Consider the following 287,361-nt stretch of genomic DNA (forward strand, 5'->3'; position numbering starts at 1 on the left):
AAACCTTCTATCAATTTCCTGCCCCAAGGAAACACGTGACAAATTAAATACAACCGGCTTGAGCAAACAAAACAGTACCTTGACCCAGTAGATGTTCAGAGATCCCCATCCTAGCAAGGTGGGCAGTTAGCAAGTGTGGAAAGAAAGGGGATTGATGTAAAGAAACAGACTGACTGGCTACAGTTCCAGGCTTTTGCTCACGTGAATTTGAGCAGTCGTAGCTCAAGGCTAAGGGAAGGCTCATCTGCTATAATTGGCCAATACTTTTGACTTACAAGAACATAGTACTTAGGAACTTGGAGACGTCTCAGTGTGATAAAGGCCCCTGACATCTAGCCTGAAGACCCGAGTTTAATCCCAGAGACTCGCATGGCAGAAGGAGAAAACCAGCTCCTACAAGTTGCCCTCCAACCAAACTCATACATCTACAAAATGAAGGAGGGGTACTTAGGGTAGCTACAGATGGGGCACGGGGGATAGAGCTTTCTTGATGACAAAGGAACCCGGACCTATGATCTTGAGAGACCTGTCTGTTAGGGGAAGGATGAAGAGAGTGGGGGGGCATATGGCCCATGGAGGTGCGGCGAGGCCTGAGGGCAAGGGAGATGCCTCTGAGGGGTCCATGTTGGGAATCCCTTCCCTGAGGGACCAGCCACACAACAGTATAGTACGGAATAGAGTTTATTCAGGTCATGGGAGAGTTAAGAGGGTGGTAGAGGCAGAGAGAGAGAGAGAAGTAGAGGAGTAGAGGAGTGGAGGCCGGCCATGAGCACGTGGGACAGAGAGGGGGGAAGGGAAGGAAAGAGGGAGGCTGCAAGAGCACCAGGGCAGGAGAGGCCAAGAGAGAGAGGAGGGGTCAAGCAGCTCCTTTTATAGTGTCAGGTCACTGGGGCGGAGCATACCTGGCCACTGCTGGGTAATTGAGGGGTGGGGTATACCTGGCTGTTGCTAGGTAACTGAGAGGTGGGGTTTACAGAATCCCAACACTGTCTGTGTCTAGGGTGCCTGCTACTGATCACCTTTACTCACTGGTTAAGCAGGGATAATTCCAGGAGTTGAGGACCTTAATCCAGAATGTGTGTGTATGTGTGTGTGTGTGTGTTCCCATGATCGATCATGCATAGGTATACATGTATAAGGAAGTCAGAAAACAATCATGGGAATGCCATCCACCTCATTTGAGACAAGGTTTCTGACTTGCTTGAAGCTTACCAATTTGGCTAGACCTGCCTGGCTACTGATCCCCAAAGAACCCTATTTCCACCTCCCCAGTGCTGAGATTCCACACCTGCCACTATGTCTAACATGGGTTCTGCAGATTAAACTCAGGACCTCGTGTTTAAAAGGAAAATGCAAACACTTTGTCAATTAAGCCTTCTTCCCAGAGCTGAGAACCCCCTGGAATAGAGTGATATGGAGCTAAGGTTTTAGGCTCTGAAGTTTTGCTGCATGGAAAATTCTTCCAGTGGAGTTCAAGGTCAGCCTTTTTCTGATTTTCTTAACTGCCTGTCTCCAGGTTCTAGATTGTGTAAGGTCTGGGTGCTATAGGTCTCAAAGTACTGCTTTTGCCTAGTAAAACCATGCTGCAGTCAGCACCCTCTGACCTGCGTGACATTTAGTACTGATTCTGCTCTCAGGAGATGCTTGTGTAGGGTTGTGTTTTTCTGTGGGAGTTGACGCGATCACCATCCGGAGCACTGATAAGATAATCCAGCTACTTCAGTTAACTTTGTCTGATGACCTTGGTTTGTGATGCCTTAAGGCATTTTGCAACCTGCTCAGCGAAAGTGAATCTTGCTCACTTGCTGTTGGTGTCTTCAGAAATGCTTCACAGGGTCAGCGCTATTTCTAATAACTTTTGAATAAAGAAGAAAAATGAGGGTTGACAAGATGGCTCAGTCAGTAGTGGCACCCGTGACAGGGCTGACAACCTGGGTTCCATCTCTGGGACCCATGTAGTGAGGAGAGAACTGACTTGTTAATTATTCTCTAGACACGCACACGCGCACACACACACACACACACACACACACACACACACACACACTAAAATGTGGTAGTAATAATGATGGTGATGATGATGGTGATGATGGTGACGGTGGTAATACCAGCTCCATGGATTGCGAGGAGCAGGTACCTGATACAAAACCCAGTGACCTGAATTGGATCCCTGGGACCCACAAGATAAAAGAAGAGTACTGACTTTCACAAGTTTGTCCTCTAACCCACGAGTTGTAATTCATGGCACACACACACACACACACACACACACACACACACTTGTGCACATGCTCGCACTCACATATATATATATAAATAAAGAAATGCAATTTTAAAAAAGATTTCAAGATAAAATAAAAACCAAGAAAGGCCAGACTTGCCTTCCATGTATGCAGTTTTAACATCTCTAGCGATCTTGGTTTCTTATTGTGTTTGTTTTTAGTTTGCCCCCAGAGACATTAGGCCTGGCTTACCTGGAACTCACTGTGATGGACAGATTAGCTTCGAAATTGCAACAATTGCCCTGATTCGGCCTCCCGAGTGCTGTAATCATAGGCAGGCACCCAGTGTTTCATTTGTTTATGAATTAGAATTATCCAGTTTTAGTGACCTTAATTGGCAGGAGACACTAGGACAGTCAATCATGAAGTTTGTAGCACAGTCTGAGCAGTGGTTTGCACCAGCCGTGTGTAGATGGCAGAATCTAATCTGGAAGCATGTGCTTCTTCCCAGCACAGTTTGCCAACCGTGGCAGAGCCTGTTCGCTAACAAGTTTGTATTGCTGGCCTTTCTGCAATAAGGAACTTTACTGGGAACAGAACTCCATCTCTATCCTCCTAGGAGTTTGTGCTCTTGCTTTGGCTAAGTGTGAGAGCTAAATTGTCTATGCAGACATTTCTCAACCTCAGTTTCTATTCTTGATAGTAGTACTAAACCATTCTGGCATAAGAAATATTTATTTTATATGAAAATTTTACTTTACATCTTATTACTTAAAATTTTTAAATAATATTTATTTATTTAGGGTGTGTGTTTACTGTATGTGTCAGTGCAGAAACCATACATGCCTCAGCCTATATGTAGATGTCAGAAGAGAGCTTGCAGGAGTCTGTTCTTTCCTCCTATCATGTGGGTCCCAGGGATTGAACTCAGGTCCCCAGGCTCACAGTAAGTACCTTTACCTGCCTCACTGCCTCGCTGGCCCTTTATCACATATTTTGAACAATTAATGCTTAGATTACTTTATTAGCTGATTTTTTGGTAGCTGTGCCAAAATACCTGACAAGGTAGCACTTAAGAGAGAAGGGAGTTATTATGGCTCCTAGTTGAGGGTAGGCATAGGCACGGGCAGAAGCCACGGCGGCGGCAGCTCACGGTGGCACATTGTGTTCTCGCTCATATTTAGGTAAGCCAGGAGACAGATAAGAGGACTGCTCCCATTCAGAAGCCTTTCTCCTTTACCCATTTAATTGAGCCCATAATCCCATAGACTTGTGCCACTTAGTTTCAGAGCATCTCTTCTCTCTTCCGGAAGTCCTCTGGAAACCCTTCACAGACATCCCTAGAGGCCTCCTAGGTGATGGTAATCCACCAATCAATACTGATGAAGACTCACCATCATCATAGCTTACAAAGACGGTAAGTTAGAATGCTAGCCATCATCATGGGTTTTGTTTTTTCTGAAAATTTTTAAGCCATGAGTTTGCTTTATCTGTAAGCCTATGTACTTGAGCCCAAGCCTGGAGAGATGGTTCAGCAGTTAAGAGTACTTGTTACTCTTGTAGAGGGACCAGGGTTTGTTTTCCAGCACCCACAGGGTGGTTCACAGACATATTTCTATTTACAAGGGACTCTGACATGTTTTTCTGACCCCTCACAACCACTAGGTACATACATAGTATACATACATACATACATACATACATACATACATACGTACAGGTAAACACTCATACACATTTTTTTTAAAAAGATAACATAAGCTTGTTTTCTGGTAAGCATATATAAAAGAAGTTGTGTATCTGTGTTATACTTCATATTGAAAATTCTGAAGAAACGGCTGTCTTAACTGACCCATCAACATTATCACTTACAAGCAGAGTCACATAAACTTAGAAAGCATTTGAAGTAGTTCTTATGTTCTGGGAAGAATAGTTTGTCTAGAAAGGCATTTGTTTTCCTTAAACCCAGTTAAATTGAGCTGTCTTGTAGTTTAATTCGACAATATTTAAAGAAAATAGAAAAAAACCCACACTTTTCAGACATATAAGCACACCCATGGAAGCAGGGAGACAGAAGCAGGTCCTGCTTGGCTGGCCTGGAACTGACCATGTAGACCAGGATGGCTGTATATCCCAAAGATCTGCCTAGCTCAGCATCCTGAGTGCTAGAATTAAAGGCATATGCCTCGATGCCCAGCCTAGAACCTACATATTTAACTCTAAAGTTTCAGCCATGTGTTAAAGTTCCCTGAACCCAAACTATTTTTTTTTTTTTTTTTTTTTTGGTGCCCTATGGAACAATGTTTCTTGTCCTGATAGGCTAATGGTTTTGACTATATTTATATTAAAGAAGACTTTTAAGATGACTTTATTGGCTTTTTGTAATGAGTCTTTTACAGAGGCAATCTCTGATTAAAAGACCAGATTCCATGGATTCTGTGGCTTCAGCTTTTTTTTTCTTTTCCCTGTCATTCCCAAATATCTTAGTTAGGGTTTCCATTTCTGTGAAGAGATGCCATGACCAAGGCAACTCTTACAAGGACAACATTTAATTGGGGTTGGCTGACATATTCGGAGGATCAGACATTATCATCAAGGCAGGAGCATGGCAGCTTCCAGGCAGGTATGGCACTGGAGGAGATGAGAGTTCTGCATCTTGCTCTGACTACAGTCAGGAGAAACTGACTCTTCTGAACTGGGCGGAGCTTCAGAGCATACCCTCACAACAAGGCCACACCTCCTAATAGTACCACTACTTATGGGCCAAGCATATTCAAACTACCACACCAAGTGAAGAGTTTTTCCCAGGTTAAAGCCTCCTCACAGTGGCCATTGTAATTCTGAGTTGTTATTCATACTGCTAGCTTCTTTTTCTCCTTGATACAGGGTCTCACTGTGTAGTCCTGGCTTGCCTGGAACTTCATATGTAGAACTCACAGAGATCCACCTGCCCCTGCCCCTGAGTGCTGGGATTAAAGGCATGCACCACTATATCTGCTGCTAGCTCATTAAAAAAAAAATCACACATTCTGGACCCCTTTTTTTCTTGTCTATAAAGTTAGTGGCATTCTAAAAAAAAAATGAAATTTTAGACTCTTGAATTCCCAGACTTCTTAGATTTAAAGTGAATCTGATGGGTTGTTTTTTTGTTTTTTGTTTTTTTTGTTTTGTTTTGTTTTGTTTTTAAACACCTGAGCTCTCTTACTAGATCTAGTTAGATCTGGTCTTACTAGATCTTGTTAGAGCTGGTCAAATCATGAACTCCCTCCAGTTAAAATTGCTCAGAGACAGTTTAAGAGCCCCAAAAACAAACCCAGGAACCTTCCTGGAAGCAGAACTGACCTGAAAGCCTCTGGAGGTCAATTAAATCACAATTAAGCCAACACCCATCTGTTAATATTAGAAGTCAAGAAAACACCTTTAGACTAATTAAATTTAGCAGGCTTTATTTGTGCTGAGAAAAGACTTAGGAATCAGAGAGTAGCCTGAGCCAAGAGAAGGTTCAGCAAGAAGGTCTATGAAGCAAAGCAGGCTGGGGATATTTATGGACAGGAAACAGTGCTCTAGAGGAAGCCAGATTGCTTACATCTCAGTGTTGTCTTATGCATACGTCTCTGGGCAATTTGCAGACTGCAATTGGCTGACAGTTCGGCTGATGTGATTGAGATTCTGTTGCTTGTTACAGGAATATCCCCCTTAGGTTGCAGAGCATGACCATACTCAGCACTGTTTCGGCTCACTCATATGACAGGTGAGTGAAGAACTGAGTCTGCTTAGGGGCTGGTGGTGAGGGGTGGGACTTGGGGGCCAGACACCTGCTGCTGAGGTCATTCCAAGGTCAAGGCTATTTGTGGAAAAGGCTTCTAGTGAGGTAGAGACAGCACACCCAGTTCTAAACCAAGAAAACTTTCACAAAGGTCCAGGGCTGACCGTCCATGAATCAAAATTCCCATTGCTTCACTGTCTAAAATACTGAGCTTGTTACGCTGCTTGAAAGAATTCTCTGAGAGCCTTTGCCAGTTTAGCAAATTATCATTTATTGAACTGGGAGGTAGTTGACAGGTTAGTAATTTACTTGGTATAACATTAAACATATCCCAGTTTTTATAATCTTGTTTGTCTTCATTTACAGTTGTTTGTTTGTTTGTTTTTTACATAAATTGAGAGTCTATGTAACTAATGATCTCCTGACCTTTATGCAGCCCAAGTGAAGAGCCTGGAACTTCAAGCCTTCGTCTTCTAGCCCCAGGAGGTTTTGCAACAGAAGCTAAAACTCTGATCTCTGGGTCTTAGGGAGAGCGATGGGAATGCAGCCTTCAGGCAGTGTGTGTGAGTTCAGAGGATGCTGTCCTGAGGAGCTCTAGTGTGGAGGATGCTGTCCTGAGGAGATCTAATGTGGAAAATGCTGTCCTGAGGAGATCTAATGTGAAAAATGCTGTCCTGAGGAGATCTAGTGTGGAGGATGCTGTCCTGAGGAGATCTAATGTGGAAAATGCTGTCCTGAGGAGATCTAATGTGGAAAATGCTGTCCTGAGGAGATCTAGTGTGGAGGTGCTGAATTGTCCTCACCACCATTTATTCTCTTGTGTATGTTTCCCAGGCTCTTCATTGGAGGGTCCAGTCAGGTAAGCAGCTCTGCCACTGAGCAGCGCTTCCAGCTTCGGCTCCCTTTCTTTTCTTTCTTTAAAAATTATTTATTCATTTGTCTGTTACGTCCATTGGTGTTTTGCTTACACGTATGTCTGTGTGAGACTATTGGAGCCTCTGGAGCCAGAGTTACAAACAGTAACTGCCATGTGGGTGTGGGACTCGAACCCAGTCCTCTGGAAGAGCAGCCAGTGCTCTTTTTTCTTTGCTTGTTTACTGGATATTTTCTTTACTTACATGTCAAATGTTATCCCCTTTCCTGGTTTCCCCTCCGGAATCCCTCTGTCCCCTCTCCCCCTGCCTCTATGAGAGTGCTCCCTCTCCAGCTTCCCCACCCCCATTTCCTTAACAAGCACTTTGGGGAACACACTGTGGAGCTGTTTCCTCCACAGTGAAGTATTTCCATGAGATGACCAGGGCAGGGAGTTCATAAAATTTACAAGAACGTCCCCAGATCCTCAGTTCCTCTTGAGCGTCCCAAACATCAGCTGGGGAAAGGAGACTCTTGGCAAGTGGTGCAGAGAGTTCAAGTGACCGCAGCTTTGGTGAGTCACCACCCACACTTCCGTGGATTTTAAAAAATTATTTCATATTTATGTATGTTTTATCTTCATGTGTATGTCTATGCACCACTGTGTCTGCTGTGCCCAGAGACCAGAAGAAGAAGGGGACTCCTTGAGGCAGGGTTGTGAGCTGCTAGGTAGATTTTGGGAATTGAACCTGCTTCCTCTGGAAGAGCAGCCAGTGTGCTTAACTGCCGAGCCACCTCTCCAACCTCTTGGGGTGGGCTGTTAAGGTAGTACAGCTACCTGAATGGTCCATGTGCCTGTCAGTCACACCTCACTCACTGACCCATGCTCTTTAAGTAACTCCAGGAAACTGGCTGGCTTGCTAAGCTAGAGGTGATTGTGGTTGTTTGTTTGGTCACTGGTGCCCTATCTGGGGTGAACAGATACTTGTGGGTCCCCAGGAAACGTATTTGTTGGTAACAAGTACTTACACGTCAAATACAGTTCTCAGCATTTTACACATTTTTGTTCATTCACTTCCTGCTGCAGAGGCAAAAACTAACCCAACCTCACAGAGGGAGAAGCTGAGCTGGAGGGAGTAAGGTTAAATGTTGCGCCACAGGGCTAAGGTAGTTGAGTGCGTATTTGTACCTGAAGAACTCTTCAGATAGTTTCGAGGTACTCTACTGGTACCCTAAGAATGTCTAGTGTCTGTTTTAAAAGTTATTTTATAGAATGTGCACAAGTGTTTGACTGCACATTTATCTGTGAAGTATATGTGTGCCTGTTGCCAGAGAAGATCAGAAGATGGTGTCAGATCCCTTGCAATTGGCCTTAGAGATGATTGTGAGCCACCATGTGGGTGTTGAGAATTCCCTGAAAGAACACCAAGTGCTCATAACCACAGAACAATCTCTCCAACCCCAAGTGTCTAGTGTTTTAAAATCACACCTGTGCTGACATACTTTTGAGACAATTAACCCCAAGAGATTGTGATTCCTTTTTTTGTGTTGTTGTTGTTTTTTTTTTTTAAAGACAGGGTTTCTCTTTGTATCCCTGGCTGGTCTGGAACTCACTGTGTAGACCAGGCTACCCTCTAACCCTCAGAGCTCCACCTGCCTCTGCCTCCAGAGTGCTGAGATTAAAGATGTGTGCCACACTGCCAGCCTCCAGAGACAGATGTCACACGGTTCTGCAGAGAGACCAGGGTCTGGACAGTCGTGATGGACAAGCCTCACCTTGACCAGGATGGCTTAGTTGTCGGACATTTTACATCTGTTTAAACATGAACAACATGTCAAGACCCCAAGACGGACTAGGCAGTGTGGGAGGGATGAGCAGGTGGTGAGTGGGGAGGCTAGAAACTTCTTTGTTCCTCTTCCAGTGTGGCCACAATGAGTCAGTTTCCCTTGTCTGATTTTCACTTTTAACTGCATATTTAATGAGCCTGTTGAGGAAGGGTAGCTGGCCTGGTTTGTTAGTGCTGCCAGGATGCAGGCTCTGACTTGGACAGTTTGTAAAAACTCTGAGAACAATTCCAAGGGAAAGAAACCTGACTGAATCAAGTAATACATAAACCTCAGACCTTGGCACCCATGATAGGGTGACACAAAACAGGCTAAGGAGAAGTGTGGTGTTCTCTGCAGACAAGCATATCTTGGATCTACTGATGAGAGCACAGATTCAGAATGAGGAGGGGGCTTTCCAGCTTCCCTTGGGGAAGTTCAATGTTCCAACTTCCTGTAAAGATAACCACGGTTGGCACTTGATGGTCTCTGCAGCTACCCCTCTGAAAGCCAGTACAGCTTTCTAAAAACCTTTGAGTAACAATCTGGCAACTGTAATAGAGCTGTAAATTGGTCTGGGATCCTTTGATGGAGTAATTGTGCTTCTGAAAAAGTAGAGGGTGGAGAAGCCACACAAAGGTGCAAAAATTAATACACTTAATAGTAGAAGTTGGAAACAGCCGCAAGTTCTGACCTCAAGATTCCTCCACTGTCTGGAACAGGCCAGCACAATGAGAATCAAGGAACAAGTTTAAATAGCCAGGCTTCGAGCTATATTGACAGCCACAAATGGAGTAGAAATAAGAGGAATCTGGACTTCTGGGCTACAATGACATAAGAAGACAGTCCTTGATTAAATGTTTTTGAGTTCTTATTTTTACCTTTCCATGCTAGATGTTGGTTGACCCTATGCATTGTTAATGCTGGACAAGTGTTCTTCCACTGAGCTGTATCCTCAGCCTTGATTAACCTTTTTGGAAAAAAATAATTTGACAGACTTATTTAGAGCTTTACAAATGTCCTTAGTGGTTAGTGGTTCTGTGCCTAAGGATGTAGCCTATAGATTACATGTTTTTAAACTATTGTAAAGTTTTCATATATAAACATATTATGCATTGGGCAATTTTCCCCAAGCCCTTCCTCCTCTTTTTTTATACCCTCTCCTTCCCAGTTAGTTTCCTTTCTTTCCCTAGACACTTTCACTTTTACTTTATTTGGTGGGGAGTGGGGTCAGAGCTCTCCACTTTATTCTTTGAGACAGGGTCTCTCACTGGGCTTGCCATTTTACACTGGTGGGTCAGTAAGCCCCAGGGAGCCTCTGGTTTCCACCTTCCCAGCACAGGAATTACAGAGGTGCACCGCTGTGGCCAGAGACCACACTCCATTCCTCAAGCATCCATGGCAAGCATATCTCGATGGAACCACCTCCCTAGCCTTGGCTCTACTTTCCTGTTTCAGATACACCACAGATGATTTTATGCAACTGTATCAATTCTGGGAGCCACAAACAAGAAAAGGCCAGACACTGTGTTTCTGAGAATGGTTAGTCCATTTAATATGATTGTCTCCTGTTGTCTTCATTTTCCTAAAAAGAACACAACTTCATTGTCTTTATGGCTGAAAAACGATTCCATTTTGTGTGTACATGCTGTTTTCTTTATTCATTCCTCTGACAGATACCTGTGCTGGTTGCATACCATAGCTACTGTCAACGGTGCTGCAATAAACAGCAATGTACAGGTGTCTCTTTGCTATGTTGATTTGGAGGCCCTTGGGTCAATACTCAGGGAGGTACAGCCAGTTTATATGGTAGATACCATTTGATGATGATGATGATGATGATGATGTGTGTGTGTGTGTGTGTGTGCGCGCTCACCATGCATGCCTGCACATACATGGCATGTTTATAGAGGACAGCCTCTGGGAATCAGTCTGTTCCTTCCACCATGTGGGCCTAGAGGACTGCACTTACGTGGTCAGTCTTAGTGGCAAGTGCCTTTACCCACCAAACCATTTTGCAGGCCTTTATTGTTTTTAAATGGACTGTTTTGCTCTCAAACATGTTTTACTGCCGAGCAATGCCCAATGTTATGTCAGTAACAGCCTCTTGCTGTTTACCCAAGATCTTGAGTGCATCCTTTCTCTTACGCCTGTTTTAATCGGCAAACTGTCGTCCATTATGGCCTTGGTAGTGACAGTCTATGCTACAGACATACACATGTCTGTACCTTGTGGGTTCTATGATGTTCTTGTGATGGTGGGACTGCCAGAGGCACATTTTCCAGAACACACCTTGCTTTGTGGAACAACTTATGACAGTGATCAAAGTATCCTAGTTGGGAGTTCTCTGTGGAATCTCACATGAGTGTGTTGTGCAGTGCTTTCCACCCAGACAAATACAGGTCTGCAAGTCCCATTGCACTCTTACGTCCCCACCCTCCTATACAGATGGCCATACAGAGATGAATCATATTCCGAAGCCTGTGTGGGGCCAGGTAAATAACCCCATTGCTTTTGGGGCTCTGTTGATCCCGAATAAACTCTCAGTATTCATGATATATTTCATGTGCTTAATTCTCAATTAACAATTCAAATCAGGTTTACTTTGACTAATAGAACTGCTAAAGACCATTGGGATAGCCTGGGGTGGGTTCTCCAGTACTAAGCTGTTTTGACAGAATTGTACCTGTAGTTGCTGGACCATTAATGCATTGGATGCTTTATAAAGTCCACAAGCACTTGAGGAGGAGGGCTGGATGCTTGGCCAAGACTCTTTCATCTCTAAGATCAGATTCATTGTAGAGGGTTCTGGTTTTCTATAAACGTTGGGGACTTGCCAGCCTGCACTGAGCCCAGAGTAGGAGTTAGCTAAATGATTCTCCAGATGAACATCAAATAAGATTTGTTTTTTAAATTAAATTTATTAATTTCTCAGATTATTTATCTATTTTTGTTTTATGTACATTGGTCCTCTACCTGCTTGTATGTCTGTATGAGGGTGCCAAGATCTCCTGGAACTGGAGTTACAAACAGTTGTGAGCTGTCACGTGGGTGCTGCAAATTAAACCCAGGTCCTTTGGGTGAGCAGCTAGTCCTCTTAACCACTGAGCCATCTCTCCAGCCCCCAAATAAGATTGTTATCAGGAAGTATGCAACACTGTTCCAGCTGAGGAGAGAGGTCCTGGAGGCACACAGTGCCTAGCCAAGGAGAGAGGTCCCAAAATCTCTTTTCTGTCACAAAGACAGAACCAGGAACGTGATTCTTTTCTTTTCCTATGCTGTAGTAGTGCAGGAGGCTGAGAGGGATCTGGTGGAGAAAAAGATCGGAGTAAGTCCTTAACCAGTCTTCTGGATATTGTTGTATAGAGCATAGATACCCAAGAGGCAGGCCTTCTGAGCTTCTGCCATTTGTTGCATAGATACCGAGAGGCAGGTCTGTTACCCTTTCTTTTAGAGATCATATGACGGATCTGGTCTAGGAGCTGGAGTCACCCATGAAAACTGGCAACGGGGGCTGCCCCAGACTCCATCCTGACCTTCAGAGTCTCTCTGAAGGATTTCTTAGGCACTAGGTTCAGTGTATGCATTTGGTCCTGACCTCCCTTCCCCCAGTTCAGAAAGGAGGGCGGTTCAGTCTTGCTGTTCTGGCTTGTTCCTAGCTGTGCACCTGCCTCTCTCAGTGATGAAGTAAAGTTCAATCAGGCCTCCAGGTTGCTCCTGGAGGCATTGTGCAGGGTTCTTTGTTTGTTATTTGTTTTTTTTTTTTTTTTTTTTTTTTTTTGTGTGTGTGTGTGTGTGTGTGTCTCTCTGCTGTCCTGGAACTCACTCTATAACATTAGCCTGGTCTGGAACTCAGAGAGCCACTGGCCTCTGCCTTCCCAGTGCTGGGATGAAAGGTGTGTGCCACCACCACTGGGCCTCTTTTTTCCCTAAAGGGTCTCACTATGTAGCTTTGGTTTGCCTGGAGCTCACAGAGATCTGCCTCACAGTGCGTGGAGCCAAGGCTACTACGTTCAGCTTCTGCAGGTATCTTGATGTAACATTCCACAGGATCTCTCAGAAATGAAGCAAGAAGGCTGAGCTGAATTTCAGAGTGAGAAGATTCTTCAGTGTAGCATGTCATCATTACATGCAGCACACGCTCTCTCACACACACATTCGCACACACACACACATCTACTCACTGAACACTCAAGCAAGTTCCTTACTGTGCCAACATCATTCAGTACCCTTACCCAACTGAGGCATGGTGGGTCAGTCAATTGTCATTGCCTCTTTGTGCTATCAGAGATGTACAGATGAAGTGTTTGCTGCACAGACGGGAGGTCAGCACCCACATAAAAGCCAGGTAAGTATTGTGGGCCACTTATAATATAACACTAACTGATGAGTTCTGGGCTCAATGAGACTCCTGTTCAGTAAATCAGTATGATTAAGGTGGACCCCTGATAGCAACATTTAGCCTCCACATGCATGTGCTCACCCACATGTGTACCCACACATATTTAACACACATGTGTGCATACATGTCACATACAAATGCAAAAGAAGGATGAAGTAAGATGTATGCCTCGGTGGTAGAGCAGCATATTTTTATTACAAGAGAAAGAATGCATCCTAAAATGACAAGAGGAGGTATGAACGTGACCAGTAGCCCGTATTTACATCGCTATTATCAAGCATGTACTGTACATAACCACATGCACTGCAGTTTGATACGACTGGCAGCATAGTAGGCTTACCGATGCCAGCATCTCCACAAATATGAATGTCATTTGTTGTCCCCGACATCACTAGGTGACAGAAAATTTACAGCAGCACCATAATTTTGTAGAATATTCTCTCTCTCTTTCTCTCTCTTTCCCTCTCTCTCTCAATCACACACACACACAATGTATTTAACCTTTTCTCTGTTGTTAGACTTTGTTTAGACCTTTTTGCTTGTATCAATTTTATTTTATTTTTAAAAGATTTGTTTATTTTATGTATGTATGTATGTTTGTATGTACACTGTCGACATCTTCAGACACACCAGAAAAGGGCATCAGATCCCATTACAGATGGTTGTGAGCCACCATGTGGTTGCTGGGAATCGAACCCAGGACCTCTCGAAGAGCAGTCAGTGTTTCTAACTGTTGAGCCATCTTGCCAGCCCTTATATTAATGTTCTAATGAGCGCCTTTTGTTACAGATGTTGGTTTGTATTTTGAAATGTGTTTCCTGGGATAAATTTTGCATGTGCAATGAGTGAGTCACATATAGAAACATGTTTTGGCTCTTGTTTTATGCTGCCAAATTACTTCTAAGCAAATTTCAGTGATATCTTTTTTTTAAAAAAAAGCACTCACTGCACATTCCTTGGTGTTCCTGCAGCTGATGCTGCTGGAGCAAGAGAGGAGTGCTCTGCCCTGCAGATCCCTGGCCACCCACCTCCCCACTCAGGAACAAAGCTCTGCAGTCCACAGTGAGAGTTTGTGAACCTGCTGATGCTATATCCAAATAACCAAAATAGCAAATTAATATCTAATTCTATTCTAATTGTTCTTTGGATCTGGAGAATGATCCATCAGGTTCCAGCTGAATGTGTCAAAGGTGTGATGCCTTCTGTTCATCGAAGGCATGTCCCTGAAGGAGATCCTGGGACTCTGGCTTCTTCCTGTGTCTTACATCCCTAGCTGTGCGCTGAACAGTCCCCTTCTGTTTCATGTCCTCACCATGGTGTGTCATCTTAGCAAAACTCCTGCTGCCAGTTCCCTTCTGTCACATTAGGGTGGCCCAGACTCCACAACACTTCACAGGCCAGCTAGCATGATGTCTGTCACCATGCCGTCCCTCGGGATTCCCTCTGCTGCTCCAGTGTATCCTGTAGTTTCATTTTTTGTTTTTCAGAATAAGTCAATTCATTTTTTTAACTCACAATCACAATACAGTTAGTTCAAGGAGACCAAACACTTGCCCAGTAACCAACACTACAAACCTCAGTAAACATCTATAGCTAGATCTCTTTCACAGCCATTCTGAAGCAATAGAGCTGTTAGAAATAAGGGTCCACACCTGCAGTATCAATTATACAGAACCAATTTTACATCTCCTCAGCTTCAATTTCTTGATTAGATTAAACCACTTGCAATCCCGCACTCCCACAGCACCTGGTTGAAGCCCTCAGAGAGCTTGACATTGCTCTGGTTCTGAGCACACTCCAGAAACTGCTTGATCTCTACAGAGCAAGGTCCAAAAGCCTGCTGGTCCTGCAGCTGGGCTCCCTGAGGCTCCTGGTAAGGGATGTCAGGCTTTGCAGCTCAGCATTACCAGCTCCGCTGAAGGGCTCAGTGATGGCGTGGCCCAGACCATACCCCACTGCAGAGCCCACGGTCACACCAGCTGTGGATGCCATCTGGGCCATCGGGCCTGGCTGCCGGGCTGCAGCAGCAGGTGAGCCAACTGCAGATGGTGCAGCTGCTGCTGGAGGCCGAGCTGCAGGTGCTCTTTTGGGAGCAGCCCTCATTTGAGGGTCCCGGCTGGCTGGAGGAGTCACCGGGGAAGTGTGGCTTCATCTTCCTCTCAGCATCCTGACAGCTTATAGTCTCAGTGTTAGAGCAGGCACACTGCCAGCCTGTAGTTTCACGATTCTGCTTCCTCTTCCAAGCTTCTCTGTCCCTCCTATGTGGACCATCACTCCAGAGGTCCAAAATATCCTATCTTCGAGGGACTGACAAAAATGTTGACACAGTATGCTCCTAAAATGAGGTCGGGACCATAAAGGGGGCACAGAGCTGGAGAGATGGCTCAGTCAGCCAAGTACCTGAGTTATATTGTGTAAAAAGCAGGGCGTTGGAATGCCAGCACTCAGGAGGTGGATGGGAGAAATCATGAGATCTGTTGGCAGCCGTTCCCGTTAAATCAGTGAGCTCCAGGGTCAGTGCAAGACCCTGTCTCAAAAAATAAGGCAAAGAGTGATTGAGGAAGACACCTAATGTCAACCCCTGGCTCTCACATAGAAACACAGTTGTGCATGCATATGAATGCACACAGGTGCACACACTTGCATCACACACACATGCATCTCTCTCTCTCTCTCTCTCTCTCTCTCTCACACACACACACACACACACACACACACACACACGAGGATGTGAGCCCTCATAAAGAACATGAGAAAAAGGAGTTATGAGACTGAGAGAATATTGAACCATTTGGGGAAGGGGCTTTTGCACATCCTAGAATTAAATGAAGGTAAACTCTTAACCAATAGGTCAAATTTTCAGAAACCATCAACAGACCAAAATGACGACTACAACTGGCACTGTCCAGTTAGGAGATGCCCGCTGCCATCCTACACTGACTCCCTCTCTCCAGAGTAACCTACAGCTTCACAACTCTGCTTCTCTGTGCTTCTATTTCCTCCTACATGGTCCATGGCTTTTCACCTGAAAGTATTGAGGGTTGCTATGGGAACCAAGAGCAAGAAACCTGACATTCGGGTAGCTTGTCTGGGCCAGCCACCTTGCTTGGAAAATTGTGAGTTAGTCACAATTTCTTTTGTTTTCTTCCTGTTTGTTTCTATGTCTTTTTAAAGTTCTGTACAACACGAGATTCTTGAGAATACAGTCAGATTATCCTTTGAGACTAGGTTCTAGGATAGCAGTGACTTAAAACTTCAAGCAGATGCTTTCTTTCTGTAGGGCTTTAGTTTTATAGCAGTTCAGTGGATGTGGGCTAATGTTTCTATTCAGGTACTTATTTACTACACTCAGACTAAAGCCCTCATCTAAAAAGGCTAAACATGGAGTCCTGGAAGAGAGAAGCCCCTTCCCAGGACCTGTGGTCAAGTGGTTCTCCTTCCACAAATGGAGGAGGCTCAGACTGTGGCACCCTTCCTGCAATTGAGTGCTGCCTTCCCTACTAAATACTTCCTCACTCCCATCCATTAAACTGTATATGAGGCTGCTTCATGGCTCATTACTTTGAGTCTGAGTCTTAGTCACTGTTCTACTTCTGTGAAGAGACACTATGACCAAGGCAACTCTTAACCAAAGAAAGCATTTAATTGGGGGCTTGCTGCAGAGCTTTACATCAGTAGACAGGCAGAGGGATAAACACTTGGCCATTTATGGGCTTTTAAAACATGCAAACTCATACCAGTGACATACTTCCTCCACCAAAGCCACACCTCCTCCAACAGGGCCACACCTCTGAATCCTTCTCAAATAGGGCCATTCTCTGGTGACTGAGCTTTCAAACCTGAGCCTAGAGGAACCAATTTTACTTAAACCATCACAGTTTGTAAAACTCTATAAATGTTCTTATTATTACACACTTCCATACTCTTAGACCTCATGATGAAAGTACTAAGAGTCTTTTTAGTTAATTTTGTATATTTAGGAACTAGGGATATCTCAGTTAATGGAATTCTTGCTTCCCATGCATGAAACCTCAGGATGGAGCTCCAGTATGCATAAGCAGAGCATAGAGCCCATGCTTAGATCTTAGCACTTGCGAGGTAGGAGTCAAGAGGACCAGGAGTTCAAGGTCACTGTTGGCTATGTGGAGTTTTAAATTAGTCTGGAATATGTCAGATCCTGTCTTTAAAACAAAAACAGGGACAGTGAGATGGCTCAGTCATTAGTGAACTTTATTACCAAGCCTCATGATCCAATTCCTGGGATCCACATGGTAGAAGGAGAGAACCAAGTTTTCAAGATACCTTCTGATTCTCACATACATGCCATGTCATGAGAACACACACACACACACACACACACACACACACACAGAGAGAGAGAGAGAGAGAGAGAGAGAGAGAGAGAGAGAGAGAGAGAGCACTATGTAACCCAGGCTGGCTTTGAACTTGTAATCCTCCTACCTCAGCTTCCTGAGTGCTAAGATCACAAGCCTATGCCTGTGGTGGGCATCTTGGTTTCTTTAAAAACAGAAATGTTATGCGAATATGCTTTTGTTTTAATCCCAGCTATAGAATATTGAGCTGCTTCAGACTGTCCATGACAACAGAGTATGACTTGTCTCATGGCCTGGCAGGGACCTGATTTTGCCAGTTGCAGCTAGTTTTTGCAAATGTATGATGTTTGGAAGTCTGGGGACTCTAGAGAAGATATATAAATTTAAGAACCCTGAGAGGGGTGCAAGAACCCTGAGAGGGGTGCAAGAACCCTGAGAGGGGTGCAAGAGCCCTGAGAGGGGTGCAAGAGCCCTGAGAGGAGTGCAAGAGCCCTGAGAGGGGTGCAAGAGCCCCAACAGGGTGTGGCTGCTGATGCTTCTCATGCTGCTGCTGGCTGCTGAGTTGCTGGTTGCTGATTGGAGATATCCTGACAACAAAGATCAAGCTTGCCCCAAGGAACTCAATACCCCTAATCAGCAGAAAGTAGTCTAATGAGATAGACACCCTGCTTCCCTCTTTCTCTGTTCTTCTTGCTCTTCTACCTAATGTTGAGAGGTTGGAAGAAAGTGGGGTAGAAAAAAGAACCCATATAGTAGTCAAAAGTATGGCCACACATGCTTCCACACCAAGTATTTGTTGCTGTATCTTTGATATATATTCAGTGTAATTGATTTGAAGAATGAAAACATTACAAAGAACAGCAAGATGGCTCAATGGCTAAAGGCACTTATCCCCAATCCTGATGACTTGAATTATGTCAGATGACTCGATACTCAGCTAACAGTGTATTATCCACACACGCAAGATTGCTGCTTAATTATCTTAAATCAATTGCTTTGAGAATGGGGTTTCTTGGTGGTTGACTAAATATCCCCTGTCTTCTTCCCAAAATGTATTCATGCATTCACCATTGCCCTTATTTGGGCTTTGGCAGCTCCTGAGTTATTATACCAGCTTGGTAACTGTCTTAGTTAGGGTTTTATTGCTGTGAACAGACACCATGACCAAGGCAAGTCTTATAAATAACAACATTTAATTGAGGATGGCTTCAGAGGTGCAGTCCATTATCATCAAGTCAAGAGCATGGCAGGATCCAGGTAGGCATGGCGAAGAAGGAGCTGAGAGTTCTACATCTTCATCTAAAGGAAGTCAGGAACAGACTAAGCATCCTCAGGCAGCTAGGAGGAGTGCCTCCAAGCCCATCTCCAGAGTGACACACTTCCTCCAACAAGGCCACACCTTCTAATAATGCCACTCCCTGCACCAAGTATATGCAAACCATCACAGTAACTAAAGCATGACATAACATAAATGCATGATATTTCCTTGTCATACATTATTCATAACCCATAACACACAAAACAATTTCTCATAAAACATGGCCATTAAAATGTACTGGGGCTGAAAGAAAGATTTGGTAAAAGGTCAAGAACCAGTTCAGATATGGTTGCGTGTGCCTGTAAACTCAACACTTGAGAAGTTGAGGCGAGAGGATCAGGAGTTGTAGTTATCCTCCTTGACTACATAGTGGTTACAAGGTCAACCCAGGCTACAGGAGACCTTGTCTCAAAAAAAAAAAAAAAATCTAAAATAATGAATGAAGAAAGTACAATAACAACAAAGGTTGGCAAGACTTCAAGCCAGTAAAGCACTTGCTTTACATGCATAGGAACTGAGTTCCAGCCCAAGATCACATAGAAACATACATACAAAGCAAATGGAAAGAATTAACTCTACAAAGTGGTTCTCTGACATCCATGCACACAGCCTCACACCTCCTACATCCACAGCAATAAAACTCGCAAAGCAAAACAAACAAACAAAAAAAAACCTATAGTCAATAAGTCAGAATTTCCAAAGATAAACTCACACAAAAATTGCAAAAAAATCATATTCTAGACTGCTCACTATTGTGCTATTTGTAACAGTAAGGATATCATATATAAATAATAGTATAAGCCTTCACAATTTGAGAACTTATCAAAAAAAGAATCTTTAACATTTCATATACAGCATCTCATATGCTTACCAAGGGAACTCTGTGAGGAAGTTGTTGCCAATCTACATCCTTTCCTCAAAGGAGGGGAAATGTCACATCATCATCATCATCATCAACAACAAAACACCCAGGAATCAATAAACATTGCTTATGTATATTAATGATCACAGTTTTCCAATTTAAAAAAAAAACTCACAAGCTAATAGATTGGATTAGAAAGCAGGATCTATTTTTCTGCTGCATCCAAGGACGACATTTCACCATCAAGAGTAGACATTCTCCGGGTAAAATTATGAGAAAGGTATTAAAAGTCCCAAGACGAAAGCAGGTTATTGCCATTTTAATATCTGACAAGTAAACTCAAACCAAAACTAATCAGGAGAAACAGGGAAGCACACTATATACTCATCAAAGGAAAAATCTTTCTGGATGATATTTCAATTCTAATTATTTATACACGAAACCAAGGGAATCCTGTTGTTTTGTTGTTATGATGTGAGGTTTTCTCCCTTTTTTGATTTGCTGGTCTAGAATTATTTATTACTTGTGTTTTCTTTGGTGTGGTTACTCTACAGATTAAGTTTTCCTTCTAACACTTTCTTTAGAGCTGGTTTTGTGGATCGTCCTGCTTAAATTTGTTTCTTATAATGGAATGTTTTCTTTCTCCACCTATTATGATAATTTTTCTGGGTATAGTAATATGGGTTGGCATCTGTCATTTATGAACATAGATCCTAAAATTCCCAACAAAATACTTGCAAACTAAATCCAATACTATACCAATATGATTATATACCATGATCAACTTGGCTTCATCCCATCGTGTTAGATGCAGAAAGGCCTTTGAGAAAACCCAACATCACTTATGATAAAACTCCTTAAAGACTAAGGATATAAGGGACATACTTCAAAATAATTTGCAGCAAGCCCAGAGCCAACATCAACCTAAACAGAGAGAAACACAAAGAATTTCTACTAAAACTAGGAACAAGACAAGATGTCCACTCTCTCCTCACCCATTCAATATAGCTTAGCTAGAGCAATAAGACAACCAAAGAAGATCAAGGGAAAACAATAGAAAAGGAAGAAGTCAAAGTATTATTTGAAGATGTGATTTTTATACACAAAAGACCTTAAAACTTCACTAGGAAACTTGTTCAAGTAATAAATACTTTCAGCAAAGTAACAGGGTACAAAACAAACACAAAAATAAGTATCTTTTCTATATACAAAGACAAACTATTAAAGAAACCAGGAAAATAGTGCCTTTCTCAACAGCCTCAAAAAAAGTGTTTTGGGCTAGCTCTAGCTAAGCAAGTGAAAGACTTTAGACACTGAAGAAAGAAATTGAAGAAGACAGCAGAAGATGGAAAAATCTCCTGTGCTCATGGATTTGATTAATGCTATGAAAATGGCCCTTCTACCAAAACAATCTATAGCTTTAGTGCAACCATTATCAATTATAGCATAGTTCTTCACAGAAATTAAAAAAAAAAAAAAAACAATTTTCAGGTCCATAAGAAAACACACACACACTCAGTAAAAAGGAACATGGTGTTTGTATAAAAACAGACGGGCTGATCAGTGAAATCTGTCTTGAGATCCACCTGTGCCACTCTTAGGTTTAAACCCAAAATCTGCTTCATCATACTAAAGAGGTTCTGAGCAAATGCCTCTTGCTCAACCATGTCTGTTGCTGCTCTATTCATAATAGCCAGAAATGGGAAATAACCTAGATGTCTATCAACAAACAAATGATTAATAAAAATGTGATACATTTACAAATGGAATACTATCCAGCTGTTAAAAATTATGAAATTAGTATTTAAATGGATGGAGCTGTAAAATCAATGTACTGATTCAGGTAACTCAGACCCCAAAAGACAAATATTGTATGTTTTTTCTTATATGAAGGTGTTAGCTTCAAAGCCTCTGCACATCCATACAACCACAGACGTTAGGTACCTAATAAAGGACTAGCAAGGAAGAGAGGATCTCTCAAGGAGGAGGAAATAGAATATATTGTTCTGGAGAGACTAAGGGGAGGCTAAGTGAGCAAAAGAAAATTTAATAAAAATGACTTAAAAACAAAACAAATTAATAAACACCACCAGGAACAAGCAAGGAATAAAATAAGAAAACAAATTGTCAGAAAGTTAGATATGAAGAGCTTGCACCACCATGGAGCTTGCAGACTTAAAGGGCTCGTATGAATAACCTCATCAGCAAATCCATTCATTTAGAATGGAGAGATTCTCCCTTCCAGAAACACAACTCTGTTAAACAGAAGAACGTGAAAAACCATCACTGTATTCACTAGACAAATTTTATTCAAAATTGTTTTCACAAGGAAAATTCTGACCCTAGATATCTTCTTCATGGGTAAATTTTGTTATGTGTTTAAAGAAGAAATAATAGCTATGCCACACAAAGTGTTTCAGAAAACAGAGAAGGTAAATTTTTCTAAATTTTATTTTGTAATATAGCAAATTTACACTCCAAAGCTGACAAAGATATTATGAGAGAATGAAGCCAGGGACCAATACATTTATGAATACAGACATATGACTCTCTCTTAGAATATCAAAACAACCAAATCATGGTTTTTGTTTTTGTTTTTTCTTTTTTTCTTGTTTGGCTTGGGGGATGCAGATGGGGGTGGGCACTGGGGAGAGCCTGGCCTCAAGCATTCTAGGCAAACTCTTGAGCTCTGAGCTGTGTCCACGTTCCACTCCATTTCATCTCGTTTCATTCTTTTTAATAGACAGAGTCTCCCAGTGCATTGTACAGCTCAAGTTGTCTGAACTTGAGCTCTTCCTACCTCAGTTTCCCAAACAGATGTATTTATGTGAATGTGCAACCACACCCAGCTTGTTACCTGTATGTTATATTTCACTAATTTTAAACCTTTTTTTTTTTCTAAAACACACATCTAAAGTTCTAAAGTTTCCTTTAATCTCTGTGTTAGGCATGTCCCACAAACCTTGATGTGTTGTGTTTTTACTAGCATTTAGTTAAGAAATGGGGAGATGGCTCAGTGAGTAAGGACGCTTGAGCCATGCCTGCCCTACACATTCTCTCTCTCTCTCTCTCTCTCTCTCTCTCTCTCTCTCTCTCTCTCTCACACACACACACACACACACACACACACACACACACACTAAATAAATAAATATCCTCTGTTAAAAAAATAAGGCAGTAGCATAATAGAGGAAGACATCCAGTATCAATCTCTAGTTTCCATGTACACAAGAATACAGGGATAAAACACACACCCACAAAAAACAAATGAACAAAATATGGGGAGGTAGACTTTATCCTAAGAGCCTAAGACTGTGATTGGACATCAGTCAGCAGTTACTCAACTCATCGCTACAACAGCAGAGAAATGCCATGTGACTATTTCATAATCCATTCAGGAAAAGCATTTGGCAGACTTCATCCTGAGAGCTCCCCTAACAGAGGAGCAGAAGGGAGTGCCCTGAATCTGCCAAGTATCTGTGGACAACACACAGTCGTGTCCTACTGCTGACCCCTCCAACACCTCACACCAGCAGATGTCCTGCTAAGTGCACAGGTCAGCTATGCTGTCCTTCTGTCCTGTACATGTGCTGTGCTCCTCTCCTCCTTCTGTCATCTCAGAACTCCTGTCTTCTTAGCTCCCTTACCATTAGTTGTCAGCTTAAATCAATGCCCTTGTTTCAGAGCCGTCGTTGGTTCCTTATAGCTGGCGTTAGACATTGGACTAGAGATCGGCAAGGACAGGATGAACTCCTCCATCAGAGGCATAGCTCCCACTCTGGGTTTCTAACTAATGCAGCCAATGCATGATACAGGACTTGTGGAATGTCACCTGACCCAAGCCTAGCTGCCCATTTAACTTGGCTCCTACCCTCTGATCCCTCGGTACAAAGGAAGGTCCTGCCAGAACTGAGAAAAAAAAGCCAAATCCTGGCTACCGCACTCATTGCTTTTTAAAACTCAGGTTTACGTCACCAAGTGGGACCAGCAGTCCTGTGTACTTCCATTTAAGGGAAGCTTTATAAATACCAAGCCCTGCTGTTTCTTAGCTGTGTTTGACATGGGGAAAACTCCATGTTCATTTGGGCAAGATGAACTGTGCTTGGCTTCCACTTTCTCACATAGCCCACAACCTGTATCTTTACAGCGTCCATCTCTTCCTGTTTCTGTCATTTTCTATAACCCTATTTTTCTTTCTTCATAATCTTTGAATCTATCTCCCCAGCTGGGCTACAACTATGGGGTTGGGTAACTCAGTAGTAGAGCGTTTGTTTGCTTAGACTCTGCGAAGCCCTGGCTGGCCTCAATGCCTGGTGATGCTAAAAAAATAAAATTTACAACATAAAATATAAGTGTTATGGGATCAAAAAGTTTTTCTTTCTGGTACCAACAGTACTTCCAATGTGTGGAACAGTGCTTGATATACAACAAATGCTCCATAAATACTTGCTAAATTACTGTATAATGTAGTTTAATAATCTCTTGGCCTTTCAGCAACCTTAAGCTAAAGTCTAACTCCTTACGATAGCTTGCTTGACTCCTTCTGGACCATATATGCTTGATTCTTCTTCCTATGTCAATACTTCCTTCTCCTCCTCCTCCTCATCATCATCATCACCATCACCATCATCTTCCTCCTCTCGAAATAGCAGAGAGTCTGTGTTCAAATGCCTTTTTTCCACTGCTTGAAGATTGAACTCAGGGCCTTATGCATGATGGGCAAGTGCCCTCTGCTGAACTACAGTGCAGTTCCATCCATACGTTTTGTATGGCAAAAAGGCACGCAGTTTCTCTAAGAGGAACTGCAATGACTAGCCTTCAGCTTGGAGCCCTTACTGAAGATGCTCACAGCACACTGTAAAGCTCTACCAGCACTGCCACGTAGCTGGAGTGGAAGACAAAACAGAGGCTTGGAAAGATGATGTCACACAATCATGATGGCAACCCCAGGACCTAGACCCAGGCCTGTCTCATTTCTAAAGCCTGTTCCCTCCTCCTCTTCCTCCTCCTCCTTCCCCTCCTCCTCCTTCTCATCCTATCCCTCCTCCACCCCACCACCACCATCACTGGAATTCCAGTTTGTGCCTAGCATATGCTCTTCTTCTGGAAGCAGAAGAAGAAAACTTCTTCTGAAAACTCATGGTTGGACATCTTCAAGGTCAGCTTCCAGTCAAGAGGTAGGAGACATCCTGAAGAAGGCACATCCTTCATAGGTGGCAAAAGTTTACATTCCAAGGGATTAGAAAGCCCTTCCATCAGGCAAGCTGGGAACTCTAAGGCTCAGCATTTCTTCAGCAGTCCATCCACCACAAACTGGTCAGCAGGGAGAGAGAATGAATAACCTCAAAGGGAAGCAGAGAGAAGCAGGGGCGGGGGCTTCTTGCTGAGATCCCCTCTGCCCCCACATCCCCACAGTTAGATTGCTAAACCCTTTAGAAGCTTTTCTTCCTTGTAAGCCCACTCCAATCCTATTAAAGACTGGGAATTACAGAACTGGGTGCAGCAGGACATCTCAGTAAAAGGACAAGAACTTCACATCTCTGCAAGGCTAGGCCCTTCCTCTCCCACTGAGGACAGACAAGGCAGCCCCCCTAGAAGAACATATCCCACTGACAGGCAATAGCGTTTGGGATAGTTCCTGGTCCAATTGTTGGGACCCACATGAAGACCAAACAGCACAACTGCTGCATATGTGTGTGGGGCCTAGGTCCAGCCTGTGGCCCCACCCACTCAGCGGAGAAAGGGAGGGGTTAAGGATTGTGGGAGGGGGTAACCAGGAGGGGAGCAATGAGCAGGATGTAACGTGAATAAGTAAAAAATAAAATTCAATTAAATAGGCACTCACCCACATACACACACACTGAGATGAAAACCTCAGTCATATCACAGCAGGAAGACTCTTGTAGAAGACTCTCAAGCACTCTCATCAGCCTGTACAGTGGAGTGGACCAGAGACTCAGTATAGTCTCAAACACTAAATTCCACACTGAGCTTCCATTGTTAGAGAACAAAGGGCTCCCGTCATCCTGAGACCAGACAACTGAACAAGAAGCCCATACATTCATGCTGCCCCACTGTTATTTCCTGAGGTATGACAAGTGTGCTTTATGAACTAAAACTACCTTTCTCTACAAGTCATGCGTTATCATGTTCACTCTTTCAATTAATTGAACGTTGATTTTTTTTTTTTTTTTTTTTTTTTGAGAGCAGATTCATTTATGTGGTTTAAGATGTACAGAAAGGTTGGGCATGGTCGCTCACACCTAAAGTCTTGGCACTTGGGAATTAAAGGATCAGGATTTGATGGTTATCTTCAACTTCATAGTGGGATAGAGGTCAGCCTGGGCTATATGAGCTTTGTTTAAAAAAAAAAAAAACTCTGTCTCTAAGAAATACAGTAGGAAAATTTCCTAATTCTTGCCATTGACCTAAAATTCCTACCTTCAGAGAAACTATGTAGAATATTAACAAAGTTTTTCCAGAGATATTCTCTGCATGAGTGGGTTGACCTTTGCAAGACATAGTGGCTGAGAGCAACAAGCATTTTTATTTGCTCAAGACCAGCTGGGACAACTGAGCAGTTCCGGTCTGGGTTTGTTCAGCAGGGACTGGAAGCTCTTGGATGGCCTGACCAGGTGTCTGTAAGCTGGTTGGAGTAGGGGGTCCTCACATGTCTAGATGTTGGCTCGTCGTCAAGTGGGGTGATTGCCACACACTTCCCAGCAGGCAATGGTAGAGGAGCAACCAGCACAAGAGGAGCTGCACTCTGGTGCACAAGTAATTCCTCACTTCTGCTTTCATCAATGCTGCTAAAGAGCCTTTGGCCAAAGCAAGTCACACGGCCAGTCCAGGTTTAAGCAGCAGAGAAATTGTCCATCTCAGTGGAGAGTTGTAGCGTCATGCTGTAAAAGGGGATGGGATACCTACAGGTATGAGAAGGAATTTGTAGAATTTAAAATGGTTCTAGTTTGGGCTGGAGAGAGAGCTCAGCAGCTGAGAGCACTGGCCGCTCTCTCGGAGGACCCAGGTTCAATTCCTAGCATTAACATGGTGGCTCACAGCCATCTGTAATTCCAGATCCAGAAAATTGATTGCTCTTTTCTGGCCTCTGGGAGCACCAGCACTGTATGCACACATTGCACACACGTATGGCAGGCCAAACACCCATACACAAAATAAAGTTAAAATAATCCTAGTTTATTTACAATGTTGAATGACTGCATCCATGCATATGTGGTATGTGTAGGCACTTATGTGCTGTAGCACACGTGTGGAAGTCAGAGTACATCATTTCCTTCCACCTTTACATGGAATGTAGAAGTTGAACTCTGGTCCTTAGGTTTGCACAGCAAGCATGTTTACCTGTTAAGCCATCTTGCTAGTTTCTGTTTTATTTTGTTTTAAAATCAACCATGCTTGTGAAGATGACTCCCCCCTCCCTCTCCTTCCCCCTCCCTCTCCCTCTCCTTCCCCCTCCCTCTCCCTCTCCCTCCTCCTCCTCCCTCCCTCTCTCTCTCTCTCTCTCTCTCTCTCTCTCTCACACACACACACACACACACACACACACACACACCCCTCTTGATGTCAACTTGAGGAAGATGAACTTGAAGAAATCCCTTCAGCTAACAGAACAGGGTTAGAGGTAGGTGAAGGTCAGAAGATGGACAGCTCACTTTTACCTGGATCATTATTGCCCAAACTGAATCATTAGCCAAACCAGAATCTTCACACAGGGGTTGGAATGATGACTTGGTAGTTAAGAGCGCTGGTTGTTGTTGCAGAGGACCCAGGTTCAGCTCCAAGCACTGACATGTTGGGTCACAGTCATTCATACTTTCAGTTCCAAGGGGATCTGGTGACCTCTTCTGACCTCAGTGAACACTAGGCATGCGTGTGGCGTGCAGATGTCTGTGCAAACAAAGCACCTGACAGACAATCTTCATACAGTTCTCTGAGATTAACAAAGGCAGCTTCCTGTAGAAACACCCCGTGCTCGTTAGACTGATGATACAAACCTGGGGACCAAACCCGCAGCCTGTGCCTGCTAAATAATTACTCTGTGGTCAAGTGACTCCTCCAGTTCCCTACCATTAAATCACATCCCATTCCCTTCCTGGAAGGAGACTCACTTAGCTTCCTTTCTCCCTTCTTTCTCCCGAAAGGGAAATCCTCACTGCAAAGGTGACACCGGAATCAGAAAGATCCCCAGCCTCTTTCCTGGCTGCAAGTACATTTCTTTGGTTTGTGTGGGTACACATGAATGTGATGAATATATATATGGTCCTGTGGGTGTGTGCAAGTGTGTGTGCAGTTGTGTATCCATGTATCTGAGACCAGAGCTGAACAGCAAGTGTCTTTCTCCAACACTCTCCACCTTACTCTTTAATTTAATATGTTCTGCACTATCAGCATGTGTGCACAGCATGTGTGCACGAGCTTCTGCATGCCAGAGTGTGTGTGGAAGTTAAAGGACACCTCTGAGAGTCAGTGCTCTCTTTGCACCATTGAATCGGGGGAACTGAACTCAGGTTTGTGCAGCAAGAACATTTCCTTACTGAGCCAGCTCTCAAAACTCTTCTTTTCTGAGACAGTGTTTCTCACTGAACCTGGAACTTGAAGATTCAAAGATTTATGTAGACTGACTAGCCAGCTAGGCCCAGGGACCTTCCTGTCTCCACTTCCCACCCCACCCCTTCCCCAGCACTGACTGAGCTTACACATGCATGCTATACCTGGCTTTCAGATGGATACTAGGGTCAAACACAGGTCCTCATGCTTGTTTGGGGAGCACTTGACCGATTGAGCCCCTCCCCTCAATCCTTACCTGTATCCTTTTCAAAGAACCCTGTGGAGTGAGAGGGGGCATCCAGATGAGAGCCTTACAGCTAACTTATATCCCTTTATCTCAAAGCTATGTAAGTTACCTCACCTTCCTCCCCCTCCACCCCTTTGACAAGACAACATCTCTGAAAACCCCGAGATGATTCCCTAAACCAAGAACCAAGATCTGTAAGCAGGCCCCTGTCTGATCTTCTGTCTGCCCGTGTCTGTCTGTCTGTGCTAGCAATTTGCTTTTCTGACTTGTCCTGAATAACATCCATGGAATTCAGTCCCATGAGCACAAGTGAACTTTTCAGAAAGGGTCTGAGTCCATCCCCCAACCAACCACTGACAGTATTACAAACTGGGCCCCATTACAACCTCCAGAGTCCCACAAATCTGTGCCTGAGGCTCGTGACTCACTTGTCAACAATTTCCAGAGATGGATTATTGGAGGAAAGTAACAGAAAGGTTCTTGTCCTAGAATCTAAAGTCCAGGCTGTCTTAGTAAAGGATCTGGGAAGTTGGCAAAGAGGGACAGGGAGGAGCTTCACTGCTGCCTGGTAAAGGGAGAGAGGCTGTCTCGTTTCTCAAGTCTATACTCAAGACAAAAAGCATGTTACATGAAGGTTAGGGTTGAAAAGTATAGAAGAATCAGAGGCTCTTGTTGTATCCACAGTGTTGTATAACCTCTGTGTGGTTCCTATGCAACTGGTCACCCCAAAAGGAAACTCCTTACTCAATGATCACCCTCCCCAAACTCCCAGAGAAGCCAACAGGCAGTGTTTCTGAGTGTTTCAAGGGCTCTGAGACAAGAACCTCTAGTCAGACAAGTTGGTACCCAAGATACCCTTGTCAGTTATTTGTGTGACCCTGGGCTAGGTGCTTAATCTCCTATAGTCTCAAGTTAAGATCCTATTTCATATTCAGTTTGGAAATACCTGGGGGTGGAGTCTTGCTTAAGAAAGAAAGCTCTGTGGGCATGGTGACACACACATTTAATGCCAGCACTTAGGAGGCAGAGGCAGTTACATCTGAGTTTCATGGCAACCTGAAAAGGTATACAGTAAATTCTAGGCCAGTCAGAGCTACACACTGAAACCCCGTCTCAAAAGGAAATACATGAATAAATAGATTTATTAAGGCTCAGCCTGGCACTGTGCTGCATGCTGGTAATTCTATTACTCAGGAAGACGAGGCAGGGGGATTATGGATTTGAAGCCAGCCTATGCAACAAAGCAAGGCTGTCTCAAAAAAAAAAAAAAAAACTAAGAGAATGGAAACCAGGTATGGTGGCTCTGGTTTTGGAACTATAAATGGGTAAATTTATTCTCTGGGGTCTCCCCTTCACCCCCTCTTTTCTTCATTTCTTTCCTTCTCTTCCCCTTTTTTTTCCTCTTCCCTCCTCTTTCCCTCTTTCTTTTTTGAGACAGATTCTTCTATTTCCTGATTCCAAACTCATCATCTTCCTTCTTCTGCTTCCCAAATGCTGTGGCCACAAACAGGCACCACAGTGTTTGATTTCCCCTGAGCTTCTGGAAGTCTCTGGGAAACATATATATGGTCCTTAGAGAATTTGCTCAAGCCTGTTTCAGGACATTCAGCACTCTCTCTGATACCACTAACTCACCAACACTTGAGAGTGAGCGAATGAAAGAACTATCAACCATTCAGGCCATTCTAAAGATGTGAGATTTGACCCTGAGAAACCCAGAGGTTACAGATATCAGCCAGGGAGTGCCAAAGCCCTGCAAGAGAACACTGGGAATAGCTTTTGGGGGTCGACAAGCATATTACCTATTAAGCGCTCTATAGTAACAGTCTCTCAGACTCTTACTCTTATGTGTAAGCACCAGATAACCAGGGAGAATGAGAGAGATGTCCCCCTCCCCATACCCAAGGGCCAAGTTCATCCTAGGCTTTGGATGCCATAAAAAAAATCTAAGAAGAAAAAAAGAAGGGGAGACCCAAATACTAAGCATTTAAAAAAATATATTTATGTCTTCAAAAGCCCATGTAGAGAGACAAAGAGCCAGACATGGAGAGGCCCCCTCTATAACAGAAATTCTAGGCAGTGGTTTTTGTTTTATCTCTCATACAACTGGCACCCGCCAGTCATCATGGTGCCTAGCTTCTTTCTGATCTCCAGAGTTGGTTCCAGGGCTTGGAGGGGTGCAGAGTTGCGGATAACGCTGTCTCCAGAGTTGGTTCCAGGGCTTGGAGGGGTGCAGAGTTGCGGATAACGCTGTCTTCAGGCTTGGAGGGGTGCAGAGTTGTGGATAACGCTGCCCTTCTTCACTATTCATCCTGTAATTTAAAGATCCACTTTCTCTTTTACTCTTGTGTGTAAGCACCAGATGGCCAGGAAGAATGAGGGAGAGTCTCATTTGCCAGCCGCAATGCTAGTAAAGTGGGGACCCCTTTTCAGTCTTCTGTGAAAGAGCCATCTTAGGACTGAATTTCCTTGCCAGGAAATAGCAGGGAGGCCATCCATGAATTTTAACAAGATTCCAAGGAACCCTAGAAGGGGAAGTCTAAAATGAACACTGTGCCTGCTCGAGCCAAGTCAGCCACACCACCCCCTCCCTGAGACCTGCAGGCCCTAGCAATGCAAGTGAAGCTGGTGGTCTGCATACCTCATGGCTTTTCTGAGCCGGAGGTGTCCTAGGCCCTAGAGCTACAATTTTTTTTTTTTCAGAAACCGCCAACATTTTAGTGTTTAATAATTAAGAGAACTGACCAAGATGTGAAGATACCAAGTTTGAGGGAGGGGTTAGAGGTACTCTAGGCTATGCAGGCTGCAGTAAGAATGCACGTTTTAGAAACCTGTCCACACATAGGAGTTGCAGAAAGCCAACTTGGGTTTTCTCTTAGCTAGGATAAACAATGTTCTGGATTCAGTGTGAGGTACCAGCAGCCTTCAGCTCTTCTGGGCAGTTGAAATCTTATTCTCAGCCTCCAGGTCTTCTATTCCCGCCTGGGTCACGAGGTCTTCAATATTTTTCTCCGTCTATTTGGCTGCTCATGTTGTCCGATGATCTGATCCGACATGATCTGAACCTTGTCTTGCGTCTGCTGCAAGAGCGTCTCCACCACCAAAGTGATGTCCTGCATGGTCTTGGGGTCCGTCTCGGCCATCTCCCCAGTGCCCAGCTTGGCGGTGATATCTAGAGCTACATTCTTGAACCCATTAGCATTTGAGCAATGTGTCCCAGCTTCTCCGGAGACCGGACACCATACTTAGGGCAGACTTGTTTCATCATGTTGGTTCTGGCTCACTGACCTTTGGGCCAGGTGGTATTGCTCTCCAGAGTCCTTTCCTGTGACCCAGCACTGTTCCAGAGGGCCCTAGAGAACAGCCAGGTCTGCACCCACTCAGAGAAGCCCCAGGGCTTGCCAAGGCTTCACCATCAGGTCTTCTCTCTGGGGATTGTTGAAGGTCTGTCCCTCCCCTGGGGAACACAGACTCTGTCCTTGGACTCAGAGGTTCACGATTGCTGTGGGCCTTTCTAATCCATCTAGATGGGCTGCTGGCTAGTTTTAACTGTCAACTTGATACAACCTAGAATAACATGGAAAGAGACTCTTAGTGAGGCGTTATGCAGACAGACCTGTGGGCATGTGTGTGGGTGATTATCTTGACTGTTAACTTGAGGTGGGAAGACTCACCCAGACTGTGGATGGCACCATTTCATGAGCTGGATCTTGTCTTCTGTAAGAGTGACAGAAGATGACTGAGAACACATAAGTAAGTGAGTGACATGGGTGAACTCAGCTGTCCCTCCTCTTGACCATTTTATCATGGCAATGCAAATGAAAAGGCTATAGCTGATGAGGGGGAAAGCCTACTGTGAGTGGACAAACCGGAAACCCAGCAACCACACAATTGCTGTGGTTCTTGGTCTGGTGACCTTCGTGAAAAGTTCCCCATTTCCCTGCTCTGAACAAAATGAACAGGCCTGGAGGGTGATGTCATCCCCAGCTCTGGACCCCTCCCCAGGCCTTAAACCATCTCTAGTGATCAGAAAAGAGTTAGGAGCTCAAATGTTCACTCATTCAGGAGAATGGCCTGGGATTTCTGCTAGGGAGAGGCCTCTCCCTGTCCCTCTCAATCTATATCTCTCTCCTACAAGGGTTCTAGAAAATGAGGATTAGTTAGAGCTGCCCAAGGACGGGTGGGAATGGCATTGTTCTCTTTAAGATTTATTTTTACTTTATGTATATGAATGTTTAACTTGCATGTGTGTCTGTGTGCTATGTACACGCGGTGCTCGGGGAGGCTAGCAAAGGGCATCAGATCCCCTGGAACTAGAGTTACAGATGGGTTTTAGCTGCCATGTGGGTGCTGGGAATTGAACTTGGGTTCTCTACAAAAAGCAACTAGTACTCCTAACTACTCCTTTTTTAAACATTTCTTTGCTGTATTTGTGTGCTCAGTGTATATGCATATGTATACACATGTTTGCTTGTATATGGCTGTAGGTATGTACTTGGTCTATGTATGTGGAATGTTTGAGGCTGGTTTCAGGAGTCTTCCTTGACTGCACTCCACTTGTTCTTTGAATCAGTGTCTCTCATTTGAACTGGAGTTAGCTAGGCTAGCAAGGCAGCTTGCTCCTTATGGTCACCCGACGATGCCTTTTAAGCACTGGCTTTATAGGCAGACCACTGTGCCCATTTGTCCTATATATGAGTGTCAGGGACCCAACCTCTGCTTCTCACATTTGAGTAGTCTGCACTTTACTTACTGAGCCATTTCCTAGACCCTCTTTGTTTTGAGACAGAGTCTTGTGAATACCTGGTCCTCCTATCTACCTCTGAGTACAGGGGCCATAGGCATAAGCCACCGTGCTCTGTTCATGCAATGTTGGAGACTGATCTCAGGACCTTATGCAAACTGTGCAAGCACTCTGCTGTCTCTTGGATGGCTTGTTCAGTAAAAAGAGCAGAAACTACAAAAACAAAGCCGAACAAGGTCATAGTCCATGGCCAAGGATTTGGGCTTCATTTTAAGATGGGTGAGAAATTTGGGGTTTATGATATGGTTTTGCTACAAAGGATTTCTTAAACACAGAGTGACAGTTGTGCAGAGAAAGCAATGGTGGCTTCTTCTTTAGGTAGTGGTTGTGGCCAGCAGGAAGGGGGTGTTGGGGCAGGCAGAGAGGACATTATGATTAAGATTTTAGTATTCTAAGGGTATATGGTGTCCAGCAGAGCTGTCTAGGCAACAACAGCTGGAGAGAGAACTCTGGTCAGAAACTGCTGGGCAGAGGGCCAAACAAGGACATTGAAGAGTGAGAAGGAAATCTTGGGACAAGCCTCAGGCTGAGTCCACAGTGAGAGGAAGGAGCCAGCCAGGAGAAGGGCGGATGGGAAGAGAAGAGCAAACTGGAGAAAACGGGTCACGGAAGCCAAGGTAAAAGGACAAGGAGGGTGTGAGAGTGAGTCAAAGCTTCTTAGAGGGCCTATGAGGTGGGCACTCACCACAAAGCACGGCCACCTGAGTTTGACTCCTGGGATCCATACAGCAGAAAGAGAACCAGCTCCTGCAGGTTTTCCCTCCAACATCCACACGTGCATCTGCTGTGACGCACATTCGCATATGAATAAACAAGTGGATGGAATCCATTCTCTCTGCTCAGAGGCTGTGAACAGAATATACCGGATTTTGCAATAAAGGGCCACCACAATCCATCCAAACACCCACACTTACTTATCCTCTCCCTCTCTCTCTCTCTCTGTCTCTCTCTGTCTCTGTCTCTCTCTGTCTCTCTCTCTGTCTCTGTCTCCCTCTCTCTCTCTCTGTCTCTCTCTGTCTCTGTCTCTCTGTCTCTGTCTCTCTGTCTCTGTCTCTCTGTCTCTGTCTCTCTGTCTCTGTCTCTGTCTCTGTCTCTCTGTCTCTGTCTCTGTCTCTCTGTCTCTGTCTCTGTCTCTCTGTCTCTGTCTCTGTCTCTCTCTCTCTCTCTCTCTGTCTCTCTCTCTGTCTCTCTCTCTGTCTCTCTCTCTCTCTGTCTCTCTTTTCCTTTTCCCATGTGTGGTGGTGATATGAAACCTAAAGCCCCATGCCCCTCACTGCTGAGCTCCATCTGACCCACCAATACCATGATCTTAGTGCCCTGTGACCTAATAGAGGGTAACACAAATGTAGTGAGCTGGGGACACAGAGGGAAACCTTTTGGATATTTGACTCTAACATGAACCCTGTGCATGAATTTGGGGCAGAGGTCTTAGAATTTCTCATTAAATTCTGTGCTGGATAGTTTTATGTTAACTTCACACAAGCTAGAGTAATCTGAAAGGAGAAAACCTCAACTGAGAAAATGCTTCCATAACATCCCCGGGATAGGGCATTTTCTTAATTCACGATTGATGTGGGAGGATCCAGCCCCCATGGTGCATGATGGCATCCCTGGGTTGGTGGTCTTGGCTGAGCAAGCCATGGGGAGCAAACCCATAAGCATTACTCCCCATCAGCTCCTGCCTCAAGAGTTTGAGATCCTCTCCAGATTCCTTCAGTGGAAGCATAAGCCAAATGAACTCTTTCCTCTTCAAGTTTCTTTGGTCATGATGTTTCATCATAGTGGCCGTGACCCTAAGACATGCTCCAATAACAGAGTAGTTTCTGCAAACAACCCTTAGGCCTTTGTCCTGTCACTTCCTTAGAAGGTCTTCCTAGAAACAAACAAGGTGGATCCAATGCTACATATACTTTAAATTAATTGATCTATTATCAAATCCCTTCTTTGACTAGTTTGGCAACTGTTTAGTGCTAATGACATCCTTGCAAACTTTGAATATTATCCTTTTTGCGTGTGCATGTGTGCATGTACTTATGATATATGTGCACATATATGTGAACGCAGATGTGTAAATGCCACAATGCACACGTACAGGTCAGAGGACAACCTCTGGTGTCAGTTCCTCATCCTTATTTTAGACAGGGCTTCTCTTTTGATGTTGGGGCCTCCATGCTCTCTGGCTGGTGAGCTTCTGGGGAGTCTCTTGTACCTGTTTCTCATCAGGGATTACAGACATAAGGAATCTGGAGATTTGAACTCAGTTCTTCACACGTGCACAGTAAGTGCTTCAGTCCCTGAGCTGACTCCTCATCTCGAATATTATCCACTTTGAAGAAGATGGTCAGGGTGAACGACCAAATGCATTCCTCATTGCTGTTTTATGGCATCCATGGAGAACACAGTCTGTGATTTCCACTGAATGCCTAAAGCCATAGATTGTCCCAGATATCACAGAGGCCTTGTTTCCTCTACATAGGCATCTTGACAAAGCCTCATTATGCATTAGGTACAGTAAGAGCGGAACAATAGCTGAAAATAGTAAAGTAGGGTGCTAGAGAGGTGGCTCAGTGGGTTAAAAGTTCTTGGTGCTCTCTCAGAGGACCTCGGTTTGATTCCAAAGTTCAGTTTGAGAGCCTCACAACAACCTGTAACTCCAGCTCAAGGAGATGCAAACCCCTCTTCTGGCCTCTGTGGGAGCCAACCACATTTGGTACATGTTCAGACAAACAGAGTAAACACACACACAGACAGACAGACACACACACACACACACACACACACACACACATTAAAAATAAATACATGAAAATCAAAACAGAGAAATTATAATGGTATGCTAATGTTAATATATCCACAGGAATAAATGTGAGCATGTATAGATAGTCTTCAGTCCCTGATGGTGGCAGGTCTCTGTGATGAGAGCCACTCAAACGATGAAATCTTCAGAGGTGAGTGACAGAGCATCAGGTCACTTTGTCAGGGTCACTTGAACAGTTGGCGTGATAATCACGTGGCTTCCATGTGAACAGAAGTTTTTCAGTGAATACAGCATAGACAGGATGAACAGAGGGGTGACTCACATCCTGGGTGGGACTGAATGGGCCAGAGGTCAAATGTCATGGGGACACTCAACACTTAAAACATGTAGCTTGTTTGTTTCCAGAATGTCCATCTCATAATTTCAGATTGTTCGTTACCAAGGCCTGAGACTGTGGAAGTATGTGGGACTCTTGGCCGTGGCCACCATTCTGCGGGGCTTAGCTTACAGCCTGTGCCGGGGTGGGGGGTGTTTGCACACGGCTCACTGCATCTCATTCTGTAGTCACCTGGTCACATCTCTTCAGCTTTCTGTTGAGAGAGAATCTCCTTCCACTGGTTTGTAGGAGCTCTGTACTAAATGTGAACGTGACACTTCTTATCTTCTGGTCATTTGTCACTGAGTTTCCTTTATGAGGTTTTTCTTTTTGGAAATTTATTATTATTGTTTGGTCACGGTGGGACACGTGCCACAGTGTGCCTGTGGAAGTCAGAGGATGACTTTAAGGAGTTGGTTGTCTCTTTTCACTTTCAAGCAATACCTGAAATCAAGTTCAGATCATGGGCTTGCATGGCCAATTCCTTTAGCCGCAGAGCCATCTTGCCTGCTCTGTTTACAACATTTTCCAAGCCAGGTTGATCTCGCTTTGATTCTCTGTCTCTCTTGTTTTTGAGGCAGGGTCTCAGTATGAGGCTTAGGCTGCAGCATGTGGCCTTGGGTGACAGGTGTGTGCTGCTATACCTCATGCCGATTTCCTTCCTCTCTCTTAATTCACATTTCTCTTCTTTTAAAACCTAATTAAATCCTTACACACTAAGAAAACATTGACTAATTCCGGGTTGCATCCTGTTTTACATGTACTCTTTGCTCATTGTAACTAGTAAGACCTTAATGCAGAGTATCAAACCTTAAAAAAAGTGCTTAAAAATTTGTACATTTATCTTTGTTTTTTTAAAAATAAAGTTCTTTAATAAAAAAATAAAACCTAATTAAAATCCACAGGTTTTTACGGACCAAAGAAACAATATTTCTTTGTCCTCTTTCCCCTGGTGACCATGAGCACCTTCTAGGGTGATTAAGCAGGCTTTCAATGTTCTTTCTGGTTTTAGCTGGATACCCTCCATAGACAGACCAGAACAAACCTGGGGCAATCAGTCATCGGGGTGAAGTCACAGCACTGAACCATTTCTAATCCTTTCAGGAAGTTTCCAGAAGTTCTAACACGGTCCTTAGCCAGCTCCAAAAAGGGCTACCTCTCTGTGATCCCCTCACCTTGACTCCCACCTATGTTGTTTAGTTACTCTCTCTCTCTCTCTCTGTGTGTGTGTGTGTGTGTGTGTGTGTGTGTGTGTGTTTGTTACTTTCTGTTGCTGGAATAAAATACCTGAAGGACAGTCTAATTTACAAAGAAAGAAGGTCTATTTGACACAGAGTTTTTAAATACTGAAATATATAAAAAGGACTTCCCACTTGATTGTGTCTCCTCATGGTTGGTAGCAAGGGTGAGAACATGTTATAAAAACAAGAGGTTAGGTCTCAAAAAGGGAAACTGGAGTCACACTCAGCTCTATGTAACAACTTCCTTCAGAAGAATATTTCCTTCTTAAAGCAGCAACCTCACACCCAGGACCACCCTACTAGGGCCATCTCTTGAATCTACCTGACATCTTTGCTACTTTTCAGTTGCTTCAACAATAACTATGACCAAGACAACTTATAGATGAAAGAGTTTATTTGGGGCTTACAGAGTGTGAGTAGGGAGTACAGCAGCAGGCAGGCAGGCATGGCTCAAAAGCAGTGGCAGAGAGATTACATGTCTATCTACAAGCAGAAGGCAGAGAGTGCTAACTGGGAATGGTACTGGCTTTTGACAACTTAAAGCATACCCCAATGACACATCTCCTCTAACAAGGCCACACCTCCTAATCCTTCTCAAACAGTTCTACCAATATCAGACCATGCATTCATACACACACACACACACACACACACACACACACACACACTCACTCACACACTATGCAGTTGTTTCTACAGCAGGTTCTTATCATTGCTACAAACTATGAGGAGACATGGTCAAGTGGGAAGTCCTCACCACAGCCTGTGAGATCCTATTTAGACTTTCAGTATATAAAACTCTGTGTCAAATAAACTCTTTTTTTCTTTATAAATTAAACCGCCCTTCAGGTATTTTTGTTCCAGCAACAGAAAGTAACACACATACACACCAAATGAAAGAAGCTGAAATTTCATGTTGATTTTATTCTCTGACTATGCAGGAATAAGACATCATAGGAACTACCTGTCAGGTGTCCCTGTGGCCCCTTGGTAGTTTTCAGCCATTTTCCTTTCTCAGCCATCCTTCTGTGACTTCAGTGCTTGCCTTACAGATGAGATAAGATGTGGGCAGAAAATGTGATGTCTTTGCTGGAGGGAAATTATATAGGAGATTAGTGATGGATAAAAAGGGTTTCATTTCCCTTATTCTAAAAATCTCTAAGTGGAGTAGACAGTTGGCTGAATCTTCTGAGCTCATGACCCAGATCCCATAGTTTTGAGCTCATGGAAATTCGACACCGCCCACACTTCACCCGTGACTTCTCTGTTGCATCTTGAAGCAATTCCCAGATTCGATTATGTCATCTGTTACTATTTCATTGCGCAGCTTTAAAAAAAAAAAAAGACAAAACAAACAACCAAGACCATCACCAAGCCTAAAAATCAGTAAGCAAAGGAGATTAAATATTGTATGAATAGGGCTGCAGAAACGCTTCAGTGGGTGTGAGTGCATGCTAAGCAGGAATGCGGCCCCAGGCCAGGCAGTGATGGTGCATACCTTTTATCCCAGCACTTGGAGAGGAAGGCAGATCTCTGAGTTCGAGGCCAGGCTGATCTACAGAGTGAGTCACAGAACAGCCAGAGCTGCACAGAGAAACACTGTCTCAAAAACAAACAAACAAACAAACAAAAAAGAATTCAGACCTGAATTCAAATTTCGGCACCTGAGTCTTCCGTTGTCTTGTTAGCCAGGAGAACTGCTGACTACCTAGTTCCAGGTTCAATGAGAGATCCTGTCTCAATGAAGTAAGGCAGAGAATGATAAATCAGGACCACTGATATCTTCCTCTGTCCTATGTGCTTGTGTGTCCATGACCACACACACACACACACACACACACACACACACACACACACACACACACACGCGCACGCACGCACACACACACCACAGTATAAGTATGAATTCCTAAAGAATTTTTGTTGTTTAGTCTGTTTTGAGACTGTCTCTATACACAGCCTAGACTTCATTCTGAGATGGACTGCTGTCCCCCTGAGTCAGCCTCCTCTTGAATGCTGGGGTTAGTACATGTGTACACTGTGCTGTACAGACGGCAGATCTGTTTTCTAACTCAGGTTTGCTATGCCAAACCCCAGCCAGTGCTTAACCTTCTCTACATTTGTCATTATTTACGGTATCAATAAGCCATTGGGTCTGTGAGCAGGTGGCAGGGCTGGGAGCAAGGTGCCCTATGCTCTCTGGCTTTGTGCCACTGCCCTGGAGACCAGAGCCATTGAAAAAACTACCTGGATGAGTCTATTTCTCTGCAGGGTTAGAGACCTTCAGCTGCCCAAGAGGTTTGGTCTGTGTCCTACCTTCTCTGAAAACTTGCTTTGGGTAGCTCTGACTGAGGTAGACACTCGTATTTACATGCAATGCTTCATCCATGTGGTATGAAGGGCCTGGGAGAAGTCCGAAGGGTGCCCTAGACAAGGATTCTGTGCCAGCAGAGGCATGTGGCACCTGTGGCTTTGTACAGAAGTCTCCCTGGTGATGTTTTGTAATTTATTTTTGTTGTTGTTATTGTTGTTTTTTTTTTTTTTTTTTTTTTTGAGACAAGGTCTTATGTGTCACAAGCTAGTCTAAAACTTACAATCTAGCCAAACATAATCTTGAACTTTCAATCCTCCTGCCGTTACCTCCAGAGTGTTGGAATTACAGGCATGGCCACCATGCCTGGTTTATGAGGAGCTGAGGGCTGAGCCCAGGGTTTTATGATTGCTAGGCAAGATTCCTACCAGCTGAGCTGCATATCCAGCCCTGATTCTGCCTTTAAAAAACAAAGCCTATTTCTGCATTATAATTTAAAAAGTCTCTTTTCAGACTGCATTATATAATAGAATGTTAATATTATTTCAAAGAAAAATAGGCATATTTGCCTCAAGTCGGTGTTCATCTTAATGAAGATTTATTTTATAAGGAACATATAAACTCACAAAACTGGGGCTGGAGAGATGGCTCAGTGGTTAAGAGCACCGACTGTTCTTCCAGAGGTCCTGAGTTCAATTCCCAGCAATCACATGGTGGCTCACAACCATCTGTAATGGGATCCAATGCCCTCTTCTGGTGTGTCTGAATAGAGTGACAGTGTACTTGTATGCATAAAATATACAACTTAAAAAATAAACTCTCAAAGCATATTTATCTGTGTCTTTGTCGATTTTGTGCTATTACATCAGGATACTTGAGGCTGGGTACCATAAGGAACAAAGATGCATCTCTTACAGCTGTAGAGACTATTGAATCCTCTTTAATTCTATTTGTAAGGGAGGAACTCACTGTCTCACCACCTCTTAATCCTTTCTCTTTGATTATTAACTTTTAACAGTGGATGCTTGTAAAGAGCATGTCCAAACCATATCAAAAGATACCTGAACTGTGTGTAGAGGAGCTGAGAGTCTGTTTGTGGGAGACCACAGGAAGTAGATTAAAACATACACAGCAGCAGCCAAGTACATTCCACCAGAACTCCAGGCTAGGTCTGATTCAAATTCAGTTCCAGGGCCTGGAGGGATGATGGCTCAGGGGTTAAGAGCACTAATTGCTCTTTCAGGGAACCCTGATTTGATTCTCACTATTCATGAGGTGACTCATAACCACAAGCAACCAGGAGATATAACTCCCTGTTATGGCCTCCATAGGTACCAGGCATGCACATGAGCCACAGACATACTTGCCAGCACACACACACACACACACACACACACACACACACACACACACAGAGGGAGAGAGAGAGAGGGAGGAAAGGAGAGACCCGAGACCCAGGTATCCAGGTGAGCAGAGGCTCACTTGAGAATACTTGTGTTATCTCAGGCAAATAGCTCCCCATGTCTCTATCGACAGCTTCAGTACTCCAAATGAGGATTTGATTACATTTATTTATCTATACTTGTGTATGTGATGTGGGTGTGGGTGGGGGTAGGCACCCATGCCACTGTACACGAATGGACTCAGAAGACAAGTTGTGAGGTCAGTCCTCTCCTTCTGCCATGTAGACAGCAGTCATATCCCCTGAAGCTTAGTTACCCACCGAGCCCACCCACCAGCCCCTGTGCTTTCTACTTTTGACAAACCTTTGGTATGCTTCCAATATGGCAACGCAATGGCTAAAGCAGCCTGATCATTCTTGGGCATTTTATTTATTTATTTATTTTTTTGGTGAACACATGCACTAATTTTTCTTCTGGGCAAATGCAGGAGTAGATTGCTGGCTTGCTGGTTATTGTTGTTTATTGTTCTCATTTGAGATAGGGTGTCATATAGCCCACCCTGGCCCTGAAATCCTGACCGTCCTGCTTCTGTCTCCTAAGTGCAGGGCATATAGACATGTGCCACTATGTCCGGGTCTGATGACTTGTTCCTTAGGATGGATTGGGGAAAACCTGTAGGGATTTGTCTGACCATGGCTGTGGCCATCAAAGGAGCTGTGGAACATTTGTGGAGGATCAAATCGGCTCTCGAGCTGAACAGCCTCCCTCTGGAAGGAGCAGGAGCCAGAGGCTGAACCAAAGAACTTTGAGCATGAGCAGCTGAACCGTGCATTTCAAGGCTGGAGTGTCAATGACCTCCTTGTTTATTTGAGACTGTGCCTTGTCCCCAGAGTGAATTCACAACCTCGTGGTTGCAGACAGGCTCATTCAACTCAGGCCAGGGGCTGTGCCTGCAAAGGGGAGGACTTTGGGGCTTTTCTGAACATGAAATGTGATTAGCAGGAAACCACAACCAAATCCACAAGAGCTTGTCACAGCAAGATACACGCTTAGCTAGTGGCACCACCTCGGCCAGCAAATCAGAATCCAAGAACAGAGGGCACAGAAATCCCCAAGAAATCCCAAGTAATCAGTCCAAGTTTGTACTTACAGGAGGGCTGAGGCTGGGCTAAGTGGCTGGGCTGGAGATTCACTACACATCTGCAATCCATTCAAAATGGAGCAAGCCCTTTTATAACTGCACACATTGTTGGAACGAGGCTGTTCACAGTTCAAAAGCCATTTGACTTACCCAATCAGTCTAGTGGCACCAAGAACAGCTCCTTGTCCTAATACAAGGGCAACAGGAGGAAGTGGAGAGTCATAGCAGCTCAGGCCCGCAGTGACACCCAAGTGCTATGCACCGGGCACACATTGGTGCAACAGGACCAACCCTGCCTGTACTTACAGACCACACAGAGAGCCATGTAACTATTCACTGAAAAAAGGAAATATGACTCATATATATATATATATATATATATATATATATATATATATATATATATATATATATGTAGAATGCTTGTAGCCAGAAGCAAAGAATGATGAATGAAGTAGATTTAGACACTGGAGCTGCTCAGCTAGGACATGTCCTTTCTCAGGACCCATTGCCACTTCTGAGGCAGAAAGCAGATGGCTGTAGTAGTGTAAGTCCATGATAGCTCAAGGGTGTGAAGCATGCTCCTAGGTGTGATGGGAGCATGGCAGCACACCTTCTTCACGGTGAACATCTGACTCTAGCTTTAACATTAAGGTTGAGGAGGAGAAAGGGATGTTCAGAAGTAAGGCACATACCCAGGAATCTCAGCATCAAGCAGCCAGCAGCAGCAGAGGGACCTTCCCTCCTGCCCTGGGCCCACCAATGTTGACCTCCTTCCATCATCTCTATCAGTACTGCCGGAGACGAACTCTGCTGCAGGAGATCATCAGGAATGGAGTTAGGGATCCCTGAACTGGGGGCTACTATACTGGAGCCCAACCTGTGTGTCGGCTTCCCATTACAGCCTCGGGCCACTTTTCCAGCTGTGGCATGCCTGCACCCAGCTTTCACACAGACCAGTCATCTCCACTTCTCAGGCCCCCTTTTCAGAGAAAAACAAGCATTGCTGGTTTATTTGATCTGTGAATGAGAAACCAGACAGTAAGGATAGCTCCTGGAGGGGGTTCCAGGAAGAGGATTTATAGAGGAGTTTTTGTCTTAATGACTCTGAGTATGGTGGCGAACATCTGGCATCACACTACTGGAAAGGTGGATGCAGGAGGATTAGAAGTTCAAAGTCATCCTTAGCTACATAGTGAGTCCCAGGCAAGCCTTGGATACAATTCTACCTCAAAACAACGACAAGAGAAGGAAAGGGGGGAAATAGAAAAGAAACAGAAATTAATATTAGAATAAGTCTCAAAGCTGGCATTGTCTTCCAGGAAAAATTGCCTTTTGAGATTATTACATTTCAGAAAAAGTTAACATGGAAAACACTCCACAGACCTAAGAAGCCCAAGTCAGCAACCTCCAGACCATAGCTCCTAAGCCTGCAAGCCAAGCTCACTTTCCATTTGCTTCTGCTAATAAAGTTTTATTGGAACCAGCCAGTGGGAAATGTGTGTTCCTCATTTACAGCTGCGTTTCAGCCACACTGGCAGAGCTGAGTCATTAGTTGCTGTCGGGACTGTGCATCCTGAGGAGCTGAGAGCACATCTGAAAGCCCAAGACTGACTTCTACGTCTTCTTCAACTGCTCTTCACCTTATATGCTGAGGCAGGGGTCTCTCAGTTGAACCCAATCTTACCAATTGGTCTGTCTGGCTAGCTAGCTTGCCCTGGGGATCTTGTCTCTCATACTAGGATTACAGGTGGCCACCATACCCACCCTGTTTTAAGTTGGGTTCTGAGAATCCAAATTCAGGTCCTCTCTGCTTAGTCCGGCAGTGACTTGATGTACTCTGTGTGTGTGTGTGTGTGTGTGTGTGTGTGTGTGTGTGTATGTGTGTGTGATACCTGGGGTCCTCCTCCTCAGAGAAGAGGGGAGGGGGGAATAGGAAGAGGAGTTGTATAAAGGGGTACTGCGAAGAGGGGAGGGGCTGATATTGGGATGTAAACTGAATAAATAAATTTTAAAAATTAAAATTAAAGTATAGTTTAATATAATAAACAAACAAAGAACAAATTCAAGTTCTCACACATTTCCAACAAATGCTTACCTGATGAGCCATTTCTCCAGCACCATCCATTTCTTAAATTGTGAAAATAAATAACATATACTCTACCATTTTGTTTATTAAAGAGTACTGTTCAATAGCATGCGATACATTGGTATTGCTCCTACAAAACTAAAAATCTGTTCTCAAGGTGACACAGCTCCTGTTTCCTCCCAGAGCCCTTAGCAACGGCCATTCATTTTCTGTCTGGATGAGTTTGACTAAGCACCTCACACACTAAATGACAAGATGCAGCATCTGTGTTTTTGTGCCTGGCTTATTTTAGTACAATATCCTCAAGGCTCATCCATGTGTAGTTAGGGCCATATGTCAGTTTCCTTTCCTTTCTTTTGTGTGTGCAAATGTGTATGCACACATGTGGAGGCCAGAGAAGGGTACCAGTCTTCTATAGTGTCCTGATCTATTACCCTCTGCTTTATTGCCTTGAGATAGTATCTCTCTCTGAATCTAGAAGTAGGGTAGCAGCTAGTGAGGCCCAAAGATCACCTCGCTTGCGTCTGCCTTGGCACTTTGGTTATAGGCATGTGTGAAACCGTGTTTGAACTTTTGTATGGGTTGCATCTCCCCAGCACACCACTCCCACTTTAGTCCAAAAAAATTCTCGAGGCTGCAGAAACGGCTCATCTGCAGAGAATGCTAACTGCTCTTCCAGAGGACCCAAGTTTGAGTCATCGCACACAGTGGCTTACAACCACCTGCAACCCAGTTCTAGAAGATCTGACACCCTCTTCTGACTTCCAGTGGCTCCTTCTGGAGTGTGCATACACTCCAGCACACAGTCATGCATATAAAGCAAAATGTTTTTAAAACCGATTTGAGACAGGGTTTTACTATGTAGCCACAATTCTACTTCAGCATCCTCAGTGCTGAAACTATAGATGTGTGCCATAGAGCCCCATGCCTTCCCAAGCTGAGAACTAACTCCCCCGTGCTCACACATCTAGTTTCACTCTTCTGGTCGTTCCCAGATGCACACCTGGCTCACTTCCATCTCTTAACTATGTCCAGTACACTGTTATGAATATATATATATATCTCCAAGATCCTGGTCTTACCTTTTTTGAATATGTCCAGAAATAGGCTTGCTGGACCATACGGTAGTTCTGCTTTTAAAGCTTTGAGGAATATTGTTCTTCACAGCAGCCATTCCCATCAGCAGTGCATGGGAATTCCAATTGCTCCACCTCCGTGTGCTCTACATGGGTTGACAGTGTCTTCTTGGCTGATCTAAGAATTCTCAAGGACCCCAGTCCTTACCAACATGCCAGCCTTCTTATGAGCCAGCAAATGGGAAGAAATGAGAAGTTAGTGTGTTTGATCCTGAGACTATCAAGGCCAAGAGTTGTTGGAGGCTTTGCCTCTCAGGGTCTCAGAATACAGCAGCACAGAACCCAGACTCAGAACCCTTAGCAGAGGAAGTAACACTAAGCTCTGCTCCTTCAGGTTCTTTCTGCTGGCTTCCTAGACATAGCCAAGAGGCAGCACCTTGTTATTCTTCCAGCGGAAACCATCTTCCCTGGGAGCCCCCGTCAGCCACAGCCTTAAGGGACTGAGATGAATACAGTTCTGCAGGCATGCAGCTCTGAATCCTGGGCGCAAGTGAATGACTGGGTTGGAGGAAAGGGGGAGCCTATCTGCAGGGGAAGCCCTGGAGATTAGGTCTGAGATGATGAAGTGGTCATCAGTGCTCCAGCACTGCTTCTGCCTTCCTATTGGGGTGGGGAAGCCATACTGTCACCTGGGCAGTCAGAGTAGACGAAAGTATACAACATACCCTGGGGGCAAAGTGAGGCAAAAGCAAAAAACCGGCTGAGCCAACAGGACACACCCTGGAGGTGTGAGGTTCTACATCAAGTAGAAATGGCCTGTTGTTTCAAGCAGGATATTTGAGACCTATGGTACTTGGTAGCAGCTCCCACATGTATGTGGGTACCAGTCTCATCTGCAGACCTGTGGTTGGTTTTGCTTTATATTACAGCATATTTTCTTACTTGTAATTCATTCAAATCTTATAGATTGTCTCATAGAATCATAAATAAAACGGATATGGATAGTATAGATTTTTTAAAACCTGACTGAGTCAGATGGGGTGGTAATACACACCTGTAATTTTAACATTCAAAAGGCAGGAGGACTATGAATTTGAGGCCTGAGGGAACAAACATCCGATTTATTAATAGACCTGTGAGTTTTATGTGGTAAGTATAGGCAGAGACAAGGTGAGGGTTGAAGGCAACTGGAGGAGACAAGAGAGTATGTTTGGGGAGGACCCTGACTTCAGTTGTCACACAGAGAGTGTGGGGTTTGGCTAGGGCCTGAGAACAGACTCTCGTGGTTTCGCAGTTAAGAGCACTTGCTGCTCTTGCAGAGGACCTGAGTTTGTTCCAAGCACTCACATGGCATCTCAGTTCCTGGGGATCTGATGCTCTCTCCTGGCACATGCATGCAAACACACATACAATACAACACAGCTGACACATGCATGCAAACACACATACAATACAACACAGCACAGCAATCTTAATAAAAAACAACCCGAGACTCTCCTATGAGATGGGACTCATTTGACACGTCTTCATTGGGGACAGCCAAAGTTGAATGGTGAGGACAGTGTTAAGAGCCAGGTTCTATGTCCTCACAGGAGAGAAGTCTTTTGTTTAAATGGTATGTTCCTGTGTTTTTGAATCAGCATCTCTGGGAACAAGGACCTTGATTCCATATGTAGCAAGCTCAGCACAGGTCCAGGGATTGATGTTGGAAGCTATAGGTTTAGACAAAGCTCCGAGACAGAGCCAGGCTTACTGAGCCCTGGCAACCTGACCTCAGACCACTTATGTAATACTTCATCAAACCCAAGCTAATGCTACCCCCAAAGCTTTGATGTAGAGATGACAGGGGAGGCACTTTGTAAATAAGGGCCTGGCCAGCTTTCCCAGGACTGAGTCCAGGGCTGTTGACCCCTCCTCCCCTGATGCTAATCATTAAGCCCAGGAGGAGACAGGTGTATTTTTGTGATTCAGGGGATGAAGGAATTCAGAATGATTGATAACCCAGGTCTCTCCCTACTGTGTACAGATGACACTGCCAGCCTCTGCTTGAAGTGGGTCCTCAAGACTTTTGGGACACATTGGACTCCTTTCCCTGGAGTTTTGTCCAAAAGGAAGCTGGGAGCAGGAATAGCCAGGCTATGGGTACATTTCTCTGTGTGTGCGATGTCAACAATCTCCCAGAACTCATGCTCACTTCCCTGAAGCTGGGTTGTAGAATTCCAAAGTTGAGCAAGGTCCCAGACAACTCAACACTCTAATAGAGACCCCAAAGCTCACAGAGGAAAGAGCAAACTTTGGGTTACAGGAGCATTACTGGCTGTAATGTCAGAATACACTCTATATTGAACTTTAACTGTCTACCAGCACATGCTAGGGCCGCAAAGGAGAGAAGGTGCCATTTGCTCTGAGGTTTCTTGCTCCACAGCATGGGACACAGAAGCACAATAATTAGCAAAATCTGCAGCTTCTCCCTGAATAAACCCACAACCTCTCACCTCTGACCTTTATGTTTATGCGGTAAATCCACAGAACATCTAGACTAGCAAACAGTGGGGGCGGGCAGTCTTCTTCCAGGTTGGCACTTTCTGTGCCAGGTAGGGCCAAGGGCAAAGGCACAGCTGTAGGGTCCTCTTAAAGAGGATTCTAGGCCACTTTAGGTGAAGGGCAGCATCTGATTCACTGACGTCATTTTGATGCCCTTGGCATTGTCCTCCTGGACCTCAACAACCTTGGAACAATCGAGCCCAGCTTCGACTTGGCAGGTGGAGCTGCAGGAAGACTCCATGTTGCAGCCCGGGGGGCCTCACACCAGAATGAAGTACCGCTGGCCTTGTGAGACATTTTGCACCAGGAGCCTGGTGACTTAGGTAGGGGTGGAGCAGAGGGTGGTTAAACTACCCACTTTCTCCTTACTCACGAAGAGCACTTTGGAAAACCTGTGTCCAAGGGGCTTTGACATTTGCTCTTTCCAAGGTCAAAAGCATATTAGTCTGGAAACTTCCAGAACTGAGGCTAGTCATTCCTGTAGCCTTGCCCCAAGCTCTTCAACATTCATATAAAATATTTACTGAGTGTGCATGAAGCCCTGGGTTTTATTGCTAGCACCACAAAAAAAAAAAAAAAAAAAAAAAAAAAAAAAAAATTGGTCATGGAGCTACACATCTGTGATCCTAGAACTCTGGAAAGGAAGGCAAGAGGATCAGAAGTTCAAAGTCAGTCTTGGCTACAAATAAGTGAATGTGAGGCCAGTCTAGGCTACGTGATACTATCTCAAGGTGTGTTCTCGGGAGGAGGGGCTGGGCTTTTAAGGAAAGTGTGTTTCCTTTGGGGAGATCTTAGGAGATATCTAAGAATATGTAAGAGGGAAAAGACATTTGAATCTGAGAGTTTAGGGACTTAGGTTGTAATTCTTGATGGATCATCATAAAGCAATTTCATCTATGGGACTTATAAAACAAGAGGTAGCAGGCTGGCTGGTGGTCACAGGGGATTGGAAAAATCTTACTAAAAGTCAATAGAATTGTTTTACAGAGAATAAGTCACCATCTGATGGCAGAGAACTACATGGTGTTCTGGTCTAGACTGTTGCCTGTTACATCTGGTCTCTTGTGGATGCCCTGCCAGTCCTTCTCGGGTCTTCCAGCCTGTTTACCTGCACAGAGATCTATGCACATGTGTGGATAATAAAAGAAGGTAGAGAGGTTCTGTTGGGACCAGAAGCAGAGGCTTTAGAGGAGAGAGTGAGATGGTTTTAAGTGCTGGGGTCACTGAGGACTTAGAAGAGAGAATAGCTTCATGCCCTTGTAATAACATGGCTCTGGCAGCATCCATGGGTAGGGGCTGAACCGAGTCTGAGGGATGAGTTGGAAAGCATGACTTGAAACTGACAGTGTGGTAGCCAGACAGGGATTTCAAGAATGACCTTAGCATGTCCAGAAAGGTTGATTGAACTCTAGACACAGTGCCTGAAACAAGCTGATTATCCCCTGTACAAAAGCTTGGAGCAAAGGAGCTTCAGATTTTGGTGTTTGGGGACCAAGCCAGGAGATCTAAAAATTTAAAATTCGAACTGCTCCCAAACGTGGAGATTTTCCCTCTCCCCTCCTCTCCCCTCCCCTCCCCTCTCCTCCCCACCCCCTTTCTTCCCTTCCTCTCTTTTTGTCCCAACTCCTCTCCTCTTTTCTTTTCTTCTTTTTTTAATCTAACCTTCTTTTCTTCCTTTCTTTCCTTCTTTCCTTCCTTCTTTCTTTCTTTCTTTCTTTCTTTCTTTCTTTCTTTCTTTCTTTCTTTCTTTCTTTCTTTCTTTGAGACAGGCTGGCCTCAAACTCGCAATCCTCCTGTCTCAGACTTCTGAGTACGACATGACAGGTACGCACCACCACACCCAGTTTTAAAACCTTTCGAGGGTCAGGTCAGTGCTTTCTTTTCATGCTGCAATCAGTAAACATATGACAGAAGGAGCCCAAGGAAGGAAGGGAAATTGTGTTTGGACTCACGGGTTGAGGACGCAGTGCACCTTGGCAGGGAAGCTTGGTGGTGAGAGTGGCTCTGGCTGTGATGAGAGGACCATGGCGCTGATCATATGGAGTCCAGTCAGAGAGCTGTGGCTGCTGATGCCCAGCCATTTCTCCATTTTATCCAGTGTGAGTCTTCCCCTTCACTAAACCTCTCAGGAAACACCTTCACAGACACCCAGATGAGTCTTCGAGGTGGTTCTAAACCTCAAGTGAATGATCAAGGGTAAACCATACCACAGGGTTTTGGATTAAGGACACTCAGCCTAGAGGTTGTTTAACTTTTCTCTCTTACTATTATGAACAGTGAGGCCCAGAGGGGAGAGTGAGCTGCTTGAAGATTCATAGGCAGAGCATGAACTGCAGCAGAGCTCTGGTCTTCTGGCCTGTGAGGTTTTAGTTCCCAGCCACTGAAAGTCCTCTAGTTTGCTTTTTTAGAACCTGGATCTTCTGCTGTTCTGCCACTGTTACCTGGCTTTGTTAACCATGACTTCTTGACACACTTGCTGAGGGACTGTATAGTGGATCTCTCTATGTAACACAACTGCAGGTCCTTTGGCGCATGTCTGTATGATTGAGGAAACATGGCTGTTCTGCTGAGTTTCCATTTAACAACTTTGCAGTTTGGGGGGAATAGCTGTCTCCCGGTGTATGTTTCCTATTCTATGAAATAGTAAAGTTACTCGGCAGGGGTGGCTCACTGGCGAGAGGAGAGGTCTACAGTACCCAGCACAGGCTGGTACACGCTGGGTATCTGACACTGTTTACACTCCTTTCCCCAGAACACATTCTGGATGATCACTTTGCCTGAGTCGGGAAGACTAAAAATGCAAAAGTTCCATGCAGATGAAAACCCATGGGTGTTTATGTTAGTGCTGGATCAGGTGTGTGGGAAATGCCCTGATCATAAGGAGCAGACAGGAACCTATCAGCGCTACCAACACTTCCAGTACATTAGACAGTGACTCAACCTCCTGCCCTCCTGTCTGTTACCTGTCCTGACTCATGGAACAGGCCGCCTGAGGAGTAGGTGTAAGCTTAACACTTACCCCGCTATTTAACTGCTACTATAGGCAGGTGACCAAGAAGAGAAAGGCCTGTATACCCTTGGAGAACACTGGGAAACACCCTCAGTCCCTTCTTCCTATCAACCCCCCCAATCACCCCCCCATGTGGATCCTTAGTCTGAGCTGGGAGGCCCATGGTGAGCGTTCTAGATTCCTTGATCCCTGACATGTGTGTCACCACCAGCCTGGCTCCTCCTGTCTAATGGCACTAGCTCATGTGTGGATGTATTATAAGGTGGGGATCAGAGTCCAGAGACGAGATTTCCAAGTTTCTGTGGTGAAGGACAAAGGATGGCTCCAGAGACACAAGGTAAGGTAATAAAAAGAGACAGTGTATGAGGAAAGAAAAAGGCATTCCTGAGAAACCTGGAGTGGGCTAGTGCCTGGGGAAAAACATATATCTTGTCTGAGAATCTAATGATCCTTTATGTCATTTACATGCCCCTCCCTGTGTGTCTCGTACACCACAGACCTGCCCCACACATCCTGTGCATTGTCCATAGCCCAGGAAAGAAAGGACTTCCAGTTTTCCCTTCTAACCCCCACACTCTCCTGTCATACATTCACTCTATCAACAAATGACACGGGATGCCAAGCATGTGCCAGGGGTTGAGTAAACAATAGTGGGTAAGATGGGCCTGTTCCCCACACTGAGGAAAATCACATTCTGGAGGAGAGAGAGACAATGAGAAACCAGCAGACCAGCCATTGCAAAGCAGGACGGCTACGTGCAGTGTGAGAGGTGAGCAGGGTGGCCTAAGGCGGGGTGGGAAGGGGAAGCTCTGGAGTATGACTTTTGAGCCAAATGTGGATAAGGGCTAAAGAGGAATACTTTGGGCACGGTGGTGGTCTGGGTCGAGTTCATGAGGCAGGAATGAACTCGACTTTCTAAACCCACACAACAGCTTGTCATGGGTTTAGATTACTCTAAATATGAGAGCAGCCTTTAGCAGCAACAGGACCAAGCCTGCATTTTCAGATCTCTTACACGTTGAGGAAAGCAGGAAGGTTACCAGGAAGCTCCTAGAGAGTGGGCCAACTCAGGCTAGGATGGGCGTGGGATGGAGAGCAAGGGAATATTTGGGGGTGTTGGAGTTGGGTAGAGGGGACTGTCGAGGAGCTGCTGCCACTAGGCTCTCTGTGAGGTTGACTCCAGGGACAAGGACATTCTTCCATTTAGTTAAGGGTCCAGAATAGTCATAGGGTTGAGACCTTGTCTTGGAGCTATTACAGGGCACAGGCTGGCTTATGTGGACCAACCACAGCCTGCCCCAGACCTCCCAGACTTTCTCATGCAGTGCCCAAGGTATGCTGGCAGCTTCCCACCACAACTCTGAGATCACAGTGTGCCAAGGAGCAACATGTGGGCCGACCAGGGCTCATGAGCCTAGAGGTGGAAGTGATTCACGGTGCCCAAACTGCAGTGGCCTGCGGCACCCAGCTGCATAAAGGCAGCTGAGATACCTCCGTTAGCGTATCTCAGGCTGTTTCCATTATTACAACCTGAAGGAACATTGTAAAGATATTCCCCCTTTCTAAAATCACAAACCTATACAGATACACTGCAGAAGACCCCCTTACTTTTGGAGAATACATGGCAAACCAATAGTGTAGGGCCCTGTTAATGTTTGTTCTTGTGTGTATACACTTGGGTAAAGTTTAATTTATAAATTAGGGTCAGTAAGAGATGAACAATGATAATAAAGTATGACGAGTATGTTGACATCCTGCAATAAAGTATATTTAAAAAGTGTGGATCATTTATTTCTGGAATTTTCTAGCTAGTGTTTTCGGACTGGCAGTGTGGTGAATGGACTACCAGAGAAGGGGAAGAACCAGATCTGCTTCCAGTCTGTTTGCGTAGTGCACCCACATGTGTGTTTATTTATAAACATAGGATGCTCTTTGTTCCCTCTGGGGGTTACAAATGCACTTAATAGATAACATACTCCCTGTGCTGTAAGAGGGACCCACAGAAAGTCTCTTCACTGTGGTCATACATGTCCACTCTTGGGTGGACAAGATGGCTCAGGTGATAAAGAAGCTTGCTGCAAAGCCTGACGACCTGAGTTCAATCCCTGATCCCACATGGTAGAAGGAGAAAACGAGAAAACTGGCCCTTTTTAAAGATGATTTATTTATTTTTATTCCATGTGCGGTGTTGTTTTGCCTATATGTGTATCCGTGTGAGCGTGCTGGGTCTCCCTGGAGCGGGAATTATAGACAGTTGTTAGCTGCTGTGTGCCCACTGAGAGCTGAACCCAGATCCTCCAGAAGAGCAGCCAGTGCTCTTTACTGCTGAGTCATCTCTCCAGATCCTCCAGAAGAGCAGCCAGTGCTCTTTACTGCTGAGTCATCTCTCCAGATCCCAAGAACTGACCCTTGAAAGCTGTCTTCTGACCTCCACGTGAATGCTGTGGCACATGCATTCCCCCCCACCACCACTAAATAAACAAATGTTAAAAAAAAACAAAAAAAACTCTGTTTTTGCTTCTTTATCAAATGTGGCTCACCATTGTCCCTACTGCTGAGCCCTTCAAAGGAGTCTAAACGTCCAAAGGTCTAACCCCTGTCCCTCAAGCCTTGAGGGACTAAAGGAAAGGCCCTGTGCTTTTCACAGACCTCATTGCCTCTGGCCTGCAGTGTGTCTCACAGAAAAGAGACTAGTCCTTCTCCCTCTGTGTCTTTCTGTGTCTTGAGGCCAGAGACAGCATGGGTGTTCTTAGGGTGAGAGAGACCTCAGGAGGCCTTTGGCCGAGCCTGAGCCCAGCAAAGAACCACTAGTTTTGTGTCTATTTCCACATGGCCAAAATGTTCTCCTTGACAAGTCCTTTGGTTGAGAACCTGCATGGGAAAACGCTTAGAGTCATTTAGATTATCTAACTGGCCTGCCTGCACTCCACCCCAGGGATAGACAGCCTGAACCCTGGAGAGGCCAGGACTGGAAGCAAAGTCACTGAGTGAGTGGCTTAGTGGCTTATTTTCTTTGTCCTGCACCAGAAGAAGCAGGACCCTCTGTGGCAGTGCCTAAGTAGCAGGCTGAAGGCAGAAGCCTAGGTCTTGGGTGGCAGCATGGCTAGGCATCCTCAAAGTGTGGTCTGCATGCTACACCGCCCACAAATTGCCGGTTGCCAGTCTGAGACTAGAAAAGTGCCGTAATTGGGAGTCAGCAGTTAGGAATGCTTCTAGTTTCTAGTGGTGAAGTCATTTTACATCTGAATGCAAATAAAACCTGGGCTCAGATACTGAGTTCGTTCTGCATTATTTTCTTTTTTAAGAAAAGGTCTAAACTTGCTGAGTGTGGTGGCACGCCTCTTTAATCCCGGTACTCAGGAAATGGAAACAGGAAGACCAAGAGTTCAAGGCCATTTTTTGGCTACATATCAAGTTTGAGGCCATCCTGGGCTACAAAAAATTCTGTGCCCAAAACACCAACAATTTTTTTAAGTTGATGTCGTATTTTCATATATGTATGACATGCAGTATGAAAGTATGTTACAAGTATGTAGTAGGGCAGTTAGCAGTATAGACTATGAACCTTTGGGCTCTTATAGCTGTCTTTTAATCTCTTCTAAAATGTTGTATTACTACTGTACATGTGTGTTCATGCAATCCATGTGGTGGTGTAGGCATGCTTATGAAAGCCAGAGGACTATTTGTGGGAGTTGGATCTCTCCTTGACCATACATTCTGGAGTTTGAACTCAATCCATTAAGCTTGATGGCAAGTGTGTTCACCTGCTAAGTCCTCTTGTGGGCCCTTGTTTAGTTATTTTGACGGATATGATAAATTGCAGGTTATAGTCACTCTTCCATGCTTAGAGTTCTAGAGAGAATCCCTCCTTAACAGCTATTCCTTTTCTTTTTGTCTTTTTTTTTTCTTTTGTTATGTTGCCTGGCACCTAAGAGGTCAGAAGAGAGCGTCAGATACCCTGGGACTAGAGTTACAGGTGGCTGTGAGCTAGTGTGTGTGTGTCTGTGTGTGTGCGTGTGTGAGATATGTGTGCTAGGAACTGAACTCAGGACCTCTGGAAGAGCAGCCAGTGCTCTTCACAGCTGAGCCATCTCTCCAGTCCTCTAACTGTGCTCTAATCTCTGTGTTACCCCTCTCCACTCTTGAAGTCTCATTTGATATTTTCCTGTCCAGTTTTTTTTATGACATTGCACCAATAATGTGTTTCTGTCATATTTCAGAAAGTATCATTCTGTGGTGGATTAGAAACTAAAACCCAAAGAGCTGTCTCTTTCTCCCAGGACAGTTTGAGCGGCACATTATGGTGGCTGTGACCTCTTACCTCCTGTGCCAAGCATAGGTCTTTGGCCTCAGAATTAACACAAAGAAAAATAACTTTCCGTTGATTGGCTGAGCCAGCCGGTGGTAGAGCCCAAAGGTCTGTGTTTTAGCCTTGAGTAGACACAACCCCAAGGCCTAGGCAAGCAAGTGGCTTTGTTGTTGTTTCCAATTAACATATAAAGTAATAGGTTTTGTTGAGATTTTTTTCAAACATTGTTTCTGTGGCTCATAGCTTCTAACCCACCCCAGTGCCCCTGCCTGTCTTCCTGCTAGTTCCCTGTATTCTCACAGTAGCCAGGCACAAAGTGTACAAAGGCCCTATGTGCTGCACTTGGTGTTCTCATTAAATCATTTACCTGACAGAGCAATCAGGAATTAAAACAACAACAAATTTTATATATCTTTATTTATTAGGATGGCAGGGCATATGTGTAACGAAGCACACATGTAGAAATCTTCTACCATGTGATTCCAGAAATTGAACTCAGGTTGTCAGGCTTGGTGGAAAGCAACCCTTACCTACTGAGCCATTTCACCTGCCCAGACTTTATTTATTTTGGGGGGACAGAATCTTATGAATCCTGGGCTGACCTCAAAATTTCTATGCCATTGAGATTGGTTTTCAACTCTTGATCCTCCTGACTCTATCTCTCCAGTGCCAGGAAAATAGGCACGTGCTACCATGTGTGTGTTATGGGGTGTTGGGGATGGAACTCAGGACTTTATATATCCTAGACAGGCTCTCCACCAACTTAGCTATACCTCCAGGCTGGAATTTTCTTCTCTCTTTTCTTGTAGCACTGGTTCTTTTAAAGACAAATTCTTGCCAAATGGCCTTAAACTCCAACTTGTAATTCCCGAAACTCCACCCACTGAGTATTGGAATTCTAAGCTTAACCCATGCCTGGCTCAGTAGTCAGGACTATGAGCCCCAAGAAAATAAGGTCTTATGCCCAGGACTTAGGTGGTGCCTGTCAGAGAATATACACAGAAAGATCCATCAACAAGACAAGTGTGAAGTAAAGCTTTTGTCACGTGGCTAAGTCACCCAGAATCTGGGAGCAGGTTATAACAAAATGGCTGCACTTCTGACTTCCAAATTAAGGGAAACACCTGACATCAGTATCTGACACACAGACACAAATCCATATACACACATGTGGATTAAGTGCCAACATGTATAAACATGCAACACACACAGAACAATTGACAGGTAAATCTGTGAATGGAGCTTTTTAACCAACAGTGACTTTTTACTATATGCACTTCTGAAGGCCTGGAAGCACATCACTGCAAGGCAGGACACCCCAGCTGCTGTGCCAGATGGATGATTTCACTTTCTTTCCCAGAGTTTGCTTTGCAATTAAATTCTAAAAATTTTAACAAGCATCCACATCAAGAATTTAACCCTGAGTCAGACTTAGCCTCTTCCCACAAGGAACTTACAGGCAGATTGCGAAGATCTGGACGTTATTGTGATACTATATACAGAAAGGTTTTGCTGTTCTAGGGCTGGGGACATGATCGAATTAGCAAAGTGCCTGCTACTCAAGTGTGAGGACCTGAGTTCGAATCCCAACACCCATATAAAAACTAGATGCTAAGAGTGCATGCCTGTAACCTCAGCTCTTGAAGGGGCATGGAGGAAGGTGGTGAAAGACCTTGTCTCAAAAACTAAGATGGTGATAAATGGACAGACAGATTAATAAATAGATAGATAGATAAATAGATAGATAGAAACATTTGATCAGCCTCTTACCTCCACACATATATGAACACACATGCATGTGTACCTGTACATTTTTACATACACTGCACACACACACACACACACACACACACACACACACACACACACGGCATATTAGGGGATCCCAAGAGGAAACTATAGACTTATCAAATAGAGGCAACTCCCCAGTGGAGTCTTCAGGCTTGTGATGTGGACAGTAATTCAGAGTGCTATAGCCAGGGGATGAACTGGATTTCAAAACCAGGAGGAGTAAGACTGAGGACTAAGAGGTCATAGTCATGTCTGGGGAACTTGAGAAGCTCCATGTGCCTGGGGGGTGAGCATTGGAATAGAAAAATTAAAGAACCATGGAAATGTGGGCACCAAGCAGTAAGCATTAAACACAGAATGTTTAACCCAAGGAGGAAGGGTGCAGATGCTGAGGGCGGGGAGCTTGGGGGGGGGGAGATGCGATTGTGAGAGGGTGCAGGTCTGCCTGGAGAGTTTAACAGGAAGGTAAATGGAGGAAGAAATGTTCCTAGTGTCAACACCCAGAGTCATGGCCTATGCAGCAGCAAGGAGAGGTGAGTCTCTGTCTCTGTTGCTCCAAACTAGGTTCTACTACAGGCAGGCAGGCCTTTAGCATCTCCAGCCAGCTGGGACCCAGAAAGGACTCTCAAACGAGCCAGTGAGCCTGCACCGGAGATGGGTTGGCCCCTGCACACAACTGCAGCCTCAACCAGCCACCTTGAAATAGGACAGGTGGTGTCTTGAATTTGAAGCCACCAGTAGAATCACAGATGTGAAAGGAGATTAGAGGTAACCCACTTAACACCACCATGTTTATAAGGGAGGGATGAGTCAAGTGAAAGGGAGGAGCTTAGGTGGAGGCTGCCTCCATTGGGCACCTTTTAAACATCACACTGCTCCCCTAACTGTCAGCAGCTCCACTTGGCTTCCAGATGAAGATGGCCAACGATATTAAATGACATGGCAAGGATAGGTTGCTGTCACCTCTAGGAGCATGATCTGAAGCTGAGCAATGCAGCTGGCTATGGGGATCCGGACCGGTCATCTGATCTGACAAGACCTTTGTGCCATGGAAGCAGTTGGTACCTGATACATGTTGTAGCATTTGTATGTTTTACCCAGGATTCATATCTCTTCAGTAAGAGAGTAGTGGGTGAAGGTGCCTAGACCATTTTATTCTCATTTTGTTTTTCACCAGCCTCTTAGCTTCAGAATAGATCATTCTGTTCTTAGACATGGAAAATCTCTTGGATTTTCTAACTGCTGTAGACACTAGATCCATGGTCTGCCTGTCTCGTCTTTCTTTTTTGCTCTGTGTCTGACTGTCTGTCTGTGTCTGTGTGCACATGTGTATGGGAGTGCATATATACAGGGTTGCACATGGGTATGGAAGCAGAGGTCAACATTTCTTCATCCATTTTCACATTATATTATATTATGATATAACAACAATCACAGTATTATTATTACTGTGTATGTGTGTGGATACACACATGTGAAGATCAGAGGACAGCTTTCATGGGTCAGTCCTCTCCCTCTACTGTGTGAGTTCTGAGGATCTAAACTCAGGTCATCAGGCTTGGTGGCAAATGCCTTTGCCAAATGAGTCATTTTGCCTGCCTTCCACATTACTTATTTATGTATGTGTTCATGTGTATATGTGATGGGCACCGTCAGAAGCAGGAAGAGGATGTTGCATGGATGTACTGGAGTTCCAAGAGGCTGTGAGCTTTCAGATGTGGGAGCTGAGAACCGAACCTTAGTCCTCTTCAGGAGCATTCAGTACTCTTAACTCCTGAGCCATCTCTCTAGAAGCCACCCCCCTTCCCACACACATCTCAGTTTCCTGAGACAGGATCTCTCACTGAACATGGAAATTACCAATCATGTAGCCGGGCTGGCCAGCAAGCCCCAAGAATTGTCCGGCTTTCCTCCTAGGATTACAGACGTGTGTCACCATCGCATCACGTGTGGACCTGAGGGGTCCACACTCGGGTCTTCCTGTTTGCATGGCAAGGAACTTTACCAACTGAACCACGTCCCCAGCCTCTGTTTTAAAGGTAAAAGCAGACCAACACTGGGTTTCCGAGACCATGTCTTTTTTAGCCCTGCCTGTACCATGTGCCCTTGCAGGTTCTTACCTCAGGTCTGGGATCGTAGCTCTCTGCTTCAGCTCTGCCCCTGTGGCTCCCTTCCCTTAGCAGTATTTCCGAGTCTCACAAAGTGGGTTGTGTATCAGAACTCATCTGCCCCATCTCATAACATATATGGAAAGAAAGAACCACAGAAGCATGCGGGTGATATTTGTGCCCAACCCTTTGCATTCCTGAAAGTTTCACTGGGAGAAGAGCCCTGGACTAAAAGCCAAGTCCTGATTTTCATTCTGCAGATGATTAGATTAGACTAGATGATAAAATGCTTCCAGCTCCAACATGGCTGTGTGCATAGGTCATGTTTCTATCTAGATGTATATGTACTATGTGTCATACATAATTGTACATTACATTACACAGTTGTAGAAGTCATTGGAAGAACCAGGATGTATTAGCAATGCCTGTTAAATTGGTGGTTCTCAACTTGTGATTCAGGACTCCTGGGTCATGTATCATGTATTTGCCAGATTAGCCAAAATGGTAAACTTGCTGTTCAGTTAGAAACCTTGTCTCAAAAAATGAAGGTTGAAATGGACCAAACAAGACAGGTAATGTAGACCTCCGGCTTCCACATGCACATAAATGTGTATGCAAACACACACACACACACACACACACACACACACACACACACACACACACACACACACAAAGTCATTGACCTTTAAGTCAGTACTTCTGACTCACTTTCTAGTCCTTGTCCAGCTCTTATCTCTATGTAGCCTTGGTTAATCCCATTATCTTCGCTGGCCCTTAGCCATCTGAAAATGAGGTCCTTCTAGATCTAAAAGCTATGATTTTCGACATGAGCAAATGCATGAGAACTTAATGCACTTGAAAGGAGAACCCAAGGTCTCTGGGGCCATGCTCTCTCCTAGTGAAGGATGCTGGATCCACTGCTTGTCTTGTTTACTCTGCCCTTGGCATTGCTAAAAATGTGGTGAACGTCCTTGAGTGTTTGAAAGAACAGTTTCAAACTTAACCATCTTCCTACTATTTAGACCTGACACTCATTCAGGCAGGATGTCTTGGCAGAAATGGTATGGATTATGGATCACACAAATCCCCTCAATGCTTAGAAGCTGTGTGACCTTGGACAAGCTATGCAGCCTCTCTGAGCCTTATTTCATCATTGGTGAAATGAGAATTATGGGTCCTGCCTTTCGGCACTATTATGAGGGAAATAGATGACTGTTTTAGAGCTGTGAACACAGTCCTTGGAGCATAGTAAATGTTCAAGAAATCTTAATGATAGAAACAAACATTAGCACCAACACCAACACCCTGGTGCCATGTATTATAGTAACAACAGCAGCAAGATGAACCATGGAGGTCTTTGAAGACTTCTCAGTGTTTTCAATTCTCGCCTTAATTGTCTGATATTATCTTCATAATCCTGTGAGAGAGGTGTTACACCCACTTTCCAGTTGAGAAGACTGAGGCTCAGATAAATCAGGTGATCAGGTCCAGAATGATGTGTCCAGCAAGGCCCAGAATGTAGACAGGGATCTGACTCTTTGGAACCAGTGGTCTGCCCATCACATCTATGTTCTCCCATGACAAAGTCATGTGAAAGCAACCATCTTGTCTGACGTGAGAATGCCCTGCCTGGGCTCTCTGAATGTGCAGAGTACCATTATCCAACCACTCTTTGATGCATTCACTCATGGATGAAGGACACCCCTTGAAATCTATGCAGCCCTTCTGGTTCTCCTCCTTAGGCTCCTCCTTGGCACTCTAGGATTTGGTACCCAGTCACACATCCTTCATCAGTTATTGCTCCTCTTTCTTTAAAAAAAAAAAAGTTTAGGTTGAAATACTTTTATATTTTAATTAAAAAATAATTATATCACTTTCCTCCTTCCTCTTTCTCCATCCAACCTCCTGCCCCTCCTCCCATGTCCCCCACTCCTATTAATAGCTTTTCATTGGCTATTATTGTTACATATGGACATGTACATATATGCAAAAATATATAAACGCAACCTTCTGTGTCTGTTTTTGCTGTTTGTGTGCTGAGGTTTCAGGGCTAACCAGCTCGAACTGGATAAGCACTGGGCTCATAGGTGTTGCAGCTGGGTAGCACTATTGATGGCTCCCCTCCCTTGAAAGCTTCGGTAGTAGCGTCGTCTTGCAGTGTGACAATTTTCAAACAAAGAGGTGCATCTTTTTGTTCTTGTTGTTGTGTGAGAGCAGAGCATCTCTACTATCGTTTACATAAAAATAGTCATTTCCTCCCAAGATCCAGAGAGTATCACCTATCAGCTCTCAGAGATCTATCTGCCTGCTTCAGTCTCCTGAGTCCTGGAATTAAGGTGTGTGGTGGCACACCCAACGTCTAGATAAGTTCTTACAGTACAGGCTGAGCACAAACTCAAAGTGCCTAATGTGGCACTATTGGGAGACAATGAGGCCTTTAAGAGGTGAGACCAAACGGGACTACCTTCAGATTACTGGAGAGATGCCCTTAAAGGAACAGTAGGATCCTAACCTTCTCTCTGTGTGAGTGTGTATATGTCAGAGTGCATGTGTATAGGTGCACATGTGCATGCATATATATGTGGGTGCATGCGCATGTGGAGAACAGAGATTAACACCAGGTATGGCTTTCCAGTTTATCTTTTAAGACAGCCTCTCACTGAACTCAGAGCTCACCAAGGGTGGACTGCTACCCAGCTCCGAAGATCTTCTCTACTCCTAAGCCCTGAAGTAGGATTGCAGATATGCACCATTATCCTCAGCTTCCATGCGAGTGCTGGGGATCTGAGCTCATGTCCTTATGCTTGGGGACAGTCACTTTATGGGGTGGGCCTTCTCTCAGCCCTGGGACCCTTCCTAACCTTTATCTCTCTCTTGCACATGTTCTGTTCTGTGGTTAAGCCACAAACAACAAGATCAACTGACATGGCCTGAAGCTTCTAAAACTGTGAGTCCAGACAAACCCTTCCATGTTTAGGTCGATCTGATGGTGTTTGTCACTGTCACTGGAAGGTGACCGACATATTTTAGAATTGGAAAGTGTGCAATGACCTGAGAGGTGAGGGGAGAAAGGAAGAAGAGTAAGCATGGGCTGACTAGTCAGCAAATCTGATAATGTATGAACTTTTAGAGTTGGGGTTGAGGACATGAGAAACAGGCAACGTGAGGGAGAATTTTAAAGACTGAGGATGAGTAGCCATATTGACCAACAGTGAAAAGGGATGGGAGACAACAGAATGCTATCTCCTCTGAGCTTTCTCTTTACTGGATTTGCTTCACAGGGTGCCCATATCTTCTGTTCCCTCCTAACACCCTACAGTGTGTGGAGTAGCTGAAGGGTGTGAGCCTCTTCCACTACATTCTTCCCCCTATGAAGTAGCTGTCACCAGCAGCCACCAGGGTGTCTTTGAAAGGCAAGAAGGACATCTGTTCTCACCCATTCAGTGAGCACCATGTATATGAGAGCCCTATCCACAGTCTGTCTCTCCACACACACTAGAACTGGGCCTGATCTTTTGCCTATTTGGCATGCTGGGAAAGTCTGGGCTCCATGCCACCCAAACTGATTTCTTGTTCCTGATAAAGATCAATAATTACAATGATTTTCTAATGGAGTCCCAGGAAATGGCAGTTCTTGGTGCTGCTGGAGTTTCAGGGAGCTAGACTCTAAGGAACAGGCAGAAACCAAAGGAACTTCACCCCCCTGTGTCTGAGATAGCCCCCTTTCCAAAGTGGTTCTAGGGTAGATCGGATACTGTAAGGTTTTCCCTGAGTAAAAGGCTTCATCAGTCCATCCAAGCAAAAAGAACAGCCAGGGAGGAACAGGAAGAGGGCAGAAGACAATGTCAGGCCACATCTGGTGTGCTGTCAGCCTCCTATAGCCATAGCCTAGTCCAGGCTCCTGTCCCCTCTCCAAGAACACTGAGTTTACCCAGCTGTCTCCCTTGACTTTGCCTGCATCCCTTTCTGGCCCCAAGCTGACTCTGTAGTTTTGTGTCCTCTTCCTTCCTTCCTTCCTTCCTTCCTTTCTTTCTTTCTTTCTTTCTTTCTTTCTTTCTTTCTTTTCTTTGTTGCTTTCTTTTCTTTGTTTCTTTCTTTCTCTTTTCTTTTCTTTTTTTTCTTTTTTTACTTTAATAGGAGATTTTATTGTGGTCCCTTTTTTTCCCTTTGAGGCACAATCTTTTTTGTGATTCAAAGTCTTTTTATTTGTTCCTCTTAAAGACTTATTTTTGACTGGACTCGGATTTAGAAGTAGAAGCTCTCAGTGAGGACAGCCTACGTCTCTTGGCGATCTGTTTCTGGCACTTTTGTTTGGCTTCCTTCACTCTCTTGGCCCAAAGTGTAGCACGTTCTGCAGCCTCCTCCTTGTTTTTCTTAGTGCGTTGTTTCTTCAGAGTGATGCGTCGGCGTTTGTACTGCAGGACACATGGAGTAACAAGACTTGGAATCTTGGGTGCTTTGGTCCTGGGCTTCCTGACAATGTATTTTTGGTCACCATCTTCTTTGGAGAGATTAAAAAGCTTTCGGGTTCTACTAGCTCTTTTAGGTCTCAGTCGGTGAGGCACAGTAGTGTCTGTCAGTCCTGGGATATCCTTCTCTCTCTCTCTCTCTCTCTCTCTCTCTCTCTCTCTCTCTCTCTCTCTCTTTTTTACAATAACCAAGTTGAGAACACTCAGATAGCATCCACAATGCATCCACAAACGGATTTGTGCTTCCCTTCTCCATTTCTCCTCGGTCTATAACAAGAATGCCCCTTACTCAACAGCAGGCACACTCTGCCATGGGCCAAAACGCCTGGTTTCATGGGAAAACCTTGTTTGTCATTCCTACTGCTGATCTGGACAACATAACCCTTCCTCTTCACCAAGAGTGTCAGCAGTGACTTCTGTAGTCACGCGCTTCTCAGAGAGCATGCGAAGCTTGCGTTCGTCATCCACGTCAATGAGCTTCTGACAGCCAGTGGCAGGGAAGGAGACACTGAGCTTCATCTCAACACAGCCGGTTGCCTAGGGGGAATCATGAAAAGAGGCGGAGGCACAATCTTTATTGGGCTCATAACAGGAACTCATCGGTCTTGAGGACCTCTGTGAACTTGCTGATTTTCTTCTCCATGTTCCTCTTCCTGTTTCTGTAGCCTCAAGAGCTGTTTCTTCTGGTAGTGAACCTTGGCCTTTTTCCTTCCACTTCTCCTCCCAAATGGCTGTCACTGTCTGGTACCTCCGCTGGGACTCTGTAGTTTTTCTTCCTTTGGGAAAACAAAAACATAGAAACTATTTTAATTATGTGTGCCTGCGTGTGGGTGAGTCCATGTGAGTACCCAAGGATGCCAGAGGAGGATGCGGAATCCTCTGGAGCTGGAATTACAGGCACTTATGTGCCAGCCAGCATGGGTGCTGGAAATCAAACTTGGGTCCTCTGAAACAGCAATACATGCATTTAACTACCCTACCATCTCTTCAATCCTCCTTCCCTTCTCTTTCCCAGACAGGATCTCAAGAGCTCACCTTGAACCTGCTCTATAGCAGAGATAAGTCTGAATGTTGGGTCATCCTGCCTCTACCGCTCGAGTCTAGAATTTTATGTGTGTGCCACCATGGTGGGAATCTAGCTCAGGGCCTTCACATGTTCGGTGAATTTTCTTCTGGTTGGGCACAGCCCCAAGCCCTGCAGTTCTCTTTGTACCACAGGCCCCATCAGAGTCCACCCTTGATTAGTGGGTTTCTAATACTCTTCTCGCTGCGAAGCCTTCAGTTCTGCCCACCTTTAGGCATGTGGGAATATTACCAACCTGAACTCTACTCAAGCTAGTCTTGGATGAAACTGTCCATTTATTCCTGTCGTCATTTGGGGTCTGCTGTAGCCCGTTTTTGGGGCCTTCTCACTTGGTCTTTTCTCACCCTTCAAGGTTTCTGCTGTGAGACATTTATTGGGGTTCCCTTTCAGCTATTATCCATCCCTCTGAGTGTTAACAACTCTAAAAAAATTTCCATTAAGGTTTTTTTTTGTGTGTGTGTGTATTGTGGTAATCCATCTTTTGAAATCAAATACAAGACAGCTTTCTTGACTTTATTATATTACGACTTTAACACCCACAAAAGTCGGTCTTGCTCCTTATGCACAGTCATGGCCCATCCCCCTGCAGGATTTTGCTTTGCAGCCCAGGCCTTGAACTCAAGGCAACACTCTGCCTCAGGCTTCTGATTGTTGACCGTGTGGATTTGCCTTCACACCTACTTCATTCGCTCTTATGTTTTGGGCAGGCTGCACTGTTTGGATGTTTGCTTCCTCTCCTCTAAGCCAAAGAAGCTTCACTCACACTCCTGAGTCTGGAGTTAGTGGGATGAAGAAAGGATGCCCCTGACAGATACCAGGACAAAATGGGAGAATGGTACCACGTGAGGTTCTGTGGGAATGGAACCCCGGCACCAGGTACTTCCTTTGGACCCGTGTCATAAGGAGCTAGGGAGCCCAATGTCTGGAAAGGGCTGTGGAAGAGGCCGAGCGGGGCCTCTAGCTAAGCATGTGTGTTTTGACCATTTTATCTCTCTTAACCTCAGACTCTTCATTTTGAAGTTAGTTATTATAGGGTTGCGGTGAGACTTTAGTGAACAGACCTTTTTTTCTACTCCCTTGGTTTCAGTGTCTTCCTTCCCTGCAATTGGTGGGAATACTGTCGAATCAATCGTGGGCTTCTATTGCTTCCATATTTCCCAACCAGGTTTGTGAACTCTTCTTCAGTCGAAGACAAGAACGGTGTCCAGTTCATCCCGGCATCCTCCCCAGGAGACACCCCTGCGGTACTTAGCACGAGAAGAAAGCAGAGGTTCTGCAGTTCTTTTCCAAGATGGTCTGATGAAAGGATTCAGAGACCTGGTTAAACAGAGACCCACTTCTGGCTCCTTTTTCTAGGAAGGTTGCAGGAAAGCAACAAACAATATGGATCTCTTAGACAATGTGAGGTACCGGAATCTGAGTCCCAGTTAGCCAGGGAGAGAAGTCACCTAGCCAAGACAGCGCATTTGGGGTCCTTGTCCAGCCGGAGGCCGAGCATTGCCCACCACAGCTGCTGCACCTCCTTTGTGCGAGCATCAGGTGCAAATCCCTGGAGCGAGGGCTGAGCGCGCGCGTTCGCGCTTTGAAGCGCGCAAAGAAAAGCCCAGCCACCACCCCCGCTCTCCCTCCCAGCTCCTCAGAGATCTACTCCGGCTTCCCCGGCTCCAGTCAGCGAAGTGAGAAGGAGGTCAGACACGTCGCCGGCAGCCCAGCAGGGCTTAACTCCATGCGGGCGGGCCTGAGGGAGGGGGAGCCGGGGACCTGCCGCTCCAGCCCGCTGGCCTTCGAAAGATCCTCCTGGGCCAATGGCAGGCGGGGCGACGAGCCCTGATTGGTGCAGGCGCTCTGCTGATCACTGTGGAAACCCGGGTGGCGGGGAACTCAGGAGGATGCGGAGCCAGGAGCGGGGGGAGCCGGAGGGGTGGGGGAAGGAGGGGTCGAGGCCCTGAGCTACCCGGGAGTTTTCACCGGAGGCAAAAGTCCACAGCTGGCAGGCCGAGGGTGGGTGGAGGAAGGGGACCACTTGGGGGCACTGGGAAGCTAGGGGTACTCCTGAGGGAAAGCAGGGGTACTGGCTAGCTAGTGAAGGCAAGGAGGAGCGAAGGCGAGGGGAGGAGGCGCGGTGGGAGGAGGAGTAGAAGACAAAAGCCGAAAGCGAGGAGGGCGCCGACCGCACACTGCGGCCGGGAGAGGGACTGTCGGTGCTGGGAGCCGCGGGCGCCCGGAGGCCGTAGCGCACGGGGCATCCGGGTAGACAGGCAGCATGGGGAAGGGAGGTAACCAGGGAGAGGGGAGCACTGAGCGCCAAGCTCCGATGCCCACCTTCCGCTGGGAGGAGATTCAGAAGCACAACCTGCGCACCGACCGGTGGCTCGTCATCGACCGCAAGGTCTACAACGTTACCAAATGGTCCCAGCGACACCCAGGGGGCCACCGTGTCATCGGACACTATTCGGGAGAAGATGCTACGGTAAGAGTCTGGGGGTGCCAGCCACTTTTGTCTGCTGCAGGCTGGTGTCAAGAGCCCGGGGTCCCTGGGCGCCAAACAGATCCCCAGTTCTTAAGGGAGCGCACGCAAGGCGTCCAACCGGGAAAGTGTACCTACTCATCTCGCTCCCGGAATCGTCCTCCTCTGTGTCAGCTGGGCAGACTTGAGTCGAGCCTTTTGGACGCCAGACCTTAGCACCTCTGTGAAAGTCCCATCAATGGCAAACTGTGCCCGGTGCATGTCCACAACGCTTGCTGCACGCTGGTCCAACCGGAGCCAGGGACTCTCCAAAGGGGGCGCTCGGGCCATCGTGCTTTGTCGCTTCCCAAGTGGAAGATGGCCACCCTTGGGCGCCGCGGAGAGGAGCCTGAGAGCGGGCAGCCATATGTAGGGGACTCTCCTGCCAAACCGGGGGCTGGGGGTGTGGGGGAGAAGAAAGCTGGTTCCTGGCCAGGACTCGTTCCTCCTTGGACTCCTGTCTGAGAAGGTCCACAATGGCTGCCCGACAAAGACTGCCTAGTAGTTCAGATTCCCACGCTCCCGAGGATTATCCCGACTCACTCCAAGTGCCAGCCTTCTGGGAAATCCTGGTGGCGAATTAGTGAAAGGCGAACGGGCTGGATTTTGCAAAATTCAGGTCCGCAGGGGATCTAGAAGGTGAATCTAGTAGCACTAAGACTGGCTTGGCAACAGGTTCCTTCTGCTTCTGGGGTTACTATCGGACATTCAACTCAATAGCCCTCTGTTTTTAGATCCTGTCAGGTTCGCCCTTGCCCTCTTGCACTCCTGGAGGTTGTTGAAATCCCAGGGACCTCTGTGGAACTGAGGGTACGCTTCTGCACACCAAATGTGTATCTACCCTATATTTGCACAGTACCCCATACTGTACCTGGCCCCACCCCCAACCATAAAGGGGCTTTATAATTGGGTGGTTAAGAGGAGATGCAAAGTCAAGGAGGAAAACAGGACCTTTCTTGGAACCTTTCTTGGTGAGCTGAAAGCAGAGGCGAAGCTGTAGTTGGAGAGAGCTTGGGAAAGATGAGTGGGAAGAGGCTGAGGGGAGGGATAAACTTTCCAGAACGCACTCCACATCAAAGTCCAGAGTGCTGACCCGTTTGTGGGCTCTTCTTGTGCAAGTTTGTTAGTTTCAGTTCTTAATGTCCACATCTTTTCTCTTTGAGATCAACCTAGGTAGCCACACTCTAACCGATGGACTGGAGGCTTTGATGAACAGGATACAATCGAACCCCAGATTGAGGAGAGAACTGGCCATATTCGTACTGCCTAAAGCCTATTTTCTTTGCTTGTGGACCCTGCTTAAGTCCAATGGGGCTGGTGATGCTAACCAGACCTTAGGAGAGTGTAAGCCTTCTGCAGACTACACGTTTCTTGAGTCCTAGCTCTCTTGGACCTTTTCACAACCAGAGAAGACTTCTCCCTTGGTTTCCCAGGGAGAAGACTTTCCGGCTTCTGTCTGGGGGGTCTTTCTACTGTTTTATGGTGCTGTAGGTGAGCTGCAGATGACTCCTTCCTTTCCCCGGCTCTTACCAAAAAGTTTCCTAAAAACTGAAACAGCGGATGGGATTGGTTTGATCTGATTATTCCATAGTGTGCAATAAGCAGGTTCTTCTGTGTGGAAGCTCAGCCTGACAACAGCCTTGTTTATAGTTTACTTAAGAAGCCGGATGTATTTCATCCTTGTTTGGAAGTTCTTAGGGTTCCTCTGACTCAGTTCTCTCCAAATGTCTATGTTCAGATCTAACCCAGCAGATACCTGGATGGCTTGCTCTTACATTCTGAAAACCTGATGTCCTCTTCCCTGTTAACCCAGCTTTCGTGTGTCGTTTTCATTGGTTCTGAGTCTGGTGTCTGGGATGTTAGTTGCCCCATGATAGGAGAGGTTAGGTGGGAGTCAGTGTAGGCCACAGATGTGGTCCCTGGGCTTGTTGGATGCAGAGAGTCACTAGGTAGAGACACCCCCCTACCCCCACCCCTGTGGAAGATACATCCTCACCTATTCCAATAAGATGTGTGTGGCAAAGTTTGTCATAAACAACGAGCCCCCAGACAGGCACAATGGACAGGTATGAGAGGAACAAAACAGATAGACTGTAAAGTACCCACAGAGAAACAGAGACAGAAACTAAATTGAAGCAAGGCCATTTGACATCATGACATTAAAGCTTACTGTCCTCCCAAATAAGACACAAACCACACTCAATGGAGAAAGGGTCGGAGAGCAGTGTAGTAAGCACTGTAGTTTTCTTTGGCCTCCGCCTGTTTCTTCTTAAACTGCCTGAGATCAGATTGGCAGAAGGCCTTGGACAATAAGGAGATCTTCAAAGGGAGCGTCAAGAGATGTGGGGGAATCCCTCTCCAAGCTGTTTCTCAAGAAGCTTTGCCTCTTAGGGGCCTTGCCTTCATTTTGAGAGCCTCAGAGGGGTAATGCCTGTGAAGTTTGGGGACAGACTGGTTAGCAGATAGACGTTGGATCCCTAAGAGCTTTTAAATTTGTCACCCCTCACAGGATGTCTGTGATAGATATCCTGACAAGAGGCTGGAAGGTGAGGCCAGAAGCCGAGGTGGCCATTTCAAGGTCAACCTAGGTTATAAGTTGAGAAATTTCTGTTCCTAAAGGGGGGAAAAAAACCTCAGAAATGCTTACTTCTTCCTTAGAAGGGTGGAAGAGTTGTCACTTGGTCCTTCTGTAGTCAGACCCTGGCCTCACTAAAAGCCACCTAAGCGGCATGTGCTCAGAGTCCCAGATACGCAGAGGACTAGGGCAAGAGGATTATTTGAACCCCAGGTTTTGAGGCCAGCCTGGTACCATAGTGAGATTCCATCACTGAAAATAAACAATGGAAGTTTTGCAGTTCACAAACCCACTGATCCATGCTATCTCATTTAATTCTCATATCAGCCTTGCCACTGTCCTGTCCTGAAGCTTAGAGGTCCTGCTCAGGTCTGTCCAGTCATAGCAGGGATGTGCTGGCACCACACTCTGCAGCCCCACCTTCCTCCCTCCATCCCCCTATTTTTCATTTCTATATCTTTGGTCATTTCCTGCTGGTACCCCAGAGGTTCTTCTGTCTTAGATTTGCTGTAGGCACAAAGACAGTTTCTGCACTTTTTTTGGGAACCTAGAGAGTACAAAACGAGCCCACTTGTGAATTTTCATCTTCAGCACGATCTCATGAAACATTCATTGAGCGTCTCCATGGCTCTGAGCTGGGCTCTGATCAGGGCCTCAACACAAAGATGAATAATTCACAGACAGTGGCCTGCATCTACTGGACTTGTGTCCCTTCCTCATTCTCTCTTCTTTCAGCCTGGATCCTCCAGTTCCAGACTCACCACTGTTCTCCAGCCTATTCTGTTTTGTCTACGCTTTTGTGGCCCATCTGCCTTGCTTTCTTACCTCTTAGGATCAAAAGGGGGGGGGGCAAAGGGGACCAGAGGTGAGTTCTATCTTTGAGCTGCTCCTGTATTGTTCTTGTGAAAAAGCAGCAGTTGGAAGAATGGAATCGTGCCCCTCTAGACAGAGCAGGAGCACCAGAGTATGGAAAAGAGAGCCCAGGTTGGGAGTTCCTAGGCCTGGAGGGCAGCAGCTCTCTCTCAGCTGAGAAGGGGCCACCTGATTCCCGCCCACCGCAGTTTTTAAAAGAAAACCTCCATATCCAGCCTCAGCACCCTCTGTAATGGTTCTAAGAAAATACAAATGGAAAGGGGGTATGGAGATGGCTTAGTAGCTAGCATGCTTGTTACTGAGAGCAAAGCTCAGACCCCATAACATACCAGATGGGGTAGTTGCTGAAATGTAATTCTAGCCCCCGAATGCAGAGGGGTAGGATCCCCAGAACCAGCTGGCTCGCAAGACCAACTATGCCAGTGAACTCTGTTTGATTGTGAAGCTCTGCCTTGATGAATAAAGTGGAGGAGCAATTGAAGATGATTCTCCACATCAATTTTGTGAGTTTCTGCATGCTTGCAAAACTATGCACATGCACACATGCACACATGCAAAAACATATGCACATGTTCATGAAAATGGAAAGGGGAGAGAGATGACTTCATGTTTTCAGGCCCCGTCTGCCTCTGTGGGGACTTACTTCCTGTGCAGTCAGGGAGGTCCACACATCCTGTGCTAGCAGATGTTCTCTTGCCAAGGAGTTCATGGGCTGCAGAATGCTGCCTACCTCCTCAGCTTCTTCTCCTTGAAGGGAACAGGACCAGCAGACTTTCTGCTGTGCCTGTACTTATGTGCTGCAGAAAGTAACTCAGAAGTCAGTATCCCCGGTGACTGCCATCTTTTTAATCTCTACCTATAAACCCCCAGATCCCTCCCGATTCTCTTCCTGCTTTGAGAAACCGTCAAAGAACCCTGGATTGCTACATGAACCACCATGTACCCTTATATATTGGACCTGTACTTCTTAAATCCTGAGCTGAATTCCCAGATGTGGAAAGCTAGCTTACTATGGCTTTGCTGTGCAGAAGAACCTGGGCACAGTCAGTAACAGGCTTTGGTACCCTAGGCTCAGTGTGTGGGTAGGAAGAGTTCTGACCAGAGGTAGCAGGGGCAGAGATGCTGTGCCTGGAGAAGTCACTGCCATGACAGCTGAGGACAAACAGCAAGCCCAGTGCCTACGAATTCAGGCCTGGCTCCACTGGGTACCTGCTCAGGTCCCCTGCACCTGTTTGCCACCCCTCCCACATTCCCTGTGTCTTGGGTTGCTTTCTAGAAAGACTCTGGATTCTCTCCCGGTCAGAGAAAGAGAGCCTGCTTCTAACTCTTGTTCCAAAATTATCATTTGGGTTGGCCCAGTCTAGCCTTGCACTGGGCCTTACTCTGCAACCTGACATTCCTGTAACCAGACAGCTGCTTGGAGTTACAGTGTTGAAGGCACAGCTATGACCCCCTTGAGGCAATAGCATCTGAAGGGAACAGTTCCCAAAGAGGAGAAAGCTCATTTCAAGGGAGGTCTTTGTCTGAAAACAAACAAGTCGGTCACCTAGCCCAGGCTCTACCCAGACAGTTCCTGGGGTGTGACCATAGACAACTGATGTCACCACCTAGGTAGGTTTCTTCTTATCAATACAGCAGAACCTGCCTGAAAGGCTGGGGTGGTATAGTGCTTGTTAGCATGTGCAAAGCCCAGGGTTTCATCCATAGCACCTCACAAACAAAAGACAACAACAAAATGCCCTGCCTCCCAGAGCTGGGAAGAGTGGCCGATGGCCCAGGCCACCCACCTGGCTTGGTACCTCCCTCTCCAGGTGCCTGAAGACCAACTGGAAGGTGTGACTGTCTATAGTGATGAAGAGTTCCCGTGTTCCCGAAGTATCGATCGGGTTGTATAAACTGATAGATGGCTGAGTCTCTACTGGACCACAGGATAGAAATTATCCTGGATGTCAGGGTTCACAGCCACTGGGCCTGGGGTTCTCTGAGCTTTATGAACTCTTATGAAGCAGGTGTGGGGATGGTCACACAGTCTAGATGTGGTCCTTTCATGTCTAGGTGGCAGGTGACCGGATTTACAATGAATATGCCACACAATTTGTGCAGTTTTATGTATTTGTTTTTTTGAGACAGTATTTTGTGTGTTGCAGGCCAGTCTCAAACTCACCATGTAGCTGAGAACAGTTTAAATTCTCATCCTTCTGTTTCTACCCCAACACCTGGTTTATGCCATGCTGGGAATTTGAACCCAGAGCATCAGGTACACTAGGCAATTACTGCCCCAGAGGAGCTTTATCTTCAGTTTTTGATATTTGTGTGTGTGTGTGCACATGTGAGGTGTGTGTGGGTTCACATGTATGTGTGACTGCATGTGTGTGCGTGTACTTGAGTAGGCCAGAAGTTGGTATCGAATACCTTCCACTGCTTCTGTTCACCTTATTACTGAGGCAGAATGTCTGTCGCTCTTAACCTGGATCTCGATGAATCTCGCTAGCCAGACTGCTATAGGGATCTCCTGTCTCCACCTCCTGGGTGCTGGTATCACAAGACAGGTCTAATTTTATGTTGAGTGTTGGGTGTTCCAGTGCCAGTCCTCCTATTTGCATGGCAAGCACTTAATCCACTGAGCCATCCTAGCCTCCTGGTTTGTGATCCTGACGTGTATGAAGAAGAGGGATCGGCAGAGACTTAAGTCCACAAAGGGCTGTTTTCAGATGTGTGGCTGAGAAAACACTTGAAGGTAACATTGAAGCAGAGGCCACAGCTCTAGCCCAGGTGTGGGAAGAAACTTGATGTATTCGGGAACCTGTTCTGGAAGCCAGGACAGTGAGCTGGTTCTGTGGAGCAGCCTAGATAAGAGGGAGAGCCACTCCCTGAGGCAGTTGGACTGGACTGCAGTCTGGTTGTGCTCCCCAGCACTCAGAACCTCACTGCCTGGGGACTCTGAAGTAATGAAGAGCTTTGCCTGGCCTGTGACTATGCACCTCACCTCATTTCAGGGAGCGGAGGCTGCCCCAGAGTCCTGTGCAAATGGGTTGGAGAGTGACAGGGTTCTCCTTTGCTGGTAGCTGGAGGCATCCTGGATGGAGGAGTGGGTGGTGTGAGTGGTCAGGAAGAGCTGAGGTGAATAAGGCATTTGCTAGTCACCAAACTGCCTTTCAACAAGTGGAGAGGAAACGTATAGGGAACTTCCTGTCACTAGTGAGGGGATCCTGCCATTGACAACTCTTGCTGGACTTTCTTCTTAGAGTTTTGCTGTGTGTGTTTGTGTGTGCGTGGTGTTGTTACTGTTTTGTAAAGCCCGATCCTGGGGCGCAGAACTGAGCCTCACTCCTCACTGTCTACCAGAGCCTCCTTGGACAGCAGGTTTCTCTATAAAAAGTTTTGATCTGACCCCTTGATTTAATCTCACCTTTTCCATTCAGTTAGGGGAGATTTTTTGCACTTGTTTTTAAACTCTGTCCATTTTTTTCTTGTATAAAATGTTACTTTGCAGCTTCATATATAGTGGCCTTGCTGGGGTTATTATAGATGTGATCCTCTTTCCCAACGTAAAGGTTAAAAGATAAAGACATACTATCTCTTCTTAACCAAGAGTCACTAATAGTAATGTTGAGCCTCATTTGCTTTCTCTGTATGTGAAGATAATTTTCTTTTGAAATTAAGTTGTTTGATGGTGCACGCCACCCATCCCAGCACTCAGAAGGTGAGGTCCTCAGCAAAAGGACCAGGGTTTCCAGACCAATCTTGGCTACATCAGTTTGAGGCCTGTGTGAGTGACATGAGGCACAGTCTCAAAAGAGCAAACCAGGGTGGGCGAGATGAATCATCAGTTGAGCCACTTGATGCCAAGTCTGGTGACCTGACTTTAGTCCCAAGGACCCGTGTGGTAGTAGGAGAGAATGGACAACTCAAACATTGTCCTCTGGCTTCCACATCTGCTGGATCCATGCGCACAAACACAACACACACACAAGTAAACAAACAGATAAAAAATGTAAAAAAGTTTTTAAGTAAAAGAGGCTGGAGAGAGGGCTCAGCAGTTAAGAGCACCGCCTGCTCTTCCAGAGGATCTGGGTTCAATTCCTAGCACCTGTTTGGTGGCCAACAACCATCTGTAACTACAGTGTCAAGGGATCTGATGCTCTCGTCTGACCCTCTTGGGCCCCAGACACACACATGGTGCACATACACGCATGCAGACAAAATACTCATATACATAAAATAAATGAATCTAATTTTTTAAAAGTAAAGTAGCAAAAAAAAGTTGTAGCATCTTCTCCCAGGAATAAGAGTGTTCTGGGATAATCATAATACCTCTATCACATTCACAAAAAAGCAATTAAAGGCCGGAGCTGTAATTCATCCTGTAGAAGTTTGCCTAGCACGCTCCTTGATCAATCCTCAGTACCCCATGAACCAGACATGGTGATAGATGCCTGTGAGCCAAGCACTTGGGAGGTTGTAGCAGGAGGATCAAGAGTTCAACTCCTTGACTACCTATGAGCTTATGGGCCAGTCTGGGTGATAGGAGACCCTGCTTTTAAAAAATTAATAATCCTCATTAGATCAAAAACCCAATGCCCATCTAGTTTCACACCTACTTCCCCCAAACTCTTGTGTAGCGTCTATATCCAAACAGGAACCTTTCAGATGAAAGTGTGTGGTTTAGATTTCTCCATTTAGACCAGTATCCCACTCACACCTCTCTCTGCCTCACCGTGTTGATTTCTCTGATTGTTTTTCCCGGTACCATACAGCTTGTTCAGCTCCGTCCTGCTGTGCCTCAGTTTGGGTGAGTGGTGGGAGGCAGAGGAGTGAGAAACTGGAGCATCCACTTATACACCCTGGGACCTGCGGCAGACTCACCTCCGGAGAGATGCTTGATTTTGTGGAGATAATTTTTGTCATATATGTACTGTGTAGAGGAAGCTGGCAGAAATACTACAATATTAGCATTGACGGACGTGATGATTATTTGTCCTTTTTATTCTTCCGTGCATTTTCCAACGTTGCCAGAATTAAGCGTGTTTCTACTTCATCTCCAGAATGAGAGAGATTAAGATGCAGAATGTAATAGTAACCATTAGGGAAAATTTGCAAACTAATGAAAATAAAATAAAGTATGACCCATGTTTTTAGTAAGTTTAAATCTCTGAAGCCCTGTGCCAGGTTTTCCTGGAATTCTTTTACATAATTCAGTGCTTTTTTTTTTTTTTTTTCTGTTGTTGTTTCATGTCACCTAAGCACATTTTCCATGTGGTAGTCATTTTCTAGGTGTTAGGGACCGAGCTGGGCGCCTCACACATGCTGGGCAAACATCTTTATCATGGAGTTAAACCCCTTCCCCAAGTCTTATCTCTTCACTGATAGTTGTGGCCTTGTGGAAGAGGACATCTCTGGAGGGCTGGTGATTTAGTTGGAGCACTGTGAAAGACATTCAGCCCAGCTGCAGGCCAGGGCTGTCTTCTCTGAGTTCTGTGCCTTACCTGCTCTCCCTGGAGACCTATCGGTCCAGAAATCCTTGACCAGCTCAGTAGGCCTGGAGCCAGTTCAGAGGCTCAGGATGGTTATGGTTTCCTGCTGGAGTCCTGCATTGAGATATGTCTTGGGGTGGAGTCTGGGATAAGCATTTGCCACTGGGGAGTGGGAAGTTGGTGTCTGAGCAGACACGAGCTGCTGCTAAATGTCCTCTTTCCTAGAATGGGAGAAGTTGGCAGATGTTGGGGCTCAGCCTTACCAACCCGCTTCTCTATTTCCCAGGATGCCTTCCGTGCCTTCCACCTGGATCTGGATTTCGTGGGCAAGTTCTTGAAGCCTCTGCTGATTGGTGAGCTGGCCCCAGAGGAGCCCAGCCTGGACCGTGGCAAAAGTGTGAGTGGGGGGGTGCAGTGTTGACGGGGTGGAATTCGGCTGGATGGTGGGGTGAGAGTACTTTCTCCTCAGAACCCCAATGTCAGGGCTGTGGCAGGAGAGTCTGAGCCAGTCCAAGAGGAGGCCTTGAGGAACTAGGCCAGGGAGGACCTCAGAGCATCCCCTGAGAGCCACCATCTGCACGACAGTTAGTAGCATCCCCTCTCTCCCAACTGGTCCTTTTGCTTCTCCCTTTCTTACACAAAGCTGCCAGATGTTGGTGTGCTACCATCTAAGAAAGGGCAGAAACAGCAAGACAGCATCAACTATTGATAAGTGTGACTGCTTTGGAATGAATCACTTTGAGAGTGACCATTTGTCACTGAGCCAGACACCCCACTAAATGCTGGACTTCAAAGGTATGTAAAAATAACTCCCTGGGCCTCACAGGCTGACAGCAGACCTGGCATGGATGATGGAGTTGTGTAGAACAGCTTGCTTTGGAGTGTCACTAAACCTTGAAGAGCCCCTCTCTTCTCCTCCACTCGGTGCTTATCTTTCCCTACCAGAGTCACCCTACCAATGGAGCCCAGGCTTCTCCTGGCACTAAGCAGGGCTGAGAGTACCCATCCTGGTGTCCTGAGCCTGTTAGCATCTTGAGGGGTGAGACGGTTGAAGTCCTAGGAGGCACACCATGGTATCAGAGCTGAGGCAATTTTCCCTTCAACATGCATACTATGTGTGACTTTGGTGGCAGCAGGAGATGGTGGGCCACCATCATCCTTGCTTGTCCTAGAGAGATGGCACCTATGACTGCCATCCAGGGCAGAGGAGCTTCCTGGAGAAGACCAGACCATGCCATCTGCTCTTGCTCCCTGCCTGAGCTGGAGTAATTCTTTACTAGCACCTTAGGACCTCAGCAAAGCCAGGCAGGGCAGAGGCTTTTTCCTGGCCTGGATTCTTGGTTAGTCCTCCGCAGCGGACTGTCTGCCTCCCTGGCTGCTGCGCTTAGCACTCACGAGGCCTCTCTGGCATCATGAGCAGAACCCCAACTGCACAGTCAGGTAGTAAAAGGTGAAAGGGCTGTCTTCTGAGGTGTGGTGTTCAGTGGATTACACAGCATGCGCACTAGTGCCAAACCATCCCTACCATCCAGTTCTAGAATGTTTACATCGTCTCCAGCTGACATTCTGTGCCCTTCACACCGTCTCCTCACTCCCTTCAGCCCAGCTACCATTTTGTTGTCTCTAAGCACTTAACTCCGCCAGGCACTTCATACATGGAATCACACTGCATTTGTCTAATAAAATTTACAAAATTTTATTAGAATGTATTCTCATTATTTTTGTGGTTTTTGTTGTTTTGATATAGGGTCTCATGTAGCCCAGGCTAGCCTTGAACTCCCAATCCTGCTTTTCGACTCTCAAGTGAGGGACTGCAGGTGTGCAGTGCCACATCTGGCAGCTAGTATATATTGATTGTACAGAATAATGGGTTTTATTCCAACAGTTTCATGCAAGGGATTATTCTTTTATAACTGGCCTATTTAATTTAGCATAAACCCTATCCACTATAGAACACATAATGTACCAACATGCCAAATTTTCCTTTTTTTTTTTTTTAAGGCTGAACAGTTTATTATGCATGTAGAACATGATCAGACATATTCAACCTGCAGACTAACACACAACATTACAGTGTGTGTGTGTGTGTGTGTGTGTGTGTGTGTGTGTGTGTGTGGTGTGTTCTGAATTGAATTAGAAGAAGTTATCAAGTATGAACTTTGCAAATGACAACATTGTATTGCAGTGTCAAAAGGTTAGATACATCTGGAACTTGGCCCCTTATTGTTGGATGTTTGGGTTGTTTTTACTTTAAAAATATCTGAGAGAGAGAGAGAGAGAGAGAGAGAGAGAGAGAGAGAGAACACATGTACATGTGGACATCCATAGAGGCCCAAGAGGGCAGGCATCAGGTCCCCTGGAGCTGGAATTACAGGCCCCTGCGAGTGGCCCTATGTGGGTGCCGGGAACAGAACCAGCCCCCTGTGAGAGTTGCAGTCACTCTTAACCACTGAGCCATTTCTCCGACTCCTGTTCTTATTTCCTGCCTCTTGTAAATAATGCTCCTGAGAACACTGGTGTAGAAGGTGCATGCTACCTATTATTAATTATTGTGATTATTATTTCAGTTATAGGAGGCCAGTTCCACACACACATACTTGTCTATACACAGTGCACTTAGATATGTTGTCCTATATCCCTCCACTCTCTTCCCAAACCCTCTTCTAGTCCCTTTATTTTTTAACCTTTATTTTTATTTTATGTGTTTGAATGTTCTGCCTGCATGTATGTTTTTGCATCACATTTGTGCAGTGCCCTTGAAGGCCAGAAAAGGGTGTTGTATGCCTCTGGGGCTAGAGTTACAGACAGTTGAGAGCCACCATCTGGATGCTGGGAGTCAAACCCTGGTCCTGTGAAAGAGCAGCCAGTGCTCTTACCTGCAGAGTCATCATCTCTCCAGCCGTTAGTTCTCCTTGTCCCCATACAGCTTCACCTCTAGTTTAGTGTCACCTATACCTAAAAGATGCCATTTATGTATGAAGTCTAGAATCCACGAGGGAACGGAAGAAAACAAGTTGCTTTTTTGACACTGACTTAATTTACTTAGTATGATTAAAAGTACATGCTTTCAAGTCTGACTTTTCTTCTGCCACTTCCCCAGATGCATCGTGTCTGTAGTCATAGTGGCCACGGCAGCACCTAGTAGCTGGACTCACACCGAGTTCAAGGTGCTTGGCATAGCTGTACTGTGTACATGTCCCCTTAGAAGGTCTAGTGGCTGATTTTCTTCTGTGTCCTTGCTAATCAGTCTCAGATCACTGAGGACTTCAGGGCCCTGAAGAAGACTGCGGAGGACATGAACCTTTTCAAAACCAACCACCTGTTCTTCTTTCTCCTCCTGTCCCACATCATCGTCATGGAAAGCATTGCCTGGTTCATCCTCTCGTACTTCGGCAATGGCTGGATTCCTACCATCATCACGGCCTTTGTCCTTGCTACCTCTCAGGTGAGGCCTGGCATCTTTGACCATCATTTGACCATCCCCACCTGTCAGATCCCTCCCGGCTATTTGCTGATGTTGCAAAGACGTTCACAGCTCTCCTTCCCCAGGCCCAAGCCGGATGGCTGCAGCACGATTATGGCCACCTGTCTGTCTATAAGAAATCCACATGGAACCACATTGTCCACAAGTTTGTCATTGGCCACTTAAAGGTAAGTGTTGTGGTTAAGGGTGATAGCTTAGTCAGTAAATCTCTTGGGAGAACCTGAGTTTGATACCCATGGTGCTGCATGCTCGTGATCCCAGCACTTGGGAGGCACACACAGGAGGAGCCATGGGGTTCAATGGCCAGGCAGTTTGAACTACTTGCTGAGCTCCAAGCCAGTGAGACTCTGTCTCGAAGTACCTGGACAAAGTACCTGGATAGTGTTCCTGAGGATACAACCATGTGCATGCATGGAAGCCTCCCCTCAAGCATGTAACCACATGTGTACACACATTGAAAACTGGGGCGAAGGGAGAGGACTTGGGGCTGGAGAGGCAGCTCAGTGGTCACAAGCATCAGTAAAAGAAAGAAGGAGAGAGAGAGAGAGTCAGTCTGAGTGGTGGCCTTCCCTTTAGATTAGCTCTCTGTAAATAGAAAATATCCCATGTTAACAGTGTATGTAACTCACTTCATCCACCAAACCTCACGGTTTAGCAACAGAAGGCACTCTAGGGCGTCAGTTGGTTAATGGACTGTGGCTTGCAACTACAGAATCCAAAGCCATTGTAAATCAAGAACGGCAAATCACCTCTACTGTCATTTTAGATAAGTCCTTAGCGAGTGACATCAAACTATGTAATACTTAACTAAACCAAAAGGCAAGTTGTTTAAAATGCTCACAAGAGGCCGTGACCCATGGAGAGAAGTGTTAAAGTCAAGCGAGTCCAGAAAGCCAAGCTTGCCGGTGACCTTGAGCTGAGCTGATTGGCGTCACCTCTACTTGGGAAATCATTTCTGGCCGACTGTACTCGTCACTGAAACAAAATACCAGATGTAAGCAACACAGGAGAGGGAAGACTTCTTTCAAAAGTGTCACTGCTCTTAATTCTGGGTGTCCCTGTTGGTAGGAGCATGTGGCAGAAGCCACTTAGCTCACAGCAAGCAAGAAGGGGACAGGGAGGAAGAAAGGGGCCAGGGAACTTTCAAAGGTATTGCCCCTTCCACTGGTTTACTTCTTCCATCTCCTAGAGTTCTTACCGTCTGCTAAAATAGTGCCAGTGGTGTGGGACTGAGGATTCAATACACAAGTTTGTGGTGCTGTGCCGTACTCAAGCCATAACTTACTTTCTCAAACAAACCCTACTGCCTCCTGCCCATCCCAATAGCATCTAGTTGTTTCCTCAGAACAGCTGGCTCCCTAAGACTGCTCCTGTCCTCGGCTGGGGAAGAGCCTGTGTCCAGATTAAAAAATCTCTACTCGGTGGCCCCCACTACACCTTGGCTCACCAGTTGTGGACTGGATCATGGGTGAGCCACAATGAGTGAACCCAGCAGTTCCCAGCTAACAATTTACGTGGACCCACGCCTCTAAGACTGGGAACCTGGACTCTTCCCAGAACCTCAAGAGGGGACACACACAAGTGCATTGTTTCATTCGGCACTGTCCTCTGTGACATAAAATCCTCCTCTGGATAGGAAAGAAACATTTTACCCACTACCCCTGCTCTCCCCATGCCATGAACAAAGATAGACTGTGTTCTGTTTCCAGGTTCTGACAGGGTCCTGAGGGCCTTTCCCGCCCAAGGCCTTGTGTCCTTGATGGAAATTGTGAAAACCAGGTCTTATGTCAGACAAACAAGGGCAAGACAGAGGGCTCCCTTCCTTATAGAAGCCTTTGCTGGTAAAATTAGAACTCTGAGAGCTAGGGATGTAGCTCAGTTGGTAGAATATTTGCTGAACATCTTGAAGCTATGGATTTGTCCCCAATACCATATAAGCTGGGTATGGTAGTATACTGTGATGATCCCAGCACTCAAGATGTGGAGGAGGAAGATCAGAAGCTAGAACCCATATTACACTACATATCAAGTTCAAGGCTAGCCTGGGCTAATGAGACCCTCTCTCAAAACCAAGCATGCACTCTTACATCTATTCATGTGGCGTTGTTGTTCTTTTCTTTTCCTCTGTCTCTCTCTGTCTCTCTCTCATTATCCCCACATAGATCAGACTGGCCTCTACCATTTGCCTCTGCTTCCACAGTTCTGGGCTTAATTGCACACATTGCCAGGTCCGGCTTTGATAGCTCATTCGTAAATGATCAATCCGTTAAATCCAGGACACCAAAATAGAAAAAATGTTCAAAAAGTTGAAAAGTCTGTTAAAAGTATTTCATTTGTATCAAAACAAAAAAAAAAAAAAAAAAAACATTCCTTTTATTTATTAAGAAAAAAGCTTTGTGGTGCTGAGGATTGAAGCCAGGGCCTTGCTCATGCTGGCCCTGGCTTCAATGCTCTACCACCAAGCTACCCCCAGCCCTTTTGTGATAACCCCATTTAGATGTAAGATAAAGTAATTAAAAATGTTTGAGTATGTCAGGTTCAGAAAGTGTCTCACTTGACAACAAGATGAACCTCAAAGTCGATTTTGAAAGGATTATAGATGCATTTGCCAGAGTACATACTTTTTCTTATGCCCCAGGCCATGATATGACTGCCTAGCTCTGCTGGCTACACCTCTGCTAAGGAGTCTTCTTGCCAGGTGTGCTGGCACACCTTATGACCCAGTTCTAGCATATGAGAGACCAAGGCAGCCTGGCCCAGATGAGCACATTGTCTCTTGGCTCACCACCGCCTGCCCTGGGCCCAGCCCAGCAGCTGGCTTGGAGAAGGCACCATTGACTCCTCATTCTGAGAACATGGAAGGCTGATCATTGTTCCTCAGGCAAATGAGGCTCCACTATGCCATGGAGGAGGAATTACTGATAGGTAGGGCTTTGCCTGGTAACGAAGAATGGGAGAGACTCAAAGCAGGGAAGACAGCATAAAGAACATAAAGACCCTGTTGTCTGGTCTGAAGTCCAAAGTTTGTGTCCCATCTTCAGGACTCTCACTCCGCATTCCACAAATATCTCTAGGCTAACGGGCTGTCAGCTGGCTTACTTGTTAACATTCTCGCTCCTCGGTGTCTCTCTCAGGGACTTTTCCATCTGATGCTTTCCTTGGCAATTTTGCTCCTTTTGGTTTCAGATGTAAACACATCATTTGACTCCTTAAGCCTGGGACCTTTCCCACACTCTGACATGTTGCTTTTTGCTGTGTTGGATTTTGAAGCCTGCTGTCTACAGGGCCGGAGGTCACTGTAAAGAGTACAACTATTTCTAACTCCATTCATGTTCTCAGTGTCCAAACACTGTTTATATCCAAAGCACTCCACAAGTGAGAAGCTCATTTTTGAGCAAATAGATCTGCTCACAGATGGTCAGAGCCTGCCATGGGCCACCATTTCAGCAACAGAAGGGACAGAAAAGACATGAGTCTTGCTTGGGCCACCTGGCAACTTTGTTGAGTGACACACCTCCGGGGAAGGCTTTGAGAAATGGTGACAAGAGTAGTAGCCTGTGGCATTCAAATAAATACAACGATCCCCTTTCTATTTCCTGTATCGTGGGACCACAGCGTCATCTAAATGTTGGCTTCTCCATGGCTGTCAGCGCATTCATTGGAAGGGGCTCATGGAAGGCAAGAACTATATCAACTGAGATACATTCCCCCCACCCCACCCCCGGAATACTTTGGGTCACACACACACCTGTTTCTCTCTTTCTCTCTCCCCTTTTTTCTTCCTTCCCTCCTTTCTTGGTAGGCTTGTGTTAATTTTTTAATCGTGACTTGTATGAAATACTAGATTTTATCAGGACCTTTTCTCCCATGTAGGACACATCAATCATATTTGTCCTCTGCCACCTCTTAGTGTGGCCTTCTCCTCTTCCAGTTTCATTCCTTCCTGGATGGTCTCACTTCTACCTTAATATCTTTATTTTAAAAACCTAAAGGCCATGTCTGAGAGAAAATGTATGGGTTATTTCACTTAACATGATCTCTACTTCTGTTCCTTTTCCTGAAAATGACACAATTTCCTTCTTTATGACTGAATCATACTCTGCTTAGTATATACCATGTTTTTCTTTATTCTTTCACCCACTGAAAGGTTCCTGGGCAGACTCTATAACAGCCTATCTGTCTATCTGTCTGTCTGTCTATCTATCTATCTATCTATCTATCTATCTATCTATCTATCATCTATATCTGTCTGTATCTATCTATCTAGCTAGCTAGCTATCATCTATCTGTCATCCATCCATCCATCTATCTATCGTCTGTCTATCTATCTATCTATCTATCTATCTATCTATCTATCTATCTATATCTGTCTGTCTGTCTGTCTGTCTATCTATCTATATCTGTCTGTATCTATCTATCTATCTATCTATCTATCTAACTAACTATCTAGCTATCATCTATCTGTCATCCATCCATCTATCTATCTATCTATCTAATCTATCTATCTATCTATCTATCTAATCTATCTATCTATCTATCTATCTATCTATCTATCTATCTATATCTGTCTGTCTGTATCTATCTATCTGCCTATCTGCCTATCTATCTATCTATCTATCTATCTATCTATCTAACTATCTATCTATCTATTTATCTATCTATCTATGTCAGTGTGACCAGTAGCTGAGCTGACCTTGAACTCCTGATCCTCCTGCCTCTACCTTTCTTTTTTTTTTCAACTTTATTTAAAAAAAAAAAAAAACAGAGATACATGTACAGATATTTAAAAGCATTTTGGCATATGAACATATTTTTGTCAGTACTTGATTTTTTTTTTAAAGGTTTGATAGTATGCATTGAAATCTTACTAGTTACAATGAGATGTCTCTACCTTTCAAGTGCTGGGATTAAAGGTGTTCTTAACTGTTCTTCAGTAAACATGAGTATCATGTGCTGAATTAGAGTGTGTCTGATATTTATCTCAGGAGTAGTAGAGTTGGCTCATGTAGTACATTTTGTTTTATTTTTTTGAGGAATCTTTATACTCTTTCTATATTGGCTGGATTAATCTACATTCCCACCCTTACCCCAACACACACCTTCATAGGCATTTGTTGTTTATTTTTTTCTCATTATCTATTTATTTATTCATTTTACATCCAGATACCCACTCCTCCTCCCAGACTCTCCTGCCACAGCTCCTCCCCAATTCCCTTTTCCTCTGAGAAGTGGGAGGCGCCCTGATATCACTCAAGTCACTGCAGGACTAGGTGAATCCTCTCCCACCAGGGCTAGACAAGGTAACCTGGTTAAGGGAAAGGGATCCACAAACAGGCATCAGATTCAGGGGCAGCCCCACCCCAGTTTTTGGGGACCCACATGAAGACCAGGCTGCATATCTGCTTAGTAGATGCAGTGGGCTGTTGCTTGTTTTCTTGATGGTGACTATTTTGACAAGGACAAGATAGAGTCTCAGAATAGTAGTGACTTGCATTTCCTGTGTTGCTAAAGATGGTGAACGATTTTTTCCCCATAGACTGGTCCATTTGCACTTAGTTTTCTGACAACAGCCTCATAAATTCATCTGCCTACTTGTTGAATGGATCATTCTCTTGATGTCTCATGGCGTAGCCCCTTTCTACATTCTGGCTATAATTCGTCTGTCGGATGAATAGCCGACAGTTTGTCTCCCACTCTGTCTCACTCTTACCATGTCCTTTCAGAAAATGACTGCCTGTGCTGTGCCTAGACTTTGAAGTGTTCCCCTGCATTTTCCTCTGGTGCTTTCAGGTATTACACAGAGGCCTTTGATCCATGGGAAACATTTTGATAAAATAGTGGCTGTTTGCCCACCTAAAGTGAATGCATGGAGTGGCTTGCAGAACATCCCATTGACACCTGGGCATGCAAGTTTAGAGCAGCAGCGTCACCCACAGATTAAGCCCCCACAAATCAACAGTCCCTTAGCCACTGTACCCCAGCCCCGTTCCCTCTTCACTGCCCGGGATACCGGGGCAGCCACCAGCTGTCTTCCACTGGGCTTCACATCTTGGAGATATGAGCAGTGAGTTTTTGGTTTTCGTTTTTTCTTTTCCTGGCTTCTTTTGCTTTGTGTGGTTCTAGGTTCATCTGAGCTTATGTTGTGTGTTGGGGTCTATTGTTTTCTAATGAAAGAGCTTTTTACATTTATCTATGTATTTATTATTTGGAGAAAGGGGCACCATAGCATTTATGTAGAGGTCAAAGGACAACTTTCAGGAGTCGGTTCTCTCCTTCTACGGTGAGTCCCAGGGATTGAACTCGGGTAGTCAGGGTTCGTACCAGTCACCTTTACCCACTGAACCCTCTCACTGGCTCAGTCCATTCCTTTTTATAGTTTACCTAAACCATTCTGTTGTAAGGATATTACATTGTATTTTCAGTTCCTGGACATTTGACTTTTTCTGTACTGATTATTTTTGAGAATCCTTTTGAGAGAGAGAGAGAGAGAGTCAGGAAAAAAGCTGCTGGTCCCCTGGTAGAGATAATTTTACTGTTTCTGAAGTGCTCAGTCCTGGGGAAACTGAGGCTGGAAAAGTGACTTGACTTCTTTCAGAACTGAGCGGTACTTTGGGCTCAGAAGTGGCAGAGTTATAATCTGATTTCCAGTAACTCAGGCTCGAACTCCATGTGACAGGGAAGCTGGCTATTGGTGTTGGAGGTACCAGGACCTCATTCCTGTCAGGGCCCACCACTGGCAAGTCCTCTGTGCCTCACCTAACTCCTCTCCCCTAACAGGGTGCGTCCGCCAACTGGTGGAACCATCGACACTTCCAGCACCATGCCAAACCCAACATCTTCCACAAGGACCCGGACATAAAGAGCCTGCACGTGTTTGTCCTTGGCGAGTGGCAGCCCCTTGAGGTAGGAGTGAAAGGGAGGATCGTGTTGATTAAGAGGTGTCATGGGGGGGGGGGTGTCCTGTAGGCTCAACATTCAACCGGGACATCAGAACCTTCTGCCACCCAGAACCCTTTCCTAGTCGTCCCAAGTCATCCCCGCTACAGTATACAGAGAGTGGCTTCCCTCCAGATACCAGACACAGAGCCTCAGGAACAGACTCAGCGCCTCCCTCCTGCCCACAGGAAAGTGGGTCAAAAGTTACAGGAAGGCAAAATTCTAGGTCTCCAGGATAGGCCCAGTGGGCCAGCTCATGTGCAGGAAGTGTTATCTGGAGAACAGCAGCCTGTTTAAGCAGATGAGAAAGCAAAGCTTGAACAGACAGGAAGTGGGAGTGAGAAGGTCTGGTCATTTACTAGTTAGGCCAGGACAAGCCTCAGACATTTGGCTGCTAGGATGTGAGCATGCATATATCTTTTCCTTAACAACAAAACTAGAAAAGAAGCAGCCTTCTAGTCTGTAGCTCAGTGCCTCTCTTAATTCGGACTTTGTTCCACAAGTCCAGGGAGACTGTGTCATGCTCTTGGGGACTGTGTAGTATTCCACCTGTGTGTGTCTCACAGTGCGACACTTCATCGGACAGTGCTACTGATCTCATTTCCCTCGCTGGGGGAAGTGCTGGGTTCAAACTCAGTGCCTGACCCACCGTAAGCACACATATTCTGACACTGAGCTCTTTATTTTTTTCCCCTGTGACTCTCTACCCTGTCACCTCACTTTCTTTTAGTAAAGGTACAACCCAGCTAGGCATGGTAATAGGAAATAGAGGCAGGAGGATTTCAAATTCTAGCTTAACTTGGTCTAGATAATGAGGCTTTGCCCAGCATGTTCAAGGCCTTGGGTTCAATGCCAGGATCACAAGGGAAAATTACAGCGCTGGGCAGAGTCTCAACAAGCAGTTATGAGAGAACACAAATGGACCCCCAGTAAGCAGAGTCATAGAAGGAGTATCCTAGCTGTGTTGGTGTCCAAGGCTTGTAACATAGACAAGAGAGAGGCTGTCCCCTCAATTCTGGTTTGTAGCCCTGTCTGGTCCAAGGTGCATAGGACCTCAGCCACAGTTCTGAACTTTGGCTAGGCAGGGATTTAATTTTCTGCTCAATACCTGTCTTTGTTTCTCTTCTGGAAAATGCTTGTTGACTTTAGTTGGAAGTGTTTGGATAGTAGAGTTGATTGCTTAGAAGCCTTTTGATAGTGAGGACAAAGACTTCCTTAATGCCCATAATAAAGCTCTTGGTTCTCACCACAGAGTCCCGAGTCCCTGACAAATAAAGGAAAGCCGGCCTCACCAGCTCTTCAGCCCAGATAGTTGCACAGTAGCTGATGAGTTCTGTCCCATCTCACTTCTCCAATGCTGTCTGGCTTTGGGAGAGAGATGGTGGGAGGTTGCTTGTCCTGTTGGCAGTGGCATTTGAAGATGGAGACTAGCATCACCATGGAAACCCTCTCTCGGGTTCATAAGAGAAACTGCATGTCTTTTGGGTTTCAGGGTTTACTTTGTGCAACTGCCCAAGAGACCATGCTGGCTGAAAGGAGCCCTGATCTCTACTTGAGGTGACAGTCCATCACATCTCAACAGAGCCCCAGTCATCCCAAAGCTATAACTCAGGGGCTTTAGCCTCCATTCCAGGCTCCAGAACTGATACCTGACAAGGTCTTTATCTCAGTGTAGATGACCAGAGCAGAGCAGCCACAAGGGCATTCTATTCACAGAAATGTTAAGAGCAGACTTCCACCATTTGGTCACATTTATGACTTCCGGGAAGGTGTTCTGAGTTTGTTTTATGTGGCAATAGGCATTCAGTTTCTCTCTGGATATTCTTTTCAGATTAGCAAAGTTCTCCACACATAGTATTTTCAGTGTTTTATGGCTTCACACCTCAGCTTTTAGCCTGGGGGTGGGAGGGGGCAATTTTTACACTGATGGATTTAGTTGTCATGTGGCCTATGTGTGAGGGTATGGACCATGGTATGAGGTCAGAGGACTTAGGAGTCAGTTCTGTCCTTCTCCTGTGTGGGTTCTGGAGATGTAACTGAAGTTATCAGTCTTGGCGGCAACTTCCTTTAGCCTCTGAGCCATCTCAGTGGACCTCAGTTTGTAACTTTTCCCCATTAGGATTTGGGTATGAAATGGTCTGTGGGGGCCCTCAGCCACTAAGGGGCTTCATTGCCCTTCCCAAACAACAGAGTGCGCCCTCCTATAGCCCAGTGTCTGCTCTAGACTGTTGGTCCTCTCTCAGGATACAGGCTGTGTGGCCTGGACTAAGCTTTCCGCCTTGCATCATACGTCATACATGCTCCTGTTTTAGATATACATGTTGCCTTTTAATATCGGGGCTTCTCCAGTATCCGGGATGCATCGATGGCTCCTCAGTGTGTCTGGGTAGTATGCCAGGAGGCCTCCTCATGATGCTAGCTTTTCCCATGGTTTACCTGCCCTGGGAAAGCAATCAACCAACCACACTCTTACAAATAAGGAGGCCAGAGTCTGCTCTCTACCGCACCACTCTGTCTTTCCTGCTTTGGGTCTCAGCACTGGGTGGGAACTCTCAGCCTAATTAAACTGTGGTGTGTGCAACAATCTTGTTTGCTCTCCCAGCCCTTAGCTGCGCTATCTGCATAGTCTAGCCAAAGTACTCCTAGAAGTGCTATCAGCTTACCTGCCTGAGGGCTTCCTCCTCCTTTCACCTAGGAAACAGCCCGATTTCTCCTTATCTCCCAGCTTCTAGCAGACCTTTGGTCCCTACTGCAGTTCCTAGGACACATGTGGCTCTCTTTTTGGAGACATGGATGGTCACCTAGCATCCTGCCCATGCCTGCTGTGGCCACATTGCTCGTTGCTCTGTATGTGCATTTGTGAGTTCCCAGTGGCAGCAACTGACCTTGTGGAAACTCCCACCAAACTGCCCCTTAGCCCTAGGCAGACAAAGAAGGCCCTTGTCATTCCTCAGACACTTTATTTCAGACCTGAAACATGACCTTGCCTGTGTCTGATGTATCATTTACTTCTCAGCTTGCTGCTACAAAATGCCTGACAAGAAGTGAATTAAAGAAGGAAGTGTTTATTAGGACTTAGAGTTAAAGGCAGTACCTTCCATGAGGGTAGGAAAAGCGCGATGGGAGGACCAGGCAGCTGGCTAGTCACTGCATCTGCAGTCAGGAACAGAGATGGATTGCTATTGCTTTCTCCACTTTATTCAGTCTCGGACCCCAGCATGTAGAATAACTGCCTACAGTTAGCATAGGTCAGTCCACCTCAGCTAACCTAATCTAGATAATCCCTCACTAAGCAATCATTGCCAGAGGCTTGTTTCTTGGTGAGTCTGGGGAGCCTGCCAAGTTAGTGATCAGTTCTAACTGTCACGGGGTCATCTCTTAATGCTTGAACACATCCTTTTCATGCTGTAGCCTTCCCTTGCTTGTTCTTATAGTCTCATGGCATCTCCCAGGGCAAAATGTTTCCACTGTCTTAACAGTTCCAGTACTGTTCAGAAGCAAAAGCACAGGAGCTGGTGAAAATCAGTTCTTGCTCTTCCAGAAGACATAGTTCTTAGTAGAGTTCAGATCCTAGCAAACCATGCTGGGCAGCTTGGAACTGTTTGTAATTCCAGCTCCAGGGGAACTGACGCCCTCTTCTGGCCTCCATGGGTATCATCAGTCACGCATGCACACAAATAAAAATGAAAAATGCATCTTTTTTTTTAAAAAAGTGTAAGTGCAGTCTCATCTGAGACTTGGGCGGCCTCTTCACTGTGAACACCTGTAATATAGAGTTCTATACTCCCAACATAGACTGGCACAGAGCAAACATTCACATCCCCAGAGGATGGGCACAGCAACAGGACAAATCTGAAATCCAGCATGGCAGACACCAAAATCTAAAGCTCCAGGGATTGTGACAGAATCACAGTCCCTGTCACAGTCACAGCCCCATCACAGCCACAGGCACAGCCCCTGTTAACAGTCACAGTCACAGCCCCATCACAGCCACAGTCACAGCCCCTGTTAACAGTCACAGTCACAGCCCCATCACAGCCACAGTCACAGCCCCTGTTAACAGTCACAGTCACAGCCCCTGTTAACAGACACAGTCACAGCCCCATCACAGCCACAGGCACAGCCCCTGTTAACAGTCACAGTCACAGCCCCATCACAGCCACAGTCACAGCCCCTGTTAACAGTCACAGTCACAGCCCCATCACAGCCACAGTCACAGCCCCTGTTAACAGTCACAGTCACAGCCCCTGTTAACAGTCACAGTCACAGCCCCATCACAGCCACAGGCACAGCCCCTGTTAACAGTCACAGTCACAGCCCCATCACAGCCACAGGGACAGCCCCTGTTAACAGTCACAGTCACAGCCCCATCACAGCCACAGGGACAGCCCCTGTTAACAGTCATAGTCAGCCTCTGGTTACAGTCTCTGTTTTAGGTTGAGAGTCAGCTACATCTTTTTCTTTGTTTGAGCTGCACATTTGTAATATCCCCCCTCCCCTGTCGCTTTTTGCTGTAGGTCTGAATAAGAACAGTCAGAACCATGCACAGATAGCTACCCCTCTACTTGAGACTTCCTCTACCAAACATATTAATTAATCCATTGTTGATTAATTCCGCCTCACACAAGTTCTCAGAACATGGGCAGAATGTGTCCAGATCCTTTGCCAGAAGATCACACAAGCAGCCCCTAACCCAGTTACTGAAAAAGTCTTTCCTTGTCCCCTCTGAAACCTTATAAGCCATCCCTCCCACCCCTCACTCCTTTCAGCCTTCTGATCGTCGCAGCAGAATAGCCCAATAAGCCCAGCTTACATCAAGCTAGGGCTTCTTAAGCTGACAGCTCCAAATGCCACATTCCTCCCAAAAGTCAGTCCCAAGCATTATCAACCACGTGGTCGGATTATAACATAATGGCTGTATTTCTTGGTGCTAATTTTATATATTAATTAATTCTCACTGCTACAAAACCAAAAGCCTAACAACAAGCCATTTAAGGAAGAAAGGATTTATTCTGGCTTAGAGTTCCAGGGGAGTCATTCCATTATTGTAGAGAAGGCATGGTGGCAGGAATGGGAGGCTGGCAGGTTGTATTACTTCCATAGTCATGAAATGGAAATGAACTCTATTGCTTTCTGTTTTATATTCAGCCTAAGGGATGGCGCCACCCACGTGTAAGCAGGGTCTTCCACCTCAATTAACCTAATCTAAATCGGGCATACTGAGAAAGCTTATCTCCTAAGTAGTTCTAGATCTTGTCAAGTTGACAATCATTACTATCACATATGGCCTGTGGCTGGTAAAGAAGTTGGTCACACTGGCTACCAGGGATGGCAACACTTCCTGCCCACTGCTATTGCCTGTTCCTTACTGTGGGCTTCAGCTGTCCCAGTTCAGTGAGAACTTTGTGTGCCACCATCTCCATCTTGGGTTCTGGCCACAAGCCACACTTGCCTAGTTGGTGAAAGAATCATTTGTCTTTCTTGCCTCTCCCCTCTAATTGTGTTGTCTCCTAAACTTCCTGTGTTAGACAGCAAAGGAAATGAGCAGTGTCCTTTGCTCCCCACACTTTGTGCTGGCAGCCCCCAACTAGAAGGAAGAGTAACTTGCTGAGTGCGTCTGTGGACCTGCACCCCGAAGACTATCAGGCGTACACCCCTCTTACTCCTTGTTTAGCCTGAGAGATGGAAGCTGTTATCAATATTTTGTAACTAGAACCACTAAGGCAGAAAGAAAATTACATACTCAAAGTCATGGTAGAACTACCCTCTAGGCCATCGGGTTGCCAGTCCTTGAAAATGGCTCGGTTGGTTAAGTCCAGCTTTCTGAGAAGAAGCCATGTGTGTACCCTCCTATCTCTGTTCATTCAAAAACACTTTAACCATTCTTTCTTTAATCTCATGACTTAACAAGCTATTGGCCAAGTAAAACAAGCTGTAGGGTCATCAGGAGGCAGGGCCCGGTATCCCCAAGACCACAGTTTATGCTTTGTAAATATACCTGTTTCTTTTCTCATAGCTTTGACTGAAAAGAAGCAACTTAGGGGAGGGAGAGTTTCCTTGGCTTACAGTTTGAAGGGATAAAGCTGGTGCTCAGATTGCTTTCTTCTTTTTCATTTTAAGACTCTAAGCCATGTCATGGTGCCACCTGCATTTAAGGCAGATCTTCCAACCTCAATGAACTCATTGTAGAACCACCCAGGGAGTTGACAATCATTATTATGCAAATGAGTTTTAGATAAGAGAGTTGTTTCAGCCATACCCTCACACATCCCTTTGTAGCTGTCCCTCAGAGGACACTGAGTTGGAAACACACATGCAGTGCTATGACAGCATGTCATTTTGTGCATGCAGATGTTACTGTAACTGACAATTCTGCTCACCATCCATCCACTGGGCTCTTGGAATCCCTATGAAGCACATGTCATACCTCCACTTTACGGCAAGGAACTCAAAGGTCAGGGAGGCTAAGCAGTTTAGTTTAATGGGAATTGTTTCCAGTGCTAAGTCCCTAAGGTTGAGCATCCATAGAGGCTGGTCCTGAGATCTGTCACTACCTGGGGTGGCCTGGCCATGATGGTGGGTCAATCTGGAATCCTGAACTAGCAGTGCTTGCTAACTGGAGGCAGCCTTTCAGTCTCAGTCATCCTCCACAGTGATCATAAATCAGTGGAAACAGTACTTGCTACAGAACCATAACCTTCAAATGGTCTCCCCTGGCAACCCCCTCCTATGGTCTTCTAAGGGGGCCTTCTGACCTCTGCTGGTCTGAAGATTCTTCTTGATGCTCAGTTCCTGTCTCCGTTAGGGTTACTATTACTGTGACAAAGCACCATGACCAAAATCAAGTTGGGGAGGAAATGGCTTATTTAATTTAATTTCCACATCATAGTCCATCACTGAAGGAAGTCAGGACAGGAACTCAAGCAGGACAAGCATCTGGGGCAGAGGCTGAGACACAGAGGCCATGTTGCAGTACAGCTTACTGGCTTGCCCTTCATGGCTTCCTCGGTCTACTTCTTTATAAAACCCAGGACCACCTTCCTAGACATGGTACCATGGCACCACCCACAACAGGCTGGGCCCTCGCACATCAATCACTAATTTAAAAAAAAAAAAAAAAAAAAAAAAAAAAAAAAAAAAAAACCCTGCTGGCTTGTTTATAGGCCAATATTACTGAGGCATATTCTCAATTGAGACCCCTTTTTTTGCAGTGACTCTAACTTGTGTCAAGTTGACATAAAACTAGCCAGCTCAGTCTTAAGAGAGAACAGATAAATTATGGGCTTGCATATGATTGGTTAGGGAAGCTACTAGGGCTAGGAATCCTGCATTCCAAGGCTAGGCCTGGTGCCAGTTCCTTGGCTTCTGGTAGGAGGTCAGAGCAGGACCCAGGGCCTGTCCACGCATTTGCCTAGGCCGCTGCTCTCCCCATTCATTGGACACCTTGGAAGCACTCGTGTCTCTCTTTCCTGTGTGCCAGCATTTCACATCCCCTCCCTTTACTGTGAAACCATCAAAGGCCCCTCTGAGGCGTCCCTGGCTCTGACCTCTCCAAGGCCAACCTCAGGTCTGACCTTAATGACAGACTGTGTGTACATGACATACTTTCTGGGAATGCATGAGATCCTTGCCAAAGCACAGGAGGCTCTAAGAACAAAGGAATCATTTCTGGCTGTTCTTCAGCAGGCATGCAAGCACAGCCACTGGCACCAAGGCACACATTCTGGGGACAGGCTGGACTTTGTTCCTGCCCACACCCCCTGCCTTGTGAGTGCCCATGGACCTGTGATTCCGACACACACTTCCTACTCTGTGTTCTCACTTGGAGATCAGAAGTGTCAGCCTAGGAGACATCCAAGTTTTCTTCCATCTGTAACTCATTTTCCTCTACTGACCCCAGAAAGTATGAAGGAACAGTGTTCAAGGAGGGTGACTAAGTCTTTGGGTCTGGAGAGGGAATGGTGGCATTGTCCTGGAGTCAGCTTGTCATTATTTCCAAGTCCCCATAGGCAACACTTAACAACTAAATGGCTTGGAAGCCAAACATGCTTAGAGAGGCCTGGGAACTTGCATGGGCTCTGTGTTGGCAAGAAGCAGCATCTAAGAAATAGCTGGTCTCTGCTGCTTTGTGGGTTCTTCTTTCTTTAACCCCTTTTCTTCTACCCTTTCAACCTCCTAACCCTAGATAATAGAGAAGAAAAGAAAAGAAATCCCTGAATATAGTCAGAGGCGAGAAAGGGGTAACATTATAATCAGACTACTTCCTGCTGATTAGGAGCATTGAGTTCCTTGGGGCAAGTTTGATCTTTGCCATCAGGATATCTAACCTCTTGTTGTTTCTTCTTTGTACATGATTACTTAAAAACGGTCACCACCAACAAACACCACCAACCGACAATCTACCCCACCTCTCAGGGCCCTAGCATTTATAAACCCTCTTCTGAAAAGTCCCCAGAATTCCAAATGCCCAACAATTGCAGAAGCTATCTGTAGCTGGCAAAAATTATACCCCTGCTAGAGCACGAGGCAAATCATAGTCAGTTGCTGTAGACAATCTGAAGTCGCCCCATATCCTACATCTGGAATTAAAATGAAAACATAATATTTCTGTGAAATTTTGGGGGGTTGCTTTTGTTTTAGATTTATTTTATTTTTATTTTATGTATATGAGTACACAGTAGCTGTCTCCAGACACACCAGAAGAGGGCATCAGATCCCATTACAGATGGTTGTGAACCACCATGTAGTTGCTGGGAATTTAACTCAGGACCTCTGGAAGAGCAGTCAGTGCTCTCAACTGCTGAGCCATCTCTCCAGCCTTATTTCTGTGGTGTTTAAAAAAAATCCAAAATCATTACTACAGCTTACCCCACCCCAACCCCACCCGGCACTGCAAGCAAGAAGACAGGTGCGGTTGTTGGCTGGGCTGTTCCCTAGGGATCAGGCCCTAGAATGAAAAAGTGTCTGCTGCTGCTGTTTTGATTCATTTTATGCAAACTACACACACACATACACACACACACACACACACACACATACAAACACACCACACACACATACACACAAACACACACATATACATATGCATACACATACACACACGCAAACACACCACACACACCTACACACACACACACACACACACACACACACACACACACAGAGCTGTTTTGCCTGCTCATGTGTCTGTGCACTGTATGAGTGCAGAGTGCCCATAAAGGTCCGAAGAGGTCTTCAGATCCCCTGGAACTGGAATTATAGTTGCTTATGAGTCACCATGTTGGTACTGGAAACCAAGCCTGTGTACCTCTGGAAGAGTGAGTGCTCTTAACAGAAGAGCATCCCTCCAGCCCTGTATGACCTCTTCTGTCCAGTTGGCTTCCTCATGTGTCAAGAACCACTGGGGAAAAGTGATTAGATTATAGCAATGACACAAGATCCCAGAAACTAGACTTCCCAGGACCGAGACTGTTGGGGATTCCGGATCCTTGTTTTGGTTCTCTTAACTGCTAATAGTCTCCAGGGAGCACCCCCACAGAGACCTGGGGGCCTCTGTCATTCCCAGAAGGGTAGAGACAACCCCAAGAGCTCCCTGCAGGGTACCTAGGCTTATGTGAGCTTTTTTATTGTTCATGCCCCAAGGGCAAGGTCTAGTGTGGCTCAGTTGCAGAGGACTTCTTACCGTGGTTTAGGCCCTGGAGTCTGTCCCCAGTACTCCCGATAAAACTCCAGCAGAAGAAAACAGCACAAAGCACGCATATTTCTCAAGGCCTTGGGTAGTGATTAACTGTGAGCCTGAACTTCAACCACCCACCAGAGGGCTGGCCAAGATTTTGGCCTCACAACACTGGCAGGAATGAAAGTATTCTAAAGAGAAGTTTCTGCTCCATTCCTTTGGATTGCAGACTATTAAACAATAGCTCCCCCCACCACACACACACAAGAAATTGGAAATTCCCCCAAGAAACTGCATGCTGGTAAGAAGGAAAAGGCTGAAGGTTCATGCCAGCCAGGGGAATAGCTTGTCTCCCAGAAAGAGATCTCACACAATTCTGAGAACTTGTCAGAGTACCTTGCACAAAAGACTGGAACAGAGACAGATGGATCAGTCATCAGCAGGGGCCATACCATGACCAGACCTGCTTAGTTCTATGTACCTCTTGCTTTTTATTTAAACCAAAACTTCATCTTAGGATCCAAAAGATGGGTGAGGGTGTGGTGGTAATGGGGTTCACTTAACCCCTTTATTTTTTTTCTTCACAATGTGACCACATTGACTAAATAGCTCTTCTCTGGGTTTTTTGTTTGTTTGTTTGTTTGTTTTGTTTTGTTTTGTTTTGTTTTTCTGTTAACAGGTTTCTTTAATTGGTTCATTGAGGACAGGTGGCTGAGTATAGCTCACTGGGCTGCCAAGGCCAGGGGTCTGATCCAGACTCCCATGAGCAGCTAACCCCAAGGAAATTGGCAGCTGCTAGCCTTGTTGGACCCAGATATAGATAGATGGGAAAGAGACTAGGTCTCAGCTGAGGAGGGTGGTGCATAAAGTGGATTGGAGGTAGGGGGTCTGATGCTGGTGTTAACTGCCTCTCTTTTCTCCTCAGTATGGCAAGAAGAAGCTGAAATACCTGCCCTACAACCACCAGCATGAATACTTCTTCCTGAGTGAGTATGGTTGCCTGAGGTTCCCAACCCTGCTCTCACCCTGGCATGCCACTTCCTCTCATATCCTTTTCACACTGAGAAAATGATTGTATACCTATTCAAGAGAGGGGTGCCAGCAGTCAGCTTGTGGAAACACCTCTGGGCCCTGTTGAGCAACATCCAGGCTCCCAGGCACCTGACTATTGAGCGGCCCTGAAGGCGGGTCAAGCAGGCTCCCTCACCTCTGACAGGCACACGTTCTCTCTACAGTTGGACCGCCGCTGCTCATCCCTATGTACTTCCAGTACCAGATCATCATGACAATGATCAGACGCAGGGACTGGGTGGTAAGTCAGGAAGTGATGGCCGGTGTGGGCAACTTGACTTGGGCACTTTGCCCCTGATGGCCTCTGTGGGCCTGCAGGTCCCCAGAATCTCCCCCAAAGTGAAGCTGCTTAGGAAAAAACTGTCTCTGAGGCCACCAGAGCTGAGAAGGCATAGCATGTCAGGTCTAAAAACACCTGGCAACCATTGCCCTTACACAGTCCCTTAGAAAGTTCCTGAAGGCAGTGTATATTGGCAGTGCTTCCCAATAGCCCACCAGTAGTGGATAACCTCAGCAATAGAAACATATTTTCTTTCTCATCCTCACAGAAGCCTAAAATCAGTTACCATCAGGCAGGGATTAAGGTAGTGGGTAGAGGGGTCCAGGTCCCTCTCCTTGACTGGTAGGTGACCAGGTTCTCTTTGTCTATCTTTACCTCATCTTCCTTACAAGCCATTGTCTGCCCATTTTTCTAATATGTGTGTGTGTGTGTGTGTGTGTGTGTGTGTGTGTGTGTGTGTGATTGCATGTAAAGTTTTAGGTGTGGAGGCCAGATGATAACTGTGTTAGTTATTTTTCTATTGCTGTGATAAGACACCATGACCAAGGTGACATATGAGAGAAGTTTATTGGGGAATTACAGTTCCAGAGAGTGAGAGTCCACGGCTACCATGGCGGGGAAGATGGCAGCAGACAAACAAGCTGGAACTGTAGCTCAGAGCTCACATCTTGAGACACATCTACAAAGCAGAGTGCTAATGGGGAACTATGTGAACCTTTGAAAGGTCAAAGCCCACCCTCAGTGACACAGCTCCAAGAACACCACACCTCCTAATCCTTTCCAAACTGTTACACCAGCTCGGGACCAACTATTCCAATAGATGGGCCAATGTGAGAGCATTCTCATTCAAACCACAAGAACCTTAGGTGTCACCTCTTCTGAGATAGTCTCTCACTGACATAGAGCTTACAGATTAGGCTAGACTCTCCATCAAGGCCCAGGATCTGCCAGACTGTACCCCCCTCCCAGCACTAGGATTACAAGTGTGTGCCATTGTACCCAGCTTTTGTATGTAGGTTTTGGGCATTAGAGTTGCAAGCACATTATCAACTGAGCTGAACCCCCCACCCCCAGTTTGTTTCTTTCTTATAGGATGAGACTAGTCCTGCTGCATTAGGACCTCTCGAAATGACCTGTAGGTGTGAGTTCTATTAGCAAGGACTGTGCTTCCACAGACATTGTCATTTGAGGTGCTGGAGGTTAGGATGTCAGTGTATGAGTTTGGAAGGTATGTTAGAGTTTTAAAAGAGCAGAGATGATAGAATGAACACACACACACATACACACCTTACAGTCAGTGGCCAGAGTAGCACAAGAATCTGGCCCACGGTACTGTATGACTTAGAAGCCCCAGTTTGGTGTTGGAGACCTAGAGGATTTCTAGAGAGTAGGCTCTAACACCAATGAAGGAATGCCACAGCAACAAGGTAGATGAACTTGCCAGCTAGAGTGAGGGCAAGCAGCAAAAAGCAAAAGTGTCATTCTTCTGTGATTCTTTTAGTTGGTTCTAGATGTGGTCAAGCTGACAACCAAGATTAGCTATCACAGAGGGCAAGTTTTCACCCAAAACAACAGGCTTAGAGGTACCTCCATGGAGAAAGGCAGGCTGTGTGTAGGTTTTATAAGGTAAACTTGGGTTTACTTACAAGTACAGTTGTGATTTTTATACAAGATAAGTACCTACCCATGGTAGAGTAAGCTCTAAGGAATACTCACCACAAGCAAAGAGTTGTCTATAATGGAAAACATGGTCCCTGCCCTCAGGTGAGAACAGACAAGTGCATAGTCCCTTAGTGGATGTTCCTAGCCTTTTAAAATCCCATCAAAGGCTGGGTATGACCGTACAGGCCTTAAATCCTTCACCTCTTAGGCTCTCCATACATTTATTTACTTCATTTTGAGATAGGCTCTCATTATGTTGCCCAAGTTATGAACTAAGTCTTCCTGTCTCTACTTCCCAAGCCATGCCTGGCCATACAGGTGTGTGTGTGTGTGTGTGTGTGTGTACCATATCATATGCATATGTACACAGTATACACACATACATACATACATACTTATGCATGCATTACGTTTATTCGGTAGATTTAAGTGGGGCTGGGGATGTGACTCAGTAGCAGAGTGCTTGCCTAGCTTGCATAAGACCTTGAGTTCAAACTCAGCTCCAACAAAAGAGAAAAAAAAAAAAGAGGTAAGGATGATCAAAGTATGATTAGAACTTGCTGTGCCTGCTTCACGTGACCAAGATCCAAGCGTGTTGTATTCAGCCACTCCTGGCTGTTGTAATTGTCCCTACTCCAGCCCTCCCAAGGTGTCCCTCCCCTTTCCTACTTAGCTGGCAGCACTCCAACCACCTGGAATGGCACCAAGGACCTCCTTCAGTTCCTTGCAACCAAGCAAACACTGAACAAGGACCATCCTTGTCCCCTAAATAATTCTGGAATCTGCCATGTCTTCACCATCAATGTTTTGTTTTGTTCTTGGTTTTGTTCTTCATTTTGTACCTGAACTAAAACACCAGTGTGCCCAGTTCTGTTGTCATTTTAAGATCTTTTGTTTTGTTTTGTTTTTAATTTCATGTGTATGTGTTTTTTTTCCCTACATGTATGTCTGTGCACTGTCTAGTGCCCACAGAGGCCAGCATATGGCATCAGGTCACCTGGAAGTAGAGTTACAGATGGCCATGAGCCTCCATGTGGGTTCTGGGAATCTAACCTCTGTCCTCTGGAAGAGTAGCCAGTGCTCTTAACCACTGAACCATCTCACCAGCCCCTCTTTGTGGGGTTTCCCATTGCCTCAAAGAGGTGGGTCCTTGATGAAATAACCTTCTGCATAAGCATGACTGGTCATGAGCACTCCTGACTTTGAAGAGTTTGTGCAAAGGTCTTGAGAGAGGATCAGGGGGCTTAGGCCAAAGGACCTGGGTCCTGTAGCCTATGGCCTATGGCCATTTGGCTTGGGAGGGTTCTGTATCAAAGAATTGGGATATGCTACAGGTCCTTGGTTACCCTGGCTGCATGAGGACCATCAGCTGCAGAGCAGAGAGAGGCTCTTGCTGTGGTCCAGCCAAGACACAGCTCGAGTAGCAGAGAAAGTGGAAGGATGGAGATTTCTCAGCAGAATGGCTGCTTGTGAGGCTGTGACAGAGGACAGAGGCTTCCCAGGGCAGCCATTCAAGCTTAGGACCTTGCCACCAAAGAGGGGCAGACAAAGTGAAGAGGGGAGAGGGCCCAAGAAGAGAATCCAAACTGTGAAGTCACCTAGTCTGGGTTGCTGGCAGAGATGGTGTGTGTCCCTTGGCCTTTTTTCCTCCTCCTCAGAAAGAAAATTCAGGTGCCTGAATAGGGGACAAGGCTGAGGAGAACCAGTGGCCTGGCCACATGTTAGAGGCTCACATCAGAATCCTCTGTGCCTACTGACTACCTTCTAGTCAATATCTCATTTCTTTCCTGAAATTCACATGCAAACTCCATGCAAACAGGTGGGTTAGGCAAGCGTGTGGCTGTGGGCCCAGCGTCCAACTTCCTAGCAGCCTGCTGTGGTTTCTTATGAACACCTGCAACAAGCAGTGTCAGCTGTGTATATACATGCCTCTGTGGTCAGGTGCACCATGCCAAGGAGGGCGGGGCAGGTTAAGTCTAATCTTATTTATTCTACAGGACTTGGCCTGGGCCATCAGCTACTATGTACGTTTCTTCTACACCTACATCCCTTTCTTTGGCATCTTGGGAGCCCTGGTTTTCCTCAACTTTATCAGGTACCCCAACTTTGCTGGTTCACCCCGTGCTTTTGAGAGCAGTGGCTTTGATGGGACTGTGATGTGAAAACTGTATCTGCCATGGGGGTAGGGTAGGTACAATGCATCTGTTTCTATGTGGCTGCCTATCCCCCATCCCGAGGCTTCGGCACTGAGCTGTGCTGTCTTCTAGGTTCCTGGAGAGCCACTGGTTTGTGTGGGTCACACAGATGAACCACCTCGTTATGGAGATTGATCTTGATCACTACCGGGACTGGTTCAGCAGCCAGGTGAGGGGAGGCAATGGTAGTCAACAGAGACCCTGGAAAGCTGCCCCACGCCCCTGCCCAGATTTGGCTGCCTCTGTGGATTCCAGGCTATACAGAACCTTCCCTAGGGCTACTTGTTGCCTATTGGCAGCCTCAGAGCAAGAAGGTAGAGGGTTGGGGACACAGCTCAGTTGGTGTGGCAGCCTCAGTTGAGCAAGAAAGAATGGTATAGGGTTGGGGACATAGCTCAGTTGGTGTTTGCCTAGCATGCATAAAATCCTGGGTTTTATCTCTGGCACACAATATGCACAATGTGGCGGCCCATGCTTATAATCTAAGTACTTGGGAGGTGGAGACAGGAAGATCAGGAGTCCAAGGCCAGGACCAGAAATTAAAAACAACATAGAAGGAAATATGGAATGAGTGATAAGGATCTACCAGAGGAAACTCGGGGAGTCTGGGAGGGTGAGGCTTTCAGGTAGAATGGTGTGACCTAGAAAGGAGCCCTGAGACCCTGGTTAAGGTGACCTTTATGGGATAAATCCAGGTCCTTTGGTTTTGTTCTTACACCCCAGCCACTGATTCCCTGTCCCCTCTGTAGCTGGCAGCCACCTGCAATGTGGAGCAATCCTTCTTCAATGACTGGTTCAGCGGGCACCTCAATTTCCAGATTGAGCATCAGTGAGTGCAGCCCAGCAATGCTGTCGGGGAGGGGGGAGGGGGGAGAGGAGAGACAAGGAGCGGGAGGGCGGTGGCCACAAACCTACAGGCTAAGGGTGCCAAGCAGTTTATCTTGTTGGCAAGACCACCACCCCATCCTAGAGCACAGCTGGGCCAAAGAGGGGCTCTGGGATCAGCGTGCCCTGGAAGCATTGCTGTCCAGACTCTGACGCATGGGCCATCCTGGGGACTGCACTCCTTCATGTGTGGCCTCTTTGCAGATACAGAAAGCTTGCAAGACTACCCTGCAGGCCTGTGATGGTCCTGGTTCTTGGCTGGGAAACTGAGGACCAGCTAGGTAGCATATCTGATGCACAGGTGGCCAAAGGACTACTGTCCTTTCCCTGCTGCTCTGCTGCCTCTGCCTTCATCTCATCTTTTATCATTCTTCTCATCGAACATCTGTTTCTTTCATTTCCTCCTTTTTTTTTTTTTTTTTTTTTTTTGAGGCTTAGTGATGAACTTACATGGGTCTTTTGCCTTGCCCCCCCCCAAATGATGAGACCAGGAGCATGAACCCCGATGCCCCCCCTTTTTAACACGAGACTCTTATGTTTGGCGTTTAATACTAATGTAGCTTTCTGGAGGGCCCCTGTTCATGAATTGCCCCTCTACACTAGTAACACCTGCAGGCAGCTGGTAGGAGCCACAGTCTTGCCCTGGTTTCACACAGAACCTCAGAGCTGCCTGCCTCCCTGGGTTGTAGAAGAGGTGGAGAGCTTGGGTCTTGGGTTGCGCTCACTCTGCCCGCCTGCTCCCCCAGCCTCTTCCCCACTATGCCGAGGCACAACTTGCACAAGATTGCGCCACTGGTGAAGTCTCTCTGTGCCAAGCATGGCATTGAATACCAGGAGAAGCCGCTGCTGAGGGCCATGCTCGACATTGTGAGGTGAGGGGTGAGCCTGACAAGGGATGGAGCTCTGGAGTACTGTGAGGTGGTGAGAGGCACATGGCTGGGCTTACTCACGGTAGGGACTCTAGGTCACATTGGGGACCCCTGACCTCTGGTCCACCCAGAGTTAGAAGAGAACCTCCCCTCTCTCCTTTCCCAGGGGTTTCTCTGGGGTGCATTAGTCAGTAGCCCACAGCTCCTGTTGTGACAAGCCAGTAGCTGAGAGGAAGCACCTGCCACCCCAACATGACTTCCTACATGTCCCACTTCCTCGAAGCGGAGATTCCTTTCCATCCTGGTTGCTGAGCCCTGTACCCCTCTCACTCTCTATTTGCAGTTCGCTGAAGAAGTCTGGGGAGCTGTGGCTGGATGCCTACCTCCATAAATGAAGCAGCAGTCCTCTTGGCACCCTTGGGGAAGGGGCACAGTTGGGTGACTGCCAGAGGGAGGGAAGGGCTTTTGTTCTGAAGGGTTCTCATATGAGACTGAAGTGTCTGCTGGCTCACATTCCCCATGCTTGGTCTTTCATCCTTTGTTGTTCTTCTCTTCCCTCACCCTGACCTACTCCTCATGGAGTTCCCCCTCTGTCAGCCCTAGCCCTGTCCCCTCTGCCTTCCAGCCCCTTCTCCCAAAGAGCCGGAGAGGTGGCTGTACCAGGTGGTTACATGCCAGCCTCTAACTTCTGCACCTAAAGCTTCCTGGTAAGAGATTCTGCTCCTTGCAGCCTAGTCCCCACCCCCTTTTGTCCCACACAAACTCTGGGGGTCTGTGGAGCAGGGGTCGGTCCAGGACTTGGCTCTACACTCCCTGCCAGCATTATGGTGTAGTCATTTGGGTGAAGACATGCTTTTTTCTGACTGTCCTTCCCATGGCTGGGATCGGTACTTGAGGCTTCCTTCCAGCTGCCAAAGACCAGCTCAGACTTTGGGGCCCAAGAAAAAGTCCCCTCGTGCTCATCATCACAACTTCAAACCCTAGGGTTTGTAGGTTCTATTTCACCATCTACCCAGCTCCAGAAACCAAAGGGAGTGCTCCTTGTGTGGGCCCAGGAGGGGCAGCAGCCACACTGAAGGAGGGACTGACCACCCCGGAGCCTTAACCTCTCCCGCTACAATCAGGTGCTTCTTAGTTTAAAAAGGCCCAAGATTCTAAAGGATCAGATCTTTTTCCAAATCCTCTGGCCGGTTCCTGACAGCTCACATTCTAAAGAACGTAGACCTTGCAGGAGAGCAGCTCTGCCCAGACTGGCCAGCACTTGGCTTCTCATTGGCTTATTCCTGTCTTTACAGGTGTTTGTTTTAGCTGTCCTGTGAACATTTCCTACAGAATGCTTCTTGATAGAGTACCAGAGGGCTGGCTGGATCTTAGGACAATCCATCTTTACCAGATGCTCCTTGCCAAGCTCCTGCTTTAGGTAGAGCTAGGCTTCACCGTCAAGGCCACCGTATAAACTGTGGCTTCAGGCTGCTGTTATCAGGAAGGCAGCAGAAACAGGGTGGGGTGGAGTGTCTCAGGAGGGCCGTTGGGGTACCCAGCGAGACTCAGGCAGGAGTGTAGAGGGATAGGAGACTGAGGACATGAGGGAAATGTGAGGGCAGGCGGGAGGGGGGAACGTCAGCTATATCAGGAGGGGACTCATGCTGTGTCATTCTGAGATCTAACTGGACTAACCAGTATGTTAACTGAAGGAAGAAGTTGAGCCGCACTGGGAAGCCCTCTAGGACTCCATAAGCCAAGAGAGACCAGCTGGTGTGGCTCCACAGAGGCAGAGAACCCATAGGAGCATTAATTTGTATTACCTTGTTCCCCACCTCTACTTTTTTGGGAAATAAAAAAATAATGTAATTTTATTCTCACTTGCCTGTAGTTCAGCAAGATCAATGGATGGCTAGTGTTCTCATATGCTTATGTCACAGGGTGGTAATGCAGGGTCTGGAGGAAGGAAGGCCCACAAGAGAAAGGCCTGACTGTTAAGGCAAGTGGTGAAAAGAACCCTGGTCCTCTCTCTAAGAGAGACAGTGAAGGTTCTGGAGACTGAGGCTTTTAATTCGTGCTGCTGTGCCCATGTAGAGTCTGAGTCTCTACAGCCTGTATTGTTCCAGCCCTGGTTACAGTTCATACGCAGAGGGCTCTGGTCCAGATCCATCTGACCTCCAGCCTGGGAAGCCAGAGTCATCTGCACCTGTGGTCCTTGCCCAGCTCGCCTTGCAATTGGGCCCATGCTGCTTTACTCTGAATATCCATCTCTGAACAGGCTCTGTGGGCCATGTCACTCCAGAGCTGTCAGAGAAGAGCCATCAGGCATGGAGTGGTCAATACTCCTGAGGTTCTTGTTGGCCCTTGTACCTGTTCCCAGCAAGGTTGGGGAGAGCTCCAGCAGAGATCACATCTCCATGGGTGACCAGAACCTATCTATATAAGTACAGAGGGATAGTAGGCATTCTATGGGGGTGATTCCCAGTGACTACTCTGTAACTAAACAGGGCTTGGAATGACATTGTCACTGATCGTCTGAGTGGCCCTGGATGAGTCCTACTCCACCTCATCTCCAGGACACTCACTGACATAGTTTCCACCTTGAAGAAAAGGAAATCATGAGACAGAATGCCTCCAAGGCTGACTCCACCTGACTGATAAGCCTACTCACTGGTGGCAGACTGCTGAACACATCTTCTGTACTTACCTATGTTTGTCTTCTACTTGCTGTTTGGGCTGGACCTGACTGCCCAATACCCAGATGTCTCAGGCCAAACCCTGCCAACTGTAAATGTGGGAATCTCTGACACCCAGAGATCTGGGGAGTAGGAGGGTGATTGGAGGGAACATGGTAGGGCTAAGTGGTCTCAGCTGTGAAGGTAAATCTAAGCTCACATCCATGAACTTGTAATTTCTCTGTAATAACTACCTTACCCACTCTCATATACACTCCTAGCTTCTGCCTTGAGCACTACCTAAAGTCCAGAGAGCAGAAGACATCCATTCCTACTGTCTACATTAATAGCTCCTCTCTTGTAACAGTGCTCAACTGAGGCTCTTGACCAATATCCCCCAAAGTTGTGGGGGTAGGTTCTGTCCCCTTAACAAAGTCATAAACCTCTGATATTCAAAGCCTAGCCTAATGAAACCCTAACATCTCACAGGCCAAGAGGCTGTGACCAGAGAGGGGAAGATACTCATCCTGAGGCAGCAAGCACATTGATGGCAGATGAATCAGAGCATGTATGGGGAATTCATGCTTCTATCCCAGTTGGCTTGGCCATCTCTTCCCCTTTCCCCCATCATGCCAAATGTCATACTGTACAGGAAGCCCTGTGGGCAGAGGCAGGCAGTGGGGCAGTTAGTCCAGATGGAGGAGATAAGGAATGGGGTGCTACTGAAAAAAAAGAACCCCCCTACCATCTTTGAGGTAGTATAGGCACACACCAGACTCAAGAGGTGTCTCAGGAACTGATGGAGCAGCCTGGACATCTGTGCGTGTCTATCTGTGTGTGTAACTGGAAGTCCAGAGGTGATCAACAGCTTGACTAGTTCCTCATATGTCCAGCTGAACCCATGGGAGCCCTCAGGTCACTGGGAAAGAAGGGAAGGCCTCAGGCAAGTAGATACGGAACAGAGATCACAGCCACTTGGGCTACCATGCCTTGGGCTCATTTCGGCTCAGCTGACTTGGAAAGGACTGTACTGAGAACAGCTGCTGTGAGGCAGACCACACAGCAGCAGATCATCTGGTGACCTGGAGAGGAAAAGACCTGCTGCTGTAGGTTCTGGATACTGGTGTTCTTGTGATTGACAGAACTGCACATTTCTAGACTGGTTTCACAGATAAAGGAAACAAAACCACCCAGTATCTTAGCACATCACAGGGACCCTGCTGCCTTCTGCCTGCATCAAGTCTTTTGTTTTCCAGGGGCGGGGGGGGGGGGGTGCTTGGAAGGCACTTGGGTTTTTCTTGAAACCATTTGGTTCAAGAGTTAACAGTGCCTAAGAGAAGTAACAGGAAACAAGACTTGGAGAGTATTGACGTCTGTAAGGACACAGTATGTTTCTACATCGTCCTTTTGTAAACCCCACTACCAGATGCACCACAAAGGCAGAGGCTGGTTCATGTGAGCTGGCCTCTGGAGTCTCTTAGCTACTGGTTGACTGAAAGAACAAACAAGCTGTGACTTTCCTCTGGAAGCTTTCTTTCTGGACTCAGGACTGTTGTGTAGAAAATAGAAAGGGAGATAGTGGGGTCTTTCAGAGGTACTACCAAGGCCTTTTCCTGTCCCCTTGATAAGTGGTCTATGATCTCTGCAGGAAGAACTCGGCTGAGTGGGGGTGACCCCACTGCCAGGAGCTATAGCATAGATTACAGAGGAGAAGATGGGACAAAGATGACCTGTCAGTAATGGGCTTCAGGTAGAAGGAAGAGACCTAAAGGCAGGGTCTCTGCAGAGTATTTTATTGGATAACTCTAGATTTGGAGGGAGAGAGCACTCCCCACGACCACCACTAGGGGAAGCATGAAACATAGTCCATACTGCAGTCATGTGGATACCTGTGTGTGGTACTGCAGGCTGGGTGATTCCTCTGAGCAGGGCATGTCCTTAGTTATGTCAGAGACACCAACAGAAATCTGATGTGACCAGAGTGGAGACCAAGTGCTGCCAGACAGTATGTGGAGGGAATGCCCCATTGGCTAGATCTATGTGGTACTAGGATTATCAAAATTTGGATGGGAGAGGGGACTTCCTGCAGTGGGAACAGAAGTACAGAAAGACAGTGTGACAAACTCTGGGTGTAAGAAATTTGCTTTAGAGACAGGAAGTAGGTGTGTGGGGAAGGGGGGGCTTGAATGCAGGGCCTACACATGCTAGAAGTCTCCCTACTGAGTTACATCCCCAGACCCTTAAAATATTTATTACTATCATCTCAAGATGGGATTTTATTGAGTAGCCTTGGCAGTCTTTGACACCGTGATCCTCCTGTTTCAGTTTAAGTACCTTGGATTACAAGTATATATACAGGGCTTAGAGATACCTTTCAAGGGATCTTCAGTCCTTACCTGAGAAAGAAAATAAAGTCCAGAGAAAGCAAAGAGCTTGTCCCAGGGAACAAAATAGCCCAGAGGCATGGGATCATATGCTTAAAGCTTTTAAATACACTTCTGACCCCAGCCTTTTCTGAAAGCCTTTTTAGGGCATCCTTTTTATTTCTCATCACTTTGGAAGTGATAATTTGGCTTTAAGAGCTTGAATTCCTTCCTTAAGGTCAAGAAGCCCTAAGTCCTAGCAGATACATGACTTAGCCCCATCCACCTAAACCCAGGGAAAGGAGGCAGAAGCTAAATGGAGTTGGTCAAGGTAGGTACCCAGCAGATGATGGGACCTCTGCTTCCCTAGCTTTATCCAGAAGGCTTCAACTGGTACTTCCCTAGGCAAGGAGGTCACAGGGAGTGAAGAGAGGGTGGTAGTCCCCACAGCTGGTGGTGAGGCCTCAGCTCCTACAGGAAACCCCCAGAGTTGGGCATTTCTGCCACAACCTAAATCTTCTGAGACATTTTTTAAGAAGCTCTGCAGCCCAGCTCAGAGCCATGGGGTGTCGGTGCTGGAGATGAAAGGGTCCACTGTCCCCTCTCCTTTCTCACCAAGCTTGGGTTTAGGTCAGCACTGGAGTATTTGCCTTGAATGTCTACAGCACTGTTTTTTGGGGGGGGGTTGTTTGTTTTGGTTTTTGGTTTGTTTGTTTGTTTTGGTATTTTTTGGTTTTTTGTTTTGTTTTGTTTTGAGTGCTCAGCTAGAGCAGAAGGGAACATCCTTAACACTCCGGGGAGAGAATCAAGATAAATTAAAATTTCCACCTCGAGCTGTTCAAAGGTTGATAAGTGCAGTCAGCTGTCAACTGTACCCATTGTCCAGATGAAGATCCTGAGGCCAAGTGGGAGGTTAGCTCCTGCTCAAGAAATAGTCCTTAGATTCCACAGACTTAGGGACAGAATAGCCACACTTGAGTCACTGCCTATTCCACACTACAACTTTGTACAATGCCAAATCTAGCAGAGTTCCCACCACTGGGCCCTCCGGCAGGGGGCTATAGGAAGCCAGTGCAGACAAAATAGGCTTTCCTGTCCCATAACCCTGCAGGCGTGAGCCTTAAACTCGGGCCCTTGAGTACATAGCTCACCCCAGAGTGCTGCTCAATGTAGGAACATGCCATGGGGTAGAGTCAACATGGAGTAGCTGTTGCCTACATGACCCAGAGCACCCAGGGCAGAGGGGAACTTCTTATATTCCATCCCATCTCAACACTGATGCCCCCTCTGGGAAGTCGGAAGCAGATTTGGCTCCAAAATCCATGAAAATCCAACACTTGGCTCCGTGTGTCTGGGTTGCTTTTTATATAAAAATAACAAGTTTTCCTCCAGTTCTTGCTCTAGGAAAACATGCTATGCTCACCATATCATTTTAAGTATGCTCCCTCCACTCCTGGTCCTGTCGGACATGTGCCATGGCCATAGGGTTCCTGAACAGAAAATGCTGAGGACTGAGGAAAGCCAGCAGGACCAGGTAGGCAGACAGGCTGCCCCAGCAGGGGGTGAGGATGGCTGGCAATCTTGCCCAGTGGCTTGGTGACTGCTGGAGTCTGGACCCTTACCCCCTTCACCACCCATGAGGGTGCTGTCTTCACTGATGGAGGTATGCATCCAGCCAGATGTCGCCAGACTTCTTCAGGGACCTGAGAGGTGGGGGTGGGGATCAGAGACTCAATTGGAAGGTATTAGTATCCCCATGTCCCATAAGGAGTATTGAGTGAAGACATTCCTGTGGATTCCCATCCCCCTCCCCAGGACAGGCAGCTGTGTGGGGCCAGGTACTCATTAACCAGAGTGGAATCTGCACTGCAACTAGGAGGTGAGTGACAGGTGGCCAAGTCCAGTTATGAGCCTCAGTGGGCCTGGCCATCATTCACCTGCTTCTCCCTGTTAACCTCTCCCTGTTGGACACTGCAACCCCAAAACATGGGACACAAAAGCTGTTCCATCAGGATGCCAAAGACAAGTAGAGAAGCCAGGAAAAGAATAACATATAGATGTCTATATGCATGTCTGCAGGTCTAGTATCCAACCTCTGTTCCCACTTCCAAGGGGCTGAGCCCTCTCACCCTTGCCTGGACAAGTGCAAACACTTAGCTTTACCATTTCTGCTTTGGCCCTTGCTTGGAGTACATGTCCTTTTAAAGCATCTCTGCAACACTGGAAAGCCAGGAGGTCTCCTCCACTTGGTGGCCCTCTCACAAATGAGCGCACTCCTACCCAGGGCCTCTGCAGGGCCTCTATCTGGAATCCTCTTAAGCTCTACCCTCTACCCAGTGACTAGTTGTCCCATTGATTCTTGTCTCTGCTCACACATCATCTTCACCATGTGTTATACCTGTTACACCATAAACAATACTACACACTCCGCCTGTCCTCTGCACTCCCTCTCTGCCTCCACCCTAGGTTTCCGTTCTTGTTATGCTATTAAAATGGTTCTCAAGTTCTGTCATGTACTCCTTGGTTAAACAGCGAGTGTTTGTTTAACCACTAATACTCCCTCTCGTCCCACTGTGTTTCTCATTAAACCTGAAGCTCACTGGCCCATAAGCACCAGACAGTACTGGGCTTACAAGGCACATGGCATCATCCCTGGACTTTTACATGGATGCTGAGGATCTGAACTCAGGTCCTCATTAATTAGAAGGAAATCACTTTACCTACTAACCCATCTCCCCAGCCCTACAGCTGCCTGCTTTCTGTTTTCTCAACTAGAACATAGGTTCCAGCTCCTAGGACACAGCGACCTCTCAGACTGACTCACTACCATGAGTCCTCCATGCTGGGGGGGGAGGGGAGAGCACTGGCTAATCAGGAAAGCTCAAGAAGTTCTTAGGAAGGGCCCCCCTCAAAGGGAGGGTGTGCAGAAGATGCTGACCTAGTCAGGAGTGAGCATAGAGCCTTCGAAGAGGCTGGTACATGCAACCTGAGGGGCCCAGGTGCAGCCTTACCCAATGATATCCACCAGGGCAGTAAGGAAGGGTTTCACCTCGTAGTGTAGGCCATGCTTGGCGCAGAATGCCTTGACCAGGGGAGCCACTCTTCGGTAGTTATGCCTTGGCATCGTGGGAAAGAGACTGGAAGGGCAGGCCAGATCTGAGTAGGGAACTACCAGAGGGAGCCCACCCATGCCTCACCTTCCAGGCCACATCTTCCAGGGACCCCACAGAGGGGAGTCCTGGGCCCTGGCTTTGGCCTCACCCCGTACCCAGCAAACCCTCCAGGCCACACTCACTGGTGTTCAATCTGGAAGTTGAGGTGCCCACTGAACCAATCAATGAAGAGTGAAGGTTTCACATTGCAGGTGGCTGCCAGCTGCCAGGGTCAGGAGGGGCACAAATGAGAGGGGCTGGCTTAGAAGCTTGACCCCACCACCTGACAGCCTCAGCAGGGCCTGATCCCTCCCAGACCACGGCTCCTCAGCTAGCATAACCTGCTACCAGGCCCCCTACCTGAGAGCTGGCCCAGTCCCGATGCTTTTCGTGACCAATCTCCTTGGGGATGTGGTTCATCTGTGTGATCCACACGAACCAGTGGCTCTCCAGCACCCTGTGAGGAAAGCCTCAGTACTGCTCCACATGGGGTTCATAGTGGAAGCTGGTATGCAGCTGAACCCAGCAGACCTGGGCCCATCTACACCATGGGAGTATCTAATTGCTCCCACCTTGACATTTAAAGAAATTTCACAGAACAGTGTCCTTAGTGAGGCTAAGCCCATGCCAACCTTTCTCAAGAGGGTCACCCACAGAGCCATGACCAAGCCAAACTTCTTTCCTCAAACCTGCCAGCCCCAGGGTCTGGCCACTCTGCTAGTGTTTGATTATGCACATCAGCCACCTGAAGAAGTGGTACTGCCACCTCTCCTACAGAGGGACAACAGGCTAGACAAGGAGGGCTGTGGTCAAGATCCCCTGCCACCTGTGTGAGACCTCCCCACTCCCTGTCTCCCTGAATCTGGTCATACCTGACGGCGACAAAGAGAAGCAGTGTCCCAGTGGCACCATAGAAGGGAGAGTAGGACAGGAAGAAGCGGGAGTAGAAACTGGCAGCCCACAGCAAGTCCTACAAGGACGACAGGCAGTGTTGAGTGGCCTCCTTGAGTTGGGGAACTTGGGGGGCAGGAGGAAGGGCTGGGCTCATCATTCAAGTCTCATTTGCTTCAGGTCTCTGCCCCTCACTGGGCTTCTGCTACTGTGGTTGAGTAAATAAGCAAGTCCCCACCTTATCACCAGGTAGGACTGACTGTGGCAGAGCCTTGAAGGGTGCATTAGGGCAGCCTGTGCCTGAGACACAGATGCCTGGCAGTCAACCCAGTGATTCTACCTAGAAAGGGGGCTCTTCCACAACACATGCAGATCACATCAATACACACACACACACACACACACTCATTCACACTCAGGGGTGGATAGTGCTGTCCCTTGAAGCCCTCTCCCAGAAATCTACATGCTTAGGGTCCTGAACAGTACCCACTCACCGTCCATTGCATGCACACCAGCATGTACGCCAGATTTTCAACTTCAAAGTTCACCAAGGTGAGCAACGGTGGGCCAACTGCAAGAAGGGAGCATAAGGGCGTGCAGGAACAGGGATGGGCTACCCAAGTGGTGTGGGTGGAGAAGAGGAGGAACGCCCACAGGATGTAAGTGCTGACCTCACACTGAGCTGAGCTCACAGCTCCCACAAGGCATTATTCATACCTGGTCCCTTACTGGCTGGCTCGTGGCCCTGTCTCCCACCTCCCTTATCCCTTGTGTAGGTAAGAAGCCAGCCTCACACATTCTGCCCTTGAGCCTACCCTGTCCCTGTCTGCAGAGGCAATTACAAAATACTCCAGGACTTTGGACAACCCTGACTTGAGGGCAGAGGGACTCTCTAGGGAGTGTGGGAAAGAGGACTGCCAGAGCAGAAGGTGGCTGGGAGCCTTCAGGAAGGCAGCATACACTGAGGCTTAGCCCTGCCACATTCCCACCCACAAGGGGCCAGTAGGTACTCACTCAGGAAGAAGTATAGATGCTGGTGGTTGTAGGGCAGGTATCTGCGTTTCTTCTTGCCATACTGTGGAGACAGGCGTCGGCTGGGGAGAACAGCTCTCCAGGCCAAGGTCAGGGGGCTGGCTGAGGCCAAGGTCAAAGGCAACTCTAGATTCTAGCCACTGAGCCACTCATCCTCAGGTGGCTAGGGGGTGGGGGAAGGACTGGAGCGAGAGCTAGAACGGGGGATAAGCTGGGGAGCAAGCATGAGGTCTCAGCTCCTGCCAAGTCCCCTTAGCTGCAGGCCTCTCTTGAGAGTAGTCATGTCCTCATCCCACTTACCTCCACAGATGACTCCCCCAGGAGGAAGACAGGTGCGACAGTCACGTCCGGGTCCTTGTGGAAGATATTGGGTTTGGCATGGTGCTGGAAGTGGCGGAAATTCCACCAGTGTGCGGAAAAGCCCTGTGGGGAGAAGGGATCTCAGGGGGTCGAGTCAGGCTGTGCTCCGGCTTGGTACCTAGACACTTGAACAGACCCAGCACAGATGCCCACCCAGCTCCACACTCACTTTCAACTGTCCCATCACGAACTGCTGGGCCACGTGGTTCCACCTGGACTTAGTGAAGATGGAAGCATGACCTAGATCATGCTGTAGACACCAGCACTGGGCCTGGGGAGAGGAGCAGGTCAAGAGCAGAGGCTGAGAACAGTCACTTCCGGCACCAGAGGTCAACCCACTGCTAGTGCTCCACCTACTACTGATGCTCTGCTGAAACCAGCTGCCTCCTTAACTGGACCAAAGCAGTTGAGTTTGGCGGTATGCCTGCACATAAATGTCAGGGCTCAGAAACATCATACCTCTGAATAATGGCTTCAGAAGCGAACTTTCTAGTCTCATAGTAACCTGTCTCCTGCTCCCTTGGATCCCCCAAGGCAAATAACAGAACCTAGAATTTTCTGCCCACAAGGGCTCTTCTTCCTCAAGGGCTAAAATCACCGCTCGAATTTTCCCCTGTGCCTTGGCACTGACTATGAAGAAGAGCTGTCTCATCTAGTAAAGGCTCATCAGACCCATTTCAAAAAGCATTCTATCCCACACCTGGGAAGGAAGAAGGCCTCAGGAAGAGGTCAAGAAGACTGAGCAGACCAGCCTTGCCAGGATTCTGAGCCAGTCTATTTCCACTGACTCAGACCCTCTCACACTCTCTCCATCACACAGACCTTCCGCGTCGGATCCCATTCCTACAAGCTGTTCCTGCTTCACAGAACATACATATTAAAATAGTAAAAATGGCTCTTTTGCTCTTTAATCTAAAGGCTTCTGTGTCACACAAGACTATGATCAGATGAAGTTTCTAAGTTTTTCTCTTGCTAATCTGTCTTGTGTCACAGGGAGCGTTACCCATGGCCTTCCTGACTGGCAGCAAAGGATCATTCTCTTTGTCAGCTACACAAGTCTTGTCATTCTGGGTCTAGTATATCCTAAGGGCCTCTGTCATTTCACTTTCTCATTCAGCCATCTATTCATTTACCAACCCATTCTTCCACTCATAAGAAAACTGTCCTGAGTTTCCACATGTTCTGAATCCCGCATCTGCTGTGTGGTCTTAGAGTTACCTGAGAGATGGCCAGGATGAGGGCAGCAAGGATACTGGACACCCAGCCAGGGCCCAAGAGGTAGATGATAAGCCAGGCCAGCAACTCCATAGCCAGGATGTGACCCAGCAGGAGTGCAAAGAAAGTGGTATCGGCTTCGAACAGCTTCATGTCTTCAGCTGCCTGGCGCAAGGCTCGGAAGTCCTCGATTAGCTGTGTCTGCGGCAGGGAAGCAGATGAGGAAGCAGGGACTGCCAGTCCCCAGAAACTTACCATTACTTCCCATTGCTGGGTGATAGATAGAGGAACAATACCAGACAGAGTATGGCCTGGGAAACTAGCTTGTGGCTAAGTTTCTCCCTGGCCCCAAAGATGTGGGGTGGGTGATAAGCAGAGAAAATCAAAGCCAATAGAGGAAACCTTTAAGACTCAAAAGTATCCTCATTGTAGAACCAAAGGCAGGAGTGAGTTTCCACTGCGTCTGGAGCAAAGAGCTCACTGGAGACCCACAGCAAGGTCCTAGCTAAGTCAGATTTACAGCCCTTACTTCTACAGAACATTACTATAAATTCACCTTTGTGGCCCCAAAGGGATACAGACCCAGCCCTATCCTGCATACCCTAATAATACAGAACAAGCTGCCACTGGCAACAGGCAATGTCCCCCAAGCCCTCCAGCTGTTCCCTCACATTCTGGGCTCCATCCTGGCTGGGTTCCTCTGGGGCTAGCTCTCCAATCAACAGGGGTTTCAGGAACTTGCGCACAAAATGGAGATCCTGGTGGAAGGCGCGGAAGGCATCCTGGAGGAGAACAGACAGTCAGTGAACGGCTTAAGCAGCACCCAGAAAGAACAAACAGAAACAGGGTGAAGAGGCCACTGAGGGGTGGGAGAGATCGCACATAAGAGGGCATGTGTTGCTCTTGCAGAGGACCTAGGTTAGATTCCCAGTGTCCATATACTGGTTCCTAACCACTAGTAACTCCTGTTTCAAGGGATCCAATGCCCTCTTCTCACCTCTGTGAGCACCAAGCATGCACGTATTACACATAAATACATGGAGGCAAAACATTCACATATAAACGTTGAATAAATCTAAATTTTAAAACTAAAAAAGAACAATAAAACAGGCTGTTGATAGATAGACAGAAAGTCAACTAGATACCGGGCAGTCATAGACTTACTACGAGGACAGTGAGCCTTACCTATGATCCCTCTCTAGTCCTCCCAGGCCCCAAGTACCCTGTTCAGCACTCCTCAGTTACCATGCCCCATCTGTTTCACCAAGTACTGGATTTTCCTCCCAATGTGCCTGAAAGAACTCCAGAAAGACTAAGTCCATCCATGGATAGGCTTAAACTTTCTTTTTACAGCCCATAAAACAAGATTTGGCTCACAGATGTTAATGTTATCCAATTTTCACCAACACAACAGTGGGTAAATGTGTGTGTGTGTGTGTGTGTGTGTGTGTGTGTGTGTGTGTGTACTTGTCACTGGAGACCTTAGAGCTACTTGGGATGGGTAAATGGTGGGCCATACAAACATTGATTTCTTGGCTTTGTGCGAGGAAGGTATTTAAGCAGACACACTTACTTAGTCGTTTTATCTTTGGAGACAGGGTCTCATATAGCCCTGGGTGGCCTCAAAGTCACTACATAGCTCGAGAGAATGACTTTGAACTGAACCTCATGTCTCAATCTCCCTAGTGCTAGAAGTACAGGCATTCACCACCACACCCACCCAGTTCACATGAGTACTCAGTTGAACACAGGGCCTCCATTCATGATAGCTAAGCACTCTCCTAAGTGAGGTACATTCTCAGCAGATAGCGTGATTTCCTTTAAGTATAGAAAAGCCTGACACTCCTGTGTCTTTATAGAAGATTGGTCAGGGGTAAGGAGAAATACAGGACACAGGAAAAAGAGGGAGAGAAGAGCCAATAAGGAGAAGGTGGCCAGGCTCCCTGTCCTTCCTGTTTCAGTCTTGCCTTTATACCTTGCTCTCACCATTCATTGTTTGTATATGATATCACACCTAGCCCATTCATTGGTCACAGCTGCTCTTCTGACTTTTACTGTTGTGATTTCAAAAGCAGAGAGGGTGACTGCATGGCAGTCCCCATGGCCCTGGGAAAGTAGATTAAGGGCCCTTCCGAGGTGCTAAAGGAAATACCTTTGCAGAAGTCTGACAAAGAACAGGAGCCTCCTATTGTCTTGCATTAGCTTGTGTAAGTTGAAACAGAAATGACATTGTTAATACAGTCATCCCACTGCAGTCACCAAGATAATCACCCTGATCATTGTACACTGTAGACAGGTGCTGGAATGCCCCACTGGTCCCAGAAACAGGGCTCTTATTAAGTGTCTATTAAAAATAAAAGGCTGAAAAGATGGCTCAGTGGGACAAGCACTTGCTGGGAAAGTATGTGACCTGAGTTCAAATCTGAGCATAGCTGTGTGAGTGTGTAACCCAGCCCTGGGGCAGGAATTGGGGGAGGGCAGAGACAGGAGGGTGTCTGGAGCTTGCTGACTGCCAGTGTGGCTCCAGATTCAATGAGACCTTGTCTCTTTAAGAGTCGAATGCCCAATGTCTTCCTCTGGCCTCCACATACGTGTGTGCTCACATTCATACCCACATGCAATCATCACACATGCAGAGAGGGGGAGGAAAACGGAGAGGGAAGGAGAGAGGAAGAGAGAGGGAGAGGGATGAAGGGAGGGAGGAAGGGAGGGAGGGAGGGAGGGAGGAAGGGAGGGAGGAAGGGAGGGAGGGAAAAGAGAGAGAAAGGGAGGGAGGGAGGGAAAAGAGGGAGAAAGGGAGGGAGGGGAGAACCATAGTTACTGCCGGGACATTTCTGAGGAGTCCTTGGAGGAAGGATACTATTTTAGAGGCCATATCTAGTCTACTCTAGGGTCACTGACCCAAGGCAGGGGCTGGGGTGCTAGGAGGGTGTGGCTTCCAAACTAACTCAGGCTGCCTGGTTCCCTGGGACTCATCAAGCAACAAGAGTTATAAAAGCATAGCCCTCATTTCCTCTGGAGATGAAGGAGGGGCAGGGTCACAGGAAGAGGGCAGAGGGACGGGAGAATGGGGTTTCACAGGAAGCTGCCTGGGCCCAGGCTCACTAGGGATTGCTCTTGGGGTTCTGCTGACCCCATTTCCATGCGACTTTGAATCAGTTTATCCTCCTGCAGTGGCCTCTACTTCCTGACTTCAGGACCCTTCTGAAATGGGACACTCTATTGCTGTCTTTGCTCCTAAGACAGGGTCACACATAGCCAGGGTGGCCTTTAAGTAAATAAATAGCTGAGGATGCTGCTAAGCTTCTGATGCTTCCATCTCTGCGTGCTGAGATTACAGACATGCACCACCACTATCGTTTGTATATCATTGGGGATTGAGCCCAAGGAATCTGTGGGTGCTAGGCAGCATGCTACCAACTAAGCGACATCCTCAGCCTTCATCATCATCATCATCATCTGTAAAGCACACCTCAGTTTATCACTCTTAGGTACAAGGTCCTGGACATTACAGGACCTTCCTGCTGATGTGTGGTCATCTATCTCCAGAATTGTCTCCTATTCTCCAGATGAAATGCTATACCCATTAAACTCCTTCTCCTTCCACATGGCTCTGTCCTTATTCCAGGAACCTCACTTAAATGGAGTCAGACAGCATCTGTCCCTTAGTGATTAACCTATTTCACATAGCATAATACATTCAAGGTTCTTCCTTGTTGTATCAAGTGCCAGAATCCCTAAAGCTGGTGGTTATTTGAAACTTCCCCATCTGGGCACAAAGCCTGGGGCATGGAAAGACAGACAGACAGACAGATTCACCCTCTCCCTCCTCTCTCTCTCTCTCTCTCTCTCTCTCTCTCTCTCTCTCTCTCTCTCTCTCCCTCCTTCCCTCCCTCCCTCCCTCCCTCCCTCCCTCAACCTCTCACACACACAGAGCCACCCACTATGTCAACAGGAAAGATTCCGACTCTTAGAAATGTGCCTAGGGTCACAGCCCATATGAACACCATATGAAAGATACAGATAGCCTCCTGTACAGGTGTTCACAAGTGTACACAGGTAGGGAGGTGAGCAGAACCAGGCTCTCCCAAGAGTGTTTCAGTCAGCTCAACCCACTAAAGTGACAGGGCAGGTATGAGTCCCTTGGGACCAGGTCTGAAATTCCACATTGGGTAGATCAGGGTTTTAGCTGGTGAGAAGGGGACAAGAAGGTGGCCCTATAACCTTGGAGTGGGTGGTCAGGGAGACTATGTGTTATCAGGAAGCACCCACAAGGTGGGTATCTGGACTCAGAGTACCAGCAAGGGACTTCCTGGAACACTAGCTTGGGTCATATGGATTGGTCCAGTGATTCTCAAGCTTCCTAGTGCTGTGACCCTTTCATACAGTTCTTTATGTTGTGGTGACCCCAGCCATGAAATTATTCTCACTGCTACTTCATAACTGCAATTTTGCTACTGTTATGAATCATAACATAAATATCTGTGTTTTCCTGGTGGTTTTAGGCAACAACCCCTGTGAAAGGGTCATTCATCTCCCCCAAAGGGGTCATGACCCACAAGTTGAGAAGCTCTCTGAACAAGTCCTTTCTAGGATCAAGGACTAAGGGTGAAGAAAAAGGGAAGACTCAGAAAGATTAAAGGGTATGCGTGTCAAACTTTGTGATCTTACCCAACACACATATTAGAAGTTCCAAAATGAATGAAGTTAAAAATCTTTGATTAAGTCTCAAATAAGAGTAGGTAGAAAGTGCTGGAATAAAAAAGCATGTCATATGGGCTAGAAAGATGACACCGTGGTTAAGAACACTGGCTTGTTTTGCAGAGGATCCAGGTTGAATTTCTAGCACCTACATGTGGTGGCTCACAAGTATCAGTAACTACCATTCCACAGAATTCAACACCTTCTTCTGACCTCTGCACACATGTCCACACATATGTACCAGGCACACACGGGATGCATGCAGGCAAAACACATGTACACATATTTTTTAATCTAAAAAATTCAAACAAAACAAACAAAAAGGCATAGCAACCCTAAGTTCCCAATGATTCCTGCAGGCTCTGTTTCCAGATATACCTGGCTTGGAACAAGTTTTCAGGTACAGTTGGTATGTAGATAAAAGCCAGCCCTTCCCACCTCCTAGGGCAGGGCTGTGAACTATTTTTCAGGTAAGCATTGGTGAGTCTACTTGAGACACCTGTCCCAGTGGAAAACTTTGCAGTGGCAGAGCTGGGGTTTGAACTTGAATCTGTTCTCTATAATGCCCACACCCCCTCAGAATATGGAAACCTCAAAGTCCAAACTACCAACACCCATGCCCTGATTTAGCCCCACTATCAGCTCCATGTAGCAGCTGACTGGGCCGGAGGAGGTGGGGTACAGTCTGGAAGCAGCTCTCCCGAAGACAGGAGCCCCAGACAGACTTGCTCCACTCTTTCGTCCACATTTTCTTCTTAATAAAATGGAAAACATTAACATACATCTCACAGATCGCTGGGAGAACTGATTTAGTGGGTAAAGCACTAAGAAGGGGCCTAACAGCTAACATGAGCCCTATTGACCAGCTCTCCTCTGTGCCCCAGGGCCCTGGTAAGCACCTGCAGTTGGCAGCCATGGGCAGCAGGTGTGAGCAGGGAAGTGAAATCGTGATGTGTTTTAGTCAAGACCTAGCTGAGTCTCAGGCTAAGGAACAGGAAGGGTGGAGGTTAGGGGAGACAACCTCCTTTTACCCTAGGCACGAGAGGGGAGGGAGGGGAGGAAGGAAGTTCTGGTTTTTGGCCAAAGAATGGAGAATATTCCAGATCAGCCAGGAAGGTGGGGGAGCAGAGATGAGTGTTAGAGCTCTGGTGATCTAGGCCTCCACTTGCTGCTCATTTACACCTTTACTAGAGGGTCTCCAAGGATACTTCTAGGATACCTCTGCCTCTGTTGCTCTCCAGATGGAGGGCAGACAGGAAGAACCAAGACTCTGCACTCACCTGCTCCTTGCTACCCTCTCCCCCGCACTGCCTTCAAGAGGCCCAGTGAGGAAGCATTATCTGTAACCCTCCTTACAGGTAGAAAAACTGAGGCAAGGACAAGGAAGCAGGTACAGAGCTCTGTTAGCAGGCCCCATGGCTCTAGTCTGTGCACTAAAACCCAAGGGAAGCTGTCCCAGACCCCTCGGCATCCCTGGTGTCCTGGTGAACTGTGGGAATATGTGTGATCTGTCAGCCAGAACCTGTGGCCTCAGAGATGTAGCTGGCTCAGCAAAGACCTGAAAATGACCCGGCCTTCTGGCACATGGTCCTCTCTCTACCACTGAACTCTGGCTTTACCGCTGGAGCCTGGCTCTTTTGTCAGATACCCAAAGGCAGCCAGGGGAAGCCTTCCCTCTCAGGAAAGGACTGGGGAGACTGCCTGATACTCTGAAGTCACCCTCATTCCCACCTCTGCACACTACATTCCTTCAGTCACACTCCCGAGTCCTACCCACAGGGAGAAAGTGGGCACTCGGCCTGCAGAAGACATTTGTAAAAACCATGCGACCAGAGTCAGGTGTGGTGGCTTGCACCTGTGATCTCAATACTCAGGAGGGAGATGGCAATTGAACTCTGTGGGTTTGAGACCAGCTTGGTGTAGATAATGAGTTCAAAACCAGAGCAGTGTATATACTGAGTTCTAGGACAGCCAGAGACACAGAATGAGATTCTGTCTCAAAACAAAACAAATGCCCACTCAGGCTTCAGAAAATGACTACTCGCTGATGTAGGGCTTTCAAAGCAGCCAGTGTGGTTTGGTAGGAACAGGGTGTGGGCCGTGGTTCTGAGTGGTTGAGGCCACCCTGCCTCCCAAGCCTCGGAGCACCCTAGTTCATAATCCTGACCCCCCTCAGCTCCCAGCCAGTCACAGACCCTCCCTCTCAAGCCCAGGGATGAAGGCCTTGTTTTAGGGTGCCATGACATTATTTATCTTCTGTCTCCAAACTCTTATCTACACAGCAGACAGGACCCACCCTCACAAGGTTGTTAAAAGAATTAAGTAAATGAGGACATCTAAAACTCTCAGAACAGAGCCTAATCAAAAAACTGTTGGCTGAAATTACCTATGTCATAGCCTCCGATGGTGGTGCTGGCCGCCCCTACTTCTAGCTCAAGTCGTTCCCAAGGGGCCACAGAAGGTGGGGGGCAAAGGGGCTCAAATCTGCTGGGTTTGGGTTTCTTTTGGGACTGACAGTACTTCAGCCTAATGGGCACCATGGACTGCTGGGAAATTTCTCACTTTCTCCATAACCACACCATTTGAGAACAGGGCTTCAGTAGTCATGGTAACCAGTCACCCAGGTGCCCATCACCATTCCCACAGTGAATCCAACGGGGAGGAGAGTTACAGTGTAAGGACAAGTCAGCTCCTTCTCTGAAGGTAATACCGAGATAACCTGAGCATTTTTTTTGGTTTTGATACAGGATCTCACGCCGTCCAGGATGGCTTCAGATCAATGTGTAACTAAGGAGGATGCACAACTCCTCATGGTCCTGCTTCTACCTCCCAAGTGCTGCACCATAATGCTGGGCTCAACGGGTTGTTTTGCTCCTTTTAAAACTTTCACTCCTGGGGACTGAACCCAGGGCCTCGAGCATGCTCAGCCAGTGTCTACACTTAGCCATACCCTCAGCTTACAGAGCCAGTTTTAATTTCCCCACTAATATTCATGTACCTCTGACCATTTACCCTGGCCATATTCACATGTAACTGGAGCTGTTACATTGTTACTTGTTCTGAACCCCCTCACCAAGGAGAGGGGCTGGTCCTCATCTTGCTCACCTTAACCAGCTTACCTTAAAGCCTCTGCTCCTCTAAAAGGCAATTTAATTTGCTCTATCTCTCTAGTCCCAAGGATCCTCTTATTTGAAGACAAGGTCTTATGTGTCCCAGACTGGGCTCAAACTTGCCTCATACTTGGGGGTGACCCTGAGCTCCAGATCCTCTGTGTCTACCTCGGAATTGCAGGGGTTACAAGTGGATACCGTCACAACCAAGTTTACGCACCACTAGGGATGGAACCTAGGGCATCATGAACACTAGGCAAGCAGTCTACCAACTAAGTTCTATCCTGCCCTTTTGAGATCCTTTTAAACATACATCAGACCCCTTTGGTTTCCCTGCTCTGCCCTCCCAGGATCTCCTCCTTCTTTAGAATAAACCAAAGTCCTTCTAAGAACAAAAGTATCCAGTGAGCTTGGCAAGTCTGTTTTCGACTCCCCTCCCTGTGACTGCTCTCTAGTGCAGCCAGACTGTACTCCTTAGGTATGGGTGGATGTTCCCACCTCTGAGCCTTTGCTTTAGCTGATCCATCTGTTGGACACTCCTTCCTTGAAAATGTTTTGTTCATAGCTGCATCTGCAGAGGCAGAGGGTGAGGAGCACACAGAGATGTGAGATCCTCCTAAGTGGATTCAGGGAATCCCATTACTGAGGAAGCAATGTGTGGCTGTGCATTCAAACTCCACACCTGCCACTGTTTCAAGTTACATCGTTTCTTTGACTCTCTTTTCTCATCTGTAAAGTGGGATAACAGCAGCAAACTGCCTTGCTGGTAGGCATCCTGAGGATTAAGAAATAGTATCAATAACATGCATTGAATTTAGAATCTAGCACATAGTAGGTGGTTGGTATGTTGCCCTCACATATTTATGACCAGCAGGGGCTGGGTCTCTCTGGCTGCCTCTTCTCATCGCAGGGTTGCCTATGACTCTTAAGACAAACCTGGCCCGGGGCCCAGAGTACTCTCCCTAGGGCACCAGGCTCTGTATCCCAGGATGGCTACAAGCTGACTTCATGGCACAAGAACTCTGGGAATTTCCTGGCAGGAAGGCTTCTGTTGCCTGATCATGAGAACAGCTGATGGGTGGCTGGGCTAATGCAAGTGGGCAGCCACATCCCACCCCTAACCTGAGCTCCAGGATCTGGGACGGGATACCTGCCATCCAGACGTGGCCACACAGGGTACTGGATTGGTTCAACCCCTAGTATTCCTTATGGGTCCATCACAGGCAAAGGCTAGGGTCTTCTGAACCTAGACCCCTCCCAACCCTTAGACTTGAGTACAGCAGGTATTTTTGGCAACTCCATCCCAATGTCTGGGGCCTACGGCAATCTCTTCCTATTACAGGCAGGGTCAGAGACAGACATGCTCACCCAGGAAAGGCTTGGGAGTGCTGAGACTGCCCCACTGCACTCTCCAGTCTGTACACAACTATTCTAAAGAGCAGTTACTGAACAGACAAGTACAACTGAGCAGCACGGCTGAGGAGGTGTGGTCTTGCCCTTGGCTAGATTGCCTATACACTAGCTATCCCCATCTGACCAATGAGGAAGCTAAGGTTGAGAGGAATTACCTCTGAGTACCTTCAATGGCAGAGCCAGAATCCTGCTACAAGATGCAGGGAGATGTTTTCCTAGCAGACCTTATGGGCTGTGAATCAAAATGGTGGCTATAGCAAAACCATTAGATAGAGGTCTCTGGGCCCTGAGTGAAATATAAAGTTAGGAATCCCATATAGGAGAGCCCCCTGTACAGGTCTGACCCTGAACAAGGAAAAACAGTCAGTGTTCTCTGATCTCCTCCTCTCCTGCCCAGCATCCTGTCCTACGCTACAACATGATCCTCACAGGGTTGCCAGGGCTCAGTGGGAGGGGCTGTGGCACCTCAAGCCCATCATGCTCTGGTAGAAAGAAGGAAGACACACACACACACACACACACACACACACTATGGCCCACAGGTTGATGATTTGCAGGAACCTTTCATTCTTATCCCTCTCAGTTGCCTGGAGTGAGTCCAGCAGGAGAGGGACAGTGACAGTCCTGGGACACAGAGATCTTCTGCTGCCACCAAATTCTTCCACTAGAGATTCATTCACCCCAGTCTTAATGATCTTCCCGGTACCCAATGTGACTAACCTACAATTTTGGACAGTCGTGGGCAGAGCACCATGGCTTCAACCTTTGTCCATGGATTGAGACTGAGGGAGGGTCTGGGAAATTGCTTCAGCCAGATAGTCCTTCAGGCTAGTCACATCCCTCCTTGTCTAGACATGGACTGAGAATGGGAAGCTAAAGTCCCCAGGGGCCAGTCCGTGCCTGGGGTGACTGTGCTTCCCATGGAGGCCCACCCAGCCTGGCAAAGTCTTCCCACGTGTAGCTGCCAGCCCAGCAGAGGTGAGTCACTGGCTCTCAGAACAGTCCACACAAGTGCTGGATAAGCCACAGACCTCCAGGCCCTGCCCAAGCTCTGCTGCCCAGCCCCCAGTCTCTGATGGCATATCCCTAGCGCTAGGGACCCAGCCCTGCCCCCTCGCTCTTGGAAGCACCAGATAATAGTCTGAGAGACTCAGAGCAAAGATGAGACCCTCGGCACAACAGTGGGGGTACTTATCTAGGGCAGAATCTTCCCCTCAAGGCACACCCACCTCTGTGGGCCCATTCCTCCCTGAGACCTATTTATTGCACAGAATGACCCAACAGCTGGTCTTCCGTGCATGAAAGAGACCTCCTTACCCCAGGCTCCACCTCAACTCTGGAGCCAGGGAGTAGGGGGTCAAAGGTCAGAAAGAGCAAAAGGGATGCTAAGGTCCGCAGGTGGAATGAGACTGGGAACCTATGAATCGCATCTCCCTCCCCACCGCTAGCGCCAGGCTCCACCCCGCCGGCTGCGGGTTAGCTTACCGTGGCGTCCTCCGCGCTGTGGTGGCCGATGAGGCGGCTACCCCCTGGGTGCCGCTGTGCCCAGCGGCTAATGTCGTAGACGCGGCGCTCGATGACCAGCCACTTGTCGCCTGGTAGGTCATGCTGGCGGATCTGCTCCCAGCGGAAGATGGGCAGGGGCGCCCCCAGCGGTGCGGGCCCCTCCCGCGCCCCGGGTCCCCCACCGGGCTCCCCGACGCCACCCATGGCTGCTGTGCACAAGTCTTCCGGACCTGGGTACGTGGCCGAGGTCTAAGAGAGACACCGACCGAGGCGAGGTCTCAATCCGGGGGTCTTCTTCCGCCGCCGCCCGCCCTGCCGGCCCCGCCCTGCCGCTGCGGCCGCCGTACGAGCGTGCGCCTGCCCGGCTCTCCGCGCAGGGAACTTTTCCCTCCCTTATAACCGCGCTGACAGCGCTCGCCTCGCCCGCCCCTCGTCCCGGCCCCCGCGCTGGCCAGTCCCGCTCCCGCTCCAATCCAGGCGCGGCGCCTCCACATCTATTGGCTGCTCGGGGAGGGCGGTGTCTCGAAGGGGGCTCGCCCCACCCGCGAGGACCTGGGGCCACCACGCCCGGCCCTGCCTCCGGGGCACTGTCCCGCCCCCCAGTTTCTCGGACTCTCCGCTCCACGGAGAAAGCGGGGGATGGGGACCCAAGCACGCATGGAGTCCTGAAGGCTTCTGTGGCCAGGCGCACCCCCATGGGCCTGAGATGAACCCGTCTGAGCCCCGAAAGGCTGAGAAATGTAGTTAGGGACGTCACAGGTCTTTAGGCATGAATCCCAGGTGGCTAGAAATGAGGACAGTCACCTCGGGGTGACTGTCAACAGCCTCCAAACAATGGACCTTCCACCCCAAAAAAACCCCTCAACATCCACACAAGGAAGCCATCTAAAGCAATGTTGGAGCAGTTAGCTTCTTCTCTCTGACTGCACACAGGATTGGGGATGCCCAGGTTGGCTACTGCAGAAGCAAACGCCTGGAGATCTGCGGTTCATGAGATGAAAGAATGGTGCCGTCTGCAATGGGCGGCTTGCTTGTTACCGCCTCCCAGCTCTCCCCCTTCATGGCGTTGCATTTTGACTTATTAAATTCAAATTCTCCTGAGAGTCTAACTACGCTCCCAATTGCACGATGTTACTTTGAGATAGACATCAGCTCCTTAAAAGTCAAAGCTTTCACAACTGACAAACTTGAAGGTCCATCAGAACTTCCTAGAGGGCTAGTTAAAACAGAATCCCTCACACCACCCGAGTATGAATCAGGGCAGAAAGGTGAGGCAGACCTGCTCGTTGGCAGAAAATCTTTTCAGAACCTGAAAGTGCATTTCCCCCCAATATGTTAACATTTCCTATTGGTCTACCTAAGGATTTGTAGGAGACCTGACCTCTAAGGTACCCCTGTGGATACCAAAATCAACCTGCGATTCTTGCCTGCATAAAACAGTATATGCATATAACCTTCACACATCCTCCCATACTTTAAACCATCTCTGAATTCCCCACAATGTCTAATGCGATGCAAATGCTCTGTAAACAATTGTTCCCTGCAATGTTTACGGAACAATAAGACTAAAAAAGCTGAAAGTACTCAGTCCAGATGCAACTCTTACAGAAATACACAGGACAAGGAAGGAAAGCAGAGGCAAGCAACACTAAGGAATGTTGACAAGCTACCTGGGACCTGTGAAATGAGGAGAGGTGACATCAGGGCCAGCCTACATACATGCTGCTTCCCTCACACGGGATGTGAATAGTGTGGCACATTCCAGTCTTACAATTTGGAAATTTCCAGAATTATTTTCTGAACATGTTCAGTCTAGTGCTGTTGTGTCTTAGGCTGCAGACCTCACAGAGAAGGGAAGCCCGTTATGTGCGGCGCAGGGAGACCAGGGTTTGAAGAAAGGAGCCTCTTGGTTCTCTCTAGTTTGAAGAACTCTTGCTCTGTTTAGCCAGGCCCCACGGCCCAAAGATGTTGCCACAAACGGGAGCTGTTTAATCCCTTTCTGTGAAGGCTCTTCAAAATCCTAGAACATGATTTTTTTTCTGCACACCTGAGGATACAGAAGCCCTGGCCAAAGAGGATGGCAGGTACTGCTGCCCCCACATGGTCACAGTGAGGACTGGGATAGAGAAAACATACTCTTCCCAGGGAATACACCTCTTGTATCCAAACTTGGATGCCCTTAAGGCGTGGTCCTTGCTCCGTTCTCAGCACCTCTCAGTATTAAGATGTGGCTGGCTCAAGGGCCATTCAAGGGTTTCTTCCCTGGGTGCTTGGCCTGGACTCAGGTATGGGAGGCAGTTAGGGATGGAGTAAATTAAATCTCTGTGTCCTAGCCAAGAGAGACACCAAAGTGAAGGCTGGGCAGATTGGGGAAATACAGCAAGGACAAAGTCCTAACCATGCTGCCCTCTCTGGCCACTTCAGTCCAGCCTGGAGTCTACAGGTAGTATGGGCTCTTTACACCTGTATCTAGCTGTGTGTTCCCATAAAGCCTAAACTATGAGTGGCCTCACTCCACCTCCCACACCAACAGCTTCCCACTTTAGTTCTTGGTAGGTCTTGGGGTCATCCCTAGGCCACCCTGTCTCTCTGCTCTCTGACCCTGGAGAACTTGCAATTTGCAGGGAGTCGGGAGTCAGGGGAACTTGAGGCCCCATTGTCCGTCCACAAATCCCCAAATCTGGGCAGCTAAGGCCTCTCAGACCACTTGGAAAGGGAGAGGCATCACTCGACATTCCTGAGCTGCCATTGGATCACTGCCAGGGTGTTCGAGTGTAGGAGGGAGAAGGAAGCCAGCCAAATGGAGTGCTTCTTGTGGGGTGGGGGACAAGCTTGAGGCTTGAGAGTCCCCTTGAATGCTTTGAATATAGCCCCTTACCTCTGTCCCAGCTGGATTCCTTACTGTTGTAAGCTTCCACCCAGGCCTCTGGTTGGATGCCTTGAAATCGCCACCCCCTACAGAGCCCAGATACTGTCCTGGAGCCAAGAGATGTTTGTGCAGTGCCAGGGAGGCTCAACAAGCTGGATAGGCAAGCAGTGGCTTTAAGAGAAAGCTCCAAAGCCACCAAGAGCGAGCAGTCCTGGAGCTCAGGCAGCAGCAGTACAGAAGGGGACTGGAGTCAAAGCTCTAGGGTTTGGCTTGAATCACAGATCTCATTGTGAGTTTAGTTTTTAGTCCAGGGTACAACTCTTCTGAGAAAGGAGGGGCAGAGGCCATGGGCACCACTGGATTATGTAAAGGCTGTTTGAAACTATTTAGGCCAGCAACAACAAGCCTATCATCAACTGTGGTGAAACACAGCTCCTTAGAATACCCTTGTATTAGCAGGAAACACAGAAATGTGCAGTGAAGGTGAGAAGACCCCAAATCACTACTCAGAACACAGATCAAAACCCAGGGAGCAAACACCTCCCATCTATTAGAATGGTTACTACCCAAACCAGTAAAATAATTTTGGCCAAGAGGAAGAAAGTTGAAACCCTGGGGTATTGTTGTTAGAACTTTAAAATGGTACGGCCACCATGAAAACAAGTATGAAAGGTCCTCTAAAACAACAACAACAACAAAAAGACCCTACCATATGAGCAAATTTACTAATGGCCATTTATTAAAAGAACTCTATGCAGGGTCTCCAAGGGATATTTGCATACACATCAACAGGTACCAGTAACCCATGTCTGTCTCCAATGAATGGATAAACACAGTGGGGTGTTACACATACATCAAAATATTACTAAGCCTTAAAAAGGAAATCCTGTCATCTTACAACATGGATGCATATTGACATTAAGTGAAACAAGCCAGTCACTAGAAGATGAATATGCTGATTCTGTTTACAGCAAATCTCCAGAGGAGTCACATTCAGAGAGGCAGAAAGCGGAACACTGATGTCCACAGTCTAGGGACAGGAGAAATAAGGAATTATTCAATGGACATACTATTTGTTTTGAAAGATGCAAAATGTTTGTAGATTGATTCCATGGCAGTGTGAGTGTGCCTAACACAACCATAACTCTACACTTTAAAATGTATGATAAGATTACATTTAGTTAAAAAAAAAGAAAAAGAAAAAAAGCATGGCAGAGATTGCTTTGTGGGTAAAGGACTTACTGTGAAAGTCTGATGACCTGAGTCTAGATCCACAGAAATCCTATAAAGCTTGATCTGCTAGTCCATGCCTGTAATCCTAGTGGGAGGATGGGGGTAGAGATAGGAAAATGCTCAGAAGCTAGTCTGGCCTGTGCATCAATGGACAATGAGAGACTCTGCCTCAAACAAGGGAGAAGATCAGGACCAAGACAACATCAGAGTTGTCTTGACATGTGCTCTCACACATGCACAACTCACAAACGCCAAGTGCATGCATACATGAATGAATGTATGAACGAATGAATGAGGGAAGATTGTGGAGAAAAATAATAATCCCAATTCATAACGGAGAAAAGCAACTTGTTCCAATGTCACAGCCCTGGCAGGATTCAAATCAGAGCAGATGGTGAAGTGAGATATCTCAGGGTACTGCACCTGTATGTTGAAGTAAGATATCTCAGGGTGCTGTTGTATCAGGTAAATGTGCTTAGTCAGGTTCAATGCCTCCATGCCCAGAGGTCAAATTCAGAGCTGGCCAAGGGGAGTTCAAATGATTCCTGTATGCCAAGAATTCATAGAAACCTAAGTGGGTTATCTAGAAAATGTAAGAACAGCTGGTGTGGCAGTTAACCTCCCAAGTCAGCCCCAAGAGTCAAAGCCCTGAGCTACTTCCAGGGTAAAGGAGATCTAGGTTCGAATCCCAGCCCTGTCTCAGTTTCTTTTGTTTTGTGTGTGTGGTTCTGGGAATCAAACCCGAGGCCTTGAATTAATCATTCTAGTGCTGATCTAAACCCCTACCCTTCTGCATTAATTAAAGAGGTTTAAAAAAAAACAAAACAAAACAGCCCTACACACAAAGAATGTTCAGTATAAAAATACAAAAAAAAAAAAAAAACCACCAAGAGGTGGGTTAATACTACAGGTCCCAGAGACGTACAATTTCTTTGTGACTTTTTTTTTCTGGAGCAGGAAACTGAACCCAGGGCCTTATGTTTGCTAGGCAAGCCTCTACCACTCAGGTAAACAAACCCCCAACCTCAGGACCCATTTGTTTTCTCCAGTGCCTTTATCCATTTACATGAGGGATAATAGCGTGTTTTAACATTGCTAAGAGGCTGGAATAATGGGTTCACAGAGAAACTCCCACAGAGTGGGAGTTATGACTATTGCTCATATATTAACTGCTGCTAGTAGGGTGTGGCTGTGTTGATGGCTCCACCTGGGATCTGAACCAAGCAGGACGAGTCAGTCAGGGGAGTAGGGTCCCCAATGAGCCTCTGGGGTATCTCCTGGTGTCTCTGTGGTTCTGCATATGGCTGGGCCCAGAACACAGAAGTAAGGGACTGATTTGGTCAGTGCTCATGTTTTCAACCCCACTTTGTCCCCAGGTGAACGAGGGTTGACATAATCAGGGAATGCCGTGGGGATCCATACAGCACACCAAGTCCTTCCCTGACACCCTTCAGTTTTTACTTTCCTCCATCCTGTAACCTGGATGTATTACTGGTGTGTTTATTATGGCCAATGTCCAGCATAGAGGAGACCCCCATATTGGTTAGTGAATGAGTGAATATGACAGGGGTCTGGCGAGAGACCAGGTGTCTAGGGGGGCTGGGGACACAGCAGAGGATTCGAGTCGTAGTGGAGTATGGGAGAAATGTGAGAACACAGAGGGGCAGTGGCAGCGGCAGAGTCCTGGGAACAGGCTACTGGCCAGAGAACATGTGAAGGCACAGGACCTTGACGGAGCTCTGGCCAGCCCCCGGCTGATCTCAGCGCACCTGGGCCTCAGGCCAGTAGAGAAGTTTCCGCAGGCCATTGACAACCTCTGACCCAACCCAGAATCTGCTGCACCCTCTTCCCAAGAAAGAACAAAGCCCTGCTGGTTGGGCAAGGGCAGGAACCACAAGACATCTCCTCATTCCTACTCAGAGGTCTCTTGGGACCCTAGTTACCCCCACCTCTTTCCACTTGTGTCTGCCATGCCTAGCACCTCTGGGGTCCCCATCTGTCTTGTGACAGGTGATTTTGCACTGTCCTGCTGAGCCCCAGGAAGCCTGGATGTTTTGACTCTGGACTTCCAGTAGACTAAAGCTAAGGATAACTTCAGCAGTCTTCCCTACTGCAAGAAAGTGGTGGTAGCTGCGGGGGTAGCTTCAGGATTTGGGTTTAATCCCAAGCACGAGGCCAGTCAGGAAAGGATTTGATTTCATTCCTTCAGATGCCCAAGCCCTGGCCAGAGCCCCAGGGCACAGGAGTGAAGGCCACTGCTGCCTAGCCCCTACCAACAAAGCCTTCCTTTATTAAATAGAGATCATGTTACATTCCATTTGAAGGAAATAGGGGTGTGGTGAGGGATATGTCCAGGTTGAATCCCTGAGCCCAGTTCTCAGTGGGCTATGATGGATAAGGCAGGGTCCATGTCCAGTCTCACACACGGGGGCCCCTGCAGTCTGGATGGCTGCCCAGGGTTACATCCTGAGGTTTCTCTGGTGGCATTCCTAAGGAAGAAAGGACCCAGATTCCTGGCAATCTTAGGAACAGGGCCTCCTGGAGATGGTGTTGAAGTGGAGAGGGAGAGGAGAGGGAGGTCTCTATGCAGAAGAATGGAGGAGGGCTCTTGGACTCTCCTTCAGGACACTTTGGGGGCAATTATCCCTCCACCTTGTTCGGATTGGAGACACTCGCCCAACCACTGGGGCAGTCTAATGAGCCCACTTGGGAACAGAGTAAGAGATGACCACAAGGGGGTGCTGGTGTCCCGGGGTTTAGAGGCTGTGGTAGAACATTCCCTGGAGATCCAGCCACCCTACAACAATCCCTTTCTGAAGACGTGGCTGTGAGAGAGCATTGGTAAGCAGCAGGGGATTGTGGTGGGGGTACTGGCTGCTCAAGGGTCCTCTCTGTAGGGCTGAGATCCTTGCTCCGGGTGCCTTGGTCTTTGGTACTTTCTTGAGATTCTCTTGTTGGCTAGAGTCCAGGGGGGCAAGAGGGTCCTCTCATGAAGTCCAGGCCAGGTTAACGTTTTGTCTGTCCCAGGAGGGATGGGTGGTACTGACTCAGAACTGTCCCTACAGCCTGGCTGTTTATCTGTCCTTTTAGCTCCCGGCTCAGAGCTGGCTCCAGGATTTCTTGTCTGTCTGTCCCAAGGCAGCTGTTTGCTCGAGCTCAGAGCTTACTTCAGGCCTGGGGCCATGCCCTAGGCCTCCTGGGGGAAGAAGCCAAGCTTGGCTAGTGACATCCCCTTCCGTAGCCTCATGATCTCCCAGAACATCGGCTCAGCTGCAGACAGAGAAGACAGTTCATGGTCACTTCAGGCAATTACCCTGGCCTTCTCTCTGGCATTGGGCAGGGCAGTGATGTGAGAAACCCCTCAGCCTGGTCAGACATTCATGCACTGCACACAGTTGTTTTCATAATGGGCTTAACTACATTTCTCCAGTTGCAAATGTTTTCCCACCTTGACCCAAAGCAATGAGCAGGGCCCAGGACGTCAGTCCTTGTGTCTAGAGAAGAACCCTTTAAAAGCAAGGACTCAGGAGGCAAAAGAGCCATTTCTGGTGGGCATGAAGAAGTAGGCAAGAGTCACTGGAAAGAACCATCATAAAGAACTTTGAATGTCAAAGCCAGTAACAGGAATGCTGTCTTTGCTGCCGTAGAAAGGTTTCTATGCAGAAAAAAAAAAAAGGGCAGCATCCAGATATGTAGAAGGCATGAGGTTTGCTGTCCCAGTGAGGCAGAACCCAGTACCAAGGAGGATCAGGGACACTTTGTTAACCTGCAATGTTCCCCTTCTCTGGTCTTCTGCTGGAGGAATCAACCCTAGATTCCTGCCTCTGCTGCTGTTAAGTAGACTTGGAAGGTACTTAACCAGCCCTGCCTCTCCCTCTTGGGCACTGTTCCTTGAAAAGGCCACTAGGGGTCACTCACCATCCTGCCGAACCAGGCCTTGCTGAATGTAACGAACGTAGGTGAAGAAGTTGCATACTGCAGTGATCTATAGGCAGAATAGAGAGGGTGTGACCCACCAGATCCCACCCCCATTCTAGGGTTCCCCCTAGAGGCCGATGTGACCTCATTCCATAACAATAAGTCTCAGGGGATGCTCTCTGACTCTACTAGAGTTCAGCTTCCAAGGCTTAATTAACAGCAAGACGCCCACTGTTCCTAAGAATACCTGCCGCAGCTGCCGGTTGGCAGTGCAGCCACTGAGACACAGATACTCACCGTGCCCATTTTACCTGTGATAAAGACTGTCAAGCATGGAATGAGAAAGTGGCCAAGCTGGCAGATGGAATCAGGCAGCCTGCACTAACAGCCACACTCAGTCCTCTTTGAACCTGCTTCTTGGACCAAGGAGGTCTGCACCCTCCAGACAAACTAGGTGTCACGGGTGATTCCAGGAAGTTATCAGAGTCACTTTCCTGAGCTGCCTTGGTCCCTAAGCTTGAGGGATCAAGTGTGGCTGGAGAGGCTTGTTCCCAAGCACTGCGACCCTTCACTTGGCACAGGCACAGCTGCAAAGATTCTCAGAGAGGAGAGGCTCTGTCACTATCCTGCCCAGAAGTCATCCCCAGACCTGGCCCCCTCTCCCAGATTCTGAGGATTTAGGCTACATTGATCCCATGGTGCCCATTTTGTGGAGGGAACACAGACCAGCTCTTTGGCTAGGATGGGGGCAGATCTGTGCTTGGGACTCTCTGGTTCTAGCTGAAGCTAAGACCAGTCTTGGCTTGCCCCCTTTTCCTGCTTCTCTCCCTCCTCTGAGAAGTTCCAAAAAAAAAATGTATATGCAGGTTCTGCATCTAGAGAACCAGCCAAGATGGAAGGTAGCAGGCAGCTAGACCTACAGGAACCCAGGGTTCCCGGGTAGGAAAGCCCTACATATGCACACCCTGGTGAGACTGGTGAGTGAGAGACTACAGGGAGGGGTGGTGCTCTTGCTAGTCCCCCAGACACAGAACTTGCCAGAAAGCCAGAGAGGGTGCAGAGAGCTGGAATTAGGGAAAGGCTGCCCAAGAAGGGTAGTGCAAGAAAAAAAGAGGAGCACCAACCAAGTGTGGCCGAGCCTGGTGCTGGGAAGGGAAGCAAGGCTGGGGCTTGGGGAGCAGAACTGGTACAACGCATATGCCCGGTGAGTAGCTGGCAGTAGGAAGACTGGCAGAGTTTCTCCCCGGGGCTTTATCTTCTGCCAACACCTTAATGTCTCCAAGCAAAGATCATATAGCAAACATTAGACCCTCCTCAGCTCTGGTTTCTTTCCACTGCACAGCTTTGCCCAGCACAAAGGTGAAGGATGACTGACTTACCCTGGCCCGGGAGGACGGTGAGATGTAATAGTGGCTGTCAGAGTCCCCCAGGCGGATTCGATGGTGGCAGGTACGTGCCAGTCCACTCAGGGCACAAGTGCTGAGGGGAACAGAGGAAGTGTAAGGTGCTGAGTGGGTTCGCAGATGCAGGGAGCATGTCCTAGCTCGAGGGTGCACGGAGAAGTGAGCACAGGAGACAAGCAGGAAGTAAGGCCTGGCCTCCCCTCCCTTCCCATCTTCCAAAGGAGCCCAGGGTCAAACAAAGAGGTGGGGTGGGACAACCTCGTGCCAAGTATATGAGAGCCCACCCTCCACAGCCTCGATAACTGCCCCCCCCACATTACTGGGGTCTTTAAGCCCAATCACTTCTTTCTCTAACTGAATTTTGGTCTCACTCCCTCTCACATCCCCACATCAGGCTTTTTCATCTAGCCCTGTGTTGTCCCCTGCCCACCAGGCCTCATAAAAATTTCTTTCCCATGTCACCTCTCCTGCAGCCAGGCCTAGGGAAGCCACTTAGCACCTTCAGCTACTCACATATTAGGCCTCAGATGTCCTTAGAGCCCATACTCCAGACTCCTGCTCTCAAATAGTGCTCTTCCACTGGCCCTGACTCCATGATGAACTCTCCTGGCTCCCACCCTGACCCTGGACCTGGTCACACATCCCCAGACTACTCATCCCTTTTGCTTGGATTCTCTCAGCTCTTTCCTACCACTCTCTCTTTTCCCTTACTCCTTCTTCACATCATAGTCAGGAGCTTCTCCAAAGGCCACATGGAACCTATCATCTTCTCCTGTAGCTTCCAGATTGCCTGGGAAGTAGTTACAGAATCCAGAGTAAAGGACAATTAATAACGTTTGTTACCTCTTCCTCGACTGTGAGCCAAATGGCCCAGAGAACTCTCTTTTAAGAAAGCATCTGCTGCTGGCCCCTCATATACCTTCCTAGCAAGTTGGTGTCCTACCTCACAGAGACTCTTTATACTCCGGTCTCAAGCAACCCCTCCAGACTCAGCCCCGCTCCGTGGCTACCTCCTGACTCTGAAGTGTTTCAAACACCAGCTTCCTTGGCCTTCACTCATTCTTTTCTCTCTGCCCATAAGGCTGCCTCAAATGTTCCCTCTGTATGTCCAGGCTTCTTTTGTGGAACCAGACCCCCTGAACAAGCTCTGGAATGCCAAGCAGGAAAACCTCCTGGTCCTCAGTCCACCTTAACTTCTTACTTCTGCTGCTACCTCTGCTCAGTGCTGGCCGAGCAGCATGCAGGATAAGCCACCAGGGCTATTAGTCACATATTGGCAGGAGACAGAGCCAGCCACTACCAATCACACATTTGCCATCCAGAGCCCAGTATCTCTCTGGGACAGAAGAGGGAAGAGAGAGGAGCAAGGATGACTACAGCTAAAAGAGACACCCCAGCTGGTAGCAGGAATTTTTGTCAGATGATTCCTGCTCCTATATGGGGACAGTGGTGACTGTTCCTCTCTTGTCGTTTATTATTTTTATCTTTTTAGGCAGGGTTTTATGTAGGCCAGGCTTGTCTTGAACTTGCTATGTAGTTAAGAGTGACCAACTTCTGATCTTCCTGCCTCTACCTCCCAAGTGCTGGGATCACAGGTGTATGCCACCACACTTGGTTTTACATGGTGCTGGGGACAGATTCCACAGCTTTGTGCATGCTAGTCAAGAACTTTATTAAGCTATACACCTCCCCAGCCCTATGTCCATCTCTTGGGAGTCCCTAGATAGGTCACGAACCCTGGGAGACCTGATTACAGCCCCTAACCAACCTGAGCCTCTCTATATCCACCTAGGAAGCCCAAGATGCAGGCTCACATCCCAGTCCCCCAGGGTGCTACCCGAGGCTCCATGCTGGACTTTCCCATGTGGGCAGGAAGGGGCCCAGGACACTAAGCTTACTTGATGTTGTTACACTCAACAGTGGGCACCTTCACAGTAGGCAGAGTCTGTGAAGCCACGGGCTCAATGGTGAGTGTGTTGTCCTCCACAGCAGTCCGAACCAGAGCTGAAAGCTGTGGCAGATCAGGGTAGAGCAGTGAAATCCTCGGTTGTGGGGAACTAGCGGGTTGGGCCCCCAGCTAGCCACTCTTAGCCCATCTCACCTCCTGCACTGTGAAGTCGAGGCAAGGGCCCACATCCTCCCGGTACACCCTTTCTAGGAAGGGGCAGTTCTTATCCAGGGTGGGTGATGCCCTCCAAGCCTGGAACTCTGCAAACAAGGTCGTATCCACCTGGAGGAGAGGGGAGCTAAGTGGGGGCAGTCAGAGATGAGATGAGCACGCTAGAGAAAGCCAAGCTGATGGAGGAGAAAGGAGGGGGATGCAGGAGGGCTCAGTGGACCATCAGGCCTGTCCTCAGCAACCATGCAGAGAAGCAGAGTCCAGGCAAAAATGAGGTTCTGTTTGCCCTTTGCCCCAAAGAATTTAGAGCAACACAGTTTGTGTCTGGGTGTACATTAAGTTTCTTGGCACTGCAAATTTACAGACTTGGATCCAGGGCCTGAATGCTGCTACTGACTCCTTTTTGGGAGAAACATCAAGATCAAGCCTGTAAGAACCTCTGGGTCCCCATAGGAACCCACAGGTCTCTCTATATCCAGGATGCGCATATAGGTACATGCACACAGGAGAGAACATTTTACAGGTTTCCCTTCTGCCCGCTGGAAGGGGCAACAATGTCCTGCCCTGGTACTGCATGCACAGGCAGTGAGGCCCAGTGAGAAGTGGGGTGGCCCCTAAAGGAGCCATTACCTGTCGGGAAAAGGAGAGAGAGAGATCGGAGTTGGGGCTCGTGGGTGGCTCCCCAGATGGGAGCTGCCAGGTCGGCTCGTAGGTGAGGTGGATGGCCTTGCTGGGGATCACGCACAGGAGCAGGGAGAGTAGAGGGGGAAGCCCAGGCTGGGCCAGGGGATGGGTGGAAAGATGGACAGACAGACATAGAGACAGACAGGAGGAAGGAAGAGAAGTCAGTGTCCAATGGAAAGCTTAGTGCTCAGTGCTCAGAAGGGGACTGAAAGGACTTGGTTACACCTCCTTCCTAGAAGCTCAGAAGACATATGAAAAAGGTTCTGAGCTAGGGTGGGCTTGAGCAAGAGTACGGGAAGTGGAACCTCACCCCATATCTCCCCAGTGTTCAGCTGATATGAAAAAAGCTGGCTTTTCAGTGTTCACACGATTCCTCACCCCAGGGGAGGCACGGTATGTGGCATGTGAAGTAATGAAAGGTCTAACAGCTACCCAAGGACCTATGGTCAAGTCAACAAGGGAGACATAGTTGCTTCAGCATCACAGCTAAGGACGCTAAAATACACGAGTGTCACTGTGTGGTCTTAGACCTCAAGACTGTAGTCACAGTGGCACCTGTCAATCAGTCAACATAGGAAGTGTATTTCTGAAGAGATTTCCTGAGAGAGGACCTTCAGGTTCTAATGGTCTCAAGTTCAAAGACGATATTACCTCCTACTTGAAATCAGCCTGCTCAGCCTGTGTGGGACCCTGAAGCCCAGAAAGGAGAGAAACAGAGGGTAGGTCCCACAGGAGGGGTCAGGATGGCTTTCTCAGGATGCTGACTTAGCTGATTAAACATGATCAACCCTCCCCACTGTGAGTCCACTATGACCTCTGCCTCACCTCCTTGCCTTCTTTGTCTGGAGTGGGGATGTGCCCTGCAGTAGGGCACACAACAGGGCAGAAGGAGCTGCTGGTGCTCTTCTGGCGTGAGTGGCCCTTTCGGGGTCCGGCCTTGGTGGGGCTCAGCAGCTGTGGGTGGAGCTCACGATTGGGAGAGGCTGGTGTGGATGTGATGACCAGTGTCTTCAAGGCTGTCACCTCCGCCTGTAGCATGTCGATCTGTCCCAGACGAGACGACCATCAACCCCAACATGGGGTTAATATCACCATGGCTACCATAGCCTGGCAGCCAAACATCCCCAGCAGTACCTAACCTGTCTTTTTACCCTTGGAACAACCTCTAAGATATCTGTGCTAGAGAGAAGGAAGCCAAGGCTGACAGGAGACATGATCCCGCTGGAGGCAGGCATCTGGGAACATCCTGAAGTTCCCACTAAGTATTCATGGATCCCTAGAAGCCTAGAAAAGATGCTCCAGCAATCAGCAAACGTGCTAAGAGAGGAAACCCCCTGCCTGAGTTCTACCACCACAGCCAACATTTCTGCTTTGGGGGCAGGAGGAGAACCTATAATAACCACTGAGTCCTCCTGGGCTCCAGAGGACCCTAGAAAAGTCTCCGTGATGCAATAAGAACACTGTTGCCACGGGCTACTTAATTTCAGACCTGCCCTGCCTGTCCCAGACCTGGGTTCTCCTGTTCCTGAGGTCTGGTAAGTCTCAGAGGGACCTGTGACATGCCCTTACTAGCTAAGGTACAGAGACAATGACAGGAACCATGGGCTGGCCTAGGCACACAGGGGTGGGTCTCACCTTGCCCCAAGCCTCCTTCAACTGTTTTTCTGACGCTGCCTGCTTCATGTTGGCTTCCCGAACCATCTTGTGAGCTTCCTAGAAGAGCAGCGCCTCTGCATGAGCGGTCACAAGACACTGGACACATGGACCACCCATTCCCGGGCGGTCCAGCATACCTCAAACAGACTGGCTGTCAGCTCCTCCAGCTCCTGCTCCAGCTGTGCACGAACTTTGCAAAGCCGTTCACATTCCTCATCCTTTAGTTTCAGCTCCTGGGTGCAGGCAGGAGACTGTTAGCCCTGCCCTCAACCAGGCTCCATTTCCCCAGCCACCAGCTCTGGGTTTGTCACCAGGTATCTGACATTCAGTGACACTTTAGCCCATGCACAACGTTAAAACCCTAGCCTGGCAGGCCATCCCTGCCAGAAGCAGATTTCCGGATAAGTCAAGATGTGTGGAAGTCATTTTAGATATCTGAGGTGACGGAGGGCAGGCCTAGCATGCTCAAGGTCCTGGGTGGAACCAGCCTCTTCCTTTGAGTTCCCAGGACTCCAGCATGGGCCTGGCATGTGGCTTTGACAAGTAATTTCTTCTCTCCCTTCCTTCCGCAGCTATCTGGGCTCACTCAGTGTAGCTGCTCTTCCTCAGTCTCCAACCCTACCCTCTGAGCACCCACCTTCTGGGCTTTGTATAGCTCCTCCTTTAGGAACTCGGAGCCCTTCTCTCGGATCTCCATGGAGGAGCTGCGCAGGCGTGACACATCCAGTGGAGCAGCTGCTGGGTGGTCCTCAGCCCGGGCCTCCTCCCAGGAAGCAGAGGCTTCTACCAGGCCTCCCGGGGATTCACTGTTACCTTTGCTGGGGCCCAGGTTTTTCCAGGGGACTGAAATAGCAGAGAGGCCCACAGGGACGCCCTCCTCTTGTTGGGGTGGACTGCAAGGCAAACAAGAGCATAAGTACACACAGGGAGGGGATTCAAGACCTGCAGAACTGAGCCCAGGGACCAACCCTAGGTCACATACCTGTCACATAAGCCTCAGTCTGTCCATCTGTAAATTAGAGTCACTACAAGCTGTAACTAGACTGTCACAAGGGCAGAATGACCAAGCATGAATTTTCTTAGGGACCAAGGCAGGACTCACACACCTTTGTCACCCAACCATTCCCAATATAGGGCACAGGGCAGTGCTTGGTATATAGCAGGTAACCACCACTAGGGGCAAACTCAGTTCACTGTTTGTTGAGCCAAAAAATGAATATAAATGTGTCAATCCTTACACCATAGCTGGGGTTGTCCCAATGATTGTAACTCCCAAGAGTTGAAGAGGATGGGCAGAAACCCTTGGCACAGCAGAGGCAATTAAATAGGTTTGGATCAACACAGTTAAAGCGAAGCAAATGTTATCAGTGACATAGCATCCTTAGTGGAAATGTCAATATGATAGACGTCCACAAGGCCGACTAGAGAGGAAACACCAGGCCTCAGCAGGCAGGAAGAGCCTACAAATAGTCCAGGCATAATAGACCCACTTCCTGCCACCCTTAGATTTTGTGAGGAGCAAAATCCAGCTCTCCCTGGCCTTCTGTGTGACTAAAGACAAACATACCCTCTTCTGGAAGCCTCAGGACCCTCTTCTTGCTGAAGCTGAAGCCCCTAGATGGAGTAGGGGTTGTGTCCTTAACCAACCCCCACCTCTAAGCTACAGCACCCCCTAGAAAGCAAGACCCTGGAGAAGGAAGAGAGGAAGGTTTGGCCAGTGGCCATTTGTGCAAAGACAGCACCTCTGGCTTTGCTTGCTCAGCAAAAATCTGGGGCTTCTGGGCAGCAGCCTCAGAGCAGCAGCGGCTTGGCGGGTGGGGGGCGGGAGGGCTGGGCTGACAGATAACCATGGGGAAGTGAGGGGGAGGGGCTTAGCCAAGCCTGCACTGGAAGAACACCAGACCAGTGAAACCCGGTCTTGGAATAATTGAGAGAAAATGCTGGGCATTATCCTCTCTCTTGTCCTCAAGTCCCTGAGAAGTTCACCAAAGAATCTCTGAGCCTCAGTTTCTCTCTGAGTAACACAAAGAAAGAAACTGAGCTCTCAGATACCACAGCAGTGAGCCCACTGCCAACTCCTTTAACATGACCTTGGCCACTGCCCAACCCAGCCTTCTTCGCCCTGGAACAGGCCCAAGGTGTATTCTTGAGGCTTCTGGAACTGGGCCCTTCTTGGCATGGACTGGGTCTTGTAAGGACAGAGCTTCACCATTCCACCAGTGTGTGTGACAAACAGATTTTCCTGATACCATTTGGGGGGAGTGTCTTGAAGACACAGGGCTCTTGAGGTCTGAGGTCCCTAACAGTGCTGTGGTGGCTCTATGGGATGAGAACTCTCCCCAGAGACTGGGAGTTTTCTCTGTGTGTCAGTGTTTGTGTGTGTGTTGGTACAGCCATATCTATGCACATGAATGTGGAGGCCAGAGGTCAGCCTTGGATGTTGCTTCTCTGGAGTTATCACAAGGTCTCTTACTGGGATCTTGGGTTTGCTGATTTGCTTCCGTTGAGTGGATGAGGAGTCTCAGGGATTCTCTTGCCTCTTTCCCCGGGACTATGATTACAAGAGTGGGCACTATGCCTACCTCCAACTCATGTCTTCAGGCTTGCATGGTAGGCACTTTATCAACTAAGCTAGCTCCCCAGCCAGCCTACTCTGTGTGTGTGTGTGTGTGTGTGTGTGTGTGTGTGTGTGTGTGTGTGTGTATGTGTGTATGCAAGATTTATTTGTATTCCTGTGCACATATATGTGTCTGTCCATAGATGTCACATGTGTTTGTACTCACAGGGACCAGAAGAAAGCATTAGATACCCTGGAGGTAGAGCAACTAGCAGTCCTGTTCTTGATGTGGGTCCTGGGAACGTGGGTCTTCTGGTAGAGCAGTAAGTGCTCTTAATGACTGATCCCCTTCCTCTCTCCCCTCTCTCTCTCTCCAGTACCACACATTGTTTTTAATATTCTTTACATAGTTATTGTAGTCTTTCCCCCATACTACAGATAGGAGTGCAAGCCCAGAGAGAAGAGGGGACTTCCATGGAGGTCAGAAGTAGCATGGAGACAGGCAGCCAGGTCTTCCGCCTGGGCTCCCCCAGCTTCTGGCCAAGTGGCCTGGGTGAGTATTGGAATCAGCACATATGCTCCTGATCAAGGGTTTCTAGGCCCAGAGCAACTCAGTAGGCTCTTTATGAGTTACAACAGGAAAGCCTTACCCGGTCCAGCTCAAACTGGACTCTTGCTAAGTCAGAGAATACCCCACCTAGACTGATGGCTTGCGGGAGGAAAAAGAGGGTACTGTGGCCAAGATCATGACCATGCTTTGTCCTGGGAATGTCTGAAGTTCCTGGAATCTGCTCTCCCCATAGATAGATAAAGAAACCATCAGACAGAGGGATGCTATCAGATTAAAAAAGGAACTCATTTATTACAGTGCCAGGTTAACGGGGATCACTAACTGGGCTCAAAATGCTTGCCCTGACTCTGGGTCCTGAAGCTGAACCTACAGGCACTCATGTCCTGGTAAGGGATAGCAGAGGCAGGAGGAGAAGAAGGGCACAACTGTGTGTGTATGAGTTTAGCAACAGTTCCAATCTGTAGATCCTCTTCCAGTTCTGGTGATTCAATACGGAATCAGAGAAAAAAGGAAAGGGTTCTACAGGTCCAACAGAGTCAGGCTTTCTGACCATCCACACACTTCAGTCTGAAAATCTGCATGTGAACCCCTCAGGTCTCCAGTGAGTAGGAACCTGAGATCCCTGCACCTCCTCAGTCCAGACTCTGTGGAAACATAATCTTTTGTGAGGAGTATACTATGGAATAGGAATCAATCTTCTAGGGGTGAAAGATATTAAGAGTCAAGGTCAGAAGCAGATGGGAGGCCAACATCCCCCATCCTGAAGCTGGCTTAGGAGCCGAGGGCCCCCACATACAGGAAGCGCTCTCCTGGGTTACTTCCCCAGGAAACATAGTGCAGTGGCTACAATCCTCAGTCCACCAGGCCTGTCCTGTAGAGGCAGCAGAAATTGGTGTCTCTACCCCTCAAAGTACAACTGAAAGAGGGATCCTGGACTCTGTAGCCTGTTGGCTACTCAGATGCTCAAAACCCCTTGGGATCAGGAATTCCTGGTCAGAGCTAAACAGGGAACTCTCAGCCCTCTGAGCTTTACCTCTCCCACCCTGGACAGGCCAGCCTGCTCTGGGCTCCTCAGCAAGCAAGCATGGCCCTCTACAGCCATTTCTACAGCTAAGAATCCCTTCTCTCCTCCAGGCCACAACGGTTCACTAAACAAACAGCAGAGGGGGCCCTGGGAGCAGCTCTGGGGCAGGAACAGGCCTGGCTGGGAGCATCTGGTGCCTGGGGAAGCTACAGAAATCTTGCCTGGAACTCACTCTCTCTCAGAAGGGTAGTGCTGTGGTGCAGGGAGTGGATTCAGACCCATTTAGGAGACTAAGAAAGAACGAAAGACACATGACTCTGATTCTCAGGTGGCAGCAAGGTGCCAGGAAAGGTTTTCGTAATGGCACTCCATAAGCAGTCCACAAGCCCGCTAAACAGTTCAAATCTTCAGCAAACCAACAAGGACACAGTGTACAGGCTCCTGCCTCAGGTGCAGGCCAGCTCGCCCACCACTTCAAACACCATGGGTGTCATGACAGGACTAGAGAGAGAAGGATGCCACAGTCTAATCTTAATGACAAAGCAACCGAAGATGAGGCAGTGTTGGCGACCAGGCTTCAAATACAAAGCAAGGAGGTGACCCCAGACTGCGGGCACGGCACAAACAGCATGTGACGTGCTCCCCAGAAGCAGGAATGAATGGAGGTTTCAGAGAAGTGAAGCAGGATGCAGATGGGGTTTGAGGAAGTTGGAGACAGTGCTGAGGGGTGATGCCCAGGGCTTTTTTGCCTGCTGGGCAGATCTGAGCTAAGAGAGAACACACAGACAAGGCACTGTAGGGGTCCATGGGCATGGGTAGGGGGTGGAGCCGGAGCTGGGTAGAAGAGAAGGTAAAATATGCACAACAGTAATTGATTAACTAAGCTAATTTAAAACCAAGGGAAAGGTGAATGAGAATTGTGGGATGGGAATGAGGAAGTGGGAAGGGGTCTTCCAGGAAGCGAAAGGGGGGTAGCTCAGGGTTTTGGGAAGTACAGAGCACTGTGGGTGGCAAAAGGGAAAAGGCAGGACCATAGCAGCTGTTGGGAGGCGCCACTGGGAACAGCCAGCACCGAGCCTGGGGTTAGTGGGTGACAGAGGGGGACCCTGAGAATCAGAGACACATCTTATCTCTTTGGTAGTAGAGTCAGAATCCAGTGAACCAAGGCAAAGAGACATAAAGGGCAGGCAGAAGATGGGCCTAGGCCAGTGATGGAGGGGAGGGGAGCACATGGGGGTGAGATTTCAACAGCAGCAGGGCCTAGTGGGAGAAAGAGATCAAGAGACTAAGTAGGTGGTCATGCCAGAGTCTTCCTGCCACTGCCCCACCTCAGGCCAAACCAGCTCAGCCTAGGAGGGGACACAACCCCCTGTCTCTCCACCAGCCAGGCCTAGATAAGAGAGAGTCACATGCTCTGCTAGTACAAGCTTCTGAGGAGCTCCTTATACATTTAGTCCAACACACACACACACACACACACACACACAACCTGACATATAGCATGTACCTAGTAAACACCTACTGTAGCAGCTTCCACACCCTGATCCTTCCATAGGTGCAAGAAAGATTTCAGGGGCCACCATGGCATCCCCTTCTTACCACCTATTTTGCTTTGTAGCCTCCCCTCCTCCAGTTCCCAGGCCTGGCAAGGTTCTACCGAGGGTCTGCTCTGATCCTATGCACAAAAGTGTACAGTAAGGAACAGCAGGCAAGATCCTTCAGTCTGTTGACAGGTCAGGGCGAGTGGGAAGATCATCTGCCTGATCCTGGAACCCTCAGTCCCCTGCAACTTAGGTCTCATGGCAAAAGCTCTTAGAGCAGCAAAGGCTCAGAACAGTTAAGTGACTTGCTCAAGACTGCAGAGCCTTGACACCTACAACTGTGCAACGCCCTAGTCACTGGCCTGGGGCAAAGGCATGGCCTTTAACTCCTGGGAGGCTAGGTGATCTTAACTTTTTATTTCTTAGCACTCAATTAGAATTTGGCTCTCCCTAGAGAAGTATATAATTAGTCCTATCCAGGAAGTGGAGAAACTGAGACCAGCTGGTCACACCAATGTTGTGTGGCTGCTCAGTGGGACAGAACCAACACAGAACTCAGTCTGTAGACTCTGCTGCCAACTGTAAAGGTTCCAGGACTGTGTTAGGTTCAGAACTCTCAAAATATCATCCCCACTCCTATCACGTAGAGTGGGCATGGCCCCCAAGACCATAGGCCTATGAAACTGTAGGAATAAAGGAGGAGAAGCCCTGTCTGTGGTGTGTATTTGGGGGGAGCCCCTGAAAGTAAAGTTAGATACTAGGCAAAGCAGTGCAGCATTCAGGCTAAGCCAAGAGGGTTAAGAATCCTAGGCCAGTGAGATGGTTGAGAAATGGGCTTTCTATATAAGCTTGGGGGCCTCAGTTGGATCCCTAGAACCCACATAAAAGTACTAGGAGAGTACCAACTCCACAAAGTTGTCCTCTGACCTCAACATGTGTGGTGACATATGTGCTCTCTCCCTCCATCTTACACACACACACACACCACCACCACCACCACCACCTCTACCACCACCACCATCACCATCACCAATAAAAATTTCTTTAAAAAGAGTTCTGGGTCAGCCTAGTCTATATGGTAGACTGTGCCCAGATTTAAAAAAAAAAAAAAAAAAAAAAAAAAAAAAAAAAAAAAAAAAAAAAAACCTGTGTCCAAAATAAAGCAAACCAAAATGAGAAGAAGGTTGGATATTCAGCCCAATTGCCTGAGTCCTTCCCAGAACACATGATGCTCTAGATTCCACCCCTGCACTTCTAAACCAGGCACTGTGGCACATGCCTGTAATCCCAGTGCCTGGGAGATGGAGAGAGTGGGTTGTCCTTGGCTATATAAGGAGTTTGAAGCCAACCTAGGCCAACATGAGACCCTGTACCCACTTTCCCCACTCCAAAAATCAGATTTGTGTTGCCATTTACTTCCGAGTTCAAGATTTACCCTCAGAAGGCTCTCTACTCCTGGCTCCCACAGGGGCCAGTCACTTCGGCTTTAGGACTCTGCCATAAACACACATCATAACTCAGTTCAATTTACAGCAGAAACCCTGGATTGGCCAGGCCCCAACCCTTCCTGGACTAGGATACATACCTCCCAGGATATACCTCTTAGAGCTGACATGAGCTTCTAGGGATCACATAGGGATCACACACCTGGCAGTGTGTGACCCAGAATCTGTGACCCTCTTAACTGTGACAGGGAGTGGAGTGCTCCAAGGCCCCTAAGTCCCCAGAGCATAGACACTCAGACTCTGATCCCTATGTCCAAGGGCTAGGGAGATGGCTCACTGGGTAACAGTGCTTTCTACATATGCATGAGGACCTGAGTTCAGATCCCAGTGTGGTCATATATGCACAAGCAAGCTCAGCACTGTGAGGGGACACAGCACTGGTATATACTAGCCACCAGCTTGGGTAAACAAGTTCCAGGGTCAGTGAGAGACCTGCCTGGGAATACAGTGGAGAGAGATAGGACACCTGACATCTCCTCTGACACCCCCCACCCCCAAAGTGCTCAAGCTGGCCCCAGCCCAGAGAAGGGGAGCTGTTACCCTAAGGGTCATACAGCAGTTGTCTCAGTCCACCCAGCAGAGCTCCTTTCCGACCAGGTTGTTCCTCAAACACACAGCCCCAGGCTCATGCAAGCGGGACTGACTCAACTTGAGGCAGGCACCAGGAACCCACCCAAAACACTTCCCAAGCCTAGCTAGCACCTAGCTAGCCTCTTCCCTAGAGCAAATTTCCAACAAAGACAGGCTGGTTTCTGCTCCCTCTAAAAAATCAAGCCTGCCCACACCTCACAGGAGCTCAGTTCCGGTGCCTGGGTTGGGGTTGAAGCAGCATAGGTCCTCTAGCATTTCAACTGAGACTCAGCTGGGGTCCACGAGAGTAAATAGCTCTCACCTGACCCCCTCCCAGGGCTTTCCTCCTCCTGCCTATCATCCACCTATTCTGAAACAGTTCTTAGCAGGAACGCCCTCAAGACCTAGTCTTTGCAGCCTGGGAAGAAGGCATTTGCCGAAATTCAAGAAAGGACATCAACCTTATGTGAACACGGGACAGAGTCTCCTATTAGACTGGCCAAGAACAGGAGTCAGCCTTAAGAACCAATGGCCCTAACAGATAGGTGGGGATGAGAGATGGGAAAGGGGTTCACCATGGCCCTAACAGATAGGAGTGGGTTTGAGAAGTGGGAAAGGGGTTCACCCAGGACTCAGGATCTATGCCTATCTCCCTCCAGTCTGTGGGAAGGTACCACCCACCTCACATCTTGAATCAGAAGGTTGCAGTCAACTAGCCAGAGACCTTGGAGAGACAGAGATAGCTTTCTCAGCTGTACTGCTTCCCCAGAGTTCATGGGTGTTCTCTCCTTTAAATGTATGCCCCAGATTTACTTTGAGGTATGCATAACTACTCATCCCCACCACCACCACTTTTTTTATGCGCTCCACTGGAGCTAGGAGTTGGAGGGGTCACCCTTCCCACCCTGGGACAACTCAGATCGGTCCTGCCAAGGTCCTTTCAGCTCTCAGACTGCAGTGTGTCCTCATGCTACAACGCACCTCGCCGCTGCAGGCAGGGCTGAGAGTACAGATTATCTCCCAAGTGGGGTACAAACAACATTAATGATCCCCTATTTTCCCATCCCAGGAGGCCAGCGCGGCCCAGACCGAGCGCAGAGCCACCGGCGTGCGGGGACCTACCCACTCCACATCCCGGCGTCTCCGCCGCAGTCGCGTCCACGCGCGCCGCCAACTCTGCCGGGGCCCCAGAGCTGCCCTGCCGCCTGTCAATCGCTCCTCCGCCAGTCTGTCCCGCTGGCCGCCAAGGGTTTGCGGCTCCACCCCACCCCAGCCCTTCCCCTGCCCTGGGCGAGTCACGTGTCCGTGGGGCGGGCCCCAGGCCACGTGCCCGGCCCCGCCCCTCGCCGGCCCAGCCCTGTCCCTCTTGCTGCATGGGGACAATGACCCTCAGGAGCGAGAACAGGACTGGTCCCATCATCTCGCATTCAGAGCTAGCCTCCGCCTTTCCCTATCACTCTCTGCCTTGTACTTTTGGAACCCCATTGCTTGGGAACCTACAATGGCTCTCCTGAATCTCAGCTCTGTTTCTCATGCAGATTGTCACTCAAAGTGGACAAACAGCTCCTGCACCCTAATTCAGACTTCTAGCCCTGTTACCAGTCTCTAGAGCTTGTGGCTTTTGCATCAATCCCAGAGTGACACTGGGCTTCTGGAAAAGGGGTGGGGCAGACCCTAAATTAGTATCATTCATTGAGCGCTACTTTGGCCCAATCTTAAAAGCTTTGCTTCCAGGTCCCTCCTCTTTTATCTCTGAATACTCAGTTCTTCCCAGCCTTTTTGAGCCATCCTATGCTCCGGAGACTACTCTGCGAACCTCGCTAGCATCTGTCTGTCCCGGGTACTTAAAAAATGATCTGTAAAAAGCTTGAATACCTGGCCAGTAGTCACCTGTCCCTCAGTCCCTATGCTGTTCTTTTATCCTGGTTCTAACCACTGACCTGAATGAAGTTCAGCCTCAGATCAAGATCCAACAAGTAGAGCCCAGAGTCAACCCCTCTTGAGTACTGCTAGGACCAGCTCCCACAGGCAGGGTCTACAGTGCTCTCTCTGGGCTTTTAAGAACACATCTCACTCATCCATCCACACCAATGGGCATTCAGCTGCCCCTTCTGAACTGCTAAGGACCACACGAAACCAGGAGATCCTCCAGGCTGTAACCCCTACCTCCCTCTCTCCTTTCCCTTAGCCCCCACCTTCTCAGTGGGGTCATATACTACCTAGGTTGGTCTCCAGATCCTGGGCTGAACTGATACTTCCTCCTCAACTCAGTGGCTGGGACCACGTGCTTGGTGTATGGAATTTCAGTATGTTAAATGGTAGGAGAATGGGAAACCTGCTTTGAAGGACCTCTTCTGCCGGAGCCTTGACTTGCCTAGGATCATCTTCACTAACTAACCGTGTCTCTTTTTAAAACAAAAAAAGAGTCAGGGATGGTGGCACACACCTTTAAAATCCCAGCACTCTGGAGGCAAAGGCAGGCAGATCTCTGAGTTCAAGGCCAGACTGCTCTACAAAGTGAGTTCCAGGACAGCTAAGACACAGAGAAACCCTGTCTCCAAAAGCCAAAATACAAACCAACAACAACAACAACAACAAAAAAAAAAAAAAAAAAAAAAGGAAAAGAGTTAGGCTGGAGATGACTCCACCATTGAGGCATGCATTGCTCTTGCAGAGGACCTAAGTGTGGCTCTCAGCACCCATATCAGGCAATTGAAAACTCTGACTCCCTACAGAGGAACCCTATGCCCTCTTCTGCCCTCTGCGGGCACCTGCACAAATGTGTACAAATCCACAAATGGGCATGTGCACATAATAAAGTAAGTATTTATAAAAAAAGAAATGGTGCTTCCTTTCCCAGCTTATAGAAACAAGGACTTGGTGACAGGAATCCATGTCTGCCCATGGTTGGTATCCTCTTCATCTGACAGGGTCTCTCAGCCCAGGTCTTCTATGCCCTTCCCTCACTATAGGATGGTTGTTTACTAGACTGTGGCTTCTCCCAGGCAAAGACCAACCCCTTCTAGGGCTATGTTTCTCCACCCAGCCCAGCCCAGCTTAAGGGTCTGGCCAAAGTAGATATCAACATATTTTTGTCGACTCGAGCCCTTCACCAGCTAAGCCTTGAGCAAATGCCCTTTTCCTGTTTCTTGCTCTGGCCACCATCTAGGGGAAGGACAAAAAGATAGCACAGAAGGAGTCCAGGACAGGGTCTTTGCCTTCCAAGTCTTTAAAAGCCAGGGCAAAGATAAATCTTGTCCATGGGATTAGTAAGAGACAAAGGGGAGGTGTCAGCAAAGGGGAAGGTTCCCGTGGAAGAGGTTCTCATCCTAGGAGCCCTTGAGGGAGGCCTCAAAGGACAAGTGTGTGGTCACCACCCTAAGAGCACTGACCACTGACGCGCAATCACTAACCAAAAGTATCTCCTCACTTGTGCGTCTGCACTCTGTGAACTTCCCCTCAGCAGCACCGAGAACCCGGCTGTGGCACTGGGAAGGGATGGCCTCAGAGAAGGTAAAGAACCTGCTTCGGGTCACAAGAGCCAGCAGAGGGGTGCTGGAATCTCTTTCCAGAGGCTTTTCCCAAGGACAACTCAGAGCTGTGGTTCTGGTGGGAGCTGTCTGGGGACAGCCAGCCCCCGGAAGGTTACTGAATATTATCTACCTACTTGGTGCCTGGCCCAGCCAGTGGGAAAGAAAAAAATTAAATATATGTCTATAGTTACAAACCACCAAAAGCCTCATTGTCTTTCTTTCCACACTACCATCTCCTGTCCACTCTCCCCTCCCCCAGCTCGCTACCTTTAGCCACAGACCCTAGGCTCAGGCTGAAGGCATATGGGGCTTGAATCTGAATCAGTCTCAGATTCTGGAGTTACATCTGTTTCTAGCTGTGACCTAGGATGAGCGTCTTGGTCTCTCTGACCTTCATTTTCTACCTCAGTCTAAATCTCAAGTTGGACCAGACAATCAGGGTTCCTCTCTGAGTGCCCACCCTGTAAGAAGCACCTGAAATTCTTCCCAGTTTATAAGAGCCCATTATTCCCAGCCAGCTTCTGACCCCAACATCCCTGCAGACTGTCAAGACCCATCCCCCACCTCCCCTCAGTGTCCCAAGACCTCAGCTCACCTGTTTGCATCCCAGGTTTCCTCTCTAAAGTTCCTCTCAGGTACAGGTCCCAATCCTGATGGGGCATAGCGGACAGTACCTGAGCTCATGGCCAAGAATACTGGGCATGACCCTCGGGCAGGGCACTGTCTGGGCTCCTCGGAGGCTTCCATGCCTGGGGCCAGGCTGAGGTCCCTTTGGAGACCACCAGGAGGTCCAGTGGTCTGCCTGCCTCCACTCCAGGCAGAGCCTCACACTAACCTTTGCTATCTCTCAGGAGCAGGAGCACCACAGCGGCCGGGCGGGGCCTCCCAGACAGGCTTCTATCTTCTTAAACCCTTAATTATTAACTCCTGAGGCTCAGCGGGCAGCAGAAGACATGGGCCTCGTTCCTGGGCTGTGGGCTATGAGCTGGACAAGGTATACCTGAGAATAGAAGAGAAGCTACCCCACACGATGACGCTCTGAGCTTCCGTTCAAGACTGCCTGTCTGCTGTCCTTCAAGGCTGAAACACTGGGCAGAGCCTGTCCACCCTGGTTCTCTTATGAGCTGGCTGGTTATTTGCTTTTGTACAGAAACTCAGTAACTAGTCCCTTAAACCCACTAACTACCATCACCAAAGGACAATTCAACATAGCTTCAGCCATTCTGTGCCTCAGTTTCTCCAACCATAAACTGGATTCTTAGGTTCTGAAGCACATCCAGCCAACTGTTGTCACTCAGATACACTTCAATTTGCCCCCTCTTTCCAAACATTGTTCCCCGGAGTTTTCTTTTTTCCTGAGCAGGGTAGTTGTGGTGGTGAGGGAATTAAAGCCAGAGCCTTGTGTATACAACATAAATAAATACTGAGGCACCGTATACCCAATCCTCACACTAGCTTCAACTTCCATCCCTATTCTGTGCCTTCAAAAAGGAAAAGATTTCCTCCTTGGCTGTGTGACCTTGGACAGGTCACTTAACTTCTCTGGGATTGTACCCTCATCTATAAAATAGGAATTATTCTCCCCTATGGGGAGACAGCAACCTTCATGGAAGGTCTGTCAGCCCTGGTGTCACAGGAACACCTTCTAGCTCCCTTTTTAACTTTCACTATTGTCTCTGGTCAGCCTTTGGGTCCTTCTGAGCCCCTCCCCACAAGCAACACACCCCTCCCAGCCCACCTCCAGACATCGGATAACAGTATCTCTGCTGAGCTCTGGGGCTGTGAAGCCTGCTTAACCTAATGCAAGCCAGATGCTGTCAGAGGGTTTCCTGGCTGTGAATTTTCCATGGCCTGCTCCCACCCCCTTCCTGTTTTTGCTCCTCGATCATCCCCTACTAAATTCTCTAGTGCCCCCACCTTCCTCTGCAGGGCAGCCAAGGGCTCACCTGGAAACCATTAGCAGAAAACAGGATGTGCAGAAAGGGGGTGCATCTCCTGCCACCCTGATGTAACCAGACCTGGATGGTGGTAAAAGGCATTGAGTGTGCTCAGTGGGGAAACTGAGTCAGAGATGCTGAGATCCTCACAAGAAAATAAGCTACTTTCTGGGCATTTGCTTAGAGGGGAGGATCTGTGAAGACCTTTGCCACTCAATAAGGGGTCAACCCTCTCCTCTTGCAAATCAGGAAACTGAGGCTTGAAGAGTCATTCAGGGTCACTGAGGAGGGCACTGGGAGACAGTTGGGAATGGGCCAGCTGGCGACAGAGCTGTTGTCTTCAGGCTGGCTATTTCGTACTCATCCCTGCCTGCTCCCCCCCCCCCCCCCCCCCATTGCTTGAGGTTGAGCCTGGAGTCTGGTCACGAGGAGGAGACTCCCAAGGCGAGAGGTAGCTGCCCAGACCTGGCTGGGCAGGCTCTGAGGTAGATGAATCTACTTTTGCAGGAGCCCCACAGGACGACCTTGGGCAAGCAGGCCCCAGACAGTGAGAGCAGGGGGGACCTCTTTGTCTTCCTTATCCTGTGAGCTTTTTCAGGCAACCAGGGTTTGAGCCCACCAGGTGCCCCTACTCTCCCAGCAAGGTCTCCTTCATTTCCATGAAAACAACACAACCTCTGGGCTCCTGACCCACTCAATCCTCTGGCTGCCCCTCCCTCCGCCAGCTGTGCAGTGTTTGGACAACTGGATGGAATGTTCTGCTGCCAGAATCCTCCCTGGATCCTTGAGCTCAGATTTCATCAGGGAGGGAGGAAAGGATGCTGGCTCCAGGGAGGGAGAGGGAAGAGACCCGGGAGTTCAAACACTGGCCTGGACACCCCACTCTCTGTGTCCCCCCTGGCCTTGACAGAGAAGACTGCCTGTAGCCCCTGGTCCACCGGGCTCTGAAGTCTGGCCAGGATTCTACGGAAAGGCTGGATGGCTGGTGGAGGCAGCTGCATGGTGTCAAAGACTCGGTCAGGCCAACGATGAAGTCAGACCCTGGGGACAGTCTGGGCTCAGGCAGGGCTGGGTGAGGAACAGCTCTGGGAGAATTCTAAGAATGTGAAGATCATGCTAGGAAAGATCTTTCCATCCCACAGTCTCCATTTTATTGCTAGGACAGTTGGGGTGCTAAGGGCAGTTATGTTTGCCTAAGTGGACACAGCATGCTGACTTAGACCTAAAACTGAACCAGACTTCTGGATGCTAAACTTGCACATCTTGTGGTCCAGGGAGTCCTTACCCTTAGCCTTGGAGTCGCATATCATCTTTGCTCTTCCTCAGAAGACTCGGGAGAGATGGCCTCTGGTATATGGTGATCTGCATATGGTCACAAAACAATAGAGTGCCAGCCAGAGTGGCCTCTGAGAGCGTGTCATCAGCTGATTGATAGACCAAGGGAGAGGCTTAGAGAGTCAGGACCTCCCCCTACCCCTATCAACTGCTCTGTGGTTCAGACTTTGTCCCCTCCCTAATTTTCCCTATCCCCAGGACATCCTGAGAAAATCCTTTTCTCTGGTTTTGAAAACACATAAGCTTCGGACCCAACTATAGCAATGCTAGTTTGAGACTCAGTTTACCCACGTTAAAATGGAGTAGGGTTATCTTTCATTTAATTCAGTTAAATTAACTGAATTAAATGAAGTTAATTTAATCCTAATACTGTGACACTTTAATACAGTTCCTCATGGTGTGGTGCTCCCCAACCATACAATTATTTCATTGCTACTTTATAACTGTAATTTTGCTACTGTTATGAGACATGATGTAAATACCTGACATGCAGGATATCTGATATTCTACTTCTGTGGGATCTCAACCCACAGATTGAGAACTAATTATCTATTTCATTGTATTAGGCTTGCTGATGGTTGGGGGCCTTGGGTGATGCTGGACTTCTTTGGAGATTTAATTTAGAAATTGAGGAAGCCACTAGAGCTCAGGCAGAAAGAGAGGAAGAAGAGGATTGTTTTAGGCCAAATAGGTGTGTGAAAATGCATCCAGGGGCCCCTGGGGTCTTGGCCTGGTCTGAGAGAGAAAACCTGTTTGCTCACTCAAATCTGCCCAGCGGGAAAGCTCAGCCACCTGATGAGTTTGAGAGCAATTCAGACCTTCAAGAAACTATACAACTATGAGAAAAAAGTACTGAGTGGAAGACTCCATACAAGGAATGTGGGGCTCAGCACTGACCTGCCAACACAGAATGTCACACCCACCTAATATGGTCCTCATTGCTTTCTGTTCCTGCTTTGTTTTCCAACATAGGGTAGCCCCAGCTATCCTAGAACTCACTCTGGACTGGATTGGTCTCAAACTCCTAGAGATCTGCTTGTCTCTGCTTCCTGAATGCTGTGATTAAAGCATATACCACCACCACCTGACTATTGAAGACGGGTACTGGAGTCTGGGGGCATAGCTCCGTGGCATAGCACCTGCCTAGCAAGCAGAAGACCCAAGTTTCATCTTTTGCAGCAGAAGGGGGTTGGGATGAAGACACTGGAGGGGGGGCGCTAAATTATATGGCCAAGAGCAAAAGAGTGGAGACACTTGGGTCTGATTCCAAACTCACTTCATCTCTCCACTGTTCAGCTTCCCAGGGAAAGGGGTCAGTGAGGTTTGTGTGCTTTTGATAAAGGTCTTATGTAGCCTAGGCTAGCCTCCAGCTAGCTAGGTAGCTGAGGGTGACCTTGAATTCCTGCAGTGCTGGGATTGCCACCAAATCTAGTTTATGTGTGCTGAGAATTTAATTTAGGACTTTGTGTATGTTGGGTAAGCCACTACCAACTGAGCTACATCCCTGTCTGTTTTTGTCTTGTTCTCACATTTATTCCGTTTGGAGGGACATGCATACGCCACAGCATACATTGCAGAGAACTATGCGCTATCGTTAGTTCTCCCCTTCCACCCTGTGGGTGCTAGGGATTGAACTCAGGTTGTCAGCAAGCACCCTTAACCCACTAAGCCATCTCATCCACCCACATTTCTTGTTTTTCTGGAACAGGGCCTTACTATGAAACCTGGCTGACCTGGATCTCCTAGCAACACTCCTGTCTCTAGCTCCTGAGTGCTGAAAGGGAAACAGTGGAACTTGAGGAACATGCAATAGCTAAGGTAGAAAGGGGGATTTTAGTCAGAGGGACCAGCAAGTTTGGGAGCGGCCAAAACAGATACATCCAGAGAGAGGCAAATCCTTCAACCCAACTGGAGCTTGAGAATGCATGTGGGGTCATCCAGAAAACTCTGGGAAGAGAGTGGAAGGCTTGGAGCCTCAGAGGCCAAGCTAAAGAATTTGGAATTCATTCTAAATGTTCTAGAAGCACTGTTAGCATTTGTTTCATTCATTCGCCCATCCATTTATCCACTCATTCATTCATCCTATAAGCAAGAAAATGACTGCTGCTGACAGCAGAAAATACTCATTGAATCTCCAGTGAGAGAGACCTGGTCAATTCTGAAGCACTGGACAGGATAGAAACAGAAGATAATCAATCTGTTCATATTAACACTAGAAACTTTTCCAAGCCCTCACCCTCACCCTCACCCTCTTTACCCATGGCAAAAACTGTAAGGCAAATAAGCTAGAAGAACATGCTCAGCCAACGGCAAAGAGGCCACATCTTTAACATATCAAGAATTCACGAGAATCAACAAGAGAATACTGGGAGCCCAGCAGATGCCCATTCGGTCATTTGATTCTACCTGATGTGGGGGGGGGGGGGTTTAGTATATCAGTGATCAAGACACGATCTCTCCGTAAATGAAGTACAGCTTGGGAGGTAGTGGTGTGCAGGGGATGAAATTCAGACAGCTGACTCTGGCACCCAAGTGAGGGAAGTATGCGATATTCTGGAAACTCACCTGGCAACATCTAGCATGGACCTATGAGCCTAAACATGGGGATTGGGAGAGGGAAGGGAATCATTGGAAGACATGGGCTAATGTGAGAATTAGGGACCAGATCATGGAGGTGGCAGGAAGATTTGTATCAGGTTTGGAGTTTGCAGATAAAGACAAGGGAAGTCATCAGCAGGTTTAAGCAGATGTGTGATGTGACTGGATTTCCACGTCATAAGGGTGGCTCTAAGGGCCAAGTATGGTGATGTAGGCCAGTAACCCAGCACTTGGGGAGTAGCAGTAGGAAGATCAGGAATTCTTCAAGATCAGTTTTGGCTAAATAGTGACTCTAAGGTCAGCCTGGGCTTCATGAACTACTGCCTCAAAACCAGAGGATACTGGGTGGAATGCACCAGGGCATTTCTGCTCCTCACAATGTCCTGACCTTGAAGCAATGAGGAACTCTTCTGTTACTGAAAATGAATATCCTAAGCCAGGCTGGTAGAGCTCATCTGTGATTCCAGCTACTTGAGACAGGAGGATGACTTAAACCTGGTTTGGGCAACATAATGTGACTCTGTACAAACAAATCCTAGACAGAAGCCATGATTCTTTGAGGCCTTGTTGGCTGCCCAGATCTCTTTTCTTACATAGGAGATTAAGGACAAAGCAGGAGCGGGACCAGCAGGGAGGGTGGAGGCTGACTGTGGAGCAACTACATGCACCTAGGAGAGCCAAAATATTCCATATTGGTGACATCTTTTGATAGAACCATGTTCGACTCTATGGAGGAAAGTGCATCTATTCCTGCAGGACTCCCATTACTCAGCATTGACCAAGGAGCTGTCGATCAGAGATCACCAGCACAAGAAAGATGCTAGTGAGATCCAGCGGAAGTAACCTACACACAGATTTGGCTGTCTTAGGGCTCCAGATACTGGATTCCTTTATGCAAAGCAGGAAGGTTATAGATGGCTTTAAGGTTAACAAGCAGCAGGAGATCATTAAGAAGAACAGAAAAAAATTCCAGTGGCCAAATGAATACGATTTCAAAATAAGGGGTTAAATAACAAATTAGACCCAGCAAGAGAGAGAGAACTGAATCTTTAAATGATACTTACAAATGTAAGAGCCACAAGGAGCTAGGAAGGGGTGCTATGAGCCGTTGCCTTCTGGACAAGATGCAGGTGTTGTACCATAAACGCACGGCAGCTGTGGTTGCCTACACAAGAGCGGGCCTTTCAACACTTCACCTTGGATGGCGGAAGTACGTATGAGGTCCCACCTATCCCTGATGGGCTACTGGCAGCTGACAGTTGCTGGGGGAGAATGGAGTAATTTTCCTCAGTAGTGTAGGCACTGATAAGTTGCTCTTACTTCAGTAACTAACCTCCCAGGAGTGCTCATGCAAGCAACCCTGACTATTCACAGTGGGTCACACATAAAAAAGAAGACATGGAAATTGCTATGCAACTTGCTGAGAAGGAGGAGGAGGGGCGTGAGAGAGGCAAATGAGGTGAAACTGGCTGCAATTCATTACATACGTGATATATATTATATATCATACATGTAAGAATTAAAAAATACAAATAGAAGTTAAATTCATTGGATAAATAATATAGTTCTAAATTAATAGATACCTAATAAATTATTTAAAGCAAAAACTGTAAGAGCTGCAAGGAGCAGCCAGATAAATCTGCCATCAGGGATGAGCATCAGCAGAATAGAACCGGGAAGCAGAATGTCGGGACTTGGCAGCAGCTGACCTCTGCACTGGCAGCAGTGGCCTACGTGTAGAGCACTAGTTCCAAGGAAACTGGGAAGCAATTGCAACCCTGAGTCTGTTCCCATCATATCTCCAGGCAGTTGACCTTTCTGAATCCTACATCAAACTGGAAATTACTCTCTGGAGATGGTAAATTGAAGGTCCTTTGGATCAGTAGCAGCTGCCCGGGGGAGTTTAGCAATTGCAAATGGTGAACACTGAGACTGAACCCTCCAACACACACACACACACACACACACACACACACACACCCCTTCTCTCTTTTGACTGTCAGACCTTTACCCTCCAAACACCCGGCTTTGGGATTCTGACCATCCTGAGAAATAGGTCTAAGACTAGTGTAACTGTCCAGCTAAGAGCAGTGTGTAATAAGCTTGACCATCAACTTAGGAGCATCCCATCAATGTTTTCTTTTGTACTGAGATGGGACCTCATGCAGCCCATGCTGACTTCAAATCCACTATGGAGCCAAAGACAGGTAACCTCGGACTCCTAAACTTCCTGCTTTTACTTCCCAAGAATATCATTATGCCCAGGTTGATCTTGTTTTAGTTTGGAAACATGAGACAGGGTCTTGGGTCTTACTAAGTAGACCAAGCCAGAACTGGAGTTTCCATTCTACTCTTTCCTCCCATTAAAAGTCCTTTGTTTCCTTTAACTTTAAACTCATTCTTATACCTGGGAGTGGTAGCACAGATCTTTAATCCCAGTACTCTGGAGGCAGAGGCAGGTGGATCTTCAATTTTGAGAATAGCCTGGTCTACAGAGAGAGTTCCAGGACAGCGAGGGTTACACAGAGAAACTCTGTCTTGAAAACAAAACAAATTTGTATTACATTTATTTATGGGAGTTGGGTTCATGTATGCCACAGTACACACGTGTCAATCAGAGGACAACTTAAGGGAGCTGGTTCTTTCTTTTCCATGTGGGTCCCAGGAATTTAACTCTGGTCATCTCGCCAGCCGTGCTCCCTGAGTTCCCGGCTATAGACAAGGAGACCGATGGTTACCAACTAACTAAGCAAAGCCTCCTAATATGAAGGAGACCAGATCTAGTAAGTAAAACCAAACCAAGACAAGACAAAACAAAAACATGGCAGAAGACCCCGGGCTGCATCAGATTGTCTCAAAACAAAGTCGGGCAGAAGACCTGGTTCTGCATCGAGCCGTGGGAAGACACGTGCTCGCCACTCTGGCTCCCTAACGTGCTCCAGGGATTGCTTCTGGAGATCCAGCTCAAGTTCTTCCACTCGCAAGGCAGGCAGGCGCTTTACTGGCTGGGCCACCTTCCCAACCAGTCTCCTGTTTTAACCCATAGTGCTAATCAGAGGAGAAAATCTTTATGTGGCTGGTTGAGCTTTGTGCTGTGGTTTGAGTCTGACACGTCTTCCAAATGCTCATGTTCAAGGCATGGACCCTAGCTTAGTGACAGAAACATTTTTATATTTTAGTTATTCGTTTTCTTGAGGTAGGCTCTTAGGGAACCCAAGGAGGCTTTGAACTTCAAAGTAGCTAAAGAGGAACTTGAGCCACATGTGAGGCGCTGGCCCTTCATCCCAGCTCTCAGGGATCCAGGGCAGGCAGGTCTCTGTGAGTTCCAGGCCAGCTCTACATAGAGAGACCCTGCATCAAAACTGAGTAAAGCAAGTGAAAATAGTAAAGGTGATTCCCCAGGACAACCATTAAAAGAATCCAGGGATCAAAATAAAAGCCAAAACCAAAACCAAAACAAGAACAAACATGGCCAACTGGGTACTATTAGAGAGGGCCAGGCATGGTGTTGCGTGCCTAGACTCCTAGCATTTGGAATGCAGGTGAGTGAAGATTGCAAGTTCAAGACCTGGGCTCTGAGCTATACAGCAAGTCCCAGGCCTCCCATATACATAGAGGCTCTGTTTCAAAATACCAAGCCCCACTCCCAACAAGAGCTGGAGATGAAGCTCAGTGATAGAATGCCTGCCTGGCTACCCTGCAGTAGCAACACACACACACACACACACACACACACACACAAAGTCAAATACACTAAAAATGTCACCCCAAAACTATTATAGCTAGTAGATACATTCAGTGATGTTACCAGATATAAGAGCAAACAAACCAATGAAAATCAGTCTTTGCATGCCTTTAACCACAACACCTGGGAGGCAGAGGCAGGTGGATCTATGAGTTCGAGGCCAGCCTGGTCTATACAAAGAAACCCTATTTCAACTGGGGTGGGGTGGAGATGGGAAGCAAAAGAAGAAGAAAAAATTGCTTTGAGCAGTAGCACAAGGGAAAAGAATCACAAGTTCAAGGCCAGCTTGGCCTACATACTCGGTCTCATGATTCCACGGGTTTGTGACATAGCACAGTGGTACATAGCCTGGCTAGTGTGCACAGACCTAGTACACCACAAACATGGCAGCAACAAACAAGGACAGCTACAGATCAGTGGCAGAAGTGAAGTCAACGAAAAGGGCTCTAGTTGCAGCACTAGGGAGGGGGGAAGGGGAGGAGAGGGAGAGATTTTTATCAAAAATGGTATATGAGATTTGCATACTATATTGGGCATGGTGGTGCAGGCCTTTGATAACCAGCACTTGGGAAGCAAAGGCAGGCAGATCTCTGTGGGTTTGAGGCCAGCCTGATCTAACTAGTTCCAGGATAGCCAGGTCTATGCAGAGAGACTGTCTTAAAACAAACAACAATAGCAAACAAGCAAACAAAAAAAACCTTACACACAGAAAACTACGAACTACTGTTGAATGAAATTAAGAGAGCTAAAGTGGGCCAGAGAGATGGCTTAGTGGTTAAAAACACTGGCTGCACTTCTAGAGGTCCCAGGTTCAATTCCCAGCAACCACATGGTGGCTCACAACCATCTATACTTGGGTCTGATGCCTTTTTCTGGCATGCAGGTGTACATACATATACATAAAATAAATAAATCTTTTAAAATAAAAGAGCTAAAATACTGAACAGATAGTGTGCGTTCACAGCCAGGAAGAACGATGTGACATACGTGATAGTGTCCCACAGAGTCAAAGCCCGGCTGTCACAGTTGCAACTTTCATTCTCCAGAAACGGCAAGGTCCTAAAATTCATAAGGAACGTCAAGGCATCTCACAATGGTTTGCTTTAATTGCCAACTTGACACAGTCCTGGATCATGTGGGGAGAGATGTGGCCACGCCTGTGGGGTTCTCTTGGTTATAGTAATTGATGTGGGAGACGTTGCTCTCTGGGTTTGGAATCTGGACTGCACAGGGGCTGAGGAAGAGCGGAACAGTTGGCACGGGTCAACTGTTTCTTTCTCTGCTCCTTACTATGGGTGTGATTGGCTACTTCAATTTCTGACTGTTTTGACTTCCAAGAAATGATGGGTTTCATTTCAAGCCAAACTGTGACCTGGAATCCCAAGTCAAACAAGGTCCTCCTCCCCAAAAAGACTTTTGTCAGGCGTTCCATCACAGCATCAGAAATGAACCAAAACCACAGCCTAAATAACCAAAGTCTGAAAACACACGCTTCTGTTACATTTCCTTATATGCGTGTGTATGTGCATGTGTATGGGGTGAGGATGAGGATGGGGGAGGGGAGATCAATGCACATGTACCATGGAGCACGTGTGGAAATCAGAGGCCAAACTGTGGGATTAACTTCTTCTACTGTGGATTGTGAGGATTGAATTGAGGTCATCTTACCCACTTAGCCTAACACGCACTTTCTGACTCCAAAACAGAATGCCTGCCCACTGCCTGTTGGTGCATGTCTGTCATTCTAGCACTTGGGTGGCAGAGACGGGATGCATGAGGCAAGCTGGCTAAGCTAGACTAGGCAGAGTTGGCGAGTTCTGGGTTCAGCACAAGATCTTGCCTCAGTAAATGAAGTAGTGAGCCAGGGCTAGAGAGATGGCTCAACGGTTAGGAACACTGACTACTCTTCCCAAGGTCCCCAGCAACCACATGGTGGCTCACAACCATCTGTAATGAGATCTGATGCCCTCTTCTGGTGTGTCTGAGGATAGCTACGGTGCACTCATACTTGAAATAAATAAAATAAATTATAAAATTTTTTGAAAAAATTAAGTAGTGAACCATTGAGGAAGACACCAGCATCTACCTAGAGCTTCAATATGCATGCACACATATATACTCATATACATACTACACATACATGCACACACAAAAGAAAAAAAAGAAAAAACAGATCAAAACTGGAAAAACAAGTGTAGTATTGGCCTTGGGGCAGACAGAGATCAATGGAATTGAACAGAGACACACCTGTCACAGACTGATCTTCAATGATGGTGCCAAACCCATTCAATGAGGGAAACAAACCTTTCCAGCAAAGAGTGTGTGTGGACAGCTGGGTATCCACTGTAGCAGTGACCTTGGACCTTTACCTCATGCCCTCCAAAAAAAGAAACCCAAAATATATCAGATCTTAAGTGCATGAGCTAAAAATCATAAAATTCTCAGAAGGCCATATTCATGACCTTAGATTCAGCTGGATCAAAATTCATGAAAATTAAAAAGTTTTGTGTGTCTGAGAATATTCTCAACTAAGTATAAAGAGGTCTGGGTGTCAGTCAGTCAGTTGGTGGAGTGCTTGCCTAGCGTGCAAGAGACCTTATGTCAATCACTGCATAAACTGGCCTACAATCTTAACTTTTGGGAAATGGGGACAGGACAATTAGGAGTTCAAGGTCATCTTTAGATACACATTGAGTTCAAGGCCTGTGAAAAAGGAAAACAAACAAAAGAATGCAGTGCTTTTGAAATAGGAAGAGTAATGAACTCTCTCTCATCACCTCCTGAAGACAACCTTTCAACCCAGGTTGTACACCTGACTCAGATGCAGATAAGAATGCTTGCGGTCAAGGCTTAGTCTAATCTGTGAGACCCACAAGCTGGACGGAGAGAACCAACTCCTGAAAGTTGTCCTCTGACCCCCACATGTGTACTGTGGTACTCTAGCACACACACACACACATACACTCAGGCTTGAAATACACATACACACACAAGTACATGAGCACACATACGCAAGTGTATACATGCACACATGCACGTGAGTGCACACACACACCAATAAATAAACAAAACTGAGAAAAATATAAATGCAGATTGTGACTTTTGTATTGTGTGCATGCCAAGGGGCCTCGGTGTTAAGGGTCCGTGTTCTAAGAGGAAATGGTCAGGTAAAGCCACTCACTGAAGCTGAAGAGCTCTCAGAGAAAAGGGCTTTACTATATATAAGCACACTGTAGCTGTCTTCAGACACACCAGAAGAGGGCATCAGATCTCATTACAGATGGTTGTGAGCCACCATGTGGTTGCTGGGATTTGAACTCAGGACCTCTGGAAGAGCAGTCAGTGCTTTTAACCGCTGAGCCATCTCTCCAGCCCAGGCTTTTGCTTCTTGATATCCCCTAAGAAACTTAGACTGTGTAGTAGGTTATTTACATCAAGAACTCAGTCAAAGAACTCAAAAAGTTAGACTCCAGAGGACCAAATAGCCCTATTAAAAATGGAGGCACAGAGCTAAACAAAGAATTCTCAACTGGGGAATATTGAATGGCTGAGAAGCACCTAAAGAAATGTTCAAATCCCTTAGTCATCAGAAAAATGAAAATCAAAATATCCCTGAGAGTGTCCTCACACCACACACTTGGTTTTGGCTAAGATCCAAAACTCAGGTGACAGCAGATGCTGGAGAGGATGTGGAGAAAGAGGAACAGTCCTCCCATTGTTGGTGGGAATGTAAACTGGTACAACCACTCTGGAATTGAGTCTGTTGGTTCCTCAGAAAATTGGACATATTACTACCTGAGGACCCAGCTATACCACTCCTGGGCATATACCCAAAAGATGCAGCAACATACAACAAGGACACATGTTCCACCATGTTCATAGCAGCCTTATTTATAGTAACCAGAAGCTGGAAAGAACGCAGATGTCCTTCAATAGAGGAATAGATACAGAAAATGTGGTACATTTACACAATGGAGTACTACTCAGCTATAAAAAACAATGACTTCATGAAATTCTTAGGCAAATGGATGGAACTAGAAAATATCTTGAGTGAGGTAATGCAATCACAAAAGAACATACATGATCTACACTCACTGATAAGTGGATATTATCCCTAAAGCTCAGAATACCCAAGATACAATTCACAGACCACATGAAGCTCAAGAATCAGGAAGGCCAAAATGTGGATGCTTCAGTCCTTTCTAGAAAGGAGAACAACTCTCGGGAGGTAGAGGGTGGGAGGGACTTGGGAGGAAGAAAGGAGGGGAAGAGGTTAAAGGAAGGCAGGATCAGGTATGGGAGGAAATGGGGATGATATACAAAGGTCAGGAATTTGAACAGTGGTGTGTAGCAATGGGGGATGGGAAACTGGGGTAGCCACCAGCAAGTCCCAGATGCCAGGGAAGCAAGAAATTCCCAGAGCCCGACAGGGATGAGATTAGCTGAAATTCCCAACAAAGGGGAGGAGGTTAGGCAAGGCCCCCAGTTGGCAGATGGGGCCACCCACTCATCTCCAAATTTTTAACTTATTTCTGTCTAAAGGAAATACAGAGACAAAGTGTGGAGCAAAGACTGAAGGGAAGGTCATCCAGACACTGCCTCACCTGGGGATTTTTCCCATATACAAACACCAAAGCCAGACACTATTGTGGATGCCAAAAATTGCTTGCTGACAGGAGCCTGATATAGCTGTCTCCTGGGAGGCTCTGCCAGAGCTTGACAAATACAGAGACAGAGGTTCACAGCAAACCACGACTGAGCATGGGGATCCCAATGGAGGCGTTAGGGAAAGGACTGAAGGAGCTGAAGGGGTTTGCAACCCCATTGAAAGAACAATATCAACCAAACAGAACACCCTCCCCAGCTCCCAGGGACTAAACCACCAACCAAAGAGCACACATGAAGAGACCCATGGCTCCAGCCACATATATAGCAGAGGGTGGCATTGTCTGGCAGCAATAGGAGAAGCCCTTGGTCCTGTGAAGGCTAGATACTCCAGTGTAGGGGAATGCCAGGGCAGTGAGGTGAGAGTGGGTTGATGGGTGGGAGAGCACCCTCATAGAAGCAGGGGAAGGGAAATGGGATGGGGGGGTCGCAGAGGGGGAACTGGGAAAGGCGATAACATTTGAAATGCAAATACATAAAATATCCAGTAAGAAAAAAAGTGCTAAAGAAAAACCAAACAAAAAAGAAATACTTTCTGATAAAATTGAACACAAATATAAGAAAAAAACAGAACTCAATCATGGGACTGGAGATGTGGCTCACCAGTTAAGAGCAATGGATCCTCTTCCAGAGGACCTGACTTTGATCTCCAGCACCCACAGGTTGGCTCACAACCATCTGTAATTCAAGTCTCAAAGGATCCTTGCCCTCTCTGAATGCCTCAGATACCAGGCATGCATATGTTATGCAGATAAACACACAGGCAAAAAACCTATACACATAAAACCAAAAACTAACCACATACATACATTCACACACACACACACACATACACACATACATATATACACATACACACACACACACACACACACACACACGTACATACATACAAGATATTCACTGTCTGAACGGGCGGGAATTTGGTGGAAAGGTAAGGATTGGGTCGGGTCCTCACCTGGCTGGTATCTGCAGGGTATGATCCATGAAGCACCACACGGTTGGAAATCCTAGCTTTCTCCCAGGTTGTGCTGAATCCTCACCATGTGTCTCTTTCTGGGTTGGTTCTGGTCTGTTCTGTTTTATCTCATTGCTATTTGTGGGATATGGCTTGGTGGCGGTGGGACTTGTCTCCCAGCCTTTCCCTGCCTCACCTTCTCCCTCTTGTCCCTCTGAAAGGGTCAGAGTTATTATGTCAGTCTCCCAGGGCTTTAGCAATGAGATCTGCCTGGTGTCAGACAAGAGGTATTGACTGTCTTCCTTCCTGTCCCTGGTGTGGCACTAGACGTCCTCTGCCTCCCTGTCCAGCTATGTTAATCCACCTCTTGGTTTCTTCCCTGTTTGTTCTGTGATTGGCCAGAGGAGGACAGTGGGCTAGCAGGCACCCTATGCAGAACCTGGAGACAGCAGCCAGGTCTGCCAGGCCCAGCCCAGGGCCTACTGCCTACTGCCCTCTGCCAAGTCTGGTCCTCTTCTACCTGCCTGGCAAATGCCAGGCCCTCTGTGATGCTCTCGTTGCCATGGTGATCCTAGATGAGAAGGCTGTAATGTTCTGGGTCTGGAACCTGACATGACTCTGCCGGGGGCTGGAGAGCATGGGTTCTTTGACCATCAAAGTCTTTTCTACACACCCCTCATTCCTCATACCTCCCTTCAACCCCAACAGAAACCCTAACAGGTAAGCCTCAGGTCCCAGGTAACCGTCCTCCAGGGCAGAGGTCATAGCTGGGGGTAGAAAGGGCCCAGGATCCAAAACTCAGGAGACTTTAGGTCCCGGGTCCTAATCCTAGTTCTTTGGTACTGATGTGGCCTTGGCTACAAGGTCTACCTTGAGCGCCAGTGTCCCCGAGTGTTTTATAGTCAGCAGTCCCTTGGGCTGTTCTTATATCTTCTCGGCTCAGTGAGAGTTCTTCAAACACTGACTCCAAGCGCCTAGCTCTGTGAGCTTCCCTGACCTCTCAGACATCGGCACTCCCATTCTCTGCTGGAGATTTTAAATATGTCTCTAGCAGTCACTCAACTCTGGCTTCTTAAAGGCAGGAGTTAGAACAGATTTGATTCTGATGTCAGAGATATTTTGCTGAATAACTGACTTCTTGTGGCTGAGTTGGACACTGTCCTTGTAGGGGGTCATTCTGGGGTCCTGTGTGGAGGCATGCCTTGGGCTTTACTGCATACCTGAGGTCTGCTTGGTTGACCAGAGACACTTTTGTGTCTAAGACCTATGGGACGCTATGTCTTATGTTTGAGTGTGTCTAGAGTTGGGTGGGTCAGGGAGCAGATTGTTCATGGAGTCTCTAGAGACATCTTGGTGCATCTGGGAGAGGCAGGGAACAGCACTAGCAAGTGTGTGTGTGTGGGGGGGCTATGCTAAAGAACATGGGCTTCATGGAAAATAGAAGTTCTCCAGTATTTCCCAGGTCTTCCAGAAGTCTCTGTAGCTACTGGTAATGGTCAAGGAGATAACAGTGCCTTCCAAAGCCAGCTTTGTCACTGACACCTGGACAAATGACCAGGCTTCCCTGACAAAAACTAGGCCAATGGTGACCTCTAGTGGCCAATATAGGGGGTGCAGTAATCCAGGGCAGTTGGTTTGCAGGTATTTTGTTTTGAACTACTCGGCCAGGAATATGTTCAACTTTAATTTAAATATATATTTATTGGGCTTGGATTTATCTCAGTGGGAAGAGTTCTTGACGGTTCCCAGCACTTCATAAATTGGATATGGCGGTTCACATCCATGATCTCAGCTCTTAGGAAGTGGAGGCAGGAGTATTAGACATTCAAGGTCCTCCCAGGCTACATAGAAAATTCAAAGATATCCTGAGCTACATGAGAACATACCTCAATGTAGACTGTGTGTGTGTGTGTGTGTGTGTGTGTGTGTGTGTCCGCACAAAAGAGAGAGAGACCACCTAGTAGGTAGCAAGCTCTCTTGTGTCAGTATGTGTTGGAGAAAAAAGGGGAAACAGGGTAAAGCCCATAGAGATTCTCAGCCCAGCTGTACATTATAATGGACATTACAGGACATTATAACGTATGTTACTGGCACCTGGGCAGGTTGGGTCTGCCCCTGCCCAGCGGGGCGCAGGCAGCGTGCTCTCCGGGCTTGACTTGTCTAACATCCTCACTCTCATCTTGCGGTGAGGTAGCACTGATTTTCACCCTCTTCTCAGATGAAAAGACTGAGGCTCACAATAGTCCTACCCCTTCTCTGTTCAATGAAGGACAGGGACAGGGTGGCAGAGAAGGGTGGGTGCTTTTCCTCCTCCAGGGTTAACCCTGATCTCAGTGGACTCTCAGGATAACACCAGCTTTGTTGTTCACTGTGATTAGAAAAGTAGTCAAGGCCATGGTGGAACAAATTCCCCTCTTTCTGAACAGAGAATTATACAGGCAAAATCTGTGTGTGCCAGAATCACCTGCAAACTCAGCCTCCTAGGGAGTGTCTGAGGAGGTGTGGAAGGGGGAGGGGAAGCAGGGGGTAAGAGAGTGGATTCACTTTAAGGCTCAGGGTCATAATGTAAATCAAGACTTCCGGAGTGTGGTTCCCAAGACCACCCATATCACAGACTTAATAAAAATGCAACGTTTCCAAGGACACAGCATCGGACTCCAGAGAAAGATCCGGAGAAGCTGCACATTTGGTAATTGTCTTGGCAACTGTCTCAGTCAGTGAAGACTGAGAACCGGTGCTTCTTGCTGTCCGTGCTCTTCGTGTATGGTGAGCTTGCTGGTAAACTCCAATCTTAGGATGCTCGGAAGAACCTTCAGAAAGGACTGGTACGTTTGAGATGCTGTGCGGCTGCCCCTGGGAGCATGGGCACGTGCCTTTGTTTTTCTCAGGCTGTCCGGGATTAGGCAGTTTAAATAGCAGGCTGTTTGTTAGTCGTCTCCCACCCAGCCAGACCCTGAAGTACCTACGAGCCCTGCCAACCAATCAAAGCCACTTATGATGCTACCAATGGCCAGTCAGATGTTCTCACCAGTATATGTATATTGCTCTTACTGTCACCCTGACCGTGATATCCCAGAGCAACACATCCTTTTTGGATGGGGATGCTGTGGCCCAGTCAGGGCTAGCACACAGGTCACTAAAAGCCAGTGACATGTGGCAGTTCTGGAGTGGCCCTCAGAGGCCTGAACAAAGTCTCCTTCCCTTGAGCTCCTGATACCTTAGGTGGAGCTCAATCCTGCACCCAGTCTTCTCTGAAAGACCACAAGGGTCGGGACACAGTGGCAATGGCACAGATTTCTAAACTTAGAGCCATGGGAGAGGGAGGGGGTAAGGCCTCTAATTCCAGTCCTGTTCTTAAATCAACACCCTCAGGAAAGAATTAGAGGCACAGTGGCCAGTCTGTGCTGGCTGCTGCTCTTGAGCAGATGACAGAAGGGGTTGAGACAGGGCTTCTTTGTGGAACCTTTTGCTTAGAAAGTCAGGTGACAACTCAGCATATATCTAGGTGGGCAGTGCTGTCCTCCAAGTATGGGCTGGGGTACCTGCCTCGAGGTCTCAGAAAGCCCCATCAACCTAGTGGCCAGAGCCTTTATGATGTTGCCTGAACTCTTGGAACCCTACCTGTGAGTCGGGGCTGCCCCAGGTGGACAGGGCTGGGGCTCTGAGGGCTCTTAGGGGTGGACAACTGTACTTATGTGTGAAGGTGTGATGGGCACACATTGGTAGCACATGTGGGAGATGTAGCCTCTATGTCTGTGCAAAGTCCCCAAGGTAGGGATGAAATCTGTGTGTGGGCACAGAAACAGCTGGTTTGTGGTGGCACCAGAATGATGGGAATGGAGTAGTCGATCACTGGTTTAACCGGTTGAGAACACTAGAGAAGAGAACAAACAGTAAGCAGGAGTGTCCTGTGGCACACCAATTCAGGTACAACACGCACTATGTAGAAGGATCAAGCACACTGGGAAGATGTGGCTAGTGAAAACTGAGGCGTGGCTTCCAGTAGGATGGCTGGGGACATTTTTCCTAGGGGATGTCGGTAAGTGGAAGTGAGCCACAGGGTTACCTCAGGGAAAGCTTCAATCCCCCCCCAGCCCCGAGGTGCATGGATGGCCTTGGAGGTGACCGTTCAGTAACTCTCAGTAGGTCGTTCCCTCTTGCCAAGCTATGTGCTGGGGATGGGAACGTGGTGGTGAGTACAGCTAGCCTAGGTCACTGAGCTCACTCCAGTATGATTGAGGAAACTGAGGAAATGAGCTGAAAGCTCACACTGCCTGGCTCTGAAGCCCTGAGCTCGGTGTGAATGCTGCAGCTGCCTTTGCCACCACACAAAGTCAAAGGACAGGTGGCAATTCACAAACCTGCCTTCTGTGTCCCAGGCTAGAAAACAGCTGCCCAGGGTAGGGCAGGACTAAACTCATGCAAGTCCAAGATCAGAACCTAGTCTTTGACTCCTACCCACGCCCACATCACTCTCTGCCTGCCCACCAGGACCCAAGCCCACCTACTGCTGCCCAGTGCCAAGCCATGACTATCACCTACACAAAGTAGCCAATGCCCGCGTTGGTTCCTTCTCGTGCCTCCTGCTGGCTGGCGAGGCAGCATCTACAAGCTGCTGTATGGAGAATTCCCTGTCTTCACGTTCCTCTACTATTCCATCAGTGGACTCTATCGGTAGAAGGGTTGGGAAGGTGGGGAGCATGTGGGAGGGGTCTAGAGCTCACGGGGAAGGGGCCTCCAAGCATGCAGGTGGAGTGGTGATGAGAGGGGGTGTGCAAGGAGTGGAGGAGGAAAGGGTCTGATGTACCAGCTTTGCTTATAAGACTGAGCTGAACTCCTCGCCAGGCCTGGCTGTTGGAGAGGAGGCTAGGAAGGAAAAAAAGACCTGGAGCTGGTCATGAAGCTCGGAGAAGTAGCATTTGCCTGGCATGTGTGTCATCTCCAGCTCAATCCCCAACACACACCACACTACACACACACCACACAACACACACACCACACACACACACCACACACACACACCACACACACACACCACACACACACACCACACACACACACTATACCACAGACACACACACCACACCACACACATACACACATCACACACACCACACATACACTACATCACACATGCACACCACATACCACAACACACAAACACACACACCACACATACCACACACACCACACACATCACACACACACACCACATCAGATTGGAAGATACTTTAATACAGGGCAGAGGAGACTTGGGAACTCTTTCTCTCTAACCCAGGGAGGGACCTGGACCTCAAGCCTGAGCTAGTACTACTGGGCTGACCTTGTTTTACTTGGGTACTCAGGCACCTGCAATGCAGTTTAATGTTTATTTTAATAAAAATGTTTTTATAAAGAAAAATGTTAATCTCCAGGACCTACAAATTACAGAGAACATCAATTGCCACAAGTTGTCCTCTTACCCCCAGACATGTACCATGTATTTGTACATACATGCTCTGTCTCTCTCTCTTTCTCTCTTTCTGTCTCTCTGTCTCTTTCTCTCTTTTCTCTCTCTCTCTCTCTCTCTCTCTCTCTCTCTCTCTCTCTCACGCACACACACACACACAAACATACACAAGAAATAAATACATAATTTCTTCTCAGCCTTTTGGCTAAGATCAAGCGAAGAAATAAATGCATAAATAAAAGTTTAAAAAGCAATCATATCTACTATGTATTAAAAATATTAAACACCTGCAATTCTGGAATCTGTTCTAATAACAAACAGCACACTGGTGTTTGACAGTTTAAGAAATAGAACTCAATTAATTAATTGCCTGTGTTTAGATTTTTAAATTTCACTTTAAATGTAAGAGTATTTCCCCTGCATTTATGTCTGTGTTCCCTCTACGTGTCTAGTGCCTGCGAAGGTGAGAAGATGGCAGTGTATCCTTTAGACCTGGAGTTGCACATGGCTTGTGATTTGTCATGTGGGTTCTGGCAACTGAACTCCTTTGCAAGAGCAACAAGTACTCTTAATCAGGGAGCCATTTCTCCAGCCCAAGTTAATTAATTCTTGGAGATAAGGTCTTGATATGTAGCCCTGCCTGTCCTAGAACTCCCTATGTAGACAAAGCTGGCTTCAAACCTGCAGTGAGGTGCTCTTCTTGCCCTCTGCCTTCCAAGTGTTAGGACCACAGACAAGAGCCACCATGCCAAGTTAAAACTTTATTTTTAAGACAGGATCTCTCTATGTAGCCTTGCCTGTCCTGAAACACTGTATATAGGCCAGTCTGGCCTCAAACTCACAAAGATCTGCCTGCTTCTGCCCCTCTGCCCCTCTGCCTCTTCTCTGCCTTTCTGCCTCTGTGATTAAAGCCTGGCTAGAGGTAATTTTTTAAGAACATGTTTGCAGCAAAATTAAACAGCTGACAGAGATTTCTCATCCATGCCCATTCCAGCCTCTGCTTTAGCAAAGCACATATGCACTCTGGCATGTTTGCTGCTGCAGTCAGTGAGCTTGTCCTGTCACACCATTGTCACTAGAATGTCATAGCTGCCACTAGGGTTCATTCATGGTGTCCCACATCCTATGAGTTTGCACAGATGTATCTTACATGACATGTAGTACTATTAGAATTAAAACTTGATGCTCAGCTAGCCATCCCTCTCCCTTTACTCTCTCTCTCTCTGTGTGTGTGTGTGTGTGTGTGTGTGTGTGTGTGTGTGTGTGTGACACCATGCCTGGGTTTATTCCCACATGTGGTGCAGAGAGTGAACCTATGAACTGACATGTGCTAGGCAAGCACTGTCCCACTAAGGCTACCAAACTCTCTATTCTATATATATTACCAAATACTTGTGCCAGGTTTGGTGGAGCACCCCTTTAGTCCAAGGACTTAGGAGGCAGAGGCAAGCAGATCTCTGAGCTTGAGGCCAGCCTGGTCTACAAAGCGAATTCCAGGACAGCCAGGGATATTATACAGAAAAATTCTGTCTCAAAAAACTAAAGCAGGCTTGGAGAGATGGCTCAGTGGTCAAGAGCACTGACTGCTCTTCCAGAGGTCCTGAGTTCAATTCCCAGCAACCACATGGTGACTCACAACCATCTGTAATGAGATCTGATGCCCTCTTCTGGTGCATCTGAAGACAGCTACAGTGGACTTATATATAGTAAATAGATAAATCTTTAAAAAAAACTAAACCAACCACCAAAACACCCTTTTTTTCTACCTGCTTTTATTTATTTTTTAGATTTTTTTGTGTGTGAATGCTTTGCATGTATGTATGTATATGTATGTATGTATGTATGTGTGTATGTATGTATGTATGTATGTATGTATGTGTGTATGTATGTATGTATGTATGTATGTATGTATGTATGTATGTGTACCCTGTACTCAAGGAGGCCAGAAGAGGACATCAGAACTTCCTGGAACTGGACTTACATATGGTTCTAAGCTGCCATAAGGTGCTAGGAACTGAATCTGGGTCTTCCACAAGAGCAACAAGTGCTCCAAACCACTGTGCCTTGCTTGTTTAAAAATAAGGACTGGGTATATATCTCAGTGTTGTTTTTCCAACATGAGCAAGAGCTGGGTTCTATTCTTAGTTTGGCAACATAAATAGATAAGCGTGCATAAACGCGCGCGCGCACACACACACACAGTGCCAGAAGTGACCCCCCCCCCCTTCCAAGAACCTACCTCAGCCAGAGCGTGACCCTTAGCCATGGCCGGACCAGTGGAAAGAGTAAACACTCAGATGCCCAGTTCATTCTATCCCCAACCCTCTCCAGCCGGGAGTAGGGACCCACTCTCAGCCACTTCTCAGTGCCTCCCGCACACCAGAATGGTTCTCACGAACGATCAGCAGCTGCTGTTTGAGAATCCGGCTCTGTACCGTGACAACTACATTCAACTCATCCCCATATCCTTCGTTCTAGGTGAGCGTTATCCCTCCCCCCTTGTGGCTGTTAGGGGTCCAGTGGCTTCCCCCTAGCGCTAGACACACAATGGGCAGACCTTCACCAGAGGCGGAGATGGGGTGTGGTGGGCCAGTGGCCTTCTAGGCTGGCCCACACACCTCAGGAAGACACGGAGAAACGGGGGGGGGGGGGGTTCACCCGGCGCTGGTCTCTGGCCACAGCCCGGTCCCTCCCCCCTTGTACCTCCTCCCTCCTCCCCAGGTTTCTATGTTACACTGGTGGTGAGCCGCTGGTGGAGCTTGCTGTGACTCAGGTGTCTAGCTTCGTGGAGGGCAAGGACGAGCAAGGCCGGTTGCTGCGGCGCACACTCATCCGCTCTCCCATCCTGGGTCAAGTGCTCATCCTGCGCAGCATCAGTACCTCGGTCTACAAGCGCTTTCCCGGTCTTGGCCACCGGGTGCAAGCAGATGGGCAGTGTCTGGAGTGAGCGAGGCCGCAGGGCCAAGGCAAACCCGAGGCGCGGCCTGAAACTTGGTGAGGTTCGAGGTGGAGCCAGAGTCTCCTGGGCTTGAAGACGGTGAGGTGGGGCAGAACCGGTGGGGTCAGATTAGGAACAGAATTGGGGAGGCCAGAATCAGGCGCTCAAAGTAGGGCAATGTCAGAATAAACTAAAAAGGTAGGGATTTGAGAAAGGGTCAAGAACCCTTCCAGGATAAGGGAAGAAGTTGGGGCTTGGGAACTAATAGGTCTTTTCTCTCTGCCTGTCCCGGTCTCTATTTTCCTGACTGGTTGGCTTGACATGGGTCCCTAGCTTCCCTTTGACTTGGCCATGGCTTGACTCTAGCTAATAATAAAACCCCCTATCCTCCCACCTCCTGCTCCATGTGGTCCAGAAGATAACCTAACCAGAACTCAGTAATTTTGTGTGTTGAAACAAACATGGTAAAAGAGCCCTAGGGGCTCGGGCTGGTTGGGTCTTCCGGTGCCACTTCCGGTGCAGGCCACTTCTTCTGTAAGGTTACCTGTTGCCTTCTCCACTCTGCGGTGCAGGCTTTATGACCCCCGGGGAATATACACATTTGCATAAATTGGGCCTACCACACAACACATTCTGGGTGCCCTGGGTGTGGTTTGCCAACCTGTCAATGAAGGCTCGTCTTGGAGGTCGGATCCGGGACACTATCTTGCTCCAGAGCCTGATGAATGTGAGCCCACAAATGGGATGCAGTGGGCTGGCTTCCATTAAAGAGGAGGCTGGCGAGTCTTCCCAAGCTGCCTGTCCCGGTAGTGTATGATATTTCAGACAAGATTCCACAGCCCAAGGCGGCCCCTCTCCAAATCTCCTGTCTCCTCTCTGAGTGAGCCTGTGAAATCCTGGCTCCTTTTGCTAGATGAAGCCACCGAGACAATTTGCTCCATGAGCACCATTGCATTACTTCCAGGGAAGAGCTGGGGTGGGGGTGAGGGTCAGCATCTCATTCTCCTTTCCCGCCGGTCAGGAGGTGTGCACCTTGCGTACTCATTGTGAACAGCTGTATGCCTACGACTGGATCAGTATACCATTGGTGTACACACTGGTAAGGACTGTGAGAAACTGTTCCCCTGTGGGAAACTGTAGCTATGAAGATCCAGAAAGCACTCCTCCCTAGAGACTGAGTACAGTCTCACCTGGGATTAGGCCTGGCTTTGGAAGATTCTGTGCTCCTTCCTGGTCCAGCCAGCAGGGGGAGGACTGTCATCTTGGTTTTAAAGAGGAGCAAATGGCTGGGGATGAAGTGGGTAGAGCTCATTGGGTGGTGCTTGCCATGCGTGCGTGAATCCCTGGGTTTGATCTTCGCCACTACACGAAACTGGTTATGGTGGCACACACCTGTATTTCCAGCCCCGGGGATCTGGTGATCAGAGAGTCATGGTCATCCTTGGCTATATAGTGAGTTTCATGCCAGCCTGGCTTACATGAGACCCTGTCTCAAAAAATAAAAGTAGTGCTGGAGAGATGGCTCAGTGGTTAGAGCACGGACTGCTCTTCCAGAGGTCCTGAGTTCAATTCCCAGCAACCACATGGTGGCTCACAACCATCTGCAATGAGATCTGATGCTGTCTTCTGGTGTGTCTGAAAACAGCTACAGTGTACATATATGTGTGTGTGTGTGTGTGTGTGTGTGTGTGTATATAATAAATAAATCTTAAAAAATAAAAGTAAACAAACAAAACACATACACACAGAGAGAGACAAAGATAGAGAGAGAGACAGAGAGAGAGTCAAACAGAGACCCAGTCACAGGATTATGGAGGTCAGAGCAAGCTTTGGACACAAAAGTGTTAGACCATGGTCCCTGCTTAGCCCTTTCTGCTACCTGTGCCTTTTCTCCTTTCAGGTGGTGACAGTGGCGGTATACAGTTTTTTTCCTTGCATACTTGACTGGGAGGCAGTTTCTGAACCCAAACAAAGATTACCCAGGCCACAGGTGGATCTGGTTGTGCCTGTCTTCACCATCCTGTAATTCTTATTCTACATGGGCTGGCTGAAGGTGAGCCTCACTGCATATTACCCTCCCCCACAGTGTAGGCTTGGCCAGGGAGTCATGGCAGCAGCCACATGGGAGAAAGACAGGTTGTGTATATCACACATGAGCATACATACAGAAACTTTCTGTCTATCACACACACACACACACACACACACACACACACACACAGATAGACACAGAGACTCTACTTTCAGAACCCTCTCCCGGTTCCCTTTGCTTTCTAAAGACTTCACTAAATTATACTTTTATGACTAAAACTATCTGAGGTACTTCACTAGCTTGTAAGATGTTCCCTGGACCCACAAACCAGTTGTGGAACTTTGCTTCAGTGCTTTAGACATCAATGTCCAGGAAACTCCCCTCCTGGCCACTCTTAATTCAGCCCAGCCTCAGCATTTATTTCTAGCCTCATCAAACAGCAAATAAATGCATACTGGAAGATAGAAAAACGTGCAAAATTTGGTGGATCTTGGGATGAGTTGCATGGGTGAGATCAAGGTGGTGACTCTGCTGTGTGACATAGGAGGGGACAGTTTGTTCTTCGGGGACCGGCTGGCTCATGGGGGAGAGGCAGAAGGGTATGTGGGCACTCCGTTGGGAGTGTCTGGGGCCCTATACTATGGCCGTGAAGACGATTATTAGGGAGGAAGGGCATCCTGAGGGGGTGGATATGGCAGGACCTAAGGCTTGGGGATGCAAAGCAGAGTAACACGGTTCTCAGAGCATCACCCCCTCCCCACCTCTAGGTGGCAGAACCCCTTAGGAGAGGATGACTTTGAGACTAACTGGATCATTGACATAAACCTGCAGGTATAAGCGGATGTGAGGTGTGGAAAGACTGTGTCATAGACCCTTCTCAAAGAGGGGTCCAAAGGGGACATGCAGCGGTTTCTCAGGGAGACTGCAGGGTCAATTGTTCTCTCCTCCTCTAACATTAGTCTCTCTCTCAGCCAGTTGTTCACTCATTGGATTCTCACCTCAACCTTGGAGGCTCCAAGTAAGCCTCAGTGTCTTTAGTACCACTGGTGGGGAAACTGGGACCCAGAGAGAACTAATCAACAGTTCCTAAGGCACTAGGCAGGCTCACGGTCCTGCCTGGGCTGCTTATTCTATTGGCAACCATCTCTGTCCTTGGCAACCAGGTGTCCCTGCTGTCTGTGGATGGGATGCACCAGGACTTGCCTCCCATGGAGTGTGACATGTACTGGAATGAGGTAGTGCCTCAGCCACCCTACACAGCTGCTTCTGCCAGGTCTCTCCAATATTCCTTCATGGGCTCCACCTTCAATATCAGGTAGACAGTGCCAGGGAACTGGACGGGAAACCCTTCAAGTGTAATGAACTTGGAACAGCTCTTGTTACTATACTGGATGCCCAGGAAGGGCTAGCCAGTGGACTGTGCTCTTCACAGACATCATTTTTCCCTCCCTATAACCTTTGTGTGTTATCTCTGCTCTCCAGACAGTAAGTACTGGTTCATAGGGGCTAATAAAGTTGCCCAGCTCAAAGTTACATAAATGACAAAGGACACATCTAAGCCAGCTGTCTGGTTCTAGCTCCACACTCTTCCTAAGAATTTTTTAACTTTCTTTTTTAAAGATTTATTTATTTTGTATGAGTACACGGTAGCTGTCTTCGGACACACCAGAAGAGGGCATCAGATCCCATTACAGATGGTTGTGAGCCACCATGTGATTGTTGGGCATTGAACTCAGGACCTCTGAAAGAGCAGCCAGTGCTCTTAACCACTGAGCCATCTCTTCAGCCCCTTGATTGGTTTTTCTTGAGATACAAGATCATGTAGCCCAGGCTGGCTTTAAACTCACCATGCTGGGGGATGACAGGTGGGCACCACTGCCTTGGCTTTTGGTGTTTTGTTTTGTTTGAGACAAGTCCATTACTATGTAGTTCAGGCTGGCTTAGAATCCCTGACTAGTCCAGGCTGGCCTTGAATTTTGCCTTAGCCTCTTCAATTCTAGGAATGTAGGTGAGGACCATCACTCTGTGTTCTACTTTTTTCTTTTCTTTCTTTCTCTTTCTTTTCTTTCTTCTTCTTTTTTTTTTTTTAAAGACAGGCTTCTCTACATAGCCCTTGATGCCCTGGAGTGATGATACTCACTAGGTAGACCAGGCTGGTCTTGAACTCACAGAAATACTACTGCTTCTACCTCAAGTGCTGTGCTCCACCACACCCCCTCCCTCCTCCACACTCTCCACTATACTGTGTTGGACCCTCTAGTCCGACCTCCCCTGTGTCCAGCCCAGAGAGAAACAGCACTTTCCCAGGACTGGTCAGGGATTGATTATGCAGTGAGCTGCCAAGACTGGCTTTTTAACTCTGACCAGAAAAAGTACCCTTTGCATGGACAAATTCTAGGAAGCCTGGGATGGAGGAGGGACAGTATTTGTAAGGGAGTCCCAGTAGGAGATAGGGCCTCCTGAACAGACTGTCCTACAAGGTCCTCCTTACACCCACAGCAGCAGCAATTTCCTCTGTACAATCCCATTTTATCTGAATTCCTCCTAGATACAGTAGGCTGAATGAGTCTTCCCACCCAGCCCTCTGGCTGGCAGGGGTGAGCAGGCTCTGGAGTGTCTGATGTATTTGCAGACTGTACTAGACCATTCTCTCTGATCTTTTATGACCTAAAGAGTCCATTAAGTTGAAACTAGAAAAAGGAACATTTTGGAAGATGGTTTTGAACCTGTTTCATCTGAACATACCCCCACTCACCCCATCCCCCACAAAATGAACCTGGTGTTGCACTGGGTGAAGGTCCTGCATTCAGAGAATATGCAAGCTAGTGAATGGAACAGGCTTTGGCCAAGAGGTGACCTCGTCCTAGGCCTGCAAAGAGATTTTAGAGCCAGGGAATTTTTGGATGTGGGCAAAAGCCCCATCCGGAGTAAGTAAACTTTTTCTTACAGATTAAAGATCCTGGGGCCTCAGGATGTCTGCTGCCAGGAAGCCAAAGGCCTTTTGGTGTCCGTTACTCCCCGCTGAGCAACAGATTCTTTGTTTTGCCTAGATACTGCTGGGCCTTATCTGAACAGGCTTTCCTGGGAGCAAAGTTCCCCTAGCCTGGAGGGAGATACTGTAACCAGAGGGTGCCTGATAAAGAGACTGGGATTGGGGGAATTACAGTTGGTTAAAGTAGGAATGCTTGATTTTGACCTCCAGAACACATGGTGTCATTTGACACCACACACTTGAAACCCCAAAGCTGAAACAGACTCAGAAAGACGCCAAGAGATCCATGAGGATCCATCCATCAGGAGATGGTCCTGGGCAGGCATTTGCTTCCATCTTTTCTTTGTCCACCCACTCAATCTTATACATCTCCTTTCTTTCCAGACTGAAGAAGACTTAGAGCTTTGGCCAACTGAGGAGGATGACACTGACAACAAAAAAAGAGAACGGTTATGGCAGCACCATTGGATGCTTCTTAGGACTGCAATCCAATGACAATCACCCTCCCAGGACAGACTTGAAAACCCAACTACTGGGAAGGACCCCTTCCTCGAGGGCCAGTGTAAGAATGACCAGCAGAAAGACCAGGAAGGTGTCTGTCCAAACTTAAGGGTTTGGACATCTTCAGAGCTGTTCCGAGGTTTAAGAGGTCAAGCTACCACCGTGCCCCACAGACACCCACCAGCCACCCCCCCCCCCCCACCATAGTTGACCCTCCTCAGCTGTCAGCACTCTCCAGGCCTTACTCAAACACAGGTATGAACACCAAACACAAAAGCCTAACACCCATGACTTCGGAGACCAAGAACACTTTGTTTTAAAGGTTTATTTTTATCTTATATCTTTGTGAGTATATGCTACATATACTGGTGCCCTTGGAGGCCAGAAGAGGGTGTCAGATCTCCTGGAGCTGTAGTCATAGGCAGTTGTGAAATGCCTGATGTGGGTACTGGAAATAAACTCAAGCCCTCTGGAAGGGCAGGAAGTGCTCTTGACTGTTGACACATTTCTCCAGCCCCACCAAGAACACTGCTGAATTGTTTCTAGGTGATGGGCCTTCCACAGAGTACCAAGTCCTCTGTCACATGAAATGGAAAAATGTGGCATTTAACTTGCACATTCCAGAGAGCCCCACAGAACATCTTCAACACCACCATTTGGACCAGCTGCCAACCAACAAATACTATACTGTAGGATCATGTAGAGCCCTATCCCAACAGGTCTGTCCACCCAAAGAGCTGCATTCCCCATGCCTGAGATTACAGTTCCGAGTCTACCTGACAATTCCCCAAGATTCTATTATCACTGATGTGCAGGGGAACTTATATGTCCCTACACTAGCTGAGGGTTAATACCAGCCACCTCGTTAAGAACCATGTGATGAAGGCCTTTTGCTCACTCCACCTAAGAGCTTGACATCAATAGCTCTAGGATGTGAAACTGTACTAGCAGAATGCTGAAATGACGGCTATCTTGGGAAGTGGGCCAGGCTGTTTACTTTTGTGCAGGGATGGCTGGCTAGCAGAGCCTTGAGATGGAACAGACTCAATGTAGCCCAAGGACCAACCTCACCACTTCTCAGCTGGGTGGCAAATGAACACTTGTCCTTACCTAAGCACTCCCACTTCACTTCAGGCATCGGCCATGTCTCCTGGGATACCTTCTCTGGTCTGAGGCCTTGCTTAACGCTTCCAAAAAGGATAAATGCTGTCACAAGCCTAATGTCATTTCTTGGGACACTTGCCCAATTACAAATATTCTACGCAGACCTGAACCACAAATCCTGAGTGTTAACTTCCTACTTCTACATTCCAAGTTTCATTTGTGACCAGAACATCTTTTTTTTGTAAGTAGAAGGGCAACAATTTCCAACTTGATTCTAGTGCTAGACATTAACTCTCATAGACCACCCAAGTGTGTTTAAGACCAGCTTCCACCTTTGTCCTCAGGCAACTCATGCTATGAATACTCTCAAATTTCCCAGTGATGAAGCTGACATGACACTGAAGTGGTTTCCTATGAGTGATGCTTCACAGCCTGGTCCTCACATGTCCAGATGCCACCAAGGCACTGACCCAGTCAGAGGCACTCAGCAGGACACCCAAGAGAACGTTCCCACAACAGTCTGGCAAGTAACTCACAACCAGGAGTGCTTAATCCTATCTGAACACAACCTGTATTTTGCTTTCCCAAACCAAGGAGTTTAATAAACACATACATTTTTTTAGGTGTTCCCGTGTGACTAGTATAAGTGATGCACCTGGAAGCCGGCATGCGTATCTTCAATCAAAGACAAGAGCTGGGTACTAAAATTCTTTATTTGAAGAAATGGTACAAATTAAAGAACTTAAGCAGATGTTTTGGTGCAACTTATAGAAAAGATAAAGGCAGCCTGACATGCATGCACTGCCTCAGTGACCAGTAAAGTCACGTGGCTTTGGGGAAGTCAGCTTAGCTCTCATCACTGTGCCCCAGGGTGTGCTTGTCAAAGAGATATTCGGCCATGCCAGACTCAGGGGCTCCCATCTTGCGTAAGTTGGTCACGTGGTCACCCAGTTCTTTAATGGATTTCACCTGTTCGTTCAGGTAATGTGTCTCAATGAAGTCACATAACTAGGAAAGAGAACATGGGACAAAGTTATTGGTCAGCTCTCCCAAGCTCTGTGACAAATCATCTCCATTCGCCCCGTGTTTTCAATACTCACGTGGGGATCATTCTTGTCAGTAGCCAGTTTGTGAAGTCCCAGTAGTGACTGATTCACACTCTTTTCCAAGTGCAGTGCACACTCCATGGCATTCAGCCCACTCTCCCAGTCATCTCGGTCTGGTTTCTGAATGAGACATCGAGTCAGTTCATCTGCAGTTTCTACCAATCAACCCAAGTCAGTCAACACCTCACACTGAACCACCACACTAACAAAAGGACTGCCCTAAATTTCCTCTAACGACAGCTTTCACCACAAGATGCCCGCTAATTGCCATTTGCCAACATACAGGAGCAGAAGCCTAGTGCACTATCATTTTCTGAATAAAGGTTAACTGCTCATTTAAGGCACCCCTAGATCTACTTGCCTTTATATCCTGCAGGAAGATGCGGCCACCTCGTTCGTTCTGCAGCTTCATCAGTTTCTCGGCATGTTCCCTCTCCTCATGAGATTGGTGGAGGAAGTATTTGGCAAAGTTCTTCAGAGCCACATCATCCCGGTCAAAATAACATGACTGGAAGTGGAAGGGGTATATATTACTGATTCCTGCAGCAAGGCAGCTGCAATGGCTGTAGGTGGTGGCCGCTGTTTACCATCCTACTCGGCCTTCTAAAAGTACAGTAAGGATGGGAAGGCAAACCTTGGAACTTGGCTTTGTCAAGTGTTCTTTGGCTCCGTTTACGTGTAGAGAAAAAAAAAAAAAAACTTAAGCCAAGGCCAAATCTGCTTGTCTGAGAGGGAGGGTGCTAGAGTACCCTGCCTTGGGAAGCCATTTTTCTCCTCCTCCAACTAATCACATAAAAAAATGGCTAACACAAGGTCACAAGGTTTCCAACTAGACAGCCAACTGCTTATTTATAAAATCAATGCATCAAATCATGGTTAACAGTTGAGGGCACTGTATTTTAGCACGAATATGCTGGGAGAAGCTTTGATTTTCAGTTTTAGGCATTCAGTGTGTTTATATTTCAGGATAGTGGGCTTTTCCCACCAAGTATATACCTACCAGTTCTGTTAATAAGCAACAACTCACGAAAAATAAAAATTAAAAAGATACAGTACGATAGATGCCTTGTAAGGGCAAGGTCGGGGTGACTACAGAAGGGGAGATTCCTAGCGATAAGTTTCAATACAAGTGGGGCTCAGTGATAAGCAGAGAGGTGGAGGCGGCTGCTTTAGAGGGGGTCAGAGTAAGTTCACAAGAGATAAGCCGCTTTGTACCAAGCCCCAAGGCTGCCATTCGACACCATGACCAAGCAGACCCGCCATACTCAGAGGAACTGGAGCTGGATGCATACCCAAACAGAGAAGCCTGCAGGCCACGTGATTGGAGGGGATCGGAGAGTGCAAAAAAATGCACCTAACTGCAGGGCAGATTGGACGGCTGAAAGTCGTACAGCCCTAAGGCTTCAAAAAACAGGGGTGTAAAGACGTGCCTGGTCTAGGCAGGAGCCACAAGGCGCTAAGTGCTCAGACTTGCCACGACACGGCTGTCTGCCGTAGGAAAGAACCCCGAACAAACTCCATTTTCCAGGAGGGCGCTGGAAGGCGGGGAAGCCCGCAACAGGCCACGCCCCAACCCACCCTCCGCCAGCTCCCCAAGTGGCCCAGGGGAGGCCGCACCCGTTTTTTTCCCCCGCCAAAGGCCAGGCCGCACTCACCATAGAGAGATAGACGTAGGAGGCATACAACTCCAGGTTGATCTGGCGGTTGATGGCAGCCTCCGCGTCCTGGTGGTAGTTCTGGCGCACTTGCGAGGGAGATGCGGTGGTCATGGTGGTGGTGGGGCGAGGCGCGGTGGCGACGCTGGAGCGGCGGAGCGACGAAGTTGCAAAGGGCTCAGGCTCGAAGCGGCCGGCGGGGGTCGAGCACCGGGTTCCGTTCAAGCACTGTTGAAGCAGGAAACCGCGGCGACTCTGGGCGAGAACGTCTGGCGCAGGGGGTCAGCGGGCCGCACTTATAGCGGGATCCTGCGTCAGGCGCGCTCTGGCCAATCAGCGCGGCGGGCCGCCCAGTCCCGCCTCTTCCTGTGGGCGAGTTGCCCAAACGAGCAGGGCGCGGGTGGGGAGGAGCCTGTGAGAGTGTGAGGCGACGCAAGGGGCTCTGAGCTTCTGCAAGAGCGGTGCCTGGCAACAAGCCGGACGTTTCTGAGGCCCGGGCGGGCGTAGTTGGATCCAGCCGTAGTACAGAAGCATCTGGGTCCCAGATGGGGACCGAGGGTACCGATGAGGATGATTTGCAAGCCCCACAGGACATCCCTAAACTCTAGGCTAAGTGCGTGTTGTTAAATCGGGACATACACCAGGCAGTGACTTCGTTTTACAAATAGGAAAATGGAAGCGTGGCGCTGTAAATGGCGAACGGCATATAAGTTGGACTGGGAAAGAGCGGCTTTCTCTCCTTCAGAATTTCTGGGGAGAAGCTCAAAGAAGTAGGGAGACTATTGGAGAGGAAGGGGTTCGGGTCTGCCCCGTTCTTCTGACTCAAGTGACCCCGGCCTTTTACTGAAAGCAAACATGGCTCTGTGCACAGTGAAAAAAACAAAGGCCAAAGAGGCGCATTTATCCTCACAGCAGGGCAGACATCTATAGGGGAATCCTGGGACCAAATTCTTTAGGTTTCTAAGAAAGCCCCTGGTGATGCTTGAAGTTAAGAGAGGTCTCTGGATTAGAAAAATAAAGAAGTGACCTACATGTATCTGCTCTAAAATGATCTCCTTTATCTTTCTCAGTAACCTTGCATTTGTCCTTGATGAAAAGCTTATGTCGCAGAATGGCAGGTGACAGGTGCAGGAAACAGCCGAGGGACAAGCCAACTAACTGTGTGTTTCTTGTAGCTGTAGCCCAGCTTCAAAATGGATGCGAATTCTTGGGTAGCAGGCAGAAGTAGAGATTAGCCACTGCATCTTGCTAGGCCCTGCCACCCACATCTGCTACTCTCGGTCTAGTGTAGTCTTTTAACACAGGTGGAGACCCAGCAGAAGCTTGCCATAGTCTCAAAACTGGAAGTTGGGCTTAGGTTCTGTTGTTAATGTTTTGAAACGAAATTGACAAGGTTACTGGCCAGGGACCTTCTGTGTAGCCCAGGCTGGTTTATGATTCTCCTGACACAGTTTCCAGAGAGCTGGGGTTACAACCCCCTAGCCCCTTTTAAGGTAAGTCTAGTGAAGCACGTCACTAGTGGTATTTCTTCTTTTAAAAATAAACACTATGTATGTTTGTACATTTTCAGGAACGATTTCAGTGGTACTCTAGCTGCAGAGTGCGTCTAGATAAATATCCTTGAGACTTCAGGAAGGCAGCCCTAAGAGACTGACACTTGGCTAAAGTGTATGAACAAATTCCCTTCGTAAATTGGAGGAGGGAGGCGGGGAAAGGAGTTCTAAATAGAGGGAATAGCATATGGACAGATCTTGTTCAAGGAACCTTAAGGAAAGTATGTTTATTGACCTAAAAACCAAAGTGCATGTTGGGGAGCGCTGGAAAGAACACAGTCAAATTAATGTGCCATAAAAGTCATTAAACTTTACCCTGTAGGCAATACGGAGATATCATATCCATTTGTTTTTAGGACCATTACTGTGAAGCAATCAGAAAACTGCCAGGAGTCCAGCCAAGCTATCGTCACATGTAGAATGCAAACGTTTTCTGTCTAACAGAAAAATCAGAAAATAAGATGAAAGGCCGGTGAGAGGACGATGGTGGTGGCGAGCAAATATTTTCACTTCCATCAGCAGCATAAGCTCAAGTAGCAGAGAGTGTACACTAAAGGTCACGGAGGCAAAGCCCGCATTGAGGGAGGAAGGTGCTTTCTTCCTGAAGGGTGGTCTTCCACATTGCAGTGTCAGAGTCTGAGATATGAAAACAGAGTTTCTTTGGTAGGCCATGATTCTGAAGTTCATATGGAATCAGTGGACTAGCTTGTAAATAGTGAAGAAAACCAAGGCTGGGAGGGGAGGCTGGCTTGAGATCTCTGTCATATCAGCACATGTAGGATGTAAATGCACAGATACATACATATTTACAATAAAAGATGGTTTGGGTACTGACAGGAAGATGAGATCAAAATATTCCCATCTGCATATGTGTGGGAACTCGATATAAGCTAAAAGCATGCATTTCAAATTAGGGAAGGAAGAGTGGCTTCAACCAATGGTATCGACACAGTTGTCAGGCGGATAAAATGAATCACTCTGTATTTAAAAATACCTCCCAGGTGAATTAAAAATAAAGCTCTTAAAATTGAAATCTGTAGAAACTTAAGAAGACTATAAAGAAGATTATCCAAATTTAAAGTAGGGAATGTTCTTTTGAATCTCTTAAAAGTTGGCAGGTTTGAGCCCTTAAAAATGAAAAGGGTTTATATGAAATATATTTTAAACAAGGTTAACATAGAAACGGTGTGTTGGGCTGCTGTTATTTGTTGCCCATAGAAAGGATGAAAATCAAGAGCCAGATGTCTATGAACAATTATGTATTTTTCCAGTCTAGGGCCTGGGCATTCTAAGCAGGCTGTCTTCCACTGAGACACTCCTGCTGTACTTTAGTTTTTTCTTTCCTTTTTATTTAAAGATGGGATCTCACTGTGCTGTCTAAGCTAATCCCGAAAGCATATGCTCAAATGATCTGCTCAGACTCCACTGTATCATGTACCAGGCTATGTGATGTCTGCATTAATCACTCCTTTTTATAGGAACTATGTGGTTGGCTTCCCTGCTACTGTAGGTTCAAAGCACCAGGTAGGAAGGCATTTCTAGCACACACAGTCCATTGCAAGAGGCTTGGATTTTCTGCTGGACTAAAATGAATGCATTTTATGTGCAGTTTGGATTCCAGTGAAGCAAGAGGGCTGCGTACCAGTTGGGAAACAGTTGCTATGATTTTTAATGAGTGTGGGAGACAGAAAGCTGAAGAGAGATAGAGAAGACAGGGCAGACAGGATGAGGTGAATGGTTAGATATTATGGGAGTGGGTACCAACCTCCAGCCCCCTCACCCCAGTGACCTCCAGCTCCCCCAAAACCAGTGGGACTGCTGCTGCCCTGCATGGTGCCAGAGAATGCCCACGAAACACAAGTTGAGGGAAAGCTGTTGGGAAAGGTTAGCTTGGTTTTGGACTGTACATGTGAGTTGCCAGGTGAACAGAAAGAATTAAGGTTAGATTCACTGAAAGGAAGTTGAGCCTCCACATTAAATAGGTTTCGTGAATCAGTATTGGTTCCGTGTGTTCATTTGTTAAATACATCCCGAGCTGCAGTAAACAGCAGAGCAAACCAGGGGACAGCATGTCCTGTGGAAGGTCACTGAGAGGAGGGTTCGAAGAAAGTGTAACACATGTGAGTACCCTGCTTGGGTCTGGTTCCCACCCTGTAGTAGCAGTGGGTGCCACACCTGCAGAGTCTTCTGAAGTTGTGGCCAGGTCTTTGGACCTTTGTTGACCACACTTCTGCCTCTCCAACCCCCATGTTGCCTCCACTCCTCGTGACCTTGAGGAGGGAGTTTGGCTGGCTGCCCAGAACAAGTTGGAACAGCAACCTCCCAGGACTAGGAGCTGTAAAGCAAATGCAGGCCAGCAAAGAGAGGCAGGGCCCTCCGTTCTGTAGAATAGGAGCTCATTCCAGAGGAGGAGGGGTGTGTGTGGGTGTGTGGGGGGAATCTTGTGGTGGAGAGTTGTTGTTCCACTGTGACTCAGCATTCTGCTCCTCTGGAGGGGTTGGGCTTAGGCTCCAAAAGTGCTGTGTCATGGAGGGGTAGTCTGGAAGGCCTGGAGGGCTGCGGTTTTGTTGTGGAGAGGGAGGGTGGAGAGGAAGAGAGCTGGAGGGATAAAGGAAGAGAGCGCCTGACTTCCCCCACGGCACACAGAAGCTTGACTGGGAGTAAAGAAGTCTTAAGATCGTATTTTTGCCAGAAAGGCTCTTGTGGGGCTCTCTCAGCAGTTATTGGGTCTCTTACTTTCCAGTGGTTTGTCCCTTTACAGTTACAGCTGCCAAAGATTCCACACCCACTATTTGGTATTGTAAGATCCAAGGGACACCAAGGGTTTATAAATCACTGTACTTTGTAGGGGAGAGGGTGAGACCCAAAGGTGAGAATTCCTCTGGGGAGACAGTCATGGGCTGAAAATGTGGAGCAGAGTGTGCAGTGGAATGCAAGGGCAGCCATTAAACATCACGTGACCGTTAACTGTTATGCTGTGTTGCTAGGCTGTGCATATGGAATAATGTTAAGTGTTAAGTGAGGAAAGCAGAGTCCAAAACAGTTCCCGAAAGCCAGTTACAGAGAAGGGATGTCGCAAGGTTGGAAACAGATAAAGGCTGGGTGAAAATGGATAAGGACTCTGAAAACTAAGCAGCCAATGTTGCAAGTGTGGGATTCCCTGAGAAGTGTGCAGGAAATTCTGATATTTGCGAATGCACCACTCAACCAGATTGTGGTACATTCTAGATGAAGCAGCTGACATTCGGAAATGATCCTTAAATTGTTTCTTGAAAATTCGGGCCATGTAGACTTAAAAGTCTAGATACACATAATCCCTCTCTTCTATATGTTATGGGTTGAGATTCACAGCCTGGAATGTTAGAGGACAACTGTAAATGAAAGCCCCGCCTCCCCCTTTAAAAAAACCAAGTAATCCAGGGCTGGCAAGATGGTTTAGCAGGTTAGGGTACTTGCTGCCAAGCCTAATGGCTTGAGTTCAATCTCCGGTTTACCTGATAGAAGGAATAAACCTACTGCAAGCTGCATTTCTTCCTGCTAAATCTAAACAGCAGTGAAGGACGTACCTCGAGTACTCATGAATGAAATTCTCAAAAACACAAACCAGAAATAAAAGAAAGGAGTTCAGGCCTCTGTGTGTCTGGGCAGCCGGAATGCTACAGGTCTGCCAGTGACCTTATCGCTTAGTTCCTGGATGTTTGTTTGCTTGGTCACCTTCCCTCTGGACTTTGACTACCTTCTTGAAATGTGTCACCAGACAATAGCACTGCCGGAGGCCCTTCTTCCCCTTCCAGTAGCTTGCAGCTTGTTAATTTTCCTCCATCCTACCTTGTGGAATGTCTGGTCAGTACTTTGGTCTGTGGGCACCCGGGGGCTTGAACTCTTATCTCTGCTAGAGCTCTACTCTGTCCTTCTCAGATATCTGCCCACATCCCAGAAGCGTCCAAAAGTCCACTTGGCCTCCCTGAGATCTAGATCCTGTACTGAAGTAGAGTATTCGAAGCCCAATCTCCCCCATTTCCATCTACCCTGAACACTTGTTGATGCTAACACGTCTCTCCTCATACAGCCAAATGAGAGTGGGGTAATGCAAATTTAGGTTACCCCAATTTGACATAGTAGCAGTTTTGTGCAGCAGTTGTAATAACAGAACAAATAAAAGCCAGGAATCAAATCTTTCCAGTATATTCATAGGGACTGAAGATAGGTGGGTTGTAGAAAAAGAGAAAGCTTTGTTAGGGCCTCAGATGTTATCTCATGAGGTTCTTTGCTTTTGAGATGGAAGAAGCTAGGGGTTTGTTCACGTGTTCCAAAGGATTTACATAATAGTCACAACAAGGTTGTTAAGACAAAGGTGTACAATAAATGGCCATTTAAAAGATAACTCAAGATAATTTGCAGTGAGACTCTAGACTTGCAACACTCCATTCCAAAACCATTGACCTTCTAGTCAGTCATTCAGCCTAATTAAGCACAGCTTCTTCTTTTCCTCTTCCTCCTCCTCCTCCCCCCTCCTCCTTCTTCAGATTAATTTATTATTTATATGAGTACACTGTCGCTGTCTTCAGACACACCAGAAGAGGACATCAGATCTCATTACAGCTGGTTGTGAACCACCATATGGTTGCTGGGATTTGAACTCAGGACCTCTGGAAGAGCAGCTAGTTCTCTTAACCACTGAACCATCTCTCCAGCACAAGCACAGCTGCTTTATAGATGCTTTGTTATTTAAACAGTGCCCTCTACACCACAGTTCATGTCACAAGCCATCAACTGTTATCCAGCCACATGCTGTGCCTACTTGAACCATTCTAGGTTGATCTGGGCCCACTCTTAGACCCAGATCAGCAGAAGTGACAGCCAGCAGCTTCAGTAGTGAGAAGAGGGGAAAGACTTCTTAGCCCTGGTGAAGTCCTCATCATTCTGGAAAAGCTTCCTTGAGGAAATGGGGTTTTGTTCTGTCACCTAGTAGATGCTCATCCATCCGGGGGAGGCTGTACAAATCCAGTGCCTTAGGTAACGGTCACGTTGAAGAGTTGATGGAAGAGACCTGAGTTAGCAGACTGACTGTGGAGCCTAGGAATGGAAGTTCCAGATTCACTCTGCAGAGGTCTGTAAAAAAGGGATGGACACAGAAGCTCCGTGGAAATCTAGTTGGCAGCCGGGGACATGGGGAAGATACAAAGAGCAAACATAGGACTGACCGAGTGGGAAGTCAGCAGAAGGTTTCACAGGTGAATTTTCCTCTCCCTGACAAAGGTCCCTTTGGTGTCATCCTGAAGAACTGGCATGTCTAGGTGTGCCAGCAGATGTGCAGTAGACAGGAGTTTTTGAGTTTCACATGAAAGAATCCAGATTCCAAAGGCTTACACTAGATGTTCATTAGGGGTCTCAGTCAGCATGGGGCCACTCACAGGGTCCTAGGATCCTTCTTCTACCCATCCTAATCTTACAAAAACAAACACAAGCATTTCCCTTCTCAGATTAAGACCCCTGCACAGTTCTCCCCTGCCCCAGAGATGCATTGTAACCCCTTCCTCTCTGGGACTGAGGAAAGTGAATCCCATCTTTTTGCAGCTCACCCTCTTGGGTCTTCTCCCTGCTTTGAAGATCCCCACGCACTTTGTTTGCTCACCCTAGAATGCCTACTTCTGGTTTTTATTTCAGAACAAAATGACTTAGCTTTCAGTAACCCCAGCTCAGACAGCCTCTGTGGCTTCCCCTTTTTCAAAGGGGAGAATTTCTGGCCTTTCTGCTCCTTGAGCCTCTCCACTGCCCTGGCTTGCTAGAGTGACCCGTGCTTTGACTGCTCTTGCCATTGGAAGGAGACCTCCCCTGTCCATTATGGCAGTTCATTTCCTGCCCCTCACCTCAAAACCCAGCAATTTTGGAGAAATATAGGCTGGCTTGACCTTGGCTTTAGGTGACTGTTCACTTTGCTGTTTTTGAGGATGTTGGTTACCCCACCCATTGCCTCGGAGATTTTCCTAGCTTCATCTACTTAAGACCAGCTCTTTCTGTTTCCACATGGGAGACACAAAGAACAGGCCAGTCTTTCTGGGGTTGAGGATTAGGCCCTAGCACAGACCCCAGGATGCTGTAAGGCAGGGGCTCAGGACAAGATGAGCTATGAGGATAGTTGGATGACACATGGTCATGGGCTCCACTGCTCTGAGGGCAAAGTCTCTTTACTGCCCTGTGGATGCAGACTGCTTCCTCAACTAAAGGAAATCATGGGGTGTCACAGGCCAGGGAAGGAAGTGGAGGATTGCTGTAGTTAGTTCATGACTAGAACACACCACATGCTTCCTAGTAATAGACTAGAATGTTCTTAGGGTTCTTGTTACCATGAGTGTGGTGCTGGGCACTCTGCCAGAGAGCTTACACAAAGCTTTTGACACCTTATGGCTGAAACTGACAACACCCCTCTTGAGTAGGCTGGGCAGGCCCAGTGCTGTAGGCAGAGTCCTGTCCTCAGATGAGGAAGCTGAGGCCTGAGAGGTGACTTGACCTGGCCTAATATTGCATAGCTGTCAGGAGACGGCCTTGCCTGGAACTCTGACGTAGCATGGTGGTAACATCCTGAAACTCACGGCTTTGTCCAGAGGTGTAGAGGAAGATCCCCCAGATTCTGATTGCCTGGAGACTTCTGAAATGTCAGCATCTCTTGCTGTCCACAGGGGAGTTTGGATGGGTGGTTTTGCAGGATCCCTCACAGATCCCCTTTCTTCCCCTACCAACCTCCTTTCCTTTCTTTCTTAATCTGGGAAAATCTTTAGCTACTGTTACAGTTTGGAAATAGCTAGAATGGATCCTCCAAAGGTTTGTATTTTATAAGCTGGGCTTCCAGTGCAATGGTTTTGGAGCTGAGGATGTAGCTCAGTTTTGAGAATGCTTGTCTAGAACACACAAAGCTCTGAATTCAGTTCCTAGCACAGCATAAAATCAGACCCAGTGGTGCGTTGGGATGTAGGGGTGGAAGTATCAGAAATGTCAGGTCATCCTGAGCTACAGCCTAAGTTTGAGACCAGTTTGGGCTTCATAAGCCCCTATCTCAAAAAACAAAAAGTGTGCATGGAGTGCTGGCCGAATAAATGTGTATTGTAGACATAGGCATGACCATGGCAAGGACCACAATGCCTCAGACCCAGGTGAAGCTCAGAGACATGACAAAGCCTTCTCTGGTCCAAGTGTGAGTGTGCTATCGACTGAGTAGTGTGTGCAAAAATAACAGTTGCCCAGTGTGTGCAAAACTACAACTGCAGCTTCTGTCTCCTGGATGACAGCAGTCTTGAAACTGCTTTCTTACAGAAACCTCCTACTAAACACTTATCCTTATGTCATACATAATAAAGGCTGAGCTTCCAGGTAACATAGTAGGTGCCATCCATCAGAGCCAGCACAGCTGATCCCAGCTTCTCATATTTGTATCTGTCATTTCTTCATTCCCAGGTTGCCCCAATCAAGTTTCTCAGGACCAAGCTGTGCAGGATGAGGAAGTGGTTGATTCAGGTCTCATAGAACTAGATATATTCTGAGAGAATAGCTTATTGCAAAGAATGAAGCCCGGCCCTTCCGAGAGGAAATCCAGGTTCAGTCCCCATCCCTGCATAAACCCAGTGTGGCTGTTTTTTTTTTTTTTTTTTTTTTTTAAGAATTATTTATTTTATGAGTACACTGTAGCTGTCTTTGGACACACCAGAAGAGGGCATCAGATCTCATTACAGATGGTTGTGCGCCACCATGTGGTTGCTGGGAATTGAACTCAGGACCTCTGACAGAGCAGACAATACTCTCAACCACTGAGCCATCTCTCCAGCCCTATGGTTGTATATTCTTAAAATCTCAGAGCTCAGAAGATAAGGTGGGAAGTCCAGAAAAAGGTTCAAGGCCACTGCAGGTGCAAAGCAAGTTAAGAGGCCAGCTGGGATACCATGAGAACCTCAAACACAAACAAACAAACAAACAAAAAAGATCAGGTTAAACTATAACTAGGAAGAAAAGAACCTGCCACCATCTGCCTCAGCTAATCTATAAATAGCTGCAAAATGCATATTGGAGCTAAGGGTCCAGTTAGGCAAAGGCAAAGGGATGGTAAATGTTTGTACTGTAGAAGGGGCAGAGGGGAAGGAACTCATTTGAGAAATTCTCTTTTGTTAAATGAAACTCTCCATTTGATTGACACATGAGAAAATGTTAAGTGATTGGAATCTCCAAGTAACTATGCCCACATTTCTCCGTTGCCAGCATTCTGCTCTGAGAGGCTGGAGAAGGTGTGACTGAGGAAAGTATTTGGCTGACTGTAGAGAGGGAGGCGGAAGAAGGAAGGATTCTGTACAAGGATGAGAATGGGCCCTTGGTCAGAAGGAAGAGTAGAGGAGGGAAAAGGAGGAGAAGAATAAAGAGGAAAGGGGAGGGAAGAATCCCAGACTGTCTGGAGGACAAAACAGAAATAGACAAGTCCTTAAAAAACAATTATGTGTCTCTCTATGACACTCTTATACAAAATAAGTTAGTGCTTCCCCCCCAAAAAAGAAAATTTTAAGGCTCTCTGCTCCTCCCTGTTCCACAGATAGCTGCATCTTCTTGTGCAGTGCCAGCCTCGTCCCTCTGACAAAATGGTGAACGTTGGTGTGAATGGATTTGGCTGTATTGGGCGCCAGGTTACCAGGGCTGCCTTCTGCTCAGGATCTGGCAAACTGGATATTGTCACCATCGATCCCTTTATTGAGCTCAACTACATGGTCTACATGTTCCAGTATGACTCTACCCATGGCAAATTCAATGGCACAGTCAAGGCTGAGAATGGGAAGCTTGTCATCAATGGGAAGCCCATCACCATCTTCCAGGAGCGAGATCCCACTAATAATGGGGTGATGCTGGTGCTGAGTATGTTGTGGTGTCTACTGGCATCTTCATCACCATGGAGAAGGCCGGGGCCCATTTGAAGGGTGGGGCCAAAAGGGTCATCATCTCCACCCCTTTGGCTGATGCCCCCATGTTTGTGATGGAAGTGAACCAGGAGAAATATGACAACTCCTTCAAGATTGTCAGCAACACATCCTGCACCACCAACTGCTTAGCCACTCTGGCTAAAGTCATCCAAGACAACTTTGGCATCGTGGAAGGGCTCATGACCACGGTCCATGCCATCACTGCTACTCAGAAGATTGTGGATGGCCCCTCTGAAAAGCTGTGGCTTGATGGCCATGGGGCAGCCCAGAATATCATCCCTGCATCCATTGGTGCTGCCAAGGCTGTGGGCAAGGTCATCTCAGAACTGAATGGGAAGCTCACTGGCTTAGCCTTCCATGTTCCTACCCACAATGTATCTGTTGTGGATCTAACATGCCACCTGGAGAAGTCTGTCAAGTATGATGACATCAAGAAGATGGTGAAGTAGGTAGCTGAGGACCCACTAAAGGGCATCCTGGGCTCCACTGAGGACCAGGTTGTCTCTTGCGACTTCAACAGCAACTCCCACTCTTTGATACCGGAGCTGGCATTGCTCTCAGTGACAACTTTGTGAAGCTTATTTCCTGGTATGACAATGAATACAGTTACAGCAACAGAGTGGTGGACCTCATGGCCTACATGGACTCTAAGGAGTAAGAAACCCTGGACCACCCACCCCCCAGCAAGGACATTGAAAGGAAGAGAGAGACCCTCAGTTGCTGAGGAGTCCCATTCCAACTCTGCCCCCTGAGCATCTCCCTCACGATTTCCATCCCAGACCCCCATAATAATAGAAGGGGTCTAGGGAGCCCTCTCTACTCTCTTGAATACCATCAATAAAGTTCCACTGCACCCACAAAAAAATTTTAAAAAATTAAAATTTTTTTCCAAGGGGGAGATATGGGAGGGTGCTTGCTTGTCTTTGAGGTAAGGACTCACAATTTAGCTCAGAGTAACTTGGGATTCCCAATTTTACCCAGGAAGGCTTTACATTCATAGTAACCCTCCTATCTTAGCCTCTCTAGTACTGGAATCACAGGTATGAGCCACCCTACCCTCATTATTGTCTTTTGTGTGTGTGTGCATGTGCGTGTGTGTGTGCGTGTGTGTGTGTGTGTGTGTGTGTATGTATGTGTGTGTATTGTTCTTGTGTGTGCCTGTTTACGTGTGTGTGCATGTGCAAGTGGAGGCCAGAGTTCAACATCAGATACCAAATGCCTTAGTCTTTTTCCTCTTTCTTCTCCCCCTCCCCTTTTCTTCTTTTTGGCTCAAGGCTTAGTGTTTGAATGGAAAGAAATAAGAGAATATTCTGGAAAGAAGTTTGAGGGACTTCTGAGGTCACTACTGACGTAGATAGTTTCCAAGTGGGTACTGCTGCTGCCTGGCCCCAACTATGAGGTCCTCTTTGCTGGAGACAAGACTAGAGTGTAATCTTGAATATTAACACCCCTCTATGTATTTGCAGAAATATATTTGGGGTGCATGTCATAAGCAACAAGAGGTAATTTAATGTGGCAGTTTGGATAAAAATGGCCCGCACAGGTTCATGTATTTGAATGCTTGGTTCCCTAGTTTCTGGAACTGTTTGAGAAGGATTAGGAGGTCTAGCCTTGTAGGAGGAGGTATGTTACTGGACACAGGCTAAGATTTCTTTCCTAGAACTTGCTCCATGGTCCAGCCTGACTTTGAAGGTTACAGAGGTCCCCCATGCCGCTGGCTACCAAGTGCTGGCATTAAAGTCAGATAGCTTAAATGTTTTCTTCTATAAGATGCTTTGACAACAGTGTTTTGTTGTAAAATAGAAAATTAACTAAGAAACCCAATAAGCCAAGGACTTTGGAGTCAGGCCACATAGACCTAAGGAGGGACTGAAAATGGGATCCAGACTTCCTGCATAATTTGCACAGGAAACTGCCTGTGTGGCTGAGTATGGTGACTTTAACTGGTCTCCTTGGATATGACATGCTCCCACTTCTGTATTGGTAATAAAGAATGCTACCATCCTCTCTGGCTGACTTTGGTATCCCAAAGCAACTTAACTGTTACTGCAGCAGCTCCAGCAAGGACACACTTCCATCTGGTTTGTGAGCCTTTGGGGTAAAATGACAGACACAGATATGAGTCAATCACCAGGCTTGCATCACCCAAGAAGCCCTTGGCAGCACCGAATCACCAAAGGCCAGTCCTACGCTGTTGCACCCTTCCCATTGTCCTTTAGCCAAAATCAAAGCACACCAGTCAGTCAAGCATCTGCCAGTCTAACACAGACATCTCCCGCTTCCCTAAGCAGTGTCTACCTGGGCAGCAATCTCACCTTCTGTTAGAATGCAGTTATTAGAGGCGTGTTCTCAGTGTGTCCTCAAGACTGTTCCCAGGCCTGCCCAGAGGTAGAGGAAAGTCTTAGACAACTTGTTTCATGGTTTGTGGTGCTGGAGAAGCCATGGCCTCTTAGATTCTAGGGAAGTGCTGAGCTAATAAGCCATGTCTCAGCCCCTCCCCCACACCCCTAGCTTCTTTCCTTTATAGATGGTTCATCTGATTTTTTTTCCCATGGAGAAAATCTGCCTAAAATATTGAAAAGGAAACCTTAGAACTTCCCCAGGACAATTCAGAATGTTCTAAATGGACTTACTGGCAATGCATGGGCCAATGCAGCTCCGGTGTGAATTCATTCTAAGAGACTTGTGTTAAGATTTTTAGAAAATTTTATCCTTTTAAAAAAATTGTTTTTGTTTTGAGACGGAGTCTCATAGCCCACAGTTATAAAAATGTGCTACCTTGCCCAGCACACAGAGCTGGGGTCCAACTCAAGACCTTGCATGTGCTAAGCAAATATTCTGTAACTGAGTTACATTCTAGTCCTTTTTCAGGGTTAAGTATATTTTTACTTTAGTTAAAACACAGCCATGGTACACACGTACGAGGCAGTGTGCTTCCCTTCTGTGGATGAAACTATCCACTGCAGTGCCTTCATAACTTCCTTACACTTCTTTCTGTTCCAACGTTAAGCCTTGAGACAGGTGTGATGGCACATGACTATAACCCCGTACCTTGGGGCACTGAGGCAGGAGGTTTGTAAGTTTGAGGTCAGCTTGGGCTACCTGCTGGTTCTGTGACAGCTTGAGCCACAGAGTGAGTCCTTGTCTGTCTGTCTGTCTGTCTGTCTCTCTCTCTCTCTCTCTCCCTCCCTCCCCCTCTCCCCCTTCCCCTCTCTCTCTCACATACACACAAGACACTGGAGAAATAGCTTAGTTAGCAAAATGCTTGCTGGAGGACCAGCGTTTGATCCCCAGCACCCACATAAAAGCTAGGTGCAGCAGCGTATGCCTATAATCCTAGCACTGGAGAGGTAGACCCTGGGCTGTCTGTCCAGCTAATCTAGATGAATGGGGGAGCACCAGGTTTAATTGAAAGACCTATCCAACAAAAGAAAGGGAGGAAGAACGGAAAGAAAGAAGGGAAAGAAAGGTAAAAGAAAGAATAAGGTAGAGAGGGACTGAGAAAAAAATGCATGACACTGATCTTTGGCTGCCACACACACGTACACATACAAGAAACACATACACACACACAGGGTGGAATGGCTCACATCTGAGGTGACAGATTTTCCAGGTACCCTAACCTGATCATTACACATCAGACATACAGAACTTCTCTGTGTTAAATACATTCACAGTCTTCTCTATTATACATTTCAAATAGCCAATCAGTTATCACTCATCACGCCACTGAACTATAGAACATTACAAGTCATTTCTTCCCCTCCCACACACCCTTCTCAGACTCTGATATCTACTATTCTATTGTGCATTCTAAAGTTTTCTCTCTCCCTCTCTCACCCTCTCTCTCTCTCTCTCTCTCTCACACACACACACAGAGCTAAACATACATATACACACACATATATACATACATACATACCCACACACACACATACATACAGTGGATGGAGCAGAGCCCTCTAAGCCAGCTACTTTATTCCTTTTCTCTGGCCTTCTTATACCCTTTTAGACAAAGTTCTTTGGAAAATTACTTCGTATTAAAATATAAGGGGAGTTATATAAGAATGTTGATGGTTGTGTTCAAAACATATAGGCTCATTATATCAAGTTTCACATGGTCTTGTTTTATCATGGTGCACACATTTGGCTTCATCCTTGGATCTGATCTAGAACAATTTTTTTTCCTTGATCACACATTTGTCTTAAGCCTATTCCTCTTCTTAGTGTAACTGTGAAAGTTCACTGCACTCCTTATAATGCAGCCTTTACTTACTCTTCTATGAGGAGTGGCCACGTTTTATTCTTGATTCTGATTGTATTATATCTTTCTGGCAAAACAGCTAAAACTATCTCCCCAAATCATTTTTCCTAAAATTATTTGAATCAAATCAGGAATTCTATAAGATCATCAATTCATCTAAACAGCATTAATTCATGAAAGTTCATCTTTGTGTTGATCTGTAGGACATCTGCCCAATAGAGCAGACTGATGCCCAGGAATCATTAGGCTATGTAATGGAGACAGAAAAGGCATATGAATAGTAAGAAGCAATCCTGGGATGAAGTCTCTTGGGGCCTTGCCTCTCAGAGCTCACCCATTGCAGGGCATTCAAAAATGGTGGGTCATCTCCAGAAAATATTCTGATTCCTTTAGCCTTTCTTAAATGAGTCCCGACAGTTGTCCAGGAAGGGGTCCAGGCTGTGTTGTTCTTGATTCCCATCATAACATAAAAGGAAACTCACAATGGCAGGAGCCCTTGATGTCCTGCAATTGAAGAAGGAGGATGCCTTCAAGTTGTTTGCCACAGGAACCCACTTAAGTGGCAAGAATTTTGGCTTCCAGATGGACAGAACATATATGAAAGGAAAGGGGGTGGTGCCTACATAATAAGTCTGAAGAATTATGATTTAGAGCTCAGAGAGCTCTAGGATATAGACGTTTTTTAAAGACATGTTTTAACTGTATGTATGTGGAGATTAGGGATGTGTGCACAGAGCGCAGGTTCACATGAAGGCCAGAGGCTTGATTCCCAGAACTGCAGTTGCTGGCTGAACTCTACAAGGGAAGTATAGGCTCTAGATTGCCATGTCATGTCTCCAGACCTGAGATGTCCTGAGGAGAAGGGGGAGGGGCTAGGGAAGGAAAAGAGCAAGAAGAGGAAGAAGGGGGAAGGCGGAGGGGAGAACAGAAGGGGAAATAAGTAACTCCGTTTTAGAAAAGCACAGGAGCGAGGCTGTAGCTAACCACGGGTTAACTCTGACTGGAAATCTCATTACCTAAAAACAGAAGAGCCTGGCTTCCCACCTCACACAAAGGTGAACGCGTTACCCTTGAGAAAAAACAACTTGCAGGGCCACAGACATGACATAGTGGCTTATGTCAAGTGGGGAAGTCATAGACATTACCGCACAGATTTCTGTGCTCAGAAGCCGTGAACCTGAAGTGGGTTTGGATCTTGCCCACACAATGCCTTCCTTGTACGATAGAAACGTGGTATGTGTTGCATAAACCAGTCGTCCAAAGGTTGTTTTCTGCCAGTCATGATGGCGGGGCTTTCCACTCTGCTTCCTTCATAACTGCTGGGAGGGGCATGGTCCAAACAAACCCTGTCATGTCCTGTGGGTGTCTGCTGACAGCAGTGCGTTTGCTGACTTCAGCTCCCCTGATGTAATAATGGGGGCCTCAAATGGGTTTCTTCAAGTGCCTATGTCTGCAGTCCTGTTTGGAAATTGGAGCGCCAGAGACGCTGACTCACTTCCGGTAGCCTGCTGCCCCCTGCAGAGCGCCCGGCAGGCAGAAGCAATCCACTTGGCCTGGGAAGCCTTTGGAGAGACAAATAACCCCTGCCTCTGTGGTCTTCATAGGAGACCAAATACAATTAGCTCTAATTCAGACCTTTCAGAAGACAAGCAATGCGGGTTAATCTTCCGTTTGTTTTTGTTTTTTGAGATAGTAGCTCATCTATTGCTCTGGTCTAGAACTATGTAGCTCAGACCAGACTTGAACTTGCAGCAATCTCCGTACTTCTGTCTCCTGAGTATTAGGATTATAGTTATGAGCCACCATACCTAATTTTTGCCTATTAATTTAAAGGGGCTGGGAGAGGAAGAAATTAAAAAATATTTCTTTCAATCATATAGAACAGTTGAGTGAGTAGTATATTTTTCTGAATGACTCTCATCAGGCGTGCGTGCATGTACAGGCTTTTTCCACAACAACCAATTTTCCAACACTAGCTGAGCATCCTATAATCCGGTTTTGACTCTAATACCTGGAGTTAAGAGTCAGCTTTCACAGATCGGTCTGCGTTACCATAGGAACCATATTTTGAGCATTTGGTCAAGGCTCTGGAGCCATCAGAAGGTGGGGCCTGACTGGAAGAAGTGAGTCACCCAGTAAGAGCAACTCAGTGGTTGTGGTGGTGGTGGGGTTTACCATTTTCTGCTTTCTGTCTGTGATCATGATGTGAGGATCCTGGCCTAGGATGAAGCACCTCCCACCACCATGATCTCGCTGCCGGGATGGGCTGCAGCTCCTACTGAAACCACGAACCAAAACAAACCTTTATTCTCTTAAGATGCTTCTGACCTGGATTTGTCAGAATGAGAAAAGTAACGCATTCAGCCTAAGACTGCTCTTCACAAGACCAGGTGTCCGCGCTTCTGACCAACTGCTGTAAGTTAAAGACTCCTAGACAAGACTCCTAGAGTCCCTGCTCAACTTTAATCATTTGCTAGGAGGCCCCCAGAACTTGAGGAACGACCATCTGTAACCGTCCCTTCCAACCACTCACCACACAACAGTCATGTGCAGCTGACTCCAAAGCAGCCTTTCTGCCCTCGACTTGGGCTCTTCTTTTATTTCCTGTCCTAATATGGTGTTCAATCGTTTGAACTTGTCATAATTACCTGTGCTAACATAGAGTGACCGGTTCCTATGTGCCGGACACTGGTGTAAGCACACAGAATGTTATTTACTCATTTAACATTCACCGTATTAAATATAGGTAGGTATTCTCACTGTGCCCATTTTGCAGGCCATAAAACGGAGGTTCCAGGTTCTTACTATTAATGAGCGATAAGATAAGAAGCCACATGAGCACAGAGCCTGGCACTCTACCCACGGTGTCTTGCTGTCATTTATTAAGGTACAACTTTCCGACTCTGGAATACTTACAACTGAGCCCGATCATGGCTGATTCACTGCAGCAAACCCCGTGTCTTATTGTTAATGTTTATTTCCAGAGACAGCATCTTACTCACTTGGTACCTCAAGCTAACCTCCAATCTAAAGCAAGCCTTCTGCATCAGCTCCTGCGTGCTGGGATTACCATTGTGAGCCTCTGTGCCCCACTGTGAACTATGCCATTTGAGACTCCAACATTACATTCTGTCTTCTGGGCAACGCCTCTCAGCCCAGCCAGACAGCAGGGACCTTGTCATTGGCTTGGCAGAAGTTCTTTGCCCCCTTTGTGTCACAGAGTGCAAAGGACCTCAGAACTGCTGCTTCCCCAGATGGATGGTTCTGACTGTGCTCTCCCCTCTGGGGCCATTGTTCCCTGGGCCTGTTCTGTGTTCTTCTTCCGGTCCATCTGGTTACTGACCATTGTTCTCATTTGTTTGCTGGATGCTGTTGTAATGATATGGTGAGCAAAAACAACTTAGAAACGAAAGGGTTTCTTTGACCTTTCCAGGGGCTCACAGTTCATCCTGGGAGGAAATTAGGGTGTGAACTTGAAGCAGAAACCATGAAGGAATGCTTCTTGCTGGCTCAGAGGTTTAGGCTTAGCTAATGTTTGTACACAGTTCAGGACCACCTGATAAATTATTCTTCACCAACAAAAGGAGCCAATTCAAGCCAAATTAAAGTATATAAAGACAGGTTTCATGGGGGGCAGCTCTCAAATGGGTTCACTGGTCCAAAGAAATGAGGTCAGGGAAGTTGCCACAGGGAGGGAGACAGAGGGGAGGGGAAAGAGAGGAAGAGCATGCACACATGAGGAAAGAGAAAAAGCAAAGAGAGGAAAAGACCAAAATGTCCGGATTATGTAAGAAAGAGCTCCTGGGGAAGTGAAGCCCAGCCCCCTGGGCTGCAAAGTTCAGGGGGCGGAGTGGGGGTGCCAGCCTGTCCTGTAACAGGTGGGCACTAAGGGATGCTGGGAGAACCTGAAAGCCAGAAACTCACTATGAACTCTGCTTTGGTATGTTAAATATGCACCTTAACCCCTTGTTGTAGGGCTGAAACCCCAACACCACCTGCCCAGGGAACGGTGCCATTCACAGTGGCTGTTACAGGCTGTAACCCACCTCCTGTAACAGTTAACAAGGACAATCCCACACAACAAGCCCACAGGCCAGTGCACTCTGAGCAATCCCTCAACTGAGACTCCCTTCTAGAGAGACTCGGGGCTGTGTCAAGTTGGCAATTACAGCTCACTGGGACAACCACTGCTCACCGTTCTCCATTCTTGCCTTGGTCTCTCCTCTCTCCTGGCTACCATTTCCTTTCTGTGTTTAAATGGCCTCAGGACTGCTTGCCCTTTCCCCTGCCTGAATTTTAATCCTGAATCCACAAGAGAGCTGAGTGTGAGCAACATCAGCTTCCTGCCAACTTCCCCTTCCTCCAGGAAGCTCCTACTCACCGCTCCTAAGCCTCTTGCCCTAGGTAGCTGTGCTAAGGAAATTGTCCCTCAGTTTACCTTCCTCCCACTTACTGTCCAAGGAGTGTGGACTCCACTTATTCTTTAATAGGGTTTGAATGTAAGCCACAAAATGGCTGCCTGTTTGTTCCCGCTCTGATCGATTTCTACTCTCCTAGGAAAGTGGCCGGGGTGAATGCAGAGGATCTCGTTTCCTGTGAGAATGCCTTACTCAGCTCTTTCCATCACTTCACCCTTGTCTGACCTCTAATCAGTCTTCACACCCTCCTGCTAAAGAGCCTTTGAGAAATGTTTTCACCCTTCCTTGTTCAGGGACCCTGCCATTGACAAACATTCTGGAATAACTGAGACACACTTGAGGTCTGTCTTCTGTTGCTGATTTAGACACAGCAGCAAAGTGTGAAAACATTACAAGGGCACAGACAGACATGACGACGGCAAAAGCACATTTTGGGTCTAACGTAGACTTAACTTAAGACATAGGTTGTTGCAAACACAAACAACAGCCCAGCCTGCAGCCATGTCACTCCTCCTGTGTGTGTGTGTGTGTGTGTGTGTGTGTGTGTGTGTGTGTGTGTGTGTTCTCAGCAGCTTCCTCATTTTTGATCTGAGAAAAGTTTGGAGGTGACCACCAGGCTTAGAGGATGAAGGAAGGCACTCGCTTCCAAGCCTACAACCTGAGTTTGATACCCCAGACCCACAACAAGCCTGAGCAGTCTAGTCAGGGCTACCTTGGATCTTGGCCTCAGGAATCCTGGAGGAAGGGGTGCTTGAGGCCATTGTCTGGTGTCCACACAGACTGTGCAGCTGGTGTTTATAGTCTTGTAAGCCTTTGCATTTTGTCTTTCCTTCCATAACCACCCCACCCTCTCTACTCAGGGTTACAGTGAGTCAAGCACAGGGTCGCAGCATGAGAGTGCAGATGGAGATACTGGGGGTGCACTCTGAAAAGCCAGCTTTGCCAACACTGCTTAGCACGGTGCTTCTCAGCCTATGGGCTGCAACCCTTTAGGATACCGTGTGTCCTGTTCTTTCACTGTCTGCTTTAGTCCCTTGAAATGAGGTCTCAGAGATCCTCCTGTCTGTCCCTCTTCCCAGCCCTACGATGCTTAGCTTACAGGTGTGCACGTGGCCACATCCAGCTCTTTACATGGGATGGTAAGGATTCAAATTCCTATATAGAAAATCTTACTAAGCATCTCCCCAACCCCATTAAAGTGTCTTTTGAAATTATTTCTCTGCATGGCATTTTTTTTCAGTGATTTTTTTTGCTACCTCCAATTCATTAAGGCCTCTAACAAGTGACATTTATTTACACATGATGTAAGCTCATGGTGGTCACCTCCAGGAAGCTTCCTGAGCCAGCCCCCCTCCCCCACTATAGCCATTTTCTCATTCAAAAGGTGGCAGCCCCTGAATGAGGGCAAAAGGGGAGATGGAAGAGCCATTCCTTCTGGAACAGTCCATTATCGTGCTGAGAATAATTCTAACACACAGCATGGTTCCTGCATCCATAAGTTTTCTCATTGAACCAAATACCTGACAAGATATGACTTAAGGAGGGAAGGAATTCTTCTAGGTCATAATTTGCAGGTACAGGTCACCCTGATAGGGAAGCCATGGAGGCAGGAGGCTGCTAATCATATTGGATCCACAGTCAGAAAGCAGAGAGGATGTTGGTGTGACTGCTTGTATTTCATTCTCTCAGACCAGCTTGGAAGCTGGAGAGACAGCCCAGCAGGTAAGAGCTCTTGTTGTTCTTGCGGAAAACCTAGGTTAGGTTCCTAGCATGCATATGATGACTCACAACTATCTTTTACTCCAGCCCCAGGGGACCAGACAGTCTTCTGACACACACACACACACACACACACACACACACACACACACACACGCACGCATGCACGAGCTCACGCATGTACGCACGCTCAGATATGCATGCAAGCAAAACACACAAACACATAAAATAAGATAACTCTTTTTTAAAAAAATAAAACCCCAGCTTGTGGGATGGTACCACCCACATTAAGGGTGAGACTTTTCAGTTAATCCGTTCTGGAAATACCCTCATAAATCCCAGACATGTTTCCATGGAAATTCTAGATACTGAGCATCACAGTTCCTAAATGCCAGGCAACTCTGTTACCTGATGCTCAAGCAGAACAGATCAACCAGTTGTGAGGCTGGAGGAAAGGATGCTGAGTCAGCCTTGCAATGATGGCTCCCACCATGAGATATTTTTTCACCCAAACCCTGGTTCTGGAACTTAACTGAAGGTGTAGGCCCACAGGAGGGAATGGAGCCTTGGGCCACTGCTGGGATCCCATCAGGAGGAAAGGGAGGGCTGAATAGGGTGGCAGAGGGAATGGCAGAGGTGTGATAGGCATGCACTGGCTGAAGGAACTGAGAGGGGGTGGGGGCCAGAACTTCCAGTGCTCTCTGCACTGTACTGTAGATTTCTCCCTCTACCATGAAAGCAGACACCCTGAATTGAAGTAGGGGAGATGGCAAACTGACCTGAGTGGGATTTCTGGCCATGGCACATCTTGGCTGGTGTGACCCTCTAGGCCAGTGGTTCACAACCTTCCTAATGCTGCAACCTTTTAATACAGTTCCTCATGTGGTGGTGACCCCTCAGACATAAAGCTGTTCTTGTTGCTACTTCATAACTGTAATTTTGCTACTGTTAGGAGTCGTAATGTAAACATCTGACATGCAGGAGTATCTAACATGTGACCTCTGTGAGAGTCATGACCCATAGGTTGAGAACTGTTGTCCTAGGGCGATTGTTTTGTTGTTAACTCATCAGAAGACTAGATATGTATAAAGACTGCCTAGGACAGCCAAAGGATTCACTAAATGGCAAACCAACTCCTACTTGGTATTATTGTTATTAAAGGCATTCAGCCAGGGTAAGTCAGGAGCATCCTTTCCTGTTACTCCGTGGGTGAGAAAAGAGAGGATTTGTAGTTCCAGAGCCCTACAGGCATCCTCTCTTGGATCACTGTACAGAAGGTTCCAGGAAAGTTGGCAGGAAAAGTGTATACTACCTCCCAGGGAATTTCCCAGCAGCTCAGCCTCCCAGGAAGCCAGAGAAACTTTGAATCACTTCTCTGTAGAGGCCAGAATTCTCAGCTTTCTTGGACTTCCCCCCTACCTCCAGCCATATCTACAGCAGAAAGCAAGTCAAAGGCGTAGACGTGCTGGCAGCCTATCTATGGTCTTAAGATCTTCAACCCAAGTCAGACGTGGTGGTGCCTGCAAGTCCTAGCACCTGGCAGGTAAAAGCAAGAGGATCACAGGTTCAAAACCAAGCCGAGCTACATGAAACCATGTTTCAAAAGCAGTAACAACAAAGAAACTGGATCCATTCCTTTCTGTGTCCCCAAGGGCAGGATCTTCTGTGGCTTGAGCTGAGAAAGTGCTTGCCTAGGGCACACAAACTCAGTGTTTAATTACCAGCATTGCAGAAAACCATGCAAGATGGCATTTGCCTGTAATTCCAACATTTGAGAAGTGAAGGCAGGAAGATCAGGAGTTCAAATTCATCCTTGGCTATATAGTGAATTCATGACCAGCCTAGGATAAATTAACGAAATCTTCAGCTCAGCCTTGTCTTCTACTCCACATCTCTTGCTCACCCACTAAACCACCTTCTAGGGAGCCATGTGACTCTGGGTCACCAGAGTATTCTCCTGCTAAGCTGGGTACCCGTTGACTGTCAGGTATGAGCAAGGCCATTTGTTGCTCACTCTGGGCATACGGCCTGCCAGTAGTCTTCTGAGATGTTCAGAGATTCCAGCACCGGGCAGTAGAATACACAACTTGGATGAGGGTTTCAACCATTTAAGTTAAAGAAGAGAGCTGTGACAGATCACCAGTGACAAGTCACCCCGAGATTTAACTCGCCAGCCATGACAACTGTCATCTCTCACCCTTTCCAGCTATAGTATCAGGGGAATCTCTGATCGTCAGCCCAGGAAAGATAACTTTGACCCATCACGTGGTCAGGGCCGAAGGACTGTGGGAAATCCTCCGGCTTTGTTGTGTTGAGAGCCAGTGTACTCCAAGATAAGTTTGCCCAAAATCCCACTCTTGGACCAGCTCAACCTCGAGGCAGTGGCACCCTCCTCCTCCCTCCACCTGTACTTCCAGCTCTAGGAGATAAAATCTGACTGGAGCTGGGCATGGTGACACATTCTGCAGTGCCAACATTTCAGAGGCTGAGCTAGGAGGACAGTCTAGGCCAGTGTTTCTCAACTTTCCTAATGCTGCAACCTTTTAATACTAATGTTGTGGTGACCCTCAACCATAAAATTACGTTCATGGCTACTTCATAACTGTAATTTTGCTACTGTTATGAATTTCAATATAAATACCTGTGTTTTTCAATGGTCTTAGGTGATCCCTGAAAGAGTCCTTCGACCTCCAAAGCCTGGACTTAAATAAAATATCTCTGCCAGTCATCCTTTCCTGGTCAGGTTCAGTAGAATGTAGTAGGTAGAAGGGCCGTGATCCTAGTGACATGGCTATAGGATTCTTTCAGGCAACCAGTGATCACACCACACCCAGAGAAAACCACTCTTCACCACTTAGTGAGCACACTATGTCAGAAATAAATGAACATGGTCATGTCTTTCCAAGATGCCAGAATTTACGGACTAACAATAAATTTACAAGTTACTTCAGTTTCATTGGCATCAATTTACCAAATAGTTCTGAATTCCATGACAGCTGACCAAGGCAAATGCATGTTTCTCTCTCTCTCTCTCTCTCTCTCTCTCTCTCTCTCTCTCTCTCTCTCTCTCTCTCACACACACACACACACACACACACACACATACATACACACACACACACACACACACACACACACACTCAGAGACAGACAGACAGACAGAGGCTTGCTGATGACTACAGTGGTTAAAGTGGCTACAGCAGCGTTTGTTGAGTTCCAAAGAGATCTCCTTGTAGGCAGATGTGGGAGATAGATGAAGATGCAGAATCTCTGGGGAGTAGTTATAAAATGAAGAGGAGTAGGGTGTGGTAGTCAAGCAACTAACCTGCTGGAGGTCTGAGGGAGACATCTCTGCAGAGTCAACTCAAAGCGTCAGAGATCAGGCAGCCCTCAATGTAGAATTGAGTTGCTGAGTCAAAGTATGGGACCATGGGTGCCTGTCATAGAGACAAAAGACCTGACTAGGTTGGGGTAGATGAACTGGTAGACAAATGAACAGCAAGTCCAGATGGATGAATGGGAGGAGAGACAGGTAATTTAAATATAGTTAGGACCAAGCTGAGCTGAAGTCTCTGGGACACTTGAGAGTTCCCTGCTTGTCAACACCTTTACATACTCAGAATGAGATAGCAGATGACAGGTCAGGGAGGAGTTAACATCCAGGTTAAGTGTCCTCCTCTTGATGGCATCCAGGTGAGGGTTCTGTGTTCTTTCCTCACTCTGGCGAATTTGCTAAGTTCTTAGGCCTGGTCTTCCTGATTATTTTAATTCACCCATTTCCTAACTTTGATTTTGATTTTTTTTTTTGACTTTTCAAGACAGAGTTTCTCTGAAAAGCCCTGGCTGTTTTTAAAATCACTCTATAGATCAGGCTAGCCTTGAACTTAAAGATCCATCTGACGCTGCTTCTTGAGTACTTGAATTAAAAGTATGCACCACCACTGCCTGGCCCCAAATTTGATAAATTTGTATAGAAAAGCACCCTTTTTACTTTTAGGAGTAAGTCTGTGCCTGTGTGTTGTAAGAATGGTAAGGTTGATTACCTGCCTTTGTGTTTGCATACAAAATGGAGCCAAAAGCTGCTGATAAAATGGAGTCACTACAGTCAAGTTTAACCTGTGTGTGTGGGGGGGCAGTACTATTTTATAAAATAGGAGGAACTTTGGAGATGGGCACACAGCCTGTTCTTAACACCCAAGAACTCTATCTCAAAAACAAACAAATAAACAAAAACAAAAACAAAACAAAAAAAAACCCAACTGACTCAACACAATGGCTTCCCCCTTTTTCATTTTTCAGGAAAGACAAAAAAAAAAAAAAAAAAAAAAAAAAAAAAAAAAAAAACAAAAAAACGAGGGTCTTGGTGACACAGGAATGCTTTTAACAGCAGAGCATCAAAAACAAAACAAAATCACCAATTTGCCTTTTTGTTGTGTAATAATTTTCTCTACATTGAAACATTCTATCCTAGGAAGAGGTTTTTTAGAATTCAGAACACTAAATGAAACTTACCAGGCTGCCAGAGTAGACTATTCACAAGTCTCAGGATGCTGCTAAAACTTACAAGACTGGCAAGGCCTCTCCTGAGGGTCATATACATAGGGACTTAAGGAGATTGTACTTGCTAAGCTGCCTAAAAGAGGTGCAGGGGGCATAAAAATGCAGTTTATATGAATTTTCACCCTCTGCTGGGGAAAATTTTTCAGTACTACATCTGTCTTTGAGTCATCTCAAGTAAGAATATAAGTAAGCCTAATAATAAATGCATGGTTTGCCAAGTTGGACATTGGTGGAATCAATACTGTCATCTCTGCCCCATCTGGGATAAATAAATGTTAGTTCATGTTTCCTTGGGAAAGTGACACACCTTATCAATAAGAAAAGACTTTTTTCTCCCCCTAAGAACTCAGGCTGTAAATTCTGAAATCTTCCTGGAAAAAAATTAGAAACTGCCAGGCTATCCAGTTGTTGTAGGGACAGACTTTGGGTCATTCAATGAAAAGCACTTACTACAACGAATCGGCTGAAAGCCTATGGTTTTGAGCAACTAAAATCAGGAGCCATACTTATGAGTCTCTGATAAGAGGCAGAAATTGGGCTGCACAGCTGATTTTCAATCTATATCTGGTTACAGAAGGAAAATTACTTCTTATACCTGAGTGGGAGTCCCTGCAAGCACACCAGGAAAATGATCTGGGTGAGATTAAGAATGAAACCAGGTTCAATATAACTTAGTTTGTTGATGCTGGGCCAAACTTCTGTAGTCTGACACCAGACAGTTTATTTTAGCCATACTTAAGGGCAGCACAAGCCAGGTGGTGATGGCACATACCTTTAATTCCAGCATTCAGGAGGCAGAGGCAAGGAGATCTCCATGAGTTCAAGACCAACCTGGTCTAGAGAAGCCTTATCTCAAAAAATCTGGGAGAAAAAAAGCCAAACAATTTTGGGGAAAAGTCCCTGATGGCAATTAACTCAGTCCTGTGTGTACAGCAAAGCTTAAGCTCTGTTTACATTAACACTCTTTACAAAGAAAAGAGTTCTTCCATAAAGATGGATTCTGTTGACTTACCATAATGCCTGTAGGAGTCAGGATTGGCCTGGCCCTAAGATAACATGGAACTCACTTAGGCTGTTATAAATATAAGTAATACTTCTCATAAGGATGGGTTTTATGGACTAAAAAGCAACATTCAAGATTTATGGGGGAAATGTCTGGGATAAGCAAACAATATTCTGGGGGATTCAGGTCCTAAAGGAAGCTTGGTCCTACTGATAGCAAAAAAAAAAAAAAAAAAAAAAAAAAAAGTCACCATGTGGTAAACTACATCCTTTTCTAGTATCCCAGGGGGAAATAGGCAAACACCTCCTTCCTCTGAAGAGACAAGCATGCATGCTTCAGTGTCCTGACTTTTCTAGTGCTTGACTGTGTGCACAAGACCTCTTACCTTCTACATTCCTGTGTGAGTGAAAACTGCTTTGGAATACTATTCTCAGGGAAGGATATGCCCATTGCTCTCTTGAATTCTCTGCAGCTAGGCTACACACAGGATTCCCAAACAAAATTGGGCCCATTAATTAACTTTCCATCGTGAATGAGAGAGGGGCTCATAAGACCAAGCACCTTAAGGAAGTTCAGACAGTCAATGGTACAACTTGTCACCTCTGTCCCTCCCTGAGAATATATTAGCAGTTACTGGTGGTGCAAGACATTTTCTTTCATGATATAGCCACTTATAAGTTGCCCATGTCCCTGTAACTTTAATTAAACTCACTGATTCACAAAGCTAGACTTGAGTAGTGTCTTAAGCTATTATTGCTGCAATAAATCTCCATGACCAAAAGAAACTTGGGGAGGAAGACTTATTTGACTTACACGTTACAGTTCACCATCAAGGAAATCAGAGCCTGAACTCAGGGCAGGAACCTGGAAGCAGGAACTGAAACAAAGACAATGGAAGAACACTGCTTACTGGCTAGCTCCCAATGGCTTGCTCTGCCTGCTCTTTCATACAACTAAGGACCCAGGATGATACCACATCAATCATAAGTCAAGAAAATGCCCCACAGGCTTACCTTCAGGCCAGTGGGATGGAGCCATTTTCTCAACTGAGGTTCCCTGTGCCGAAGGGACAAAACTTAACCAGGACTGGTAGAGTCATTTCTTTGGTCTGTTGTTGGAGCCCTATTTGGGGTGAATAGACACTTGTTTTTCCCAGGCAATGTTTACTCTGTAACTGCTTGATAGACACCCTGCAGTGATGGTCCAGTTTTCTGATGTGTGATCTGGTGGACTGCAACAACAGTTTCCTGTTTCCTCTCACTAGCAATTAGGACTCAACAAGACAGTTCTCACTAGCAGTCCCTGGAAGTTAGCATGAGATGGCAGTGGGGACAGGAGTCACCTGGGCAAGTACAGTGTGAACAGGAAGAAGGAGTCACAGTGCTTTCCTTAGACTAGGGGCCCAGTCTGAACAGGAGGGGAGAAGAAGCATCAGCATTTCTTGCTGTCTGCTTGGCCCAGAGGTGAGGGGTCCCAGCTGCATGTGAACTCTGTCATGCTTTCCGCTCATGACAGACTATACCCTCTTAAACCACAAGTCAAACAACTGCCCTTTCCTCTGGTTGCTTTTGCCATAGCAACAAGGAAAGAAGAGAACAGTACTGATAGTTTATGTATGGTCTCCAGACTCTAGAGTCTTGAGAGGTGTATGTTCAAGCCCTATGCTCATTTTTATTGAGTTTTCATTGTTGAGGGTTTTGTTTGTTTGTTAGTTTGTTTTGTTTGCTTTGAGGTAAGGTCTCACTAGGTCATCTGGGCTGGACTTAAACCACTTATGTAACCCACTTTGGCCTCAAATTCATGATCTTTCTGCCTAGACCTCCCAGATATTAGGGTTATAGACATGCACCACCATCTCAGCTTTCCATTTTACTCTCTTTGGAGAAAGTAGTTATGTCCATAGTACAAATGGCTGCTCATTCAACCAACTGTCCAAGTCACATGAACATTAAACGTAAATTGACTGGGGTGTGTGTCTGTGGGGTGGGTAAGTGTGTTTGCATTTTGGTATGTGCATATATATATGTGAACACACACACATATATACATGATTGGCCTGGGACTCTCTCTATAGTCCAGGCTGGCTTGGAGCTCACAGAGATCTGCTTTCCTCTGTCACTCAAATGCTAGAATTAAAATTAAACATGTGTGCCTAGCTCTTCGCCTTATTTATTTTTGAGGCTGGGTCTCTAGCTGAACCTGGAACATACCAACTAACTATGCTAGCTGCCCAGAAAATCCTAGGGATCCTCCTGTCTCTACCTCCCAGGCTCTGGGGTTAGAGACATGTGCCACCACACCCAGCTTTTTATGTGAGATAGTAATCTAACTCAGGTCTTCACGCTAGCACGGCAAGCACTTACTGACTCAGCCGTCTCCCCACCCCTAAAATTGACTCTTGAAAATTGTACCCTGGAAGTTACTATCCCCAAAGGGGCTAGCAATTACATATCTTGTCAGAGACCTTTATCAACTCCCCAAAAGTCATCCTAAAACAAAATCTCTGAGCAGCACTGTATGCTTTAGGCAAGAGCAAAACCCTCTGCTCCCAGGGCTGCCATTTGGTGTCTGGACCATTGCCTTGGAATCTCTTGGTACACTGTGACCCACAGTGGGCGGCCAGCTGGCTGGGAGGAGTGCTGGCAGGCAGCTCTTCCACTTCCTCTACACCCATCATGAGACAGAAAGAGCTGGTTTCTGTGGGTGAGAAGAATTGAGAGGGAGGGGAAGATGGGCAGAGAGGGAGGGCAGTTTGGGGGCCTGAAAAACATCTTTCTCTGCACTGTCTTCTTCCTGCAGATTGGTTTGGAGGCACTGCTGAACACCAGCCTTGGCCCTGATTCAGGGTTATTGCTCAATACTAATAGAGAACAGCAAGACAGCAAAGGCCACAAGTTGTGCTGGAAAATTCTTTTCTGCCTGTTTCTTTTCTCCTTTCCTTTATTCCACAACTACCCCAGCCCCTGTGCCCTTTTGTCCACTCCTGGGTATCACTGGGATGACTCCTAAGGTAGCTAACTGCTACCTTAGAGAGGAGAGAAGGGGGAGTGGATCCTCTCTGACACCTAAGTGGCAGTTCTGTGGATCCATCCCTCTTGGTCTCTCAGAGGCTGGAGAACAATCCTGTGAAGGGCAGGGCAGAGACGACCACTTCTCTGACAGGGCTACTTGGTCTCTGTGTCCCTGCTAGGGAGGAAGTTGAAGTTTCACTTCTGGAAATCCTCAGGGGTTCTTCTCAGAGAGCTCCACTCTGGCAAACTCAAGATTCTTAGCTTTAAAAGAGGGTGTGTGTGTGTGTGTGTGTGTGTGTGTGTGTGTGTGTGTGTTGAAACAGGGTTTCTCTGTAAAGCCCTGGCTGTCCTGGAACTTGCTCGGTAGTCCATGCTGGCCTTAAACTCAGAGATCTACCTACCTCTACCTCCCAAGTACTGGGATTAAAGGTCTGTGCCACCACTGCCTGGCAAGAGATTTTTTTTTAAAAAAATATGTTTTAAAACACAAGTGTTAAGAGAAAATGAGAAAAGCTAGAGACACAGCAGAGAGCTTGGGTGTGGTTTATCTAAGAGACACAGCCTCAGTGTCTTTACAACAGTCATGGATAGCGGTTAGGTTGGTTCCAACTGTCTTCTTTTGAAGGGGTTTCTAAGAAATCCAAATGAGTCCACAGGGTGGTCTTGAGAAGCACAAACAAGGTTCCAGTGGGTAAGGTAACTTTCAAGATCCCAGGACACAGGAAGACAGGATGTCTTCACTGTAAACAAAGTCAAGTATTTTGTTGGAGACTCTAAGAATATGTCTGGGAAACAAGAGGGGCTCTATCTAAGACCTCAAACTTAGTTTACTGCTACTACAGCACAGAGAATCTTTATGTGAAAGAGATGTATCTTTGTGGCCACAACTTTCACAGCAAATGCTGTGCTGGGATTTTTGTTTCTCAGCTGTTGAAAGGAGTGAACCAGACTGGGGTGGTGTTTCTTTCCCTTCTTACAGTCCCATAATTTCCCCTGGTTTCTATCTTGCTTCAAAATCAGGTGAATTACAACTTTCCTAGCACAGAATTTCAGCACTTGGGAGGCAAAGGCAGGTGGATCCCTAAATTTGAGGCCAGCCTGGTCTATGGAGAATTCCAGAACAGCCAGGACTACACAGGAAAAACTTGTCTCAAAAAACAAAACAAAATAAAATGAGGCCTAGCATGGTGGCACACGCCCTTAATCCACTCAAGAGGCAAAGGTAGGCATCTCTGAGTTTGAGGATACAGCCATCACAGCCTGATCTACAGACTGAGTCCCAGGCCAGCCAGGAATACACAGTGAAACCTATCTCAAAGAAACAAAATAAGTAAGACAGACAGACAGACAGAATTGCCTAATTGTAATTCTTTTGAGTGTTGGTTCTTTGAAACAGGGTTTCTCTATGTAGACCAAGCTAATCTGAGACTCCCAAAGTTCACCCTGGCACCGTTGTAATTGGAACAATAGTAATTGAAAATGCAAAGGTTTTCAGAGGCATTGTAAATTCTGTCTCAAGCCTGTTATCTTCCAAGGCTTCTGAGAAGTGGCCTCCTGAGCTTAGTGCCCTCTGAGTCCATGGTGTCCATTCTAAGTCACCTAATTCATACCCAGTTCCCAGGGACCCAAGAGGAGTGATCTCTGGCTTCTTAGTACATAAAGAGATGAAGTCTCCCCACCAGGTACTTACTAGAGGAAGCTGGAAAAAGAAGATGTGACCAGGATCAGTAAGTACTATAAACTCAAAGCACAGGGGCAGCAGAAACAAAGGCATCTTTGGGAAGGAGACGGTTCCCAAGGCAGAAGGAGAAACAGTTGGAATCACTTACATTGTCCCACTCTCATCCCTATTACCAACCATTGTGCCCCCGTTTGTAATGGATTTGTCGTTGGCTAGAAGCTGGAGTCGTTGATGAAATGGAGAGTGGCAGGCAGGATCCTGCTGCTCCCGAAACACCTCTGCTGGGAGTGGGGTGCTCCACCTGCCTAGGGCAAAGTATCTGCTCCTCGTTGGTGAAGGTGTGAGTGGACAGAGATGGTGGAATGCCTCCCAACCAGCCTGTCAGAAGTTCTGAGGAACAACACTGATGGAAAGCAAGGCCATCTCCTCCTTCCAGCTTTGCTTCCCCTGCCAAACCATATCTTCCTCACTCTGGGGGAGTGAGATAATGGCCCTGGGGAGCGGTGACCCAGATGAGACCAACATGGGGACAATCCGAGAAGGCCAGACAACCTGGGTCACTTTTTCTTATGCACGTACCTAAAGACAAAATATACTCCCAGAGATGGGGTGATGGCAGAACCCGACCCTGAGAGCTGATAGCTCCAAATTTCCTGTGGGTGTTCATACAGCGGAAGCCAAAGGACAACCTTGGGTGTCTTGCCACCTTTTATTTGGTCAGATTTATTTTATTATTTTATTTTGTAGGAGGTGGGGGAGGTGGCATGAGGGAAGACCAGAAGAGGGCATTGGGTCCCCTGTAACTGGGGTTATAGGAAGTTGTGGGCTTCTTATGGGTGCAGGGAAGCAAACCTCAGGACTGCAAGGGTAGCAAGCTCTCTTGCCTGCTGAACCTTTTCTTCTCCAGTTTCCCCTTTCCCCAGCCACACCCATCTTGTTTTTTGAAACAGTGTCTGGCTGGCTTAGAGCTTACTTATTGAGGCTAGACTTGCTCTCCAGAGAGACCCCGGGGTTGGCCTGTTTCTGTGTCTTCAGCTCTGGGGTCACAAGCATTCAGCACCATGTCTAACTTTTTCAGATGGGTCTGGGGATCGAAACTGTGTCCTCATACTTTCAAGGCAAGTTTACAGATAGGCATCTCCTCAGGTCCTACCACAATTTCTGAGGTCATTTTACCTCTTTTCCTCTCAGAACTAGGAAATGAACCTAGGGCTCATGCATGTGAGGTAACTGCTTTACCACTGTGCCCAAGTCCCAGCCCTTCTTTTTATTTTGAGAAAGGATCTCACTAATTTGCCTAGGCTGGCTTCAAACTCACTCCATCTTCCAGACAAGTCTTGAACTTGGGATCGATTTCCTTGGTTCAGCCTCCTGAGTAGAGCGAGGACAGACCTGTACCTCTGGTCCCTGCTCCACTTAAACTCTTAAACTATATTTCATTCTATGAACCAGAGTTATGGAAGGTTCCTGTATAGAAGCTGCTGAGCTATGAATTGTCCTTTGGTGCTAAAAGCAGTGGCTACAAAGTCTAGGCTGCTAAGCTATCTATCTCTCTGGTGACTCACAACTATGTTACTGCAGTTCCAGGAGATCAGATGCCTTCTTCTAGCTTCTGCCAACACTGCACATGTGTGATGCATATACATATAGAAGGGCTAAATACTCACACAATAAAAATAAACGTCTAAGGTATAGGCCAACATTATGAAAAATAATGATACCTTGAGGATACTTAGGTCATGTGGTAGACCTCAAGTACATCCATCCTTACAGTGACTTTGGGAGGTGGGAAGAACAGGGATTATGTCACACAGTAAGAAAGTTTTCTGGTTCCTGTGTCCTGCTCTACTCTAGACCTTTAAGATCTATCATTACAGGGAATGATTAGGACCTGCCATCTTCCCAAAGCACACCTTCCATGTGTATAGCCCTTGCTACAACTGGCAGCTGGACAGTGGTGGTGCAGGCCTTTAGTCCCAGCGCTCAGGAGGCAGAGGCATGGAGATCTCTGAGTTTGAGGACAGCCTATCCTAGAAAGTAAGTAAGTTTTAGGGCAGACAAGGCTACACAGAGAAACCCTATCTTAAACAAACAAGCAAACAAAGCAACTTGTTGAAGGCTATTCCATCAAAACCTCCCCAACAAACTCACCCCAATGTCCTGAACTGGAAGACTTCCAGGTAGTTTTGACAACTCACAGGAATCATTCCAGCACATAGGGCCTGGGGTCCTGGGGGGTCTGACTCAGGTGGCCAGACTTGCTCAGCAAGTCCTTTCACCTACTGAGACACAGTCCTGGTTTCTGAGACTCAGTCTTTCAATGGAGCCTCCCTTTGCATGCTTCAAACTTGACGCCCTCATCCCTTGGCCTCGTGAGTATCAATCAGGATTATGGGTGTGCACAACCACACTCAGTGTTGTTTACTTAAGAAACGATAATTCAATATATAATTGAGATCATCCCTGGCAGTCAGCTCCCCAGGGCCTCTCCTTGTCCTAGAATGTGAATTCCTTCTTAACCAGTAAAGTTGAGGAGTAAGCCCACTGAGTCACAGATGCACCGAGCCTGACTCACAAGGCAAGGTTTAGGCCTCTGTTCAGACACATTTGTGTGCAGCTCCCTCTTCTCAGAGCATGAGCTTTGGTGCTTATCCCCTTCCACACACACACACAGGTTAAGGGGTAGGGCAGTGTCTTGAGTTTCTTCTCTACAAAGCACAACCTTTGTGCTTGCCGTAGACTGGATTACATATTAAGGATGTATTTATAATGTGAGTAGATGGATGGGTTCTCATTAACCACTGTAAAGTTTGTTTGTTCCCAGCTTTCCTGGGGATGGATCAGGGATCTCCTTCACCCAGACAGTACTCCTCCCAGACAACTTGTGTTCTGAAGGTGAGTTTCTGGAAACTTTCTGTTCTAAGTGTGAACTAATATGGATTTGGAACAGCAAGGTTCCCTCGGGTGGGAGGACACTCTGAGTCCCAGTATTTGAGAGGTGAAATCAGGAGGAGGGACAAGAGTTCAAGGTTAGCCTGGGTTACACGGTAGGTAAAAAGCCAGCTACACAGGGAGACCCTGCCTCACAAAACAAGGACCCTTTCTCAAGATCATTTGTCTCCAGAGATTGATCTTTAGGACTGAAACAAAGAGCTGTTGACAGATAGAGCCTTCCCTTGCCCAAAAGCCAGACCCACCCTCTATCCTAGCTCTACAAATGTTCTTCCTGGTGCTGAGTTATCCTGGATAGGCTTTGGTTACCTTAGGGAGGATCTAGGCAGAGGTGAAGGCAGGAATTCGCATGTCTTAGAAACAAAGCATAAACTCAGGAAAGCTGCCCTACTGCAGGCGAAGAGTCATGAAGGAGGCAGCATCCCAAGCACAGGGCAGAATGGGTGGCTCAAACGGGTGACAGGCACTAAGAGGAGAGCCATGTGGACTCAGAAACACCTATATATCTTCATGCTACAAACCACGATGCCTCCTGAAAGGCCTGGAGATTTAGATGTAAAAGGAAACGGGCTGGAGATGTAGCTCAGTTGCTAGAGTGCTTGCCTAGCGTGCAGGAAGCTCTGGGTTGGATCTTCAATGCCACATAAAACAGGCATGCAGCACCCACGTTTGATCTCAGCACTCACGGGTGGAGATAGAAGGATGCCAAGGTCATTCTCAGATACACAGTAAATTTCAGGGGGGGGCAGTCTGGGGTTCATGAGAACCTGTCCATCAAAAGTAAAACTATGAATACTATGACAAATAATACTGACAAATCTCTTATAATGTAGGAGTAGGGCAAACTTTCCAAATTCTCACACAGCATCCAGAAACCATAAGGAGAAAAATGAGTAAGAAATTGGATTATCTGGGGCTAAAACAAGTAATCAAGCAACTAAATTACACACACACACACACACACACACACACACACACACAGGAACTGGAGAGGTGGATCAGTGGTTAAGAGAAACTTTCGGCTTTTCCACATGACCCAGGTTTGCTTCCCAAGACCCACATCTGATGTCTCATAACCACTTGTAACTCCAGATATAGGGAGTCTGACACTCTTCTGTCTACCAGGGACAACTACACACATGTGGCATACAGTCAGACACACATACACACAAATGAAAATGAAAATAAACTTAGGCTGCCCCCTAACATTTATGTGACTAAATGAGAAAAATTAAAACAAATAACTGCCTAAATATTCAATTTAGATTATAAACAACATTTACACACTCATGCAGGTTGGTGTCTTTATGCAGGTGAGAGCTGGCACCAGTTGGGTTAAAACCATACATGATTGGACAGTAGAGAGTGGGACAAGAGCAAAGTTTTTGTAAGGAGGGAGAGAAGGGGAAGGGGAGGAGAATCAGATAGAAGACAAAGATGACCCATCTTTGTCCTTGTGGCTCTGAGTAGCCATAAGTAGTTACGTATATCTTAAAAGGGACAGGTTTGTATAGGACAATTTATCTTGTCTAGATGGGTGGTTTATATCTTTATTAATTGGATGTGAGTTTATTGTGTGGTTGTATTGTAGATTGAGAATTTAACTTATATATACTATATATGTACATACATATGATTGATAAATTATTGCTTATTGAGTCATGATTTCACTGGGTAGTTGGGAATTTATGCCTTAAATACCAGGAGGCGGCTGATGGGAGTGTGAGCAGAGTCCATGTTAGCCATCCACAATAGGCCAGCCCTTGCTGGACTTCTAAAGCCCTGATTTTACCAAGCTGCAGGAGATGTGAACAGAGTTCCTGGCTGGTAGAGAGACAGCCGGGGTTCGAGTCTCCTGGTTCTGTGACTTGAGGACCACTCATCTCCATGTGGGAACCAGTAGCACACTCTTAAATATTTACCACAACACACACTCAAGCCAGGCAGTGGTGGCACATACCTTTAATCTCAGAACTCAGCGGGCAGAGACAGGCAGACCTCTGAGTTCCAGGACAGTCAAAATCAATAAATAAGTATTAAATAAAAATACATTCAATACATGTATATACTGATATCATTAGTATACAATGTGCTTCTAATACAGATTTAAAAAGGTCAATGACTTGGCTGAAAAATACACTAGGGACACCAATAGTTAAAAGAAAAAGACAAAAGTTTTTTTGTACTAGAAGGCATTCAATCTTGCTTACAGTAAAAGCAATTCAAATTGCCCTCAGGAACTATCTCTCACTGATCAGATTGGCCAAAATACAAAGATTTAAGAAAATGCTCTCTTGTTTCAGCTATGAGAACGCCAGCATGGTAACACAGGGCTGCTGGGAATGAGGATGGCATGTCCCTGTGGAAAAGAACTTGGCAATGCTTAGCAAAAACAGCCTGTATGTTTGCGCTTTGACCTGCACCCCGCTTCCAGGAACCATCCTAAAGATCCCTTGCAAACAGTACAGAAAGTCCTGGGATGAGGTTATTTACTGAAGCTCTGTGACAGTCACGGCCTGGGAAGGAGCCAAATGTCCAGAATAAGAGTGTGGGTATAACCTGAACATCAATCGCCCAACAGACCACTCTGAGCCATGGAAGGAACTAGGAAGATCTCTACAAACAAGCACAGGGTGGTCCTTAGGGTTTCTCCTTAAAGGGAGGAATCATGATAGAGAAAAGTGCAAGAGATGCTCAGAAGCAAGGGCTTGTCTGAAAAGGAAAGGGACAAAAGGCACACTTGAAGGTGTAGGGATGGACATCTTCATAAACATGGTGATTGATATAGAGCAATGCAGAGAAAGAAGACTGTAAACTCCTCTAACGATATCTTATGTTTTAAATTTGACACGAACGTTGTACATAATTATAAAATTAGGTGACTGTAAACTTACATTAGGATCTGGAGATATGTCTCAGTGGTTAAAATCACTTGTTGCTCTTGCAGAGGACCCAGATTCAACTCACATCACCCACATGGGGATTCACAACCATCCATAACTACAGTGCCCAGGGAGCTAATGCCTGGACAACTTCTGACGTTCTCCTGCACCAGGCACACACATACCTGCAGGTTAAACACTCATACGTGTAAAACATAATAAACAAATCTTAAAATTTGCATTTATTTATCATGCTTGTGTATAGGTGTGTGGGTCCCTGTGTCACAGCATGCATGTGGTAGTCAGAGGACAACTTTCAAGAGTGATGTTCTTTCACCATGTGAGTCCTGGGGATTCAGATCGTCAGGTTTAACAGCAAGCACCTTTACCCACTGAGGCATCTCACTGGCCCTGAATTAAAAATTAAAAGCAATTGACAGGCTGGTGATACAGTTCAGTGGTGAGTGTGCTTAGTATGGTCAAAGCCCCAAGTTCATCTCCAGCACCAAAAAGCCACAATGAAAAGCCAAACTGAGGACACAATTCCCACCTCAAGGGGAATAACGGGTGATTTATTCTGAGCCAAATAGGAGAGTCCATGGCCTGAGAACTGGATTCAGTTTTCATAAAATAACATTTTCTAGCATGGATGGTCACGTGAAACTTTATGATAACAATGCAAAAAGAGGATGGTACATCTTTCTTTTCTCTTCTTTTTCTTCTGTAGACAGGATCTCACTGTATAGTTCAGCAGAACTCATGTACCCCAGCATAGCCTGGAACTCACAGAGATATGGCTGCCTCTACCTCCTGAGTGCTGGGGTTAAAGGTGTGTGCTTATGAAGGCATTTTCTAAACATGGTACTGGACATGTCAAGTGAGTGAGTTATAGCTAAGCAAGGAAAATTCTGCTGTGAATTGTACAGACATTATCTATGACACTCTTAGGTTTGGGTTGGAAAAAGCTAAGAGACCCTTAATGTGCCTCCCTTGATGGTTACGAGGATTCAAGTCAGACACAGGAGCAGCAATTATGGGCACTGTGAGCATCAAACTCTGGATGTGCACGGCTCGAACTCTCTACGGCCCAGATGTTTTCTCATCAGTTCACTCATTCCTGTAGATTGAGAACTCAGCTCTGGCTTTTTTCTGACTTCACTTCACAAAACCAGTTTCTAAAATTTGAAAGTAAAATGTCCCTGTGTGCTGAGCTGGGCGCACAAATACTGAGGGACTCTTCTTCCCCCCCTCAGGCAACATTTTACTTCATTAGCTTGTCACCCCCTCATTGGTTCACTAGTCCCAAGATGAGAAAGGACTCAGCCACCCACAATAATGTTATCAATAGGGATGTGGATCAGTTTCACAGAGAAGCCAATGAATCCCACCATAGCAAATCCTATCGCTGTGGCCATGGCGCTCTTCTGGAATTCCTTTACAAACTGCTGACTTGGCTCAATAAACTGTGTTACCTGATCCATGTTTGTGGGATGGCGGTGTGAGAGGGATGCAAGAGGAACTCTTGAAGGTGACTTCACCACACAGTAATTTCTGACCCCTGGTGAGGTCTGCTCTAAGAGGAACAGCACACTAACAAAGTCTTAAGCTGTCTTCCATAACATAAGTTAAAAAAAAATGTAGATAAGGATGTAAGATGCTGCTCTCAAGAATGGAGATTTAGGGCATTCAGACCTATGTGATTGTGGGGGCGTAAGAGGTGGCTGTCTCATCCACCCTCTTGGCCAGCAGAGTGATAAGCCAAGCCATGGAAGGCAAAAAAAAAAAAAAAAAAAAAAAAAAAAGAAAAGAAAAGAAAAGAAAAGAAAAAAAAAAAAAAGAAAAGGAAAGAAAAGAAAAGAATAAAAAAGTCTGGCTCAACACAGTAGTAACTGGTGTTGGTTCAAACTTTGAGAGTCTGACCCGGAGTAGTTTGTTTATTTTAGGAGTATTTAGACACAGCACAATTTGGTTAAAACTATTCTGGTGATAATTAACTAAATCCTATGTGCACAACCAGGCACACTAGAGCTTCTTGGGGAACAAATTAAGCTAAATACAGATCAGATGTAACTATTGCCAAAACTCTTTGTAAAGTCCAAAAGAGTAGGTTCTATAAACTGGCTGCAAAAATTAAATTTATGGTAAGGGTCTGGAAGAGTCCAGTGCTGGAACAGTCTCTAACCACACAGATAGGACAGAAGTCACCAGGCTAAAGGGCACATGTGATCCAGCTTTCTGGGCAGAGAACACGTTTTTCAAACAGCCCTGTGTGTTTACCATTCCAAGTTCCTCTAGTGCATGTCTGTGAGCACAAAGACCTCTGTTCATCTGTGTCCCTAATCTTAGTAAAACCCCTGTTCTATAATTTTTTTTTTTGAGATAAGATTTCCCTGTATAGCCTTAGCTGTCTTTGAACTAGCTCCGTGGACCAGGCTAGCCTTGAAATCAGAGGTCTGTCTGCCTTTGCCTCTACCTCCCAAGTTCTGGGATTAAAGGCATGTGCCACTACTGCCTGGCTTTCATCTTGAGATTAAAAAATGCTGAGCACACACAGTGGTTTGTGCCTCTAACGCCAGCACTCAGAGGACTGCAGCAGGAAGACTGTCCTAAGTTTGAGGACAGCCTAGCTACAAAATGAGTAGCAACCAAACCAGAGGTACATAGCAAGGTGCTGTCTCCAAACTGCAAGTAATGACCAGACAAAATAGATTTTTGTGCGTGAATGTTATATCCATGTGTTACATATGCATGTTCACATGTGTGTGGGTGCACAGAGGCAAGATGTAAAATGTGTGTTTTATGTTATTTTTCTTTTAAATGTTTCTTTTATTGTCTCCTTTTATTACAAACAGTAACCAGTTCTCTTAACTCTTTGCCAGCCCTCTTCCCAGTCTTCCCAACACTAGCAGCTCCTCACTATAACAACTGTGCTGGCCTCTCTGCTCAGTTCAGCTTCTCCTGGATCAACTGTCACCAACTGCCTTCTTACTCTGCTAACCCAATTCTCTCAACTGTCTCCTACCAATATCTTCTCCGGCTCAGCTCAGCCCCTCTGGGCTCAGCAGTCTCCTGTGTTCACTCCACTCCATCTGTCTTCTCTTCTTCAGCCGTATTATATCATCGTTCATTCACTGTCTTCTCTAACCCTACCCACTGACCCTACTCCCCCTCTCAGCCTCTGCTGGCTTTTTATATCCTCCCCTGTTCCCAGAAGTCCCTGAAGGTCAAAGGATCAAGCAGTTCTCTTAAAGAGCCAGTAGACTAGCAACTGGGGACCCTTTAGATGACAAGGCACACGAACCTACTTGAGAGGCTGAGGTTATGGGTCCTTATGTTGTGTGATTATTACTCTCCACCTTACAAATCAAGGCAGGTTCTCTCTCTGCACCAGGAGTTTGCCAATTTAGCTACTTAGCTGGCTCACTTCAGAAATTTCCTGCCTCTGCTTTCCAGGTGCTGGGATTACACACAATCTGTCCCACCCACTCTTCTTTACATGGTTTCTAGGAATTTGAACTTGGTCCCCACACTGTGTGGCCACCATTTTACACAGTGAGCCTTCTCCTTAGCACCCAAATAAATAAATTTTAAAATCCGTATTCTCTGAAAACCTAGTGTTTTTGAGTAGCACAAATAACATATACACATCTAGTGTTCCTTGGTGGTCTTTAAATGCCCTTTAGAATAGAATAGAATGAAATGGAATGAAATAGTCCCATCAACAACAAAGCCTTTTTCTCTTTATAAGTTAATTGCCTTGCATCCTTCATTATAGTAATGACGGTTGACTGTTATGGTGGATACTAGAAAACCAACTCACTTAGAAAATAAGGGGGAGGGGAGTCAAGCCCTTATTGTCTCCTCTGTCTTCTGTGTCCCAGTGCATTGGAGGGATGACTGTCATTTAGCAAAGGCTGAAGGGAGGGAACTTAGCAGGAGATAGGAGAAAGAGATCTGCCCCAGAGCTGGCAGCTGCCCACTTAAACCAGAGTTTGAAGAAAGGGCAGGCTTTTGATGGATAGGAAGGTACAGTTTGGGAGTACTGGAAAGATTACTGGATGAGAATGAACACTTGCTGTGCAAGCATAAGACTCAGTATGAATGCCAACACTAGCGTAAAAGCTGAGAATAGCCCTGTATTCCTGTAACCAGCATTTGCAGGGCAGAGATAGGCAGATCCCAGGAGCTCATTGCCTGGCCTGTCTAGGTGAAACTGTGAGCTTTAGGTTCAGTGAGAGACCCTATCTCACGTGCTCTGAGTTGTGACCCACCAACACCACCAACACCACCACATGCACTGCACACACCCCACAGTTTTTGTTGTTGTTGTTTATTTGTTTTTCGAGGCAGAGTTTCAACAGCCCTAGATATCCTGGAACTCACTCTGTAGACCAGGCTGGCCCCAGACTCACAGGGATCCATCTGCCTCTGCCTCCCAAGATTAAAGGCCTGCACCACCATGCCCAGCCATGATTTTTTAAAAATGTAAACAATGTACAGTTTTAAGATAGAAATACTTAAAGAAAGTGACAGAGCAGTACAGCCACCATGGACCTATGGGGCACAGCAGGGACTGATGTGAATAACTTAAGGGACTCAGGAGACCTGTCCAAAGGATGCCCGGGAATGGGACCTCATGTGCTTGCTCTGTCACCTGTCAGACAGCCGTGCCTGGACTCAGAGGCAGATTCCGAATAGCAACTGTCTAAGAGTGAGGTCAGCCATGGAGCTGGCAGCATAGGGAAACAGGGCAGCTAGGGCAGGGGAGGGCAGGGCAGGGCACCTTAACAGGCTCCCTAATGACCTGGTCCCGGCTGGTTATAGATGCCCTGCGTGTTTGGAATTTGCTCTAACCACTTCTGGATGGTGCTTTATCAGACTCCATTTGTGGTAGCTAATTACTGCTTACTGGCTCAGATCCACAGCCTGGATCCACAGCAACCCTGACACCGAGCAGGTGTGGCAGGCAAGGTGCTTATTAAACTATTTGCAAAGAATGTGTGTTAGATGGGGCTGGGAGAGCCTGAGGGTGGCTGGAGGCTTCCTTGTCACTGTTCCCAGACGGCACAGCACAGTTTACGAGCAGATATGTACTGAATGAATACCGTGTTAAATCATTCCTTTCCAGTCCTTCTCTTTCACGCTATCAAGAGACCCAGTAAATGTGAAGTGGGTGAGGCTGCTGCTTGCATATCTGGTGGGGCTTTTTTACTGTGAACTTGGTTTTCCATTTTGTTTCTGAAGTAGAAAGATCAGGGTTAAAGGAATGCTAAGGGTGAATGCTATAGGAAATATACTAAACCAGGAACAGAGACACGTCTTACCAAATATGGCACACTTGAATAATTGCATGGGTCATATTTTTAGACAAATGTCATTGTGGTCCCTCTGTTTACAGGGGCATAACCACACATGCGTAAGTAAGTGAACATCACCAGGTAACAGGAAAGCAGGACTGATGTCACTGACCTAAGTATAATGTGGTACACAGCACCACGTGTGCTGCTTAGTGTCCTGTGAACTATGCCTTTATACCTGGATTCATCTTTCTTGCCTTCCCTTTCTTCTCTCTCTTTCCCTCTGCAGCCCTCTGGCCCACCCTTGCCTTGATCAAGAAACCAAAGATTGGAAAATAATCCCCCTTGTTAGGCTTTTGAAATCACGAAAATACCCTGACAGGCTCTGAAGGAATATAATGAAAAACAGCTGGCTTGGGCTGTTGGGTTCAGGATGGAAGCCAAGAAAACTCATTTCAGATATGAAAGCTGAAATTTTTCTGAGCACTCAGGGAGGTGGCCAGTTCGGGATTTGAACTATGTCTTAAGGAAGATTATACATTTTTAAAGGATGGATCCTGAATCCTGCATGGCCTTGGAAGAGATGACTTTCCACTTCAGGAGCAGAGACAGTAGGAAGTAGGCTTCCACAAGTTTTGAAGGTTGCTGGGCTTGAGGCTTATTTGAATAAATGTATATATTTCACTTCATGCTCCTCCTTCTGTAAATACTCTTCCTGACATGATTAATGACTCCATGATAATTAGAAACGGTATGAGTCCCAGAGTCAAGGGTGTGTCTGTTCCTCAACAAATATGGTAAAATGCTGTGACCTTCAAGACTTAAGGGTATGGGAAAGAACTCTAAAGATACAAGTTCAAAAATATATAAATTCTCAACTATGGAAAATATAAGGATGTAATATGAATTCTATGAGGGGTTTCACAGACCTAAAAGAACAAAGACAGCTGCACTCATAAGCTAGTTTGTTAGAAAGATACAAAGGTAGGCAGATTCCTGTGTTCAAGATCAGCCTGGGACAAAGCAAGTTTAGACCCAGGAATGGTAGGAGGGATCATTTCAGGACAGGATCCCACCCAGCTAGCTTACTGTCTATGCTTACAAAGACAGGCAAGTCTCTGAATTCATTACCATGTTTTGTTTGTTTTGTTTTTTAATGTTCTTGCTGCCTTTTCTAAGAATCAGGGGCTAAGATTATAAGATGCTGATTAGTGGGATAGTCAAAAGGGAACCTACAAGGATGATTTAATTGATATGTAAATAAAAGACTGGGCTTTCATCTACAAGAGCTGAGCTGATTGGAGAACTAATCCTGATGAACTGTCTGGAGAGTCAGCAGGGCAGAACACAGAGCTGTGCCTCACAATTGTCTTCAAGTCCTTCTTTTACTGCTCCCTAATACTTCTTCCTCAGGAACCCCTCTCCAAGCTGAGGCAGATCCTTGGCAGATGGAAACATAAAGCAAGGGGTGAGCTGGGGTGAGCTGCAAGGTTATCCAATCGTATTCTGACACTATGGGTTAAGCAAGGGAGCACCCATCAGAGACTAGATTGTATCCAGGGAACCTGGCTTCAAAGTCCTTCGTTCATTATCTTAGCCATTAGGTCTGGAGCTCAGAGTGATATGGGAACAAAAAAGTGGGTCCTTTGTGTGTAGTTAATTAGGGCATAACAGGCAATTGGGTTATATATTTTTTTTATAACTTATGCATCTTTGTTTAGATAACAGCAATTTCTATATTCTTTACCAGTTAACAACAATTAAACTTTTTTAACGTTGGATAGGTATTCATTCCTTGGCCTGGGAACATGAACTTGTTTGACCCTACCAGCAAGATGAAGTTGTCCCTGAGATGGCTGGACAACAGAAGCTGTTCAGCAATAGGGATGTCACCAGCTCCCCTGGGGCCTAGAATCTTTAATTTAGTTTCTCCCTATGATTAAATGGAGTTTGAAGATGAAATGGTGGTACTTAGAATAAGTATCTTTTGCTTGTTCCCAACAAGGTTTTGGAAGGCACAATTCTGGTCCTCAACTCCATTCAGCTTACTTCTTTTTTCCAATGCTGGGGGTTGAACTCAGGGATAATCAGATTCTAGGCAAATTTTCCACCACAGACTTAAATTCTCTGTCTGTTTTATTGCTAATTTGAAACAGGGTCTCCCTAAGTTGTCCAGGCTAGCCCTGAATCCACTCTCTAACCCTGGAAGACCTTGAACTTTTGTTTATCCTGCCTTGGCCTCACAAGTAGCTGAGATTACAGGCCTGTATCACCAAGTCAGCCACAAAATTCATTTTAAAATGTTAGTTGTAACAGTGGCATATACCTTTAATTCCAGCCCTTGGGAGGGAGACACAGGCAGGTGGATCTTTATGAGTTCAAGAATAGCCTGGTCTACAGGAGTTCTAGGACAGTGAGAACAACACAGTAAGACCCTGTCTCGAAAACAAACAAACAAACAAAAACAGAAAGGAGGAGGGAGGGAGAGAGGAAGAGAAGGGAAGGGAAGGAAAGAAAAAGGAAAGGAAAGAAGAAAGGAAAGAGCAAGCAAGCATGTTAGCTGCAGGCTGAAGAGATGGCTCTGTGGTTAAGAAGGCCTACTATTCTTCCAGGACCCGAAGTTCCTACACTAAGTGACTCATTACTACATATAACTCCAGCTGCAGGTGATCCAATACTATTTACTGGACTCCAAAGATACCTGCACGCACACACACACACACACACACACACACACACACACACACACACACGGGAATGTCGGTAGACTGCCTGCCCAGCACACACAAAGCCCAGAAAAATTCAAGCAGCACACAAACTGAGCATGGTGTCACATGGTCAAGGTCAGCCTAAGCTACATGACATCAGAGCTAGCATGGGATAGTTGAGATCCTAGCTCCAAAAATAAAATGACAGAACTAAAGCCTTAAGTCAGTCTCGAGGGCTTCTTCCAGCCTTGACCTAAGAAGTAATTCGCTGCCAGTTAGATGATTTAAATGTTAAGCTGATTGAAGCTGGGTGTGAAGGTGGGTGTGAAGCTGGGTGTGAAGGTGACTCCCACACATAAGGTGGCTCCCAGGTAGAGGCATGGAGAATAGGGAGTCTGACTCACCCAGAGAGTGAGTTCATACCTCACACAGTTCAGCCAGAGAGTAAGTTCAAGGTCATCCTGGCGTAGACAAGATCCTAACTCAAAAGAAACTACAACAACAAATGTGATTTGATTGGAATTTTTGTCCGAAGTGAGAGAATGGCTTTGGCTGAGCCTGGGGCTAGGGGTAGGCAGTTCTAATTCTAGAACATAGCAGAGGCAGAGAAAAATCTAGACATGGTATCTAGAAGAAGTAGATGTTGAGAAGCAGAAGGGGATCTGGAAAAATTACTAGTTCCAGAAGAAAGGGAAAAACTGGATTCTGCCATTCACCTATACAACTACCCACCAAACACTGGAAAATGGGGGACAGGTAATCATGTAGGAGAATAACTAGAACAACCTAGTTTCAATTCATTAAAATTCCAATAACTTTTACAGGAGTGGGGACATTCAGAGGTGGTTAGAATATCATTCATTCCTCTAAAGCCAGAGAAATAGGTAAGGAGAGAACATGAAAAATGCTCTAAAATGAATTTTGGGTTTGACTCAGGGCAATAAGATTCTGAGCCTGAGTTACAAGCTTCAGACAAGAGATGGAGGTGGGACCCTCAGCAGAGGAGGCTGAGGATGGGTTCAGGGCCCTGCCTGGAAACTGATAGTGATAGATTTCATAACAGATCACCCTAAACTCTCCTACATGTGATGCATTTCTATTTCAGAGATGCCAGATGCTGCCAGATGTTTGTACAGTCTTCAGGTTCTACACAGGAATGAGAAACCATGAGCTCCTCAGGGAGACCTTATAGCTGGTCTTGTTCTTCTGTGACTGACAAGAGACTCCTATCAAGACTGCAGAGTGCCCCGGAGGGCTGAAAAAGCAGTCTTGGTCCCTAATGATAATACACCCCTTAGATCTCCTCAGGCTTTTAATTTCTTGCTCAGGAATGTCAACTGAACCAGCAAGCCATCTCAGGCTACCTGGTCACTAACTAGTCCTGTCAACTACAAGCTAATCTCAGGGAATAACTCAAAACCAAGTCTACTGTCTGAGTCTTGCCATGAGACTCTTTGTAGTGGCTTTTAAAGAAAGACAAAACTGAGCCAGCAAGATAGTTCAGTAAGTAAAGGCATCCAGCACCAAGCCAGATTACCTGAGTTTAAGTACCAGGACCTGCATTGTAGAATGAGAGAACCAAATCCTACAAGATGTCCTCTACACACATCATGGCATGTATGGGCCCAAACACATACATACATGCATACAGATACACATACAATACACACACACACACAGACACACACACACACACAGACACACACACACACACAGACACACACACACACATATATATAAACATACATATATACTCATATATGGTATATGTATACATATATCCATACATACTACATATGTATGGCATATATACCAGAAACTCATAGTCCAGTGATCCTGAATTCCCAGCAGCAGCATCAACAAGAAACACCCTGCCTCAACAAGGTGGAAGGAGAGAAACAGCTCCCAAAAGTTGTTCTCTGACGTCCACACATGCATCATGGAACACACACACAAAGTAAGTAAAAGTAAATAAATAAATAAATATTGGAGGCAGAATCAGAGGAACCAGAGGGGTCAGGGATAGAACAAGAACACTAGACCACTGGTCACAAAAATCAAGTGACTGGGACCCTTGGTGACTTGCAGAGATCAGGGAGTCTGTAGAAGTCTGACCTAAGTCCTCTGTATATATGTTATGGCTGAGTAGGTTGGTGTTCTTGAGGGAATCCTGGAGGTGGAAACGGGGCCAGGGGGCCCTGTCTCTGACTTTTTTGTCTGCTAGTGAGATCCTATTCCTCCTCCTGGGTTGCCTTGTTTAACCTAGGTGTGATCCTATGTGCTTTGTCTTATTGTAGCTTCTTGTGTCCTGTTTGGTTGAACCCCAGTACCCCTAAGGTAGGAGGACCTGGAGTTCAAGGCCTAAACTACCAATCGAAATCCTCATGCTGGGGTGTGGGGGTGGGGTGGGGTGTAAGTCACAAAACAACAAGCAAACTCCAGTTAGGAATCAAATTACTAATTCATTTGGAAAGTGACCCCTTAGAGCTGCAGAGTTACCACAAGCTCAGAAGTCATAGCTTCCAAGTCCAAGTCCTGAAACATGTTCAGAGGGCCCTGGCTCGCCTCTGACTGAGGACTGGGCTACAGAAACTGCTGTGGGTCTATGGTACAGACAGAAGGTCCTCCATGATAGCCACTTCCTCCTAGAAAACCAAACTCTCCCTTTGTCACCATTTCCTAAACAATACAGGTGAGCAGCTATGTCTACAGTCCTTACCTAGTGTCAGTATTACAAGTAAACTAGACATGATCTCAAGTCTGTGAGAGAGGCCCACTGTGGTGGGCTACCTATAACCCCATAACTTGGAGACATAATGATTACCCTAAAACTGAATACAGCCTGGGCAACATAATAAACACCAGGCTAACCTGACCTAAAGTGAGACTGTCTTAGAGGAGATTAAGGGCACCAAGCCCTAACTGGTACATCTGTAATGCATCCCTTACATCCAAGGATCAGGGAACTTCACACAAGACTGAGATTGACAGAGACCCAGAAATTCTGCTGCAATGTGTCTTCTAGCTATGACTTGGAGCCCAGACCCATGAAATATCAACAATATGGCTGCCTAAATCAAACCTGAACAATGACACAAGTTGCCATGCCACCAGAAATGAAGAAAGTCTTGTGGGGTTCCACCCCTATATGAAAAGCAGAAGGAGGAATTAAGAAAGAATGGAGAATTCTGAGAAAGGAGTTTGTCTTCTCCTAGGGATGAGCCTATTGCTCATGGTTACCAATACCAATTGCTCAGTCCTAAAAACATATACATGCAAGCAACACAAAAGGAACTCGGCATGTTGTGTTTATATACTTATTTGGACATATATGTAACAATAATAGAGAAGAGGAGCAATAACATTGAGAGGGATGGGGGACAAAAAGGCAGTTAGAGGGAGGATGGAGTAGATGATATATTTTAGTTGATCTTTCTAAAAACACAAGGATAGGAGTTTGCATCCTCACTACCCACATAAGAATCCAGGCATACTGTTCTACATCTATAACCCGTGCTCCCTGGAGCTCACTGAGTGAACTAAACTGGTGAACTCTAGGATCAATGAGACCTGGTCTCAAAAATAAGGTGGAGCATGATAGACAAAGATTCCTAATGTAGGTTGACTTCTAGCTTCCACATGCATGCACACATATGCACTCACACACCCATGCACATGTGCACACATACACAAACATGCACATACAGAGAATAAATGGGAAGATTTGCCTAAGTTATGTACAAACACTATGCCATTTAATGTATCTGAATTGAGGCCTGGTAGTGTACTCAGTTGGTAGACAGCTTGCTTTGCATTCATAAAATCCAGGGTTTCAACTCCAGCACTGCACAAAAACACTTGTGGTGGCACATGTCTATAATCTTGGCATTTAATAGGTAGAAACAGAAGGACACAAGTTTAGGTCATTGTTGGCTACATTGAAAGGCAAGTCTAGGATACTTAAAATCCTGTAAAGAAGGGGGGAAAAGAATTGAGCATCCTTGGTTTGGGGAGTATGTACTGGGCCCTCATGCTCTCAATCCAAATTGAAGTTCCTGTGAATAACAAGAGATGCTGACATTTCAGAAGTCTCCAGGCAATCAGAATCTGGGGGATCTTCCTCTACACCTCTGGACAAAGCCATGAGTTTCAGGATGTTACCACCATGGCTACGTCAAAATACCCAACTAGAACATTTCCCCACAGTGAAGACCTGAGTTCCAGGCAAGGCCTCTCTCCTGACAGCTACGCAATCTTAGGCCAGGTCAAGTCATTTCTCAGGCCTCAGCTTCCTCATCTGAGGACAGGACTCTGCCTACAGCACTGGGCCTGCCCAGCCTACTCAAGAGGGGTGTTGTCAGTTTCAGCCATAAGGTGTCAAAAGCTTTGTGTAAGCTCTCTGGCAGAGTGCCCAGTACCACACTCACAGAGTGACTAGGACCCCAAGAATGTTCTTTTATTCCTTCACCAGAAAGCATGTGGTGTTTTCTAGTCATGAACTAACTACAGCAATCCTCCACTTCCTCTCCTGGCCTGTGACACCCCATGATTTCCTTTAGTTGAGAAAGCAGTCTGCATCCACAGGGCAGTAAAGAGACTTTGCCCTCAGAGCAGTAGATCCCATGACCATGTGTCATTCAACTATCCTCATAGCTCATCTTGTCCTGAGCCCCTGCCTTACAACATCCTGGGGTCTGTGCTAGGGCCTAATCCTCAACCCCAGAAAGACTGGCCTGTTCTTTGTGTCTCCCATGTGGAAACAGAAAGAGCTGGTCTTAAGTAGAGGAAGATGGGAAAGCCTATGAGGCAAGTAACAGAAAGAAACTAAGAAAAGTAGAATATGGTCAGACTTGCAAAGTAATGATGTCAGAAGACTCTAGAGTATTAATATTCAATTCTTAAGCTTCATGTTTCCTTCCCTCCACATCCTGTTCACAGCCCCACAGGCCAAGATGGCTGCAGGTGTAAGTCACCATGTTCAGCTTTTGTTTTGGACCTAAAAACAAAACAGCAGAAACCAACTGATCATTAGAAAAGGTACACATTTAGAAATAGGCTTATTCTTAATGTTGTGTATATATGTGTCTGTGTCTGTATCTAAGAGAGTGCAGAAGAGGACATAGGCTATCTTGAATTATACACAGTCAATGAGATGCCCAGTGTGGGTTCTGGGAACCAAATTCATGTTCTCTGCAAGAGTAGTACCTGCTCTGTATTCCTTTATTTAAAGATTTATGTTTAGCTTAAGAGTATGTATTTGTGTCTGTGTGGTCACTGGGAGCAGGGTTTGTATACATGAGTGCAGAAGAGGAAGGTGATCTTGGAGCTGAAGTTACAGGTGATTGTGAACTGTCTGATGTAGGAACCAAACCTGGGTTCTCTGTAAAAGCAGTACGTGCTTCTAACAACTGAGCTCTTTCTCCAGGCCTGTAGAAGTTTTAGCCTTAACCACTGAACATTCTCTCCAACTCCTAAAACATCACGTTTTTATCATACAGATGTTACTTCCTATCCCTAATTGAAATTTTCTTTTCTTCTTTAGTGATTGCTTCACACTAATTTTTAAAAATTTCTACATTTGGACAACAGAAGGGGAGAGTCTATTAAATAATAAAAAGGAGAAGGAGGAGGAAGCAGAAGGAGGGGAGGAGGAGAGGAAGAGAAGGAGTTCAGAAAAGCCTTCACCCCATCCTCACCTCTCAAGAGGCTCAGACAGAAATAGGGTGTTTCGTTTTACCTCTGTGTAGTGGGGATCCCATAGGACCACAGAACCTTTGAAGAGTCTCTTCTCTTGAGAGTCAACTATATCGCAGCAGAGCCCTAGGGTCTGCCAAGAAGGCTGGGTGGGAGCGAGGAGGTGGAGGAGAAGCACAGTGAAAAAGAAAGTGTCTATAGTGGCAGGGCACACCTAAAACTTGGGAGGCAGAGACAAGCAGATCTCTGAGTTCAAGGCCAGCCTGGTCTACAGAGTGAGTTCCAGGACAGCCAGGGTTACACAGAGAAACTGTCTTGAAAATAAAACAAAATGAAATGAAAAACAAAAGGGGGGAGGGACACAGTAAAAAAAAAAAAAAAAAAAACTGCAGTAAAACCCAGAGCTTGGACTTAGGAAATGGTGTCCACTGTTCCCAGTTTTCTGTAGTTTTCTAACTAGACACAGAAGGGTTCCTTCTTTGTGTAAACACAAGCTTTACTGTTAAGAGCTACTTTTTATTGAGCAAAGAACTCTGAAGTTCTTGGGATTTCATTGTTTATTTTTTTCTGGATTGTCTTATGTGGAAGATGTATTTCCTTTACATGTGTGTGTTCTATAATGTGTGTGATTGAGCACAGACAGGTACCATGGTATGTGCATGTGTGTGTGCCATGACATATGTGTAGAGGTAGAGTACAACCCCATGATGGATCTTTTGGTTTCCATCTTCTTTAAGGCAGGGTCTCTGTTTTGGTTTCTGCTATGCTGTGTACACCAGGCTTGCTGGCTCATGGGCTTCCAGGGTCTAGCTTCCATCTGACTGTCAAGCATCAGGATTACATGCTGCTCAGCCTGGTTTAACGTGGGTTCTGGAGATGGGAACTCAGGCATCAGGATTACATGCTGCTCAGCCTGGTTTAACATGGGTTCTGGAGATGGGAACTCAGGCCCTCACAATTGCTCAGAAAGCACTTTTTCCAGCCCACAATCTCACTTTATTTTCTTTTTAAAAAATTAATTTTTTATGCATGTGAATGTTTTGTGTACATGTATGTAAGTGCACCACATACTGAGTCACATCTGGAGTTACAGATACTACCAGTGGGTGCTGGGAGTCAGACCCAGGGCCTCTGTAAGAGCAACAAATGCTCTTAACCTCTGAGCAGTCTCTCCAGCCCAGTTCTGAACCTCTGATCCTCAGGCCTGCTCACCCAGGTGTCCACCAACAGCTTCATTTTTGCTTTTTTACATTTCTTTCTCTATTTCTTCCTCTTTTACCTGGGAAGGCACCGGTGAACACCCCAAACTTGGATCTCCACCAATGCATGGAGCTGAGGAAGAACCTGGACAAAACCCATGAATCAAACATATTGTGGCCATCCGTCAGCAGCGGTCATTTTGTAATTGTAAGTACCAGTTAGATTGCAAGGCTTAAAAACCCACCCCACAGTGGCCAGGCTCAGGGGAAAGTCTAGTGGCAGGGCTTAATGGCTGAGGCAGAAAAGTTTTAATTACATGTGGATTGGTCCAAAATAAAGCCAGGCCTGAAACAAGCAGAGCTTTGAGGTAGCTGAGCACTCCGGTCTGTCATCAACACCTGCGTCACAGCTTCGGTCACCGTGATGATGACTTGTTCTCTACTCTCCATCTGCAGTCTGTCCACATGGACACCACACAAACACACACAGACACACACAGACACTCACACACAGACACACAGACACACAGACACACACACACACACACACAGACACAAACACACACACACACACACACACACACACACACACACACACAGACACGGCAGCAGCAGATGGAACACCCACCCAGTCAAAGGAGGGATATTCGTAGCAATGTGGGGAGTGGATTCTTGTCCTATGGCTGTCAGAACAAATGGCCACACAGGGAGAGGGACTTAAAGCTATGAGTGCTGATTCTCTTGCACTTTGGGAGAATGAGAATCTGAACACAGGGTGTGAGCAGAGCAGCCCTGGAGCCTCTAGAGGCTTTAGGGGGAGATCTGGCCTAGCTCAGGATTCTTCAGGGGCCTGGTGGCTGCTGTTACATCCTTGGCTCTCTTGTGGTTTGACCTCTCTCTTCTCCCCTTCCCCACTCTTCCTTTCCTCTCTTTCCCTCCCCTCTTCTCTTCTCTATTCCTGTCTTCCTTTCCCTCTTTTTGTTTTAAAACATTTTAAGGTACACTTATTTATTTGCTTATGTGTGTGTGCACCCACCATAGAGGTCAGACAACATGGGAGTCTGTTCTTTCCCTCCACCAAGAGCCACCCCACTTCCTCATTCCCTATGTTATATTTGAGCTTCATTCTGTAACCCGAGATGTCCTGGACTTGCTGTGTAATCCATGCTGGCCTAGAACACATGGGAATCCTTCTGCTCCTGCCTCTCAAGTACTAGATTACAGGCATGCCGCCACACCTAGTTTCTGCCTTTGTTTTAACTGATAAAATACTTCTCTTATTCAAAAGGAACAAAAAGAGAATTTATTCTTGAGCCAAATATGAGTGTCCATGGCTTGGGAACACAGATGTATGTTGTCCCAAGCAACATGTTCAGTGTGGAAATGGCTTCATGATGCTTTTATAGTTTCATAGGTAAAAAGTCATACATAACTAAAGGCATGTATTCAAATGAGCTGGAGAGGTGGCTCAGCGTTTAAGAGCCTCTGTTCTTCCAGAGGTTCAATTCCCAGCACCGACATGGCAGCTCCCGACTCTCTGTAACTCTAGTTCCAGGAGATCCGATTCCCCTACACAGATATACATGCAGGCAAAACACCAATGCACACAAAATAAAAATAAATAAATCATTAAAAAAAAAAAAAAAGACAGTTGAGGCCTTTAATCCCAGCACTCTGGAGGCAGAGGCAGGTGGCTCTTAGTTCCAGGCCAACCTGGTCTATAGAGCAAGTTCCTGACATCCAGGGCTGCACAGAAAAACCTCTCTTGAAAACAACAAAAGACTCACAAAAATGTTGTTTGAAAAAAGGAAGGAAGGAAGGAAGGAAGGAAGAAAGGAAAAAAGGAAGGAATGAAAATCTCTACTGCAGGTCTCCAGTGCTGTTTGATGGCATTCTTAGCTTTGGGGTTGGTGGAAGCTAGTGATTTGATAAGTCAATACATAACCAGATATTTCACACAAGTCACAGGATGTTATTAGGTCAAACACAGACGTGGGCAAGACACGGTAGTAAGGGTTGAAGATAGCCTACCATAATTTGGACCTGCAGCATTCCCACTCTCCACGACCAGGAAGTTCCAAGCAGTCACTCCTCTGCAGAATTTCTATCATAGGCTTCCCCAGATACCACCTACCCCACCCAAGAACTTCAGTTCATGGTTTGTAACGGTGACTATAGCATTAATCATTTTTACCATTTTCTTAACACAGTGTTGGACAGCCATCATCACTCCAGTCCTGGAACTAATGGTTTTGTCATTTGTATTGCCAGGGGAATAATCTGGGCATATTCCACGAGAGCAGAGCATGGGAAGTGCCTGTCGGGAGGTCAGTGCTCCAGCAGGGAAGACCTGTCCTGTCTCTGCCAGCTCTTCGTAGTAAGCAGAAGCAGGCTGCTGCTGCCGCCACCGCCGCCGCTGCCGCTGCCGCCGCCGCCGGTAGTGGTGGCAGGGTTTGGTGGGTGATTGCAGATACTTTTCTTCTGCTTCTGCCTCTGCAGAGGGTAGGGAAACCCTTTGTGCTGCTCATGAACAATCCCTTGACCTTGCTCAGGACGGATGTTCTGTCCTTCCAGCCTCTTCTGGGCACACGTCCCAGGAGGCTTCTGAGTGGAGTCAGGTTAAAACCCTTTGGACACTACTGAAACCTTGATCCCCGTGGTTCATGACAGATCATCAATTATGGAAAGGTCCGATGAATGCTAATAGCACTACTGACTTTCCCCGCTGAAACCGTAGAGGGTCGGGGACCCAATCTGCTGAACTCTGCACACAGTGGGAGGAGTGGGGATGGGGGTGGGCAGAGAATGACTCACCAAGAGACCCTGGCTTCTAACAACCGGCTCAAGAGAAGTCTCTAGTGATTAAATTAATAAACTGAGCTCAAGAAATGGATCATGCTCGTTTCCTTTACATTTATTTATTTATTTATTTACTTATGCACTCATTCATTCATTTATTTGAGACAAGGTCACATTGTGTAGCTCTTTGTTATCCTGTAAATTGCTAGGTAGCCCAGGCTGGCCTCAAGCTTACAGAGATCCACCTGCTTCTGCCTCCTGAGTTCAGGGACTAAAGGCATGGGCCTTCCTGTCAAGCCACACCCAGATTTTTAAACCAATTTTCAATATCACTCTATGTTCATAGAAATGGTAACAGTGTTGGCTTACAGGTGATTTGACTGGGCTCTTCCCAGGGACCCAGCAGTGGCCTGTCCCCACCAGGTGCACCAGGCAGCATAGAAAAAGAACTGCTTGCGTATCCCTCTCCTCTCTCTCTGTTCCCATGTGTCCCCTCTGCCTCTATCCCCTCTTCAGGTCCCCACTCCCCTCCCCTCTCCCAAATAAACCTTTTACAAATAAAAGTATGTACCAGGTATGTCTCATGGTGTGATTTCTTAGGGGGACACCTTGGCATGGGCACACCAGGTACCCTTGTCCGATGCCACATTATAGTTCATAACAACAGTACATTTTAGTATTTTTAAAGGCTTTTCTTGTGTAGGTCCAAGTGTGGTGATGCATTTTTTGAAAGTCCCTGTTGCCTTCAAAGGGAATGAACTTTCACCAGATCCTGTAGACAACCTATGATCTTCCTGTTCACTCAGCCAGAGTAAACTTAACCTGTTTTAAAGAGAACAGTGTAACCTGCCTCCCAGTACCCCCCCTTGGATTTTCCCTGTAGTCATTGTTTTCAGCCTAAACTAAATACCTAGCTTTAATCTGAAAGTATGTACTCTTCCTTTCCCCTGACCCAAAGTATTGTCTATGTGTGGTAATCATTGCTGACAGCAGCCAAGAAGTTGAAAGAAACCTTAAACAAAACAAACATCTCATAACTATTAGAAGCAACTTGTGGTTTTGGGTTGATAACATCTGTTTGAAGTTAGAGCTCAGTTCAGTAACTACTTCCTTTGTCAACCCTGTTAAAGATCTCTGTAAAGAGTTCCCCACTCTCCTGCCATACCATGTTCTCCGTGGTGTTCAAAAAAACTGAGCAAACCCGTTGTTATAATCAGACGGAAGTCACAGGAGTGAAAGTCGAGATTCTAATTTGGGCTCACTTGTTAGATCCCAAACCCAGAACTAATGGCCAGTTGAGGTGCCTATTTAACATACCAAAGTGGACCTGGCTACCAGGTTCTCCCAACATCCCCCTGTCCCTACATGTTACAGGGTATGGCTGGCTTACCCCACCCCTTACCCTGAACCCTCCAGCCCAGGAACAGGCCCTGTCTGATATGTTAATTAGGTACCTCAGCAGTTTAAGATTGAGATTTAACTTCACTCTTGTCAAGCTACCACAGGAAGTCTTTTTTAAAAAAATTCTTTAATATATTACTGAGATATCTAAGTAGGGATTCTTTTATATGATGAAAAGGTAAAATGTTTCAATTTTTTTTTTTTTTTAGCTATATGAAGACCATAATGATTAATCTCAAAGGTAAGCAAGTTTACTGAAGAGTTAGGGAATACCCATGAACAGTGAGGAGGAAGTGACTTCAGGGTCCTGTCTCTGATGGTTTAAGTGACAAATGTCCCATAGATGTAGCTATTTAAACACTTAGTCCCTAGTTGGTAGCACTGTTTGGGAAGGTTTACAAAGTGTGACCTTGCTGGAGAAAGTATGTCACTGAGGGCAGGCTTTGAGAAATTATAGTCCCCCTCCCAATACCCCTCCTCCAGTTTGCTCTCTGCTTCATGTTTTCTGCTCAGCGTGTATCAGAAAGTCCCTGAGCTGGCAATTCCTGAAGCTTTGAAAACCTAAGTTGCCATGGCAACCTCCTGGGTGCTAGAAATGCCAGAGAAGTGGGGTATCTGCCATGAAAACCCACAGACATTGAACAGAACTGGCTCAGGAGAGAGGCCCTGCTTGCTCCCTCTCACATCAGTGACAATACCTTTGAGCACGGTCTTGTATGCATGCAATCTCAGCACTCTGGAAGCTAAGGTAGAGAGTGAGCAAGTTCAAGACCGGTCTTATAGCAAGACTGTCTCAAAAGAAAGTGACAGCATCTTTAGTATAAAAATCCCCAGATTTTACACAGGAGAAATGAGGAATCCTACACTAGATGAGGCAAAAGGTGGCTTTGGGAGCGGCAAGGGCAGCTTTTTATTCAGAATATGTGGCCCGACCTTCTCGACATGCAAGCCCTCTGGCTTCATGAGTCTTTCCTAAGTGGATCCGTAAAAAGCAGATTTTAGGAACCATCTTTTCCCACACTTTGTCCCCTCGTTTTCATGTTAGGATGACGTTTAGGATTTAAGAGCTTTGGTTAGGAGGGCTTCCCCTTTTCCTACCTTCTTCCATCTTGGTTCTGTCAGTACTGGAAACTGTCCCTTTCTACTGAAAGTCAGATAGGTCACTCCAGGTAGAGTCCTTTTATCTTTCCTTTGATTGATCTTTCCCATGTCATGCAGCTGGATTGCTTTGGTTATTTTTGCTTTCTTATCTTATAGCTGTTTAGGCTACAGCTTGACATGCTCACAGCCATCTTTTCTGGACCTTTCCCTAATGGCCCTCAATCCCTTTACCTTCCCCATTCCTCACTTTTCGTGGTAATGCAGATGGCATCCACTATACTCACAGGGTAACTCAATTTATGTTCAAGAACACGTGATGACCTCAGACTGCCTTTCCCCCGTTCTCAGCTTTCAGGTCTCAGTCTTTCTGGAGCTGACTCAACACAGAAAGGGCTGCTTTCTGGATGACAGGGTTTCTATTGCCTCAAGCTGGAGACATCTTAGTGTTTTTACCACAACTTTGCCCTGAGTATGTTTGCAGAATTATTCACCACTGCTTGGGTATCATCTGATGAATTGCTCATTTGTAAGCAGAAGGAAAAACAGTAAAATAAAAAGAATGCCAACCAAAAATTATTCTAGAGTAAACAGCTGAAATATTAAACAAAACAAAAAAACCCACAAAACTCGAACAAAACAAAATGACCCTCAAACCTTTGACTGGTTTAATTTTAAAAATATTTAGTTTTCTGTGTTCCTGCATGTGCCTGTGTGTGTGCACACATGAATATCAGAGGACAACTTGTGGAGCTGCTTCTCTTAATCGGCTTTACTGTCATGGTGGTCTGTAATGTTCTCCCATGGATTATGTCCCTTCCACCAGTGGTAGAGTAAGAATCCTGATTCTGAAAGGAGGAAATGGGAGGTTAGCAATGGGAAACTGGGCCAAAGCAGTGCTGAACCCAACAAGAGAAACAGTGCCCCCTGCAGCTCATGGGTTTTGGAGCAAATGTTTACATAAGCTTTTGTGGGGGAAGCAGCCGTGCCTCACTGGACCTGCTATCTGCTTCTCCAGTCCACTGAATGCCTATTGTTTGTTGTTTTGTTTTGTTTTCTGAGCAACCAGATAACGTTCCTGGCATTTCTAGTACTCAGAGGTTGCCACTGCAACTTAGATTTTGTTTTCAAAGTATCATGCATAGCCTACTTAGGGGCTTCCTGCTCTACACTGCAGGGTCTCACAGGCATTTCTCTGGAAAATGTGTTCCCATGATCTCACATCACTTGAATTCTAGTAGCCTGCAAAACCGGAACCTTGTAGACAAGAGCAGGTTATCCTGCCAGAGTAGCTATCTTCCTTGGGCCACAGTGGTTGTGGACTCTGAGTGTTTGCTTTACACTTTCCTAGGTAACCCTCTTAGAGTAGACAACCAGGGCTCTCTTTGTCAAGTCTTTCTAATGCCTATTTCAATTTCTGGATCCTTTCACAGACAATGTTTTCTGCTTATGGTCCCTTTCTTGTCCCAGTGCAAAGTGCAAGGCTTCTCGTTAATGGCACTAACCCTGTAATAATTTCAACCATTTGTCTACACTTGGCTTTGTCTGAAACTTTAACCATGTTCATACCCCCTTCTTAGCCAAACTGCACAGTTTTGAAATTCACATGCTTTGTGTTTGTTCCTAATTCTCTGGAAAACTGAGTAAAAGCTGCCGAAATCTCCTCTGCCAAACAATCGAGTCCATTACTTTACTTTGTTTTTTGTTTTCCTGAGACAGGGTTTCTCTGGATAACAGACCTGGATGTCTTGGGACTTGCTATGTAGACCAGGCTGACCTTGAACTGCCTGCCCTGCTCAAGGCATCACCACGACTGTCCGGCCAGTCCTTTAGAACTCAGTCTCACTCAGATTTTCAGGACACAAACAGAATGTAGTCATATTCTTTCCCAGTGACACCAATGGCCTCTGGTTCCGTTCCCAATAATCCTTGTTTGAATGTGAGACCCCATGGACAATGGTCTTTATTAAATGCATTTCCCTTAGCACTCTGGGATTCCAAACTCCCAACAGAATGGCCCAACAAGGTTTGTTCTATGGCATTCTAGGACTTGTCTTCTCCCTGTCCCTCTCCCTGCCATCACACCCAGTGTGTGTGGTGTTGGGGATCGAGCCCTGGACTTCACGTATGATAAGGTAGCATTTGACCAACTAAACTACACCCCTTCTCCATTCTAGGGGCTTTTTCTAATTTACTCATGTACGTTCTTCTAAAGGCAGGTGGGAAGGCTTAAGAACAACATGATCTGGCTTACCTTAGCAATGGCAGCGTATCTCTCAAAGTAATTTTTGGTATTAGTTAATTTTCATGTCACCGTGACCAAAACACCAGATAGAAAATAGTGGGATCTTCAGGCTCCAAGCACTCTGGACATTTTCTGTTTGGAATTCTAGATAATTTTATGCATAAAAATGAGAAACTTTTCTAAAGAAATGGGCAAATCTTACTGAATTCTATTTAGTATATAATGGCCACAGTGAATTACTTTAAACAGAGACTTGGTTATTCATCTATGAACTCCATTAGGAGAAGAGGATTGTGAATGATTCAGAAATACCAAAACACAGTTCTGAGTGATAGGCAGAAGCTGGTAAAAAAAATTCTTTAGGGATTAGTCACTTTTCTGTTGTTGTGATAAGATATCACTACTAAAAGCAACTTAAGAAAGAGTTTATTGGGCTTAGGATTCCGGAGGGATATTGAGCCCACTGTGGCTGAGAAGGCACAGCATGGCAGTCACGACGTGGCAGCAGGACCAGAAAGCTCCCTGATCACATCTCACCTGTGTGCAGGAAGCAGGGCCAGGGTATCAGCCCTCGAACCTACCTTCTGTGCATACGTCCACCAGCACCAGTTGGAGCTCTTCCATCACCTCCCCAAACGTGCCAACTGGGACCGAGTCTTAGTCAGGGTTTCTATTCCTGCACAAACATCATGACCAAGAAGCAAGTTGGGAGGAAAGGGTTTATCCAGCTCACACTTCCACATGACCGCCAGAGGAAGTCAGGACTGGAGCCGCCTTCTTTTATCTCCCTGCTTCCATCAAAACCCACCCACCTTTAAGCAGAGATTTTAAAGTAAAGGCTTCACTCTAACCACCAAATGTTTCCTTCCTTTTCCCTCCTCTCTTTTTCTCTTCTCTCCACCCTCCCTCTTTCTCTTCACTTCCCTCCCTTTCCCTTCCCCTTCTCTCCCTCCCTCCTTCCCTTTCTTCCCCACCTCCTCATTGAAGTTCACACATCTGGGTGTGTTTTGAGTGTCCTTATGTTGCTCTAGGTGGTTTGGAACTCTTGGTGCAGCCTGAGAGACAAGTGATAACAGACAGCCATATACTGGAAGTGGTAATGTATAGGAACAGAGCATGCTTAAAATATGCTTCAAACTGGAAAAATAGTTCAGTTTCTGATTTAGAGAACAGGATTTATTATCTATCTATTTAATATTAGTGGAACTGGAGATTAGATTCACAAGTTAAACAAATACTCTACCACTGAGATACAGTGTATGGGCATGGTGTAACAGGGCATTAAAATATTTTATCTGAAGCTGGGCACACCTTTAATCCCAGCACTTGGGGAAGAGAGAGGCAGGCAGATCTCTGAGTTTGAGGTTAGTCTGGTTTACAGAAGGAGTTCCAGTATAGCCAGAGATAAACAGAGAACCCCTGTCTTGAAAAACAAGAACAAACAGAAGAGTTCATTTGTATTTATGTGTACATTTGTGTATGTCTGTATGTATGCATGCTATGCGTACGTGGGTGCTTTCAGAGTCCAGAAAGAGGGTATTTGGTCCCCTGGAACTGGATGATTTACGGGAATTAGGGGCCATGCAGAGTAGGTGTTGAGAGCCAGGTCTGCTGGAAGAACAGCAACAGGTTTTAATAGCCAAGGCTTCTGCATATTCAGAATATTTTAAAGTTATTTATTTTTGAAACAGGGTCTCATATAGCTTAGGCTAGCCTAGAACTTGATGTATAGATGAGGCTGGTTTTGAACTTCTGACCTCCCATGTTTATTTCACTCTTAAGTTGCGTGCATCTATGTTTTTGATTAAAATAAATCAGACAGATATGTACAGATTGACTTGAGGAAGTGATCAGTATGCAACATGACGTTAATGAATGGCGGACAAAAGACACTTTCAGCATAGCCTCTTCTGTACACGGAAGGGTAGGGACAAAAAAAGGAGAGGCTGGACATTTTTTATATTTGCTTTCATTTTCTATTATTTTTTTATTTTGAAATTAACATATATCACTTTACAACATTATATCAGAGAGGATCAACAATTTTGCAGGTCCATCACTGGGCCCTAGAGGACTTACCCAGGGTCACCCTTGCCAGTTTCCTGAGTCAAACTCCACCTCACTAGAGAACTACACTTATAACCTTGGAACTCAGGAGGCCGAGGCAGGAGAACTGTTGAGAGTCCCCGACAGCCTGTGCTTGTGAGACCCTTTCAAGAATAGCTAAGCACAGGGTCAGACTTCTGGAATCGCAGCATTTGGAAGTAGAGGCAGAGGGACCAGAGACTGGAGTGCAGTGTTATTCTTGATGATTTATTTATTTTTTAAAGATTTTATTTTTTTATGTATATCAATACACCGTAGCTGTCTTCAGACACACCAGAAGAGGGCATCAGATCCCATTACATATGATTGTGAGCCACCATGTGGTTGCTGGGAATTGAACTCAGGACCTCTGGAAGAGCAGTCAGTGCCCTTGACAGCTGAGCCATCTCTCCAGCAGTGTTACTCTTATTTATAAGTGAAGTTCATGGCCAGCTTGTACTACATGAGACCATCTCAAACAAATACATATAAAAACAATAACATTAAAAATCCAAACTAAAACACAAAGCAGAAAACAACCAAGCAAAAAACCAAACCAAAACAACAACAACAAAAACCCACATTCACTGCTTTTTTTTTTTTTTTTTTTTTTTCCTTTTCTTTTTCTTTTCTGTTTCTCCATTTGGGGGCTTTTTTTAATGAAGTCTCTGTTCCGGAGTCAAATGTCAGCCTCTAGAGGAAGCCCTACCAGGAGTTGGTACCTTATCTCTGAACCTTGTCCCTCCTGGGCTCAGCTTTATGAGCACACATGCTTTCAAGTCTCTTCTCTGCTGTGTGCTCCCTGGGAAGAGGACAGCCCCCCCCCCCCCATCTCCCTGCTCCTGTGAAGTGCCACTCATAGACATGACTCACTAAAGGCTCTGCACAAGGATCTGATCCATGTTTCCAAGGTCCTGGGCATGGTCTAACAGGCACATAAGTTAACTCAAGAATACATTTTATTTTATTTTTAGAGAATTATTTATTTACACGTGTCTAGGGTTTTACTGCAGCGAACAGACACCTTGGCCAAGTCAGCTGTTACAAGGACAACATTTAATTGGGGCTGGCTTGCAGGTTCAAGAGGTTCAGTCCATTATTACCAAGGCAGGGGCATGTGAGCATCCAGGCAGGCATGGTGCAGGAGCTGAGTGTTCTACATCTTCATGTGGAGGCTGCTATGAGAAGACTGGCTTCTGGGCAACTAGGATGAGGGTCTTAAAGTCCACACCCACAGCGACACACTTCCTCTAACAAGTCCACATCTCCAAGTTGCAGCACTCTCTGGACCAAGCATATTCAAGCCACCACAATATGTATGTTTCTGTGCTTGGATGTTTGTGCACATGTCTGGTGCCCGCAGAAGCCAGAAGAGGACCTCAGATCCCTGGACCAGGATGGAATTACAGACCAGTGAGTGGCTGGCCATGAGTGCTCGGAATTGAATCAGGGTCCTCTGGAAGATCATACAGTGCTCGTAAACACTGAGCCATTTGTTCACCTGTGACAGGGAACATCAGGTTTTGGGTATTACTGAGTAGGATATAGGAATAGCAGGGATTCTAAGGGAATGAATTTTCCTGAAAGTCACAGGTGACTGATAGTTGTTAAAAAACTGAGGTTATCCCTGGGTGGGCTTGAGCCATCAACCTTGCAGAATGTCCTAACGGACTGTGCCACAGAGACAGTCAGTAAGGGGTCTTTTTTTTTTTTTTTTTTTTTTGGTCTACAAGCAAATAGAGCCTCGCTATGGAGGACTTCTGGAATAAGAGTTTGTTTTGACAGCAAGTTAAGCTTTTACTCCAAACAATAGTTTGACTGTCAACCAGGGGTACGCTAACCTAGCATTCGGGAAACGCGGAGTTCAAAATACTGCAAACAAGACAAAAACCCAAAAGCAAAGCAATGAAACTCCATTCCCAGAACCGCAGCTGCCAGAGGGCCTTGTCCTCTGGCGCCACCAAGTGAACATTTAAGCAATTGCATGTACTGTCTATGACAGACTAAGAATTTCCTGTAATGGTTTCCATGGACTTCTGAAAGCACTACTTCACAGAACAAAGTGTAGCTTATTAAAGAGAAAGAGACAAGGCACCAGGGATCCCAGCACACGAGCCATACTTGGGATATGTATCCCATTTGTGAGCACACAAAAAGGCCAGCAATATTGTAACGATTCTACTTTCCTTCTTTGAGACAGGGCTTATGTTGCTCAGGTTAGCCTCCAACTCTGTAGATATGGACGATCCTGAACTTCTAGCCTTCTTGCCTGACCCTTCTAAGTCTGGCATTACAAGCATTTGCTATCACGTCCAGTCTTATTCATACTTTTGAAGTGTCTTAAATATCATTTTTAGAGCTCAAAATAATCAAAACTACCTCTACAATGTTACCCCTCCAAAACACTAAAACTATTTCTTCTCTGCCTTGGAAAAAAAATGAAATTCAGGATAGTCTTGTCTTTAAGATGTATGTAATAATATTGCTGCAACAATATCACAACCCTAACATGTACAGTATGTGTTTGGTTAAAACTGGTATTATGTAGTATCCATGTAAAGATCTTGCTCGTGTGTATGTACTGTTTGTGACTGAACCTAGGGCTTCACTGTACCAAAGAACGGCACACCTCCAGTAGCTATGATGCCTTTAATTTTTTTCAACATAAATTTATCATTTAGTCTGTTATATATTTCAAATCACTCTTACGTAACAAAGTGTTTTCTTAGAAGAGAAATATATTATTCAGGTAAAAAAATAAGCAGCAAGATGACAGATTCAGTGGCACATGGATGTAATCCCAGCCCTTGGGAGGTGGAGGCAGGATCAGGAGTTCAAAGTCACCCTTGACTTGATTGTAAAGCAAGTTTGAGGCCCACCTATTAATTCAGCTCTTGAAAGGTGGAGATAGAGGTTCCCTGGAGCAAGTGGACTGCAGCAGGTGAATCTGTGAGCCCCATGTCTAAGCAAGAGACACTGCCTCAATATATATGGTGAAGGATGGTTGAGGAAGACACCCATGCCAACCTCTGGCTTCCACAATGAAAGTACACACATTTCTGAACACAGGCTTAGGCCCGGATGTGTCTGAACACACACACATGCATGCACTCACAACACGAATATATGTAAGAGAGGAGAGAATAAAGTGTTCCCTGAAGACATACGTTAGGGTATGACATGAAAATTCTAGTGCTGGGGTAAGCCACCCCCTTTCCAATCTAATCTAATGCCTGCTCCACTGGGAAGAAGTCACATATGGCTCTGTAGACCCAGTTAAAAAGTACATGTCTGAGGTGGTCAAAGGCCCCAGTGAGGATGCTACTTTGTTTACTTTGCTAAACAGACACAATGTGCTTATCAAAATACCTTGGAAAGAACTGCTGGTGCCCACAGAACACCGCTGCTGCCAGTTCAGAGAACCTGCTTTGTGGTCACCGCTGACTGCAGAGACTCATGATTGTCTGAGAACTAAATGACCATTGAACATCCAGTCACAAACGGACACACCCATGATTGCCAAGGTCCAGAAGACATTTTGGAAGAAGAATCGAAGAGGAAGAGGAGGAAGAGAATGAGGAGAAAGAAGAAGAGGAAGAGAATGAGGAGAAGGGGAAAGAGGAAGAGGAGGAGGGGGAAGAGAAAGAGGAGGAGGAGGGCAGTTTGAGAAAGAGGTGGGGAAGATGTGTGGGCTGCTGACTTCCAAAATTTCTCAAGGGTTTCTTACCCAGACTCGAGGTTGTGTAGGTCTGTCCAGGCCAAACCGAAGGACACCTGCTAGACATTGTGATGTGCATTATCAGCTACTCTAAGCAAGTGACATTGTTCTCTGCAGTGACAACTCCTTTGGAAGAAGAATTCCAATCTCTCTCCTGTCTTTGGAAACACACTTCATGTCCTAATCCTCGTCGAGTGGCAAGGACGCTGGCTCTCAGAGAATCAGCGAGGAAACTTAAACCACATTGCTTTCTGTTCACCACTGACATTTAGATGTCTACCTACAAACGTGACTTCCATCTTGTACAAACCAGATAGCACTACCAGATCAGGGCACTGTGACATTCTTGGTTCTGTGCTCACCTGGGCTCTAAAATTATCCTCTATTTTTATTTTGTTTTATTTTCCTTTATTTTTGCCCCAGGGTCTCATAGATACTAAACTGGCCTTGGATTTGTTATGGAGTTGAGAATAACTTTGAGCTTTTGATCCTCCTGCCTCTGTTTTCAGAGTGTTGGAATGACATCATGCCCAGCTCTGTGACTATTTTTAGAGTCCTGGAGTCAGTACTCCTGTTGGTCTGGACTCAGAAAGCACACGGAAACATCAGAATCCAGTTAGGGAGAAGTGCCAGTGCTCCACAGAATGGCAGGCTAAAGTTAATAACAAGTCACTTCAGATGTTCAGAATATTTAGAAAATGTCTGAATATTCCCAACACACACACATACACACACACACACACACACACACACACACACACACACACAAACACAAACACACGAATGAATACTCACACACAAACACACACACATGAGCACACACTCACACACATACTCAGACACATGTATACAGAGACACACACATACTCACATACATACAAACACACACACACACTTGGGATGGTGACAGTGTGCATTACCCTGACCTGGTCATCACACATTGCATACACATGTGTCCACAGCACATTGCAAAATTATCGAATGGGAGAAGGGGAGCTAAAGAGATGACTCAAAGGTTAGGGCTACTGGTTGCTCTTCCAGAGGACCTGGGCTGGATTCCCAGCACCATTCAGTGGCTGGCAATGATATGTAACTCCAGTTCTAGGGAAGGTGACGCCCTCTCCTGGCCTCTATGGGAGCTAGGCATATATGTGGTGCACAGACATACGTGCAGGCAAAATAAATATGCATACACATTTTTAAAGAATCAAAATGTGAAAATGGATGTAGCGAGTGGTTTATGCCTGTGATCATTAACACTCAGGAGGTAAAGACTGAAGGATCCGAAGTTTAAAGCTACATAGTGAGACGTCGCCTAAAAACAAAACAAAACCCAAAATAATAAAAATGTAGATACGTCTTAATAAATTTTCTTGCTCAAAAAAAAAAAAAAATCCAGAAGTTCACAAAACCAGAATTTTAAGGGATTTACCTTAGATTCAATTGAGATAACTAATTTCATGAAATTCACTGTATTTTTATTCTGATTAGGGTTTTGAATGGCTGAGCTCTGGTATTACAGGGTCACTGCCAGCTCATTTGCATGTAACATGGGGAACAGAAGGCTTTGGATTCTGACCATAAGACCAGACCCTCAGATTCTTAAACCTAATGGAACCCTAGACGCTTCCTCTTACTGTACTGCCAAGAAAACTGATTTGACAATGTCCATTTCTGGGCATATTACTGAATTTTCATGTGTTAGAGAGTAGTCACCCGCTCTCCGAGCGGCTTGCTCTGTTGCAAGGTGTCAGTTCAGTTGTGAAGCTGTGTAGTCTGAAGGGAACAGGCCTGCGATTATCAAGTTGACATTATTAGAGTAACGAGGGATCAAAAGATGAGTCTGGGAGTATTCAGGCCCCACCTGCTATGAACAGGACACTCATTTTTTCCCCCATCAGTGCTCCAGACCAATGGTTTTAAGTCTGTGGTTTGTGATCTCTAGGGGGGTTGAGTGACCCTTTCATAGGGGTCACATATCAAATATTTACATTATGATTTGTAGCAGTAGCAAAATTACAGTTATGAAGTATGAACAAAATTTTATGGTTGGTTCACCATGACTTGAGGAACTGTATTAAAGGATGGCAGCATTAGAGAGGTTGAGACCCACTGCTCCAGACCACTATGACTTAGGTTTTATCACAGAGTAGCTGGCTGAAGGAGGGAAGCCAAGTGAGGTCCCTTAATCCTCCCCACCAAAATGAGTTAGAATCTGGTAAAAGGGCTTCAGATCTGAAAGCAGAAAGTTACTGCCCCCTAGTGGATATAGCATGAGGGTTCATCTCTCAATCCAGAGATTAAAATTTGATTTCCCTGAAGCTGAGTTAATAATGTGTCTTGGGAGAACCTTCTGAAGCCATGTGTTTCAGCTCTATCACCTTGAGGTGGAGGCACTGACCCCATTCCTACTGTCCCAGCCACACACAGCGACAAAGCCACTACCTCACAGCACAGCACATATTCCAGCTTGGTTGTAGACTTCTGCACTGCCCCTCTGTGGCACGGCAAGAAGGTGCAGAGGTTCAGGAACTGTCACCCTCCACTCCTTTCTTTTTTCCATAGTGAATATTTCAAAATGAGAGCACCAGGATTGAGGGCCTTCATATTTCAGGGAGGGTCTTTTAAAAGGTTTTCTTATCTGACTAAACAGATCCTCTACATGTCCCAAGGGAGGAAATGGAAGACTATTACCTATTTCTCTGATCTAGTTTGTTTCCCGAGAGCCTCCTCTCTTCCCCCTTCTTCTTCCTCTCTCCCTCCCCTGCCTCTCTATCTCTTTGTGTGTATGTGTGTGGTTGTGTGTGTATGTGTATGCCCTCAGAGTAGTTACTGGTGGTTGTGAGCCACCTGATGTGAGTCTTGGCAACTAACTTACATGTTCTTTTTTTTTTAAGCAAATAAATCTTTTTTTAAAAAAGATTTATTTATTTATTTCATGTATGAGTACACTGTAGCTGTCCTCAGATACACCAGAAGAGAGCATCATCTCATTACAGATGGTTGTGAGCCACCATGTGGTTGCTGGGAATTGAACTCAGTCAGGACCTCTGGAAGAGCAGTCAGTGCTCTTAACCACTTGAGCTATCTCTCCAGCTCTAAATTACATGTTCTTAAATGCTAAGCCATATCTTTGGCCCCATCTCCTCTTTAGTTTTTGAGACAGAATCTCTCACTGATCCTAGTTTGGCCTCTGTTGGCTAGCTGGCCAGGAAGTTCAGGAGGTCTCCCAGTGTACCCCAGCCCCAGCTTCTGACATGATTGGACACTGACGGGAAGGAGTTTTACATGGTCTCTGAGGTTTTCATGGATGTGCAGCAAGCACTTTACCCAGTGAGCCAAGTCTCACCAGCTCTCTGCTTATTTATACTTAATACAGAGTCTCACGTGGTGTAGGCTGGCTTCAAACTTTCTGTGTAACCAGGGATGACACTGACTCCTGATCTTCTTTCTCTGCCTCCTGAGCATTGGGATTACATATGTGTATTATCATGGTCAATTTTATATAGTGCTGGAGAGAGAACTCAGAGTTTGGTGATTCTGGACAAGCAGTCTGTCAACTGAGGGACACACCTAATCCCAGATAACATTGTTGCAGGATAACTGATCTCACTGTGAACCCTGAGACTGTGTTATATTGTGGCTCAGCCCTCAGCACACACCTTTAATCCCTCGGGCTAGAACACAGACCTCTTAGTACACACCTTTGATCCCAAACAGTGAAAGTTAAGTTACTCTGAAGAAAGACACACTATGTTTGAAAGTGACTTCTAACTGAGTGGTAGACAAATCAGAAAAAGATCTTCCAGAATAGGATGTGCCCAACTTTCATGAGAAGAGAGGAAAGGGAAGTTACTTAAGAGAGTAGGAGAGAGGTGGGGGTGTGAAAATATAATCGTAAACCATTTATTGGGGCTGGAGAGACGGTGCAGGGGCTAAAAGAGAGTACTGCTTTTACAGAGGACCTGAGTTTGGGTTTTAGTGCCCGTGTTGGAGGCTCACAACCACGTTAACCTTGGATTTAGGGAACCAATGTCCTCCTTTGGATTCCAGGGCATCTGCATTCAAGTGCACATAACTACACATAGACACACATTACACAAAACTAAAATCTATAAAATAAAATCTTTAACTTTTATTTATTATCTGCAGAATAATATAGGTGTTGGAATGAATGATATAAAATTGCCAATGTCTAACTTTTGGTCCTGTCTCAAAATAAGATGGCATCAAAGGACAATTTCACCAGTTAATCAGGCCAAGGTGACATAGTGGAAACACTGCAGTGAGTCTGATTTCAACTCTGCCTGGATAGCAGGCAGGGCTTTAGGTGCTGGTTCTAGCTAGTGGAGTGTGTGTGTGTGTGTGTGTGTGTGTTTGTGTGTGTGAGTCACAGTAAGTTATTTCTGAGTTTGAAAAGTTTTTCTCCAGGGCAAGGCCATCTGTGTTTGTAAGCTCACACTTATCAGAGTGCCTATCTTTCTCAAAGTCTTCCAGAGTTTTTTTTCCCAATGAGTGAAACTGCTTACACAGTGGAACATACCAGGATAAGTTCCCTGCTGTGGTTATTCACATTTGACTCAGAATAAACTCTCACTTATCGCCTTTCCTCTCCTACTCTCTCTTCTGTACAAACATTCTACCATTATACTTTATTGAGAGCCTTCATCCTTTTTTAAATAGATGAAATTTATTTCATGATGCTGAATATAGTCTATCTTCATATGTTCCATGAATACTTTTTTGGTTTTTTTCTTACAACTTTATTTAAAGAGAGAGAGAGAGAGAGAGAGAGAGAGAGAGAGAGAGAGAGAGAGAGATACATGTACAGATTTTTAAAAGCATTTTGGCATAAAACTATATGAATATATTTTTGTCAGTACCTGATTTTTTTTAAAGGTTTGATAGTATGCATTAAAATCTTACTAGTTACCATAAACATAAAGTACATGTAAAACAAAATATAACATGGAAATAGTCAAAGTTTTCTTGGTGTGTATAGATTAGACATGATGATTTTTAAATACCAAAAATTGCCACAAGGCTATCTTCTTAGCTCTTGAGTTGTTAATGATTTAAGGTCTAGGTGTACCCCACTCTGAGTGGGTGCTGTACACTTGTTGCTGTTTTTTCCTACAGACTGAGGCTTCCACTTTTTGGTCTTTCTTTTTTTGAGCTTCATATGATCTGTGAGTTGTTTCTTGGGTATCCAGAGCTTTCTGGGGCTAGTATCCAATGATCAGTGACTGCAAATTATGACTGTTCTCTCCTACTGTCTTAACTAGCCTCCCTTTCCTCTCTTCTCATGAAAGTTGGGCACATCCTATTCTGGAAGATCTTTTTCTGATTTGTCTACCACTCAGTTAGAAGTCACTTTCAAACATGGTGTGTCTTTCTTCAAAGTAACTTAACTTTCACAGTTTGGGATCAAAGGTGTGTACTAAGAGGTCTGTGCTCTAGCCCGAGGGATTAAAGGTGTGTGCTGAGGGCTGAGCCACAACATAACACAGTCTCAGGGTTCACAGTGAGAGCAGTTATCCTGCAACAATGTTAGGCAAACACTCTACTACTGTTTTGTTCCCAGCCCTTTTGTGGTTTTTGTTTTGAGACAGGGCTGGCCTCACACTCAATATATAGTATAATCTGGCTTTGTATTCTTGATCCTCTTGTCTCCATATCCTGAGAACTAACACTACAGGTGTGCACCTTTACTCCCAGTTTATGTGGTGCTGGAGATAAAAATGTCACAAATCCTCCTTTTATATAACATTTATTACTGTTATTGCATGAGGGCATCATAGGAAAGAAAGCTGAATATCCCCAAACCAAGTGTGGCTTAAGCTGTATGCATCATCTTTATAAGAGAAAGGAAAGGAGGAGGAGAGCTCAGTGGTGAGCTCAGAGGCTTTGCATTCAGTTCTCAGCGCTCATGTCACTCATGTGCGGTGGCTCACCACCGCCTACTAACTCCGGAGAGAATGACTTATGGAACGATGACCGGGCTCTTATGTGAATAGCTAATAGCTTGTCTAGAAAGCTCTTGTCTCTTCCTATGTTGTGTTGGGAGACAGGGAGAGAGAGGGAGAGAGAGAGAGAGAGAGAGAGAGAGAGAGAGAGAGAGAGAGAGAGACAGGCAGTCTGTGCAGTGTTTTCATGATGCCTGAATTAGATCTGGAGTCTGATTTTGATCAGAGGATATTCTTCAGAGAGGGTCTCCTTTATGCATCCATGGTTCCCTAGGGACTGAAATAATCATCAGACTAATATAGGATATTTGGGGGTTATATTTCCTGCTCATGTCAGAATCTAAAATGAGAGTTGATTTTACTGCAGTACTCAGATACATATGCTCTCTCTTCATCAGATGATACGGAGACACAAGCCGATGGCCTGCTGTAAGGATACAGCAAAGAACAGAGCCCAAAGCCTGGACAGAATCATCAGTCTACCTTTTTCACATAAGAACACGACAGATATTTGTCTTTTTGTGACTTAGTTATATTAGCAAAATGTCCTCAAGATTTGCCAGTGTTGTAGAATGGTAAAATTTCATTTTCTTAAGATTTATTTTTATTTTATGTATATGAGTACATTGTCACCGTCTTCAGACACACCAGAAGAGGGCACTGGATCCCTTTACAGATGGTTGTGAGCCACCTTGTGGTTGCTCAGGACCTCTGGAAGAGCTCTTAACCACTGAGCCATCTCTCCAGCCCTAGAATTTCATTTTCTAAAAGCTACATATTGTCCCATTACAAATTAAAATTTAAAATTTATTAACAGAGCCCAGCAAACTGCAATATAAAGTTGTCTAGTTCCAGAACAGACTAGGATATAGTCTTCAAAAACATAAATAAAAATAAAAAGCTTACTCTAGCCAGGGAAGCAGGCAGGGTAACTGAAGATCTTCACCCTTCCTCCCAGTCCCATCCCCAGCTCTGTGTGAACTCTTCTCACTCCCTTCCTGATTTCCCAAGGGACTAAGTGTTTCCTGGTGAAACACCCTGTTTTTCTCTCTCCTGTGTACCCTGTAGCTATCTACCCCCAGCCTATTCCTAAGTGTTAGCTCTCAATACCTAGAAACACTTTTTACCTGGGATCTCCAAGCGGTCATACCTATCAGGATCTCAGAAGAATTTTCCTACCAGGCAACACACAGCCACCACATTCTCCTAATCATCAACAGAAACAAAGGAACAAAACACTCAGCAAAGACAAGAGATATCAGCACCTAGCATTACAATCCTCCTAAACTCAGACTCCGAGATACCAGCAAGAAAACAAATTAGCCAGGACAATATGTCTCCAGTAGAACCAAACAACCTTACCACAGCAGCCCTGGGTTTGCAAAAAAAACAAAACAAAACAAAACAAAAAAGAAAAAAACAAACAAAAAAAACAAAAAAAAACAAAAAAAAAAAAAAAACCAAAAAAAAAAAAACCTGAAGCACAAGAAAAAGACATTAAAATAGCCTTGATGAATATGATCAAGAAAATAAAATACCCTTTAAAGAAATCTATGAAAACACAGCAGAAGAAAATGAATAAAACAGCTGAAGACCTGAAAGTGAAAGTTGAATCAATAAAGAAAACCTAAAATGAGGGAAATCTGGAAATGAAAAACGTAGGAACTCAAACAGGAACCTCAGAGGCAAAGCCTCACCAACAGAATTACAAGAGCTAGAAGAGAGACTCTCAGGCATTGAACATAGGATACAAGACATTGGAATTTCAATCAAAGAAAATGATAAACCAACAAAAAATCCTTGTACAAAATATGTAGGAAATCTGGAACACAGAAAAGATCAAACCTATAAATAGAAATAGAGGAAGGAGGAGCTTTGATGATCTGAGTAAGAATGGTCTCCATAAACCAGGTGGGGGTGGTATATACTTTTAATCCTAGCACTTGGGAGGCAGAGGCAGACAGATGTTTCTAACTTTGAGGTCAGCCTGGTTTACAGAGTTCCAGGGCAGCCAGGCTTGCACAGGGAAGTCTGGTCTTGAAAAATCAGAAAAAAACAAAAACAAAAACCCAACAACCCAAAACAAGACAAAACAAAACAAGCTCATAGATTTGAATGCCTCTTAGGCATGATGCTTTTGTACGTCTAGCTTCCCGTTATTCAAATGCTGGTTTCTCTGCCTTCAGATCTGGTTTCAACCCAGACACAGCAGTGTAATACCTATCTGGCAAAAATCTCCTGTGTCAAGTTTGTGTAAACAATTCTTACCATATTTTCTCTGCCTTGTCAATAAATGCTGATTACCCAGTAGCTGAGCAGAAGGAAGGAATAGGTCTGAACATCTGCCTGCCAGGAAGAGAAAATGAGAAAGGGAATTGAGACAAGCCAGAAGGATGGAGAAACTGGATCTATGGGGAAGGGGTCTGGGGGGGGGGAAGGGGGGAGCATAGAAACATACCTGAAGCTCAAAGAACCAGACCAATAATGAGAAGCAAGAATATTGGGGCATGGCTAGGAGGCAGCCAGATTAGTTTAGGAATTAAGGTAGATCATTTAACTGCTCAGCGATTTAGGTACAGTCTTAAATACATCTTGTTTTTTTCTGTCCGGTTTTGGGGGGCTAGCATAAGGTAGAGAAACATAGGCACTGAATTAGTTAACAAAATACATTTATTAAAGTTAATTATTTTTATTTTCTCTCTCCCTGCAGATCTTGATGTAGAACTCTTAGCTACTTCTACAGCATCACGTCTGCCTGGATGTTGCCATGTTCTCCTCAATGATGATAATAGATTAAACCTCTGAAATTGTAAGTCAGCCCCAATTAAATGCTTTCCTTTATAAGAATAGCTGTGATCATGGTGTTCTTCACAGCAACAAAACACTGACTAAGACAAAGGCACATACAGAATTTTCAACAAAATTATAGAAGAAATTTCCCGTATTGTAAAGAAGCAGATGCCTGTCAAAGTACAAGAAGCATGTACAACAGTAAACAGACTGGACCAGAAAAGAAAGCTCTCTCAGCACATCATAACCAAAACACTAACTGTACAGAACAAAGAAAGAGTATTAACAGCTGCAAGGGAAAAGGACCAAGTACTGTATAAAGGCGGACCTATTAGAAATACACTTGACTTCTCAATGGAGATTCTAAAAGCCAGAAGGGTCAGGACGGATGTGCTGCAGACACTAAGAGATCACCGATGCCAGTCCAGACTGATATACCTAGCAATCACAATAGTTGAAGGAAATTAGATATTTCATGAGAAAACCAAACTGAAGCAATATCTATCTACAAATCCGTCCCTACAGGAGGCGCTAGAAGGAAAACTCCAACCAAAAGTGGTAACCACATCCAAAAAAAATGCCACAAAGAGTAAATAATTCCACACAAGCAAATCAAGAGGGGAACACACACACACACACACACACACACACACACACACACACACACACACCAACAAAATGACAGGAATCGGCAAATACAGCTTATTGATCCATCCTTTTGCTGTATCCACGAAAGACGCATTAACTCCAAGGACAGCATCCCTTCAGGGTAAAAGGATGGAAGAACACATTCCAAGCAAATGGATCTAAGAAGCAAGCTGGTGTAGTAATTTTAATATCTGGCAAAACAGACTTTAAACCAAGGCTGCTTTAAAGAGGCAAGTTCACAGTACTAAGGGCCTATATTAAAGAACAAAACAAACATCATCGACAACAAAACTGGAAAGATCTCATATTAGTAACTTAACAGCACACCTAAGAGCTCTAGATCAAAAAGAAGAAATGACACCCAAAAGGAGTAGGTAGCAGGAAATAATCAAACTCAGGGCTGAATTCAATAAAATAGAAACAATCAAAGAAACAACAAAACAGTACAAAGATCAGTGAAACAGGAAGTTGGTTCTGTGAGAAAATCAGTAAGACTGGCAAAGCCTTATCAGAATTAGCTAAAAGATAGCGAGAGAATATCTAATTAATAAAATCAGAAATGAAAAAGGGAGCGTAACAGCAGTCACGGAAGAAATCCAAAGGATCATAAGGACAGGCTTTAAAAACCGTGCACCACCAAATTGAAAAACTAAAGGAAATGGATAATTTTCTCAATATGTACCACTTACCAAAGTTAAATCAGGACCAGGTAAGCAATTTAAACAGACCTTAACCCCTACAAAAATAGAAGCAGTAATTAAAAAGTCTCTCATTCCCCTCAAAACAACAGCAACAACAAAGAACAAAACCAAACAAATCCACAAAACAAAAAACAAAACCACAAAAACAAAAACAAAAATAATGCCTAGAGCCAGAATTCTACTACACTTAAAAAAAAAAAACTTTTCTTTAAAGATTTATTTATTTATATGAGTACACTGTAGCTGTCTTCAGACACACCAGAAGAGGGCATCAGATCTCATTACAGATGGTTGTGAACCGCCATGTGGTTGCTGAAATTTGAACTCAGGACCTCTGGAAGAGCAGTCAGTGTTCTAAACCACAGAGTCATATCTCCAGCCCTCTACCACACTTTCAAGAATTAGTGCTAACACTTCAAATTATTCCACAAAAACAGAAACAGAAGGAACAGTGTCAAATTTGTTTTATGAGGCCACAGTTATCCTGGTACTCAAATCACACACACACACACACAAAAAAAAAAAAAAAAAAAAAACCAACAAAGAAAGAGAATTATAGACCATTTCCCTTTTACTTGCAAACTGAATCCAAGAAAAAGATCATCCACCATGACCAAGAGGCTTTATCCTAGAGATACAGCAATGATTAAACATACATAAAGTGAAAAACATAATACCGAATATAAATAAACTGAAAGACAAAAAGCACATGATCTTCCTCATTAGATACAGAAAAGACCCTTGACAAAAATATAACACCCCTTCATGATAAATGTCTTGGAGAGATTAGGGATATAAGGAGCACACCTCAACAAAATAAATGCAGTTTACAGCAAGCCCATAGCTAACAACAACCTAAATGGAAAACTCAAAGCAATTCTACTAAGATCAGGAAGAAGATAAAGTTGTTCACTTTATGCCTTTTCAATATTTCAATGCTTGAAGTCTTAGCTAGAGCAGTAAGACAACTGAAGGAGACCAAAGGGGATACAAATTGGAAAGGAAGAAGTTCAAGTCTTTTTATTTGCAGATGATATGATGGTATACATAAATGACCCCAAAAATTCCATCAGGGAACTCCTATATCTGATAAAAACTTTCAACAAAGTAGCTGAATATGCAGTCAACTCACAAAAATCAGTAGCTCTGCTATAAACGAATGACAGACTGAGAAACAACAACAACAACAACAACAAAAACAAAAAATCCCCAGACTTCGAAGTAGCATCAAATGATATGAAATATTTTGGGGTAACTTTAACCAAGCAGGTAAAAAAAAAAGACTTGTATGATAAAACTTTAAGACACCGAAGAAAGAAACTGAAAAGCTCAGAAGAAGAAAATTTCTTATGCTCATGGTTCTGTAGGATGAACATAGTAACAATAGCCACTCTGTGAAAAGCAATGCACAGAGCCAGTGCTACTGCCATAACATTTCAACACGATTCCTCACAGATTGTGAGAGGCCGGTTTTCAGTTTCATGTGGAACTACACAAAAACTCAGAGAAACAATCCTGAATAATAAAAGAAACTGCTCGAGATATTATCATCCCTAATTTCAAGTCGTACAACTGAGTATAAGTAATGGTACTGGCACAAAAATAAACGTGTTGATCAACAGTCTGAGACTAGATAGCTCAGGGACCTAGGGTTAAACGAAATACTATTGTTCTACCAAAGGAACACAGCAATAGAACGATTCCTAATGACATTCTGCTACACTCATAGAGCAGTGCCTGGCTCAGCCATCATAGAGAAGCTCCCTCCTGCAGCAGATGGGAACAAGTCTACAGAGACCCACAGCCAGACGTTATGCAGAGCAAGAGACCTTGGAATACCCAGTTCTAATTGGAATGTCTCCATCAAGTCTCTCCTACCGCGGTTCCGGAAACCCTGCGGAAGAGGTGGATAGAGAGCCAGAGGGAATGGAGGATACAGGATCAAAGCTCATATGAACTAACAGAGACTGAGGCAGCATGCACAGTTTGCACAGGTCTGCATTAGGTCCTTGTATATACGTTATGGCTTCCAGGGTTTTTACGGAATTTCTAAGTGTCCGAACAAGTGGGTCTCTGATTTTTGTGTCTTCTCTTGGGCTTTTTTCTTTGTTTTATCCAATTCGGATATGATAGGTTTTGCGTTATCTTTTTTTTTTTTTTTTTAAATCTTATCATTACCTCTTAGAAGCCTGTTTTGAGAGGGAGTGGATGCAGATGGAAGGGGAGGTTTGAACTGGGAGGAGTAGAGGGAGGGAAAACTGTAATTAGGATACATTATATGACTAGAGAAATCTATTTTCACTAAATGGAAGAACAATTTAAAAATAAATAAAACCCTTCTTCATCTGTTCAGGGACATTTACAGTTTCTCGCACCTCTTGGCTACTGAGAATGATTCTGTAAAGAAGGTGGAGGTGTAACTATGTTGGAGACTGAAGTGTTTTATTTTACAGGTGGTGGTGTAAAACCTTCAAAAGACTTTACCTTTATATGTGGCCAGAAAAATTCTCCGTTGTATGTGGCGTCCAATCTGCAGGATACTTAGCAAACACTTCCGGGTGACAATCGCAGTTCTAAGGAAACATCCTGTAGCCATATGCCTGACTGCTGGTTGAGGGAAGGCTCTGTGAGATTTGCAATGTGTTTCTTTTTATTACTCAAAAATAGCAGAGGTCGCAAAACTGTCATTCCGAACGCAGAAGCACTCTGGACTTGTGACTAAGGAAGCGACTGGATCGAAGATGAATAGGTGTCCTCCCACACCAAGCCTGCCTTCGCAGTGCACGCTGGGACTTGTAATTCCGAGCTCGGCTCCCCCCGAGTAGGCGCAAGCACTTCCTCACCGCGTAGAAAGCCGCGGCTTCCGGAAGTTTGGGTGAGTTAAAAGCGGCTACGTTCTTCTCCCCGCCTCCTAGTCCCACAGATTGACAGTACTAACAGCCAACAGATAAACGAATTCGTGAATCCTGTTACATGATTGGTTTAGAGTTTTGTAACCGCCCAGACAAACTTAAGGGGAATTGGTTGAGCCACAATTTTGAAAATCATAGATTCGCCCGCGCTCACTGCCCTGTTGGTCCTCGCTTGCGGCGAGCTTGCGGGAGTCCGGCGGGTCCGGTTTGGCGGGAAGCTTTATCTACGAAAGCCGCGGACTGGATTAGGAGTGGTCCGGGCAGACGCGGCGCCGCCGGGTGAGTGGGCGCGGGCGGCCGGCCTCGCAGGGTCCGGGTTTTCGGCAACTGGTTTCGACCGCTTCTGTTCCCTGGGTGGACCAGGGAAGTCACCTTCGTCCCTCGTTGCCTATGGGTGTGGGGGTCACTCACAATGGTTCTGGGCTTGGAGTTCAAGCCCCTGCACCTGGGTTCTGGGATCCGAGAATGGTCAGTCCTCTCCCCCACGCCGGGCCTAACACCTGTGCAGAGCCTGGGCCGCTCTGTAGACCCAGACGCGAGTCTCCTTATGGCAACGGCTGCTCAGCTTCTTTCATCCCAGCTGAGCAGCATTTAAAAACTGTCCCAGCTCCGGAGGTCGGTCTTCCTACTTATTTTGTCCTTCCCGCAAGCATAGGCATTGTCAGTGGCGCAGTTCCATCCAGCTTCCTGCTGTCCAGCGTTGGGACTGTGTCATTCTGAGTTTGCAGCTATTGTCCTGGAGGCCTGAGGCAGTGGTTAAAAGCATTTTAAGTCCAGGCTCCGCCCTCCGACTTATTTGGTGACTTTGACATAGATTTATATATGCATGGTTATCTTGCAGTATATGGCAAGAAGGAAATGAGAGGATTCTTGGCATGGAGTAGGGCTCTGAATGGAAGAGCAGTTTTAGCGATCGATCTTCCTGTTTGGAGGTGTGTGGGAAGAGCTGCATAGTTCATTTCCTACACCCCCAAAGGAGATGGCAGTGGAGGCGCTAATCTGGTGAATGGCACGGAAGAAGTATTTGTGGAGAGGAAGTGACCTTCCTTCTCCCATGGTGGGATTTGGTTATTTCATGCTACCCAGGAGTCTGATTCTTGTTACACCCCTCCTTTCCTCAGAGTCGCCTCTCTGAACTTTTCAGCAAGGGCCTGCTAGAATTTATGTTTCCCCATGGAAGAAGTGTGGTTTTGGACTTGGTGAAAGAAGCACTCACTTAGATTGTAGCTGGAACAAACATGTTTGTAAAAGTTTCCTTTTGTTATTTTCTGTAGCCCCTCTGCAAGTTTTTGGAGTCCTTGAACAGTTTTCTCTTTGCTGGCCTTGAACTGAGGTTCTGGGCATTGCTAGGGCTGTTTTCTGATGCAGGGGCATAGGGAGACTCTGTGGAAGGGCCGTGCCCATTCTAGCTGACTGCACAGTTAATGCTTCTTCCTCACTTTTATCATTCTGTCATTTCTATCATATTCTAGACTCAGTTCCGTCCATTTGGTTTTGCTCCAGTTAGTGCTGCCTTTGGCAGTTAGGGCAGGGTGTGTATTGGCCTGTTCTAACCTGTGCCTAGTGAGTTGCTCACCGAGTGCCCCTATGTGTGATGGTGAGGCAACTTTTAGGGTTAGTTGATGGATGAATGAATTCACTCCACAAGTGCCAGACACTTTTGTTGATGAGCAAGGCACAAGGCTAACCCTCAGGGAGCAATGTTTGGTGGGTAGAGGCCAGCAGTAAGCAAACCATCACTCATTTGCTATGTTGCTATACACATAGCTGGAATCTGTGTGAGTTCTTGGCTTGGATTACAGGTCTGATCCTCTTCAAGGATCTGAAAGCTAAGTGAAGAAACCGTACAAAATGGGAGACAGAGTTCCTAGAGGAGAACTTGTCTGAAGGACGAGGGTAGGGTGCCTCATATATCATCCTGAAGAACTTCAAGGAAGATCCTAGAGGCCACAGCATATCTTGGGATTAAGTTCTAAGAGGATCAGTAATCTAGCCCTTTCTTCCCTGACCTTTCTCTGTAGGTGAGAGGCTGAAGTGTATAGGTCATGGTGGGGGCTCACTGTCCCTACGTACGGTGGGATCTGATCTATTATTGCTTATAGCTGTCACCCACTCTTGTTCTTTCATGTGTTTGCCACCTGGGGTTCTTGCTGGGGCCCCGTTATGCCAATAATAGGATACTTCCACTTAGTGTAGGATCTTTGTTAGGATTGTATAGCCAGCTCATAAGGCAGATAGATGGCCAAGTTCCCAGCTATTTAAGAGAGTAGGTAAACTGGCACTGCATTGTCTTTTGCTTGGTATTTACAGCCAGGTCTTCTTGAAAGCAGCACATTGCATACTCACTTTACTCTCCCTCATCCATTTATAGGGCATTTTGGCTCTAGGAAGGTTTTTGGAGGGCTCTGTGGAGAACATGTTTCAGGACCCCTCATTTCTTATGCATTCCTGTGGAAGGTATAGCACAGTTCCATCTATTGACCTCCTTCTATTCCCCAAATTAAAGACAGGGTTTCATGTAGTCTAAGTTGGCCTCAAACTTGCTATGTAGCTTAGCATGACCTTGAAATGATCCTCCTGGATTTCTCGCCATGCTCAGCTCTAGTATCTATTTACTTGTTTATTTGTGCATATATGGGAACATTTTGTATGATATGACAAAGCATTACCTGGGGAGATACAACACACATGTCTATTTACCCTAGATAGGGAACCCACAGTAGGCCAAAGTATGGATGCTCACCTCCAAAGTCCAACTTTGTGAACCAGGGAATTTTTGGGGGGGTTACTTACAGTAGTATCACTGAGGGGTTATATTATATCATTGAAGGACAAAGGGGTAATATGCCCCACAAATCAGGTTGAAGAACTTCAAGGAAGACCCTAGAGGCTACAGTGTATAATGACATTAAGTTTCAGGAGTAGAACTTACAGGAGCAAAAATGACTCAAAGACAGGTACATCACTAAGGGACAACCCCAGCATTGATAACAACAGCTCATAAAACTGAGAAACCTGTAGCACACTGCAGTCTGCAGCTAGATTAACAGATTAGAGAGTGTCCTTTCCAAGTGACATAGTCAGTCTAAACCTTGTCCAGGAAACTTGGCTGGTTTTTGCTTCTTGCAAGCTCAGCTTGTTTGAGAATCTTCTTGGCCAACTGGGCTCGTTTGAGAGTCTGTAGCTCAGCTCTGCTTGTCTGAGAGGGACTCAGCTCTTATTTGCTGACTCTGGCAGGGAGAGTCCTAGTGAATTTGGTCAATTTTAGGGACTTCTGAAGCTTTTTGGAGTTGACCTTCTTGTTTAAGAGCATCCTTGTAAATGGAATAGTTCAGTCTGGGAGGAAAGTGTTGTACAGATGGGCAGTGTGGCATGGGTTGTATAGAGGCCTGAGGGCAACTTGAAGGAATCATTTTCTTTTTAATACCATGTGGGTCCCAGGGGTTGAATTCAGGACATCCGATATGGTGACAAGTAACTTAATCTGCCAAATTTTCCTGCTCGCCATCCACTGTCATTTTAAAGAGGCAGTTGGACTTGGTGTCTTGTTGATCTGGCATCTGGAGGTCAACACAGGATGGCTGTGTTTTAGTTCCCACCTATGAGAAGTGGGAGGAGAGTCCACAAGAAAGTAGACAGGTCTGTACCTAGGTAAGGAGAGAGTATGGTAAGGTGGTGTTTCTCCTTAATCCAGGAGGGTAGTGCACAGTCATATTAAGTCCTCGAAAGACGATTTGTAAAGTTTATATCAGAATTGGTCAGGAAGGGTGGCCTGTAAGGACAGTCATAATCTGTGTTTGTATTGGATTGAGAGGGTGTCAAGAGATTGGGATTACTGTAACATCATTTCTTTTTGTGAAGATGAGGCCATTGGGTTGGCTTTTGGAGTTGTCTATTAGCTAGTGGCTCTGTCCTGGGAGAAGCATGGGTTTAGGCACAGGATATGCTGTGTGATTGTGAATCTGGCAGACTTTCCCTGGAGAAGGTCCTGGTTCCTAACCCTGAATCCTTATTCTTTTTGTCTCTACCTTCACCAGACAGTGCCACCATGGGGACCACAGCCCCAGGGCCCATTTACCTTCTGGATCTATGTGACCAGAAGCTCCTGGACTTTGTCTACAATGTGGACAATAAGGACTTCATGTGGCTCAAGGAAATTGAGGAGGAGGCCGAGCGAATGTTTATCAGGTAAAAGCAGGGGCATGCTGGGGTTGTGGTGGTGAGGGAACTGGGGTGGGTGTCCTGATAGGTCAGACAAATAGCATGTTAGGGTTCCCTCCTAAGTGCCTCATGTGATGGGGCCAACCCAGTACAGTGGCCAGAGGAAGAGGAGATTGAGCCCTTTTCTTGGCTCACTGTGATTAGCTATGTCTGAGTGTATGGCTTGTGATGACTTGTCTTAGAACTTAATTAACTTACTTCTCTGCTTTAAGTTCAGGAGGAGTCTAACTGCTGATTTTACATAGCTCTGGAGAGCTTTCCTGGCCATGGTCTCTCTAACTTGACTTGTCATTGCTGAGAAAGGGGTGAAATGTAGTCTAGTGAGAGAACGGGCAGCCCAGTAGTTCTCAGGAAGCCTTATGTTCACCCTTGTTGTACCTAACAGAGAATTCAACAATGAGCCAGAGCTGATGCCCAAAACTCCTTCTCAGAAAAACCGTCGGAAGAAGAGGCGAGTGTCTAACATTCAGGATGAGAACAGAGATCCCGTGAGGAAAAGGTAGGAAAGGCTTGGGAAACTGCTCTGGAGGGTGTCTAGAGACTTGGTACCCTTGAGAGAGTTTGCTCCTGAATGTGCTGATAGGAGCAGCAGCTGGAAGGTAATAGTGATTGGTAGCCCACACTGACCCTGACAATTGAGATACCGTGAGTAAAATGAGCTGTTAACCCAGTCCAGAGTACAGGTGTGGATTTCTGTGCATTGGTGGTGAGGGTGGAGGCAGGGAGTTTAGGGTTTGGAGGAGGGGAAAGGCACCAGAAGTATGGCCCAGGTTGCTGGTTCCTACCTCTGTTGTTGGGTTTGTTATAATTCCCTGTAGGAATGGTGGTAACTCAGCACTCAGATAAGGATGCTAGTCATTCTAACCACAGCTGGCTCAACAACTGTGTCCCTGGACTGAAGTTCTCATTTCTGTTTTCTCATCTTCCAAAGTTGAATAAATGCTGCCTACCTCCCAGGGCCATTCTCTCAGTCCTGCAGATTGAGAACATGAATGAGGTTTGCAGATAGGGCTTAGTACAGTGTAACAACTGTCAAGAAGTTCATGCAAATTTAATCTTCCCAGTAGTTCTCTGAGTAAAGCAACTCATTGTCACTTGCAGAGTTCACTGAACTCTCAACTGTCCACGTACAGTTGGGGAGACTGAGGCTCAGAGAGGAGCAACCGGGGTCTCATGGCTAGAAGTGGTAGTCTGCACTGGAACTTCAGTGTTTGCCTCTGGACCATTTGCTCATACTTCACTGAAGTAGGAGGCTACTAGGGAGATTGATGTACTCTAATATTATTTTAGGGTCCCTCTTCCTTTGGGTTGTCTCAGCCTCTGTTCTATTGCCCCAGCAGGTTATCCCGAAGAAAGTCAAAGTCTCGGAGCAGTCAGGTAGGCACCCGGCACCTCCGCAGCAAGCCGGTTACTATTGTTGAGGAGAATGGCTCCCCTGTGTTGCAGCGGATAACCCGGGCTGCTGCAGCTGCAGCGGCAGCGGCAGCCTCGTCTGTGGCATCGGCTTCTTCTCCCACTACTGGGTCTCCCACGGTGCTAATCAAGACAGCTGTGGTGGAGGTAAGCATCAGTGACCAACTGAGTGCAGAAAAACATCTCGTGAAGCTTCAGTCACCGGCTCCAGCAACATCTTCAGTTTCCCAAGGCATCCTGACATCAGAGGAAGAACCAATATCCAAGAAACCAGAGGCTAGGAGGCTGGACTCTGTCACAGTGAACTCCCTCAAGGCTACTCCTCAGAGCCCCAAGAACCGAGGGGTTGGGGAAGGGCGCTCTGTTTCCAAGCTCAAGATTGCTCGGACCTCTCGGGGCCTGCAGGACTCTCTTGGCTCTACAGACTCTCCGTGGCAAGAACGGGTGCTTTCTCCTATCCTGCCAAATAACATCTTGCCCACCACAGCCAAGAGCCCTCTTGGGAATATTCAGTCAGTGCAGCGAAGCCCGATTTCCCAGGATTCCCAAGTGCCAATAGCCACAAAGTATTCTTTGGTAGCCAAAGAAAATGCCAGTCGTAGATCAAGCAGAAGAATTGCCAAGAAGGCTGGCAAAGAGCCAGAGGCCTCTGCTCGTATCATTTGTGAGTGTGGGGCAATTGTGGAGTTGTGTGGTGGGTGGGCCCTGGTGTTCACTCAACTGGGTTGTTTCCATTGACACTTCAGTGACATAAATGTTTCTCATGTGAATGGGAAACTGAATGGAGCTACTAGCTTAGCCATGCTTGGCTCTTGAAAATATGTATAGTCTGATGGAGAAACTGATTTCCCCCTACTCCCCAGCAAGGCAAGTTCTCTACTACTGAGCAATATTCCCTAGCTCTTGTGTTTTTGAGATAGGCTTTTGCTATGTAGCACAGGTTGGCTTTGGACTCAAAGTCCTCCTGTCTTTGACTCCTAGTATTAAGATTACAAATATGTACCACAAAGGAGCTAAATTTTAAGGTTTTTTTTTTTTTTTTTTTTTTTAAAGATTTATTTATTTATTATATAACAGCATTCTGCTAGCATATGTAACTATATGCCAGAAGAGGGCACCAGATCTCATTATAGATGGTTATGAGCCACCATGTGGTTGCTGGGATTTGAACTCAGGACCTCTGGAAGTACAGTCAGTGCTTTTAACCTCTGAGCCATCTCTCCAGCCCAAGGTGTTTTTAAAATTTTTTTTTGAGGTTTATTTATTTTATGTATGAGAGCTCTATTTGCATGAACACCTGCATGTTAAAAGAGGGCATCTGGTCACGTAGTTTGTTATATAAGTCATCATGTGGTTGCTGGGGATTGACCTCAAGACCTCTGGAAGAACAGACAGTGCTCTTAACCGCTCAGCCATCTCTCCAGCCCCTTGTTTTTCTTTCTAATATGTGTATTTACACACTTGCTATGTTTAGTGTGTGTGTATGTGTGTGCGCATATGAGTGCACGTGTGTGAATGAGAGTTAGATAGATCAATCAGAGGACAAATTATAAGAGTCAGTTCTCTCCATTGTGTTGGTCCTGAAGACTGAACTCCAGTCAGCAGGTGCCTTTACCTGAGTCCTGTCACTGTTTTAAGTTTCATTGACCAATTTAGATTTCAGTGGCTGCCACTATTTGGTGATTGAGATCTAGTTCAACATTGTTTTTTGTTGTTATTGTTTATTTGCTTTCTTTTTTGGAGATGGGGTTTCTCTGTGTAGCCCTGGCTGTCTTGGAACTCATTCTGTAGACCAGGCTGTCTTAGAAATCAGATCTACCTATCTGTTTCCTGAGTGGTAGGATTTAAAGGTATGTTTCACCACCACTTGGGCCCACATGGTTTTGTAAACTCGTAAGTGTGCTTAGAATGTTGGCCCCAGTGTTCCTAAGGTTTTTTTCCCTGAGTCAGTATATCCCTTGGTCCCTCTTAGCTGTCTTGGGGTGACAGATTTATACTCACTGTCCCTGTATTTAACTCCTAGTGGTGAAACTGCTGTGGAGATGTGCCACATAGAGCATGTGGGCTGGTACCTAGTAGCTGCTTTCATTATGGTTAGATCTAAGCCCAGGGATGCAGTGCTCTCGTGGGTAATATGAGCCTCAGAGGAAAGTAGGCAATCCTGAGAGTTGGGGTTGGCTGCCTGAGGGGGTGCTAGTAAGATTTTTGGAGGATGGCTATGCCTGGGTCAGGTGGAGAGAAGGTATAGCACTAGCAATCCTGACCAAGGAAAGGATTGCACGAAGACTTGGGAGACTCCAAGCAGTAAGTGATGGGCCACCTGGAGCTTCTTGCCATTAAATTAAATGTAGTTCAATGATAGCTGTTGGAAGTTCTTAGGCCTCCTGCAAAAATGAAGGAGACTGCTATATCAGGTTTTGGCAAGATCCAGGTCAGAGGACAGGCTAAGTTTCATAATAAACAGAAACTAAATCTACTATCTGGCTCTTGTAAAATTTATGGAAGAAATCTGTCTGTGTACTTTCTCTTCAGGGTTTATGCCCTTTAACAGAAGAGGAGACTGTGGTAGACAAGCTGTCGAGTCTAGAAGTTGGGATTTGAGCCTGCTTGCATTCCATCCAGGAAGGCAGGTGCTGAGGGGCTGGTGAGAAGCCCAAGGACTGGTTTTGTTGGGCACATGGAAACATACCGTGGAAGGGTCTCTTTGGCCCAGCTTTGGGCTGTGCAGCCCGGAGAAACAGCGTAGGCCATGTGCAGTATGAGTTCTGGCACACTGTCTGCCTTTGATTGTCAGGTGGCTTGGGATGGGGTGACTGTCACAGCTCCTTTTGAGATTTCTTCAGGTGTGAAGTTGGTTCTGGGGAGGAGTCCATAGGGTTAGGTGAACCTGGAGCTATGAGAGGGTAGGAGGAACTGGGGAGAATGTCATAGACTTTTTCATGCTTTGGTGTTTGACATCAGACATGTAGTTCTTTTTATTCTTATTTTGTTTTTCTTTGTCATTCTTTTGCATGAAGGCATTTAAAAAATTTTGAAGTCAAAATATAATTACATCATTTTCCCTTTTCCCTTTCTCTAACTCCATCCTCTCAAATTCATGACCTCTCTTTTTAAAAATAGTTTAAAATTACTGTTACACACACATGCATGTATACACACAGACAAATACAGCCTGCTTAGTCTGTATAATGTTGCTCAACTATACATGATGTAAGAGGTGACCACTTGGTATTGGTTACCTAGTTGTGGTGGGGGCTCTTTCCTGGGAGAGACCATTTTCTCCCAGTTTCAACATTACTTAGTTGTCTGTAGTTGTTTGTCCAGCGAGGGTTGTGGTCCAGTGAGCTTTCCTCATCTATGTTGGCATGCCTTTCTGTTGTCTTCATTCAGCTTTTGTCTAGGCAGCCATTCTGTTAAGACTTCTTGGATCTTTGTAACTTCTTTGGCATTTCTAGGAGATAGAGTCTCACCTGGTAGTTACTATTCTCTTTTGACTTTTCTCTCCCAGTGTTCCTGAGCCTCAGGTGCAGAAGTTGTATTATAGATATATCAGTTGGGGCCAAGCACTACATGAGATCACCTTTCTTTGCATTTTAATCTGTTGTGGCTTTCTGTAATGGCTTCCATCTGTTGCAAAGATAAGTTTCTTTAATGATGGTTGAAAGTACGCTTGTCTGTGAGTTTAAGTGTTTAGATTGCAGTTAGTAATTATACTGGTTTAGTAGGGTGGTGTTTGTAGGTTCTCCTCAAGATCTATGACTTCAATAGCCAGCCCTAGGCAGTTAGCTAGGTTTTTAGCACTAGGCACAATTCCTTCTTTTGAGTGGGCCTTAAGTCCAATTAGAGAGTTGTTGGTTACTTTCAAGATATGGTTGCCACTGTTAAACCCTTAGGATTATGGTACCATTGTTATAGTTCATAGATTGTTATAGTCATTGTTATAGTCCATAGATTTCCATAAGTGTGTAGGATTTCTTGGTTGCTTAACTCTTGACTACTTGCATGGCACTTTCTGGTAATATGGAAGTTAGGTTTTAGAGAGTAGGCTTTCAGGTCAGATCCAACTTGAATCCTGCAAGTCAAGTTTTTTAAATGCATGTCTTCAGCAATAGAGACTTAACTTTGAAGCTCTGGGAGGCAACCAAGGGTAATAGCAATATGAGTCTTTTGGACAACCTTGACCAACAGTTCAAAAAAGGGCTTTTTATGCCCAGTATTGAGTTTTTTATTAGATGGTTTATGGCTTTTGCAGGGAGTCTAGCAGTGCAAGTGGGAACATTTTATTCAAACTATTTGTATGCATGCATTATACATAGATTTATATGTATTACACGTAACTTAGGTAAATACATAATAATATGAACTTTTATGACTTTTTCAGACATCCTTACTATTATTTTATCCTTCTCCTTCTATATATATTGATCTCCCTCTTCCTTAAATTTTTCTCTTCTTTTCGAGACATGGCTTCTTTGTGAAGCCCTGGCTGTCCTAGAATTCACTTTGTAAATGAGGCTGGCCTTGAATTTAGGCCTTCCTCCTGAGTGCTGGAATTAAAGGTGTGTGATGCCACGCCCAAGATTATGTTTGCCTGTTAGTCTCTGTGTCTCACTCCCCTTCAATCCCTTTTTACCTCCCTAGTTTCTGCAGTTATTCCAGGTTACATACCCAGATTGGAATTGGAGTTAGGAGCCACAGATAAGAGAACTTGAGAAATTTGTTTTTCTGGGTCTGGGTTCACTTTTCTAGTTCCAGTCATTTACTTGCAGATTTCATTGTTTACGGTGGAATTATATTCTATATTCTATGCTGTATATGTATATCAACCTACCAATTTTATAAACATCATGGAGAGACTGTTGGAAAGACTTGTCAGTGGATGAGTTGGTGGTAGGATACAATCCAGAGCTTCCATCTTTATGGTGACTTTTAATCCCTTGAAACAAGACATTCACACTTGGTTCTAGCTTGTTATGTTAGCATTCCAACCAGAACTGTATATAAGTGGTATTGTGTCAGGATTGTAGCCAATTTTCTTTATGGATGTACTGCCTTCTGGCTGTAGGATGGCTTTATGGAATCTATTTTGTTGGCACCAACAGTTAGGTCTTTCACACCCAGTGTGTAAGTCACAGGTCTGCCTATTGGAGATTTACTAGCATTGGCAGCAACACTCGGGATGTGTCTGCACTGACACATCTGGGTGATAGTCACAATCATGTGTACTGGTCAACTTTTCACAGGGATATGTCAGTAGTGTTATGCTTACATTCCACTTTTGTTTCTCCAAGACCAGACATACTTGAAAAAGCTGTTTTCTATCTCTGCAGCCCCCTTTTCAAACTTTTTAGTGGTTTATCAATTCCACAAGATTTGTAGATGGCAAATAGTGGCAGACTTTCCTGAATCAACACGTGCAATGGTGACAGTATTGATGTCTTTTCCTTCCCCATTTTTGCTTCAAATTAGGAGTGGTTTTCATAACAGCAAACTTGTAGTGCTTAAGCATTACCTTTTTCCTCCCCCACAGCCTTTGCTGCTGATGGATAGGCTTCTGGGTTGGGTGTAAACAGATTTGTTTAATTCCAAGTCCAGTGCTTATCTTCTTGATCTCTGTCTTCTCTTTTTCTCTCTGAAATGGTAATGCCATGGCTTTGGTGGTGGCTAAAGAACTCGTTTTAGTGCTTGGGTATGATATGTATTCAATAACTCATTTAGACAAGCTCAGGCTGACTTTGAACTTATGGCAATCCCTCTGTCTCAGCATCCTGAGTGCTGGGGTTAAAGGTGGTAGCCATTGTGCCTGTAATTAATACTTCCTCAAGGACGTTCCTAATTTAAACTGGACTTTGCTTTATTGTGTGTGATAGAATGATAGAGTGTGGTGCAGAGTTCTTGATAAGTTTCAGCATGTTTTCCTTGGCTCTGCTTTTGTGCTGTTTGGTCTGATGTTAATATAGTGAGAAGTCATTCTTCAGTACAGTAGTGAAAGTTCAGACCTATGGATCGCCCAGCAAATCTCTCTAGAAGTTGGATATCCTTTTCCCCTGCCTCCCTCCCCTTCCCTGCCTCCCTCTCTTTCTCCCTTCTTACCTTTCCTATGTGTGTGTATATTTCAAGGCAGGTTTTCTCTGTGTATCTAGTCCTGGCTGTTCTGGAACTCTCTCTGTGGACCAGGCTGGTCTGGAATTCAGAGAACCTCCTGCCTCTGCCTCACAGTAGGGATTAAAGGTGTGCACTACCACCTCCCAGTGGTTGTTTCATCACATCAAGTCTTTCACATCAGTTCAGGACTCCATCTAGGCATTAAGCATCTTTGACTTGACCGTTGCACATATCCTTGCTTACTGTATAAGATTAGAAAGACCAGACAATGGCTTTGTTGATTTTCCTTACCAATGAGGCTCCAGCACCTGACCCAGTGCCCAGTTCACAGTAGGTACTTGATGAATGTTTGTTGAGTGAATAGGCTGCTTGTATTGGGGCCCAGAAATGTCAGACATTTTTCTTTCCAAGGTACTCCTAGCCTAGTGAAGAGATGGAGGTGTGCCTGTTATGCATGCTTCACAAAGCTAATAGCTTCATTGAGGTTGTGAGGGTGAATGAAGAAGAGACCCATGGCACAGTGAGGCCTGTGTGTCTATGAAAGGATCAGTGATTGTGTTCCTGCCAAAACTTCCTGCACCTCTGGCCTGGTTTCTGATGGCATCCTTTGTTTTTTGTTTGTCCTTCAGGTCACAGTTACCTGGAGAGGCTCCTGAATGTTGAAGTGCCTCAGAACATTGGGTAAGTTCCATGCCAGTGCTTTGTACAGGAGTGCTCAGGGCACATGCAGGACGCAGTGGAGGTGACCACCCAGTGAAAGCTGTTACTGAGGCTAAGCCTATCTTCCTCATCCCATGTCTCCATGGCACTGCTGACAGCCATGCTCCCTTAGCTTGGTCCCCATGCAACCAGGCAGCAAGTAACATGACAACATCAAGTTTCCAGGTAACATTCTATCAGTGTCACTTGTCAGCCTGAGTGTATGAACTCCATGGTTGTAATTTAAAATGAAGTGTAGTGGAGTATGGAAGTCTGGAGCTCAGGGGTGCTTTCTGTCTTCAGATTAGACCCTGGCATTGCTTGTGGCCAGGGCACTGACTTCTCAGAAGTCATGCTCTGCTATCATGAACTAGTCCTGTACTTTGGGTTCAGTGCTTGGGATGAGGAAATGGGTCTGGGTATACCTTTGGGTTAGCTGGCCAGTTAGTAGTGAACAGGCATCAAAAGATATGAGACTTTTCTGGGCCCATAGACTGGGACAGAGTTGGGTAAAATATTTGTCTTCTCAACATCACTGGAACAATGCCTAAAAGTTATTCAGCTTACAGAGAAAAATGGTTTATCATAGCTCACAGCTCTGCTGCTTTGGGAAGCAGTGCATCATGATGATGGGAGTTTGGTTTACAAAGCTGTTCATCTCATGGCTAGGACTTGAAAGGAGAAAGGGAGGAAAGGGCTGTGGACCCATCAATGCCGTCACAGGCACATTCCTAATAAACATAGTCACATAACTTTCTACAAAGCCACTGGTGATGGCTGCTGTCTTCTGATCCAGCCTAGGCTGTTGGTTTCTGGTCCAGGTCTGACCACATAATATTGGTCCTAACTTGAGGAGTTGGAGAGAAAACTTGGAGTTTTCACAGTGCCCCTGCTTTGCTTTCAGCCTGGAGCAGGAGCCTGTTGAAGTGGCTGAGCCTGAGGAGGCAGTACAGGAGCAAGAGGTAAGGCCATAGGCCAGAAGTGGGTAGGACTTTAGCCCTCCAGGGTTAAAACTATATGCCACAGCTATCCTGAGCCTCAGGATCCATGTGGGCTTCTTCAAGTCTTGGTTCTTCCTGTAGGTCTCCAAGAACAGTAGGTGTCCCTCCAAACCCCACATTGCCACCAAGATTGCGATTAGTACGCCCACCTCGAAGCCTGTGGCCACTGGCCAGGCAACAGCTGTTGAAGAGCAAGGTGAGCTAGCTTGGTCTTGTGTCTTGGGATATGGTACCCCATTTTCTGATTTGATAGGCCATAGATAAACCTGAAGAGGCCATGATCTTTTGGCTGGAGGTTGCTGCTGAGTGTCACATGAGTAAGTCTAGCTGGCTGGATTAGGAAACAGATGGAAGGGTCTGAAGGAGTAAAGGTATGAGAGTGTCATGTGGAGGTCTTGAAGCCCACTTCAAAGGATTCATGAAGAACTACAGGCTGGGGTCTGAGTGCCTACCTGGCCTCTTGCTCCTGGATTGTTTCTGACTTCTCTAGTTTAATAGGGTCAGGATTACTGTGGGTTTTCGGAGTTGTTCAGGAGTCCTTGCATGGTTTCCCAGGCTACTAGTAGGCTCTTGGAGTCTGGCTCCTGTCTCTCTGGAGGGTGATTTTTGTGGTGTGAAGAAATGGCACTGTAAAGTTTCAAGCAAAGCGTCCACTTTATGAAGGGGTCAGGATAGTTGTGGCAGCTTGAAAGCTGCCAGGACTGCTGCAAAGACTCTCTGGAATAAAGGGTGCTTCCTCTTGGTGGGAAATAAAATGCACTGTGTGATGACCCCATGAAAAGAACCTTCATCGTCTGTCATGTGGTACCACTTAAAGGCCAGGAAAGGTGAGTTTAGTTATAGTAGAGTTGGTAGCTTGTCCTGTAAGGTTTCTGCACGTAGCTTTTTGTGGTAGAGGGAATGGCGTATAGATTAAGGCTTCAGTGATACTGTCTTGCCATTTGTGTCACAGTTGCCAAGGATTAGGGCTGGAGGATCCAATTTGGGGGCTAGTATCCTGGGCTCTGGCCAGTTATCTCTAAGGTTGGTGTTTTTGCCGTTGACCACCCTGAGGTTGGCAGGAGTGGGGATCACTCACGCTGTAGCTGCTGCTGCTGCTGCATTCCTTCCCTAAAACCAGCATGGATATACTCTACTGCCATTACTCACATAACCTCACTGAAAGTTCTCTCTTCACAGATGCTGAGCTTGACCAAACAGATGGACACAGAGAACCACCCCAGAGTGTCAGGTTTGCATCTGGAAAAGAATGTGTAGGCAGCTGTGGTCTGAGGATCCCAGAGGGGTCTTGAATCAAGCTGGAGTCTTTACATAGAGTGTGGTTAGGCAGTCTGCTTCTTGACTGGTATCACTGTTTGATTCTCTGACTTAACAGAGGAAGCAACTTGATGCTGTAGATGCTGTCTTGGAAATGATCATGTTCCTTTGTATTCTTGGTTCTGTGACCTTTGATTTTCCTGTGTGGGCAGCAAAGGGTTGGTTGGTCTGCAGTCTCTTCAAGTCTAGAGTTCTGAGGCTTGAGCCCAGATGTGTTTGCAAGGATGATTTTTGTGGGATGTAGTAGGGTATGAAGTGAATTTTTGATTCCTTTTTATAACATGTGGCCACCTGTCCTGGGCAGGAGGAAACGCAGTTACAAGCAGGCAATGAGTGAACCAGATGATGAGCAACTGGAGGATGAAGAGCTGCAGCCCTCCCGGAACAAGACCCCTTCCCCACCCTGTCCAACCAACAAGGTGAGCAGGTTCCTACTCTTGCTTAGTATTTGCCATGCCTCCTCCATCTTGACCCTGGCACTGGTCTGCAGGTTGTACGGCCCCTCCGGACTTTCTTGCACACAGTGCAGAAGAACCAGATGCTCATGACCCCCACGTTGGCCTCCCGCAGCAGTGTCATGAAGTCCTTTATTAAACGCAACACTCCGCTCCGTGTGGACCCTAAGGTAAGGGAGCCTGCCTCTGGCTGTGCTTTGTTGGAACTAGGGCACTGTGGTTGAAAGCTCTCTTAAGTTACTGAAAGTGGTATGGGCCTGGGCTTATGGAGGCCTGACACTGATGATGGGTTAGTTAAAGTGACTTGAGAAGAGCAGGTGACACCTTTACTGTTGGGAGAGAGGATGGGTGAGATGAGGTAGCATTATGTTGCTGGTGAAAGGCCCTGAGTAAACCCACTACCATAGATAGGTGTGGAGTCTGCCCTGTAGAACATCACTTGGCATTAACTCTTGATGTTTTTCTGTTTCCTCTTCACAGTGCAGCTTTGTTGTAAGTAAAGCCTTTCCCTATGCCTTAACAGAGCTGCACCTAGTTCTTAACCATGTCCGTGTTACTGTGTAGCTGACGGCCCCTGTGGAAGCACTAACATTGCAAGTGGGAGTGTTAGGAAGGCAGATGTGCACGTGGGAGGCACTGGAGTCACCAGAGTAACTGGTGGGAATCAACAGTTTTGGGGCTATGCAACCTCCGGCTGTAGAGATTGCCCTCTGCCACCCACTGCTACTGGGAGAACACAGGCAGGTGTGACCTGTAGTTTTATCCAACCTACAGCTACGAGTGCTTCCCACAGCCATCTACTTCCTCATTCCTGGCACTGGTACTTGAGGGTCTGTGAAAAGAACAGACTAGTCTCTGGTCCACAGAGCCACTGAGATTTACTGGGTCATAGACCTAAGCAGTAGCCCTGATATGATGTCTGATTGGGTAGGAGTGGTAACCATAAACTGAGGCTGTATCCAGCTGTGCACGTTACAATGTAGCTGTTGGCAAGTGGCATCTAGAAGTGACCAAAGAAGCTGTTCTCTTCCCAGGCACCTAAGCTGAGCTGGGTTGGGTCACTTGCTGTGAGCAAGAGTTTTGGAGAACTGGGACCTGGGAGTAGCCCACAGTCCAGTCTCCTACTCCTGGTTGGTGGTGTCTAGACCAGCTACAGCTCAGTTTCTTGTCATCTGTTTAAAGATTTGAAAATACACACACACATAAATAATGTGGGATTTTTCTCTAAAATCGTGTGTGTGTGTGTGTGTGTGTGTGTGTGTGTGTGTGTGTGTGTAGCACATGCTAAGGGTATATTTGGAAAAAAGTTAAAGGCCAATTTTTGGTGTCTATTCTTCCATTATATGAATTCTGGGGATCAAACTAAGGTTATCAGTGCTGGTGGTAGGTGCTTACCCCTGCTGAGCCTTTTCACAGGTCCAGGATTTTATTTAAAAGTGAAAGTCAAGGGTAGATGCCCTGCAAGGAAAGAGCAGGCCTGAGTGGGTCCAAGAGAAAGAGGAGTTGGTTGCTAGGGTCAGGGTATAAATAACTTTTTGCTCCGGAAAACTTTTGATTGACAGTTGGAAACCAACCTGCATAGGTATGCATTGCACATTCCATAATTTTAACAATGTGTATGCATGTTATACATAGGCATGAGATGGTTAGTAAGGCCTCCCTCCACCCCCCTAGAAAAGTTCTTACTAAGAACACAGGTTATTTTATTGCTCATTTGACCACAAACTACAAACGGAATTGCTAGGGAGGAGGACACTGCTTTCTCAGGAAGGAGTTGTGTGTAGCTCCAGCCAGATCAGCTGCTCAGTCCTTTGTTGGGAAAGAGGTGCTCTACTGCTCAGGTCATGTACTAAACTCTGTACACCTGCCTGCTTCATACCTTGATGTAGCCCCTTGTTACAGTTCTGAGAAGAGTTATGAAGGCGCCTAGAGGGCTTCTGTCTTCAGCTGATGGCCATGGCAGCTGGCCAGATAGGTCCTGAGATTGTCCTCTTTGGTTGGTCAGGGTGACACAGCATGTCTCCCAGTGCCCTCATTCACTAGCTCTGTGGCTTCTTTATGCTTGGCAGCGAAGAAGGCTGAACTTGTCTTCTTCGATTGGCCATTCACTTCCTCCCCTCTATTATATTGCCCAGGGCCTTTCAGGTATGGACATGGCTGAGAGGCACTGCATGTCACCCTGCCTGCTTTGGGGAACTCAAGTCCCTCATAGGGCTTCTGGTGCTCATAGCTGGGATACCAGAGCCTAGCAAGGTTGAAGGATTCTGGGCCTTGCAAATGTTTCTTTTTATGTTCAAGTTTTCTTAGCTACAAAATGAAGAAAGCAGCCTCAGGCGATTTGGTGACTTGTAGTAAGTATACACACATTGAGTGCAGGGCTTCATATAAAGTAGGTTTTGGATATAACAAGGCAGGGAGAGTGCGCAGATAAGGCCTTCAGGTCAAAGAGGCGTCTTCAGCTTGTAGTTTTCTCCCATTTTGCATTTTTGAGACACCAGAGCTCCTTTGAAGTCTGGGCCAGAGGAGAAATGGATTCTGTAGTATGAAAGACTCTCAAAGCACCAAGTTATAAATAACACAGAACAATAAATGCTGTGACTGGTATGGGAAATTTTAATATTCAAATTTAAATAATTTTTTAAAGATTTATTTATTTATTTAGTATATAAATTCACTGTAGCTGTATTCATAGACACACCAGAAGAGGACATCAGATCTCATTACAGATGGTTGTGAGCCACGATGTGGTTGCTGGGATTTGAACTTAGGACTTCTGGGAGAGCAGTCAGTGCTCTTAACCACTGAGCCATCTCTCCAGCCCAGCTTAAATAATTTTTAAAAATAATTTTTATTTATATGTATGGGTGTTTTATCTGCATTTATGTCTGTATACCATGTAGCACTTACATGCTTGGTACTGAGGGAGGCCAGAGACAGCATCAGCTCCCTTGGAATTGGAATTATAGATGTTGTGAGCCACCATGTGGGTGCTGGATAGCATTAGTCTGTCCTTGGCCAGGGACAGTTTGTCTACTTCCCCTCTTTGCTGTTACGTATAGCTATGACCGTGTTCTATGGGCTTTCTGGGTCTGCCTGGGAAGTGATGTCTGCTGTGCTATACAACTATCTGTCTTTTAATGGTGTTTTAAAGTTTAATACAGTCTATCACAAGAGATTTGGAAACTAAAGGACAAGGCCTACCATCCTTGATTTAGCTCATTAGCCTGTGTAACTGTGTTAACATTTAATGATTCTTTAATTTTTTCAGCTGTTGTAAAAGAGTTGATGTGCATAAAAGAGTGGTGCATATTTCATACTCATAGAGTGTGTTAAAAGTGATAGATAGCTACTTCTTCATCTTGCCCTTCCCAATAGAATATTAGCTGACACTTTCTGAGCTGCCTGCCATTTTCTTTGCAGTCTTAGGCTTTAGTTGTGGGATAGTGGACCTACCAAGAAACTTGGTAAGGTAGAGCGGGTCTGAGTCCCTGGAAACTCAGGTACACAACTGAGACAGTAGGGGGCCCCCTGCTCCCTGCCAGATTCCTGGCTTGGAACATGTGCCACACTTCCCACATAACAAGAGTTCTCCATGCTAATAAGGTACCTAGAGGCCCTGAGGTTTTAGCCAATAAGCTCCTCTTCCTGGATATTCCTCTGCAAAAGGAGCACTGTGAGGAGTTGGTATGCATCCATTTTTTATGAAGGACAACTAATAAACCAAGGACTGTCTCTTTCATCTACCGCTGCCATGGGGGACATGGAGAAGGCCTTCACCTACAGAGCCACTGCCTCAGTCCTCTGTAATTCCAGACAACCACTGGGCTAGATGCTGTCCTTAGCCTGAGAGCTCCCAATGGCCCTGGCCTTGACTCGTTGAGGGCCTGTGGACCCCAACACTTCATTTTTGACTTCTCTATGTGGTTTTCTAGCAATGACTAGATGCCCAGGAGTCAGGGAATACCAGCTTTGGTTTCCCCTATCTCGGACTGTGTTTTCTCATCCCTTGGAGTCTTGGCTATGGGTGGTGTTTTGGGATGAGTGCAGTCAAGCTCCCCATGTTTTTCTTCTCCATAAGGTTGAAACTTGGTCCCCCATTTAGTCACTTTTCAAGCCGTTTATACAGTTATAATCAACATGCAGTGAATTTGAGGCTTGTGTGTGTGTGTGTGTGTGTGTGTGTTGCTTTCAAGGTTTGTGGGAGGCAGTCTGTCTACCTGAAGGAGAACTGGATGCCTATGCTTGCCTAGGGTGGTCACAGGGTATGCTTGGATGTCTGCCTGAAATGCATCTGCTGCTCTGTCTGGCTGAGAATAGTTCATGCTGCCAGGCAGCCTGTAGGGTTGGTGGGTGTTCTTACTCACACCCTTGTGGCCATTCTGCCCTCTTCAGGAGAAGGAGCGCCAGCGCCTAGAGAACCTTCGACGGAAGGAGGAGGCCGAGCAGCTGCGCAGGCAGAAGGTAGAGGAAGACAAACGGCGGCGACTGGAGGAGGTGAAGCTGTAAGTGTCCCAGCTCCCAGCCTGCCCTGCCCCAATCTGTGTAGGCTCTCTATGACTGTGCTATGTATGCCCTTAGGAAGCGTGAAGAGCGCCTCCGCAAGGTATTGCAGGCCCGTGAGCGGGTGGAACAGATGAAGGAGGAAAAGAAGAAGCAGATTGAGCAGAAGTTTGCTCAGATTGACGAGAAGACAGAAAAGGTGAGTCTGGGCTGATGGACCCAGTGGATGGGGCCTTAGTGGAGCCCTAGCACTTCAGGCTTGGCAGCCTGAAAGGTGAAACTGGACTCCCCCAAAAGTCATTGCTGGGTGGCCTGTGAACCCCTGTGTTCTGTCACATGCACTTTGATCTTTTCTGAGGCAAGCTGAATGCTGGAAGTCTAGCCTAACCCTTTTTTTCCCAGCAACCCTTTGTGAGTGAGCAGTCCTGAGGTGATATGGCTTTTTGTACCTTTTCCCTGAGTCCCACGCAGGGTTTTTAGGGGAATGGGGGTGCCTATCACAGAGCTCTAGGTTCCATGGTGCATGCTGAGTGAGAGGCTGCTCCAGAGGACACATATGAGTGGATTTTGCAGGCCAAGGAGGAGCGGCTGGCAGAGAAGGCTAAGAAGAAGGCAACTGCCAAGAAGATGGAAGAGGTGGAGGCACGCAGGAAGCAGGAGGAGGAGGCACGCAGGCTCAGGTGGCTCCAACAGGTGCGGGACAGGGGAGAAGTAGGGTGGAACAGGCACTGCCTTCATGCTATGAGAACTGTCTGGGCATGCTCATTCTGTCGAGTAGATCTTGTTGAATCTTGTTGCTTACTTGAGGGTTGTGTCGTGGTAGTTTGTAGATGCCAAAGTTTGGAGCGTAAATGTGCTTCTGGAGTCAGGGTTCACCCCAAGCCTGCTTTCTTAGCTGTGTGACTTTGCTCAAATAGCAGTGATCTTGCTGATAGGGTTGCGGTTGAGAGCCAGCTTCACATGTGAAGCATGTCATGCCTGGCATATGCTGGATGCCTAGCAGGTGATTGTACTTACACCCCATCCTTGAGCCTTATGCTTGGAAGAGTAGGGCCCCCGTTTCTCTCTGGAACTGGCAGTCTTAGTACTGTAGGGAACAAATGTCTGTCATTGGGGTGTTGTAGAACTAATTAGTATGGTATATTTATGCTCTGATAGACACTTCTTAAATTTTATTTTGTTTTTTAAAGAATTATTTATTTTATGTATCAGTACACTGTAGCTGTCCTCAGACACACCAGAAGAGGGCATCAGATCCCTTTACAGGTGATTGTGAGCCACCATGTTGTTCCTGGGATTTGAACTCAGGACCTCTGGAGGAGCAGCCAGTGCTCTTTACCACTGAGCCATCTCTCCAGCCCACTTCTTAAGTTTTAATGTGTGCTAACACAGCAGCTCCTTGAGGTGCACGTGGTGCTGTCTTTCCTGTTTACAGATGAGAAACTGACCATGGGTCAGATGGCTTGCCATCTGTCGCACACAGCTAACTCACCAAGGTCCCTTCTTGCTTGTCAGTTCTCTGGCTGTTGCCAGATGCCTTTTCTGTCTGCCCATAACTTTCAAACCTTGTCAAGGAGTCTGACATCTGGGTCCTAGCTGATGTCACGGTGGCAGCCAGTGCCTTAGGAGTGAGGGCTGTGGGCAGGAGCAGCTCCTTGGCTAGCTTTCTTCCGGGGCCAAGCCTGGCTTAAGTGTCTTGCACTTCTTTGCGTTGCCAACTCAGGAGGAAGAGGAGCGGCGACATCAAGAAATGCTACAGCGGAAGAAGGAGGAAGAACAGGAGCGCCGCAAAGCAGCTGAGGCCAGGAGGCTGGCAGAACAGCGTGAGCAAGAGCGGCGGAAGGAGCAGGAACGGAGGGAGCAGGAACGGAGGGAGCAGGAACGAAGGGAGCAGGAACGTCTTCGGGCCAAGAGGTGAGGCTACCCACCTGCCATTTACTACTGTCCCATGACAGGCAGCATGGCCATTGCTTCTTGGTATCTCTTCACTTGAAGGTTGGCAGGCTTTCCCTTGGCTTCAAAACCAGATGCCTAAGGCTGGTGGACCACCAACTAGGATATCTGTTAGCTGTGGGAGATTCAAGGGGTACCAGCTCAGGGTTTCATGTTTTGTTCTGCTTCAGCAGAATGTGCTGACTCCTTGGGTGTCATTCTCTCAGTGGATACAGTAAGGTGAGGGGGTCTTAAGTAGTAATTCTCTCTGGGCCTGCCCCAGGCATCTTGGAAGTGAGGACACTTGTATTGCAGTGTAGGACACTGAGCACCGTTAGCCCTGGCCCTATGCTTCCCTTGGTGGTGGTGATAACCCAGTGAGGTTTTTCCTACACTGACATTTACTGGGACTGGCCCACATATGTGTGCAGACCAGCAGGCCCAGCAACTATTTGCTCTTCCTTCCCAACTCCTGAGGTGGGTACAGGCTTAATGGAGAACCGAGGACTTCAGGTAGAGGGCCGGAATCTTCGTAGTTATTGGGTGCATATAGATTGACACAAAAGTGCTCCTGGTCTTTCTGGGTAACATCAGAGATAATGAGTCTGGGAGGGAATGAATGGCTTCTGCTCTTGTGGCTTCAGAACTGGGTGTTGAGTGTTGTATTAGCCCTGAGGAGTGATGGGGTATTTGGTTGGTAGCTTTGAGGGTTGCTCTGAGCTGCTCTGCAGGCTTTTAAAAAATTTAATCCTTACTTGAATTTAATCCTTACTCTCTGGTGGCATAGAGACAACCAGCCCTACAAACGTAAGTGAGATTTTGAGAGTGAGGCTGCCTACTCTAGAGGTGACCCCTCTTCACCGTGGGTGGAGCTGAGTGCTCTGTGTTGTTTCTCTCGTGCAGTGGTCATAGCAAGACTGGAGGAGAGGTGTTAATCTTCCTATTGTAAAAAAGAGAAGGGTGAGGCTCGTGGACCTCACTTTCATGGAAGTGAGGCTGTTTGCAAAGTCAGGCTCTGAAGCTTGCTTTTGGAGAGTCCAGCTGTTGGCTCTAAGCTGATGTCCAGTTCTACTTGTCCCATTTTCCAAAGGCATGTCCACCAAGCCTAGATTCCCTTTGTGGGGTGGGAACAGGACTGGGACCCCACTACTGGCCTAACAGGTTCTTGGTGGTCCTCAGGGAGATGCAGGAGAGAGAGAAAGCCCTGCTGCTCCAAAAGGAACGACTTCAGAGGGAACTGGAGGAGAAGAAGAGGAAGGTAGGAGTGCTGGGAAAATGGGCTCCACATGGGTTCTATGCTGAGCTGAGAGCATTGGGAAGCCTGGGCTATACTCTTCAGACAGCCCTGCCTTGCCACATGGGGTAGCAATGTGGCAAGAGGAGAGGAAGGGCACACCTAATCTTGTCGCTGGCTGGGTCCCAGGAAGAGCAGCAGCGCCTGGCTGAGCAGCAACTGCAGGAGGAACAGGAAAAGAAGGCTAAGGAGGCGGCAGCAGCCAAAGTACTGAACATGACTGTGGATGTGCAGGTGAGGCCTGTGCCCCTGTTGGGAGGGGCTCTTACACCACTCTTCATTTGCTTATAACTCAGGCTGTGTGCTAGAGCTGGAAGAAAGAGAGCAAGTCACTTGTGTTTGTTTTTTTTTTTTTTTCTTCTTTCTTTCTCTTTTTGGTGACAGGGTCTGGTATAACCTAGGCTAGCCTCAAATTTATAATCCTTTTACCTTACCCTCCTAGTTGCAGGGATTAAAGGACCATCCATAGTGGAAAGCTAACTGAAGATCATGTATCTTGAAGCATCTTTGAGGGAAGGAAATGCCAATATGAAAGAAAGTTTGCATGATACAAAGTGGTTTATATTCCCTGACTTACTAAAATGAAAAAAGTGACCCTAAAGCTTTCTTTTCTCCTTGAGAAGTGAGGGGAGATGGCCAGAGTGTCAGTGTCCTCCAGGAATGCAGGGAGGGGAGCAAATGACCATGTTGATTATCTTCTAGTCTCCTGTTTGTACCTCATATCAAATGACTCCACAAGGACGCAAATCCTTCCCCAAGATCAGCGAAGATGACTATGGGATGGACCTAAATAGTGATGACTCCACAGATGATGAGGCCCATCCCCGGAAACCCATCCCTTCCTGGGCCAAAGGTGAGTGGGGCCCAGAGTTTCTGAAGAGGCTTGGGCTGCCTCCCTTCCTCATCTTTGTGGAACATGGAAGTGGCTTAGCTGCTGCAGGTGTACAGGCTGATGTGCTGGCATGCTAGGGCCGAGTGGCTTATGGCATTTGCCTGAGGACTTATGAACATGCTAAGTATTCTGACATGGACTCAAGTCCTCTCCTCAGAGTTTGGCCCAGCAGGGCTTAAGAGGCTTGGACCCAAGTAAGCACCCATGGGTGGGCATAGAACTGAGAGGGGGGTAGCAGGGTCTGATTGGAATGTTAGAGCTAGGAAAGATTATGAGCAGGAGCATTGGCATTTGAGCAAGATTTGCCTTGAGTCTTGGGTCTTACCGTTATATAGGGTGTGGATGGGTTTGATGCAGGCTCTGGCCTGTGAGTGAGGGCCTGCTAGGGTGCTTCTTAGGATTTGCTGAACTGGAGGTTAGCACAAGGTGCTGACCTCAGAAGAAGCGTCCTCCACAGTGGGTCAGCACTTGACAGAAAGACACCTTACTTTTGTGACTAACCTTGTTTGAACCCCATTGTAACCAGAATCTTACTTTCCTAAGTCACTGATGACTGACTCATGTCAAGTCACTTGAGAACAGCAAGCGGGGGCCAGTGTGGCCAGCAGAGTTGCCTGATGGTAATTGACCTTAGTAGATTACTTGGTTTCTGTATCTATGAAGAAGGAGTCAGTGATACTAAGACCCAACTGAGATAATTATGAGTGAAGTAATTTAGGAAGCAAGCCCTGGATATGTGTTCCTCCTGATCCTCTAGGGCCCTCTTCAGCCTGGTTGGCGGGGCTGTGACTCCCACAGCTCTGCTCCTTTAGCTTGTGTGCTCTTTCGTAGAGTCTTTGATGTTGGTGGGAGTACCCAGGCTCGTCTTCACACTTAGCTCTGACATTCATCTACCATGTGCCTTGGGACAAGTCTCTTTCTACAAAATGGGGAGAATGAAGTATTGCCTAAGACGACTCCTGGGGGCCTTTGGGTTTAGCTGTTAGAAGATGGAGGCAAGAGGATAATTGTGTAGAGATGGGCAGGAGGCCTCTAGAGAAGCAGATAGGGTAGTAGCAAAGCATGCTGGTGTGGAAAGGGTGGCTGGGCTCTGTGGGTAGGTGTAGGGACCAGGGAAGCTCCCAGAGAGCGCCAAGTAGTGATCTAGGCCTCTGGTTTCCCTAGGCACCCAGCTCAGCCAGGCCATCGTCCACCAGTACTACCACCCTCCAAACCTTCTAGAGCTCTTCGGGTCTATTCTCCCACTGGACTTGGAGGACATCTTTAAGAAGAAGAAGA

At 46.4% G+C, this 287,361-nt stretch overlaps 6 protein-coding genes, 1 long non-coding RNA gene and 2 pseudogenes across 11 annotated transcripts in view; 3 read left to right on the plus strand and 6 right to left on the minus strand.

Annotated features, from left to right (window-relative positions):
* Window positions 1–31,320: 31,320 nt before the first annotated feature.
* On the minus strand, window positions 31,321–31,538 carry LOC308416349 (heat shock factor-binding protein 1-like; annotated as a pseudogene). Its single transcript has one exon. The product of its transcript is annotated as a heat shock factor-binding protein 1-like (transcript).
* Window positions 31,539–63,582: 32,044 nt separating this feature from the next.
* LOC308417880 (small ribosomal subunit protein eS6-like) lies at window positions 63,583–64,347 on the minus strand (annotated as a pseudogene). Its single transcript has one exon. The product of its transcript is annotated as a small ribosomal subunit protein eS6-like (transcript).
* Window positions 64,348–67,065: 2,718 nt separating this feature from the next.
* FADS2 (fatty acid desaturase 2) lies at window positions 67,066–105,207 on the plus strand. Its single transcript, XM_080911279.1, has 12 exons — window positions 67,066–67,382; window positions 76,627–76,737; window positions 79,588–79,785; window positions 79,890–79,991; window positions 86,602–86,727; window positions 97,362–97,422; window positions 97,672–97,748; window positions 101,447–101,544; window positions 101,717–101,813; window positions 102,394–102,473; window positions 103,276–103,401; window positions 103,742–105,207. Exons 1-12 carry the CDS (start codon window positions 67,176–67,178, stop codon window positions 103,791–103,793), a joined length of 1,335 nt encoding a protein of 444 aa, XP_080767405.1. The 5' UTR covers window positions 67,066–67,175; the 3' UTR covers window positions 103,794–105,207.
* Window positions 105,208–106,893: 1,686 nt separating this feature from the next.
* Window positions 106,894–126,154, minus strand: FADS3 (fatty acid desaturase 3). Of its 2 annotated transcripts, XR_013974922.1 has the most exons (13): window positions 125,778–126,154; window positions 115,740–115,850; window positions 115,072–115,269; window positions 114,023–114,124; window positions 113,794–113,916; window positions 113,476–113,536; window positions 112,956–113,032; window positions 112,443–112,540; window positions 111,931–112,027; window positions 111,714–111,793; window positions 111,430–111,555; window positions 109,842–110,121; window positions 106,894–106,974 (listed from the first exon to the last, which is right to left on the minus strand). XR_013974922.1 is itself a non-coding variant. In XM_080911496.1 (12 exons), exons 1-12 carry the CDS (start codon window positions 126,000–126,002, stop codon window positions 110,070–110,072), a joined length of 1,350 nt encoding a protein of 449 aa, XP_080767622.1. In that variant the 5' UTR covers window positions 126,003–126,154; the 3' UTR covers window positions 107,833–110,069. The 2 variants fall into 2 exon arrangements, 1 of the variants encoding a protein (XP_080767622.1); XM_080911496.1 differs by lacking the exon at window positions 106,894–106,974 and having other exon boundaries at window positions 107,833–110,121.
* A 6,033-nt stretch (window positions 126,155–132,187) lies between these two features.
* RAB3IL1 (RAB3A interacting protein like 1) lies at window positions 132,188–148,690 on the minus strand. 2 transcript variants are annotated; one of them, XM_080912864.1, is made up of 11 exons: window positions 148,571–148,690; window positions 140,318–140,573; window positions 139,818–139,913; window positions 139,660–139,737; window positions 138,850–139,068; window positions 137,971–138,117; window positions 137,323–137,451; window positions 137,120–137,232; window positions 135,198–135,297; window positions 133,819–133,885; window positions 132,188–133,170 (listed from the first exon to the last, which is right to left on the minus strand). In XM_080912864.1, exons 1-11 carry the CDS (start codon window positions 148,579–148,581, stop codon window positions 133,088–133,090), a joined length of 1,299 nt encoding a protein of 432 aa, XP_080768990.1. In that variant the 5' UTR covers window positions 148,582–148,690; the 3' UTR covers window positions 132,188–133,087. The 2 variants fall into 2 exon arrangements, with proteins under 2 accessions (XP_080768990.1, XP_080768991.1); XM_080912865.1 differs by lacking the exon at window positions 137,971–138,117.
* A 21,498-nt stretch (window positions 148,691–170,188) lies between these two features.
* On the plus strand, window positions 170,189–181,304 carry BEST1 (bestrophin 1; the record flags this gene model as incomplete). Its single annotated transcript, XM_080912950.1, is given in 20 exon segments — window positions 170,189–170,258; window positions 170,711–170,806; window positions 170,809–170,893; window positions 174,052–174,146; window positions 174,390–174,433; window positions 174,436–174,595; window positions 175,179–175,333; window positions 175,628–175,705; window positions 176,507–176,530; window positions 176,532–176,592; window positions 176,595–176,629; window positions 176,633–176,692; window positions 177,425–177,469; window positions 177,802–177,953; window positions 180,015–180,016; window positions 180,019–180,062; window positions 180,064–180,163; window positions 180,166–180,192; window positions 180,678–180,820; window positions 181,266–181,304. Coding segments are annotated over 20 exon segments (1,515 nt in total).
* Window positions 181,305–181,930: 626 nt separating this feature from the next.
* On the minus strand, window positions 181,931–184,281 carry FTH1 (ferritin heavy chain 1). The gene is made up of 4 exons (XM_080913569.1): window positions 183,997–184,281; window positions 182,703–182,849; window positions 182,336–182,461; window positions 181,931–182,243 (listed from the first exon to the last, which is right to left on the minus strand). Exons 1-4 carry the CDS (start codon window positions 184,108–184,110, stop codon window positions 182,082–182,084), a joined length of 549 nt encoding a protein of 182 aa, XP_080769695.1. The 5' UTR covers window positions 184,111–184,281; the 3' UTR covers window positions 181,931–182,081.
* Window positions 184,282–246,572: 62,291 nt separating this feature from the next.
* Window positions 246,573–262,094, minus strand: LOC308416679. Its single transcript, XR_013974929.1, has 3 exons — window positions 261,827–262,094; window positions 257,472–257,549; window positions 246,573–247,020 (listed from the first exon to the last, which is right to left on the minus strand). It is a non-coding gene; the product is annotated as an uncharacterized lncRNA (long non-coding RNA).
* Window positions 262,095–262,436: 342 nt separating this feature from the next.
* The window catches only part of INCENP (inner centromere protein), a 25,280-nt gene continuing 355 nt past the window's right edge, over window positions 262,437–287,361 (plus strand). Inside the window, exons 1-19 of the mRNA XM_080911733.1 lie at window positions 262,437–262,533; window positions 266,292–266,442; window positions 266,861–266,974; window positions 267,816–268,552; window positions 274,623–274,674; window positions 275,597–275,654; window positions 275,775–275,889; window positions 276,873–276,924; window positions 277,315–277,429; window positions 277,501–277,635; window positions 277,946–277,957; window positions 281,858–281,967; window positions 282,044–282,164; window positions 282,539–282,658; window positions 283,689–283,879; window positions 285,077–285,155; window positions 285,321–285,425; window positions 285,894–286,044; window positions 287,248–287,361. The exon at window positions 287,248–287,361 is cut by the window's right edge and continues 355 nt beyond it. Coding sequence (XP_080767859.1) covers window positions 266,303–266,442; window positions 266,861–266,974; window positions 267,816–268,552; window positions 274,623–274,674; window positions 275,597–275,654; window positions 275,775–275,889; window positions 276,873–276,924; window positions 277,315–277,429; window positions 277,501–277,635; window positions 277,946–277,957; window positions 281,858–281,967; window positions 282,044–282,164; window positions 282,539–282,658; window positions 283,689–283,879; window positions 285,077–285,155; window positions 285,321–285,425; window positions 285,894–286,044; window positions 287,248–287,361 — 2,521 coding nt within the window. The 5' untranslated portion in view covers window positions 262,437–262,533; window positions 266,292–266,302. The remainder of the gene's footprint in view (window positions 262,534–266,291; window positions 266,443–266,860; window positions 266,975–267,815; window positions 268,553–274,622; window positions 274,675–275,596; window positions 275,655–275,774; window positions 275,890–276,872; window positions 276,925–277,314; window positions 277,430–277,500; window positions 277,636–277,945; window positions 277,958–281,857; window positions 281,968–282,043; window positions 282,165–282,538; window positions 282,659–283,688; window positions 283,880–285,076; window positions 285,156–285,320; window positions 285,426–285,893; window positions 286,045–287,247) is intronic.

This window comes from Micromys minutus (assembly GCF_963924665.1).
Source record: "Micromys minutus genome assembly, chromosome: 2".
NCBI classification, from domain to species: Eukaryota; Metazoa; Chordata; class Mammalia; order Rodentia; family Muridae; genus Micromys; species Micromys minutus.

Excerpts from the sequence above, each read along its gene's own strand:
- FADS2 (XM_080911279.1), top strand. The coding sequence starts at position 67,176 with ATGGGGAAGGGAGGTAACCAGGGAGAGGGGAGCACTGAGCGCCAAGCT. Across the intron at positions 67,383-76,626 it reads ATTCGGGAGAAGATGCTACG|GATGCCTTCCGTGCCTTCCA; the intron begins GTAAGAGTCTGG and ends TCTATTTCCCAG. Across the intron at positions 101,545-101,716 it reads GTTTTCCTCAACTTTATCAG|GTTCCTGGAGAGCCACTGGT; the intron begins GTACCCCAACTT and ends GCTGTCTTCTAG.
- FADS3 (XM_080911496.1), bottom strand. The coding sequence starts at position 126,002 with ATGGGTGGCGTCGGGGAGCCCGGTGGGGGACCCGGGGCGCGGGAGGGG. Across the intron at positions 114,125-115,071 it reads TCATCCTGGCCATCTCTCAG|GCCCAGTGCTGGTGTCTACA; the intron begins GTAACTCTAAGA and ends TCCTCTCCCCAG. Across the intron at positions 111,556-111,713 it reads AACTTCCAGATTGAACACCA|TCTCTTTCCCACGATGCCAA; the intron begins GTGAGTGTGGCC and ends CTGCCCTTCCAG.
- RAB3IL1 (XM_080912864.1), bottom strand. Across the intron at positions 137,452-137,970 it reads CTCTCTCCTTTTCCCGACAG|GTGGATACGACCTTGTTTGC; the intron begins GTAATGGCTCCT and ends CCTCTCCTCCAG. Across the intron at positions 133,886-135,197 it reads CACCGTCCTCCCGGGCCAGG|ATCACTGCAGTATGCAACTT; the intron begins GTAAGTCAGTCA and ends TTCTGCCTATAG.
- FTH1 (XM_080913569.1), bottom strand. The coding sequence starts at position 184,110 with ATGACCACCGCATCTCCCTCGCAAGTGCGCCAGAACTACCACCAGGAC. Across the intron at positions 182,462-182,702 it reads TCTTCCTGCAGGATATAAAG|AAACCAGACCGAGATGACTG; the intron begins GCAAGTAGATCT and ends TGTCTCATTCAG. Across the intron at positions 182,244-182,335 it reads CTGACAAGAATGATCCCCAC|TTATGTGACTTCATTGAGAC; the intron begins GTGAGTATTGAA and ends TCTCTTTCCTAG.